This window comes from Anabas testudineus, chromosome 13 (genome assembly GCF_900324465.2).
Source record: "Anabas testudineus chromosome 13, fAnaTes1.2, whole genome shotgun sequence".
In the NCBI taxonomy this organism is placed as follows: domain Eukaryota; kingdom Metazoa; phylum Chordata; class Actinopteri; order Anabantiformes; family Anabantidae; genus Anabas; species Anabas testudineus.
In genome coordinates, this window is record NC_046622.1 from 8988363 (window position 1) to 9221654 (window position 233292).

Here is a 233292-nt window from a genome sequence, read left to right on the forward strand (position 1 = left end):
AACCTGGCAGCAATTCAGTAAAACCTCAAAGAGAATCTTGTTGGCAGGAAGCTGCAGAACTTCACCTTTAAGTAAAGGTTAGCAAGAACATGGCTGTGTCCTCGATTTTCAAGCTCTTTAAGCAGCTTTTAACTAAACCGAGTCAAGATAAAAATAGTCAAAAATAAATATGCTAATTACAATTATTCAAACGTGTTTTACTTTAAACTTATTTATAAATGCAGGGCTCCCTGGCTTTTTGATGGATTATGTCGGTGTCACAGGAGCTCCAGTGGAAAGTCATAGAGCTTCCCATAGGTTTCCTGCAGCAGATAAGAAACCTAAACACACTGGGTCAAAAAAAATCACACTCATCACCCTCCAGAGTAGAACTAAATACCATCATGTAATATGAAGGTAAGAGAGAGATGAATCAGATATGTGGGGGGGGGGGGGGGGGTACTCATACAATGACCTGAGTGTTTGAAGGAGAGGCGATGGACCCTACAAAGTGAGGAAGTGTCTGTCACAAAACACCCATAGAGCATCCCGCTTTAATAAGACTTTTTTTTATCATACAGCAACACATGCATATACACACCTCAAAAGTGTGCCCTTGTGTGTGTGTGTGTGCATGTGCATATGTGTTTATGTCTGTATGCACCACCACCCCCCCCCAGCCTCATCGCTCTCCAGACCTTAATCCACGAGGGTGGGGAGGGGAAAGGGATGTAGGGGAATCTGGTGGTCAGTGTTTATTTGCTCTCTCCCTTTCTGAGAGGAACAAGAGCCATGTTGGAGACGTTGCATGAGCGCAGAGGGTACATCCTTCTTGCTCCTCTTCACCTCAGCCGTCCATCTCTCATTTCCCATTTCCATACTGCACCTGATTAGGAATCCACTGAGAAAAGACAATGATGATGTTTAATCATAGATGCAAAATAAACCAGAAACCTATGTGGTGACACAAACTGGGACGACCAGAAAATAGTTCCACTGTATTTTTTACTTATTTGTTGCCAGTTTATCAGTTGGCTTGTGAACGCAGGACACAAAATATAATTGTAATGTTTACTTATACAATCTTAAGCCAATGTAGGTTTGAAAGAATCAGATTAGACAAAAAAATGCAAAGATTTGTAATTATTATGGCTCAAAAATAGTTTATTAGTTATTGTTTACATGTGTTGTCCTTTCCTACTGTAGTAGTAATAATAATAATAAACGCTTTTTATTAGAAGTCGGGACACTGGCCTCTCCGGTCCGGGTCGTTGTACTCCGGTTCCGACCTGACCCGAAGGATCCGTCCGCCGCATTCCACCCGCACGCGCTATCATAAACATCCTCGAGCCGCGAGGGCAGGAAGTGCGCGAGGACAGGAAGTGCACTCTTTCAGACGACACGAGGGCCCGTTCCCGTGACGGCTCCTCAGTTTATTAGAGAAGACGCAGCTCGATCTGCGACTTTTGCAGCTCGATGTTTGTGTTTTAGTCCGGGTTCTGTCGCCTCTATCAGACAGTAAGTTCACAAAAACTGTATAGTTCTAGTCTTTATTGTACATTATTACAATAATGTAATCATTTATGACATTATTAGTAATAAATGGGCCTACAGCAACACACATGTTGCTTTTTCTAGATGCGCTGCATCTTTAAATGTGGCACCAGTTAAGACAAGTCTTAGCCTTGACACAGACTATTTAAATATACTAATGAATTAATTCAGTCTGCACGGTACATTAAGGTAAAGCAGTATTTCAGCTTTCTGTTGTGTGTGTGTGTGTGTTATTTAATTCCGAGTTATTCGGTTCACTCACCTCAAGGAAAAGAAGACTAGAAAAATCTATTTTACATTTTATGATTAACAGAATAATGCAGTTGCAGTATATTTAAATTTATTTTGCACAAAAAGCCTTCACATTGTGTGTTTCGCTCACATATTTGTGCATAAGTGCCTTCTGTGCCTGTTAGTGCAGTTATTTAGATTCTGTTCATGTCCGAGCAGTGAATGCAGGTGCTGTAGCTTCAGAGCAAATGTCCACACTGAGCATGTGAACAGGTAAACTGCTCATCGACGACTAGTTTGGTTTGTATCAACCTGTTTAGTTTGGAATCATTATTGCATGTAATGCCTGTCAGATGAACATTCACCAGCACCTCATCATTTCTTTTGCAGCCTCCAGCCAGTTCAAGTTTCAGCTTCCTTGTTTTGTTTACGCATTGTCGACGTGTTAGTTTACGTCTTTGTTGTGACGTGACGCGACACGTAACAGGTAAAAGAAACTTATGTTGGTTTGCAACATACAGACAAAATTATCTATCAAATTATCTAAATGTTATAACCTCTATAGGCCTAATGATGTTGCTCAAATTAACTAGTTAAAATATTATTAACCGACTTTGGAATAACTTTGCGCACTACACATGTGGAAATTTAGCATTTTAGTAAATCAGTAGGTTAACAAGAAAAAATAATTATAGCATATAATTAACAGGAAACTATATGGACGACATTTTAAGAGTTTAATGGTTATTAAATAAATCATCAACTACTATACGCAACATTTTTTTTTATTAGTATAAACACACCTCATTTTAAACATACTAGGGTGTATTTCCCCATAAGTAAGTCGTGTGCTTGTATTTTTGTTTGAGTGCAGAACAAAGAAGAAAAAGAGAACCGCAGACTTTCTCTGAAACAATAAAATAAAGACTAAACAACTCCCCAAATCATGAGGTAAACCTAAATATATAGCGGGTCGGGACAAAAGGCTCTATTTTGTGTTTTCTACTTTATTTTGACAAACTTACAAACCGCCGCACAATTTTCTCTTGGTTGGTGGGTTTCATGTAAATGAACACTAAATGCCTTCATCTGCAAACACATTTAATAAAAACAACATATTCGTAAATTACAGATTTTCTTATCCTACATAATTATAGTAGATTTGTTGTCACTTTATTTCCTCACAAATTAACAACTCTATCAAAATGAGCTGGTTATTCGATAGCTTTGTTAATTAAGACACTGAAGGATATGATGTTTCCAGCGACAAATACAAAGCAAAAAGACATAATGGTGTTGTTGAGATTATCGGGGAAATGCTCTCCGTCCTAAACATGTGAAAAAGACATCGAAACAAGCGACAACATCGCGGTTGTGACGCCTGAAACTGCGAGTCTGTGGTAATTGCGCGTTGAGAGATGGTTGGCTCTCACAGCGGTTCAGCTGCTGCGACCAGGCTGCAGACTGGGTGCAGGGTGATGACACACATGCCAATGCTGTTCCACCTGCACAGACTCCCAGAGCACGGAAATACACTCCCAGAGAAAGCCGAGGGGACCCTCATGGGTGGCCAGAGAAATGTATACCTCTGCAGCCACTTCCCTCTCGATGTGACTGGGAGCTAATTAAGCCGCACTATCTATCCAGATTTTCTAAGAGCTGTGAACATGCAGCCGTTTGTAAATGGGCACATTTTCGTTTCACTCTATGCTGTGTTTATTTATTATTTGGGTTCAGTTTGAATGAAGTTGTTTTGTAGGAACTTAGTCGAAACAACAGCTTGTTCAAGGTCGAATATAGGTTTATATTATCAGTGAAATGATTAGGCTCGATTCCTAAATGTTTCGTTCTTGCGCTGTATTGTACCACAATACCACAATTTCCTGCTATACTTGTTTGTTTTCTAACCAAATAGCAGGAAAAAATACATGTTAAATAGTCCTTTATGCAATTCATTTCATGTCTATGAGTATATTAACTATAATGCATAAAGAAATAGATGTGTGCTTCGACACATCTGCAGTGTATTTGAATGGCACATTCATATCCATAGTTTTCCATAGTTAACTGTATGTTAGTAAAATAAAAATATATATATGTTTAAAGCCCTTGTATGTCATTTAGACCCGGGTATTTTATGTTAAGAAAAGGTGATTGCTTTTTCATTCACTGTAACCACCGGAGGCGGAACTCAAATACGCACAAATCAGGAAGCACTACGTCGCTCCATGAAGCGCGTTGGAGCAAAAGCAGCCTGTCAGTGGGCTTTAAAAAAGAGGAAAGGGATGGGCTTACAGACTCGCAAAAAACGACTTAGGTTGAGCCTGCACCGCAAACCAGTTTAGAAAAACTACCGTTGAAGAGAGCAGAGGTGTCGGTGTGTGTCATCTACTGAGCTGCAAAGTAAAGATTCCTCGGTGCTCAAGCTGGAAGACACCTTTCAGTTCCCGGCTCATCCTGTGGGACGGCTGCACAATATTTTTTTTTTCACTGAGGTTACAAGCGCAGTACAAAGTTTTGTTTGTTGGCATTTGGACTGAACTTGTTTTGTTTTGGTGTGCGCAATGATGGCCACTTACCAAAACCCGGAGGATGACGCAATGGCTTTAATGATCCACGACACCAACACTAGCAAGGAGAAAGAGCGACCCAAAGAGGAGCCGGTCCAGGACAAAGTCTCAGAGAAGCCGGATCCTTCCCAAAAACCACCGTACTCCTATGTCGCTCTCATTGCCATGGCCATTCGAGAGAGCTCCGAGAAGCGCCTCACTCTGTCCGGTATTTACCAGTATATCATCAGCAAATTTCCCTTCTATGAAAAGAATAAAAAAGGCTGGCAGAACAGCATCAGACACAACCTGAGTCTCAACGAATGCTTCATCAAGGTTCCCCGTGAGGGCGGCGGGGAGAGAAAAGGGAATTACTGGACACTCGACCCAGCCTGTGAAGACATGTTTGAGAAGGGGAACTACAGGAGACGCCGCAGGATGAAGCGGCCGTTCAGACCCCCACCAACGCACTTCCAGCCTGGAAAGTCCTTGTTTGGAGGAGACGGCTATGGCTACCTGTCCCCACCCAAGTACCTGCAGTCTAGCTTCATGAACAACTCTTGGTCGCTAGGCCAACCGCCCACTCCGATGTCCTACACGTCTTGTCAGATGGCCAGCGGCAACGTGAGTCCAGTGAACGTGAAGGGGCTTTCAGCCCCCTCGTCCTACAACCCCTACTCCCGGGTGCAGAGCATGGCGCTCCCGAGCATGGTGAACTCTTACAACGGCATGAGTCACCATCACCATCCCGCGCATCCTCACCATGCCCAGCAGCTGAGCCCGGCCACCGCCGCACCTCCTCCGGTCTCCTCCAGTAACGGAGCCGGCCTTCAGTTTGCTTGCTCCCGCCAGCCCACAGAGCTCTCCATGATGCACTGCTCTTACTGGGAACACGAGACCAAACACTCGGCGTTACACACGAGGATTGATATTTAAAGTTTACCAAATGGTCTCTGTAAAAATGAGGACTCAGCTTGAGAATTAATTCCTGTGATTTCAGAACAGAACCAAGAGTATTTTTTTGAAGAGACTATTCCGAAGAGTTTTTGGGTCCAGCTGACATCCATAAAAGGGGAGGTATGCGTTGTTGACAATGTTTTACAAAATGGAAACGGGAGGTGAAGAAGTCGTCAGGACACATCAGGTAGCACAAGCTCTGGGAACCATTTCGTGCGCCTGTATTTTACTTGGACTGATGGCCATAACTTGGTATTGTACTCAAGATTGTGCCTATGAAAAACGCATCATTTTCACGGGGATAGACACTGTCTTAGCTGTGTGTTATTGCCATGCGTAAGGATTTCTCTCAACTTTACGCACGGCCTATCCTGACTATTGCCAAATGAAACGTGAACAGAAGTTGCCCCCACTAAGTCCATGCTTTAATATGTAATTGAATCAGAGCTCATTTTGACCTTCCTGGTAATATGCACCGAGCAAGGCCTGCATGGTGAAACTTCCCCACCGTCACGGTTGTGAACCTTGTTCAGTTAAAAAGGCGAAAGTGTGGGTAGAAATACATCAGACTGCCGAAAATACAATTCAGGGTTTTTCATATTTCTTGATGCCATATGTATGTATAATTTACAACATGACGCCAGCCAGTGCCAGGTTTTGTTAATCTTTCTAATTATTATTATTTTTTATAAACGTGATTAGCTATATCGTCTCCTTCATGTTGGGGCCATGTTTCATTTTAATTAGCACTTTTCCCTCTTTTCTAGGTTTGTGAATTTCTTAATAAACTTGTATTTCATAAGTAATACAGTGGTCATGAAGTAATCTCTTTTATGCTTAAGACTGTGACAGTAACCACTGTTACTAGACACTAGACAATAAACAACGCAGGGACGATAACGCACCATAAAAACCATAATATTGTTAATAGCTTTATTAATTTATTTATGTATTTATTTATTCTAAACTACAATGATATGATAATCGTAGACAAACCACGGCGCTGAGTTAGGTGAGGTTATATATGTATTTGTACCATTCTTCTCTGTATAAATTGTCAAATTAATCCAACAATTAATGTCAATTCAATATAGTGTATGTTTAACCACTTAATGATAATAATAATCTGAATTCATCCCAGTAGAGTATGCCATGTACAGAATAATAATAATAATAATACTAATAATAATAATAACACATTAATAATTCCGGTAATTAGGGTTTTACTTTATAACTGCTACAGCAAACATCCAGTGCATTATGCATTATTCATAACTAGAAGTATTTATGTTCCTCTATGCTGTTTCTGTTAACAATAACTTATATTAATAATATAGACTATGTATAAAGATATTTATTATAATTTATTAATATTTCTGTGACACTACAGGATATTTCCGTTCTCAAGTTCATTATTTTTTATAACAGTTGACGGCTCAATTTTAAGCAGAAGTTAAATACACTGTTAAAATGCAAAGTGTTGCAGCTTTCGTTAGATATGTCCTTTGTGTAGGACATGACTGAGGACTTGTGAGTTTACCTTCACAACAACAGCTTTCGTTATCAAGGTGAAGTTGCCATGTTTTGCAGAAATAATTGTCCCAGTGTAGATATTACTGTAATTGCCGCAACGAGTCGTATTAAGTTACTTGTTTTCTAATAAAAACCAAATTATTAAAGAAACTGGGGGAAAAGGCCAATAAGACAGGAAGTGTAATAAAAACGGTAGGCCAGTGGAAAGTCTCTCTGCAAACACTGATCCAACGTTATCATCTCAGAAACTGAATATTGGCGTATGCTGACATGATCTCCGCTGTATCAAAGTATAAAATTCAGACAGACAGCCCCCCCTCCCCTTCTTGGTTGTGTTTTGGTGAGACTGTTGAATTACACAGACACATTTCCACGAGTCTCAGAGGAACCATCCCAGCGCCCTGAGCCAGCTAGCTTCTCGATAAAAAAAAAAAAAGGCAACTGATCTCAACCCTATTCGCCCTAGTATTATTATATTAGAAGGCACCGAGATGAATGCCATTTGGTGTTGACTTTTACATTTAAGGAGTGCATCACCACGATACGTTAACTGTTTTGACAACACATCACCATGGTGCACATGAACTCATTATTTTATCAGCGAACCCATTCCAGAGAGATACTTCCTAATGTAATAGTCCGTTGTAAATTAGATTTTGGAATCGCCCTTCCAGAATCACACGCATTTGGCGCCGCTGATGAACAGTGCACAGTACGAGTGGCTGAAGGTGTAGCCACACATTCACCTTCATCCAACCTCTCTGCTCAACAGCGACTGTCAAACACAGACTCATCATCCAAGTGCACCAAAGAAAAACATATACACCCTCGTCTTGTGCTACATGGGAAATCAATGACACGCGAGGGTTGCAGGGTTTTGCTTTCATAATGTCAATGCGTCTGAAGTAATGGCTCCTGCTGCTCTAATCGTTGTTAATACGTTATTGTGCAGTGATATTCAAATTAGTATAGCAGTGCTTGGACATTAAACAGTCAGTACGATGCATGGGCGTAAAACTGAACATTTCAATTCAAGTAATTTGAGTTCAAGCGAGCACAAAAAGACAAACAGCAAAATACATGACGCATTTAATCACACGGAAACATCTGTGAGAAAAGAAATCACATTGCAAATTGACACAGTCAATTAAGAAGAGGAAACAAATATTTGGAAACACGTGTTTTTAAGTTGCCTACAGTTGTTTGTGCGTTACAGTTAATTAATGTTAATGGACAAACGCAAAGTTCTGCAAAAAATACTGCAAACAATGCAGTTTATATCTTTGGGGTCAGACATGTCGCGCACATAAGAACAAGGCTCTTGATCCTTTGCTGACTGGTTTCTACAGAGATTATAAAACACGCTCGGCTCATCACACAGGTAAATGATGCACGAAGCTGCACGTCTCTCTACTTCTCTTACAGGATAAACAGTGAACATGCGCTAGTAACTAATCGTTTTTCTCTGTAAGTCTGCAGAAAGCAGCCGTCGGGATCAATGAGCACTTTAACGCTATTCGTCCAATAAGCCTGCACGAAGCTGCAGCAGTAGAAACAGCACCGGGGCCGATCAGCCAGTCAAAGAAACCCTGACACTTCTGCATCCTCCCGTGTGCAGAATGAGCCTGAAATGTAGCTGTGTACATTCTCTGCTTCCTCACATTAATGTTTTGTAAACAATACGGAGATAAGGGCGCATTTGAAAGGCAGCTGTATTCTAAACACTCTTCTAAAAATAATAAATACAAATGTTTTACAAGAAATAACCGAATGGTTCGACGAGTGTAACTAACATTTACACGAACTGTGCAGGCAGTGGCAGGTTTTACCACCTTACAAGTGGTTTTATATTTGTTTCTTCAAAGTTGGGATTTCCTACATATTACATTAATTAAGAGATTAAAAACCAACATTGATTGTGTGGAATATTACTGATTAATAGCAAAAGCTCATCTGCTTCCATAATGAAGCTCAATTCGTCATATTTTGCACTTTTTCTGTCAAACTCCGAGTCGTAAAACTCAAATCTCGATGGCCAAAAATGTCAAAAACTCCATGTATCTGCGTGGACTCGGACCCTGCAGGTGTGCGTTTGTGCAGATAGGTTGACGGTTCAGCCGGGCGTCCTGGAACAATGGCCCTGCATACAGGACGTTTCACGGGCTGAGAGAGATAAGGCCGACCGAGGTTCATGGCTGCAGCACAGGCCTGCCTTTGCACAGATGATTACTTGACCACACATGTTGTTTGATTTATTTTAAAAAAGTATATAGGGGCGTATTTGTCTGCTATATTTAATGTAGAAAATCTGATTATATTACTTGTGTCATTAAATTACTTAGGTATTTTAAAATGTTTGAGTTTTACTTTAGAAAAAGACAAGAGGACAACAGGAGTTGTCTGCATTAACATTTAGAGGATTAATAATGTCACTATTCAGATATCGTTTTAAAAATAAAATAAAAAATACAGGCAAATTAACGGTTCCATAAAGTAATCAAATAATTTTAAGCGTGTTAGTGGTCATGCAACAATAAGACACCTAGGATGAGCATTAATGTAGGTATGTGAGTCTGTTTCCTGAGGGTGGTGTTGAACAAGATGCGCGTCCATAAAGCTGTAGGTGATGAATAGTTGTTTCTATTAATCCTCGATTATTTCTGCGCGGGGTGAAAAGGTTTAGCGCAATGTGCGGATTTGTTTTTGTGCGTCTTTTCCGCTGAGCGCGTACTGAATAACCGTGATTGTATCCTTTGTTGTGCTCTCACAGATGACAGATTATAATCAACAAGACGAATGAGGTCAACTCATTGTAGAAGTAACACATTTGACCCTGGCTTCTTCTTCTTCTTCTTCTTCTTCTTCGTCACAAACAGAGCGAGAGAGAGAGAGAGAGAGAGAGAGGCGCGCACACACACACACACACACGCAGAGGAGCATACCTGGACTCGCTCTCGGTATGACAGCCTGCATGCTCGACCGGGCACCAGCGATGCGACCCGGCCGGTCAAGTCACACGCAGGTTGCAGGATTCCCAATGCCTGCACACAATTGAATTCCTGCCATTCTCGCTAATGTTTGAGATTGAAGAGCAACAGTTTCCACTGAGGAGCGGTGCACATCACCCCAAACCCATTGAAAAGGAGACTGGGGGGTCACCACTGTTTGGTGCTCCGCTCCAAACAGGAAAATATGCAAAGATTTGATTCGCATAAAATCCGGCAATTGTTCGGATCAGCATGAGTTTTTTTTTTTTTCTTTCTCTCTCGTCAGAGTAGAAGTAGCCAAGGTTTCACTCTGTCCGCTGCGTATCTGTGCTATTTCTACGACATTACACAATGTAGAGATGTTTATTTTCTGGACGCGTCCTCTGGTGAATCTCCAATGTAAGCAACTTGTCACGGTGATCTACGTGATGTTTTCAAAGACTGCTGATTTTTATCTTAATGACAATCCTGCGAAACAATAGAATACATGCAATAATTTTTTAATAAGTCAATATAAGTACAATAGAGCGTGTTGATAAACTACCACCGTTTATAAATAGGAACCATGCGTTTGGGCCATTGGTCAACAGAGGTTCATCAAGTGTCTAGAAATATCATGTCTATAAATACACCCAGTGTCATCTATTCAAGGAAAAGCTGGACTGTCATCTATTCACAGAGAAAAAAAAATCATCACGCACTGACCTCTTTTTACCCTCCAACCACCACCGGGGCACTCAAATGTCACATCGCTAAACAGTCTGTCCAACAAGAAGAGAGTCATGGCTCTGGATCTGACCTTCAGGAGAAAATGGTGGGACACTCAGAGAGAGGTTTAGTGCGTTCCTCTACGTTAGGCTGCGTGAATGCTGACTGCTGAATAGTTTCTCAAATGCAAACAGCAGGCAGATTATTTTTCTTGCATTAATGGGATATTACCTGCAAAGTAATAACTGGTTGTGCGCCAACGGGCTTGTTTGACCAGACTAACACACACAAGCCAGCGCGTCCACGCATTTGGCTGATGGTAATTTCTGCTGTGGATGTGGCGGAACTGCTCAGCTTATACTGTAAAGGGAAATGCGATAAAATGTTTCCGTTCTCTTGATTATGAGCTGCAAATTGCTTTGTCGGGATTGAAATGGCAGGTCTTTTCCCATCGTGCACTGATGGAGTCTATTTTTAAACCCCTTTCCTTTCTCGCCCCCCTAAAAAACTTCCGCAGGATTGCCAACAAGAAGCTATTAGGGCAACTCTTCTCCTGTTAACATTCCAATTAATCAGGGATGAAACCACATTCCCACAGGGATCATTAGGGCCAGCACCTGTTAAGCTAAATTATAAACTAATACAACTTCATGGTCAGACCCTGGGGACGGTGTGAGACTTACTGTATACAATCAGTGCAAACGCATTGGTGCACTATCAGTAATAGAAATAAAAAACCCAGTCACATCCAAAATAATGTCATGTCCTGTTATTAGGTTGTTATTGTGGCAACTCTTGATCAAAAGTGTAAAACAAAACTATATTCTAATGTTCAGTTTTCTTTAAATCATCAAGTCATGAACTAAGAGGCTTTCTGCTGGCTATAATACACACATCTAAAACAGGAAGTTGGCCTTGGGCCTGACCCTTGTCTGCCTTCATGTACATGCCAAACCCCTCCCCAGGTCAAATCTCAGACAATCCAATTTCAGTCGTATTCCTTTTAAGCAATTACATACTGCTTGGCAAGGCCTCACAATTAAACAAATGATTATATTTTGATATCCATAATTATACGCATTCGCATAAGGTACTCTTTCAAGTGAAATGTGCTTTTTATTACATGCCTATCGTCTGTGATGAGATTATGCATAGTGTCGGTTTGGACTGAGTTAGGGTACATTTAATCAAATTAGAGGAGCAGTAATGGAAGCATGCTGGACCCACGACTACACTGCATAGGCTTCTCCCTTTGAGCCCAGCTTATGTTTAGCAAATTTCAGACAATGAGAACATTATGAGGGAACTGAGGGAGAGCCTTTAACCCCTGCTCACTTGTAGGTAAAGCACATGGCACATGACACAAGTTCTGTGGAACATTGTTTAAGTGCGTCTCTCTGACAAGCTTTAATTACGACTAAGGTTGTGATCATGCTGTGATCTGGTCATCCTGTGGACCTTTCCAAACCAGCTGTTTACTGTTTGGAGCAGTGCAACCGAGCAATGTGCAGCAGCAGTGGCACTGAATACTATCATTCAGCTTCCACTGAAGTAAGTCACACTGCGAGCACGTTTTTTTTTTACAGAAGTCATTTAAATGTGGTGGCTCTGAAAGAGGAATATTTGGTTCTCCCTTTAAACTGACACTCTGTGGAGGAACATGTGTGTTGTGTGGGTCTCTGCTGCCCCCGTGTGGTCGGAGAACACCCAACATTTTTGTAATGGCTGAATCAGCAGCGATAGGTTGAGCAGACACACCATTAAAGTGTACAGTACAATTTAGGCTCAAAATAGATTATATTTTTCAGATATTTGTCTATTAAACTGCTCCCTACACAAGGTTATTTTGTTTACTCCCCAAGGTGAAATTTGTAGGAAATAAAACCATCACAAAAACTGCATGCATTAAATAAGATCAGAGAACATGACATGTACATCTGCCTGAGATCAAATAAACTCCAACTCATGCATATAAAATATTATACTGAACAAAATCATCACCATTAACATGATCCTATTCCTCTGACTTGGGGTTTCAACACTAGATAGAGAGCCTACATGACAAATGTCTAGGGGTAAATGATTTAAGAACAACTCTAATACCCATATCAATCACAATTTAAATAACTTGTATTATCAGATATGATAATTAACTGGTATCCTAGTCATGCTGAAGCCCGGTACCTTACAGTTTTCCAGGGAACAAACCTCTGAAGAAGCAAAATCCCAATGTGCATGTACATTTTCTTCACAGAAACCTCTCTGACATGTCACATTAGGAAAAATAAATATTGATTTCAAAAATGAATTAAAATCCATTTAACTGCTTAATTCAATTCAATTCAATTTATTTGTAGAGCGCTTTTTACAATTGACATTGTCACAAAGCAGCTTTACACAAGCAAAGAAACTATGGAAGTTTACATGAACAGGGGATGTGTATGAATCCATAATGAGATTGTCCCTGTCCCTTAGTTTTCATTGTTTTGGTATTGATGGCATTGATTGACTGGGACACATGTTTCTCTTGTTGGAATTGTTTTGCATGTCTTTGTAGTCATTTTGCATTTTAGTGGAGATCTGCAACTTTCACATAAGTCAATACTCAGTTCATGCATAAGCCCTGCTCCATCATCCCCCAGTCCTCCTGGGCCTGAGCTCAATAGCTAGATTGTCATGTTGTTGTTTTTTTCAGCACCGCATACACAATAACCTTTGAGGCATTTTTATAAAAAGCATGTTTTCCATATCACCTCTGGACTGTGCCTGGGTCATCCCCCTCTAGCTGCTGAGAGTCATTAGGTGCATATGCAGTAATAATGAGGAAAGGGGATTCAAGGATGCTGAACTTTTTCGTGGTTGTGACTTTAGTGGTGTGTGATCCTGTTACATATCTCGTGACAAAAAATGCTAAGTGTGAATTTTGTCTGGAAATCAATGTGTAGTGACACGTTTGATCACTAGAGGGCAACAAAGCACAATAAAAAGTTCAAACCATTCACTTTGATTGAGTTGTACACATTTCATGAAATTATTAAATATTCTGTTTGTATTAGTTAATTAACAAATTGGTAGGAGTCATGAATGAAGGAACTAAAGACAGTTTAATTGATAAGCCGACTGTCATTTGTATAAAATGTTTCCCCAACATATTAACCACAGTCTTTCTGAAAGAATAGGTTGGAAATATTTTACTTCCCTATGAATTAACTGCTCAGAAGTGTTGTGCTGATAGTATGTGTCTGCTGAATGCCTCCACTGTGTTGCATCAAATCAGTTTCGGATTTTCACAGAGTAAATCCAAAACCTGCCTTCACAATAAAAGCCTCTCGTGATCGTTTAAGGAAAAGGTTGTGGCTTCAGTGAATAAAAGGGAAACTGTTGCTGCTGGCTGTGTGTTTGACTGTAAGTATCTGCAACCGGACAGCTTATTTTCTGCGCATTAATTTCTTTCAACCAAACTAAACTAAATGTTATTGTCAATGCTGCAGACTGCACGTTGGAGAGATGAGGGCTTTTTATGTGGAACACGTTGACCGGATGTCGGGGTTTTCCGCTCACGCTTGACGGTGGTGGTGGTGGTGGTGGTGGGGGGGGGAGAGAGTGTGGAGGCGGAGAGGGTGAGTTGGAGGAGGAAAAAAGCGGCGGCGGCGGCGGCGGAGGATCATCTTCTGAAACAAACAGGAAGCAACGCCGCGCTCTTGTCCACCTGCGAGGTCCGTGCGCACAGCCGAGCTGCGGAGGTCTGTTGTCGGCTGCTCGGACGCGAACACACAACAGCAGATTGAACTTCCAGCTGGGCACCTTTCTTCAGCAAACACACGGCAGAGAGACTAAAGGTGAGTCCCCGTTTGTTTGTTTTATCTTTATGTGATTGATTTCACCTCGTACTTTACACCTGTCGGGTGAGGACGTCACGCCAAACTCCGTTTACCGATCTATCAATTAAATGCCGCGCTGCGTAAAAACACCATGTTCTCTCACCGAGGTCGTAACTTCAGCGAATCCACATTTCCACCCACATTTCAATTCGACATGTAGCTGGCAAACTAATCTGTCTGTCACGTTTTAGATCAAACAAGTCTGGGATTGTTGTGCTAAAGCGAACCAGTCGCACTGTAAATGAATGCGGTGGGTGGCGGTGGTGACGACATTGTTTAAGTTACAATTGTATAACCACGATTTTTCCCGGTTGTACATATATGCCGAATTCACCACTGGACCCTGGTGATTTGTTAAGGTCTCACAGTTTGCCCAGGGAGAATTTGGTTTTAACCAAGCGACTCAACAACAAACGCAGTAGATTTCCCAAACGGAGTGAGTTCAGTGCTTCTTCGATAGGAGAACACACTGTAGCATTCCTCAGCGATTATAGCTCAGCCGTGAGTCCGATAAGAGCTCACATTGTAACAGTGTTGTCGTTTGTGGCTGTAGGAGAGCCTGTGTCAAGTTTTCTATTTATAACAACAACGACAAGCATCTTAGATATTTTAACTGGCTTCGCCACAACCTTTATTATCCTGAATATCAGTCGGGGTGGTGTCATTTCAAATTATATAGGCCCTCTAAAAAGTTTTAATGTGACAGACTCCTAACTAAAATTAGACAGTCTGCATCTGTGATCAGCATTTTCTTTTCACTCTGCTTGAGATCGTCTTTACCCTTTTTTTTTTTTAAATCATCCCTTCGCCCTGGTTCTTTTACCACTGAGCTATTAAACCAAAAGTGGTCTGAAGACCCACTGGGACACAGTACTTACTCTAAGCAGTGCCCTTGTTGTGCCTGTTTTGTTATTGAGAAATGGTAAAACAACAGAGCTAAATAAAGAGGATGTGAAATTTTGGAGAGTAATTCATGTAGTCAGCTTCTTTACATATTCATATTACTTTTTTTTTTCAAATAGACGGACGTCAGCAGTGTCTACATATCTGTGTGCAGCTGCTAGGCTGGATCACATCATCCTCCTCATGCAGCTAACTCATGCTGATTCATAAAAGGAATGAATAGTTGTGGACTACTTTTACTTAATTTGGTCACGTTGCCTGTCCCACCCAGTCTTGACAGACTTAACACCTTTAGTTGTTGTTGAGAAGCCTGGAAAATGCCCTAGTATTTACCTGTGAGTCAAACAGTCTATATGTCCACGTGTTGGACAAGAAACAGATCATGTGTCAGCTGCTTCTGTTGTATTCTGTCTTTATTTGTATTCAGGTTTTGGCACGTCTTCTCATTTCTCCCCATCATTTCTCAGTAAACAGTTTGGATTCGTGCCAACTACATCACATGCTTCATACCAGGGAATTGTGTGTTTGTGTGTCTGTGTGTGTCATGTTTGTGTTTGTGCTGGGTTTTTGGGCAATATCAGTAGGTTTGTGGTTATGATCTGTCCACAGACAGCATGAAGAAAATGAATGTAGCTTTGTGAACAGGTGTCTGCATCGGCATCCTCTAACTGCATCTGATCCGCAGCCTGAAGGTTGAGCAGTATAAAGTTTGAGACTTTTGAGTACATATTGTGCTGCGACTGTTTTTGAGTTTAATGCTTCTGACTGTATTATCAGGCAAAGATGCAAATCAGCAACAGCAACGCTTCATACAAACGTAATTCTATATAATTTCACTATCTCACCTCACAACACAGTGACAAAGGGCTTCATGACATCACCTACCTGTAAACTAGACCCAGAGGGACGTGTTAGTAATGAGCACTGGGGCACCAGTTAAGTCTGCAGTCAGAGTATAGTCCCTCCTGCGAGTCCTACATTTCATTTTTGTCTTTTTATATACCTATAACACATGTGACCTTAATTTCACAGAGCTATCATCTTGGTCAACCAATGCAATGCAGTGTTACAAAAGAGGAAGAGAGTTCTCCAAGAGACTGAGCCAGTATTTGCTCCTGCTTTAGTTTTGTGTTGACATGGCACTACCTCTTCGAGTTTAATGTTATTTCGATCAGGCAGTGGCCCACCCTGTGCAGGGTGGGGTCTGCTGTCCGCTCTCTTCTGAGGTAAAGTTAGAGAACACTGATAAGACTAACTGACGTCACTCTACAGACATCAGCCAACAATGGTGCCATTTACTCCAAGCCAGATTTAGCCCCAAAGCAGGCCTCTCTTGAGAAACTGGGCACAAATGAAAGCAGAATTTTAAATAAGTGCTGGACAAAAACAAACACAAAGTTTTGTAACCGCAGTGATGTCCGTGTCCTGTATCGTTGGCCTTACAAAGCTGAACAGGACTGTTGCTTTGGATCATTTGCTGTGCAGCGTTTCTCAATTGTGTTGCAGTTTAGGTGGGAGATACCTGAATAAACCCGGATGTTTGGCGCTGAAGTGGAGAAAACTGTGTTACTGGTGTCAGTGACAAACAGAATGGTGAAATTCTGAGGTAAAGATAAGAGCACGGAGCCATGTAGCTGATACAGCCAGACTTCCTTTACATGCAGCAGTGTGGTTAGTGTCATTTAACACCAATGCATTTTATTGGTGTAACATTTTTCAGTGTGACTCTCCAAGTGTTTGAGTACAGCACATAAAAATATCAGTGTAATGGCATATTGAAGCAGTGGTTAAACCAAACAAACAGTGCTGTTAGCAAGTATGTCGACAGTGGTATGTTTTTCATTATTTTGGCTCAACTTCGACAGGTTGGATTTCAAATTAAACAATTTGAAAAAACAGATTTTCAACTTTAACTTTTGTTCTCATCCACACTTGGTGAATAATGTGGGAAAGTTCAACAATAACACTCGAGCCTCCTAGTGACTGTGTCGATTCAAGCACAATGTATATTAGCTTAATACTTTAAAACTAAAGAGCAAGATAAATTAATCAGGGTTTGGAAAACAAATTAGGAATTGCTTTATAGGCTAAATATGTAGACTAAATGATTGGTAGTGTGAGTTCTTTATAATCAAATTTTCTGTGTTTTTGGTTGTCAGAGTGAAATGTGTTGCAACGGTTGTCATTTATTATATTTGCACTATTTCCATTATCTTAATTTCTCACTCTCCCTTCTCACTCATTCATACTTCCTGTTGTTCTACCTTTAAAGTAATCAACTCCATTACAGTGAAAGGCTTGCATAACATCCTCCTCTCAGTGAGTAGTATGAAAGGGAGATGGTAAAAGTCTTTTTTTTTTTTCTCCCTCTCTCAATTGTGTGTGTGTGTGTGTGTGTGGGCAAATCGGCTTGCACAATCGTTTTTAAGCCCCACAGTCATATCTAATGAGTACACACCAAGGAAAGGAAAAGTTCAATATTTGTTTAAACCAAGTGAAAGTTGTACTTTAACTGCCTTTCATAAAACATATATAAAATTGCCATAGCAAGAAATGTGACTGACTGTGAAATAAGAGCGACCTGCTGGAATTCTCCACTTTGCCGCACAGCAGGCCAGGACCTGCCAAAGAATGTAGAGAAGACAGCAGGAGAGGGATACAGGGAGAAATAATGAACAGAGAGAAATGCCAGGGAAGGTACAGTGAAATACACGAGAAACAAATCTTAAAGAAGACGTGGAGAATGATATAGCAGTCTATGGAGTCAAATAATGAGCCAGTGGCTTCTTGAATTAATTCTCAGTGACTCAATTCGCCTATAAAAACAACTAAAATGCAGATTAGTCACATTCAGCCACATTTACTATAATGTTCAAATAATATAAACCACCTCAAAGTCGATGACAAAAGTGCTGTTTGAAGAAAACAGTCAGTTACCACTGAAAAACATTAGAGCATTTTTTAGTTATGTGGTGAGAATGGAAGAGTTTCCCAGCATAAAACTGATTGGGGTGATAGCTCCGACTTGAAAATCCTCTTAAACAGCAGCTTACCTTTTAACAAAATCAAACCCAAATAGAATATTTTTTGGATGCTGTCAGCCTTCAGTTGTGAACTGTGAGTTTGTGCTCTTATCTAACTTCTCTTACCGATTCAGGCAGTAAGCCATTCTACCGGAGAGACACTCAGTGATGATGCTGTTTAGATAATCAAATATTAGAGACCTTTTATAAAAGCTGAATGTCCAGTTATAACACACACTTCACCCAGGCAGTGGAAGCATTGTGTCATATAGTCCAGTTAATCATTCACAGACTTACTGTGACTAACACAATGAATACATACAAATATTAATACATAACACCTTTTAACCCTAACTTCCCTGTAAAAACAAGCTTGATGATGATATCTAAACTGTAAATGTGATTAGGTGTTTTTTTTGTTGAGGTCTGTATTTATTGCACGTCCAATGAGAGAATCATCAACGTTCAGTATTATCTTATTATGAAATATTTTTCTGTTATCATGTTTCATATTCCTATCTGCAGTAGCTGGGGCACTGATTTGTAATATTGATTTTTGTCACTTGAGGTTATGTAGTGTCTGTTATTTTGGTTACGATAATAAAGCTGAAATATTGTTCGTCTGGGTCCTAGTGTGCTTACATACTATGAAAGAGAAACATCAAAGTTATTGATGTCACTGTAATTCAGCTAAATCCCACATGTATACATGTATGTCAGGTGTCAAAGTTAAATTGCCGAATATTTGTTACAATCAACACATACAAATAAAAGATAAAGACAGGACATAAATAAACAGCAACGTGGTGGAGCACCTGTAGTAGTTGTTGTTCATCCTCTTCTCACAGGTAGCTTAATACAGTAACCACAGCAGCCCTGGATACATGGACTGTGTCTGCTTATGCTGCCACCCTAGGGGGTCCAGCCTCCGCTCTGTAACCTGAAAGGGCAAAAGCTCAGCTTTACGTGTCTATGGCAACGGTTTCTCTCAGCACACGTCCCTGTGTGCAGCTGCTGATGAGACATGCACATACACTGCCCGGGTCTCAAGATGTCTTAATATGCATAAAGCTATTTTTAAGGAACGTGTTTACATGCTGTTAACTAATTAACATTCCTTTACTGTATTCATGTAACTGAAGACTGGTTAAACTTAGATGTATATGTAGTGTGTGTGTGTGTGTGTGTGTGTGTGTGTGTGTGCACAATGTTGTATAATGAGCATTTGAAACCATTAAATTCTCATGCAAGATACAGAAACGTTTGAGAAAATGGAGAACTGAGGACAGATCAGTGTGTTAGATTACAAAGAGGGTCATCCAACTTCCTGCTGTTCTCATGATGTCATGGTGTCATTAAGTCTGGGCCGCTTTTCTCAGTCTTTCTAACTTTCTCTCACTTCTGTTTTCCCTGCCTCCTGTATGTCTGTGTTGTAATTAAGTGGCGTTTTGTCTTGAGTTATGCTGTGTTGTGTGGGTCCTCTGAGTGATCAGCTGTGCTGTTCCCCACGCTGAGATGGACCTTTGCTCAGTGGGGCAGCCAGAATGTAACTCATTTACAGCATCCGATGGGAACTCTGCCCACCTAAGGTCAGCCTGACAGTAGCTGCTATAAATAAAGATTGAAGCAGGTAGCTAAATAAGGGAAGACAGAGAAGAAGTGAGTAAAGCTGACAGTAGACAGACACCGCAGAGAAACCTATTGATTGAAAGACTTCACATAAAATACTTTTAACTTCCCTTCAATACCAGTAGAGTTCATCTGTGTGTTTTTCTCAGGTTACTCTGTGATGGAGGGTTATAAACACCCCACTGTGCTAATGAGTGGGTGTGTATTGTTTTTAGAAATGGATGGACAGTGCTCTTTTGTTTACGGTGAGGCAGTGATGACGCATGGTCAAATGTAATGGCCCTTCAGACCACACTTGGTTTGGGAAGTGCATGAGATGTGTGTGCTGGTGCATTTCTCCTGCGTTCCAGTTACGTTACAGCGTGCGTTGAACTCGTTAACTTAATCATAATTTCTGGACATGATTAGTAACATCTTACCTTTCAGAGCTTTACTTTCCATTCATGTCAATAGAATACAATCAATTAAAATTTACTGTTGATACATTGTCCATCAGAGTGAGGCTGTAGACTTATGTGATTCCCAGTACAGAAAGGAGACAGTGGTATTGTCAGGACAGGGAGTGCCTGATTAACCATCTGTTTATAATACAATCCCTCACTGCACTTTATGGCCTGAAACTCATAATGACACAAAGGATATTCATTGGAATTGTAAAAAGTGAAAGCATGCTCCCCCAGTGACTTTCCCAAAAAGACAATAAGAACTAAAGGGCATATTGGCAGAGAAGATGTGTGTTTGTGTGTGTTTCGGTGTGTGTTTGTGTCCCAAGGTGAGGGGGAGCAAGACACTTGGCTGCTGAAGAAGCCCTCGGTCATTTTAGGATTGTGCATTCCTCACATTCCTGTTCCAGAGGATGGGTGGAGGAGAGGAAGGGTGTGTGGGTGTGTGTGTGTGTGTGTGTGGTATAGGGAGAGAAAATGATATCAAAGTTAGACTGTAAAATGATAAGAGTAACAACAATTTGGAGGGAGGCTCTGAAGATGGAGTTTGTCTGAGATGAGTCTGCATGTGGTTGATGAGCAGTGTGTATGTGTAGGTTGTCTAATTTGTTTTGCATAAGTGACCACACTAGATACACAGAATACCAAGCTAACGTCAGTAAACGCTACTCTATGCATCGTGCTGGAGATTGTTTTCTCAGTGCTATTATTCCTCAGAAATAACTTGCGAGTGTTTTGCAAAAACAAACCGATGTATAGTTCATCTGTGGCTAACTGAACTAACCTCCACTTAACTCCGGAAATTTATCATCTACAGCAAGGTTGTCATTGAGCAAAACGTAACTGAACTCATTGAACTCAAAGGCGTTAAGCAATGCTGGGTTTGTGACTCAATGACCGAACCATTATGGCACATTAACGCAGCTAAACTGTTGCACTTATGCTGTGTTAAGTAATGCTATTTCACAGTAGATTTACAACTTGATAGTTTTCCCAAATGTAGTTTAAAACATGGAGGTTTTAACATTGGACTGAGTTGTAGCTACATTGTCTGTTATTTGTTAATATGTAAATTATATGTATATATAAATTTTTCAGCATTAAACCAAAATTAGGCCGTAAGAAATCCCCTTGACGTTACAGGGAGTTTTTTGTTTTTTTGTTTGCAGAGAACCTTGGCACAGCTAACTCATCACTAAGCCACTCTTTAGTGAACCCTCTGTCTTCTTCACCCGGTTTCTTCTAAAAATACCGTAACACTCTCTCACACACACACACACTCGCTGTGAATCATGTGATGCTTTGATGTGGATCCAGTTGGGAGTTAAACATTGACCATCTCTGGCCTTAGATTTTATCATTGTGTTAAACGGCACACTTCCTGGAACCGGTCATCCCGTGTTTTAGTTGTGTGCGTGCGCGTGTTTGTGACTCTCTGGAGTCTTTTTCTTTAAAGATATCTTTGACCTTACTGTAGATATACAAACATCACTTTTTCTATACATAAAGCGTCTGACTCACACACACTCGCCACAGACGTTTATTTATTTTTGTATTTTTTTTTTGTGTCACCCCCTGGTGAACAAACCAGGAAAAGCAGAAAGTTTATTGGCCTCAATTAGAGTGTAAGCATTGCATGTCACCCGCATGTATGGCCTCAGTGTGTGTATGCGTTTTGCCCACAGCTGGCTTTTTGACCATAACATCCAGTTCATAAGTTGGCCTGAGCTTGGTACTGATGTATTGACTGTGTCTTAAAACTACAAGAGATCCAAACCAAAAGACTTAACAATAGTAAAAACAACAGTTTGACCTTGTTTCATGGTAACATTAAGTGTATAAGAACATATACAGTAGCAGACCGTTATTTGTAATATATTTTGTTCAGTAATACACAGTCAATTAATTGAAAACAAAATCATGTAGATACTCAATATTTTTGCTCCTAGATTTCTTTATTTGGTTGGTTATATTAAAACTACTAACATTATAGATGTACACATATACAGTAAGTAGGAAATCCAGTCACACAAACAACAAATTCTCGTACTCCGCAGCCCAGTTCATGGCCTAGAGTCAGTGTCAGCAGTTGTTATATATAATCATTTTTGTGTTAGAGCTGGTAAACATCACTAAAACTGGAAAGGATGAATCACACGCTGTTGTTTTTTACTTGTTCGGATACATATGCTTGTGTGTTAAGTGTTTATTTTTTTTCCCAGAGGTCAGAAATGCCTCGGAGCCAATGTGCCTTCTCAGTTATTTCTAAAATTATCTACATCATGGCCTTGAGTTGAAGGAGGGTGATTTGGTTTCATCAAAACATTAGGCAGAGGGAATAGATGGTAAGGAAAGATGGACAGTGAGAAAAGGTCAGAAGGGGCACTTTGCTGTGAGAACTTTGTACTTTCTGTTGTTGTCTTCTATCAAATGACTGTGTGTGTGCGTGTGTGTGTGTGTGTGCGTGTGTGTGTGCGTGTGTGTGTGCGTGTGTGTGTGCGTGTGTGTGTGCGTGTGTGTGTGCGCGTGTGTGTGCGCGTGTGTGTGTGCGTGTGTGTGTGCGTGTGCGTGTGTGTGTGCGTGTGCGTGTGCGTTTGTATGGCTATCATTGCAAGGACCAGCATGAATTTTTAACCATTGGACTGAGGACAATTTTAGCTGGTCCTTACAATGAGAAGGGTGTCCAGAAAAGCAATTTTGGGGTTAAGTCTAGATGTTAGAGTTATAATTACATTGTGGTAAGGGTTAGGGTAAAGTTCAGGGTGAGGCAGTTGTGATGGTTAGGGTGTGTGTGTGTGTGTGTGTGTGAGAACATCAGCTGTTTTCAGTACATTCTCTCACTTATGAAGCAAATCTTATCTTGCTCTGTTTCCGTTCTTTGCATCAGTCACTTTTAGCACACTTTCATTTTATTTACTGTAAACTTTCTCACATTCACACACACGACACAGAAGCGACAACTCGCAAACTGTATTCAGTGTTTTTGTTGAATTCCTTCCCTTTATTCTAACAGTTTTCTCCTCTCATCCATCAGATGGAGTGTCCAAGAAGTTCTCCAGACAATCCCAGCTAGGAGCAGAGGCAGAGCAAATAGGAGACTAGGAAACGGCAGGTAAAACTGTGTGTGTATGTGTGTGTATGTGTGTGTTTGTGTGTGAGAGACTATGTCAGAGTGGGAGAGAAGGAATGAAGCGCTGATTTGGTTGGAATCTGGGAGAGTAGGCCTCGTCCTGACAGGCGGGGAATGTGTAGAAGAGATCAGGGTTACACCATCACTGCATTACTTGCAGAATGTTTTACTGTATGAACATATTCACTGTGTTATTGTGAACAGTACAACAAAGTACCCTGAGTTGTGGTTTTTCTCTCTACAGCTGTGTAGAGCTGGGGAAATTGCTAGTATAATATTTATTCTTACTTCCTCGGTTTTCTCTTGTAGATCTCTGGATTTAAACAACTTTGTCTAAGGTGGTTACTTGCCTTGTCACAAATGTGTGCTGTCTATAGCAAGACTTTGGACTGTTTATGTAACTGTGTGTGCTTAGTGCAGAAGATGATTTGCAGTGTAGTACTGTATCCATGTCAAGTTTTCTTTTTTAGGCCAAAATTGTCAATTTGCTTCATGAGGCTTTTCATTTTTTAAAACATATGAAACCATTTGTTGTCTATAGATTATAGACTATAGATTCCATTTCCTGAAAGAAGGAAGGAAAAAGATAAAAAGAGCAACCAAGTAGATATACACAACCCCTCAAAGGTTTGGGATCACTTGCAATTTTCTTTTCCAAAGAAAAACACATTTTCATGCAATTCCAGAACAATTAAAATGAATCAGATGATTTTTAAAGAATGATCTACATTCCTGCATAATATCATGGTGTGGCTGCTAATTCAAGGGACAAATTTGAAAATGTAGTACCAGTATATGGAAATGTGACTGAGCTGCTCATCACAATTCCTCAGAGTTAGGCTGTTGATGGCATCAGGACCAGGAGCTTTGCAGTGCTTGAAAGTCTGAAGCACTGCAGCCTGATACTATCCCAGGCAGACCTCAAGCTATTTGTGCTGGGTTTATGTTCTACCTTATGTTCGAATTGCAGTTTGGCCTTGTGGATTTCACATTTGATTTCCCTCTGCAGTGAGTGTAACTATGAAAAATGTCCCTGCTTGAAAACAAATCTTTTCTTATTAAGCAGCACTTTCAGTTCTTTGCTCAGCCATAGTTTACGATTAGGATAGATCTTAATCACCTTTTCAGAAATGATGGTTTCCTGACAGTAAAAGATCCAGGAGCTGACCACATCTGTTCATTTATCAATATCCCTGGATGATTCAGTAACTCCATCCCACACAGTGCTGTCCAGGCAGGTGAGTAGTTTCACAGTCAACTGATTAGCAAGCTCTTTTTTTGGAGATCAGATGAATGGCGACTTTGGCTCTCTCAGCACTACTGACCCAATTTGTTGATGCAACTGCACTCATTACTGAGAGCAATGTGTGAGTCTGTTCCTTGTAAAGCTTAGAACAGTTTCCTTATTACAGTTTGTTCTCTTTCTCTGTCCTTGTGTTAATCTGCAACATATTTTATATTCTTTTTTTCAGATTCTTTAATGTGATTATTTCCAGACTTTGCCTAATGTGATATTAAAGTAATGCTGTTGGGTTTTGTTGGTTGGATGGAAAAAAAAGGCTTTTGGATCTGTTAACTATAGCGTTGGGAAATTCCAATGACAGAAATACATGTATGTTCTGAGGCCAAGTTTGTAATATTGTTTAGTTAATTCATCTTTATAGTCCTGGAGCATGCATACAGAGGTATAAGCGAATCAGACTTTAATTTGCGGTTTTATTTTCTGCTGGTCTTCACCACGATGGCATGTGTGCCAGCTGCAAATTCTGGCAGAGCAAACACTGTCTTAACTTCCTCCTCCTCTCAGATGTAATACTTCATAAATGTGGCAGGGCAGGTGCAGCTTTGACATCTATCAGCATAATAACCACATTTCCTACAGTCAATCAGCACCGGTGGCCAGTAACCACCAATAATTGGTACAGATGCCTCCCACCTGTGCTCTCTGTTTGTCTCTCCCTTCCCTTCACTCCTACTCAAATGTGGAAAAATAGCTTGATCCAATTATTCATGCTATGTTCTGTCTTGGGTGATGTTCCCACCAACACTGCTGTTACCACTAGAGGCAGAGATTGTTTTAATGGCACTCCAACATTATCACACAGCTTCCCATAAAAAATGAGGAACGTCTGTGCTGAGTGCCTTTTTTATTGTGTGTGTGTGTTAATACTATATATATATATATATATATATATATATATATATATATATATATATATATATATATATATATATATATATATAGTATTAACACCAAGGAGTGCGTTGAAACCCTTTTACTCACACAATCCTAGGAAACCCTGCCCTTGGGCTCATTCATAGCTATGTACTTGGGTGGCATTATCTTTGTGGCACTGACCTTGCCACCCGAGGATCAGTTTGTGTAAAATTAGACTACCCTGTTTTCAGCTGGACAATGGAGTTAAGTAATTGTAGTGTAGATGAAGAGTTAAAAATACCGTTTTACTTGTATTTCCTGGTATGTTTCCTGTTTGCATTAGCAGCCGATAGCAAAGATAAAACGATATACTTTGCATTGACTAATGGGGAAAACACTGGCTTATGGATTTTACTTGTTAATAAAACAGAAAGGGATGCTGTGGCAATATAATTTGTGTTGACTTGAGCCATGCAGGCAGTTGGATGGATGTTAAAATTGGAGGGATGCACATCAGTGAGTGATTTACAGCAACTACAGTCACAAGACAAAGTAATGACACCTGATCTCCCTGCATACCGTGGTCCTGAAATATGATCTGATCTTTGCTAAAGTCACAAATATCAACAAGCACAATGTTTATAACACAAACAGTCATGATCTTACATGTCTTTATTAAACACACCCATCATGCATACAAGAGCGATGGTGGGAAAAGAAGGCGAAACTGTGGTTTAATAACTGGTTGAACCACCTTTGGCAGCAATAACCTAAAGCAAGCACTTCCTGTAACTGTGGATTAGACCTGTATAATGCACAGGAGGAAATTTGGACCATACTTTCAGAACTTTTTCAGCTCAGCTATATTCTTAGGACGTTTGGTGTAAATGGCTCTCTTGATGTCCACAGCATCTCTGTTGGGTCTGGCCTCTAACTACTGGGCTACTCCAAAAGGGGGATTTTGTGTCTCCAAAGTCACGTGCCCCAAACCTCACCAGACAACTCTGCTAATTTTGAATTGGGTTTTGGTTAGGTTTAGACCTAGATTTGTCCCAGTTGTGTATAGATAGATAGATAGATAGATAGATAGATATGAAATGTTGTTTGGTGGAGAAGTATTGGCCCCAACATGTTGACTCCCTAATGATAGTTGTTCATTGTTTCCCCTTTGTCAGAGTTTTCAGGGAAAGCTTCCTATGTCCTTTTCATAAAAGAAGCTGTTGTGTGAAACAGAACAAAGGATAATCCTTATGTCACCCTCTTAGTACACGATCCAACTCAACATCAAAACAGGATCCACCATTCCGTCCTACAGTTGGCAAAGAAGAGCTGCACGTTTATTAAATAGATTTAACATTAAAATAGATGTGATGACATCAAGTGTATTTATAGAAGAGAGTTTATTTATTATTGAGAAACTTCCCCGTCTGTTTGATTCATTGCCAAGAGCGAAGTAGGTAGAGAAGAAGGCATTAAGAGAGAGTGTGTGTGTGTGTGTGTGTGTGTGTGTGTGTGTGTGTGTGTGTGTGTGTGTGTGTGTGTGTGTGTGTGTTCATTCATTTCCTGTTTAACAGAATGAGATCGGTAGGGAAAACTTTGCATGTTTTTTCCCTACAAGTTTGTGTTAGAGCTTGCTTTGAATAATGATCTGCGGTTGTGATTATGCAGTTTCCTTACTCTTTTGCTTTTCAGTAAGGGTATAGTAAACATCAACTATGCTTGGGTGTTAAGAATCTCTCAGCTGTCAGGATAGCTTGTGCATATTTACTGAAGTATTGACTATAATCAGTGGTGCTTAGACTACAAGAGCAGCTTATTTACATGTGCTTTAGGCACTGACCTTCGGGCTGTATGTGTGGGTGTACGGAAGCTATTGAAAGTGTGACTAAGCCACCTCAAGCTACAGCTCCTACACTGCAAAATGCAGTAAACCAAGTGAATGTAGTTGTTTGTGTGGGCAGGGGGGCACAGTGTGACCAGTGCCATGTGACCTTGTTGCCCCCTCTAGCCTCTGTGTTTTCTACTGGAGCTGAGTGTGTGTGTCTAAGAGAGAGAGAGAGAGAGAGATGTTGAGGTGGGGTGGAGGGGGTTTGGTTGTAAGGGTTGATGGGGGCAAAGACAGCACAAGGGCAGTGTTTGTGCAGGGCACGGGACTGTCCTCACTGGCACGCACACACACATGTTAACATGCGCACACACACTTGCCAAAAAACAGAGGCTTATTGTGGACACCCAGCCCAGTTGGGTCCACCCACTACAGTCACACATTGTATCACACTTTGCCTTTCCATCTTCTTGTCTCACTCCTTCTTTATTTCTCACAAATTACTGTTTTTCTTCCTCTTTGTCACTTACATCTGCAAAATCTTGAACTTTTCTTTTTTCCCCTGAAGTTGCTAACATTATCACATTCATGCTTCACCCGTAGGATTAGCCTCATTTGCATGCATTCTTCTCTTCTTGACACTAATCAACATCTTTTCCTCCACCCTTTCTCCATGACAGACTCTTCTAGTCATCTCGAAGTGCCCTCCCATCCCCTCTTTTCTTTTCATCTCTGAGAGAGGTGTGAAAAGTCTGACAGTTGAATCACGGAGAGAGATGCATGCTAGTGCTGTTTATGTTTGTGCTGTGTTCTTTTCCTCACTTGTCTGGTGTCTGAAGTGAATCAGGCTCTGTGGAAGATCACACTTGCAAAGACACCACTCTCTCTCACCCTCTTACTCACATACAGAGACGGAAATAGAAGCTAATATTATAAACTCATAATCCATCTTTATATTGCCGATACCCTGCATAATAATTAATATCCACATCATAATACTCTTGAATTGTCAACAGTATAATTACACACACTATTCCTTAAGTTACTTTGTCCTCCTCAAGTAAAACATTATGCCACTGATACAGTCAACGTATGATTACTTGTGAAATTAAGGTATAATTAAATCATTTCTTAACTACAGATTTGTTAACTGCTCTCTGGCAATACTACGCAGTCCATTAACATCACATATGATGCTGCACAGCCAGCCTTAGAATTATTCAATTTTCTTCAGTATTGTCGTAATCCAGTGATAGGTGTGTGTACATAAAATATATAATGCACTTTGCCACAATGTAAACAAATATAAGCTAAGAATTATGGCTCATTAAAGAAGAGCTGTAGCTGTTTTATTCGTTCCAAAATAAGCAGGTTTTGATCCATGAGATTAGCAAAAACATATTTGAGTTAATTCATTTTCAAACAAAGCCATATTTTGACTGAGCTGATTGAAAAAAAATGTATGAGGACAAGGAGGGAGGGAAGGGAGGAAAAAATAGCCTCATAAGCACTTCGTACTGGATTAAAATCTCTGACTGAAGCAGGTAATATTAAGCAACCAGAAAAGTTCAATCCAAGCCTTAGTCACGGTCTTTGACACAATTTTTATTATTTCTCTTTTATTAAGCAGACTGATCTGGACTGATTAATGGGAGACTGAACACCACAAATTATCGTGAATATTATGAACTATATTACAATTTTGTCATTACCATGACAAATAAATAGACACTCAGTTCCCAAGTACACCTACATTGGCTAATGCAGCTTAATTCAACAGGTCTCCATTAATCTTCCTTCGTCACAGTACTAACATTAAGTTGAATAAACTTAATGATGACCCGCCTCTAGTGGAAGGGACAGTTTAACATAACGGTTGTTGTTGTTGTTGTTGTTGTTGTTGTTTACACATGCTTCCTACTCATGCAGACACAGTTTAACATGGACAGTGTGTTCTGGGCAGGTTCAAACTCACACTGCCTCTGAGTGGAACTTGTGAGATCATGTTTTCGACATGGGATGTTCAGTGCGTAATATGTTTGGTGTTCGAGTGGTGTAACTGGGGAGAACACTGTTGCTACGCAACCAATTCCAAAAAATGAATGTTGCCTCACACCGTTTTCAAAAGTGGTGAATGATGAGTGTGTGTGTTTTTTTTATTTCAATGTTCTGTTGAAGGTACTTCACCAGTACGTTCACACCAGAGCCAGTGATGGTTTTTTCCATCAGTTGTGAGAAGCACAACTCCGTCTTCTTATTGACTGTATTGTTAACTCTGAGACAGTGAAGCAATATCAAATATCCACATATGGGGGGAAAACTAGTTTTGAGTTTAGCATTTATTCATGCAAACTCCACACACTGTATTTGCACAGATGGTCCACTGTAAATGTATGTCCACAGCTGCAGTGCACACACAAACACACAGTGTGTCAATCTGCACTGTGCAAGAAAAAAGATCTGTTCCTTAGCTCTCCTCTCCTGATCTGCCTGTGCCTGTCTCACTCAATCTTCCCTCTACTCAGCTAATGGCTGGACCTGGTCCTCCAGAAGCAGATGCAGAAATAGAAGACAAGGAACACACATTAGTCTCCCTTGTGTCATTCAAACTTTATAGCATGTACAATGCAAACCTGCATTGTGACAGTCTATCTGGCAGAGCGACTCAATATGATGTTACAGATGGATAATTCAATATGTCAGAGCACAGTTGTCACAAGAGATTTTAGGACAAGGCTCTATAAGGTGTTTTTTTCCTTTGATGTAACTATAGGCAACTGATTGGATATGAGTGGCATCACAATGGCTTAATGACCATGTAACAAATGTCCCCTTGATTGCAAGTGAATTAAAACTTTGATTGTAATGCCATATGACATTTTGTCTTATTCAGCACAAAATGCTGCAGTGAAAATGCCACAATCCATAATACAAGATGTCCATCCATACTTAACCCGTGATTGTGATGTCAGAAACGTGCTTTCTCCACCACCAGCTACCTAATAACCATAAGATGGTTGGGGAAGCTGACTGTATTGAGTCATTCGTCTGCTGGGACTGGAGATTACAGAAGTATTAGTGAGATTTGCAAGGCAGCAGCTCAGTCAGCAGAACAAAACATTCCTAAAGGACAAGTAAAGGTAGTTTATCATGTAGATGCGAGAGGAGAGATTATGCCACACATAAATGATGTGAATTTGACAGTGGGAGTATTTTAGTTTTTGTTTATTCGCCCCAAAGAACCAGTGAATCATGAGAACAGACATTAGCTGTAGAAGAGTGTTGGTGTGTGACAGCTCTGGCTCTTTCTTTAACCTACTAAGTGCTGAAGCTTTCTATAACTCCACTTCTTTATAAATGTCCTCTACTCCTCTACCTCTATGGACTTAGGTCTTATGATAGATCTTTATGCTAGCGCCTATTCTTAAACATTTTTTTGCCCTATTATTATGTAAGAAAAATCCTTTACCAGTGTGTCTGTTGCAATATATGAGTAGTATGAATTGTTTGAAATGTAAAAAGTGCTTAAACTTTAGTTTTACATACAAGCCATGTAATATATATATATTATCTTTTGTATCTTCTATGTTAGTTTAGAGTTTAGAGTTAATACCCCTCAATAACAACTCAGCCTCTGATTCAGCGTTGATGAGCTTTTTATGAATGACCAGTCTGGACTACGGCTCTGGTTGTTGCATGTCATTCACTTCCTGTCTACTGTCATGTTTTCCTGTGTGAGAAGTGGGTGTGTGCCACTGTGCTACACCACTGTTAGCTGTTCGGATGTGGTTAGTTCACAAACGCACACACTTTTTGTGTGGGGAATCTACACCGACACACACTTCCACTCACACATGCTCCCACTCAGTCACTTCATTCACATTTCCTCCTAGACAGTATGTATAGAGATAATGTCTCCTGACTGTGACAGTATTTTTACGGGGGATTTGGTTGTGAGGCACTTCCTTATTTCTATTTCTGATCATGATGCTTTTTTTTTTTTTATCTTCTGTAGGAAACTGCACTAATCATGATAATTTTGATACACAACATCAGAAGCAACTGAACACTGGGGAGGAACTGGGACATTGAAGGAATAAACTATCATTGGATGGGACAATTAAACCTTAATTATAGAATGAAAAAATGAAGTAGCAGAGGAACTTGGAAGAAATAAATATCGACTGCAAAAGAGATTTCAAATTACTCACAGTCAACGTACTGTAGTCACTTTGTACAAACACTTATTCACGTTTGCACACAAACAAGTCTAGTCACTGCCCCAGCCACAGTTAAAATGACCGTTTCACCTGAATGTGTGTTTACTGTCTACAGCCACCACCTACGTCCACTCCTAAATACAGTAAGTGTTAGTACTGCTCAACTGGTGACTCACACTCCAGCCACAGTACACAGACACACACCCCAGCTGACCGTTTCTCCAGACACCAGCCTGACAAACACGTACTGTTGAAATTAGCAGCTATTTTATAGACCTACAGGCCAATATACACTCATAATCAGGCAAGTTTCTGCTCAAATTGTCACTTGAGCACTCAGTTACATGTGTGTGTCGTTTGTTTTCAGTGATAATTACATTCACAGAAAAGTCTATCCTTTCAGTGACCGTCTGATTTCAGTCTTTGTCATTGCTTCTTCTTCCTATTGTGTTATATTGCGGCATCAGCTGTGTGTTTCATTCTGTGCCTTTGTGGTTAGTGGCTGAAAGTGAAACAAGATAAGTGGTGGTGGCATTGTCATGCCAAAGGAAGTTCATCGATTATGCATTTTATTGTGTATTATACAATAATAAAATAAGGACTTTTTTTAAATCAGATTTTTTATTTAGATTTTTTTATGGAATTTTTTTTTTTTTACAGATGTTAATTTATAGTTATATGGTTTAGGCATATATATATATATATATATATATATATTGTACGTATATACATACATACATACATACATACATACATACACACACACACACACTTTGGCATTATTATATTAGTTACTTTTTTGAGATCGCTATGCTTTCACTTTCAAAATTTAACTTTCCATTCGCAATTGTTCCTTTTAAATTACAAATTGCAAAACCTATTTCCATACCATAAAAATGCTGACTCAAGCATTCTCAGTATTTTCCATGTATGTCCTCATTTACCGGAGTACAGTGGTTGTAGCTGAGTTCAAGAGGTCTTAGATCCTCTTTGTGAATTTTATTTTTAGCACAGTGTGGAAGAAAATATGTCACAGGACCCTTAATCACCAGATGTGACCTTTTACACACACACCATTTATGTTAGTCCTTCTATTTCAATCAGTCACACAGACGTGTGGACACACACTCCATTGTAGAGAGCCTCACAGGCATCTTACTGTCAGTCAAAGAGAGCTATAGAAAGTGTGTACTGAGAAACACCAGTGTTTAAATAGCCATAAATGCATCTGGGCATGAAAGCCTTCCATTAAAAGCAATGATTTGCTTCATCTGTATTTTCTGAAGTATGAGTTAGTGGCTGGTTTTCTTCTCAAGTCTATTGGAAGTTAGGATTTTTGTTGTCCTCATCTACGTTTCAGAAATGTTCATTAAAAAAAAAAAACACTTTGTCTCTCAGGTATGCTGCTCTCTGACCTACGAAATCTCTCTTTGATTTACCCGCACACAACCTTTTGCAGTGCATTTGATATTTGATCAGACAAAGCTCACAGATCAGAGCTACGACAGCTCTTTTCATCCCAGGCAGCTGTATTTGACTTTGTGAAATCAAATAGGTAAAGTCACATTTGGTATATGATGAAATAGTGAATCTCCTGCGTAAAGATATTTTAAAAACACAAATATGCAATGAATACATTGGCAGTTAATGTAACTGCTAAATAAATCTAAATATATCAGGCTATAGACTTGTAAGTGGGATCAATTTGCTACACCATCGAACACAGTCATCAAAGTGCTCCTGTGGAGCAGAGTCTACATAGTGATGCATTGTTTACATGTACTATTGTTGACTAACTGGATGGATCCCTTCAGGCTTTTCTGTTTGTTGTCACATGAAACTCTCTCTTTCTCCACGATCTTGCAAGCCCACTTGTCCTCCTCTGATCCTCCCGCTGAAACCTGACCTCACAGCAGACCTCTAGCTGTCTGCCACCACATCCCCTGCTCACGTGTGTGTGTGTGTGTGTGTGTGTGTGTGTGTGAGAGAGAGAGACAGAGACTGTGTGTCTGCACCACAGCAGAATGAGACGCTGTTCAAGCCGTCTAGTATGAAAACGTAATGCTCGAAGTCTATACTTACTGAGACAATTGTTTATAGGTATAGACGTGGATGTGCATCTACTGTACTTGTTCATCCAGTGCCAATCGCCCAGTGTTGTCAATGCATCAGACACGCCGGGTGTCATGTTACTTTTCATGTGTGTAACTGTGCACCTTTGTGACGTTGGGGAGTCACCATTGTCTGCCCTCTAAATGTTCATTTGAATGCTGTGTATTGTTGCCACCTGGAGTGGTCTGTGTCAATGAGTTAAACATTCCTTGTGTGTGTGTACAGTAGATATTACTGTATATGCTATATTTATTGTGTAGTATAATATGTGTTTAACTGATCATCTACAGTATGTTGTTCCCTATCACAGAGAGTAACTGCAGAGTGGCTTTAAGTGATGATCAGACAGCAATCTGCAGTTTGAACAACACACAGAAACACAAGATTGTTTTCCATTTGCATGGCTGATAATGTTAAGTGGGTGAGACTGTGGCTCCAAATGCATCGCAGATATTGCACCGTCCTTAGTCACGTGGCACAAGAGAAGCTCATCAGCTTGTAGCTCGAGCACTTAACTTAGAGGGGAAAGACCATTAAAGGCAATCAGGGTGCAGTGGGTGGATCAAGAGGAAATGGAGATTGACCTGTGCCCAATGAATGAGTTAATGTACTAGGCCACTTGAGGACTGTGTTATGAGAAAAGTCAGGTGAAGTGGAGTCATGGTATAGCTGTGGTTGAGACACAAACCCAAATGGAAACAAGGCTGTGGGGTGCGTAACACCAGCAGCCAGGAAACCACTTACTGCAGCTCATGCAACATGCATGTGTTTATTTGTCCTCGTGTGTGTGTGTGTGTGTGTGTTTTGTATTTGAGTTGCATGTTTGCAGTGTTACATTGCATGGGTTGAATTTAGAGATTCTGCATTTCTCATTGGCTGAAAGAATTGTCCTTTTATTTTTTTTCCCAGACAGTGTTTTTGAACTCACAGAGAGAACTTGTGGCATGCTCCCTCCCTCCTGCCTGACTTGATAATTACTTTAGAAGCAGCCTCTCTATGTTTTCGTGTGTTCATACATGTGTTTGTGTTCAAGTTTGGCACGTATTGTTAATCTATTCGTGAAAACCAGAAAATGAATGTGAAAATGTTCTCTCTCTTTCTCTGTGTGTGTTTGTGTGTCTGTCTGTTCTCTGCTGGACCAGACTGTAGTGATGAAGGGAGGGCAGGGTGACCTTTTGTTCTGTTTGCTTAGTGGACATTCTTCTGAGCACTGGCCCTCACCCAAGTTAAAGCCAGTGGTCTCCAGCTGATTTAGCACAGTGCTGCCCCCTCAGGCACACAGAGGCATTGCATAATATGACCCTACGAGAGCCTGTTTTCCTTTAGCTTTCTCAAATCAGTTTTGGAAGTTTAGTTGTTGATGTGGTTTATAGTAAGATGTGCATATGCACAAATTGACTCTTTGCACAATTTGGTGAAATTATTATATTTAAATTATTGTGTACTATATTTTCTCAACTCAAACATACAAAGAAAGTAGCATAAAACATATAAAAATCTATCCATAGGTGATATTGTTTTTAAGCTGCAAGCATCATGTGAACAAGCATTTCATTTCTTTTATGTAGACTGTTGTACATACTGAAGAGTGAATTAGAGCTAAGTCATGCTAATAAACTCTGTGTGTAAAATAAAATTCAGCCTAAATAGTTAAGATAATATAACCTTAACTTAACTTTAACAAAAAACATACACAGGACCACAAGCTCCAGTGTCTAAACAGAGACTGACTGGTTGTCTCTTTATCAGGTGCATAGATAAAGAGCAAACTGCACACAGAGAATGGCTTGTCACATTCACACTGTATGTTGATTTAATTAAAATGCAACATTGGGCAGTTATATAACCTCTCAGCCTGACATTGTGATTGCAGCACTACTTTAACTGTTGGACAAACCTCTACTAAAAATGCCTGTTTTTGATTTTAAACTACTTTAAGCTACTGCGAATTGATAAGATCTTGTACATGTGCAGCTATCCTAATTGTTTAAACCAGGTACAAGTTAACCTAAATATCTGACCCGAGTTACTGTATCTTTTTAATTACCATAAAACAATGCTTTGCAGGAAGTGTCACCATTTGCGATTACTTCTAAGAAGGCCTAAATACCTGAATATGAAATACCTACTGTAGCTTTGAACGGACCAGTTCCTTCTTAAATACCATACAGCAATGCTCTGCAGGAAGTGTCATGATTTGTGATGACTTATAAGAAGGGTGATGACTCATATAATTTGCGTTCTGAAGTTGTTATTTAGTCAGCCCTCCGATCATTTTCTCATCTGTATTTAAGTTTTTAAAGGCTGATTTGTACTTATCCCACTGCTACACTTCAAATATCAGAAATACTTATTGAGAACAAATACATTAACAAAACAAGCTCAGCCTCATATGTATTTTCCTCTCTCCTCTGTCCCTCCAGGTCCTTATGGTTGAGGTGGTGTGTGGTGCCCCTTGCCATGCCTCCTGCCATGACAGACCTCCTGGACATGTGGGCGGCCCACTCGCCCCTGGCTGGACAAACTCCGGACCAGATCACTGTGGACTTTCTGCTGCCCACTGGTATCTACATCCAGATGGACGTACCACGCGAGGCCACCATTCAGCACATCAAACTGGTGAGTAGCAGCATAAGTCTGACTTAATATTTAACTGGTTCACTTAAAGAGTTTGAAAAGAATTTTATTTCTTTTGAATTGTATTTATTGCTTGTTGAGTATCTTGAAATTATATTCTTTCTCTTACTTTGTTGTCATAAAGAAAAAGTTTACAACAACCCCCAGACCTCCCCCTATACTTGTAAGCACACAGTCACACCGCCGGTCACTTAGACATTATCTAATGTTTGTTTTCACGGACATGACTGTTGTGGCTGACTGGGTGTTTTTGAACTACTTGTTCACTAGTAGTTATTGCTGTCAGCATGCAAATAACTCATGACATCATGCATAATTGCAACTAATAATGTGGAGTGGAGGTCAGAGAACACAGACTTCATGTCTCTTTTTGAAGTCATTGAAAATCACACATTGTTTACAAAGTAACACAAACTGTGTTATTGTGAAGGCGTCTGAAATTATAATTTCCCTGCTATTGTGTGGGATGGAACGATATTGATTTCACCTACACAAATACGGAAACCCCTTTATATTGAAATATATGAAATAAAATAGCCTTGCAGTAACTAGTGCTAGAGGCTGTGCTTTGATATGAAGTACATTACACCGAGAGTCCTTTCTAATATCATATCTGTGTCATTTACATGTATAAAGAGGCAATATATTTGAAAAACCTACAGTAACACATTTGGGTTTTATTATCTCTAAGAAAACAGAAGATACACAACCTTGAATGAAACATGTTTCTTTAGATAGGCACAATAAAAAAAATAATAATAATAAATAAATAAAATAAAAAAAAACCCTGAGGATGTGGTTCACAGTAGCGCTTGTGCACGTGTTTGCACACATAAAATCTTGTCTATCATTTTCTGGAATCACTTCTGACTTCATCAGTCACGTGACCAAAGATACAGTCGGAGTTTACTTTGTCTGACACTGACAGACATCCTCTTAGTGACAATGTTTTGGTTTGTTTTTCACACCTGTGAAGTTTCTGCCTATCTTCAGGGTTTTACTTTGATTGGACTAAATTTATAAAAGTGTGTTTGCCTACAATAAAGAAGCCAATTGCTACACACACGAGATCCGTATTCCCTGAGGGGAAGTGTGTACAGAAGCAGGGAAGCGTCACTCGCCTTCCTGACAAGAGGCATTCCAGGCTCTTATCAGCGATCAAACGGCAGAGAAGAGCAGTCTTATGAATGACTGTTTCATCTAAACTAATTAGACCAGATCAGATTTCCCCGAAAGCAAACTGTGTAAAAATATTTTGAGGCACAGACTATTTGTGTTTGTTTTTGTAACAAGTTGAGCCTGAAAATGAAACTAACAGTGTGACAAGTTTTATTAGCATGTCACGTCCTAAAGCAGGTTTGTTGGGTTAATCAATTATTGACAATATATAATATATAAATCCTAAAAGCAATTTGCATGTGATTTGTGGAGAGATGTGATGGTCATAACTTCAAATCACATGGATCTAGAGAACAGAGGGCAAATGTGTCCTGTTCCAGTTTACTGCATCATAGCTGTATAACCTCAGACAAACACACCCACCCTGTGATCATGCTGTGGGGTCACAGTGACATGAATCATTCCCAGACTGGCTGGTGGACATATTATTCACATCCTGATCGAATCATCCACAACCCGTGTCATGTTGCCCTGAGTCATGTTTGTTGATAACCATGAAACCTACATGTACATTTTTGTCAATAGATGATGTCATATGTTATTCAAAGTTTTATGACATGACATGATTTACAATAAGGAAAAATGTTTCTTTATGGTTAAGAAGAAGCTATGAGCATTGAGTTATCAAACCCTGAAACTGACTATATGTATGGCCATCAAGAAAAAATAAGGATAAGTACAGTTTTTTAATTTGGTCTAATGGAAATGATCAAAACATTCCCTGTGGTTTTGTAATGCAAAATAATTTCACTGAAACCCCAGCTCTTTTTCTCCCTTACAGCTCTTATGGAAGCAGGCTCAGAATTTCCCACTGTTTCCTGCCCTGGGTGAGATGGAGAGCCACATGTTCGAATGCGTGAACCAGACAGCCGTGCATGAAGAGCTGGAGGATGAAACTCGCCGGCTGTGCGATGTTCGCCCTTTCCTGCCGGTCCTCAAGCTGGTGACACGCAACTGCGGCAGAGCTGAGCGCCTCCTGGACTCCAAAATTGGTGTGCTTATTGGCAAGGGTAAGGATCCATCTAAGACTTTAAAGTGACAGATTATCATGCAAGCTGTCACATACTGATTGATTTGTGTATGGTGCCTTTCCCAGTAAGGAAAAGCACTTAAGAATTGTTAAGTAGGACAGTAAATATTTCTTGCAGACAAGCCCTAAGCACTTCACCCAGTACACTAGTTGCTCCCCCTACAAGCACAATTCACCCCAGCCATCAAACCTGACACCCATCTGCAGCTGGTTCCTATCACGGACCGTGCCATGTGATAGAGAAGCACGGGGATTGATTGGACATGTTTCTGACGTGTCTTCCATCACCTGTCACTTTGTATTATCTCTGGTGAAGATTAGGCCTGTTTAAAAAGAAGGGGGGATCGATGAATGCTGCAGAAGGCTCAGACTTCTGAGGTGATCAACCATTTATTGAAGCTCAGTTTCACTGAGCTGAGTATTTATTAATGCATAACAGGAGAAAAACGCATTCCTCCTTGACCCTAAAACTCTTTAGTTAGACTCCAAGAATCATACCTTCCCATTAATATAGTAGCAGTCAGAGCTGCAAAGATTCATTGATCAATCCGTAATTGATCGTTGCAACTCTAATAGTTGTATGTACTCACACAGGGACATACAAAACCACAAAAGCTCTCAATTATAATTCTAAAGAGCCAGCAAGCGCAGATCAAGATATCAAGGGTTATGAAAGTCCTTAGGTCAAAGCCGACCTCTTCACAGGAAGAAGGGCAAAGAGTGAGAGAAGATGATCCAAGTCTAATTGAAGGAGACTCCCACAATATTGATATTCTTCCCTACTGGCTCCACTTTGGTCTGACATGATCTTATAAAGGCTTTTGTCAGGGTAAAGTGGTGTTTAAAAAAAAAAACTCCAAAGGCATGTAAGGATAATCACACGAGCACACACACACACACACACACACATACAACTACCTCTTGCAGTGAGCAGTTTCCTCTGCACGAGAAGTCACACAAACCAGTTTGCACACTCACACAATGCAGCTAATGTGGTCCAGAGCCCTTCATTGAATGCTGAGGGTCATATGAATGTTAAATGGCTTTGAATGTCAACATGTTGTTTTCATTGCCAATAGACTATTGTGCAACACTGCTTTGATCAAAATACAGAAACAAAGGTAAACGGCAAGGCGGGAGATGAACTACATGTTACACTTTTAGAGCAATAGTTACAAAATATCCCTGTATTCTAATCAATCCACTTAATCTCAACCGGGGTACTCTACTGTATCTACTTTATAGCATTGTCCTATTAACTTTCTTTAGGTCTCCATGAACTCGATGCTATAAATGACCAGGAGGTGAAAGACTTCCGCAGCAAGATGTTTCGTATCAGTGAGGAACAAATGCAACGTGTCCAGATGATGACATGGAAAGAGTGGCTGCAGGCCTGCTTCTCCCCACAGCTGGAGCCTGCAGCCGGGACAGCCATAACTGATGGGGTCAATGACCGACCGGCTGACCTGAAAGTCACTATCCACTTTGATCAGTCTCAGGTTAGTCTGTAAACCATTGCTGTAAATTAATTAAACCATTACAAGCAGATTGGTTGGACACCAATACTATGTGCACAATATTTATGGTTTACTGACAGTGGGATATAAGATATAGGTGTAAAGTTTTTATTGTTGAATGATTGAAATGTGGACTACTGAACCTACACTTTTTCACATCTCTCTACTCCCAGCATGAATAAAGAGTCGGGAAAAAAATTCATTGCTGTAAAGTCACCAATATAACAACCCACTGTCTTTGTCCCCAACATTTTTATTACATTTTTATCCTTAGCAACATATAATAAAGTAAAAATGACTACATCACCTGTGTCAACTGTAAACACACAAATCCATCTATGGTGAAGTAAATTGGTCACACATAACTTTTATTTGCAAAGGCCAGTTTCGTCTTGATTGTAATTAAAGCAAGGTTGAACAAAGGTGACTGATTAATCCCACAGTGTGCAAATCCCTCCCCCCCAAATTCTTATTATTATTGAAGGTGAGTCTGATAACAAGCTTCCACCAGCATCACCTCTCTAGTCGTAGTTTTACCCCAGAATGGCATTTATGTAGTGTACTGGGGAGGCCATCTAAAAATATGGGTCTGCTGCATATTACAGGCAACAAGGGCAATTGTTCAACCTAGAAACACGTCAAAGGAAAGTAGGGACACGCTATTCTTTCTTTTATATTCTTGATTTTATTTTTTAGGAAAAATAGCTTTGAAATCAACAATAGTAGAGACTGTAAATAAATAGCTGTGGTGGACGGCTACTCGGTAAGACAAAATAGTACTAACAGACAAAAACCGACTTGTTTTAGTAAAAAGTCATCATGTGAATCCACCAGTGTAGGCACATGCACTATAGCTCAGCCTGATTTTCTGCTCACAGTTGGTCGCTCCATAAAAGTCACATGATTTAGCCCAAGTAATAAGTCATGTGACAACACTAAGTGGGTCAAAACCATCTGCAAAATTATGCCATCCTCCCGGACACACACATGCATTAGCATTACAGCTCAAGGGACCGAAAGTCTGATTAAAATGAAAATGACTCTTTTCCTCTCCTACACTGAACTATCAGTCTCCATCCATCTGTCTTTGCTTCTGTTATTGAAATAATGTTATTTAATCATAAAACAGATGGTCGTGTCCTTCCAGACTCTTGTGTATCAGCTTTGATCAACATCACAGGCATACACATGCACATATACAAAGAGAGGCCATCTGTGCCACTGCGCTCAGGTGGACATTGGCAGGAAGTCTTATTTGGGAGTTGAGACACAATAAGGCACATTATGGACAGGAAGTGTGGTGATGTGGTGACGACATATCAGTGTGAACCTTTCTTTTATTACTGTCCTTTGGTATAGTTGGATGTTAACCTCTTGTTTTCCCCGTCCCTTGCAGTGCACCAGCATCCAAATCGTATCTACCGGTAACTTCACCTTTTAAATGTTTATACAGTTGTAAAATAGAAGTATTTACAGTAAAGCTACTGTGCTTTTGTTTTTGTAGTTCCACCATAATGTCGCCACGACCATTTTCTATTGTTAATTACTAATGGATAACCTCCAGGAAATTATAATTCCATTTCAGGTACCAGGTCAGTACTGAGCTATAAATAGGTTGAAGCAGACCCTCAGCGCGGCACTCGCAACATATTACTCTGACTGTAATGTTCATACAACTCGCATGCATTTTCTGCAGCAGTCTGTTGCAGCGTGAGTTTATTTATCTTCAGACATAAACTTTTCTATGTGATCATACAGAATGTGCACGTCTGTGACTGTGTATTGTTGTCACGTTTGATCGGAGATGTGTGAAACGTGAGCAGCCTGTCTATAAGGGTTTGCGTGTTGAGCCCTGTTTATCAATCTCATTCTATTTTTGCTTTTTTTTTATTTTTTTTTTTTATTTCTATTTTGACTTCTGCGTGTTTGTTTTTCTCCGCACGTACAAATTGGTAGAAAATATGTTTCACTCTCACTGTCTCAGATGATCCAGCAACAAGGCTTCCACCAGTTTACCAAATGTTATAGTCTGTGTTTTCTCTTCTTTGGCTTTTTGTCATCGTATAAAACAAAAAACTAGTCTTTACGAACGGTTTCCTCTTTAGCTATTATGAAATATTATTCACAAGGGTAACAGTCCATCTTGTTTTCTTTTCTTGTCTTGCAGGACTCTGCCAGTCTTAAGGTACCAGCGACCTGTACACCCTTGGAGGTGATTGAGCTATCAATGAGGAAGTGGCTGACCACCCATGGCCCTGAGGAGGAGGAGTGGAGGGGTCAGTATGTACTGAGGGTCAGCCATTGTCTGGAGTTCCTCTGTGAAGAAATCTCCCTGTTTCAGTACAAGGTCAGTGGTTACATGGTGGACTGCAGGTATCCATCATTGACTGACACGATGTGTCAATGTCATCACAATCTGATAGCAGAGGAAAAATGTATTTCTGTATTCCTTATATCTATAGCATTGTTAGATTTATTAAGATGATGTTACAATAATTGTATTGTATGTTACCTAGGTGTAACAATAACAATCCAAACCCTGTTTTATTATTCGAAGAAGAGACATTGTCCGGTTTCACTGGTAAAAGTTTAAATGTAAACCAAAATCAAGAAGATGGAACCACAGAGGTGAAGGCCAAACAGTAATATTTTTGGTTGTAGCACGAATGTGTGTTTACAGTATGCATGTTTATGCTTTAGAAATGATTGGTGTAATCAACAAATGACAGATTATCAAGTGTGCACATACAACATAGAGAAGTATTCAGCAATTGTGTACAGTAGTTCCTGTCTACAGATACAAATACTTAACTTATGATTTGTTTTTTTGGATCATCAAACAGTTTTTCACATGAATCCAAATTTTAAATATAAACATATTAATAAGAGTCATAAGATGTGATGGGATGACACAACAGTTACACAGTCACTATGATCAAAAAAGCAGCAACCTTGAAGTTAATGAATGGGGAAACAGGATGATATGTTAGTCAAGGCAGGTACTGCACATTTGCGTACTGGCAAACAACTGTCATAAGCAGAGAGAGATGCAAATGATGTTTTACAGAAGTTAACATTAGCCTACTGTAAAGGAAGACATTTGATGGTAACAGCTCAGTGATATTACCACATGTTGTGACAAATCTGACATTTTGAGCAGAGATTAATGATATGACAGCAGCATAATTTATTTGCAAGCACGTTCCTGTCCGGTCACGTCACAGTGCATAGAGTGTATGCTCTTCAGGACATTCTCTCATCCATGGGAAGTTTATTTACCTATTGAATTTAAGTCAAATCAAAATGTCTTAAGTCAAAGAGACCTTCATTATTGCACGGGCATCACAGAATTTTCACATCTTACTTCCCAATTTCTCACATCTAGCGTTGTGTATTTGTCTATGAATTCAGGTTTCAAGGAGTTTTATCTGTAAATATCTGCATTTAATACAGTTAATCTCTATTTCTACCGACTAAGACTAGTTGGTTACATGACATGCATTTTAAACATGATTCAAAAGCCGGATAATACCAAAGTATTTGAAGCTAGATCAGTTTTTATGTCTGTGCCATTGTGCATCTTAATTCATCCAGCATAAAGTCAGCTGGCACGCCAGGCATAAATTTCACTTGTTTGGGCTTGTTTATTGCTCAGTCCTAAAAGATTCTTTCTGAAAAAGTAATTCCACTTTTATTTCAATTTACAGAAATATATTTGCACACTTTTCTGTGATGTTTGCGGGTCGCGTTTTAGTCTCGAAGCTAAAGTAACCAAAAGTTAAATTGTATAAAAATCACAGAAGAAATTTGATTTTTTTTTTTTCTATTAGGAAAAATTTAAATATGCACATTTTTCAAAAACATTCCTGTCCTGTCCTGTCTTGTCCACAGTACATCCGCACATGCATGCAGGCCAAGGAGCCTCCACACCTGACTCTGGTCCACACCAGCTCCATCAAACAAATGTATGATAAGGAAATCTCTACCATCAGCGCTGTGGTTAGCCGCAAGTCCTCCAACCCACCTTTACCACTACCTCCCAAGAGAAGAGTTCCCACGGTGAGTCCAGTAATCCCTGTCTGTGTGAGTGACTGTACGGTACCTCCCGTTCTGCATTGCGATGGTTTTGTCTATTGACATAACATCGTTGTTTTCAGAAGAACATTGCTTTTCTGACAATCACATATGAAGCCAGCTGATTGTTTCCACTTCTTAAGTGGTTAACGTGGCCCACAAGTGTTGTTCTTCCATTTGATGAAACTCGGTTCACATAGTTTTAGTGTTACTCATGCGTTACACTGCTTGATTGATGATTTGTCATCACCAGGACTAAAACTGTGTGTTTTCATTTTCAAATGTGCATGTGAAGCACATATGAAAACGTTCTCATGTACTTTAGACACTTTATAGCCATCACAGTTTACTACGTGGCATTCCTGTTTCACTAAAATAGTAAAAGATTCACAGCTTGATTGATTCACCTGCGCTGAGCGAAGCAGGTGTGGAGGTTTACCAAGTAAACATGTACTTGGCTCAGCTGCCATCTGTCTTTTACGAGGCACGGTTGTGAGTTCGTCAGAGCAAGCCTGCACTGTCCTGCCAGCATTTGCTGTGTTGTAAGAAAACATTGCTCACTCTTGGCAGATGCTGCCAGGTGCACGGTGACATCAGTCCCCCATGTGTGCATCCACATTTAAAATGTCAGGTTAAATTGAATTGGCCTTTTGTTAGCAAGTCTCCTAGAGTTTTAATTGCCTGATGCTTTGCTGAGTGTTGATGCCACAGTATGGATAGGTGGTTAATATTAGAGGTGTTGGTGAGGATATGAAACATAAAAACAATGTGGTTCATTGGGTACATCTTTACTCTAATGTAATGCATCCAAAACAGAAGCTCTGCCAACAGTGTTACTTTCATAGATATATATTTCTTAGTTTTTGTTGATATTGTCAGATAATAATAATAATAATTCTACTGTAAGTGTATTATTAAGGTCACAGCGGTGTTTCCAATGGTTTGTCCACCCTATTAACATAAATGATGCATCTTCCAGCTATTGTTTGGTGCCTTTAACGGTTGCAATGTTGAGAGGGAGAGAGAGAGAGGGAGAGCAAAAAAAAAAAAAACACACCAAACTATAGAAGTGTTGCAATTACTTATTAACTAATTCATTAACTGGCTAATCTTTGTCAGTTTGGCCAGCTTTCTCTTTCTGTAACCCGTGGTGCTCAGTTTTTTTTTTTTTTTCTTTCATCAGCACAGAAATATCTCCGACTACACCTTTTTCTATCGAGATCACACTAAGAACAGTTTTTCATGCCTTCATCTCCTGACTCGACAAATGTAACACCTTGCTTCCTCCGGTGAACGTCTGCTATGTTTAAAGCTTGCTCAAAATTCATCAGCCAGGGTATTAACCAGAATTAAGTAACAAATTCATGTTTCACTCACAATTGTGGCACCCCAGAATTCTACTGTATGGTATTTCCAACTTTTGATTGCCCTGCATTTCTTAGATGACCTCATTGTTTTCCTCCAAGATCTATGTTTAGACACAAAAATGAGAGAGCCTCCACTGTTAGAATTGCAGGACCACTTGTTAAACAAAGTTAGAAGACCAAGGCCACAAATGTGGCTTCTTCTCTTCAATTCCCTCTTTTGATTATTTTGGCTCTCCCGATCTCATCTACTAATGTTGATGTTGTTGTTGTATGATCTGTTATTTTGCTAAGTGCTATGTTTTTAAATGAAATATGAATACATTTCGTCAGGGTAGAGAGAGACACAAAGTCAGACAACAATAAGCTTTCTGTAGATTTGTTTGTCTGTAACAGGAAGTAATATTTATTTTCAGAAAAGGAACATGTTATTGGATGCTCTGCTGTTTTGCTGAAGGAAATCTGACTGACTGTTCTGATGGTCTAAAAAAAGCAGGAGAACTGAACAGAAGGACCTGTTGGTGTTGTGATGATACCGTACATCTTGTTTCTGCCTGTAATCGTCGAGGCACTCACAAATATAGGCTCTTATCTGACAAGAGGCAAATTACATACACTCACACGAGCATTTAAACACATCCGCACACATATCCACAGACAAAGGGAGAGGCAGCACTCAGCAGGAAGTGTGCTTGTTAGTCATGTTCATGGTCTCTAGCCGTCATGTGATGCTGTTTGTCTTGCTGACTGCTGATCCTCGCAAATCCACTTGGCTTGACAACACAATGACCTGCCTGACCTCCCACATTGTTTGTGTGGATATGAAGAAGCAGCATGTGGGGTTACTTATTTTTACAGTACATTATGCAAATACTGCTCACTCACAGCAAGTCTCACTTTCTCCTCTCATTTTCCCTCTGCAGCAACTACAGACTTGTGTGTGGGATGTGCCCAGCCCGTTTAAGATAGTCTTAGTGAATGCCAGCAAGGTGAATGCAGAAGAGACTGCCAAGGTAAATGTTCACTTTCTCTACATCCATTAAACAGTAATTAATATTTCTTTTAATATGTCACACGTAAAACCTGGATCTCAGAGTTTAAAATTCACAGTAGTAACAAACGTCTAGTCTGACTGTGACTCTATTCATAATGCTGAGACCCTAAGTGAGTTGGGCATCTGAATCCCAAATTTATTTCCCAATAAAAATATTTCTGGCTGTAAAGGCTGAAGCAGAATAGCTTGTCAGTCAATATCAAATTGAACACTCCCCCTAATACACACCAACCCCTGCTGTCCACCCAGGTGCAGGTGAGGGCAGGGCTCTTCCACGGCGCTGAGCTGCTGTGCAAGCCGGCAGTGAGCAGCGAGAGCAGCGGACGATCGGATCACACCTGGAAAGAAAACACACTGGAGTTTGACATCTTTGTCAATGACCTGCCGCGCATGACCCGCCTCTGCATCGCCATCTATGCCGTTATGGATAAGGTCAAGAAGCAGAAGTCCACTCGAAATGCTCATATAAATAAGTACCAGACCATCCGCAAAGCAGGAAAAGTGGTAAGAAACGAGCTTCTACACAAACCTACATTATATACTGCTTAGTGGATCTTTGAAGTAATAATTCAAGGTCCACACATGTAAATTATCTTCATAGTGTTATTACCATTAATTAATATTATTATTTTTCTCCGATCCAGCACTACCCCATAGCTTGGGTCAACACCATGGTGTTTGACTACAAGGGCCAGCTCAAGACTGGCGATATCATCCTGCACTGCTGGTCTTCCTTTCCTGGTATACACACACACACACACACACACACACACACTTATATAATTACACTTTGTGAGCTGTTGCCACCATGCATTACATGTAAAACAACTAAATATGTATCTGTGGGTGTCTTACTCAGATGAACTTGAAGAGATGCTGAACCCCATAGGAACCATTCAGACCAACCCGTACACTGAGAATGCTACAGCACTGCACATCCACTTCCCAGAGTACTCATCACATCCCATTGTCTTCCCTCCCTTCGATAAGGTCAGACACTTTTCAGTCATTGCACGAAGTTGTGGTCACCATCATAGAAACAGTTGTTTGTTTGTTTTTTGCCGGCATATGGACATCCTGACACACTTCAGTATTTAATTAGATAATTGGATGGAACCTCCGTGACCCAGTTTCCTTTTGTTTTATTTTTCCATCCTGTTGGCTTTGTGCTCCTATTGATTGTGATTATGATGAACTGGTTGTTGTTCAGGAGGATCTGGAGTCTCAGAACATGCTTAGCTGACTCTCACAGGCAGTGATCTATCCGTGCGTGTGTGTGTTTACTCACATGGTACTTACTCATTTTTTGCAGATACTGGAAAAAGCTGCGGAGATCGCCAGGTCAAGTGACTGTACAAACATGGTGAGTTGATGTACAGAAGGAGTTAACTGTGTGACTATCTCTAAACACTCAGTCAAGAGCATACCAGGTGAAAATAATGTGACATATGTTTTTAAGTTGGTCTGTAACTAATAGGCATTGTACTCCTCCCCCAGCCCCCCCTCAACACACACACACATGTAGAACCTATCAAACAGACACACGCTTCTAGTTTCCTTAGAAACCCATTGTTATCATTTTGACAGGATGTAGCAGAAAAAATAATTTATCCCCTCCCATTATGACTGTGATCAGATTGCTAGTTTTCTTGTTTCACTGTCTCTCTACTAAAAAACTTAATCTTGGGCGTGTTATAGTACGTTACAGAATCCTGTGTTATAGCGGGGCAAGTCTGCACAAAACCCCATTGAAGTGCGGTATGTGTGTAAAACTACAGATTAGCACTGACTACAAGTCAAGTTTTTTTTTTTTTGGTTGTGACCTTATGCAATAATGTACAGATCCACACAGCTCTACTACTTCCTCAATAGAGTTCAGATCCCAGTTTGCGTTTGTATTATTGCATATTTAAAGGTCATGTTTCCCTTACGAATCAAAGGGCTTTCCTTTAAACAGACACTACTCAGTAACAGTCATTGGTTTAAGTATTGTGAAACATAGTAAAAACAAAGTACCAGACTTTGATGCACTCCTGCCATCTTGTGGTTATTTACAATCACTGCTGCTACTAATCTTCATAGCCTCATTTATCTTAGTCTCTTCTGCTGCATCCCGTCACTGTGTCTCCCCTCTTAAACTCCCCAACCCCCCTGACCAGTCTTTCTTTATCACCTCTTCTCTCAGGGTCGCGGTGGTAAAAAGTTCTACATAGAGCTGAAGGAGATCATGGAGCGTGACCCCCTCTCTCAGCTTTGTGAGAATGAAAAGGACTTGATCTGGACACTACGCCATGACTGTCGGGAGAATTTCCCTCAGTCGCTGCCCAAGCTACTTCTCTCCGTCAAGTGGAGCAAACATGAGGACATGGCCCAGGTTAGTCAGCGTATCTACAAGAGTTGTTTATAGTGAACAATTGGTTGACACTTTCATAGTTTTACTAATTGTAATGAGACAAATGTGAGAAAAATGTATCTTCTAACTACTGTAGGTGTTTATTTATGTTTAATTGTAAGGAAAATGGATAAATGAATAAAAAAATAAAACATTAATTGGATATAAGCTATAATTCCATATCTGATTTATTCACACTTATCGTACTGTTGTTAAGATTAATTGTAGATCCTCATCATGATTGATCCCAACAGCAATACCACAGTTAATATATAATATAAAATAATAATTATTTTATTCACTAAACTACACAAGGGTTGGATACGGACAGTAGGCAGCTGTGATTAAATGTCTGTGTATCGATTTCTGAGCGTCTCTGTGTGTGTTTGTGTCTCAGCTCCAGGCATTGCTTCAGATCTGGCCCAAGCTGTGTCCCAGAGATGCTCTGGAGCTTTTAGACTTCAACTACCCTGACCAGTATGTCAGAGAATATGCTGTCGGCTGTCTGCGTGATATGAGGTAAACATATATATCTGCCCACACATAGCTGTTATATAGCAGAGGTTTTTGCTGTTTCTTTTTTTTTTTTCTCTTTGTCTCATCTTCAAGCTTCTACATTTATCTTCACTGTAATTCAGTATTCTTTAAATGTTTTCTTATGTTTTTTATATCAGAAAACACGTGTTTGGTGATTGGAGAACTTAATCAATTGATTTTGTTGTTTTGTTTTGTTTTTCCAAAGGCCTATTTTTGTCATTTAAAAGTTTCAGAATTAAAAAAAAAATGAAAATGAGAACATGTAAAATCTGAAAACCTGTCAGAAAACCTTGTCTCATGCTGCCTCCTCTCTCCCCTCACTAGTGACGAGGAGCTGTTGCAGTATCTGTTACAGTTGGTGCAGGTATTGCGTTATGAGCCCTACTATGACTGCGCCCTTACCCACTTCCTGCTGGAACGTGCCCAGGGGAACCGCAAGATCGGACACTTCCTCTTCTGGCACCTTCGGTGTGTATTGAAATGAGTGCGTGTGTACGTGCATGCACATGTTAACGCATGTCTTCAGTACTTTTACATCACATAGAAAGTAAAAGAAATGGTATTCAACAACAGCAGTGGTTGAGTTTTGGGAGGTTTATCTTCTGACCTTAGTGCATCTCTACTGCCCTCTGTAGGTCAGAAATCCACATGCCAGCTGTTTCAGTCCAGTTTGCTCTCATCCTGGAAGCCTACTGCAGATGCAACATTCCTCACATTGAGGTTCTAAAGAAACAAGTAGGCCACGCACACACACACACACACACACACGCATGCACACACACAAATATATGATCCGATGCACATATATAATCATGACAGTTTCTTTTTTATTTTTGCCCGTAGAGATTATGTCCCTCATATCCACAGCTTGCTCCAGTCTTTAACTCTGCTACTCTTTACTATGGGACTAGAATAGCTGGAGTCTATTGTCAGCCTATTTTTAGTCTGTCACAGCAATAACAACACTAGTCTTGTGCCCTCTAACCTTTACCCTCTGCATGGTTAGTTTTGACAGTCACTTCTCTGGCCACTTCCTCCTACATCCTTATCACCACAGTCATTTATCTGACCACTTTCCTGTTTTGAAGAGTGCAGACACTGACTTGGACTGTAATCCTGACATTGTCCATGTGAACATTAGGAGAATAAACTCAGCCGACAGTAACATGATGAGTAATTCAAACAGTGAAAATTGTTCCAACATTAACATTGTCCATCTTTTGACTGTACCAGGTGGAAGCCCTGAGTAAGCTAAAGTCAGTCAATGAGTTAATTAAGCTGGGAACCATCAAGAATGCTCGGAGTAAGACCAAGGAAGCAATGTTGACCAAGGAGGCCATGATGACCTGTCTTAGGCAGAGTGGCTACTCAGAGACTTTGTCAGACCTTCAATCCCCTTTAAACCCCAATGTCCTGCTGTCTGGCATTAAGTAAGAAACACTAATTGTTCCAGTGAATATATGAAAATATCTATTGTTGTCAAAAGCCTAAGTTTCAGGTTTAACTCACATTCTGCTGTCTATAATTCTGCCTTCAGTGTGGACAAGTGTCGGTACATGGACTCTAAGATGAAACCGCTCTGGATTGTTTATAACAACAAACTGCTGGCAGGAGATAACCTGGGAATCATCTTCAAGAATGGAGATGGTAGGAAAAATAAAGGAGGGAGCTTTGTGAAATTAAGGAGAAAATAGACTGGGCGTAATCGCATTTCATCTTTTAAGTAGATTAAAAACATTCCTGATGAAATTGAGATAACTTTTCTCTTCACTCACTCTTTTCCTAGATCTAAGGCAAGACATGTTAACGCTCCAGATTTTGAAGTTGATGGATTTGCTATGGAAGGAGGCAAATCTAGACCTCAGGTAAGTTTTTTTTTTTTTTTTTTTTCCTCCCCCTCATCTCACACACAGACTTTGTCGAGCTTGTTTGTTCGTGCGCTCTGTAGGGAATACGAAGCTCTGGTGGAGTGCAGCAGAGGAGGGGAGACACTCCGTTACCCCATGCTAGTTCGACCGCCAGCTCTTTAAACACCCTAGACCCATTTACACATATGTACAATATCTGCATTACAACCTAATAACTTCCATTCTTTTGCACTTTTACAACCCCTTCTCTCCCTTTATCACTCATCGACACATCTGGAGCTGAGCAGAGGAGAGGATTGTTTTGACAGTTGAGCTTCAGATTACAGGGGCATGGGTTCAGAGTTTGAGCACAGTGAGGGGACATTGTGAAAGAAGACTGAGACAACGGAATAGAACCACTGCAATGTTTATTAAGAACAACTTTAAGCCACTCACGATCTGCTAGTAAAATTTAGAAATCGCATCTGCTTTGAGTATTGGGGCACAACTGTGTCAATAAAGTATTTATTGAAAAGAGCTCCTCATGCCTCCTCATCATCATGTCTAGTTTGCGTCCCATCATGTAATCACCAAACGTTCTTCAGATACTGCATCTCTTCCATCTGTCCCGTCTCTCTTCACTTTAAACAGTATGCTAGTGTATACTGTTTATACAGTGAATTGCTCCCAGAAGGATGCTTCAGACATGTTTGCCAGCTGTTTTTATGTATATTTATCATGGTACATAAATGCGTATTATAATGTGTTAGCGAATTTGAGAGTGTGTGTAATATTATCACGTTCTCTCAGGCCAATAGAAACAGTGGAAACTGTGGCAATAAATCCCAATGTGGAAAAGGTCTGATGAAATCATTATGTTCCCACTGTATCAGTAGGGTTTTTGGAAGTTATTGTGTTTTTATTTCTCTTCTCTTCTCTCTCTTCTTTTCTTTTCTTTTTACCAGATAGTCTGTGTTGGCCATGTTCACCGTGTTCTAATTTTATTTTTGTCTTCCTGTACATTTTATGCAGAATCGTACCGTATGCTTGTCTAGCAACAGGGGACCGGGCAGGACTGATTGAGGTTGTCTCTTCAGCGGACACAATTGCCAACATCCAGCTGACCAGCAGCAATGTGGCAGCAGCTGCAGCGTTCAACAAGGACGCTTTGCTCAACTGGCTCAAAGAAAGAAACTCCGGGTAAGTTGGTGCAAATCCATTAAATTAAAGTCGGTGCATTTTGATGTGTTACAGGTGGCAGTGAGGACCAAGGCTTTAATACAGGAGAATCCAAGAAAAATGCTAATAGGTGTGTTTTGTATTGACAGCGACGCTCTAGACCGAGCCATCGAGGAGTTCACGCTGTCATGTGCAGGCTACTGTGTAGCCACATACGTCCTGGGCATTGGAGACCGACACAGTGACAACATCATGGTCCGCAGCACTGGGCAGGTGAGACAGAGACAGCGTGTTTAAGTGATCTGGTGTTCATTTGTTTTGTTTTTGTTATTTCATCTGTGCTCACCGGTTCACCCTCTTGTCCATCAGCTCTTCCACATAGACTTCGGCCACATTCTGGGCAACTTCAAGTCCAAGTTTGGCATCAAGAGAGAGCGTGTACCATTTATACTCACACATGACTTCATCCATGTCATCCAGCAGGGCAAGACTGGATACACAGAAAAGTTTGGCAGGTTTGTTACACTTTGTCTTTCTATCTTGAGACCATCTCTCTCAATAATTCTTCATGCTGCTAATCTGACTGCAGCCTGATCATTTGGAATATGACAAAATTAATTAATTAGATTGTTTAATTGATTTGATCTGATTGTGTTGCTTATCACCTGGCTTGTCACTCAAAATTGTATGGAATGAAATTATCATATTTTTCTGACCTACAGTGACAAAAGAAAGTATTATTTTATTTATTTTAATTAATTAATTAATATACAGTAATTTGCAAATATAAACAGTTTTTAGATTTTAGATTATTTTAGGGTTTTTTTTGTTGTGCAAATTAATTAAAAATCAAAAGATGTAATACAGTTTCTAAAAGTGTTTATGCTCTTTAACTGGAACTGTCTGGCTGTCAGTGGATAGAAAGACAGAGGCACAAAATGATGTTTGAACAAAGAGGGCGTAGTCTTGCCACAGCTTTTCTGTTGGTGCATTACCTTCTTCTACCAGCAGAGATTAGTAGAAGCTCAAACATTAATGAACATTATCCCAGGTTTTACTAAGGATAAATATTTTTCAGTTAAGAAGCAATGAAACTATACAGTTAATAAAACTTAACTTTTGTTTACTTGCTATAGTAAAAAGATTTTAGAAAGATTGTTAGATTTTACCCCCTAGTGCTTCAGCCACATTTAGTGTGTTGAGAAATCTATTGTTTGATGGGAAATTTAAAGAACACTAATCGTTAAACACATTGCCACTAATCGTTTTTTATGGTGATGCAGGTGTCATTTGATTCATTCAAGTGCTGACCTTATAAATGCTCTTAGCCTAAATTGATTCTCTACTTTATAAAGTAAGGTCTGGCCTGTTACATGTTTGAATGTATCAGTTAAATCTTTGTCATTGTTTTGCACGTTGTTGCACTTGCAAATGTGCCGTGCATAGACTTTATGAAGAACTGCAGAAGCATACATTGTTTACCGAGTAGAGATCTGTAATAGAGCAAGTTGACAAATCATTTAGTATAACTGGAAATACCCATGTGGTACAGTAATCTGTTATGACCTACATTCATAACTCTATCATAGAAAAGCAAACATCAAGACATGCTGTATCAACAGCTTCTAAAGTCAAAGTTACAGTGCTTAAGAAATTATCTAAATATGTACATTATTCACTGATCCAGTGTGAAATATTAGCCAGTGTTTGCGCAAGTTTTGAGGAGGTTAAACACATTTCTGTAGACCTCATGTTAAAATTGTGGCAAAACTTACGGTAGACCAGATGAAGTGTATAAACCCACATCTGAAGCTTTGAGTGTTCTCAGGAACACAGCGTCTGCTTTTATTGTAAAAGTAAAAAAAGAAGTGTGGTTACTCTAACAGAGCTTCAGAAATCCTCTGCAGAGACGTGGAAAACCTGACAGAAAGATTACCCTCTGAGTAACACTTCATCAAATAGACCTTTATGGCAGTGGTGTTTAGTTTGAATAAAATGTGTATGATGGAGAATTTGGTAGAGGGGTTTTAAAACTGCATGGGGAGAGATTCTCTGGTATTGGCATAGCAAAGGCAGCATCATGCTATGGGGATGCTTCTTAGCAAGATTTTATTTTAAAAACACATATTTACTTTGTCATTATGGGTTATTTGGGCTAGACTGATAAATCTACAACACAACAAAATGTGCATAAATAAAGTGATTTTTATTTTATGAAGCCACTGTACATCATGCACTGCTCGATATACAAATAAATTAATCCTCACAAACTGTTTATTTGTTTAAAAAAAAAAAAAAAAAAAGAGTAATGTTTCACTCTGTCAGCAAATGTGGTATGTGTGGGTTCAAGTAATAGTACATCATGTATCGCACAAAGATCACGTACGTAAATGTTTTTGTGAAAGCGGAAATGCCCTCATGAAAACATACCCTCGAACGTAGCAGCCACTAGTATACTACAGCTAAAACATTAATGGGTTTAAGAAATTCTTTTAGACATGCACTATTTAACCAGCTTTTAATAAACCCAAAAGAACAATAAGCAGGGTTCACTGCTGTGGATATGTAGATTTGCAATCAAATCTTAAATGTCAGTGAAGCCTGAAACCACCTATGCAGACATTTCACTGACAGAAACTTGGTTGCAATGAGTCACTGGAAACATGAAGGACGCGTTTGTTACTTGTTATGATCAAAGTGTGGGCAACCTGATTTAGCTCAGTCATAGACCAGCACATCAGATTAGCAAATGTTTACCATGTTCATCACCAGAAACTTCAATCGTACCAACCATACTATACTGTGAAGAAAAGTGGTTGGGAGAATGGGACGCAGTACCGCTGATCATTTTCACCTCATTCATATTGTTAAATCAAGATATGTGTAGATTACATTGATATTATGCATGCAGCAGAATTGTTTCCCAAGCAGATACTTTGATGATATGATGTGATACCTAGAAAGGCAAAACGGCACAATTCCATACAATACAAACCACACACTGAAGATATAATGTAGATAGTGTGCATTTGCTCATATTTCTTAGAGCTGCCAATACTTTGACATGACAGAAAGTATCTTCCACAGACCCATTAATAAAAACATAAAGTAATTTTGGTTTCTGTTGGAGAATACATTCAAATGTTAAATTATTCGAAATAATTCAAAGAAATTGTATTGTATATGTAAAATAATAAAAAATAAATAACCGTTTATGTGCTTTTTGTCTGTGTTGCTCTTAGCTTTCGTCAGTATTGTGAGGAGGCCTATCTGATCTTGCGGAAAAACGGGAACCTCTTCATCACATTGTTTGCCCTCATGCTGACTGCTGGACTGCCTGAGCTCACATCAGTTAAAGACATCCAGTACTTAAAGGTATTACATGCATTAACACACGACTTGAGGAAAAGCAATTATTACACACACATTCAATCTGTACCTTATGGAACACGATGCTTCCTCAGGAACAACAGGTGAAATATACATTCAAAACTATCATATGATATTTGTAATTTGTACATCTCTTTAGGTTCTTCCCTTCTGAAAACTTAATTCTGCAAGGAGAAAAACATGTAGGGAAAGAAACCACAGTTAGTGAAAGCAATTAAGAGTCAAAAACACACACCTGGTAGACTTTTAAACAAAGCTACAAGCTTCAAAGTCAAAAGATGATGTAGTTTAGAGGTTATCCTGTAGAATTCTGTGCAAATTGACTAATTATTCATTCAGTAGAGACAGTGACGTCTTACAGGGATGCCACTTTGCTAAAATGTCAATAAATATGCTAAAAAGACGCTGATTTCAAAAAGACAACATACTTTCTTAACCTTTCCATTGCTCACCAGGGGATAGAAATACAGGCAGTCTATGGGTTTTTTCACACCATTTCAAACATTTTCCCCTTTATTCACTTTTAACACTGGGAAAAATCCAAGCATAACAAAATACATCACTTCAAACTACATTAGAACATGTTCTCCACTTATTGGTCAGTTCTCCGCTGCAGGAACAATAAAGTGAGAAGAGAACAAAGAAAGTAAACGCAAGAAAAAAGGTTGTGTTGTGGATTCCTGCTCCTGTTCCTGTGACATTAGAGAGATGATTTCATGTATGATTTCAGTATGCTTTCTCACCAGGAGGACCGCACCAGAGTCCTCTAGATGGTTCTGAGAGAGCCCACCTCTTTTTAGGTGTCTCAGTGCAGTTGTTACACACCTCACCCAAGTGTGATTACTGTGTTCACACCAGACAAAACGAGGGAAAATGACATTGAGTTCAATTGAAGACTGTAGCACTTTATAACAGTTTAAACAACTATCCCCATTATTGCTTTGGAGATGGACTCAAATTCAAAATGAAGGATATTTTTTTACTTATTGACAGTGAACAGCTGTTCATGCAAATCTGTTGAATCAATTTCATTACCTTTCTCATCATTTCTCGCCCTCTCGCTGCTAACACGTATAACCTTTTTGTTTTATCATCCTTCCCTCCTCAGGATTCGCTGGCTCTGGGTAAAACAGATGACGAGGCACTGAAGCAGTTCCGCCAGAAGTTTGACGAGGCCCTGAGAGAGAGCTGGACAACCAAAGTCAACTGGATGGCCCACAATGTCGCCAAAGACAACCGCTCCTAGAGCAACTGGGACCTCTCAATGGAGGGGCACAGTGAAGGAGTGTGTGGGCAAGGGTAATGGTGTGCCAAGGAGACTGGATCACATCCACTTATATTTAAAGAAGGGAATCTAGCAGAATATTTCAAACAGGAGTAGATTCAGCCCCATATACTGTATTTACAGAGTAAACCTACGTACTCTCCAAAACAGTTGAGTCACCCTGCACACTTACTTACTGTATCCCTTCTCAACTTGCACCGGTGTGATTTGGTGCCTCCTGGAAATCCAAAATCGCGGTCTTGTGACATTTCTATGGAATCATGGTGGATAACGTTGCAGGTTTTGCACAGGCACAACAGCAGATGGAGCACACTTCCAAAGGAAGGGGACTGAAGCATTCACTCTGCCCACACTAACGCTGGACTAGCACATGTTGTGACCCTGCTCCAAAACTGTTTTACAGTAGAGCAGATATAACCTCTGACTATGGAAAGGGTGGAGATAAAAAGACATCTGACCCCCATGTCTTAAAACAATGTGTACAATGGCCACAGGAAGTGCATCTTAACAGTCTCATTCCTGCTGCCTCAAAGCGTGCCTGAAAGCTGCGGGGGAAGATTGTGTGTGTATATATATATACATATATATATATATATATAATTTTATTTTTTAATGAGTTTTTGTTTATCTTTTGCCATTTTAGAATTTATCATGAGACTTCTGTGTGCCAGACTACTTCACTAGTCCACATTCGTGAGGGAATTACTGATGAATTTGAAGGATCGCTCAAAAAAGAAAACAAAAGGCTTTTGGTCCAATGTGTGAATCTCAGTTTAGTTGGATCGTTGAACACTGGATTTTTTTAAGATCTAAAACTGAATTAGATTTTTTTTTAGTTCCTTTTAGCTTGAATTCACAATGTGTATCAACTGGATCATTATCATACAAAATCTTATTATTATTATTATCTGTGAGTTTTCAATACCCCACTTGTCATAATCTAAAAGCATGTCAGCTTTTTGAAGCAGCAACACTCTCGTCATAAAGAACTGATGCTGTTAACATGTTAGGACCAAAACAAAAAGCAAATGTTTAGTAATTGTTTATACTGTGTTTTTAATGATCTCTTTCTGAATTGAACATGCCTATATTTGCCGCTCTCTTAAAGTGTTTTTGTTTTTATACGAGCAGATGTGGGACATTACATTGCGATGCAAAACTACTTCCTTGTTTCGATGTGGGGTGCTCCTCCGTCATCTGCATCTGTGTTTGATTTTTGTGCAATATTTGAGTATATGAAACCATATCTTATTATAAAAGAGAAACTTGGACCAAGGCCAAAGCCTATAATGTTTTTTCCTGTTTGTTTCTGTGTGTTGCAGCTGTATTTTGCACCGCTAGCCTTCAAATGTCTCAGACACTGGATATTGTCAAATGTACAGGCTTTTATTGTTTTGCTGGTTTTTGTTTTCATAGGAGTTTTATTAAAGTTATTTTCCATTGCGCTGTAGTTTCGACTGTGGTCCGTGCGTCACTGTGCACCCACTCAGGGCAGCACCATGGATTTTGGCTCCGTTCAAGATGTGTTGAATATTTATTGATTCTAGACCAGAAATATATTTAGGCCTATTTGGCTTTATGTGCTAGAGAGAAAATAAGGATAGTAGATTTATCGTCAGAATGGTGTGGCTCCTCTTTCCTACATCCACAGACAACTGTAAACTATCTTAGTGCTATATAGTTAGCTATATAATCTGAACAACCTCAAGTGTAGAAGACTTGGTAGTATTCTGAAACGTACATTTGATTTTCTTCTATTTCAGTCTGGTTTAATTTCATACACTGTGAGGTAGAGAATTCATAATACTACAGACCAAACTTAATCTGTAGATGACTGAGTCTTTTACTAAGGTGTGGAAAAGTTCCAGTCTGTACTACCGCACTCTCGACGATACCAGACTCACTGCAACAAATCATTTTAGGACAGTTCTTTTGGCTTTTCTCTGCAGAAAAAACCCACTAAGGAAACCAAGAATTACAATAAGCAAACAATAAGTATTCACATAGCACAAGTCAACAGTTGATAGTAGTAGCTTTAATTCATGAACTTAATCAAAAATACACAGTAATAAAGTTGGATACTTCAGTCAAGTAAAAGTAGTAATACACATTGGAGCAGCACTCAGGGGAAAAAAATTATCTCACATTATCCTCTAAGAAACCCTTATTTTTAACCTTACATTTTAGAGTTTTCCCTTGAATTTAGTTATACTGAAGTGAATTTTTAACATGGCTATGACAATGAGCCAACCGCACAACACCAGGACCCTGAAGGACTATGTGCAGTTGAGCTGTCATTAATTTTATTTTTAAACTTTATGCTTTTCTTATTGTGGCATGTTGAAATGGCTGCTATGGAAAGAGTCCTCTATGTTGCTCATTCGTGTTATATAAAAATATACCCTTGAACATGAAGTACAAAGATGCTTGCCCCTGGGGCTGCTTACAGTTCAAGGTGCACGTCATTCTAATCAGTTTACTGTGGTTAACAGGAACCAAAGTTTCTGTGTATCAGCATTGTCTCTAGTGGTTTCCTACAGTATCTCAGACTAGAGTTAAAGGATATTAAAGAGATTTTCAGCAATACCACCCTCAGAGTCACGAAGGTCTATTGTTTGCAGGCTGTTAATCATCTGAATCTGATTCAGATCCGTTTGAATGTTTCTTTCACTCTGTGGGGAATATTAACAAAGTGTCATCAGCGATCATCATTCATTGATTCTCTACTTCCTAAAGTCATAGCCATTGCTCAGTGTGAATCATCTGCTGTGTGTTGTTCACCACAGTTATGTAACACAGGGAATGCAGATACAGTGGCAGATACCGTGAATACAATAAATACATACAATACAACAACAATAATGTAAAGAAGGGATATAAATTGAAGCAGACTAAAGACTGGAATAAAAATCAATAAAAGGGCAGTGAAGGAAAACACAGGTAAATTGAGTATATACTCAACACCTGAATATTTCAATTAATGTCGGCATATGTTGTCACCTGCTACTCCCTCCACACTCATCCTTTTTCCACTGACTAACTGAAACAGGTGGCCTACGTTTCCCAATTTAAACATCCATGAATAAAAATGACTGTTGGCTGCATCAAATAAGCAGGTGCTGAAGCAGCTAACTTGCTGTGTGCTCTCCTTCCACCTGTCTGTGACAATATTATCCGCTCACTTAAACTTAGCTTTGGCTTTGACCTACATTTAGAGGCTTCATAAAGAACATGCAGACTTTTAATTACATGAATTGAACCCCGTCAAATCCCTGTTTGTTTTTTCCACTTGTTTTTCTTGGATGTAAGGAGTGTAGAGATGTCTTCAACTGGAAAATCAATGTCAACACATCTATTTAGTGAATTTCAGTTCAATAAGTTCAGTGAAGACACAAGATACAAGTGAACAGTGTCTTCATTATCCTTATATATTTCAAACTCCTTCCATGCAAAACATTCCTGTATGTATAACACATACAGTGAAATATCAATCATTTTAGGTGGTTTATTTACATTATAGAGAGCATTCTTAATCTATTATCACATTATTACAAATTAAATTATTTTCAATGCTTCCAGACCAAGGCAAGACTTTGCTCCTAAGGGCCTTCAAGGTCATTTTCTAGTTTTTCACGTTTAAAAAAAAGGCACCAGGCTGTGGTATTAGATTGTGGTAACTAGCTAATAATAATCAGGGTTCTGGATACATGAGGAGTAGCGCACCAGAACTGATCCTAATTGCAGCCTGCCAGTTGCTTCCGGCCCAGCTAAACTTCTGCTACTTCCCTATTTACTCCTCATACTAACATCCAACTTCACCTAAGGCAAAAAGACGACTTCCAACTCACAGTCAGCTCTAATTTCAGCAGTTTTGTGCTATTATACTTTACCATAGCATCTATAATGATTTATATGAGTTCATAAAAGAGGCTAAATACCTATGCAATTATTATTTGCGGTCCCAAATATTTATTATTTTATATTACTTTGTAGATACCTGTATTGACTTTGACGTGAAAGAGTTTTTTTTTTTTTATGTAGAAAAAAAAAAACCAAATTAAATCAACCATGGTTTAATAAGGGTGAATACTTTTTATAGGCACTACATACTGAGCTCCCTGTAAACAAGAGTCAAACATGAGAAAAAGAAATTCAGCATAATACTGACAATATGTAGCGATAGAGATGAGTTAAACATAGAGGATTTCTGGTTAGATAATCATGATAGTGATGACCACCAGACAAAAGCTCCTGGGCTTTACAAATAATACCACCCACATCATGACTCACACTTGCAGAAGGAATTCCACCCACCAGTAGGATCTTGTCGTCTGCTTTCATTGCTAGAGAGCAACTGGTTAAAAGAGAGTGTGGTGAATATAGAAATCTAGGAATCAATCTCGTTTTTCAGTCAGATCCACCTACAAATACTTAAAAATGAACAAGTTTACACCTCTTCGGTGGAGGCTGTTTGACAGAAAACATGCCAAGAGATCAAAAGCCAACAACAGAGATTCAGTGCTCAGTTCTCGCTGTGATATAATATAGGTCCTGGATGAAATCAGACACAGAGAGGGTGAGTGAGAATATGAGAGACTTGGTTCTGGCATGTTCTGGTAAATGGACATTGAGCATCATAAGGCAGACAACAGGGTATGATAGTGACTTGAGTGCCACTTCAGTAGGGGTGGGTGGCTGCCACTTGAATCTGGCACCTAGTGCTCTGTACGCGCTCCAGATTTCTGCGCTGGGCAATTCTATGGAGGCTCCTGGCTCAAGATGAGAAAACATGGTGTTGTGGCTGCCATGCCAGCGTGTGAACATAACACCATGTGTGCACCAAAGTCTCAGCCAGTCGTGATGAAGAGCGATGAGCAAGCTTTGGCACAGAGCAGAGTCCCATTCAGTAACTCAGCTGAACAGAGGTCTGAGTCTGCAGCAAAAAGGAACCCTCATCCCTCTCAGCTACACCCATATGATGTCAGCAAGACAGGGGTGACGAGAGCCTCGTGTGATTGTGGTGTCTTTCATTATATATGAGACTCTGTAACCCTCTTTACATAACTCCATGATGGTTATTTATACAGTTGGGATGTTTCGTTGTATACTTCCTTGTTTTCCCTAATAACACTCATTCATAATGAATCTGGAGGAAGTTCTGTGCAACTACAGATGTGACGCAGCAAACTGTGGAAAAAGCATGTAGAAAACATTACCTGGGACTGGAGACTTCACTCCTAGACACACTGTCCGCACTCAGACATAGAAAAGTCATGCTGGCGTGTTTATAATTTTATATTTCTGTTGTTTTTGTTGTATATTTCGTGAGGCTATCGGATTTATGTAATTTCAACACTCGATACGTCGTCGTAACCACCGCGCTGTCACACTACACGATACACACAACATGGGGTTCCACGTGCAGTGGATGACTTGTTTATATAAAACGACGGACAGCTCTCGGGACCAATGAGCGCCTCACAATGCAATTCCGTCACGTTCTCCATGGAAACCCGTAGCTTCCAGCCAATTGGCGCACTCTATGGGCGGAGTCTGAATTGAGGTCGCACACCGAGCTCTCCTATTGGCTGGTGGCGCGGAGCCGGAGACGGTCGGGGAGGTTCCTCTCACTAGTGTGTCAACCCTTTTGAATGCCGTCTCCCATTGAGGAGTAGTGGATGTTGTATTTACTGCTCGGAGTCCTTTTTACTTCACACGGAGAACGTCAGGATCGGAGGGCTTTGTGGTCAGCAACACAGGTAGGTGTTCTGTAAGTTTAAACCTTTATGTGTTGTAAGAAAGACTAAATAAGCGCAAAAAATAAGTTGCATAACGAAATCCGATGTGCGCATGCGCGGAAATCGTGGCTGCTCTACTTATTTGACTTTTATAACCATTAAATGCCTGTTGGGGGGTTTCTAAACAATCGTAGGGACAGAAAAATGTCCGCTTTTGTGATATGGCACTTCTGTGGTCAAGCGACTGCTGTTGTGCTGCGGTTTTTTTTAACGATACCTTTACTTTTACATAACTGTGTCAGTGTACCGTGCAGTGGATTGCAGGTCAACGTGTGTGTGGATTTTGAATAGCAGGTCAATGGGAGTTAGATGGGGGAAGGGATGTTTGTTCCCATTACAAACATATTCTTACTGTATTTTCTTGAGGTTTAACCTTTATCTGATCTATTTGTGAAGCATAATGTACATTGTAATGTAATTATTGACTTATGAAAATTGCCGGTTTGTTAGTATCGTTTACTAGGAGTCGGGCTCTCCCAGCATTGGCAGGAATGCATCACCTAATTTTCACATGCACTACCTGAGAAAATGGTTTTATTTCACTATATCGTGTCAAATATAATGTGTCTTATTTAGAAATACATGGATCCATTTATCAGTCAAATATGTTTATTTCTAGCATACTATTCAGTGTACTCTTAGATGCCTACTGTCCACACACACACTGACACAAACCTGCACTCTGACTGTCTGTTTGTCAGACTGTACCTGTGGATGTCTGGTCGACCACAGTCACATTACTGTACTCTGCTGATATGTTAATTATGATTCACATTTTGATACTAGACTTGGATAACCACACACAAATCTTGAGCTAATTTTGACCCCAAATTATGGCATATATGTTGCCCCAATATGACCACAGAGAGAGTAACTGGGAATGTTAAAATAGAAATGTAATGACATGTCTTACATGCATATATACATACATGTAATTGATGTATGTTTTCTATTATATTGGCAGGTCTCCCTGCAGTTTATCATTTTAATAATACAAGGAAGTAGCCCTTCATATGACTGAACAGAAACTATTAATAAATGAGCCCAGCACATGTACAGTACATTTGCTGTGATCCTATTCTCTTCATTAACAGATGTTTTGCTGTGTGTTTGAAATTATCAAATCCAACATTTTATATCCTATCTAACCATACCTGTGTATTTTATATAATAGAGTTTCACTACAGAATATATTTCAGAGTAACCGGATACAAGTGAAAGCATGTGGTTTTATGAAACAAGGCTAACACTGCTATGCCAAATAGCCAAATCCATGTGACTGGAGCAGCAGTTGTATAATGCCTGAGATCTGTGCTAGTGTGCTGGGTGTATCAGCACCCTAGCTGAAACAGGGCAGAGCTGCAAGCAGAGGGTGTACAGTTTCATTATGTCATTCAAATGCAGTGCACGTATCTCAGAGAGTATTCGAAAATTGGGGGGGAAATTCGTTGAAGTAATGGTTATAAAAGAAAAAGTCTCCAATAAGCTTGTATTCATAGTGCTGTGTCATGATTTAAGGTTTAAAACAAACACAAATACAGTCAGTGCTTAAAGTTTGGTTGAGCTGATTATAATGTTTGCTTTATGTTGCTATTAACAGGAAAGACAGTATCATATGTGTTTGCACAAGTTTTATAGAAATGTTCTTTCTTATAAGAATATGAAGACAAACTTTTTAATGTGAAAGACCTTGATGTATTTTGTATTTGCCAAATATGTTAACCTAATTTTAACGTATTATATACTAGTTATTATTGGCTGTTCAAGGTCTTAATACACTGCTGCATACAGTTAACACACTTTCCAGTACATTTAGTCATTTGGAAGATGCTTTTTCCAAAGCGACTTATGAGTGAGATACAAGGCACCAGTAAAAATAAATATAGATTATAAATCAAGTTTTAAGATTTTATGTAACAGTGCTGTGTCACAAGCTTAAATAACCTATTCTCTGAGTTATGAACCTTTTCTCTTTGCAAAAGGAAATAACTTTCAGTGTATGTTGACATAATTATGACTTGCTGTTAACGCTTTCCTGATTGGCTGACATCATTCTAACTCATTGCTCTCTCCCGATTGGTCACTTGCAGCAGCCAATAGAAAATCCCCAGTGAAAACTTGGCCTCTGTCTCAGCTAAACTCCATAGTGGGTCATTTCCTAAAGTGGCAGTGAATGTGTGGGTGGTTGGGAAGTCTGTTTTTTTTTTTTTTCTCATAATATTTAAAAATTAAAAATGTCCCTGAAACTTAGACTATGAGTTATGTAAAACTGCTTATGTAAAAGATTGAAGAATAGACATGTTGCTGAATGTGCACACTTACATAAAGAGGTGCAACCTGATCGTGGATAGGTAGCAGGAAAAGTGTGAATATTTTGGGTTTAGCTTCAGTAGCTGCTGCCAGTATTTCATATTTGGGCTTTAATAGACATAAATATCCTACTGCTACTGGGCTGTGGAGGTGTAAGAAGGGCTGGAGGAGAAGGAGGCTACAGACATGATAAAAACTGTTGTATATTTATCAGTTTTAGAAACTATTTTTACACCCCTGAATGCGTTTGAATAGTCTTATCTAATTGTGCATTGCCACAAGCGAGATTGAACCTGTGTTTACAGTGTGGGTGCTCATGTTACTTACAGAGTGGGCAGATGTTGTCTACAGTAATTGCTGAATATATTGTTGTGATGCCAGGTAAATCTTCCTTTTCACATCTTTTATATTGCTTGTTGATTGAAGGGCACTGCACTGTTACATAAGTTTATTTTGTTTGATTTAGTTGTAAGTGAACACTGACTATGCATCAACATATCTGTTTGTTTGAGAGCTACAACCTTGACATTAATCATGATTCTGTTTTATGGAAGCCAGAGTTTTTTTCTCCCCAGGGATTTGTTGTCAGTCTTTATTAGTTAATTTGTGAAAAGACAAGACTCATCAGACATGGGGAAAAGGAGACACCTTGAATAGAACTAATGATTTTGAAGAATCTTGTCTTTCCTGCATCAACATCAGGCTTAATAGTTTGTGCAAAGAGAAGTGTTTTTTTGGGCGTGTGTCATGTCTGTAGAGGTGTGTTTTCATCTCTGGGGACTCACCTTTCATCTGAGAGGGCTCTTGAAACACTGAACCAGATCACACCGGTCTGGGGCTTAAATCCATCTGGAAAGGCCAAACAACAGCCCATTTACTGTACAAACCTTTTGAAGGATGGATTGCAGCATCCCTGGTGTGAATATATATATATATATATATATATGTGTGTGTGTGTGTGTGTTTGACATGTCTAATTCAAAACATCATTGTAAGGACATTTCAGCATTTTGGAGACTTTTTTATGCATTTTATGAATTTTAAAGCACTGTTTGTGGGTTAGGATTAGGTTTTAGGTCAGGTTAGGTATTAGACATTTAGCTTAAGGTGAAGAGCCAGGAAAGGCAAGAGTGTCCTCACAAGTTCGCAAAGACAAATCACTTTGTCTGTGCCCTTTTGTTTGTCTGTGATTTCTAAAAATGCTGAGATCTAAGGCTGCACTGGCTGGTCACATCAAAGTGATGGCTGTTGTATTTTTGATGGGTTGGTTGATTCCATTGATTGAATTTTCTGGGCTAATTTTAGGACTGTTTCTTTACTATTGATCTTCTACAGTCAGTAAATGGTTTGTCTGTATAATTTCACCTGTGTTTTATTTTCTTTCTTTAGACTATATTCACCCTACTGAGGCATCACCTCCATTTACGTCCCAGTGCCAGGCGCTTCATGGCTTTGTCATGTGGAAGATAACTTGATCTTGCATCTTTTGCCCTTTGGCTCTTCACATGTCTGAGGACACTGATCCAAAGCACTACCTGTACTCAACCCTGAAAGTGCGTGAACGGAAACGGGAAAAGGTTGGCTTCCAGTCGGAGGAAGAGGAGGGTTCTACCTGCACCTCAGTTAGCCAACTTCACCGCATGGCCAGCAGTTACAGTGAGGGTTGTGGAGGGGGGGATGGGGTTGAGCTGGAGACAGAGTTGGGACTGGCCTCTGAGGGTAGCGACAGCAGCCATGAACATCCGGCCTCTCCACACGATGACCGGAAGCGGCCACGCCCAACGTTACATGAAGATGTAGAGATGGGTGGCAGTGGCTCGAGTGGGAGTGGGACAGAATCCCATGGTAACGAGTCGCATGGCAATGAGTCCCATGGCAATGAATCTGTGGGCAGCTCGAACGGCAACGGAAAGGATTCTGCTCTCATGGAGTCTTCAGGCAGCAACAAGAGGTGAGGGCACATCAAATGCACTAAATCGTGAATTAATTTTTCCTACCACCATGGGGAATGGGACCATCTAGCTTGTGGAAGTAAGGTTCATTAAATGTAATAGAATGGCCATTATCTACTGGGTGAGTCATTGATGGCAGGATTCATGACTGTCTCAGAAATGTTGTTCCTAGGTATCATGATGATGATATTGGCATTGTTTCATTTATTGATGACCCATTGATGCCTTTAAAACAAAAACGTTGGAAAATTTAAAATGATTCAGTGAGCAACAAGATGTTAACTGTATCCAAAAGGTCAGTTTTTCAGCATAGCTTGTGATTCTCAAACATTGCATTTACTCCATAGAGATAATAATTACATGATTGTAGGAAGCAGACTCTGGTGCACTTGCAATTTGCTGGGACCCCATCTTTCTTGATTGACTATATGCAACTCAAAAGATGCCAGGTTTAAATTACATGCGCCTCTACATCTGTCTATCATTTCCCCTGATCTCTTGTCTTGAAAAACAGCACACCTACTGAAGGTCAGCTGTTACATAACCAAGCGCAAATGTTTTCCCCTTCACGAGGTGCAGAAAATATTGGAAACTCTTGCAATGTAACTCAGTACAGTACAGATAATAACCAAAAACTCAAAAAAGTGTACAGAGTGAATAGTTCATTAACACTATCTATCATTTTAATGTAGAAGCATCTATTAGATTGTATGTGTGCTTAATACTGCACAAACACATAATAGTTAAAGATTCCCTTCATATCATCATAGACGGTGCTAGTCCGAGACAAAACCAGACCAGTTTAGTCTACATTTGCACTAGTGCAAACAAAGGTTGCAGCAAAGAGACCCAATATTTTCATCACTTAAAAAACAATTATGTTTTGAGCTAGATTTTTGTTGACATATAAAAGATAAACTTAAAGTAAATGGCTGGTGATATTTTGCTGCTTTCACACAGTTTTTCCAAAACGGTAAGATAATTCTTTATATGTCAGGACAGACTTACTATACGTATTATTTATATTTATATATATATATATATATATATATATATATATATATATAGGCAGGCATGATTGAATTGGCCTGGTGCTGCACACACACACTTGTAACCAGTCTATGACAGATACACATCACTTGTGTACAGTATTGAAAGGGCAAGTTGCATTCAGACACCACCTCTGCTGAATAAATATAATACATATAATAATAACAGAATTTAGCAGGAACCGTACAAAAGATTTTGTTTAATAGAAAAGTGCACTACAAATCTAGTGGTCCTGATTCATTTGTGCTTCATGTATGAAATGCTAAATAGAAATTCCACGAGGTTGATCACTTGTGCTCTGCTACTATAATAACAAAAATGAGAAGATTGCATCAATTTCTCAGTATATACTTTACCAGCTTATCTGTAGTTAACCTTATTTCTTGATATCCTGCAAGAACTTTGGTTTCAAAGTTTTTGTCTTGTACTAACATTTCAGCACACAATGCAGTTTGTCTTTCACTGAAGTTTAACAAATTAATGGGATATTAGCTGATGTGGAAATTAGGTTTTCAAAAGACTCAATATGTCTGAGAAGATTCTCATCTATCCAAGTTTAGTCAAGGAAAGTGGACTGCTCTGCTGTCCAGTAACAGACCTGAATCATTTTCTTCAGTAACGGAAATCTTTTTGATAAGCTTCTCCTTAATTACAACCAGGAAACCAAGTAAGCAGGACATTTTACAGTTGGAAAACTTTTCACTAGTCCAAGAACGACAGCGCTGCTTTAATACATATCTTAGGCATTTTTGTACTTATACAACAGTATGATGCATTTTTGCATTTGTTGGCTAACATATGCACAGATACTGATATAACCATAATAAGCTTACAAAGAACAGATGTTACATTACATTAAGAATAGGTGTTACATTAATAACATTTGTTTATCCTTAAGAAACAATATAACTATACAAGTCTGAACTTCTTGACTGCTGACTGATTTGTAACTTGTTAAATGCCAATGGATGGTGCAATTTTCGTTTTCACTTTTGTTACATCATAATCAAATAATATCTTTATTATACATTTTGAATATGAATTAATTTATATTGTAAGTTATTCGTATGTTTAATTGGAAAAAATCTGTTATCACATGCGACTGCAAATCTAGCATGTTTTGCAATGGAAATATGTTGGCTAGATCAAAGTGTGACTTAAAAGCAGAAGATTACTGAGGCTTTTGTGACTCGCCTTGATGTTGTTCTTGCTATCAACAATCTCCAGTAGCCTTGGAAACGTATTGCAGAAGTTGCAAGCAGTGTGACCAATCACCGTTCTTGTGGTTTCTCTGTTGTGCAGTTTCTCACTGGCCTGTGATACTTCAGCTTGTTGTTACGTTTTTGATAAGATACAGCATAAGAAATATTAGTAACTGCAGATGCTTATATATACTCCCCAAATACTTAGTAACACTTAGTTTAACACAGAATAAAAACATCAATTTGAGTCATTCTGCTTTTGTTGGCCTTAAATGTAGAGAAGGGAGTTGAACAAGAATGGGAGGGGTGAGATGCTCAAACGCACAGAGCAGAGCAAAACAGAGAGGAGGTTATCTTTCACTTGACTTGACCACACTACTCATATACGATTGCAAAAAAATCAGTCAAATCCTCAAACAACAAGCAGAACACAAACTGTGTTGTAGTCGTCATTCTCCCTGCTGTCAAATCATCTCCTTCTCACACTCCTGTGTGTGTATACAGGCAACAACAAAGAATTATACTTTGAATTTATTTAAGTACCAGATCTGATTCATTATTGTGAATCAGATCAATATCAGATCAGGATCTGGGCGTATCTGGCTGGCAGCTGATCCAATATTCATTTCTAAACTGGCATTTTATGATTTCATCTTTTAACTATTTCTCATATGTAAAGCTTATTTATGACCTCAACACCTCCAAATACTATTTTCCCTTTAAACAGATTTTTTAAGAGCAGTTAACTTCTGAAGGCATGTTGCAATAAGATACTTTGCTTTCAAGATGGTATGTTTGTGGAGTCCTTGACTCACTTATTGTGTTTAGTCTTTTCCTTAGTCGTTTTGATTCTCTAACTGTTCTTTCATAATGCTCAGTGCTGTAGTGATTTTGTACACCCTTTTCAATAACATGGCATGTTGTTTGTGGTTGCAGCTCGAATTCTCACAGCCCCTCACCACCAAGCAGTTCCAACGCCTTCAGCCTGGTGAGCTCTGAGCAGGACAACCCTTCAACCAGCGGCTGCAGGTTAGTACATGTCTGAAATAAACTCTAGAATGTTTTGGAAGTCCCACAGTGGTACAAGTGTCCTAGTATACTGCTAGCTAGTCACTCCTGTTCTGCTATCCATGGTTTAAAAGTGTGCTTCTCAAGTGTGAGACTTTGCCGTTCTGACGCACCTGTGTCCCTCTCATGTCTGACCTGCAGCAGCGAACAGTCAGCCAAAGCTAAGACACAGAAGGAGCTCTTTAAGACCCTCAAGGAGCTAAAAATGCACTTGCCGTCAGAAAAGAGGAGCAAGGGCAAGTCCAGCACCGTCAATACGCTCAAATACGCACTGCGGTGTGTGAAACAGGTGAAAGGTAAGACTCGTTACCATGTCATGTCATACAAGCATTAACATCATTCACTCGTACAAGGGAAATACAGACATTTTACTTGGGTAATTATATGTTTGGTGGAATTTAGGTTTGCATTATGTTTTTTAATGTTGGGTGTGAATATAGCTTGAAAAACTGTTTCTAAAAAGTCTCTTGTGCTTACATGTATAAGGAAAAAATATGATGCATGGAAACATAGTGTACTGCTGATTGCGAAATGATGCTTTCACTTATCTTCTGTGCGTTCACTTTGTATTGCAGCCAATGAAGAATACTACCAGATGCTGATGATCAATGACAGTCAGCCACCAGGGTTCGATGTGTCATCCTACACCATTGAGGAAATCAACAGCATCACCTCTGAATACACCCTCAAAAACACTGTAAAGACCTCTAATCTTTACATCACGATACAGTTAAAAATGCCCAAACAGCCTAAGGCTACAGCATACACTCACTGGCCACTTTATTAGGTACACCCATACAATGTAATGCAGTTCGATGCAGCAGCTGTGCTATGATTTCAATTTACTCAGCTATAATTTCTATTTACATAGATGGAGTGGCTAAAACATGAGAAACAGCCCTTAATAGAACACACTCCATTATGACCTCAATATTAAATTATCACCATTATTTGGAGTAAAGTGGCCAGTAAGTGTATATTTGAAATTGTATTGCAAGTGGAAAGTTGATGGAGTTGTTTGGAAAAAATGTGTTGGAAATCTTAACCAGAGTCATGAGGCAGTGACCTGAAATAGTTTGAATTTACATGTGTGGCTTGTCAAACGTTAACTGGTGGAATTTCTTCACCAGCACGTGTTGTCAAATTGCACCATTTTGACTGTAATGTAATGGACTAGCCTTTGTTACTGGTTACTGTTACTGGATTTGCAAAAACCTTTAAACAAAATTAAGTGAAAATTGTAACTAAACACGACGCTGCAGCTTCTTAATGCAAGATTTATCTTCAGAGTTTTCTTACAACTTTAAAAATTTTTTTCCTGTAGGATATATTTGCTGTCGCTGTCTCACTCATCACGGGGAAGATTGTTTACATCTCAGACCAGGCGGCATCCATCTTAAACTGCAAGCGTGAAGTGTTCAATAATGCCAAGTTTGTGGAGTTCCTAACACCTCAGGACGTCAGTGTGTTCTACAGCTTCACCACGCCCTACCGCCTGCCTTCATGGAGCATGTGCACCGGAGCAGGTACCAGCTATTTCTAACTAAAATCCTGATATATCTGTTTTTTGCAGTGCAACTTAACAAAACCCAGTGCTCCTATACACACACAAGCATTTATTTCATCACGTTTCTCCATCATACACACACATTTTATTAACATACATTCTAAGTTCAATTATGTCCTACATACATTTCAGAATTATTATTATTATTATTATTATTATTATTATTATTATTATATTTGGTTTTGACCTTCCACAGCTCTTTTTATATCATTGTTTATGCTTTGGTGAATATTGATGACTAATGTGTCATCTGGAAGGAGCTATTATAATTTCTTTTCCGTATCTCTTATTCAGAGTCATCTCCCACGGAGTGCATGCAGGAGAAATCCTTCTTTTGCCGCATCAGGTGAGTGTCAATCCATTGTTTCCAACTAAAACAAAGCACTGAGTCAGCACAGGGTTGGTGAGCAAGAGAGAGGACGGCTGAGAGGAACAAGGAAGTTAGCAGCTGTGAGCGTTTCAGCTGCATCACCATCTAGTGGTCATGCAAAGTGTTACATCTACAAACAGTTGTGCGCAAGATCAATTAATAGTTTTTGACTTTCTTAACCCCCGTTTTTTGTGTAATGTTAAATATGAACCAATTGTGTAATAAATGTTGTATATTTAATTTTCTAATTATATTAGTCTATTTAATTTGTTAATGCTAAATCCTTTCTTTTCTCTTGCTCTGTTCGGCTCAACTTTACAATATTTCTCTCAGATTTTGTGAAGGATGGTAGAATATTGAGAAAATTGTTTTGATAGTTTTAGTACTCTGAAACATTACTCTAACAGTGTGTGTATGTGTTTTGTAGTGGTGGTAAGGAGCGTGAGGGGGATCTGCAGTATTATCCTTTCCGTATGACTCCTTATTTGATGAAAGTCCAGGATGCTGAGCTGGGCGAGGAGCAGTTCTGCTGCCTCTTGCTGGCTGAGAGGGTGCACTCAGGATATGAAGGTGAGAATTGTGACCACATACTTTCACACTATTATGTGTTCTTAAAACTACATGAATTATGTAACACAGGTCCCCATATCAGAAAAACGTCATTATTTACAACCCAGAATATGATAGGATGTAATAAAACACTGTAGGTATTGTAAAAATGATCCATTGTACACACTCTAACAGCTGTTGATGTTAATAATTAACAGATCAAATCACTTTGCATATACAAAAATTACTGTCACTGATTTATTAGATAAAACATTTGTGCTACTCAAAAATAATTACATACAGTGATTACATAAATTCAGATCCTTCATTCAGCCCATGTTAAATTTTTTTCTTCTCTCTCCACAGCACCCAGAATCCCCCCCGACAAACGTATCTTCACTACCACTCACACTCCTAACTGCGTGTTCCAGGATGTGGATGAGAGGTGAGGGGATTTATACACAAGTATCTGTGTCGTGTTGTATGTTCACCGGAGCTGTTGTCAACTTAGTAAAAAAAATTATATTGTTTGTTTCTCCATCAGGGCTGTTCCTCTGTTGGGTTACCTCCCTCAGGACCTGATTGGTACCCCTGTGTTGCTTAATCTGCACCCAAGTGACAGGCCTTTAATGCTGGCAGTGCATCGCAAGAGTAAGCACCTTTATCATTTACCTGATCTACAAAACAAGTTGATGTTGCCTAGCTTGTTGTCTCACTGAGACTTTACTTTCTGCTCGCAACAGTCCTGCAGTATGCTGGTCAACCGTTTGACCACTCCTCGATCCGTTTCTGTGCAAGAAACGGTGAATATATCACCATCGACACCAGCTGGTCCAGCTTTGTTAACCCCTGGAGTCGCAAGGTCTCCTTTGTCATTGGCAGGCACAAAGTTCGTATGTGAGTAAACCCAGTGTGATGTGTCAGTTAAAGTTTTATTTGTCATCAGAAGTAGTATGTTAGAATAACTTATCACTAATAGCAGATGATCACTGATAACTAATCACTTTGAACACACTAGATGACGATGGTCTGTCTGTGTTTCAGGGGTCCTGTGAATGAAGATGTCTTTGCAGCACCTGCTTTCCACGGAGGAAAGATCATGGATTCAGACATCCAGGAAATAAGTGAACAGATCCACAGGCTGCTGCTTCAAGTATGTGCACACATATACATTGGATGCTTTATTACCTACAAACATTTATAGAGTGATTTGAGCAAACAGGGTTGTTAAGTTTTCTATATTATTCTGTATACAGTAATCTTTAAGTTATATAATAATAATAATATTAATGTAATATTTTAGGCCTTAAACCGTAAACACTGTAAAGTGCCTGGAGATGCCATCTGTTGTGATTTAGCGCTATACAAATAGCAAATGGAACTGAATTGAATTTGTTAGTTTTGTAAAAGCCTTTTCCTCTTCAGCCGGTCCACAACATGGGCTCCAGCGGTTATGGTAGCCATGGTAGCAATGGCTCCCATGAGCAACTGGTGAGCATCGGCTCATCCAGTGAGAGCAACGGGAACATGACGGCAGGGAATACAGCAGAGGAAACGGGCAAGGCCAAGCCTGCCAGGACGTTCCAGGAGATTTGTAAGGGTGTTCACATGCTGAAGAACCAGGACTCCCAGGTCTGCCTGCATTCTTCTTCCCCTTCGCCGTCACCATCATCATCGAAGCCTGAGCAGAAAAAGACCATTGATAGTGAGTTCAATTTAACATTGTCAGACGTGTTCCACTCAGTGGTCACTTTGACTCAAAGAACGTACAGTAGCAAGAAAAAATAAGTTAACTATTTTAGTAGCTTTAGATCACTTAAAAATAGAGGAAAGACTAACCCATTTCTGTGGCAGTCATATATGATAAAATGTAAAATAAAAATTGAACTTAAACAGGTGAAATGTGTTTTATATATATGTTCATCTTCTTATCTTCAAGTGTTTCTAACATTTCCTCATTCCTTTTTTGCAACAGCAGCATCAGCTCAGAGGACTTCAGCGGTCCGTCTGAAGGACTCGGCGCCTCCTCTGCATGTCAGAGATGGTACTGCAGCCACCATGGAGGATTTCACCTGCAAAGATCAAACAGTCTGCTCGTATCAGCAGATCAGCTGCCTTGACAGTGTCATCAGGTATGGGTTTGTTTGTATGGGTGTATTCAATAATAATTATGTTTAAAAGATCACTCTGATTCGACTGCTGCTGTGCTCCTCAGGTATCTGGAGAGTTGTAATATCCCAATCACAGTGAAGAGAAAGTATCAGTTCTCCTCAAACACAACTTCCTCCAACTCAGACGATGATAAGAAGGGCTCTGAGGATGGCATGCAAGTGCCCCAGGATACAGCCACAGGTATGTACACATCAGGCAACTGTATAACACACACATGATCTAGCCACACATTTTGCTAAGCAAGAAGCCAAAAAACATCCCTGTTGTGGAGTTCAGTTGGCTTCAGCTGATCTAACAGAGGATTTCTCTTTATCTATCCAGATCCTTTGATGCTAGATGCCCAGCCAGGCCTGTCAAACATGAAAGCACCTAAGAAACCTCCATCTGGCGCTGCTGCTGTGGTGGGAGGACCGCTGGCCCCCCTCACTCTGCCCAGCAAGGCCGAGAGCGTGGTGTCCATCACCTCTCAGTGCAGCTACAGCAGCACCATCGTCCATGTGGGAGACAAGAAGCCTCAGCCAGAGTCAGGTAAGTTTGTGTTTCCAATCTTTTTTGAAAAGGAAAACGCACACAAACAGAATTATACCTGGAGTAACATTTTTGTTCTCCATCTGTTATGGAAAGATCTGTTTGACGATGTTTATGACTCATTTTACAGAAATAATTGAGGATGTAGTAGAGAGCCCAGCGCCCCCAGCACTCCCTGTCAGTGTGGTGTCTCCACCCAGCCAAGAGAAGGAGGCCTATAAGAGACTGGGACTGACAAAACAGGTACTGGCTGCACACACCCAGAAAGAAGAGCAGGCCTTCCTCAACCGATGCAGAGAGCTCCGCAATGCCAGGACCTTCCAGAAAGACTGTTCGACATATCTGCACAAGCAGAGGAGTCCAGGCAACGCTGAAGGTCTGTAAGGTGTCGTGGCAACTACACAAGTCATTTGAGAATATGTTTAGATTAACTATAATGTTTAATTAACCAAAATAATAATGTTTGATTAACTATTACTGGTAGTAGTCATTTTATATATTTATTGTTAATTGACTTTACCCTGTATCAACTCAGAATCATCTGGACTACGAGGTGCTGCCAAACAGGGCACCACCAGGCCCGAGACAACTGCCAAAAAGGGCAATCGCAACAGGAAGTCCAAGAAGCCACGAATGAAGCATCCTGATTCATCAGACAGTGCTGTGTCCAACCGCAAACCCCGGCCCCCTCTCCAAGGTCTCAACCAGACGTCTTGGTCTCCATCAGAAGCCTCACAGTCAGCATTTAATGTCTCCTACCCTGCCATGGTGCCTGCATACCCTCTCTACCCCCCAGCACCTGCTGCGTCAGCTCAGCCTCCCCGCCCTGATCCCTCTTTATCCACAGGTTTTGGTGAGGGTCAAAGCACCCAAGCCCCACCTACTGCCACTCCATTCCCTGCTCCCATTGTTACACCTGTTGTGGCTCTTGTGCTGCCAAATTACCTCTTTCCCCAGATTGGGCAGCTGGGAGCTGCTCCTAGACCAACATTTTTCCCAGAGCAGACCCAGACACAACCTGCATATACTACCCAGCAGGCCTTTCAGCCCCCACAGCCAGCCTACACCTTGCAAACGCAAGCCCCTTTCACCAGCCAATCAGCATTTCCTGTGCAGACTGCCTTTACACCCCAACAGCCATTCCAAGGCGCTCAGACCCCATACACTACCCAGCAGCCTTTCCAGGCTGCTCAGACTGCCTACACTGCACAGCAGCCCTTTGCTACTCAGCCTTCTTTCCCAGTGCAGACTCAGTTTGTAGCACAAGGTCCTTATCCACCTCAGCCCTTTCCCTACACCCTCGCGCCTGAACCCCCAAAAGCCCCAGCCATGGAGAATCGAGAAGGGGCGGCGTCACGCTCCTCCACTCCTGCTTCTGGAGCACGGGAGCCAGCAACATCACCACCGCTGTTTGAGTCTCGGTGCAGCTCACCACTGCAGCTTAATCTGCTGAGCATGGAGGAGGGTCAGCGCTCAGTGGAACGTCAGGACAGCACAGCGCCCTCTGCTGGTGGACAGGGCAGCAGTACAGCAGCAGTGTCAGGAGGAGTCGGGGCAGCAGGGGAGAAGAATGGAGGCACAACCATGACTGAAAAACACCAACAGGTGAGAGACAGTATGAACCCACTGATAGAGATGGTATTTTTGATGTTTGAGCTTTGTAATGTGAAGGCTACAGACACTCAGACAGCACTTCCTTCTAAAGCCTGTTGTGGTGTATCAGTGTGTGGGTTTGCCTCTGATGGTTTTCCTCTTCATGTTTCAGGTGGAGTCTCCAGGAGATGGTGCTCACAGTGATGGTAATTCCTCATCTTGTGACCTCCTGGATATACTGCTGCAGGAGCAGGAGGACTCCCACTCCGGGACAGGATCAGCTACCTCTGGCTCCATGGGCTCAGGATCAGGTTCTGGATCAGGTTCAGGATCGGGTTCAGGCTGCAATGGCTGTGGTACCTCTGCAAGTGGAGCTTCTGGAAGCAGAACAGGTCAGTGAAGGAACATGAAGGCTTAACAAGAGCATTAACTTTTGTTAAAACTGTACTAGTTTATGTTATAACTTGTTTCTGATTTAATGATACAAACATTCAACATTTTCTATAAAAAGAATGTTTTGGGTCTGTTTTGGGTATTTTATGTGCCTCCAAAACTGTGTACAGGGAGCAGCAACACCAGCAAATACTTTGGCAGTGTGGACTCCTTGGAACACGACCCAAAGGGCAAAGCCAAGACAAGGGGAGAAGGAGGATCTGAAGGCAGCCAGTCACAGGCCAAAGTCTCAGCTCAAGGGGACGGAGATCATTTTATTAAATATGTTCTCCAAGAGCCTCTCTGGCTGCTGATGGCCAATGCTGATGACAAGGTCATGATGACATATCAAATGCCATCCAGGTTAGTTTGGTTGTAAGAGGAGAATATTTAAGCAAAGTAATACTAAATTGCAGATTTGAGTAAATAGTTATGTTTTGTATGTTTACTCACAACAGGGACATTCAGAAGGTTCTGCGAGAAGATAAGGAAAGACTGAGGCAGATGCAGAAGAGCCAGCCTCACTTTACTTCAGACCAGCGACGAGAGCTAGTGGAGGAGCACCCCTGGATGAGGAGGGGAGGTCTACCTGCTGCTATTAATGTGAAGGTAGGAAGCACTCATACAGTCTCAATGCACCCCATGGATCATTTATATGTTCTGAATTGAATGAATGAAGTTAAAAGCTATATGAAAATGGTCAAATTTAAGAAACAAAGTTAAGATTTTAATACTTGGGATTAGCTGTAATCCCAAGACATCAGTTGTCCTTTAAACTCTGCACTGGCCATTGTAGCAGGAATAGTTGTTACCACTGTGTGTGTCTGTGTGTTCAGGAGTGTGTGTACTGCGAGGATGCAGCGGCGACCCCCATCGAGGACGACCTACCAGACATGGACATGGGTGTGTTAGGTGAGGAGCTGGGCCAAGCGGGACAGAACGCTGCGAGCCAATCAAAAGAGTCACCTCAACCTCAACTGAACTCTGCCTCCTGAACACACACACACATCACCAGCGACTTGACAGCTATGGACCCTGATGATGCGCACATACATTCAAACACACATACACACCTTCTGGTTGTGAAACAGTCAGTCGTGTGCCTGACCATCCTCATGGACACCTGTGCACACACAACAAGCAGAACACTGTTGTCATTGTGACGGTTGTGAGGATGCGCTGCTCATGCGTTCATCTGTGTCTGTTGGGCGCAGGACTGCTTCTGAAGTGCATTTCTTTATGTGTCCACTCAGGGGCAGTAGTGTGGACATTACCCTCATGTAGCACTTACGTCAGTTCAGGCACAGACAATGAACTGGGCTTAGCCTGACGGTTGGTAACCTTCTGCCTCTAAGATAGATATTTTTTTCTTTTTCATCCTTTGTACTTTAAAAAGTGTTTGACAAAATATGTCGGTAAACAATTTAAAAGTGTCAACAACAAGCATCCCCAGCATTGATGTGCAAATACTTTGCTGCTCTGCTCATAGATATGTTTGTGTTTTCCCATTGAAGAGCTTTGTAGGCTAGTTGTGGTACACGTATTTGTATCATGGATCAGTCTTTCCCCCACCACTCTCCCCAGATGGGAGTATTCGCAGTATCCAGGTACAAAGCAGTGGCAGAACCTGGCACAGCAGGCATCAGAATGATGGTAGGGCGATTGTGCAACTGCTCAAAAATGACAATCTAACACATAGTACAAGCTATTCTTTTCACTATGTGTCTTATTTATTTTCTACACTAGTTTTAAGCCAAATCCATCCAACTTAAAAGAGTTGATAATTACTTCTACAAAGTCATTTTAGTTTGGAACTAAAAACCGGAGCTAGCATTTACATTTATTATAGCATCCAAGAGACCTTGAAACTGCAATGGTGCTATGACAAAGTGGGCATCATCACAGATTAAGAAGCTGCTGATTTTTATTATATAAAAACAATCGGTGTCTCAAATATGATGCACAGAACATAGAGGTCCAGATGATGCTTAATTCAACACAGAAGAAACTTTATTTTATTCAGTAGTAAGATTTACATTTGAATTGCATCTTCACCTCCATGTTGTATCTGTCATGTGACATTTGTTTTCTTCTTTTTTTATTTGTTTTTTCTTCTTTTTTTTTTAAAAAGTTATAACTTTGTAAATTGCAGGATATTGCTAAAACTCTTGAGAAATATTAATTTCTATGTCAGTGTGGTGCAGCTCTATTGCTAAATGTCATTTTTAGACATCAGTACTATTTTAGAGATTTATACATTACACAAAATTACATTGTCTCCACTTACCCATGTACCCTTGTATGACATATTTCAATGCTTGTTTTCTCACACAGCTAATTTTGTGCATTAAGAAATATAAGGTAGCACACCTTCAACTGCTTTTCCACACTGAAAAACTTTTTTACAATACTTGCAAATTTCAGTCGCCAACCAAGGGACTTTAAGTCCTAAGTCTTTGCACATGTGCATGTATGTGCAGCAGTGTGGATCTTTGAATACTGTGAAGGCTGTTGGTCAGAGTGATATGTAAAAATGAGGTCAAAATTGAGCAGCAGCTCTGAACTGTGGAGGGAAAACAGCATTATAATTGTAGCAGATAAGGGGACCATGTTGCATCAGTAACTGAGGAGTGCACAGGAACTAGTTTCATGCTGTGCATGCAGCAGCTCGTCATCTGACATGAAGTGTTAGAGAAACTGTGATCCACATTTGCTCTGTATACTTGATATAAACGGTTTGAGAATGGGGAACAACTCTGGTGCTAAGGCAGAGAAGCTATTGGGGACAGGGCTTATGTACCACAGACTGGACCAAGACCATCTCACTGGCTTAGTTTGTTTTCATGTTTTCTTTTTTTAATTTCATATTCACTTTTCAGCACTTTTTGAATTGTTCTCTTTTTTTTTCCTGTGTGTTCTTCTTTATTTATTTGTCAAAGATAAGAGCTTTTGAGTGTCAGTGTGGGATGGAAACTACCTTACATAATACCCAGGTTATGTTACTGTAAGTAGAACATAGCATGTGGCTAAAGTGTATTGGATAGAGTGGTCAGATATATAACTAAAGTGATTCCAGTGACTGGTGGGCTTGAATGTAGAGTCTCTGCCCTGGACTGGCAGAGGTGCATGTGCTCCTTCTGTCTTCATGGTTTAATGCACAGAGAGGACACCTTTAGCTACTGCAGCCTATATCTTTTTCTCTTTTCTGTGCAGAATATATTGGCAGTGGTCTCCAACACCCAGCTGTGTAAAAACAAGAATGAATGAACAAGAATGTCCTATAACCCGTGGTTCAAGACTTTACTTTTCCTCACAAAGAGTAAATCAATTTTTATTGAATTGCACACTGATGGGCTGTTGGAGGCATCCTGATCTGTAAATGCATTCACACAGCACTGGCACATGATGTTGTGTAATGTCATGTAAATTTGTTTCATTGCCACCGTATAAGTCTGTGGTATATTAAACTTGCACACTTCTGTGCATTTTTGTAGATAAGATGTGTTGTTTGAGATAGGAATGTCAAACAATGTTGTAATAAAACTACAGAAATATAACCAGTATGACTCCTCTGTACATCCACCCTAGTGTTAACATTCATTATAGACCTTTTATTTATTTAGTATTACACTTCTGTAAAGTTAAAATTCAAATCAAATGGTCAAAAGGAAGCAGCACATACTGAAACATCCTGAATTTTAGCCCCTAGTTACCTCAAACTCATAAAAAAAAAGTTTTTAACAATTAAAAATGTATTGAAAAAACTAAAATGGAGAAATATGGGATAGGAATTCATTGTAATGATTGACAACTTGTGACCAGATAAGCTATCAGCACTGTTTTTGAAATCTAGACCCCAAGTTTGAAACGCAGCCTCCAGATCCAAAGAGACACAAATCATCAAGATTTAGTTCTCATCGTTCACAACTCTTCTTGAGAGTTGGTGGAATTTGCTTTTAAATCATATATGTGTGTGTCCAAAGCTTGTTGAATGTAAAAAAAAAAAATCTAGTTAAGTTAAAAGAAACTAAAAAGTAATTTATCTTCTATGACGCACATACAAACATGCTGCTGCTGAGTCAAGCGATTGTTGTCTCACAGTCAAAGACAGTTGAGAAGCACCCAAGGATGCCAGGGTTCCCCAGGGATCTGTTTCAGTGCCATATGTTCGCCTGCACCGTTGAATCTCTCTCGCACCAATTGTTGCATTTCACTGACCTTTAACCTCACGATTTATATGCACGGTCACATACCCACAACTGATGCATCTGGATGAGAAAGTCCTCCCCGCCGTCTGATTTTCTTTTCTTTTTTTCCTGCTAAAACTAAATATGGTGATGTGATCATCTGTCGTCACTTGTCACCTGGCGTTTTATCGCTTAGCAGGCTGTGGTGACACGCGGGGCTTTGATGGAAAGCATTCCCACATTAACTTGTCAGATCATATCCACTTATTCCTCTGCTCACTTTTACTGTAAATAACAGTATATGAAGAAATATGACTAATCCCTATATAAAAGTCATTTAGGTGTTAAATGTGGAACTACTAGTAAAAAATAGAGACAGCTGATAGGGGAAAAGGCCCAGAACCATTCATCAGTCAGGGATACATCTCAGATCAGCAGGTTTGTGTGAGCTGCCAGAAGAGATGTGAGAGTCAAACTCTTCAATTCATTTCACAAAATGTTAAAACTATCTCATCATCCTCATCATTATTATTATTTTGACACGTTGACACATTTCATACATGTGGAGGTGTGTGCGTATGTGTGTGCGTGCCAGTTGATCTCTTTGAAGAACCTAAGCCTAAGCTCTCTCTCAAGCTTTGGCAGCTTTGATCACCGCGGCTGGTCCACACCCAGGCCGTCCGCCACCTCCTCCTCCTCCCCCCAGGTTTGTTAATTGTTGCTTCAGGATCATCTGAGAACATGATATGAACAACGTGGGATTTGCACCAAATATTAGATGTACTGCTGGTCCCACGTATGAAGCGTGTCTTTCTCCTGGGTGGAAACCGGTTAGGCCTAGTCATTGTTTCACCCAGCACCAGGAAGGAGCGTGCTCCTCAGGGAGCCTCGTTGCCGGTGTGTCTCTGTAGGTTGATGGCCGGTCCAGACAGGATCTAACAGCTCTTTGTTAAGAGGCTCATTGTGTCTGAGGTGTAAGTGAAAACACTTGGAAAGGTGCAACTCTTTCATGTGGGCACACACTCACCCTGCGTCCTCGTGGTGTGAAGGGACTGCAGAGAGGCGTTATAGGAAGAAAAGAGCTGTGGACGGAATTTATAATGTTAGAATTGTTTTTAATGTCCAGGAATCTAAAGGGAGACAAATTTATTTTTTAAAATAACCTAAATCCTATTTTGTTAGCATGGTTTCTTATTTAATGTCATAATGATTTAGCAGTGAATGTGACACACAATCAATCAATTCACAATGCTCTTAATAGCAGAGCTAGCCCGGCATCCTTTAATATAGCAACAATGAAAACGTACCATTCACCCTGACAACATTTTTATTTGACAATTACTACCAAATCAACCTTTTGCTCCTTCTTTACTTTATAAGTCTATGGGGGTTTTGAGTCACCTCAGACAAAACACTGTAGTTACATAGTTTTATTTAGCAAATTCAGACATTAAACTGGTAAAATGTTTCTAAACATTATTACAACACAAAATCATCCTGAAGGATGCTACTGGTCCAATAAACTACACGTCTGTATGAAATACAATAGAAATATTTATATTAATTAGAGGCATTGCCAAACTTCTAAAAGAGCTTTTCTCCTCACACAAATTCTATATACACAGAGTTATGGACAAAAGAAGTGTTTGTTTTCTGCCTATTTTTCAGTTATAAGTGTTTTGAGTTTCTTCAGGTATAAGGAAAAGTCACAACAGTGGACTCAAAGCCAGAATGAACTGTCCCAAAGTCCCCAAAGGTGTGCTCTTCAAAGGAAGCACCCCTCTGATAAAATAAAGGAAAAACTCCACCTTTCAACCTTCTGATATATGTTATTCTCTGATAGATAAAGCACTTAAGGAGAATCTTTCTGATGAAATGTTCCGTCCACATACTGTAGCCTACTGTCTTGATTTACTTCTCTTGGTGATTTCCTACATTTCCCAGAATGCCAAAGAAAGGTTGTAAACTTGCAGCTCTTGGTGGGGAAAAAAAGCCACATTCATGGTCCCCTATCAAGTGATCTTTAGTTGCATTTGGTCCATGTTGTAGCAGTAACTGTCGTCTTTGTCTCTTATATAACAGATTTGATTTTAGAATATCAGTGTAGAGAGTCCAGAAGATAATCCATGCGTGTAGTCGTGTAGGTAGATGAGTCCAGTGATGTAGAGTACACCATCAAGTGTGGTCATTATGAAAGTGTTTTGGTGGAATTTACCCTAATATATATTCAGTGGGGGGCCCAGTGTCAAATCTTGAAAGGACACCCAAAAACTCTGCTTCATTAGATCCCAAATGTATCCCATCCCATTGAGTCCTCTACCAGGGCCTCCACATGGATTGAGGATAGGTCACGGTGCTCAGGGCCTCCCTGTTCTCCATGCTCTCTATGGAGCTCTGGTTGTGCTCGCTGTCGGTCTCATCCAAGTCGGAGCACAGGTCCTCACTGGATATGGTGGAGGGGGCCGGGGAGAGGGCCGAGGACGAGTTGCTGGATAAACTTCTTCCACCTGGTGAAGCCAGAGTCGTGCAGAGCCCGTCGCCGCCTCCATGCCAAGTGCTGCCGTTGTTTCCAGAAGTGTCTGTGATTAGATCCATCAGCACGTCCTGGAGGTGGTCTTCATTCAGGGGCATACACTCCAGTAGGTGGTTGAGGAGCTCAGCTGCCACTGTTGCATCTATCCCAGGACAGCTGGATACAAACATGTGGACCTCATGCATGCACTGGATGTAGCCAGCTGCAAACCTCTCACTGGCTTCTCGGTCGAGTGTCTCTGATTCTGTGGGAGGAGAGAGAAAGTTAGAAAACTACAGTGGCAAGAAAAAGTATGTGAACCTTAGTATGTGCACCATGCCTCGCCAAAAGGAGCTTTCAGAGGATCTATGATCAAGAATTGTTGATTTACATAAAGCTGAAAAGCGTTACAAAGTCGTGTCAAAGACTTTAGACATTCACCAGCCTACGGTTAGACAGACAATCTACAAACAGAGACACTTTGGGACTGTGGCTACTCTACCATGTTTGGACGGCCAGTCGAAATGACCCCAAGAGCACAACAAACACTCACTGGAACTGGCTAACATCTGAGTTCATGAGTCTACACTAGGTAAAACATTGAACAAGCAGGGTGTCTATGGCAGGACACCACAAAGGAAGCGGCCACTCAGTAAAAAAAAACATTACTGAACACCTGAAATTTGCCAAAGAGCACAATACACAGACACACAAAGTGTTTTATGGACTGATGAAACTATATTGAACACGCTGCACATCATCATGAAAATAATCTTCCCAATCTTAAAGTATAGTAGAGGAAACATCATGATTTGGAAAGAAAATTCTTCAGTATAATGTGAGAATGTCTGCACATTAGCTGAAACTCTGCAGAAGTTGAGTGATGCTACAGGACAGAAAGCAAGTCCACAACAGAATGGCTTTAGAAAAACAAAATCTGCCTTCTGGAGCTGCCAAGTCAGAGCCCAGACCTCAACCAGAGAACTTCAAGAGATGCTATGGAACCACTTGAACAGAGCCACACATGAGACGTCCAAAGAATATGACAGAGCTGAAGCAGTTCTGCAGGAAGAATGGGCTCAAATTCCTCCTGAACGAGGTGCAGGTCTGATCCACAGCTACAGGTCTGGTTGAGGTTATTGCTCACCTTTAAAAATGTTGTTGAAAGACCAGAATTTGTTTGTGTTATTCTTTTAGGCATATTTGTTAATCCTCTACTGAGTTAGATGAAGATCAGATCACGTTTCATGAAAGATTTGCAGAAAACCACAACATCCCATAAGGTTCACATACTTTTTCTTGTCTGTATAATAGTAAAAGCCTATGAGCTCACATTTTAAGAGCCTCCAGTTCTGCAGAACTGATCATACCTTGTGTTCTGTTCTTCAGGATGTCCTCCACCTTTTTTACAGTCATCTCGAGCACCTCTGCGTTCTCCATCTTCGAATGAAACTGTGAAAAGAACCAGCAGAACCCCATTAGAAACGAATTTAATCTCCATATATCGCAGGGACAGGTGAACTCTGGAGCACCGTGCAATCGTCACTCACGTCTGTATCTGCCAGCAAAGTCCGCAGCTCCTGCAAACTCTCATTGATGCGAGCTCGTCTCTTCTTCTCCACCAGAGGTTTCCTAGACTGCAAGGACACAAAAAAATGCATTCTAGTAAGAGACAAAGACGCGAACATAGTGTATTAGTGTGTGCGTAAAGGAACACCACTGTTTTTTATTCCTTATTTCAACTATATGTGGGTTAATTATTAATCAGTGCTCTTCCTAGTGAACCAAAAACTCATCAACGTCAGAAAAACTCAGGCTGATGCTGTTGTAAAACCGGCGTGACAAGTGCGTCATTGCCAAGTGTGCCCAGAGAGCCCTGTTATTCCCTCTGCAGGTACCTTTCTGTCCGTTTTCTGAATCCCATAATAGGACTCATCCTCTTCCATCCCAAGTCCGGTGTTGCTGGGCCGAGCCGAGGGGGCCATGTTGGTTGGATCGCCGCTTGCGTGGCTTCTCCCACTGGTTTGTCTATTCCAGTCGTCAGCAAAGGGCAGCTGGCAAACGGAACCGGTTACAGCAAGAAAAAAAAAAGAATCGACAAACTCGAAGGCGAGGCGACCTGTGTGTATTGTGCAATCCTACTTAGGCGTGCTGCTGGCACTGAGTGGCTGTTGTTAGTATTTATAGGGGCTTATTAACATGTGAATGGGGGCTGAGCTGCTCTCGCTGGGGAACAACAGAGCGCACACGGCCGGAGCCAATGAGCGCCCACTCCCTTTGTCTCCGGTCGGCCCCGGTCTGCGCCCCGAGGAGCTGCTGGGGTTTAATCAGACAGTTTATTGTGTTAGGGGACCGACCGCTCTGTTTTTCCTCTGTGTTTGCTCTAATGAACTGCGTGTACTTCAGTGCAGTTATACAAAATTCACTGTCATCCAGAAGCAGAATGTGAGAGTGTTGAATAGAAATAAATAATAAAATACAGATAATTACTTTACATGAAGCCTAAGTGGTGTGCAAGAGTGAGTTTTAATATGGGCCTATACATTAGTACTAACATTCATTATCATTATTCAAAGTGGTGCTTCATATTTGTAGTTTCAAATGATACTTTTGTTACTGAGCATTTTTTTAAGGCTCCAGATCATCGCAGCATTATTCACAATCTGCCTTGTCTGTTTTCTGCCCTACCCATTCTCCTTTCTGCTTGCTTTTGTGTCCAAGCCTCACCAGATTTACCCGTCTGTTTGGAGGCTGTAACGCGATGCCTTCAGCGCGCAGCTGCTGCTGCTGGCGGGCCCTCGGCCCAAACTGAATCAGCCGGGGGAATTAAGGGCCCTTCTCCAAAGAAAGCGACAGGTGTTGGCCTGCACCTCGTTTGTTCTCCCCGTTGTTGGGTGACTTCTGATTTGTGTGCAAATGCATTCTCACGTTGCCTGCTCTGCTGATCGAGTGTTTGTAATATTTGTATAATATTTTAGGTAATATGTAATTTGTGGAACCTTTTTTTATAAGAGGGTTGAATATGGTCAATGAATATGCAAAATATGTGCCTTTCAAAATATAACATTTTTGTTTTGAGTAGTTTAATGACATCTACTTATGACTTTCATTATTTGGATGGATTGCTTTATTCTTTTGCGGACAATGTCTACTTGTGTATTTCTGATAAGACTCTGTCCCTAATGTCCCTTTGCCCTCGTTATTATAGTTTGTACACACTGTTATTATGCAAATGATGCTTACAATCGAGCAGTTCTGTACCATGCAGGCTTGTGTGCCACCTTCCAGGTAAATCTAATGGTGTGTTTTCCCATGTTTTTTACGCACTGTATTTCCACAATTGCGCAGCATTTCCGCAAAAACACACCACTAAACACTATTGCCCCCAATGAAGGAAGAGTTCCAGACCTTTGAAGTGGAGGGTTTTTGGCACCTCGCCTCCCCCAGATCCCTGTTCCAGATCTTTAATGGTGTGGACTGTGGAGAGAGCAGCTGTCTCGATTCGCTTTTGTTGATGAGCTTTGCTCAGGGACCAGGCGTCCTCCTCTCTCCCTCTCTTCAGACGCGCCGCCTGGCTCCATGCGGGGGCCAGTAATAATGGCAATAATAAGTCAAGAATGGGCCATATGCACGTTTTTAGTTTTCAAAACTCAATGATGAATTGCATCTTTAAATGTGCCAGAAACAGTTGTCAGCCTGCTCCCATAAAACCGTCTGACTCTGAAGCATGACATTGTTTCAAACCTTCCTTTTAGACTTTTATGCATCCCATTAGACATCTTAATTTATTATTTTGGAGAAGAAAAATAAAACTAACAAACCACAGTGTCATCTTTGTAAGCAGTGGTGTATAGGCGTAGGGTTACTTGATCTGTTAACATTAACATACGATTAAAATCTCAGCAGAAGCCATGGCATGGAAGTTGAGCTATTTTAATAATGTATCTACGTACAGCCATGACAATAATAAGGTGAACTCACCCAAATCATAAAAAGCATATTCTCTGTCTTGCCCTATGCTTTGTCTTTCTGCAGATGGATACAGTTTAGTGTTATGGGTTTATACCAAAATTTCTACCCACAATAAGGATACTTGTAATTTTATTTTTGTGCTAAAATCATCACAATATAAGAAATGATAATTTTTCTGCGGCAGAAAAACCAACAGACCTATGTAACTGTAATTTACCAAAGAAATAGTCCCTCTGGATGTTGTCAAAACGAGCGTGTGTTGTGTTGCAAGTTTGGTCACTAGGGGGCAGGAAAACTCTGATGTCACCACACAAAGTTGTAACATCAAAAGTAGAAAGCAACCAATCATTGGGTTTCTGGCTTCATGGCCTTTCAACTTAAAGCCTAATAACAACTTGTTAATGAAGAACTTTCTTTTTTTTTTTACTCATGTCTAGATGCACGAGTATTAGCATTATTGCTCCTGTTCCAATTTGGCCATGGGTTGCAAGAAAAAGGCAGACATGTTAGTGATGTTACTAATAGCACCTGCGCTCACCCTGCTTGACAAGTTTAAACTCTCAGTTTCTATTCATTGCTTCTAGCAATAGTAATGCGTTGATTAAAAACATCTGTCTGCTGCAGCTAAGAACATGATAAGACTGAACTTTATAATATGCTGCATGCACTTTGCAGCTAAAAGAGGCTAAAATTATGCACTGAACTGCTGAATTATTTTCAAATTTCCTGTATGAGCAAGTGATCAATTTCACTGTCAACACATAACATTAGGTTTTGACAGATCTTGGTTAACGCACCTTTAAAAATGTTGTCAAATGTCAACTGATACTACATATATGTTGTTTTTGTTTGTCACTTTATTTGTATTTTCAACTTGTGTGGTTAGGCTGTGACTATATTAATAAACAAATGATAAAGAGCAACACTTAGGCAAGAACATACATAAAGCTTAATAAATCTCAGGAGTGTAAAATACAGTTTATTATTGCTGTTTAGGTTAATTAGACTATACAGCAGTGGAGGAAGACATATAAATCTATGCAATGGCAAGCAATTGATCTAAGCAAAGTCATACCTTATAATATTAAATAAATAAAGCTGTTAATACAATAAATATATGAAAGATTAATAAGAGCCTTCTATAATGCAGGCTACAAGAAGTTGACTTCTGAAGGGAAGTACTGAGAAAAGGTCTGTATAGAATCATTATAGCACACCTACAGTAATATTCACTGGAACAAAACTGCCCCACATGTCTCATGAGCAGCATATCTATAAGATACATAAAAGAGGATGGTCTAACTAAATGGAGAGCTATCCACCAGTTTACCAGGGTCTCCACATTTCCAGCATCCCCAGGTGGGAGCTGTGGAGAACAGCTCTCTCCTGACTTCTAGCCACATGGGAGGTGGGCCCCTGACTCTGGAGCTGCCTCTCAGCCACGGGCTCTCCTCTGAGGGGAGTGCCAGGGATGACTTGGCTGGCTGTTGGAGGCGCATCATTTCTGGGCGTGCGCTGAGAGTTGGAGCGCTCATCCGAGGACCTGGGCAGGGACTTGAGGAGGTGGTTGAGCAGACGAGAGCCCAGAGTTTTGTCCATCCAGTCACAGGTGAGCAGCATGTTGTGGACCTCGTGCATGCACTGGATGTACCCTGTGCTGTATTTCTGCTGGGCATCCAGGCCTAATGTGGGGTCTGAAGGAGAAAAGTCCCAAATTACAGCACCGGCCTCTTGTGGTGGAAGCACAATATGCATTCTTTAAACAAACTTTGCTTACAACTGACCAACATGTCAAGTCATTAAAACAATTTGTCCAGGTGACAACACCCTTTTACCACCCCTTTACAAGTGAGTACATTCACACAGACATGTGCACAGAATGTAACGCAACAAACCCCCTGGAGGCTGTTTTTTAATCTCATGTTGCACCTTAAAGTGACTTACATGAGAGGCAGGATCACAGGTCTCAGCCATCTCTGTCACAGAGTCACGTTTCTTACCGTTGAGCTTGCTGTTCTGGATGTTCTGCAGATGCTTCACTGTCATCTCCAGAATATCAGCTTTCTCCAGTTTGGATTGCTGTGGAGAGATGAGCAGCGTTAAAGTTACGGTTCAACCTCCGCTGTTTAGTCGCAGAGTGGACCGGACACGGGAGGAGATACTCACATCAAGCCTGAACGCACCAATCACAGTTTCCTTCAGCTGATCCAAACAGTTATTTATCCGCTCCCGTCGTTTTCTCTCAATGAGCGGTTTTCTCAGCTGTAAGGTAAAGAAACGACGCTACGTCAGAGGCAGCCAAGACTATGAAGCACTGCGCTGGAGCGCACACTGCATCCAATAAGGATGATATATCCTAGTGTAAAATACCTTTCTCTCCTCCTTTGCACTTGGATGTTTCCCCGCGTTGTGCGCCATAGATGAAGCAGTCATGTTTTTTTTTTTTTTCGAGTGAGCTGCTGTTACTGGTTCTCTCAATCGTCTCTAGGGCCCACGGCGCGGCACGGCCCTCTTATTTATAGGGCCCCATTAGCATGTGAATGCCCCAACTCTTTGGCTGTGGGATTTTCCCACACACGAGATCCCATCAGTCAAGACTGACAGGTCACTGGCTCCATTCAACAACCGAGAGACCCGGCCTAGAAAAAGAAAATACTCACAAGCGACAGATGTCCAGCCTGAAACCATGCACCCCCCCCCCATCTCCACCCAACAGAAAACTGCAGTTTCCTCTTCTCCCACTGATGAACAAGAGTGTGCAGTTACCGTGCTATACCCCGGGGAAAGTCGCCCTTTCTTTTAAGGAGCAGCATTACACTGCCTGCAAAAAGACCAAATCTATTCCCTCAAAACCCAGAGGAAGATACAATATGCTGACAAATCACCTGAGAATATCTGCTCACATACAATACACATTTGACAGGTAGAGCCAGACTTTTATATATTTTAATATTAATATAATATATAGGTCCTATATATTTTTGATATATATTCATAGACTCCTAAGTAATTAATTTAAACCCGGACGCATAAAGGCTCATTTCTTTTTGAGAAATATCCAAGTGCAACAAGTTTCTATGCCAACAATCTTGCCATGTATTTATCCTGCTTTGATCACACGCCTTGTTTTCAAATGTCTGACATCTGCTGTTAACTGTTAGCGAGCAGATGTCAGCTTGACCACATCCACCCACCCCCTCTCCACCCAACCTTTGGGTCCCTTAAAGCTGGGGGCCCATGTTTTGGAGCCACGCGACTGCCAGGCGAATGCCGGGTCGTGGGAACCGGAGCCGAACAAAGACTATTCATCCAAAACCTAATCAGCATGAAGAGAGTAGTAACCTCCAGAATGGGCGGACAGTCCGGCCAAGCAGTAGGAGGAGGAGAGGGACGCTGACGTGCTGGCAGGTGACCACCACTGCCACACTCAGGTGTGAGCAAATAATCCAACAGCGCAAAAGTGTCCTGCTTAAGTTTCGCTGTCAACTTTTCTTTGTTGTCATCGTCATTGGTGCGAGATGTAGGCTCTGATTGTCAGCAGAAATGCTATGTAGCCATGTTTTATAGGCACACATTTTCCATTTTAGCCAGTTGAGGTGGGTGGTCGCTAGTCTAATCCGTTTTATTTTAATTTACCTTTTTTGTAGTTTTTCCACAACCAACACATGATTGGATTACTCAAGAATTAATTAGATTGTCCAAGGTCTGCAAAGCTACTTGCTGCTTTGACTAGTTAAAGTATGAAGGACACACTGATTTCAACTAAAAATCATTATTTATCAAATACTGTTTACAATGAAAAACTATTTGGTTTAAGGCTAAGATAAGTTAACATCCTACTGTCTACGTCTGCTAAGACACATAGCTGCAAATCTACTTAGTCTAATATGATACATTATGCATAATTAAAACAATGAACCTTCACTCATCCTGCATTCATGAGGAAAATACACATAAAATATTACTTACATTTTAATTCACACACATGACATGCTACAAGCATGCACTGCAAGTAAGGCAAGACAGTGTTCATTCCCACAGATCAGCTGAACCTGAAGAAGAATATTGGACAAACTAACAAGCCAAATAACACGTGCAGGAATCTTTTAGGGAAATAAAATAATTGAAAAACCACTCTACATGCAGTAACCCATTATGGGAAGTGGAGGGCAAGAACCTAGCTGTGAAGGTAAAGCATATCCAGGTGTGTGGTCATGTGTGTATGTATATCTAAGCAATCTGTTAGTATCTTTATATGTATCTACAGCAGTGGGACTCTGGTCCTTGATGGCCACTTTCCTGCTGGATTTTCAACCATCCCTGCACTTAGAGCTTCTGATTGGCTGAACACAAATGAACCCGGTAATCAGCAGTGCATAGGGCAAGCATAACATAATAAAGATATTTGGAAAACAAGCTCAACAGTGCCCCTTATAGAGAAGGGTTGGACCCTCCTGGTCTATGGAGTGAGCGCGCCCCCCTACGGTCACCCGCAGTGCAGGCACCACTGTTGTAATGACATCCGACGGCCGGAGGAGGCGCTACACGGCGCTGCAGTGACCACCGCTGGCTGAGAGTGTTAGCTAGTAGTCGGGCTAAGAGTGGAAGTAGGAAAAGGGGGCCGCACAATTAAATAACGTACAGTACAAACAAGGGGAGGCGTCGAACAAGGAAAACAAAGACTGTTTTGTTCTGAGGAGCACCTGAGTTGCCTCTTGCTGTCTTGACGAATCGAGGGGGACCAAGTGAAAAGGCCGTTTATAAGGTATTATTCTGCACATATCGTGTTATGGACACATTATTGCAAACACTGTGTGTGCAAGGCTTCTCTAGCTAAACGGTTCTCTTAAAGTTAGCTAGCTAATTAGCTAAATCTGCTAACCTCAGGTTGCTGGACAGCTCTCTGCCAGGTGATACGTTTTACTAACTGAACCTAGCTTAGTTGATGATCTACAAAAGTCAGGCTGGAGCTCGATGGTACAAGCGCGACAAGCTGCTGCCAGGCCAGGCTAACGTTATGCTAAGTTGGCTAACTAACCAATATCACGTTCAATGTGTGGCTGCCGCAAAAGCTTGACTAGTTTAAACGAAGCAGCTACGTTGAGTTTGTAAGCTTTAGGTCTGTCGAGGCCTTTTTTGTATCGACAACATCACACACACACACAAGCGTCACTACACAATCCAGCATTAGCACGGCTGTGAGGTGGACAGTAACCCCACTTGAAATGATACGCTACAGGCCACGTTAGCTTATAAACAGACAATGTTAGATAAATGTTAACTTTAGAGTGAACATAGCTGAATCATATACTACTGTCCCTTTGCGTTAGAGATGTCTCACATTTGCGAAACACAATATTACTGACTGAACAAGTGTCCATTTTGTTAGCACTACGCAGAGTTGGCAGGCTTCACACCATCACAAACCAGGCATGGATAACAGATGGGCGGTGCTCACTGTCAGGTTTGTGTTGGCCAATCTTCTGGGGAGTAGGTTTATACTGTGTGAGTTGAGATTGAATAGTTATGCGAGGTTTTACATATAATTAATGTAGCGGAAAACGGGTCAGAGGTAGGTGTATTTAGATAGATTAGCTAAATGACTGGACTAGCATTAGCTAGCTGCTCGCTGTGGTTGCTAGCTTGCTGTCAGATGATAGCGGAGCATCTGCTGTGGTACTAAGAGTGGGAGTGACGTTCAGGTCTGAGCTGTCTTTTGACACAGTTTTGTTTGTTTTCTGCTGGATATATGTACTTCAGCCTTTTGTAAAGTGCACATGTAAAGTCTAGTTAGCCTAATATGACGGGCATCATGAGTTGCTAGTGTTTGAACTTTCTTCTCGTATGCAAGGCCATGTTGGATCAGATTGTGGAAAAGCCAGATCTGCAGCACCTCTCACGTTTGTTGGCCTGATATTACTCCAGCACACGATACCTGATTAGTTACTGTGGGTTAGCGGTGAGCAGCTGATTTTGCAGCAGCCATATGTTTCCTTCCTATGTGCGTCACTGATACTGAAGCGGGTCAGGAGTAGAGAGGCGGTTCTGCTGCCTGCCTGCTACTTTAACGAGCATTAGTCTGTGCGAAAGACGGATTTGGCCACCTGGTGATGCTGAGGTGTGTCTAGTTTAATAAAGATGTAAGCAAGCACAGTTTAGGTGTTTATGTCACCAGTGAAACCGATAACACTCTCAGTCAAACATGACACATCATATATGAATTGTGGACTGCACCTCCCACTTTGGTGCTGCTTGATTTATATTCTTGGCCCTAGCGTTGCTTTCTAAATGTGGATTCACTGCCAAGACAGGGTTTGTGCTTCAGTGTTTGTGTTCACAGTTTAGAGGTTCCCAACAGGACAGCAGGTTGGTGTCATACTTTTACACTCGAGCCTCTTAGTGTTTGTCCATGTCTTAGTGATTTAGTGATTAAATGATTAGGTGTTTTGTTGCAAACCTTTTAATCATCATGAAAATGGATGTTTGAAAGTGGAGTATACTTAGCTAAGTTGTATTAATATGTTTTTCTGTCTTTTGCTCTAAAAATAGATTGTGTAGTCATCCCATGTAACCCACTCTGTTAGTAAAGAAGTGGGTTTAGGCTGTAGAATTGCTAATTTTGGTCTCTAACTTCTTGAAAATGCTTGGATTTTGCCCTATAGTGTAATTAACATGTTTAGGTAGGTCAGTTGTTAATTAACCCAGTTAGGTATCTCATCATTGATAACAGTTGTCACATCTGTCTCTTGCATTGCCCATACCTTTACTATGGTTTGAGTGTTTTTTATGCCTCAGAGTTTGTTGTATATCGAGGCCCAGAGCGTGTGTTTATAAACCTAAATTAATTAAGTGAGCAGGCCTATTATGTTTAGTTATGTGTTTCCTCATATTATAGATATGTTAGTCACTAGCTATGATATGTCACTATACAGGGAGTGGGTCATTCAAAGGTCTGAAGGTAAGGCATGGTGTAAATAGGTCTGTGTCATAGTCAACGTTGCATGGTTAATCATTACCTGACAGTTTCTGGAAGATTCACTAGATTGCACTGCTTCTGAATGAAGTATGAAAGGTCAGATCTAGATATGTCATTCACAAGTCATAAAAATACATGACTATACATGTTTCCGCTTGTATTGTTAACATTTTCCTGGAATTTTATTTGCATTACTGTAATTATCAGCTGTGGCTTTAAGTGCTAGCTATGGGTTTTTCATTAAGGCTTAACTCACTTTTGCTGTCAGGGTTAGACTAGACTTGGCCCACCAAAAGTAGAGTGTTTGTGGATAAGCTCAAACAACATTACCTGCATCTCTCTATTGTTCTTGCTGTGTAATTTTTCAGTAAGGCAAAATGACACAGTAATTCACAATACTGTTGATTTGTATTTTGGACAGCAATGAGTCAGACATGTTGTGTCCAGTTCAGAATCATTTTAACATGCACACAGCCTGAATACCATTCCGGTGCATAAAGTAGCCTGAAGTGCTAGTGTTTAAATGACTGTAGAACAGAACATTAAAACATCTATATCTGAAACACAAAATAAAATATCATACAAAATGATAAAAAGAGACGATACAATAATATGCTGCAATATTGATTAGACTCTCAATATATATAATATGATATTTTTTGGTTTTACTTTTTTCATGTATTACTTTATGTATCACCCTACATTTAAACTTGTGAAAGTGTTGTTTTGTATCTAGTGGTATCATTCTTAACATTTGTTTCAGTCTTTGTCCAGACTTGTATAGATAGCGATGCTATCATTGTTACAGCTACATGAGTATGACTTCCGAATTATTTGAGTCACAGTTTATATATTTGTAATCTGGTTCTTTACCTGCTACAGCATGCTACTTGTCACTTGCATAACTGTTTGTTAGCTGTGTTAGATATTATATGAGAGGATAGTTGTACATAGGTCTCAATGTTTATGTCGCTCTGATTCAGTTTTATATGGTTCCCCAGGTGGACAGTCCGCTGCCTGGTTGCTCGTGGTAACTCTCCACCATGCCTTTCCCCTTTGGCAAGTCCCACAAGTCGCCGGCGGACATTGTAAAGAATCTTAAGGACAACATGACAGTGCTTGAAAAGCATGACATCTCTGACAAAAAAGCCGAGAAGGTAGTGTCATTCTCGCATAATTTCACTTCTCTTTCACTTACATCTGATATAAAAGTTTTTTTTCTTAATATAGTTTAATGTCTGTTTTGTTCTATACGCATAATAGTGTATACTGACATGTGCATCTATTTAGGCCACAGAGGAAGTGTCAAAAAGCCTAGTGGCCATGAAGGAGATCCTGTATGGGACTAATGAGAAAGAGCCACAGACAGAAGCAGTGGCCCAACTAGCCCAGGAGCTCTACAACAGTGGCTTACTCAGCACCCTTATAGCAGACCTGCAGCTTATCGACTTTGAGGTGAGACTTGATGTGTATTTTTAACATGAGAAAAAAATGGAAATGTTTAGAAAAGGTTCACCCGGGTTGGATAGTTGTTTGTCTTCCCTGTGTTGACGTACGTGGGCAAACTCATCTCTCTGCAGTATGTCATGCTGGTGCTGTGTGGTAACTGCAGTTGCAGGCCTCCCTGACTCACCCTATCACAACATGACTCACTGTGTTGTGTGATCTCTCTCTTCCTCTTTTCTCATCCTCCCTCCATTTCAAATGGAAAAAAATTTGAATTATTGTAAATTACAATTGAGTGCAATAGAAAAATATGACAATGAATCAACAGATATTTAAAAAAATTGTGCACACATATCTGTCTTAAATGTACCATCTTTAAAGACCTCGTCGAGAGCTTGGCAGCAGCATTTTGCAACACTTGCAAGTGATTCAGAGATGCTTTGCTAAGAGAAGTAAAAAGACAGTTACAACAATTTAGATGGGGTAAAAAAATGTTTGAATCATTTCTCTCAGCCTGAGACACATGGGCCTGAGTTAAGCAATATCTGTAAAATTGGAAAAAAAAAAAAGGTACAAGTCAAACATAGACATAGCATATTATATGTCATTGTGCTGAAATATCTGAATCAAAGTTTTGCATATAAATGGAAAAAATCCACAAAACAAATCTTAGTCTTTTCAACCTGAACTACATTGCATATGTCAGTTCACAAGTGGGTTGTAACACTTTTCATTAGTTGTATTTTCTATTGCACAATACTACAACGTACAGTAACATAGATGTATTTTGCTTTATTCACTTTATGTACTATCAACTTGTTTCCAACAGGGTAAAAAAGATGTGGCTCAGATCTTCAATAACATCCTGAGGCGTCAAATTGGCACTCGGACACCCACAGTGGAATACCTCTGTACCCAGCAGAACATCCTCTTTATGTTGCTCAAAGGGTAAGAAAACATACAGACACACAACAGAATAACCATGTGCCTGCTGATCATTCAGATTTTTGATGTTATTGAGAAGACCTAGCAACCTCCTAAGTAACTTCCTAACATTAAGGGAAATGAGACCACATGTTTTCAAATGATCTGCCTGAAGCAGAAGAATAAAAATAGGCTCACATGTTTAAAACAGTGAAGAACATTTACTTTTGGTTGACGTTGGGTCTGTCTTGCTTCCTGTGTTTTATTTTATTTTCTTGTCAGTTGTTCCTTTCCTCCATCTGTCTTTTGTCCTCATTCTGAGTGAATTCAAACACAAAAACACTTGCTAAAGATGTTGGATGACAGCATTTGAACTTTGTGTATCATACCTACCTATAATATCAATTCTGCCATTTTACATCAAGACAGTGTATCCTAAGGGAGTATAAGGATTTCATTTTCTTTTTAATAGAACAAATTACTCTAAGTAGTTAAAAATGTCAACATTATTTGTAGTCGAGTCACGTGGCCTTAGAACCTAGTAGTTAGTTTAGTAGTTTACTATTGTCTCTTTAACCTGTAGTTCAGCTCATTGATCCAAGAATATAAGACGGTTTCTTTAGTTTTTAGTGTTTACAAAGACTAGAAACAAATTAAAATGCTTATGTACACTGCTGCTAATTTGACACAGCATCCCATCATTGTTGAATTTTAGCTTTTGTATTTATTCAGTAAAGCTTGAAAAATTTAATTTAACTGTTTGTAACAAAGCAGTGTTCTGGAGGGGATGTACTATGATGTGCAAATACTGATAATGATTTTAGTCTAATGGAGACTTTCATTAGCTCAGACTAGGCTTAGAATTTTAATTTGTCCATGAGGGGTGGAGCGGTTCAAGTAAAAAATCTGACCTGTTAAGTGTGTGGAGAATGTGCTGGAGTCTTTCACCAATAATCTAGTGAAACTTAGCTGGCAGAGTTGAATTGTTGAGTGCATAGAAGTGGTGGATGAAGCGGCATGATGAACCATACAGCACAAGGAGGAGAGAAATTGAACATTACAAACACAAACTCCTTCTCCTCAGCATTTCAAACAACCTCTCCATGAGTCAGACAGGGACAAATACGTAACTATGTATTGTAGATGTTATTAAAATACAGTATAGGCTGCCCTATGCAGTCTTGGTGGATGTGGAATTACAGCATACTATCACCATGTCCCCTCATGAATATTGAGACGTGTAGCTGTACAATGAATAACAAAAATGTTTTATTCTTTGTTCTGTGGGGGGTGGCATATGAAAATAGATTTCTATAGAATGACTGTGTTAACTAATTATTATTTCATTAATTATCTTAATTACCTAATTATCAGAAATGGTGTATATGTCATGTCATGTCATGTCATATCATGTATAATAGTGCATTTCATCATTATGGTAGAACATTTTGCATCTAACTATACTTGTTGTCGTCTTATGTTCCTGTTCTGTGCAGGTATGAGTCTCCAGAAATTGCCCTAAACTGCGGTATCATGTTGAGGGAGTGCATCAGACATGAACCACTGGCCAAAATCACACTGTGGTCTGAGCAGTTCTATGACTTCTTCAGATATGTGGAGATGTCCACATTCGACATTGCCTCTGATGCATTTGCCACTTTCAAAGTGAGTTGTATCAGTTAATCAGGGCTTGTGCTGAGTGAATGTACTGCTCTCAAACATCTTTACATTTGCACAATAATCATTTCAGGTGTAACTTATTAATATCAGAAGTAATGACACTATTTGCAATTCCCTGTTTTTCTACCCACATTGGACATGAAATGGGATCTGATATTGAGACATAGTTGTGATCTTTCATGTTTTTATTGAACATACCCATTAAACATACAAAGGGATGGTGGAAAAAAATTATGTCATCACTAAGTCTCTGATGTCCTTCATCATTAATTGGAATCAAGTGTTAGCAAACCTGGAGTCCAGTCAATGAAACAAGAATGGAGGTATGGTTTAGAGCTAACTTAAACACTCACATGGTGTCAGTCTGCTTTTCATAAGCAACATGAGTTCATGTGAGCCATACCTGGCAAAAAGAGATCTCAAAAGACCTATGATCAAAAGTTGTATTTTCAAAGAGATTTTCATCAGTCCACAGTAAAACATCTTGTCTACAAATGAAGATTTGGTACAGAGGTAGTACTTTCCATATAAGGGGGCACCCAACCAACTTCACTCACAGCTTAAGATCTCTGCTCATAACCATATGCAAAACACTAAGCAGTCATGGTATCCATGGAGAAAGCCATTGCTCTTAAACCGAAACATTGCAGTACACCTGAAGTTTGCCAGAGACCACCTTGATACTCCACAGCAATTCAGTTCAGTTTAATGTGAACAGCAGTGTCTGGGGAACATGTACTGTGGTCAGACATTAGGAGAATAGTGTAATTGCTTGGGAAGAACACACACACGTTCTTTGGCGTATACAAGTAACTTGTGTGCCAACTGTATACCAGCATGAACAAATAACCCAAACAGTGATGTATAGTGGAGGGAGAATCATAATTTGGGGCCTCATTCTGCACCTGGAACTAATTTATCAAGGTATCCTTCAGGATAATGTAAAAGTAGAAAAACTGCAAACTGAAGCTCAGAAGAAGCTGAGTGATGCATCAGGACAATACTAGAGAATCGCTTCACAAACACAAAATCTGCCTTTTTGAGTGGTTCAGTTAGAGCCCAGACCTCAACTCAATAAACTCATTGTGGAATCACTTCACAAGAGCTGCTCAAACCAGACATTAAAATGATGGCTGAGCTGAAGTAGTTCTTTAAAAGAGAATGGTCCAAGGGATGTGCAGGTCTAATCCACAGCTACAGGAAGTGCTTGCTAAAGGTTATTGCTACTGCCAATAGTGGTTTAACCAGTAATGAAAACACTGTCTTTATCCACCATCACTTTGTTCATATGTTTTCATTTAGTTCAGAAATGAATGTAACATAATTGCAACAGAGAAACCAGTTGTCTTATGTCTTTGACGAGCAGGAGGATTATGGCTACAAATATGAGTATGGCATACTAAGCAAAAACAAAAATCATTCAGTTAGGCTCAGTGATTTTCAGGAATTATTTCTTGACTGTTTGTCATTTTGTTATGTTGTGTACCTGTCTCCTCTCTTTGTAATGTCTGAATTAATTTTTTTTGTCTCTTTCCAGGATCTTCTCACAAGACACAAGCTACTGAGTGCAGAGTTTCTGGAGCAACATTATGACAGAGTAGGTCCAAGCTTAGCTAAAACCCAGTCTTTAATAAAGAATTGTTTTGCTTAAAGTGACAGAAAAGATAAAAACTGGCAAATTTGTTATGGTTTTATTATTTCACAAACAAAATTATTCTGGTGTAATATTCCGTTATTTTTACAACAAATGAGTAGAGCAAAGACAATCAGCAGTTTTTCATTGGTCTGGTTTTTTTCGTTATGCCAGAGCCTTTCTTTGCAATGTGTTAATACTCGAGATGAGCTCAATCATTTTCTTTTGACCACTTCCAAGTACATGAAAACTGTGGCAGTCTGAGTGCTTGGTAATGTCGTTCCTAACAACATCAAACCAGCCATTTGGGCCATCATTTGCAGGCTGTGAACACAAAGTAGCTGTCAGCCTGTGTGAGAAAATGTTTCATTTTCCTGTCATTGTGTTTTCATACAAGGCACAGATGCAATTGTGAAACCCACTGCTTGACACATTTAGATAACTCTTGCTCCCGACCACTTCTTTTTTTTCCCCTCTGTCTCTCACTACCTCTTTCTCTCTTTTCTAGTTCTTTAGTGAATATGAGAAGTTACTTCACTCGGAAAACTATGTTACTAAAAGGCAGTCCCTCAAGGTAAGGAAACTGGGTTTGTGTCAGCAAACATGTCTCATGTGATGGAGCTATTTAAAGGTGGGGTCTGTTTGGAGTTTTGGGTTTCTCTAAACATCTCCATCGCATTGTCATGAGTGCCATCTAGTGGCGAAACTAAAAAAGTGACACATTTTAAAGCTGCTTTAATATCAAATGTTTTCTTCAATTGCCTTATATTTTTACATTCAATGACGCCTTTCTCTATATGTGAATAGTAACATTTTTTTAATCTTTATTCCAATGCTTAAAAAAGATTAAAAACTGCACATTACATTTATGTTGAGTTACAGATATTTACTATTACACAGCTAAATAACTTAATGCTTTTATTATTATATTCATTATAAACATCATTAAGCTTATTCAGTTTGTCAGTTTTCAACTGTCTATCTTTATAATGAATTACATACCAACTGCTATCTATTTCTGTTTCTCACTCTGATATGATCTAGTTACTGGGAGAGTTGCTTCTTGACCGGCACAATTTCACCATAATGACAAAATACATCAGCAAGCCAGAGAATCTCAAACTAATGATGAATCTGCTACGGGACAAGAGCCGCAACATCCAGTTCGAGGCGTTCCATGTTTTTAAGGTAAAAATGAGAGTACAATGTGTAAGGTCTTAGACAAATTCATCAAAAAGTGAGGTGCTGAGAGACAAAGGGAAATTAGGACTACTAATTTCTGAAGTACTGGTTGGGGTGAGTGGAAAGAGTAGAGAGAAATAAACAGCAGGAAATAAACAACAACAAGCAACAAAAACATTAAACTGGTCGGTAGTACCAGTAACTGCACTCTGGAGATTTACTGCTCCCGGACCGAGGATACCTGCAGAGGAGAACAGAGGGAGGGAGACAGAGAGGAGGAAGCACAACTACGGGAGAGAGAATGGATAGATGAGAGGAGAGGAGCTCAGTGTATTCTACAGCAGAATAATCTATAGCAGCATAACTAAAAGATGGTCCAGAGACACCTGAGCCATATCTAACTATAACATTTATTAAAAAGGACATTTTTAAGACTAGTCTTAAATATACAGAGGGTGTTTGCCTCCCAAACCTGAACTTGGAGCTGGTCCTGCAGAAGAGGAGCTTGATAGCTAAAGGATGTGTTCTGCTGGGAAATTGTGGAACTAAAAGATCTTTGAGATATGATGGAGATTTGTTATTAAGTGCTTTATAGAGGAGAGGAGAGGAGAAATGTTTTCAGGAACTCTATTCTGGATTTTACAGGGAGCTAATGAAGAAAAGCTAATTTAGGAGAAATCTCTTGCTAATTCCAGTCAGAACTCTGTCTGCAACATTTTGGATTAACTGAAAGCCTTTTAAGGAATTATTGGGACATCCTAATAATAGTGAATTATAATAATCCAGTCTAAAAGTAACAAGTGCAAGATTATCCTAATTTTACCAATGTTCCTCATGTGGAAGAAGGCGAACTAGTTCTTTAAAAGCCCTCCAGTTAAGATCTTAGAAGTCAGTTATAGAGAAAAGTCCATTGTCGGACGACGAGACGATTGTTAGTGACCCTTACAGTGAATTGCAGCGTATTCTTGCACAGGTGGTCACCTAATTGCTTTGAAACTACTTTTTCAAGGATTTTAGAGATAAAGGGCAAATTGGATATTGGTCTATAATTGGCTAAAACCCCAGAGTCCAGAGCAGGTTTTTGAGTAGAGGTTCGACTACAGCATTATTGAAATTAACTCGGCACAATCTACAGGGAAGAAGCAGTCTAAGTATGAGTGAGATCTTACTAATGAATCTAGAGCTGTTGTACATGCAAAACCATCCATGCCAGTTGCAGAGAGGATCTGATCAATCTTTTCTCTAATAGTTATGATTTTATTAGTAAAGAAATTAATGAAATCATTACTACTGAGAGTTAAGGGGATACTTGGCTCGACACAGCTATGACTCTTTGTCAGCCTGACTACAGTCCTGAAAAGAAGCCTGGGGTTGTTCTAAATAATATGTGGTTCTAGCTTTACAGATGGCTTTTTATATATTATTGAACTGTGTTTCCAGGTGATGTCCGCGTTATGCTGCAGATTTGTAAACTGTACCATGGATTTAGCTTCATCTGATTCACTACATTCTTTTTCAGAAGGGCAATAGTTTTGAGTATTGTTAGTGAGGCTGCAACAAGATAGTTGACCTGTGCTGGAGTAACGTTAGATTAACTTAAAAAATGGTAGGATAAAAGAGTTTTTTGGGGAAAAACTATTAAAAACTACTACTAAAAACTATTAAATGATCAATTTCAACACCGTATGTGAAAAGAAGATTATTGTTGTGATTAGAATAGTGAGTGGGTTAATGTACATTTTGAGTAAAGCCAATGGAGTCTAATAGTGATGCAGTGTTGAGGCAGTTATCATCAACATCTACTTGGATGTTAAAGTCACCCACTATAATGACTTTATCTGCACTAAGAACTAAATTGGATAGAAAGTCTGAGGATTCAGTTAAAACTCAGAGTAAGTGACCTGAGTATGGTGCACAATAAGAAACAGAACTGTTTTTTTTACTTTTCAGTGTGGATCAGACAGGCTAAGAGTGAGGCTCTCAAATGAATTAAAACCATATTTAGGTCTGGGGTTGATTAATAAGCTTGAGTGAAAGATTGCTGCTTCTCCTCCACCCCGACCTGTGCTTCTACGAACATGATAATTAATATAATTTGGGGATGTTGAGTCATTCAGACGGACATATTCTTCCTGCTGCAGCCAGGTTTCAGTGTTCCTGCAGTTGTAAGCAGTAACATTATTCAACTTTAAGCTTCTATGTTTTTCATCCTGGTTATTCATGAAAAGTGACTGTTGCTTGTTTTCACAACTCTCCAATGTGGCATCAATAAAGACGGCTGCAGTCACTGTAAAATCAGAGAAAACATGAAAGATGCTGTCAACATTAGAACGGTTTATATTTTCATATCTGTATTTTAAGATCCTTATGCTCTTCCGCAACTACCAGGTGTTTGTGGCCAACCCTAACAAGACTCAGCCCATACTGGACATCCTGCTGAAGAACCAGACCAAACTCATCGAGTTTCTCAGCAAGTTCCAGAACGATAGAACAGAGGATGAACAGTTCAACGATGAAAAGACTTACCTGGTCAAACAGATCAGGGACCTCAAGAGGCCTGCCCCTCAGGAAGCCTGAGCAAGGTGCAGAGGTGGGAAGAGGAGCCACCAGGTTCGTGTCTGGACAACATCCAGGCAACATCTGCTTAATGGACCCATCAGCAGCTGTTGTTCTGGTTGCTGATCAAAAATTCAGAAAACTAATGAAAATCAAATGAGAAACAAACATACCCATATCAACTCATCAGGAAGTTCGGTGAATATTTGATCTTTTTCTTTTCAGTCTCTCTTCCTTCAAAAGAAGTAAGAGAAATAAATAAGAGAAATAATAGATGCTGCTGCTTTCTTGCACATTGAGACATGTAAGGTATATTATGAAACAACAGTTCATCAAACATAGTGACACAAAATGTCAATGAAGTAAGGCAGACTTCCTGATAGACACACACACCAAGGAACAAAAATAGACAAGTGACAAGTTACATGCATATATATTACTGCAAGAATATCAGCTAAAACCTTGTGAAATGGTACGAGCAAGTTGAACATTGGTGTGTTTGGTGCATGCCTTCAAATGTGACAGATCCATGGCTGTAATCGGCGTCAGCTCTGTGATGGCCTGCCCAGTCTGGCTCCCTTTTTCAGTGCCACAGACTTGGACATGCACGTGCATCACAGCAACTGCTACAGTTCGCATCTATGCCTTCATCCATAAAACAATAAAACCTTTAACTGTAAAGCAGCCATGGTTCATTTTACCAATTTGCGGGGACAAGCTCTCAGTTGCCATCACAGAGAACCATTTACCTCGTGTGTGCTTTGTTACGATACGGCACTTGAAGCACATGAGGAAAGAAGGGAGGGACGCAAGGTATGAATTTGGTAAAGCATGAGATTTTGATCTCTAAGGTTTTATGGGACAGGGTGAACGTGTACATATGCCTTTTTTTTCTTTTTTTTTGCTTTGTAGTTTTTTTTTTTTTTTTGTTCAACCTTGACCTTGACATTTGGTTAAATGTAATCAATTACCTTCTAAATCATGAAAACAAGTTAAGTGACATTGTTTTTGCATTACGTTTTACTGCTGAAATGGTTGCTGGTGGGTTTCTCTGTACATAACTTAAAGGGCCAGCTCACATTTAGCTAACCTATAGGATATTAACAATTTGTACAGCAGAGGAATGTCATGGTATTAACTCTGGATCTGTTAATCCTCTTTTTATTCTTCATCTACATTTTGAGTAGTTCTGTAAGTTTTCAGACTGCTGAAAACTTGCAGGAGTGTGAATAGTGCTAAAGGGGAGGGAGGGTACTGGGAGAGCATGAACTGAAACATTAAAGCCTGTTTGGGTTGTGCACTTAGTGAGGTGCTGAGAGATCAGCATCACCTAACTGGAGTTGAGGTCTGATGAGTTTCTTTAACTTGTTTGTTTCCTCATTCTCACTACTTGGCTGGTGGCCTGAGAGTGCAGTGTGGCTCCACAGTGAGTGTGCTTCGGGGTGAGCTCATCACGATATTGGCAACATGGCACATCATTCTTACTTTACCCCTTGTCCTCGTTTTTGAGCTATTCTCTTCAGATGGTTTATAATTCCAGTACAATTGCGTGTAAAGCATTGTGGGTAGCAGAATACTTTGGGCCGTGTTGGATTGTCCTTGCAGTGCCATGTGATGAGACATATCTGTACATTCAAACAGGCAAATAAGAAACTATCTCAGTGAGGGCAACAGTACTACTAGTTTCTCCATTGAACATGCATGATCCTCCACTGGCTGTGCATGATGCTGTACTAAAGATATTGTACTGGAATTGTTTCTTTTTTCCAAGTGTTTAACAACATTGAAATGTCAAATTGAACTATTGGCTAGTGGGTGCTTTCAGAAGTGTCAAAGGCCTGGGCCCTACAATCGAAATAAAGAAGAAAAACGTTGGAATAAAAAATCTTGTAATTTTCTTCCTGTGTACAGAAATCACACTGTATCTGTAAAATGTTAATAATAATGATGGTATATAAATTTACATCAATTTATTACTATACTACAGCGGGAACTGTAGCCCAGGTAATTGCAATAGCACAATGTAAAATTACAAGCTGTGAACTTTATCCCCTGTGCACAGTCCATTGTACTCCCCTGTGTTTGAAAAAAAAACTTCAGCCATTCACAACAAAAATGCAATTAGCTGTTTTTATGTTGCACAGTATATAAATGATTTCTTTCCTTATTAGAACCTGTAATTGAAGAAATCATTAAATTTGCAGTTGTTGAGAACTTGAGGGCAGCAAAAAAAAAAAAAAAAAAGAAGTGAGTTAAACTTGACTGATGGAAATCTGCTTCTTTAGGGATGTTAATGTTAGTGTGTGCACAGGTTGCAGTGTTTTAGTACAACTTTCCCTCTTTTTGTTACTGTTCTTTCATTGCAGATAGAGAAGGGAACTTTTTACTAAAACATTATTTGATTTAAATTGTGGATAACTGTTTTGTAAACTAGTTTTATTAGTCTCAAATACTTATTTAAATATGTTTTTGCACAGAACAAGGACTGGATGGGAAGCAATCTTCCAAAATATGAACAAAGGGAATGATTACAGCATGGAAAGCGGTTTAAAACATTTGACAGGTTGTCGTCAAACAATAGGAAATCTGTGTTTAAAATGAGGGTATGAAAAGATGAAGGTTATTTTAGAATAAACTGTTGATAATAAAAATAAAAAAAACGGTGCTGTACCCATTACACCGCAGCTGTAAGCAGAAAACAGCGGAGTGGTCCTTTAGCGGAAGACTATAAAAAAAAAAAGCACACTTCCGGTGGCTGAAGACAAAAACAGACCGAGAGGCAGCCCAGCTGAGAGACGCGGGCGGTCCGTGGACGAGGTGACGGATTCGTTTCACATTTGATTAGAGAAGCACCTGCAGCAGCCGGACGGTGACACGGAGCCATGGTGAAGATCAGCTTCCAGTCTGTGGCGGGACAGAAAGTGGAAAAGGAGAATGATGGCGACAAGACCGAGATTCTCATCCCTCATCCCATGGTAAGAAATGCGTCGCTCATTGTTGTTGTTTTTTTTTTTCTTCTTCTTCTTAATGAGACTTGTCACTGTTGTCTCTATAAGATACTTATGTGATGTGACGCCTGCGGTGGCCGGGCTCCCTGCCTGGTCTGCAGGGCACCGTGCACCTGCACAGCCATGAACAGCAGGAGGTGTTTTTTTATTTATTTATTTATTTATTTTTTTTTTTGACAGCATCTATCGCCATTTGGTTGGAAACAAAACATGTCATTGGTGTGATGGTTTCCGCTGCGCCAGTGCGCCTTTTGCAGACTTGATGCAAATTACTACAATTTCCAAATGCATGCTGTTTGTTTTGGATTACACTGAGGATTATAAGATAAAACCATTTCAAAAAAATATACTGTATATTTGGTTTGTCATTGATAAATCGCATGCCCCCTAACGTTTTTTTCCTTAAATGCAGATTAAAATGAGCAACTCTTTAGCTTTATTAAAAAAAAAAGAACATATAATGGAAGAAATGCATAGTCTTTGGCTGACAAAATGGCAGATGGGTTGCTGTGGTTTGCAGTGCATGCAAGATTATCTTTCACTGTTCCAAAGGAGGCAGAGCAGTGGAGACCTCAACTTTACTGTAGCAGCATCCCAGCATCTCCTGAATCCTGATCAAAGATACATGACCACGTCCTGAAGGCGATGAACTGTATTCTAACATAGATAAAGCATCAGGCATGCATAAGTGAATATTTCCGAAGTGCAGGGCAGGAGTGGTTGTGTGACTTTGAAATCTGTTCATCCCAATGTATTGAAGAGGAGACTGACAGGCCTCATGGTGTGTCACGCTCTCAGCTGGTGTGAAAGAGCCTCTATCTCTCTCGGTGGGATAGAAGAACACAAAGAACTGAGTCTCACAGAACTGTGTGTTCGCACATACACAGTTGTCGCCTTGTCCTCGTGCATCCTCTGTCTCCAAATGCTTCAACAAAGAACAGTACAAGAACAGAAACAAGAACATGTAATCCTGCATAGACTGCAGAGACACTGTCCTAACATTAGACACTGAAACACTTGGGGATATAATGCAAATATTGTGAAACTAAACACTGCTTTCAGGCTTTTTAAAATGACACAGGTTTGTTCATCATTGTACTTTAAAGCTCCTTCTAAAAGCCATTTCCCATGCACACAGTAATTTCTTCTATGGCGCCACCTAAGAATAGCAACCTTTTGTTGTTGTTTGTTTTTTTTAGTTTTTACAGAACCTGCTTTTCAAAAGATAATTTTACCTGCCACAGGCACTCTGCAGCACAGCTACAGTGAACAGCAGCCTCTCTTAGTCATTATTGTTGTAAATGGAAGCACACAGCGAGTGGCTACTATCAGTGTGTAGTGCCACCCTTCCAACACAGGTTGGGCGCGTGGCTATGGCAGATGGGATGCGAGACTGGAGGCGTCTGGGAAGATTACTCACCATCTCAGTCAAGTTTTCATTGCAGAGTGCTCCGTCATCTCTTCCTCTGGCCGAGCTCAGTGCTACTAATTCCTGTTTGATATGCGGCATTGCCATTTATGTGGGTTTCTATTTTAGTAGTTAATTTGGGTCATTTTCAGCTGTTCGTCACGGTGGAGATGAGTAAGCTGAAAGTGGCATTAAAGAAGCTTTCAAATGCTGTGCTGTGCCTTTCTTGAACTTTTAATGCAGAAGTTTTGTATGTGTTTTTTTTTTTTTGTCCCAGGATGAGGAGGAGCTTGTCCTGCCGCTGCGGCCCAAGAAGTCTCCCCTCAATGGCTTATGCTGCTTGACGTTTGGCCTGGTTGTATTCATGGCCGGTCTGGTCCTTGCCTCAATCTATGTCTACCGATACTACTTTATACCTCATGTAAGACACCCCATTATAGTTATAGACGGTGCCAAATAGACCTCAAAATGGTCTTTGTATCACAATCAGTAATTCATAAATAAAATCCTTGCTTATGTATTTAAATTACTGTTGGCTAAGAAGGATACTTGACACAGACGTGTTTCTGAATATTGCAGCTGGTATGTTAATCTAAGTGTGTGTGTGTGTGTTTGCGCGTGTCTACAGATCCCAGAGGAGAACCTTTTCCACTGCAGGGTGCTTTATGAAGACTCCATGTACGCCCCCCTGCGTGGGCGTCAGGAGCTGGAGGAAAACGTTGGCATCTACTTGGCTGATAACTATGAGAAGATCACTGTGCCCGTGCCTCACTTTGGAGGCAGCGACCCTGCTGATATAATCCACGACTTCCACAGAGTGAGGACAAAGCCACGTTTGACATAACCTATTTCAATAGAGACACACACACACACAACAACAAAAGGAAAGAAAAATATAAAAAAGACCATCTTCAACAAAGGCTTGTTAACCATATACAACCAGTTCACGTGCTAACATTGGCTAATTGGCAACCAAAATATTGGACAGATCATGGTGTAGGGGAACCAGGTCTTTAGAGTTCATTTTATAAGAGGCTGCTTTGTTTATTTTCCAGGGACTGACCGCCTACCACGATATTGCACTGGACAAGTGTTATGTTATTGAGCTCAACACCACCATTGTCATGCCTCCGCGCAACCTTTGGGAGCTTCTCATCAACGTCAAGGTAACACAACTGCAATGACAGATAACTGAGTATCTTCACGGGTACCATTTCTTATTGAAGTCGTCTGAAGGAGTGCTGTATGGACTATTCTTAGTGCTAGTTGGTGACTGAACTAAGCCTGGAAGGCTCTGTGCTTCATTATGTTTTCTTGTTATAGACCATGCACAAGGTTTCACTGATTTTTGAAGTGTTGTAAAATGGAGGGGAAAGCTGAGGTAGGTAGTTTTCTGCTTCCCAGCTTGGCTGCTAGTGGGACAATAAAGTCACACAGTTTTATATGTACCATGGACACCAGTCTCACAACTTTTGCCTCTGTTGTGGAGCAGTCTATACTCCCACAGAGGTTATTAAATAAAAGTGGATGATGCAACACAGCTAATAAGCTGCAGTACAACATTTTTTTCCATACTGGACTTTCCAGCCAACCATTCCTTCAAAGGTCAGCATTGTTAAGACAGTTTTCTGTTTGTTATTGGTGCAAGTTGTTGCCCCAAAGAGCAAATCGCTGACTATAATTCCATTTTGCTTCAGAATGATACTTTTAGTGCAATTAATCTTGAGCACTGACAAATGTGGGAGCATGTTGTAAATGCAGACTCCTTATATAATCTTCTATTAAAACCTGTCTGTCTTGCAGAAGGGAACATATTTGCCTCAGACCTACATCATCCATGAAGAGATGGTGGTGACTGGCAAAGTGCACAACATTCATCAGCTGGGACCTTTCATCTATCGCTTGTGCAATGGAAAGGACACATACCGCCTGACCCGCCGTGTCACACACAGACGTAAGTTAGAAGAAAAAAAAAAAAGCATTTAGGAAGACTATTAATCATATTAGACGGCAGTACAGCCTGTGTTTCTGATAAGAAGTGTAGTGATAAGATCTGAGGCTCTGCACACACTGAACAAATGTCACTTTGCTGATCTCTTTGCTGTGTCTCCCCGTTTCCCTTACAGGCATCAACAAGCGTGATGCAAAGGATTGCCACCACATCCGTCATTTTGAGAATACGTTTGTGGTGGAGACGATTATCTGTGATGAAGCCTAGACACGATGGTAATCCATGTCATCCCACCCACCCAAAGGCACATCTCCAGTAACTACTCCAGCCACTGTAGCACCCTCCTGTGGATCTGGTCACGTCTCAGTTGCACTTTACTTGTGATTTTGCTTTCATATCTTTTGTAAAAGGTGTTTTTTTTTTATTTTTATTTCACTCCCTGCTTATTTTTTTCTATTTACCATGTGTAATATTTTCCCTGAAGCATAAGGCAATACTAAGCCACTGGTTCTATCACAGGATTTTCCATGTAGCAAAGTCCCTAAGCCAATAATGAATTACAATTTCAAGACCTCTCTTCCTTCTCTTTAGGGATTTGTATGGTGGTTACCGTTGTTGGGTGAGATCACTGTCTCTATGTGTTGTCAAGGTGACTGTACTTTGGTTTTTTCCTCCGGCACTGGAGGTTACACTGTCTCACAGTCATCTGGTGCAAAGCACTAAGCCTTGGTTTCTTGAGCAAACACTACTGGTCGATTTCAATTACCTTAAATCTTTTTTTCTCATGTTCTCTGTAATGTAAACATGTAACTGTGACTAGTTGCTTGCTTGCATCTTAATCCTCATTCCTGCCTTTTGCTTCCCTGCTCCCCTTTCTGCTTTCATTTTTTTTTTAAGAAGCTTCATTGCAAAGTAGGAGTTAGAGAAAGTAGCATTGGGCATTAGACTGCATTCACAATTGTATTACTCCGTCAGGTGAAGATCAATATTTATTTTGATGCTCTCATATGTCGTCAGCTTTTTCTTCTCTTCTTTGCTGCATTTGTGCATCATTTGTTTTCCCTTGCATGTGTTTATCTATAAGAGAAAAACAGCACTGTTAGAATGTTTTTCTAAAACAATGTTTAAAGCCTTAGTCCAGAGTCAGAGACAGGACTAAAGTCAATACTACTGAAAGGGAGCATATTATATGTTAGTTTAAAAAAATACAACTTCAATCTGTATATTTTGTCTGCTGATGAAATCTGTCTGTGAATAAAGTAGTGAAAATAAATCTCTTAGTGCATTTTTTTAATCAAAGATGTAGAAATAATTAAAAACAGCAACAGCATATTTAGAATTTGTATAAAGCCTGACTATTCATGTATTTTGTAGTAATAAAGAGAAATTATCTCTAACAGACATCAACTTATTAGGACACTAGTGGAACAGTCAGGTCCAAACGTACTATTTTATTCATCAATTTAGTTATTTATTCCACCATGGCAAGAAACAATGTAGAATTGGTTAAAGTGTAAACGTTAAGCTTTAAGTTTATAGTGCACAAATATTTGCCCAACTCCCATCTAAATTTAATGGGCTCAAAAATATTTGCACAAATGGGTGCTAGTCTGTATCATGGCCAGATGTGTTATTCCTTCATTAGTTGTTATTTACAAGTAAGCCGATAAAAGGTGTGAAACATTTGCAATATGTTCATGGTAACAGTACATTGAGCTCAGCCAAAAACGTTAGATATTGCTAAATAAAAAATAATAGGAAGAAAATAGTATCAAATTGGTTAGAGTATCACATTAGAAGACCACAAAAAAATAATTATGATGGATTGTGTATGACTGCCAAAAGAGCTGGTGCCCTTGTATTTATTAATGATGTGGCAATGACTCACAATATGCTGTTGTTTAATCTGTAATGTTTTTAGTAGCCCTTTCAGACACCTAACACCTGCAGTTCAGGTCACTTTGTTCAATTACCTTTGAGCCCTTAAGATTGTAGTGTTATGTATAAAAATGGTTCATACAGTATTTGGCAAAACCTTTTTTTAATCTGAAATCCATATGTTAAGAGTGTGCAGTGCCACCAACTGATTCCTGTTATATCCCATGGGTGTAGCATTTCTTTTAAGTATGTGGACCATATTAGGAATATTTGCCTCATTTGACATATTATTCAGTGAGGGATAAGCTATCTTCCCAGTCCTCGATGCCTAATTGCATTAGCAGTGATTACTTTTGGATCATTTCAAATCTGCTGATGAGGTAATCTAGATCCTTAGAGTCTGTTGTAGGCTTATGCCAATAATCGTCCATCTGGTGGGGCTTAGGACTTGCGTTCTGTTGGCTCCTTGACTGAGACACTCTCAAAAAAAAGACAAAAGCTTCAGTCACATCAAAGATTTATAACATATGGAACACATACAAGTTGAAAATCATATATCTAAAAAGGCAAACACCAACCTTTTGGTCTTTAGAGTGCGAGAGAGAAGGTAGTCAGCTTCAAAAGGCAGAATATTTACATGACAGTGTTAAGGAAGTACTGGTATTTAAAGGTGTATAAAACCAAATAAACAATAAAATTTAAGTTTTAAGACAGTTTCTTGGCATGTTATTTTCTACTTACTATTTCCAGTCTTATATTTCAAGCAAGCATGAATGTGCTATTTGTCATTCATTGAGCGTTCATCAATAAAGTGAATAAGCATATATCAAAATATGTTGATTGATTCATAGTGGTTATAATTTAAAAACGCTGGGAACAGCTTTCTCTATCTCTTTCTCAACTTTCACATTTCACATCTCTTTCTCACAACCCACTGAAAATACCACTGCTGAACTATAAACAAACAATAACATTTTTGACTTAGCTAGAAAATATGAATATGATGAAAAATGTCAAATATGGTGCTGTCCTTTGTCTATTGTTCTCTTGTAAGATCCACATCCTCATCTTTTTTCTTCCAGAAGGCATCCAAAGAAAAGTAATACAACAGTGGATCCAGACAGCAGTTCATACTAGCAAGACATATCAAAGGTTGAATATTTTGCATGTATCTAATTGAAAGAAAAGCAATTGACAAAGGTAAGAAACATACGGTAAACATAACTAAGTTCATGGCAAAAATGAGCATGGCCTTAATCTTATTCTTGACCTGTGCAGAGTCAGACAGATGTCTGCGTAGAGTCCAAGACACCAGAGCGGTGCACAAAATGTTGACAGCCAGCAAAATGAGAATGAGCACAGCCTGTAGATAAGCAGGTACTGCACTTTCACCGTTCAATTTAAGACGAAAACAGCTTGTTTCATTGTTTTTGGTCAAATTTCTTGAAAATGCCAAAGCCTCTGGAAGGTTCACCACAAGCACTAAAAACCAAATGAGTGCAGCAGCTTTTGAGGCATTGGACAAGGTCCGAAGATGGCGTGACCTCAGAGGATAAACCAAAGCCAGCAGCCGGTCCACACTGATGCAGGTGACGAAGATGGAGCTGGAGCGGAGGTTGTTGCGAAAGAGCATTGTGACACTGATGCATGCAAAACTTCCCAACTGCCAGGTCCCTGTGGCATAATAATAGATCCTCATGGGCAAGGAGATGATGAGAAGCAGGTCAGAGATAGCCAGGTTAATCATGAAGATTGCACTTGGTGATTTTAGCCTGTGGTGACGAACCAGAATCCACAGTGACACAGCATTGAGAGGCAGACCCAGCAGCTATAATGCAGCCATAGAACAGAGCATAGGTCTGCCCTGAGTCCATCGGGTTGGTCATGTTTCCCTGAAGAGACATGTTTCTGTGCGGGTCCTCTAGCATTGCACTGCAGCACAAGATGAATTTGTTCCGTCTTCTGCTCCCTGTGTGAAGTAAGATTAGTCATCGCAAGTTATCAGATGTTAAAAATATAACAGGAAGCTTGCACTCAACTTGACTTGTGGTCAATGTGACGACAATGCATTTGTGATGTAAATGTTTTTTAAATATGGTTAACTGAAATATTATTCCATTTTACATATTTATATGTATATGCGTTTGATTTCTTAATTAATTTTCACAGTAAATTAATTATAACTCTATACAGAGGTTAATAAAACCACAGTTTACTGATGCTTTCCATGGGCTACTAAACTCTGGAGTTGCACTGGTCTAATTTAAAGTTATTTAAAAGTTGAAACAATAGGTGTTCCCACTATCCCATATCAAAAGAACCCCAGGAACTGTACTCTGTTTTGTATACTACTGTTACACTATTAAATTCACTTGTTTCCTGTGGTTTTGTCATATGTTTTTCAAAGTATTGGTTATAGGCATTACTTTTTATGGGTGCATCTTGCTTTCATCTTGTAAAAGATAAAAGCAAAACAAGTAGTTTTTACATTAATAAAGACTACTTGTCTTTATGCATGTAAAGGGTGGATGTAACATGATCCTAACACAAATGTCATTTGATTTAATAGGTAAAATCTGACATTTAACTGTCAAGCTCTAAATGGAAAGTGATATGTGGATCATTTTCCACTGAGATTGCTTTTTGGAAATTTTTGAAATATATAACAGGTATTCTGTATTGTGACGACATTGTGGGTCAGGATGTGGTTAGGGTGTTTATTTAGAGGAAACTGCATAACATAAGTTAAATGATAAATAAGATGCCTGTTATGTCTGAATGATCTTCATTTTTCTGTCCATTTTGCAGGAAGATATGCTAATAGAGAGTGAAGAGTGAAGGTGAACCTGCAACTTCCACGTTGTTTCCTAAGAATGCACAAAAATAATAGTCTAGACAAAAAACACATATTTTGTCTAGGACTTCTGAAAACTCTCTGACAGTTTCTACTGAGGACCAGCCCCTGAAAGCAGGAAACAATGGGTGGATTCACAGTTTCAACCAAAGACCTTTACACATGCTTTGCTCGTTGTTGCACAGTTAATGGAAACATACAGATGAATGTACATGAATCAAAGTATCAGTCCATGACTTGCTATAGCAAAGTAGTTAACTAGTTAAACTGGTGTGTAGGAACATGCTCTTTGTTTGTGTGCTTGGCAGAGTCGAATAACTGATAAAATAAACAAATCATAATCTCTAGCCGATTATTACTAATATTATAATCTCTAGTCTATTATTACTGTCCACTAATAAATGGGTTTTCCCAATCAGTCTGCTGCCTATTCTCTCACTGTTTAAACCTACCAGATTCACCTATTTCTGTTTCACAGAATGATTTATTTTGGTCTCTTACTCCTCTTTTCCTCTCACCTGTGGGCATTTTCAAAGCAGATATAATTTCATAAAGCCTCAAGCTCAGTTTTTTCCCTAAAACATTTTTAAGTTACACGCGTCTTCAGCTCAAACTGTCGTGCAAATTTGCTTCCACTCATGTCTGTTCTAAAATGAGAATAAAGCCAAAAGCTGCTCCTGCAACTCAACCACTCCAAAAAAGCCATTACAGAGCAGAGATATCTCATTACATCCCCAAGCTGACGCTCTAATGTGCTGAGCAAACGCAGGTCTGCATCCGAATGCATATCATGATAATGCACAGGTCATTTTCAGATAGCACCTCATTACTGAGCCCCTTCCAGGGACTATATAGGGAGCTCATGAGAATCCTTGGAGATCCTTCCCAGTCCTGCTGACTGGCTATGCATTGAAGTATCCTGATTTGGTCTTAAAGATGCTCGTGGCATCAAGCCACCTCCTCGTCCTCATACTTCTCTTGAACTGTGTTGATGCTGGTGAGTTGGTGAATTTTCTACTAAAGGTGTGGTTTAGCTTTAAGGTTTATTTTAGATAAGAGTGAGTGCAGTGTTCCCACAGCCAGGCCCACTATTACTCAAACATCTAATGCTTTTATGTTTTTACTTTTGAATGCCAGGACAGGTTCTGAGAAAGATCAAGGCACGTGCGCGGGATCTCCAGCTTCAGAAAGCCAAGCAGCATCTCTTGGCACAAGCAGTCAGTGGTCAGCAGCCTCTCCAACATGTAAAGGAGGGACAGATTCACCAACCACTGGACCACTTCAACCGACAGGATGTCAGCACTTTCCCTCAGGTAGAGAAAGATTAAAGGGTACTTGAAATCTTTACATTTCAGTATTAGTTATTGACCTATGCAGATTGATTGCAAAGATAATGTGACACATAAAAAAGCCATTGAACACATTGAAAACTTAAGGTGATAATAAGAGTTCTACGTTTGAACCAGTTTCAGTGATCTTGTAATGTGCTCGAAGGTTATATTTTAATTAAAACATCAAAAACTATAAAACCAATGTACATTATTTTTTAAGGAACTTCAAGCTGAACTGAAACTGTGCTGCTTTAACAGCTGAACTGGGTAACATCCAATTCTCCAACGCTCTTAATCTGAAATGAGTGAGCTCTCCATGCAGGAAAATCAAGACAGTTTAAACCTTTTCAGTTCGCCTACCCCACCAGGCATTGACAATATGAACTGAAATGTTAAGCTTCATTTAGCTCTTACTGCCATTTAAGGCTTCCAATGTGCAAATTACTCCATTGCAGCATAGAGTAAAGGATTACCCGCACTAAAGGCATGAATGTGGACTGCAGCTGGTTTGGGAGAACTTGAATAAACCCTTTCTCTCTTTTTTGTATTTTCCTCTTTTACCCTCTCTGTCATTCTTCCAGAGGTTCTTTGTGAACGATGCATACTGGCAGCGTCCTGATGGCCCAGTCTTCCTCTTCATCGGAGGAGAAGGGCCCATTTATGAGTTTGATGTTTTGGCAGGTAGAGTAGGAAACAGCACATATCCTCATCTGCCTGATACGCACTTTAACACAGCAGATAGGAATTGCCTGAATCAGTCAGTGAACTGACCATCTCAAAGATTTGGAAGCAAAAGTGAAAACACTGTAAGCGAAACATATTATGTATTAGTAAAGTTGACATTTGTTCTAAAGCATTTTTTTTTATCTTTGTTATCTTTACATACTGAGTTTTTTCTGTGCACATTAGTTTCTTTTCATGAATTGAATGTGAATATTAACAGTAGATTACAGCCTACAAATTATATTTAGTATACTATACTGGGACGAATGTGTGCTTGGCTTGGTAGTGTTGTTCATCATCATGTCATTACTAGTTATACCTTGTATACTAGCTCTTCCCTTTTTACATTGTACATTGAAAATGTAACTCTGCTACTCATTAAACGTTTCTGCTTTCACCGTGTTTTTCCAGGTCACCATGTTGACATGGCTGAAGAGCACAGAGCTCTGCTATTGGCTGTGGAGCACCGTTTCTATGGTGACAGCATCAACCCTGATGGCCTCAAAACTGAGAATCTGGCACACCTGAGCAGCCAGCAGGCGTTAGTATTGCCTCCTTGTGTGTGTGTGTGTGTGTGTGTGTGTGTGTGTCTGTCTCTGTGTTCACAGGTTTTCATCAATGATTTCCCAGTATATTGAACATTACTGAAACATTAAAGCAGGGATGAGCAGTTTGGGTCCTCCATTGTTGCCTCACACAGCTGATTATATGGATCAGGTGTGTTCAGTCAATCAGAAGCTGCAAGAGACCATCTCAGATAATGGTAGAGTGTGGGAAGACAAGCTGCTGATTGACTGAACAGACCCTGTTTGAGGTCATTGGTAGCAGGAAGGGCATATTACTCTCAGTGCTTTGTCCATATGATTCATAGACAGGTGTTTTTACATGTGTTTCCCATGAGTACCTCTGTCACTGTGCTCTAGTACATTAAAATGTGTCTATGTTTCTGTCAAGTGAAAGGTCCAACATACTAATTTTTTGTATTTCTTTGTTCCAGACTTGCAGACTTGGCTGGATTCAATCAGTACATCAGCCAAACCTTCAACCTGAGCCACAGAAACACCTGGATCAGCTTTGGAGGCTCTTATTCTGGAGCTCTGTCCGCCTGGTTCAGAGGAAAGGTGCTCAACTGGACCCACATATGAACTTACAAAGAACAGATAGATTGATGCATAATGCTTAACACCTAGTTGTTAAAATCATGAGACCATGCAATGATAATAATAATCAGCCGTTAGCTCTATGTCATAATGTTAGCTCTTTTATCACAGTGTACATACTAAACATTAGACAAGAAAGGACTGAACTATTATTATATTACTATAATATTATTCTACTGGTGCATGAAAACGCTTTCCCCCAAAAGATTCAATTCAAAAAGTGAAACTCTCTTGTTTTCTAGACTAAAAATATTTCAAGCCCTTGTTTGTTTTAATTTTGATGATTATGGCTTACAGCTCCGCTGTTTTCAAAATCAATCAAAGAAGGATTTACAATGTGCTCCAAAATCTCCTGGTAGACAGCTTTGTTGACTTAGGATTTGATAAAACACAGTGGACCAACACCAGCAGATGACATGACACCCCAAATCATCACCGACTGTAGAAACTTCACACTGGAGCCACATTTGCTGCCCACGTCCATCTATGTGTTGCTAACTCTTGGTACACTCACCACAGCCTAGTTTCACTCCTTGTAAAGTTCTCCCAAGAAGATTGCTTGACAGTTTTCTTATACTGAAAACGAAATATTCCAATATTTTGAGATAATGAATTCTTGATTTTCGTGAGCTGTAGATCATAACAATTAAAATTAAAACAAAAAAGGCTTGAAATAGAATTTGATGAATATGAAGGTGTCACTTTTTGAATGAAATAATGAATATTTTTTTGAATATATTGTATAATATATATCGTATAACAATATATAGGTTTTTTTAAGCTCAAACAGTACTGCCTATAGTAGAATTAAGCAAATGGGGAATATTTTTATTTGGCTGCCGAGTCGGCAGCTGAGTTCAGCAGTTCTCCAACTGCTAGTGTAACAGGTGGATTATATTTGGACAACAGATATGCTTCATAAAGTATAGACCAATTAGATATATCAGGCAATGGATGCACAGACAGATATTTATCAGAAGGAATAATTCATTGTTTGTCCACACCCCCAAAGTGTGTTATATAGTTAAATTGAATCCTGTCGTTTGTGAAAGGCACTTAATTCTCCAGTCTTGTCACTCTCTGTCCTTGTACTGCAGTATCCCCACCTGGTGTTCGGAGCTGTGGCCTCCTCTGCTCCTGTAAAGGCAAAGTTGGATTTCTCAGCTTACAACAATGTAAATTGTTGCGATCCATGTTCACAGTTTTGTTAATTGTTAGGGCTGTAGATTAATTCACAAATCAAAAAACAAGCAAATGATGTCTGCAGTTAGTCTTAAAAACTTAGTGACGCCTACAGCCCTGCTTGAAACACACACCATTTTAGTTCTAGTGATAAACTTTAATTAACCACTCGCAAATTTTAAATCTCCTCTGTTTCAGGTCGTTGGATTGAGTATCATGAATGAAGCCGTCGGTGGCTCAGAAAAGGTGGGCAATTGTCTGTGCATCGCTTCACATTCCTGTCTGTCACTTGTGGTAAATTCACCCTCATCCTCTTCCTGCAGTGTTTGAATGTTGTACGAGAAGCTTTTGCTGCTGTGGAAGCAGCCCTGACGAGCGGCAATACCAGTCAGTTGGCTGTGGACTTTGGCTGCTGTCAGACCCCCAGAGATCCTGTTGATCAGGTGATGACTGTGGTTTTTATAAAATGTTTAGGGAGAAACTTAGTAAGCCTTAACAAGGGGAAGGAAAGTATTACTCTATTTGACTTCTGATTTCATGTCAGTGTGAAGAAATGTTTTATTATTCTGATGAGATCTGGACTTAAACAGCAGTGTCAGACTAATGATTTATGTTGGTCATCATGTTATATTATTCTCTTTATTATAATTTTGCTTGGTTGTTTCGGACTAAATGCTTCCTGATAACAAGTCAAATCTCTTCTTCAGATTGAGCTCATGCAAAATTTGGCAGACATTGTGATGGGAACAGTGCAGTACAATGAAGAAGGGGTGCTCATGTCTATTAAAGAACTCTGTAGTGTTATGACCCATAACAGTTCGACATATGATGGAGAGATGGAGGCTTACAGCCGCCTTGTTGAACTGGCACAGGTATGAAAAACAATTTCATTGCAATTGCCTTCCTCTGATGTAGAGTCGCATCCACTAGATGTCACTGTTGAGCCATTTACACAAAACTAAGCAAACATTTGGAATTTCTCTGTTGTCTATGATGAGGTGTGCTTTTTATGTGTGTGTGCATGTATTTTTCTGCAGATGTACCGTTCCACCAGTAACGAACCCTGTCTAGACATCTCCCACGAGAAAACAATTAAAGATCTCATGGACACATCTCACAACTCAGTCAGGAGAGCAGAGAGACAGTGGACCTACCAGACCTGCACTGAGTTTGGCTTCTGTACAACACACACACACACACACACACACACACACACACACACACACACACACACACACAGAGTTAACCATCGTTATTTCTATATCTTGAATCTAATTTGTGTATGTGTGTGTATGTGTAGACCAAACATGTGAGGATGCCACTTGTCCGTTCTCTGGGATGCTGACCCTGCAGATTGACACTAAGCTCTGTCCCAAGCTGTTTGGCATTTCCCAGCATTCCCTGCCTGCACGCATTGCCTTCACAAACACTTACTATGGGGGCGATAACCCTCACATGCACAGGATCCTTTATGTCAATGGTGAGACTGGGCTCACTAGGAAATCACAATGAATGACTGAACCTAAGGAATAAACTAAAGTAAAGGAAAGAGGGGAAGAAATGGTAAAACAGTGGTACAGGATTTATTGAAATCCTGTCTCTATATTGTCTTTACCACAGGTGGAATTGACCCATGGAAAGAGCTGTCAGTGGTCGAGGACAGGACCAAGGGAGGACAAGAAGCTCAGACTATTTTCATCCAAGACACTGCTCACTGTGCTGATATGATGAGTAGGAGAGTCACAGATCGCTGGTCACTCAGGAAGGCCAGACAGGTATATATTCCTCAATGAGACATTATTATCCTGTTCCTGTCAGATTTTTTATGCAAAAATCCTTAACACAACTTATTCAGAACTTTGTGGAGCAAACAATATCCATGATTATAATTTACAAAACATATAATATGTTATAGAAGATAAGATAAACCTTTATTCGTCCCACAGTGTGAACATTCCCATAACAACTTAGCAAGATACTTCTGCTGTTCAAGATTATAAGATGTGACTAAAATGTTTTTTAGTCAACTATTCTAAAGGCCACTGGTAAAACATCAAGCTAATTTCCAATTATATTTGTTACAGCAGATGTAGAAAAGTGCTTAAATACAAGTCAGTGTTGTTGCTACTCCGTGGTGGATTCATCATTTTCACCGCTGTCTAAAAGAAGTCACTCTCCATGCCCATAGTGACTATGAATAGTCTTTATGTTATTTTAGTGGAAGATCTACAGATAGATCTGCAGTTGTGTGCAAAAAGCGCATTTAAAACTTCAACCAAATTCATATGAGGCTTTGACAGTCACTGTTGCTCAGGTCAAGTGGGTGTCTTCAAAAGTTATAGTTGTTTTAGTTCAAACGTGACTCTTTTTTATCTGGCTATAGTTTAACAAGGAAACACTGTCCAGGGAAATGGGAAGGGACACATTTGCACTTAAATTACAGTAACTTTGGAAGAAAGCCACTTGATGTGGCCGCGTTTACACTTCAGCTCCTCATTTATATGAATGGGATCACTTCAAATGCAGCAGGGGTGTCACCACACAGGGCTCCAGCAAAAAATGTCGAGTTTGACCTGAACCAATTTTTGCTGAAATGTACAATTACATAATCCAACAAGGTGCTGCTTTGACTAATCAACACCAACTTAACTTTAACTGAATTGTAGAATTCAGAACTGTGGATTCATTTTCTCATTTCTATTGAAGGGATCACAATAGGAAAAGATCGTGTCAGGGCTAAAATGAAAAACAGGAATGATTACAACAATTAAGCTGCTTTGATGGAGATGATTTTTCTTCTTAAAAATCTGTAAAGTCTATATATTATATTCTTTTGAGGATGTAAAATACAACCTTTTAACTACTTTTAACAGCAGTAAAACCTATTGTAGTATAGTGCAGTAAATACTGTAATTTTAGGAATCAGTTATTTGCAACCAAATACCAAAAACTTTTGTTGGAGAATAAGAATAAAAAGATGCAACTGACAAAAGTAGATAACAGGTGACCAAAAGCAGCCAAAAAAATACAAAAAAATATTTCAAGTCATTTTGTGTAACCTTTAGTCTGAAGGTCCTATATTAATTTGTCTCATAATCCGTCCATTCTTGCAACGTAGAACAAAATTTCTTCTCTCTGTGTTGATCTTTAACACGTTGTTTTCCCATCCTTCCATCTATCAGGAGATTAAGAATCATGTGGCCACCTGGCTGAAGATGGCTGCTCAGGAGAATGTGGATCAAGGAATGGTCTGATCAAATCACACAGTACTGCTGTGTTTTTATGATCTATTCAGTCAGTTCACTCCAGTTCGGCTGAATATCTCACTTTCTTTGTTTTGATAGACACAGGCTAGGTTTGATGTGTAATTTCACTAATTGACTTTTGTTTGCAGCAAATTAAAATAATCTCATCTTAATGTTATGAAAGGGACTTGTTAAGGGCTGCTGATATATCAAAATTATTTCTTATTCTTATTCTATGTAAAACACAGAATCAAACTATTTATGTTAATAAAAATTCTGATACATTTAATGCACATTTATTTCTGTCGTTATGGGAATATTTGTTGGTGAGTATGTAGGGAATTTAATGTGTTACGTCAGGGTACCGGATATCAATGAATGTGAATGTTACAGTGACAGAAATCTTGAGTGTTTGTGAGAGAAAGGTGAGGAAGCACCAGTTGTCCCAAGGACATCTGTTTCCCCAGGGGCTGCTGTGTGTGTGTGTGTGTGTTTGTTTGTGTGTGTGTGTGTGATCATGTGGCCCTCTCAGTGGGGGGGTCAAAAGTGGGAGGTCATGACCCCGCTGACCCCCATGGGAGTGGGAGATCATCAATCAACTAGAGGCTGGACAGAGCAGCAGGAGGGGACAGGCACAAACGCACACACGGACACACACACATACCTAAATACTGTAACACATAAACTCAGCTACACAAATGTACTCTGGGAAACAACTATACTTAGAATAAAATACATTAATGGTAATCAATACTTCATCCCACACTCACACACACTTGCACACTCAATCACGGTCATAAAGGTAACTCAGTCATTGTGTGTTTTGTTTGGTAACTTACAGATTTTCTTATTCATAGAAGGCACACAGATGGTATCAGGTGGATGGATACAACAGAGTAAAGCTGAAGCACTTTTTCACTGCTCTGCTTCTGTGTCATCCAGTTTCTAAAAACCCCTCATTTCTTTGCTATTGTAAACAAGCAAACTCACAAATAGACACACACACGCTTCCACACGCTCCAAGAGCCACTATCAGGGTTATCAGCAAGCACTTGCAGCGCGACGGGGCATGCTTTTTCTCTTTCCTCCATTCCTCCTCCTCCTCCTGCAGCCTGTCCTGTTGATCAATGAGGAAGTTCTTGGGCCTCCACTATTAATCAGAGCCTATCGGCTATCTGTCTGCTGAGCCAACCAATCACGGCCCACCGACAGCTGGGCCATGAAAAATGTGTCCTGGTGGATGGAGGGGAGGTTGTGGAGCTGGTAGGGGGAGGGTGCTGGTGCTGGAGTGGGGTTGTGGAGGAGAAGAGGGAGGTGGAGGAGCATTTTGTCTGATTCAAGTCAGGTCACAGCTGCACAACTGCACTTTATTCACAAACAGTTGATTCTTAAAGTGACGATAACCACACACACACACACACACACACTCACACACACACACACACACACACACACACACACACACACACACACACACACACACAGATGTGTGCTCTGGTATGTGTGTCATTAATTGATAGAATATTTCAATTCATGTGAAAGATTTTGCTTCACATTCACAGACATTTCATGTTTGTGTAACATCTGCTCTGTTTCGGCTGCTTTTACTTGGTGGCAAAAATCTGAAGAAACTACAATCAACATTGTTTTTACGGAGTCTTTGCTGCAGAAATCGTTGAGGACGATGTTGATCTGTTGTCCAAAAACGAGCTCTGTCCTCACGCCTCAAAGCTTCATCAGTGCACTACCATCCCTCTTCTGCATAATCACCATGCTCGCACTCATCTATTCACATCTTATTGCCATGATTAGATTACATCTAATGCTATTACACTGCTCCCATCTCTCTCTCTCTCCTCTTCACCCCACCTCTCTCTCTCATCATGGATTTCTTGCAGATCTTATTAGTGTGTGATGTGGACCAGGTCTCCCACTTTGGATTTATGAACTCTCAGACTTCTCTCCTTTAATCTCTCCCTCGCTCCTCCTCTGCTCCCTTCCTGCGTCTGTCCATCTATCATTCCCAGGGTTGGCTTGGGCGGAAGAGTATTAATCCCTCCATCCCATCTCTCACTCCTCTGGACAGATGAAGAGGTGGAGGAGGGAGATGGAGATGGGAGGAAGAGGAGGGGTAGAGGGCTGGAGACTTAAAATTACTTTTCATAATATTTCTGTAGCTGTGTGGAAAAATATAGAGGCATTACAGGTAATGTATGCAGATTTACTAAATAATACGTCACTGTTTTGATACCTTTAACAGGTATGAGGATGAGCTTGGCGGATATGGGGTGTGTGTTGGTGTAGGGCAGAGGTAACAACTACAGATGATATAGAGCTTGGTGTGTCAATGTGTGTACATGCTAATTCATTGTCCTATGTGAATGCAATGTTTTATATATGCCATAATGTCTATGTGTAAGATATTTCTGCAAAAGGGCAACAATGACTGAATCTTATTACCTGTTGATGCCTCTACAAAATACACACACACACACACACATACACACACACAGAATGCAGTATGTTCAACAGAAACCAATAAGCTCTAAGAAATCAATTGGCGTGATCAGGACATTTAATGACTTCAATCCTCATAGGCCTATTTCTGTAAAAAAAGTGAGGAAACAAATTTAGTCTAAAGAAAAGAAATAAACCTTTGACCAGCAGTCATGGTAAAGCCGCCACACTCCCCCCCCAAGCCTGTGCAGTGACAGGTAGATTAAGGGGCGTGATAGATGCCCCTCTCGGTATCTCCCTCTCTCCATCTCCCCCCTTTCCCTCTATCCATCATGGCGGCTGGTGTAATTGCGGCTGCGTGGGGCTGGCAGAGGGAGCCTCCATCCATCTCCTTAACAACAAACAGTCATGAGGACGGATGGTGCTGCACTCCCCAGTTAATCTCCATCTATAAGGGGAAAGAGGAGAGGGAGGGGAGGGATAGAGAAGCAGAGGAACAAAATAACAGAAGGAAAAAAGGAGTGTTGGCTTACTATAAACAAAAAGAGATGGAGAGGGGAAAGCAGGGAGGGAACGATGGTGGAGAGCTGAAGTGAGAGGTCATTCCCAAATGGTTAGAAACAGAGGGGATATAAAGGAAGAGGAATGACCCAAGTGGGGGATGAATGAGAGAAACTGGAGGGAAAGTTTGCAAACAGGCTGCAAGAGCAGGTCGATAAGAGTGGATTTGCTCCATCAGCGTGCCAGAGGAAAACATGGGAAGACGGAGGAAGGGAGGGGGAGAAAATTTATGTCTATACAGCCATACAACCCAGAAACTAGAGAGGCACAAGCTCATAAAAATGCACTCTGCACCCCCTGACTACCCCTCATGTTTACCCCTCTCTGTTTCTTTTCCTCAGCCTCTTTCTTTTTCATCTTCCTCTCTCTCTCTCGTGCAGGCAGCGGAGAGTCACAGCTCTCTGATGTTTTGGGTGGTTGTGTGCAGTTGCTAGAGGTCAAGGCAGCCATATTTTCTTAATGCCGGAGTCACCGAAGTCAACAAGGTTTGGTGGCCTACTAGCCTAACCTCCAACTCTCTCTGGTAAAATAAACTCGACTTCTGTGGTAAGGTCAGCAGCAGTTTTTGTTGGTGGTGGTTTCTCCCTTTTTAAGATGATGGATTACCATTTGACCAATGTCAGCAGCACCAATGTCAGCATATTTCTGCTGTATCATGTTGGGAAAAAACTGTGGAGAGCAAAGGTAATTTGTAAAAGAGTAAAGTCTGACATCTTCTGTTTGCAATTTAGTCAAAGCTTTAAACGACAGCGGCTAACTCTATTTCTATTGCCATACAGGAGGATGGAAAGAAACAAGACACATGCAGTCTTGCAGGTAAACAAACACAGTTTCCCTCTGCACTTGTTGTTTCTGGTTTTCTAGCCCTGGGCATTGCCTGCAGTGAAGCCCGACTTAGAAGAGGAGCACCTTGACACTGACCCTCTAGCACGCAAGGAAGGTAAAGCGGCACACAAACCCTCGGACACTCGTGTGCCCACTGTCATGAAGGCGCTTGCGCGTTAATCTGAGCACACACACTCAACAGGCCTTGGTGGGTGCAGAGGAGGAAGCACTTGAGCCTTGACAGGGGGGTTACAAATAACTGCAGCAGTCCTGACATGCAGAATGGTCCCACAGTGAACCTGGCTGACTGATATTCAACTATTTGCTGCAGGAGAGAGGATGGTTTTCTAACAGAAGGAAATCCTTTACACCTGAAGTTGGACATCAAATGAAAAGCCATCGACTCTTTAGGTTTAATGATAATTCCAAAAACGTTTCTGGTTTCTCATTATGCTTTATTTAAAATACAATATTAATTTTAATTTAACAAAGGGGAGGCAATATAAAACATAAAAATAAACATCAAATCCATTGTATGTAGGGAAACCAAAGACATGCAATGCATCTTTTTCTAAAGCCAACATTTAAAACATGTCTTCAACTCAAAAATCTTGTTTATTTGCAATGTTCATAAAAGGTAAGGATGTTTAAGTGTGTTGCTGAAGAGGGCTGGGATCTCCAGGACCAGAGTAGAGAACATTTGAGTTAAAATAAAATGACACACACACACACACACACACACAAGCAGATTTAAACAATGTTTTTCCAGTGGATTTCTACGGATTGCAGCTCTTCCCATAAAAGGAAAGCACCATATGACCAGTGATGCTTTACTCTTTATCTTATTGCTCACTCAAGTTTTATTTACCCCTTTTATATAAATAGGTCTGTAGTTTCATCAAATATTGTTCCATCTTTATAAAGACATGTTATTTTAGGACCTCCGTGTCTTATTTGAGAACAGTCCCATACTGCAGTTTTATTACCTTTCAGAATAAACTCTGCAGCGCGTTAAAATGTGTTGGCACTGATGCAGGTGTTGTCCCACAGACACACAGTAATGTGATAAAAATGACAGATCCTTTAAGTGTTTGTGATGTAAATGAGTGTAATCTACATGTTTAGATAATAGTTACAGATACTGAAGATTTATGGTTCAACAAGTTGAAGAGTCCTGAGGAAAAAAAAAAACAACAACGAGGGAGCTCAAGAAATCTCTGCACTGAGGAAAACTAACGTGAAGGTTTTGCAGAAGAAAAAAGGAAATCTAAATCCCTGTAGTAAACATGAATTCGTCAGATGCATTAATCCTTTTTCATTCAACCTGTTAACAAAGTGAAAACAAGCCTTAGATCGCCTTTTCCAGCCCATTGACACCGCTTCATGGCTGTATTACCGGCTCAGTGTAGGAGGGGGTCGAGCGCTGTGATCACCCCCTGTAGGACACCAGCACCCTGCGGAGTTGAAAGCTCCCCCGGCTGCGGTGACGGTGCACGGCCTTCACAGGCCGCCCCACGGTCAAACTCCATGCCGCCCACGGAGACGACTGCCCCGGCCTGCTGTTGCCCGCCAAGCCGCTGCTGATTGAAATGCAGCCGCCCGTTGGCCCCTCACAGCGGGACCGGGGGAAGAGGAGCGTTTTGAATAATTATTATGTTACTGAGGTGTCATTTACAACACAAGACTGGGATGTTAACTATTCCACCAACATGTGAAAGGTTCTCTCTCCAGCTGAATTGAAAGTTTCTCACGGTAATGGTTTTGTTTTCTCACTTATTGCAATCCACAAAAAGAAGGGCCAAAGGGCTGACATTTGGGCTCTGTCAAAAGGCTGCCCGAGAATAGATGTTGACAAAGACAATAAAACACTTTGAAAGCTATCAAGCAAGTCAATTTCTTGTCATCAAGCACGCTCCAAACTTATTTATGATCCGGCATTAAGCGCAAATAGATTAAACGCACTTTCACTGAAATGATTCTTTATATTAATAAATAACTGTGCTGCAGGCAAATCAGCATTTTTAAAGTCCCTCTTTCTTTGATAAGTTTGTCCAATCTGTAATCAGACCCAACATTTTAAGGCAAACCAGCGCATGACTGCATGTTTCCATGCTGCAGACACTTATTGGTTTGATCGATTGATCCAGAGTTAATTGATTCGTGTTAAATCTACTCACTACAGTGACAGAGTTATCACGATTCTTTCCCGAGTTTCCCCGACATGATAATAGCGCAGCTGCAGCGAGGATGAGGAGAAAAAAGGAGGGGAGGATGGACAGATGATGGAGGAGTAATATCAGCGCGGAGATAAAACAATCGAGGGGGTCTTCTGCTTCTTCTTCTTCTTCTTCTTCTTCTCTGGCGTTTGTGTGTGTGATAAGGAGGAGGAGGAGTAAAAGGAGGAAGAGGAGGAGGAGGGAGGGGGGGGGGGGGCCGAGAGACCCCGTCGCGTTCTGACCCTCCGAAACCTCCCCGCACACCGCCACCACCACCATCAGCACTCCTCCTCCTCCTCCTCCTCCTCCTCCTCCTGCTTCTTCGCTCATCTTGAGGCTGCAAAACACCATCGCTCATTCCCAGCCGTGACATTTTCCAGCCTGACGCCGTGTGCTGCGCGGACAGCGAGCTCAAGCAGCCAAAAAGGAAGGGACCCGCTTTCTTATCTGTCTTCCACGGCACCGAGCAACCCGACGCTCTGCGAGCCGGAGCGAGAGGCGCACCAGTCGGAGGCGAGGCGCTGCAGGAAACCGCTGCTCCTTTTTCTCCAGGGTTTCTGGACTATACCGGACACGGCCCGAACAGGACTCGTCACGGCGACTATTTACGTCTCGGTGGGACATTTTACACCATTTACTTGAGCTTGGTTATTACTCAACATCAGCATCCAATAGCTTTTTTACAAAAGCGTTTAATAGGCTGCGATCTTTATTAGAGCGTTTATTACCTCTTAGCGTTAGAAACCATTAGGCTCTCATAGGTGAGAGGCTATGAGCACATCAGACGTCCATAAAATCTCCAGTCCCATCATTATGTTGTAATACAAAACGCGATGGGCTCGGAGTAAACAGACAGAGAAGGAGCAGGTCCTGGCTGTTTCTCTGCACAGCCTCACGTTGTGTTGAATCTGTGTTGGCGTTTATTGCCTGATGTTAATCGCGTTTCCAACTTAATTGCCAATGCATATAAAGAACACATGCACTTTCTTTTATTTCCAGAGACAGAGGAAGGGAGCAGAGCTCGCTGAACTAGCCGAGCAGCGCATCATCATCTCCGGTGTGGGACTGGCTGTCGAGTCGCATGGAGAAGAGGGTAGGTCTGCTGTTTTCACCACACTGATTCAGACCGGCGCTCGTCTTGGATAGAATATTTTAAAAACCGCTGAGAAAAGATGTAAAGTTGATTAGAAAAACACCATGGCTGGGAATCGTCTCTGCATTTGCCCAGTCTGTGGTCGGGTTTAGCAGCCAGACAGAGCACAAGGCCCAGTGGAAACAGACTAGTGGACCTTGCTGGCATGGAGTTAGTGTTTAGGGGAAAACAACAGACACACGGAAAAGAATGCATCAAAGCCACCGAGAAAGTCACTCCTGTGCTTTAAAAACTATTCGTATACCACCAAATGTTAATGTAAGAGCACTTTACGGTGCTGCAAGGAAACAGTGAGGAACAACTTTGAAACCCACCAACTCTAAACAGTCTCAATTCCCAATGGGCTTCATGAGGTTAAATGCAGTTCAGCTCATGCTGTGGTAAACTTGCAGCCACTTCTTAACACTGTCGATTTGATCAAAGATTTCACCCCGTTCTTAGAATAAGATGGATTTATTGTTGGGTAAACGAGGCGTCATAATGGCACATATAGAGTTAGAGATCAGCGTGTGGGTCATTAAGAGGCAGAGGCAGAGGAAAGGAGATGCAGCTCTTCAACCCGGTAAGTAGGTCAGTTTTTTTGCTACAGTGATTCAGAGGCATGATGGTGGCGATGGTGGTGGTGGACGAGAGAAAGGCAGAGGCAGAGAGCAGGCGGACTGAGACCTCTAAGTGGAAGACAGCAATTAGAGATGAACATTATGAAGACAGAAAATCACTGCTGTGTGGAAACAAAGCTGGCGAGAAGAGCTGAGGGCAGAGGAAAGGTCTGTGCACACAGTAAACACAGATGCACCTTAAAAAAAGAATGTATTAAAAGATATTCAAAATCAAATAGCATAAATAAATGTGTAAAGTCACTATCTTGCAACATCTGGTAATTTGTTCAGTCATAGTTGCTGTGTTGTTGGGATGGTAAGCTTGGATATTATAAGTGACTGGACCTAGAACCTGTTTTACGCTGACACTGGTCCATTTTCTACAGTAATAATGCAGCATAATTAAGTCTACCAGGTCGTCAGTGCACATTTTCAAAAATCTAATAGAAAGTGTCTAATGTGCCTTTGTTGATGTGATTATTAAAAAACAGTTGGTGTTTTGTGGCACTGTGTAGTAGTTTCTGCAACAAGTAGTCTTACAAATACTAGTTTTCGTCTTTTGCGCATTCGACTTGAACAAAATGCGCTACTGCTTTCAAAACTTAGTTCATTCAAGTGCTTTTGTGTCCCTTTATGTGAAAGTTTACTGTACAACCGTTTTCTTGTAGTTTTCCTTTTTGTTTTTCGTACTCATTTATATAAGAATGATAAAAGGATAAGAGCAAATTCAGTGTTAACTATGGAGATAAAATAAGCCTCAAATTTCCAATATCACGGTTTGATCTTCTTGTGGACGCACAGAGACACAAGTGACTTCGAACTGGTTTTTTTTTCTGTGAAGGACAATTTTAGATATAAAAGGGAAAACTTTCACATAACTTCCGTAAACCTAAAGGTTTCATTCATTACAGTAAAAAGTGGCTTTCAGTTCAATTACACGTCTAAAAGTGCCTGCAGTCTAAATATTTTAAGGTATTTAGATATTTGTTTTAAACAAAATGTTTTTGTTTGAATAAAGTGTAATGTTTCATTTTAACATAAACCCAGTTCTGAAGAACTAGAAAACGTTTTTCCCACAACTTATGGTATGTTATAGCTCTTCCCACTACAAGTGACCATAACGCGCCTATTAGGCCTTTAAATAACTTTTCTGTGTTGGTTGAAACAACGCAATTAAAGCCTGTAATGAAAAATATTGTTGCTGCTATCTAAAGCCTGATTACCAGGTCCGTGACTTTAGAAAAAGAGGGAAATTCGCGGAATTTGTCATCTCGACTTGTGCGCTTTGATCCGCTTGACGCACAGAAACCCGATAGGGGCCGTGCGTAAAAAGAGACGCGCAATCCGATAGCGGTGATTGTGTTAATAGCCAGTCTCCATAAAAACTAGAAGGTGTCCCGGGCCAGGGCCGCAGAGCAGGTGCTTTCTGTGATCCCGGTGGCCATATGGGACTCTGAAAAATAACAATTTGATAAGCCATTTAGGACAGTGGTTCACAAAATGGGGTCTGGAGACCTCCAGGGGTCCTGCACAGGGCCAGAAGGGCAGTTCATGCACATTTTCTCTTTTATTTAATTCCCAGCGGTAAACATATAGAGAATATGTGGAATAATTACTTTTCAGTTGGGGGTTTACTGCATCAGTTGCAATTCATCTGGATTCCACAAATAACAAAAATCATTTTAAACACTTTAAGCACTTTTGGGTATCTGCAGGATGTTATGAAGAAAAATACAAAAAATAAATTTACTGTTTTAAAGAACTGCAAATCTAAAAGAACAATTTAAGGGAATCAACCAAGTTGTACAGCAGCTACCAGAAAAATTAAGCAGATCATCTTTTTAATGTCTCTGTCAAAATAACAGTGAAAGGTATCTGGGCCAGGCTACCTAGCAGGTGCTTTCTGTGATCCCATTGGCCCTGTGGGACTGCAACGGGAGTCCCTTTTAACCCAGCAGAAAGAGAAACAGAAGCAGATCTGCTGACCTGAGCAATGTCGCCTCTGAGACAGACAGAAGCTGCAGTGAAGCACAAATTAGCTCCGTAACACAGAGAAACCGAGGGAGAAAAAAAGGGAGTCAGACATGTATATTCATGATGTCATGTGTGTTAAGTGCTGCCGTGTGCATATTTATCTCTAGATGTAACTGTGCATGTTTGTATCAGTGTCTGGGAGTGTGTGTCAGACTCACTGTGTCACTGAGTGTGTGTGAGTGGACCCCACTGAGGCTGTCACAGCGGGGCATGAAGGACGTCTCAGCATGGCTCCTGTCTAGTCTGAGTTAGGGAGGGAGGAGATGGTATTAGCAGCTACAGGGTGGCTTTTTTTTCTATAAAGATCTCACCTCCCTTTGCATGCGTGCACGTTGCACGCAAGACTTTTCAAGAACTAAGAAAAATAGGATTTAGAAAATCTTGACTTCCAGGCATGTTTGAGGTTATTTTACCACTTCAGAAAAGGTTTCATCAGGGTTTCATAATCCAGAGAGTGGTAGAGTTTTCAGCATGTAACCGTTCAGCTGAAGTCGAAACAGAGAAATCACCAAGGTCTTCTTCAGGGGAAATGAGGATACACAGCTAGTTCCCAAAACTGCAGTGGTATTGGTCTAACCGTGGTATATTATTATGTATATAAGTAATTTATACTTCTCTGGCTATGTTGATATTATTATTACTCGGAGGAACATTTTCACCACCCTCAATTACAAATACATGTGTTTAATTTAGCCAAGAAGGGATTGACAGAAAATTAATCAGCAACAATTTGATAATCATTTAAATACATTTTAAAGCAAAAAATATTCATTTTCAGCAATTGTTTTATAGTAAATTAAATATCATTGTATTTGAGATAAGATGAAATATTGTGATTTAGAAATGTTGCAGACTAAAGTAAAATAAACAAATATTTGAAAATAATCTGCAAATTAGTCTGTAGTGTAATCTTTGCAGCCCTAACAGACAACATGCAACACTAAATTTTGTATTAAATGTCGTACACATTTCTGCAAGAGTTTAGACACACACACGGCAGACCTCGCCAGTGTTAGTCCAGTAAGCCGTTTCACTGAAACCCCCTGACAGCTCAGTCACATAATAAAATCACAATAAGATTTGATGTCAGACAGGCACAGATGTCGAACGTGTCTCATGTTTTCTGTGTTTCCATCTAATTGTGTTTTAGTATGAAGAGCTGGTGCACTACTCAGGGTCGGAGGGCATGTCGATGGGGGGGTACGGGGATGATGTCAGGCCGCTTCCTCCCCCACAGTATGGGCCCACCATCCCTGACACCCTCAAACACCACAAAGACCAGATCTATGGGTGAGTGTGTGTTTAAAATCCCATATGTGGTGCAAGCATTGATTTATGAATCCTGTCAGCAGATTAACATACAGTTTATATTTGTATGCTGTATGTGAAAATGCATATGAAGTGTTTACAGCTGTTTCATAAATACTGTGGTGTAACATTTCTAACACTCTCTGTAAATGTATCATGTGCACACTATGTCAACTGTTAACTCTGTTTATGTATAGTATGTTAACTGTGTATATGTGTGTCTCTTTCTGTGTGTGTTTGTGCAGTCACCCACTGTTTCCACTGCTGGCCTTAGTGTTTGAGAAGTGCGAGCTGGCCACCTGCTCCCCTCGAGACTCCACCTCCCTCTCAGCCACCTCCCACCTCCCTGGAATGACCAATCACAGTGACGTCTGCTCCTCCGAATCCTTCAATGACGACATTGCGGCCTTTGCTAAACAGGTGAGTGACAGAAAATCAGACAACAGACATGAGTTGATGCTCGTTTTCTGTATTTGTCTTAATTAGTTGAATTTGTTGCAGATTCGTTCAGAGAAACCCATATTTTCTTCCAATCCCGAGCTGGACAACTTGGTATAGTATACAATACATTACTCTAAAATATAGTGTCAAATTCACTTTCGAGTATACAATGTAGTATATGTATTGATAATTAATTTGCATTCTTCTCTCCACAGATGATTCAGGCCATACAGGTTCTTCGTTTTCATTTACTGGAGTTGGAAAAGGTATGTAGGCTGAACCATGCTACTTTTGCACTTTTGCTAACTTTTTAATCACATTTTTTAGTATTACTACATGTTAATGAGCATTTTGAGCAAACGTCTTACATCAAGTATTTAAATATAAGTACAATAATCAAATAAATAGCAGTTTTTCTGCATATAAAAAAACTTTTAATGACAAGAAAAATAATTACATCAAGTAAATGCCGCATGTGATTATTGTTTAAAGAGAGAAAACAAAAGATAGATTATTAACCCCAGCACTGGTAATGTGTCATCTATTGGTACTAAGAATTTGCAGTGATGAGTATAAATCTGTCTCCAAAGGTCCATGACCTGTGTGATAACTTTTGCCATCGGTACATCACCTGTCTGAAGGGCAAAATGCCCACAGACCTCGTCCTGGATGAACGGGAGGGGGGCTCCAAGTCTGACATGGAGGACTTCACCGGATCCTGTAGCAGTCTGTCAGAGCAGGTGAGAAAAGCTGCTGAGGCACCAAATCTCAAAGAGGATGATGCAACACTGTAATGGAGTCCGCACAATTTATCTATCCAGGTGCATCCCATGGATGTGAGAATACTCACCATGTGGCTCATGACTTGTCCTCTCCTTTCTCCACCTGCTGGGAATTCGTCAAACCTCTTTCTCTGTCTTTTTCTCCCTGCAGAATGCATCATGGCTACGGGAGCCAGATGAATGTGCCACTACTCCCCTGGGAACCCCAGGCACCTGTGGCCTGCCTTCACACAGCACGGCTGACAACTGCAGCGATACAGGTACGTACACACACACTCTCACTGGAAATACTGCACTGTACCTCTGAGGAAATACTGCACTGCACATGTAAAGCAGCAATTAACACATTTGCAATAAAAATATATATACACAGCCAATTATACCTGCACCAAATTCAGTAGACACTAAGGCTGGGCCTATACAGTTGTGCTTTTGGAAAGTGGAAACATCACAAAAGGCTGTCACATTTTAACCCTATGATGGTTGAATGCATTTTATGAATGTTGATACAAAATCTGCTCACCATGAGCTTACATCAGCCCTGTGACCTATAAAAAGACACAAACATAAAAAAAAGCCTCCAGATACAGTGTTTCCATGGTCTCCTTGCAGGTGATGGTCTGGATGGAGGAGTGGCCTCCCCGAGTACAGGAGAGGAAGATGAATCTGACAGAGACAGGAGGAACAACAAGAAGAGAGGGATCTTCCCCAAAGTGGCCACAAACATCATGAGAGCATGGCTCTTCCAGCACCTGTCGGTGAGAGAGAGTTTTAATTTTCTTATCACACTCAACACTAACGTATTTGGACAGTAATTATTTCCTGCAAAACTGTAACAAAAGAAGAATACGTGTGCGTAGCACACAGTAAGAGAATAATTACTGAGTGAGAATTTAGTGTGAGTCAGAACGTCACTGACAGAGAGGGGAAGCGAATGTCTAGTAGAGGTCAATTAAATTAAATGAAAAATCTGGGGATTAAGTGATTAGGTGAATATGCTTGCCATTGAATAATTGCACAAGTGACAGAAATGAAGTGAGTAATTGTTGGTGAGGTGGTTAGATTGATAATTAGCTTCTAAATGAGGCAGGTCAAATGTTGCTCCACTCCAGTTATTACAGTACGTGTGTGGGAGACCGAGAGAGAAATACAGAAATATAGAGAGATAGCGAGATGTGCTGAAGTTAAAAATATGAGTACAGAAGCGATATCAGATGTAACATCATCAGTATTCACATATTGTACATTATTTTCATCTAGATTAAACACATACCTACAATGATTCTGCTTGTCCACATGCATTAGCTTACACTTTTACAACAAAGCTATCTCCTGTGAGGTTAAGGTGTTTTAATTTTTTGACCCCAACTCTGTGTGTTCTTTCCCAGCACCCGTATCCCTCTGAGGAGCAGAAGAAGCAGCTGTCACAGGACACAGGATTGACCATTTTACAGGTCAACAACTGGTCAGTGCACTCCTAATCAATACACTGATTCTGGCCCTGTGGCTTATAAATAATCAGTTAAACTGTCCTGTATAAATGGACGGCCTCAACTTTCAGTTTGACAACATGGCTATTGCCACGTCAATAACCTATTGACTTCAACAGTGTATATGTTTTACAACTCACTTGAATTGCATTTTTGTCTTATTGATTTTACATTATGCATATTTTGTGTGAAAGTTAATTCAGTGAAACTTTGGACCTTTTCTAGACTTTTATAGAAGATTATCATTTGTTTTATTATGGAGAAGCTTATAATAGAGGAAAAAAATGTGTTGCTAAGCATTTTTTCATAAGCCTTCGTTCATAAAACAGAATGGTAAATCAATAATCCAATAATCAGATCATTTACTGCTCCCAAATCCCCTATTTGCTCCCCGGCCACATGTGTATCTGCACAGGGAAAACCGCATGCATATACAGAACATCCACAGTCGATTATTGTTTTTATAATTATCTTGCTTAGTCACATGATCCAAAACAGAACTCCAAAATACGAAGGATGTGTAACATGTGAAACAATATATTGTGTGATATGAAAACTGAAAACCTACATGTTTTTAAATGTACTCCTGAGGTACACACACACACACACACACACACACACACACACACACACACACACACAAAATCAATTGAGATCAATCAATTATCACAGGGTGATCAATACCTGTTTTGCCCTAATGTTGATTTACTTTGCCCTCTGAAAGGGTTAAGTGGTTGTAAAAGGGAAAAGGTTAATAGTCTGGCAGTCTGAGTTTTTCTCTGTTAACGGGTGGCCTTGTACATCTCTCTTTCTCTGAACATACATTTTCTTTATGCCTCTCTCCTGTACAGGTTCATCAATGCAAGGAGGAGAATAGTTCAACCAATGATCGATCAGTCAAATCGCTCAGGTCAGTGTTTATAATTAAGTCAGCCAGTTGGTCAATGTACATATATACTGTATATACACTGACAGTCCAAAAAAAAGTCACTACCTGGATTTAACTGAGCAAATACGTGAGAGCCTCCCATTGTATAATTATTAAGTGGATGATTATGGTTCAGCTGGTAACAAGTTATTTAACCCTAACAGATGCAGTGAGTAGCTTCTAATTTATTAAACCATTTCAGAAGACACATCCTGAGGTCGTGGAAAAGATGTTGATCTGTTTCAGAAGGGTCAAATTATTGGCAAAAGTAAAGCAAAGAAAACATCTAAGGAGATTGATGAAACTACTAAAACTGGGTTAAGAACTGTTTAATGTAAGAAGTTCATGTGGTCTGATGAGTCCAGATTTATGGTGTTTTATTGGAGCATCAGGTTAAGAAGAGGGGCAGGTGAAGTGATGCTCCCATCACGCCCACTGCCTACCGTATAAGCCTGTGGGGGCAGTACTATGAGCTGGGGTTGCTGCAGTTGGTCAGGTCTAGGTTCAGCAATGTTATGAGGTCAGCTGACTACCTGAATATACTCCCATCATCAATGCAAGATCTTGGCAAATAATTAATTCTCTTAACTCTAACGGGAATAAATGTTGAAGATGATGCCACAGTGAATGTGTGCTGTAATCAAACAAAATATGTGACTGGAGAGTGTGTGACTTCTTTTGGATGGGTAGTGTGTTTATATTAGTTTATTCTCTTCTAACGGGGCATGTTGTCCACAGGTCAGGGTGGTCCTTACAGCCCAGAGGGAGCAGCTCTTGGAGGCTACGGGCTTGACAGACAGGCCCATCTTGGGCTTCGAACAGCAGGTATGGCATCCTGTAGGGAGCACATTCTCAACCAAAGAATTATTCTAGTCTGTCAACAAATCCTATGAAATTACAACAACTAGCAACAGTTATTGGAGATCTGGGTAGTCAAAGCTTAATTTAGGTAATTCTTCTTTGCATCAGACTTAAATTGTTAGTAAAATAGTATTAAAACACACTGTGTGTCTGTAGTTTTGATGATGGCACATAAAGTAGTTTATATTGGCTCAATTTCAAACACCACCCTGCTCTCAGAAATACTCACTCACCAATAACCAAATGTGAATTAAGTAAAATTAGTCATCAACAAATGCCTCATGTTTGAACCCCATTTGCCAAACAATTTCTTAATGCTTTAATCAAGATTGAAAAAAGCTTTATAAATCCTAGAGGTAAATTGTTTATTAGTTTTATTTGTGTATTTATTTTTGGATTTCTTGTTATTTGAATTAAACTATTAATTTCTGTACTAAAATATAGACTATCACCTCATCCTCATTCTATATACCCACTGATAATAAAGAAAAATTCTAATAGATAACAAAAACATATTCATCTCTATGTAGACAGAAATACTTGATGCAAGAAAACAATTCTTTAGTTCTCAAAAGTTTTGAGAAAAAAAAAAACAAACTGTGGATAAGGATGGTTTCCTTTGCCAAAGGCAGATTACTAAAAATGTCGTAGACAGTAATTCAGCGCTGTCAAATACTAGAAATGATTTCACTTTATCATCACTAAAAAAACCTGCCTTCTCCCAACAGGTCTCCAGGGGATGTCTTCTTTGCAGGGCGACTATCCTGGCGCTCTCCTGTCTCAACCAGGCTACCCTCCTCACCCAGGACCCTCCCTCCACCCATACCCAGGCCCACACCCGCACGCTGCGATGCTGCTGCACCCCCCGCCACATGCACACCCTGCAGAGCCGCTCCTTGCGCAAGGACTGGACATACATGCACACTAGCTGTGGGGGAAGAGGGGAAATTACCGTATGAATGTGTGAGCGTGTGGCGTGAGATATGTGTGTGTATGGCTGCGTATGTGGAAAGACGCATACAAGACACTATTTAAAGAAAAAAAAGACACATTGCTCTGAAAGTTTACATTTCCCACTGAAAGACACTGACCTCAACGTAGCTGTTCCACACACTAATATACACAAGTAGACATAAACATTATACATACACTCACAGTCTGGACCCACAGGTTTAAGCCATACCTCTTTCAGAGTAGAAGTGCTTCCTCCTCTCTAAATGTCTCCACTGTGTCCTGTGGGTGAGACACATGCTTTAAACTATACTTCCCATCATGCCTGCTGAACCACAGGAAGACGCTTGACTGGATCGGAGAGATGAATATTTATCCGTTGACCTTTTACAACAGCACACAGACGTTACTGGATGGGACTTGATCCTGTGAACACGCCTTCTTCACTACTCCCTGTCTTCCTGCACGCTGACTGTCAAAGACACACACATGTACACACATACACACACACACACAACCCGACACACTTTATTTAAAGCTGATTTGAGTTTTTTCTTATTCTATTTTTGTATTTATGTGTGCCACTCCAGGCAGATTCAGCTTCATGTGAGCTTGTTAAAATGTTAGTGCTCTTCCTCAGCATGAAGCTAAACACTATGAATGACTTCCAGTCTGCCTCGCTTTCGTACCACTGACCTCCTTAAGATGCCAACAGGTGTCTGTTACCTTTCCTACACACATGCATATATACACAACATACACTACACTGTAAGGCATTTCCACACACACATACTCAGACATACACACACAAACTTCTGTAAGCATTTCTAGTACATGTTTGTCTGTCACGGTGGTGTGTGAGGGGAGCTGCGGCCAAAGGACTCTTTAAACATTCAGCTCCCTCTCCACTCCGCACCGATTGCTGAAACATTTCTGAATGATGATGGGAAATACAATGAAAATATTAAAAAAAAAAAAGTTTTTTGTAAGACCTTTCACTGGTTATTTGTTTGTGTGTCGTGTGATTTCACTTGTGGCCACTTTAGTTTGGTGCAGGAGATGATGGGTTGATGGATTTCAAGTTTCAAGAAGGACCTGGATTCAAATTCATAGGTCGGCCCCGTGCCTTTCTATGCGGAGTTTGCATGTTCTCCCTGTGTCTGTTCAGTTTCTCCAGTCCAAATACACACAGTCAGGTTCACTGGTTACTGGTGTTGTCTGTCTCTGTCCTGTGTTAGCAACCTTTCCAGGGTGTACCCTGCCTCTTACCCAATCTGGGACATCTGGGATTGGCTCCAGCAACCTGATGACCCTTCACAGGAAATGCAGTTAGGATAACGGATAGATGGAGGTTTCTGACAGTAGCAGCACGCTAGAGCAGACAAGTGAGCTGGGTAGTTGGTACGGACGTGTATGGACTACTGAACTGGCCTACAAGGCACAAGCCCAGGCAACCAAAAGGTCAAGGGAGGGGGCACGGTCTTTACCTGCAAAGTTTTCCAAATATGAAAAGAAAATAACACCACTTGGAAAAAGGCACATTTTTTTATTATGCAGCAGCTGACAGGTTTATTTCATCCAAATGGTTCATCATTTCGTTAGATTCAGAAATTATTTAGTCGACTTCCCCGATGAGGGCGCTGATGAAGTTTAGGTTCTAATAATTGTGCAAAAGTGTAGTCTAATTTTAATTATTTGAAGTCTTAATTAATTCATTAATCTTGATGTAATGAAATGTCATTTTAGGGCTATTATACATCAGTCATGCACTACGTTGAGTCTCTGTTACGTTTACCTGACACTACAGGTGTGCGCAAAGACTGATGACGCCCACGAACACGTGATAAATCTGCGACGACAGACAGACATGGCGGAACGACGAAGTCAATGAAACAACATTAAAACATCATTTTCGGGAGAGTTCCGCCTGTAGGGTGTAATCTAACGCGTTAAAGTAAAAACCGTCTGGCATCTGTGATCCCTCCAGAAGGACGATAAAACACGATGCAGCACAGATGTCAAACATTATGGCGTTTCATGCAACCTGTGCAACAACGACTTCACGTCCAGGTAGGACAACATTAAGTCCAGAGTCCACCTGGTGTCCACTGCAATTAAGGAAAAGTACAATTAACGTCATCTTCAGGAGCAAAAGCAGAAATGAGTGATAAGGGAGAGTTATTACAGTACAGATAGGTCTATATTTAAAAGCCTAAACCAAATATTACTGTAGTTTATGTTATATCAGCGTCATATTTGTTTGGTGATTTGAACTTAAATTACAATATAATGAACGACTGTGTAGTAGAAAAACCTAGATGTTTATCTGGTTATTAAAAAAGTAAAAAAAAAAAAAAGCTATAAAGTAATATATAAAGTAGTTTCTTTATACTAAGAAACTACAAATACCCTTTTAGTAATTATATCAATTATGTGCAGACAAGTCACTATGCAAAAGTTTCTTATATTTAGAGTGTGCAGCAGACAAAAGCTTAAGAACAACATTTTCTTTTTTCCCCGATTTTGTTGAGACAGAACCAGAGATATTTTGGGAATTAAAGCATAAACAAAAGTCATTAACAATAGGTATAGATTATATATTTATTCTGTCAGAAAACCAGGTAATTGGTAAAATAAAGTCTAAAATAACTTGTTACAAAAAGATATGTTCCAAGCTTAGAATAAACAGAAAATATGACATGAAAAGTTCCTCAAATGAAATGACATTAAATAAAACAGGGATGACACACATACATGATGGGGTCAGAAACAGTCACACACACATCTCTATGACAGAAGACGTTTATTTATAAAGGGCAAAATATGCAGTTTCAAGGGTTATTCAGCTGTGATGTGTAGTCAGCTACGTTACCAGAAGACATTTAAAAACTGAGAGGCTGTAGTTGTCTTATTGTTGCTGATGAGTCCAAATTGACTTGATAGGGTGGTTTATTGTGTAATTGTTTGTTTTATTTTGTGAAATAAGTAGACAAATACTTTAATAAATAATAAAAGGTTTGTCTGTTGACATTTAACCCAAAACAGGTTTGTTCCAAAGTCAAATCATCTGACATTAATGTTGTTTGCAGGTTCTTATACCATATTGCTGCTGATTTAGACTCTCTTATGAGATGTTATAAGGTTTATAATAAAAAAAAAAAAAAAAACTAACATCAAATTTTCACAAAGCTTTTTCTTGACAAATTGCAGAATCACCTCCCTTTTTTCTGCCGTAAGTCATGTCAGTCTGTCCAGAGCTACATGTTGTTCGTGGAGATCTTTTCCAGTCTTTTTTTTCTCTTACTACTACTCTTACACTGTTACCCCTTAACTTTCCCCTTGCAGTTCCTCCTGTACACGTCCTATCAATAACCTTCACCTCTTGTCTGCTCTGCAACTCTTTATCCACTAACTATCTTTTCATAATTCCACCTTTTGCCGTCCTACATCCCCCAAACCCACAACAAAACCCTCAAAACACCAAACCCCAGCCCCACCCATCACCCTGCCCCCATTTGGCCTGAAGCAGGCATGGGGGTCAGGGGCCAGAGTTCAAACAGGGGTCAACAGGAAATGACTGTTCTCCCTGGCACCCAGGTCCTGACCTCAGCACCCCTCCACTTTTCATTTGTCTTTGTCCCACCACATACTCACTGCTAGGTCATGTTGGTCAGGATGCACCCATCACTTTTACTCTTTCACCTCCAAACAGGCTCGTTTGTCTGGTAGTTTCTTTCACAGCACCATCATGTAAAACAGTGAAACGATTTTTGTTTCGGTCTAAAATGTTTTGACATCAGTGTGACCTCTTAAGATTTCAATTTGAGTTTTAGTTGTAGGTTTCAAGACATGATAAAATGAATAAACGTGAATTCTTCTAGAAACACATGCAGACAAGGCCTCTTGGGTTTGGGTTATGAATAAGACAAATATAAAACTGTTTCTTACCTACAGTGAAGCCCAACGTTATCACAGATACATTATCATTGGCCTATATATGGTAACTGAAATACTCTAATTCCATTTTTTGCAGACTCAGATGAGAAGATTGATGTCCAGTTTTGGCTGCTAAAAGGTAACAAAATCCACCTACCAGCATCTCTAAAGCACCCAAACTAACATGTTACTGTACTGCATATATTGTTCTATCCATAGAAAATCACAAACTGCAACTTTTGTCTGATTAATAATACAAAATACAGAATAATCATAACACTTTATTGAGCCCGCAAGCTACCCAAAACATAAATACAATAGCAGCTACAACATTAAAGTGATAAAAACTGAAATTCATCAAATTAATGTGAAATTAGTTTTTTTTTTGAATAACATGTCCTCCTTTTACCTTTGGTACTACAGGTATTTTGAGCTAAAAGTTTTGTAATTTTACTTAAGTAGCATTTTGAATGCAGTATTTCTACACTGTGTATTGCTACTTTTAGTAAAGTAAATGGTAGGCGTACTTCTCCCACCACTGTAAAACCACATGTTATTTTTACTTGTTGATACTTTGTTGTTAATTATAGGAACTTCAGATGTGCTCTTGGCCTTTAACCATAAGTTGGGACTATGGGTGTGGACTATTAGGGGCCTACTTCACCTTTTGCAGCCATTCTCACATCTAAACCTCCAGTTATTGGTGCTTACAGTTATATGTTTACAGAGCTACAGCAAAGTCCATTTCACATGATGTTATTACCAGCTGGTTTGGAAACTTAAGTGTACAGCTTAATGCTCAAATATGTGGCCTGGTCAGATTGTAGGAGCGTGCACATAAATAAATCCCCAAAACATTTCTGAGTCGTCCACTGTTTAACATAAAATAACCAAAGAAGGTAGTGCCTGTCCATGTTTTACATTTTTATTTAATATATGTTATTGCGGCATTTGGTTTTATGCAGCAGCTCCTCTAATCTGAGACAGTTTTTTTTTCTAGGGAAGACCCTGACCTTTATAGCAGTGCATTTGTGCTCTCTGGTTATTTGAAAACAATAATCTTTAAATTTATAACCCTGCAACATCACGACCAGGCTGGGATCTAAACAGAAAAATCAACAACACATATATCAGTCTACAGCCTTCACTCACACAATATAAGTCATAGTCAGCGTATGATTGGCTCAGATAGATTGCCAGCCTTTTCTCTCACCAACACAGACTGCGTTAAAATAAAATCTGCCTTTATGTTGACAAATGGAGATGATAAGGGAGGGTGAAAGCGCTTGAATGCATTTGTGTATTGTGTTTCAGTGTTTGTGTGCTTTTAGAAGTGAATATGAAGCTATAGCGTATAGAGGTGTTGTGTGTGTCTGCAGTAGATGATTTAGTTTTGCAACTTCACAAAGTTTTGGGTGAATTTTTAGAAAATGATTGATGTGTATAACATTCTCTGGGAAATGTATTTTGTACAATTCACATAAGTTGTTTTATAAAATGACAACAGTGTGATTGTCGTTTTAAATGAGCTGCACTGCCTCACTGGTACAGTGTTGGCCCTCATGTGCAGGATGTCTTCATATATATTGAGCAAACATTTCTTATAATGTTTCCATCATTGCAAGACTCCCACTGGTTTGAATTTGACCATTTGGTCAATTGAAGCAAAATGAACGCACGTGTGTGTAATGTGAAAATGTGTGTGTCATAGTGCATGAATATGTGTGTGCATAAATATGTACAATTCCATTTTAACATAAAGTATGTGTTTGTGAGTGTGTGTGTGTGTGTGTGTGTGTGTGTGTGTGGGGGGGGGGGGGGGGGGGTTACTTGTGGTCATTAATCATTCAATTACACACCTGTCAGAGTTCAGACAAGTGGGAGAGAGGGAGGGAGAGGGGAAGAGAAAGAGAGGAATGCACTAGGGGGGAAAGGAGGAAAAGCCAGGATGGAACTGAATGGCAGAGAGAGAGGGGACAGAAAAGCAGCAGGAGCGTTAGAAAGAGAGAAAGTTCTATTGTGGCTGCGAGAACGTGCCGTGACACAGGCAAGCTGTTGGATCGTGACAGCCTCTGAAAGAGGGCAGTAAAGACAAAGACATTAACATGTATTATAGGGGACAAGGCAGGGCAGGATGGTAAAGATGTAGCTTGACTTGGATGGTAATTATTAAAACCACACAGTAGAATATGACAAAAATAGATGGTTTCATATAATTGTTATTGTACTGATAATGATTTTATAATGGTAACCTTTATAGTGGCATTCAAGAAGCATTTTAATATTCTTTTTAATTTTGTGGAAGGTTTTATATAACTGTAATAAATGTGGCATTTTAAGGGCTGTTTTTGGAGCTGTATTTTCATTTAGTAAAAGAGCTCAGACCATTGTTTTGAAAAAAAAAAATGTTACTGTAGTGATACTTTCTGTCTTTATAGTGTAGCTTGGAGTTATTATACTAGAAATCTTTGTACTTTAACTGTTGTTTTAGCAGGAAATCAGCAGTGATGAAGAAAGTACTGAAGTATAGTGTCAATAGTAAAAGTACTTATAATTCAGAAGTTCAGTTTTTCTTTTTACATAATTTTCTGATATGTATATATTTTATATTTGTACTGCATGCAGGTCTTTTTCTATTTTACCTTCAATATGATGCTGTATGATTTACAGTCAGGTTCATAGATATTGGAACAACAGTATGTTTTTTTTGAAGTTCAGCCTCTGTACACCATCACACTGAATATACTGTAGATGAAACACCCAACATGTGAGTGAAGTTATGGCTTTCAGCTTTAATTCAAGTAGTCTGACAAATGTGTGACATTAACCATTCAGGAATTTCAGCCATTTCCATACACTCACACACACACACACACATACATTTTGGGAGGCACATACATAACATAAGGGCCTATTTTACTGAACTTTTATCCATGGCTTTCTGAAGTCTGACCAAATACTAAATTTCCTCCCTAAAGATACTTTCAGGCCTTTTCTGCAGCTGCATTCAGCCGCTGCTTGTTTGTGGGTCCTTCTGCCTTCAGTCTCATATTCAGTATGTTTTTTTGTCTTAGGAAACTCTTTTTGCTGTTTATATTGGGTCATTCTCCAGTATTCATTCTGTCACTCTGCAATATGGTTTCCTAACAGTTTTTCAGCATTTGGGTGAATTTGACCAGAGAATATAGAAAAATAAAATCCTGATATTTAATCAGCAGTCATTGATAACCACCAGTGACCTAGTTGGTTTCATCAGTTTAGACAATATTATTTCAGATGTGGTCGGGCTTTTGTATGTGCTTTTTTGCTGTTGAGCATTACCAGTGTTTTGTATCTTGTTGTGAAGCATCTTTATTTACATTCATAAACCTCTCTTGACTGTAGACTTTGACAATGACATGCCTGCCTCTTCAAAAGTGGTCCTCACTTGACTAGATGTTGATCTTCCTCACCATTGACAGTCCTCACTCACTTTTGTCTTCTGTGATGTTTAAGACCTTTTGCTGTTGTTGAGCTTATCAGTTAATTCCTTCTTTAAGAATGCTCCACCCTGTTGTACTGGCCACTCCCAATGTTTTGGGTCTTTTTTGTCTTTTCGGCCTAATGATGGCTTCCTTTTGGACGTCATGTTGAGAGTTACAGTGAACAGCTACCAAATACAAATGTAACAACCACAACCACCTCAGGGCCTTTTATCTGCTTGATTAGTCATGGAGTAACGAGGAAACAAGCCACACCTGACCATGCAACTGCTTGCCAGCAATTTTTTCCCATTATTTATGAGCCCACGAAAATAGAAGCGCATGCATGAAAATGTCAAAGCCGTTGAATTAAATCTGGAAGTCTTGACTTTGCTCTCATCTTGAGATCCCAGAAAAACTTATCATTGTTCCAAAATGTATGAACCTGACTGTGTGTGTGTGTGTGTGTGTGTGTGTGTGTGTTGTAGTCGCCATGTTTAACTGCAGTACCTCCGATGCCTCAGGCTACAGCCATCTGTGCCTCCCCTCTCCTCGTTTCATATACACACCCTCCTCTTCTGTTCTGTACACTGCCGCCTCCACTGCCATATATCTAATTTATGGCTGTGGTGAGTGCATTACACACAGTCATGTATGCATAATATATCACATGTGTAAAAGAACTGTGTGTGGGAGAAAGAGTGTGTGTTGCACTGAATTTCTTTCAGTCTTATACCAGATCAAGCAGTGCTGATAAAGTGTGAGAAGATAAAATGTGTGTGTGTGTGTGTGAGAGAGAGAGAGAGAGAAGGCCCAGCTGTTTCTGGGCTTGACATCCACATGCAGGCAGAATGCCAGATGTCTCATTAGGCAAATTTGATTGGCTCAGTCATTTAAATGCAGAGATGAGGTGGTTCCATATGTGTCCGTACATGAGGTTGTGTGTGTGTGTGTGTGTGTGTGTACATTTACATAAGAGGCCCACTCCTCTATAACTATTTACATGTGTACATGCCTTATGTATGTGCATTCATTAATTATTTGGTAGCAGTAGAATTTACAGACTTTTAATTACGTAATAAGAACAAGAAATAACTCCATACAACTGATATAATAGGAGATTGAAGTTGGATTTATAAGAAAACATAACTAAGAATCAAATGTGAAATAAAGTCAAATGTTGCTACTTCACTTGCTTTAAGTGCACAAACATTTACTTTACCTCTATCATCTTCTACTGCCAGTTCAACCCCTCTAAGTTTAACATTTCAATGGCACTCTAGTGTTTCCATTACATTTGAAACTTTTCGGTGGTTGAACATTGTGTCTGTACAGCTACAAATGTTCTTCCATGGAGCCCAAACTGTTTGCTAACTTCACACACTTTAACGCTTCAAATCTAATGATAAAATCTTACATTTAAAAGCAGGACAGAGCTCTTTTAAGTATTTTAACTTTCACTATTCCTTCATCTGCTTTTACTTAAACACATTTTAAGTGCTTAATTTCTCCTCACTTGAACTCCTTTATTTCTGTACACACCAGCTGTGCAGTCCGTGGCCGTTCAACTCCATCAGTTCTTCGTCTTCAACTGCTGCTGAAATCTTGTAAGTTTTCAACTTTATTTTTTGCACTTCATTAGCCATCAATCTCTCTAAAAGTCAATTAACCAGTGATGAAAAACTTTTAAACTTGCACCTTAGTAAAAAACATGAACGACTTAAATGTATTTTATAAACACAAGTAAATTTAGAGTTTGATACACACTCTAAAAAAAACAGTATCGGTATCATCACAGATATGCAGGTCACCCATGCTGGCAGTAATGCACCCCCATCCCTTCACAGAAGCTGGCCTTTACTTCTTCTGCTGATAATAGTGTAAGTGACCTTTTTTTGTCTTTGCCACAGATAGTACAACATTCATTTTTGCTTTGTTTGTTCACCAAAGTGGTCGGCCGTGACCAATCTTGAACAGACTGAGCCTTTCGTGGATGCTCCTTTTATAATGATTATATTATTTTAGAATGTTCCTACTTCTATACTTTACTCAGATAAAAGGTCAAACAAATGAACAAATCACAGATTTTAGTTTTTATTCTATTTTAGAAAAAGTCCCAACTTTTCTGGAAATGCAGTATGTACTAATTTAGCTTCTTTGAGTGATTAAACCGGCCACCTCGAGATAGTAGTTTAAAATAAGTAATGTTTGTTAATGTTACTTTGTGTATATGAATCATCTTTGTGCAATAATAATAACTGACACTTTATTATTCCCCTTGGATAAATTCTTGAGGCAAGGCAGCTGCATTTATAGGTGCCAAGTGTTCAGGGTTCAGTGCCTTGTCCAGGGACGCTTCACCATGTGACCAGGAATCAGAGGAACTGGGAGTCGAACCATCAACCCTGGGGTTTTGTAGACTGACCACTATATCAACAAGGACTGTGTGGAAGGGGATTGTACAGAAACAGTTCTACAGTGACAGACCAGCTGGAAAAGAGCTGCTGAACGTAAGTACACAGATTTTATTCTTTAAGTGTCATATCTTCTAATACTGATACTGTTGCTACTCGTCTGTTACAATTGGTAAATGCTGCCCTCCAGTGGTTAAAAGGTAAAACATACATTTGATTTTGCAGAATGCAATGCAGAAGTGGTTAAGCGACTTTGCACAGTTCTTGAGAAATGATTTACTTTGCGTTTCAGCAGAAGTTATTTTATTCTTGACTTGGTGAAGCTCTGTCTGAAGAACAGAAACGACACAAAGCGATCACCTTTTATAAGAACCTCCCACCTGTTCGCTTAGATTGAGTTTAATTAATAGCTTGGCCACTAGGGAGCAAACTGGGTGTAGTTTCTACCCAGTAAAAAAAAAAGGCTTTATTTAAATTATACATTTATTTATGGCATCATGAAGCTGTTACAGATCCATCCTCAGCTGACACATAGCACCTATGACATTTACCAGAATTAATGCTTTTGCTAAAATATCTTTAGTGATTTACCCTGAAAATGTTTAGCTTTTGCTATAATATAATATAATAAATTTTCTAATAATGTCAGTGACACAAACTGGGGCTAACTTAATCAGAGCTTTTATTGCTGAAAACAGCTGTGTGATGCTGGGAAAGAAGTTCAAGAGACAGTAAACAAGTCACACAAAACATTTTTCATTGATTCATCACTTTTTGCAAACTTCCCTATTAATACATTTACAAGCTTAAATTAATCAACATATACACATTTAAAATCACAAATGTGGACTTCAGCAGTGCCCCTCTTCATCAGGGAAATTGATCATTAAAATAAGTGTATAATACTTACACTTGACTACTGGACTTGATGGCTAATATCATGCAATCTATTATTGACTGATTGTTGTGCTCAATTATTAGATGTAAGCATTAGTGAGGGGACACTAATCCTGTGATACACAGGATCATTTACCTTTTAAGCTACTTTCCTGAAATGTATGATCACGTTTTTAATTTTTGGTCTGTTCATCTTCTCCTGCGCATAGAGTCTGTCTGTCTTTCTGTTTACTCAGTATGCCTTGCTCATTACAGTCTGATGCTGAAGAGGGTGTCTTTGATACATCCTTGACCTCTTGTCCTCTTGGTTTCTCTTCACTGAGCGGTGGCAGACCCTCTGTGCTGCTTCCTGCCTGCTGCGGTGACTTGTCAACATCTACAGAACCACTTTCCTCTTTGCTCTCAGTATCTGTCTGTGAGTTCTGCGAGCCCCTGTCCCGACACATCTGCCTGCGAATGGTCCGTCGGTTCTTGCTGCGACGAGACTGGTCGCAGTGCAGGGTGCGCCTGCGATGCCACTGGTTAAGGGAGTGTTGGGCTTCCACACTGAGCTGCCGAGCAGGCATTCGTGGTCGGAAACTGCTGATGTAGTAGAGAGAGGCATATAGCGTTGTAAGGTAGTAGCCACCTGTTAATAGGGGGGATGCAGAAAAGGAAATTTCAGTGAAGTCTGTCTGCAAAGTATTCACTGAGTAGCACCTGATACTTTAAGCTGTGAAAACCTTCCTAAGGTCTATTGCTGCCTCTGAACTGGGACAGATAATTGATGAAGCTATGCTTTTTGAGTTGTACACGCAAAATCTACAGGACAATGTAAAAAGCTTTGAATGTATAGGATGTGCAGTACTGCACAGGAAGGATTGGCTGAGACACAGTTATTGGAGACATCTAGTTGAAGTTAGTGTTGCATAAGGGGTTGACATCATTTACTGAAAGCAAGGGCTCACATACCTTAAATACAAACATACCGTTTTTAATGTGATTTTAAAAACCTCTGTGTTAACAAACATCATTTAATCTAGAGTTATGTTAGCACATTTTACTTAATGTAGGTTTTCTCTATTTACTAGTTCACTAATGTAACTTTTACGCCTAACCTAGCTGAACACAAGAACTAGTTTGTGTGGTGTAACCCGTTTTTAATTAAGTGAAGTGCAAACATCCAATTTGTAACACTTAACAACAGATGTTCAAAAATTCAGAACTTTCCTAAGTAATTAATTACTACAAGCTCAACTAATGGTTTCATCTAAACCTACTTACTATGTAGTGACCTACATCTACTATTTTTAAGTGTCTCAGTTCTGACTGTGTAAATATATCCACCATGTGAAAACAATTAAATCAAAAAGTAGTGTCCCTGACACGTACACTACTTCCTGTTAACAATCTCACAAAGTAATGCACCACATTTTATAGATGTGAAAATTACAGCCGTCAGCAATGACAGAAAATGACAATGATGTGGGAGCGTCTGCAATTTTTTGCTCATTCTACATTTACCAGAAGAGTGTCTATTATATAAGTTGTAGAAAACAATGGAGTGACATAATGTTTAGGTAAGCTAGTTAGTAAAAAGTAATGTGTAAATCCATTACATTAAACTTTCACAGGTGTATATTTACCCTGCCTACATAATAGCAAACAGAATTTTATCAGGTGCAGAGACAGATGAGTGAGTAATAAAATGTTATGCTATGTTAGAAGTTAAGTGTCTAAACCTAGGACTTAGCCAACCCATGTGTCCATGAGTGTTTTGGTGGAAATTTATGTGCATGAGATTTGTTCGCTTTACCCTCTCCCTGCAGCTGTGTGGGATCCAGCAGCTCCATCATGTAGTCTGTGTCTATCTGTAAGGTGGTCAAATCGCTACGGAGCAGCACCCATGTGAGGCAGGGCAGGAAATCATCTGCTCCAAACACTGTACCTGCTGATGAGAAGAAGAGAATGTGAGTTTAAAAGGCATATTAACAAACAAAGTGCCAGTCCAGACACAGAGAAGTTGCCACTTGAGAATGCCATGCTACCTGAGCTGGCATTAGCACTCATGCCGTGATAGATGCTCTTGCAGACTTTGAGAAGAATGTCGACCTTCTTGTTTGGGGAGTAGGCTTCATGCATGCTAGTCCACTTCTGCTGGATCCGCTCAAGGCTGGAACTGTCCGGAACACCAACTCCTGCCGACGCCCCTAATTCCTCCACCTTGTTCTTTTCCAGCACACGTAGGTTGCTCTGGAGACGCTCCAAGGTACCGTCTTTGATCCGGGAGGCGTGTATGCAGGAGTAGAGGTGTGCAGAGACAGGCTTCACAGCCACTTTGTGGAGGGAGAGCTCCACCAGTGACTCTACAGGAGGACCAAAAGGTATGTGAGGAGAAATTAACCAGTGATCTGCAGTAATATGTTCTTTCAGTTATATTAAGAGACACTGCAAGTGTCCATTTTATTAATCTATTATTAAACTTCCCTGTCAGCTCACTTACCTATCTCTGCATCACTTAGGTCGGTAATACTGTCCAACAATGCCTGGATTTCTGGATAGTCCAACAATGTTTCCCTCAGTGATGTAAGAGATGACCTCACTTCCTGTAAGAACTCTGACCCCGTGACCCCATCAAGGTCAACCCCCTTCTTCAGCGTCATCTCCACAAATCCTTTCACATTCTCTGCAAATGATCCGCCTTTTCTCTCACTTAGCTCCTGCACACGATTGATCAGTCTTTTCTTCTGACTTACCAGCCCACCAAGAGCCTGACCCACCGCCGAGAGGCGATGTATTACCTTGTCAGCTAAGCGGTGTGCTGACGCGTGGTGTGAAGCGGCGCTTGGCATTTGGGATTCCTGCTCTTCCTCTATGCTGCTGATTGACAGCGAGTCAAGCTCGAAGGATGGGGGCTGGAGCAGGGAGGAAGGCCTGGGCGGAGATAGCCAGACTCCATCTTCGATCCAGGACACCCTGTGAGGAGACATGGGCACGGGGCTGCCATGTTGCTGCAGCTCGGACACTGGGCTATTTGAACCTCTAGAGGTTTGAGTAAATACAGTCAGGCTCCCTGTGCTCGCTCTGTGTGGGGGGCTGCATGCAGAATCTTTGCTGGGCCTCCTGAGAACTACACCTGTAGGAACAGCTGGTGTTGAGAAATCTAGAGGAAAATGGGAATCAGCGGACCTGGCTCTGGACAGACCTGGAAAGGAGACGCAAGGAAAGGAAACACTTAATAAATTATAGAGAATAAAAACACAGGTTTACTACAATCAAAGTTGCCAGTATAGTTTGAAGTGAAATTGTGCAAGATTCTTCTTCTTCTTCTCCTCATTTTGTAAGCGATGTGGTATCCAAAAAACCTCAGTAAGTGTAACCAAAATCATATGCATGATTAAACATGTCTATTGAATGAAGTTTTGTTTTGGGTCAATAGACTCCAACACCCACAGTCAAACAATATTAAAGTGTAAAAAAATCACGTTCATTTAAAAAAAGAAAGAGGTTCTGACCTGAGCTTTCTATACTGGCAGCAGTGGGTTCTTGGTCCAATGAAATAGCTCGTTTACTTTGTACTCCTGCCCCTGCCCATGTTCGGGTGGTGCTGAGGCGGCGTTCTCGCCTGATATTTGATGGCAGGGTGGCGCTCTGTGCCGCAGTTGTCCCATGGGTCAGCCAATCATCTCCATGTTCACGAAGGTAGAGGGGATTGATAATACACAGGGCCCCGTTTGTGGAAGTCAGCTGAAGAAGAATCGCATCGAACACCACAGTTTGATTAATGGTATAAACCCAAATTTAGCATTTTACTACTTAATAAACGATAAAACACGTTAGCAAACAGTTGCTTAACTGCTCATCCAACAGAGGTGGAGCAGCACTGGCAATGTGACTTTGTTTTACTGGTAACTGCTCCACTATGATGGTAAAAGCTGTATACTGGCAAAAAAGGGAGCTAATAGATGTTAAATATCTAATAGAATTGAGTTGTGTGATATTTATCTGTAGATTTGTTGCTATAGTTTCACAGTACACGTTTATATATTTGATGCATTGTTAATATAGACATTTGTGCAGCTTTAAGGTATTCATTCAAATGACCTCATTTGCAAACAGATAAGGTAATTTCCCCTTTGGTGCCAGAGAATCTTTAGACCTTATCTTCCCACTAACGTTTTTTCTCACTCGCCCATACGCAAAAGCACACAGATTATATACCTGTATGGAGCACATTACAGTGCTTGGCTCCTTGTGGGTCATTTCATCAGTCTGTTGTTCGGGTGGTGTGCGGAGCCAGGTTTCTGCTTTAGAAAGGTATCATTAAAACTACATTTCATATTATCATATATTTTCGCACTTCCTGTGCAAGAGAATATGAGACAAATATACTCAGAAATCAATGTACTCACTGGGTTCAAGCTGAGAGAGATGATTTCTGTTCTTGTCAGTTACACAGTAGATCCACTGAGGAATAGACAGACAAATAGCCAACACATCCCTAAAGGATACACAGGAATATATGAAAGAGATAAACATAAAACAGTTCAACGGACATTGATTTGTGAAGACTTAGAATTGACCATAGTTAGTCAGTGTCCAAGCATGTGTAGTTTAAGTTTTTAATCTGAATTGAAATTTGAATTAGGATGTTTGACCTCAACATGATTAGCCTTAGCAAAACAAAAATTATGATAAAAAACGACAGGTTAGAACCATGGTGGTTCCAGTTTAAGTGGAAATTCAGTCACATAAATAAAAAGACTAATTCAGGTTCTTACCTGGTCAGAGAGTAGAAGAGCACCAACTGAGCCAAGTCAGAGAAAGAGAGGCGAGATTCAGACAGTTGGAAGACTAAGAGAGAAAGAGTGGGTAGAATTAATCATATTCAGTTAAAAAAAAAATACATTCCTGGAAACACACAAAGCTTGAGCCGTGAAGAGGGGACTTTGCGAGATAAGCTAGTGTGACAGTTTCATTTTTATCACACTAGCTTCAGTAGCTATTAAGTTTCTGATGTCACGCAGTTATTAATGCTGGGCAGGGTTACTGCAAGTCAGAGCAGTCAGCTTTCTTTTCATGCTGCAGTTTTTAAGATAACCACATGCATCTGCAGAGTAGTTAAATTATCAAAGATGGGTGTAGATCTGATTAATAGTATATGAGTTGAGCGGTTTAAGGAACCAGTATTTGCAGTTTGAACATGCCCTGGGGGCATGTGAGGGCATTACCTGTTCTAGCCTGTAATAACATTTCACTGGTAAATTCAGAGGCAGGTAGTTTAACTTAGTGACATCTGATGTTATTGGGTTTGAGCAGTCAGTTATACAGTTTTTGTGGTCAGTTTTGCAAGACGTGAGGAGTCAAAAAATGTACACACGGGGACTAGATCATGCACAAACACACACACAGAAATGACAATGATTGTATGTGGTTGGTTCATACCTTTGCCTGTGCTCTTGATATTATAGTCCAGAACAGTGTCATTGTCTCCTCCCGTGGACACGCACAGCAGGCTGGGCTGACATGTTGCAGAGTCACGAACGATCAGGAAACACTGGTGGGAGACACAGAGACTCACTATGACTCATTTCTGTAGCTGAAGTGGTTCGAAAGTATGTTGAGCAGGATGACGTTTTCTCTTATATGTGGTGGCAACTATGTCGCATAGAGAGTAAATAATGACAACAAGATGGACATGAAATGAACACGGATAACTGAATGTGGGTGTGTTAAAAAATAAACACTGTCAGTTTTTATTAGTCAAGGCTGGATTAACTAGAAAATTACACATTGTTGATGTGATAAAATTAAACATGTAAGAATAAAGTGTGAACCTCAAGCGGCTCAAGTGGAATTATTGATGTTCATTTTTATATATTTAGATTTCTATGTATAATATATTACTACTGACCTCCCTGGGAAGTATTCAACTTTTAGTTTTTGTTTTTACACGCAAATTTAGAGTTTGATGCTTGCAACACACTCAAAAAAGAAAAAAGTTGTGAGACAGGCAATATGGACTAGAAAGGTTATCAAATATAAGTAAATTAGCGTCATGATTGGGTATAAAAGGAGCACGTACCAAAGACTTAGTCTCGTTAGGCTAAGATGGGTTATGGCTGAATACTTTGTGCCAAACTTCATGAGAGAATCATACTTCAGTTCAAAAAATTCCAAATATTTAGGTCTTTTACCATCGCCAAGTTTGAGCATTCATATTAACATTGAAACGTTCAGTTTTAACAGTTATCTGTTTATCGGTGTAAAAAGTCTAAGTAAGAGAAACAGAGTCCTCTAACTACTACAAAGCCTTACAGGTAAAATGAAGACCTTCCAAGTGCAGTAAATGTATTTCAAGTATGTATGTTTTTATCTGTAAAGTTATCTGTATTCTGAATACTGATAGTCAGTATTCTAGTCAAAAACTAGACCACGGAGATAGTCGTAATGTTATTAAAAAGTATAAGCCAGGGTATTCGTACAAGATAATTCCCAGGTTCACTGAATATCCCTTGGAGTAAAGCTAAATCCATCATTAAGAAATATAGAACAAATATAAATCGGTCTAGACCAGGCTGTGCCCCAAGAAGGGGACTGCATACAACTACTTTAGCTCAGTTTATAAAAAAAAGTGCAAAAGAGGACAAAAAAAGCTCAATATTTCTTGTCTAGAATTTGTCAGAAGGCATCTGGGACACTACAAAGTCAACTGTAAGAAGGCTCTTTGGTCTGATGAGACCAAAATTAGTTTTTTTGGCCCTCAGACTAGACCCTATGCTTAGAGTAAATTAACCGCTGCACAAGATCACATGCAAATTATCATGTACACACCATACCCAACATGAAGCATAGTGGGGGAAGCACCACCTAGGGGGATGCTTCCTGGGAGCAGGTAAAACAAATGAAAGTAAACTTTGCCACTTTGGAAGATTTATTTTTTGGCAAGACAATGACCCTAAGCACGCAGAGAAAGATGGTTTAAAAAAAAATAAACTTAAAGAATCCAGAGTGGCTGAATCTGAGCACAGACCTCAATCCAAGAGAATTTGTGGCTGGACTTGAAAAGGACCTCTCACTTACAGTCCCCATGCAACCTGACAGAGCAGCTTTGTAAAGAAGATCCTAGAAAAATAGCAGTGGCCAGCTGTGCAAAGCCAACTGAGACTTCTCCACATCAGTTCAATGCTACTGTCAACACTGTATATTAAATCAATTTAATGAACATACTGGCATACTGGAAAGCTTTAAACAGTGGCAGAAGTAGTTAGGGTCGGGTCTTCATCTAGCCCCAGTCTTTGGTCGTGTGACGTAGAGAAGATTTCCTTTATGGTTCACCTCAACCCTGCTGAACATTTCCTGACAACATTACTTAAAGGTATCCCCATAACATTACGTGACTGCCACAGCTGGGATTGTTTTAGTAGGCAGATAAGCAGCACCTTCTAGCTGCACTAAGAGTCTGAATTTGTTCAAAACTTTATGACCAAATACATCCATCATCCTGTTGTGCTTTCGATGGAGTGCTAATCACAAATGTTAACATGCCAAACTAAGATGGTGAACACGTGCAAAGCATGCTCACACACTGACATTAGCATACACGGCCAAAAACAAAAAATAAGGCACCACCTGGATTTTATGGCAGCTTCTTCTTGGCCATGATAGTGTAGCTCAAAGCACCATTGTAAAACCTATCAGAACTGCTAGTGTTGTAATTGGGCATCCCTTTTGCTTTGAGGCCAAATTTCTGTCTAATTGCTCTCAGAACCTAGATATTTCAAAACTCCAGACACTGATGAATTCATTATTTTAAATGAAATGCCCCAAAACCTTTTTTGATCTCCCAATCATCTAATTTCGCACGTGATGCTACTTTTTTATTTCATCTCGTCGTTTCACTGGCTTGACCTGGGCAGGGCTAAGTCAGAAAGCTAAGTCACGTATTAACATGCACCAATCAGAGTAGGCAACATTTGAATTGCTTCCTATACTTCTTCACTGCTGTGAATAGCAGAGTGGTTGTTTCTGTTGCGCAAGAATTTAAAAAGTGAAGTAGTTTGAATAACTTCAGCTATGCCTTTCTACTGAACAAAAGACACATGCATTAAACATCCAAAATTGTAATGCAGTTTTCTATTTCTTACCATATCTTGACTTTGATATGTTTTGCGTACATGGTATAATTTCTTTTTGAACATTTAGTTAAACAATAAAGCTGCTGCTGATACATTATTAACTTCTGAGGCACAGTATACCAACGGCTCGGTCGTGTAGTTACCTCACCACAGCTCATTTCAGAGCTGCTCTCAAACACAGGCTTACATTTATACACGCAGAGAGGAAGTGGTTTTCGTGTTCTGTGTCTACAGAAATAGAGACAAGTTTACTTTATGTCACCAAACTTTGAACACACAGACACACAAGTTGCCGGGAATGATATATGATTAAATGTTTCTTCGTTAATCCATAATAGTAATATTTAGTCCTTCATGGAAACAGATAAGCATGAACTTTTTTGTTTAACATTAGAAATAAAACTAGTTATACTATGACGTCTATTACATACAGTGTCTTGCATTTGGACACGCTAGGGTAATAATACGTGAAGTTATGAGCTTTCCTTTTCTGTACTAAAAACATATGGTCCACTGATTTAATTACTCACGCATCAGTGACTGGTGCCAGAGTTTTGCAAGTCAGTCATTCAAATAGGAATAATTACTACCCGATAGCTTTAATTGTGTGCATTCGTTGTACTCACATTGTCTCTTTGCAGTAGATGTATCCATTTTGTAATGTAATTTCCCCACTATGCCCAGCCTTTTATTCTACACTACTTCTGCATTCAGCCCCAAAAAGACAGTTTGCTGTGTTATCAGGTGTGAGAGAGAAAAAGGAACTACTTTTGTGTCACAGAAATATGCAATATGTCAGGTTTCAGTCTGGCTATGAACCCTTCTGGTGTTACATCAAGTCAAACATGTATAGACATGTATCATATAATATGAGCAGCAAAATAACTGAGCAGAGTTTGCAGGAGGATGTAAATTGGATTACACGCTAACGAGGGGAACAGTCAGAGGAAAGAGAGGACGTGCAGAGAGACGGAAAGAGTTAAAAAAAAAAAAACATAAAAAAAATAACATCTGACCATCCATGCATCCATCTAATCAGTCACAATGATAACACTATCTGATAGTGTTCATGTTGTGGTGGACCGGTCTGTGGTGAAGCTCTAATGCAATGTTTGCATGATTGGTGCCTGTCGATCGTGACAATCCTGGTACACTACCACATCTAATGCTGTGGCCAAGACCACTGGCCCATTCAATTATGGAGGTTGCGGATTTTCAAACACTGACAGACACTCTGTCCCCACAGTCTCCAGCACATGCTGTGCTACTCTCTCAGGGCATATCCCTATACTATATATGTATGTCTATTAATTTATATTTTTCTTCTTTTTATTTACATAAAGAAGGTATTCAACAAAATATTACAAACACCATAATTCAATCGCATGACCACCGTCAAATGAGGAGACCAATCTTTACAATGATTGCAAAAGTGATTAAGTAGAATTCATGGCAGAGCTGCTGTAATGGGTTGCATTAGGTTGTCAAGGTGTACCTAATAAAGCAAACAGTGTTTGTGTCAATACAAATGTGCAAGATTTATATTCCACTAAATAGAAAAGATTTGTATTATATATATATAGTAAAAGACTAGAATAGTATTGAAGAGGAGAACAGCTTACCCCTGCAGGCGTTCCACAGATAGCGCTGTGTGCCCTCTCTCTGTCCCAGGGTGCTCCAGGGCACCAGGCCTCCTGACAGCCCCTTAGTTGCTCCAGTAGCGTCAGTCTCTTCCTGCTGCTCCTCCATGGGATCGCGGTTGTCCCATTGATTGCACTGTGAACCGCCCTGGACACAAACACAATGGTCATTAGTTACAAAATAGAATAAAACTTGTGACGCTTTACTGCTCTAAGAGTAAAGTTCATATTTTTTTATGCAACCAATGTATTTCCTGTTTTGACTTCCATGCTATATATTATAAATAATTTACAATAGGTAAATTAAAAAAAACCATTTGTTATTATGAAAGAAAATGTTTTCTACTTACATGTGTTGGCTGGTTTAGTTCAGAAAATGTCTCCACATGTTGCAATCTTCTTTTGCACTCTTCCTTTCTGCGGTGCCACGTGTTACTTAAGACCAACACAGCTAAAATAGGAAGCTTGCATCCTCAGACTTAGATCAAGTATAAATATATCTAGTATAATTTGCAGAATATTCTGTATTTCACAATCTAGCTAACTGTGCGACTGCCACGTTTGTCTTCTTCTGCATCCTGCACATGCTGGCATTTAATGCACTTTCAGTTTTCATGTGAAACTGTTCAGCTGATCTTTCATCACTGCACCTTCTTCATCCTCTCCTCCCCTCTCATCTGCATGTGGTTAACCCAGGTCTGTGCTCGGTGTGAACACTGAAAATAAACTGCATGTTCTCTAGAGACATACATGTATCTATTTTTTTTCTCTCTGCAGCACCGTCTGTCTTCTCCTCATAAATGATGACAACTTCAAAAATGAGAACAGTGGTCCTGAATTTTTTCCCCCCACAAGTTTGAGACGATCAGTGCCACAGATTTCATCTTGCACTTGTTAAAGAAATGCATGCACAGTTGCATACACTCAGTTTTGAATTCACAGCACAGGGGAGTTTTCTTTTATCTCATGTACATGCAGGTTAGCTGTCCAACAGTTTTGCTTTACATGGAAACCACAACTAGAGGTGTTGTTCATTGGTCAACATTTCTGTAGCAAGAGCACTTTCCTTTTTATATAACGCTGTCATGCCTTCTGTGAAATACCATTAAGACCAACACGTCTGGTAAAACAAATGCAAAGTAGAGACCAAAACCAAAAAATAATACCTGGAGCCTCTAGTGTGACCAATTTAACTTTGTGGACATGAGCAAAACACTGGAGACCACACTTGTCACTGTAATTTTTAGCCATGTTAGTTCACAACTACGGTAGCTATATACAATTTAGTACAGCCATACATGGTCCGAAGACACCAGCCTACTGATGACCAAGTACTGCTGTGCCAAAGAACAGCCTCACAGAGCTGCGAGCATTATAGTATAGACTCCTACTCTTGTTTCTTGATCAAACTTGAATTCTAAGTTAATTTTGGAAAATCTAGGTTTAGACAAAATAAACACCGTTTATTTACAAAACAACAACAAAAATAAACAAAACATATTATTCTCTTTTTGTGACCATCTTGTTTTTTGTGGCCTGGGAAAATGGTGGCATAGCTAATTATTATTATTTTTTAACAAAGTTTCAACAAACATGAACATAATCAGCTTTACAAAGGTAAAATTTATTGCAGGATTGTTTTGTATTGGTTTCCATTATATTTTTCAAATGTTAGTATGTTTAATGCTCCATTTTTATTTCATAAAGCAACGATTCATGCTTTTACAGCTATCCCAAACTGTTTACCAAGAGCTACATCTTCTTAGATTACTTTGGCAATTTATGTCTTTTTATGCTTTCTGTTTCCCTGCAGCACTTTTTTCTATCCCAAAAGATTTGAAAGGCAAACATCAACTAAGAAGCAAGTTCCTGATCATAGAAAGGAAGGTTAGTGTTAGCATCATGTTAAGAGCTAAGAAAGCATAATTTGTTTCATAATCAGAAAACACTGCCTTAAAAAAATTAACAGGAATGAAAATGTAACAAGAAAACGATAAAAATCAAGAAAATGAACAGTTCCACATAAACACTTATGCTGTTATTATAATGAGATTCAGATTCTATAATCTGGTTATCTTTTGAGGGCGCTTAGACTGAAACCTTCATTAGAGTTAAACTTTAGAGTAATTATTTTAGCTTTTATACAATGTAAAAAAGGTTGTAATGACACTGCTAATGTTTTTGGACATATTAACCATCTTAAATGTCAATATGGTTAATATGTCCAATAGCACCCATGTTGCTGAACAGTGGATGTAGTTGAACAATGCTACTGTCTACTGCAGTAAAATTCACAAATTCAACTGAGAATAAAGAAAACAGCTGAGAGAAAGGTGATCTAATGCAAAAAAGAAAAATAGGAAAGTATATTAATATAAGTAAAGTGCAAGTAACTGAAAAACAAGAGCGTAAAACCCAGAGATGTTACATGTCCTGTGAGTTTGTTGAAACGATTGCGACGTCAGGCAGATGAAAAATTAAAGAGTGACAGACAACTTGTCACCTTATTACTTTTACCATTTCCCTTTAAAAAGGCGGACTCTAAACTACGACTACAATCAATATCAAAATTGAAGTTTGTTTTACAGTTAGTTTAGTTAGTTACTCTGCCTTTTTGGGCTCTGGTGCCACTGAAGCAGCGCTTGTTTTGGCTGCAGCTCCTTTGCTGTCAGAGGCCTTTTCTTTTGTGCCCTGACTGTCAATCCTTGCATGTTCCTTCTTCACCAGTTCTTCCAGCTCCACCTGGAGAGAGACAGGGACTTAATACAACTACTGTGTGCAGACATGTGCAACAGAGTGCTGACAAAGAGAAAATGACTTCATGCTTTGCGTTTATTGAAAGGTCCTTTTACGATGGTGACCATCAACCACAACTTCACACAGGAAAATCTTAAATAGGTTACCTGACACTTAACGAGCTCTCACAGTTTTCGCTTCTTCTGCAGTTGTAGAGCATGGGTTATTGTGGGTGCACTTTGCATGAAATAGTTTAGGTGTGCCATTGTATGATACTTCTAGAAGAGTTCTATTACCAGCTACTTTCAAGAGCATTAAAGTCACAATATTTTACACTGCGTCCCTAATTGCAAATGTTAATCTACACTAACTATATGTTTAATAGTATATAGTTTATTATATTGACATTGTTAATATTGTACATTGTAAATACTGTAAATTACTTCTGTAGCTGAAAACAGCAACATTTACATAATATTTATTGCATGTACAAACACAGATGAAACTCACCAGTTGTACTTCATTTGACAATTTATACACAAATGTAAAAACCACATTAAGGAAAATTTAACTATTACATTACACTATAATGCTGTTTTTTCTGACCCATATTAGGGTAACTCTGAAACACTGTTTCACAGACCCCTGACTGTTCTGTTGTGTAACCTCAGCATAACCTCACACGAACATCAGCCTTACTGGACAGAGTGATGACTGTGTTACTTACTTTCCATCCCAACAGGTCAGCTAGAGCCAAACAGCCATCATCACATGTACTGATGTGAGCTACATCTCTGAGGAGAAGATAAAAAAACAGTATAAGAACGTTGTTTTATTTGTTCTTGTAGGTGGATTAAAATCCTATTTACAAAAAAAAGTTAGAGGTAAAGAGGTGTGAAGACCAACTGTGGCTAATTACTGAGTAACATATAAAATAAGGGCTAGATAAAATATATTAAAATGTCTCACTAAATTATCAACATGGGTAATGCCACCCCCTGGTGGTGCAAAGATAAAGTGCGCAATGTCTGTTTTAAACTGTTACACAATAAATGCATGCTTTTATATATGAAAAATAAACCATTATTAAACATTTAGTGCAGTTTATTAATTTTAAAACATCTCATGATCTAAACCTTTTTTGCATATCTCATCCAGTTGTCATAGAAGAAATATACAGATGACCAGCATTTCAACAAAACCAGGTCTTTCTCTTTGCCATGTTCACAACCCATATTTTGATGTGCATTACTCAACTCATCTTTTTGACTCTAATAACGTATTCTGTAAGTTGGACTAGCACTGATCTGTTGATTTAATTCAGATCAGTCATTTTCTTTCAACGCAGTCGGGTAGTTTAGCCCTCCCTACACGTCCTCTACCTTAGCCTTGTACCTTGCGCCTCACTTATAAGTCATGTGCCAAATGAATAAATTTATGTAAATTCCAGTGATTGCACAGTTTTCAATCATCTGGTCTTTAACAAATATACACACAATATTTCTAAGCAGCTAAAACTCACAGTCATGCCACCACCTTTGTCTTGTTACTGTACACTATATGTTGAAATAGGAGCTGAAGCTAATTAAATAATAAAGTTACTGAAATGTACAAGCATCTGTGTATTACCTGTATGCCTTGTCTGAGTCAAAGTCCATCCCTCCTCCAATACCAAGCAACCCAAACAGAGGATCAGCCTAAACAGAGAAACACAGTCAAAGCTGCACAGAGAATAAAAAAAAAACACAGGAAAAAGCAGTAAAGCTCAATGCAGAAGGGAGTGATGATCACCTGTCCTGCCTTTTCCATGTTTATGAGCAACCTGGGGCAACTTTTTGAAACCCTGAATGATATAACACAGAAACACAGGAGAGAACTGTGAAGACAAACAGACTAACACACTAATTACTTATATGCTATTCTCAGGCAAAATATAATCAATTAAGTTAATTCCTAACAAGAGCAATCTAGGTTCAAGATTGTTGCTGTAATCAAGCTTGAATTTTTCACACTGCAGGACATGCACAACAGTGATAGACTGCACTATACTGCTGCCTTGTCCCAGAGTATTTAGCAGTATGCTCCAGGACTAGGAAACATGATATGCAGTACCTGCTGACTAGACTTGCAAATGGTTGGACTTGCAAAGACGTCCCCATGATGATGAGTAAATCACAGTTGGGAAAGTCCTGACATAGAAAATAAAGACAGGGGAATTAGTTTATTTCTGCACAGGTGTTACATCATCCCTTTGATTCCCATGTACTCACGGATTTCATGGAAGTGAAGAATCTAACTGGTAGATTCTCTCCAAAGAAGACAATGTCTGGGTGAAGAGAAGCAAGGGACACAGAGTCACAAAGACATACTGAGATATATGGTGACAATTATCTATAAAGTTTGAGATCAAATAGCAGAAAACATTGGTAGGTTATTAGGGAGAGAATGTAATAAAAAGGAATTAACAGGACAAATAAAACAAAACTAGACCAAAATGACACATACTAAAATAAAAACAAGACAAATAAAAACTTACCTGGTTTTACCAAACTGCTGCACTTGTCACATTTGGGAATATCATCAGAAAAGATTTTCTCTACAAGGCAAAAGGAGGACGTTAAAGCCCTGAAGGGCTAAAGTTACAACTCAGTAGTCTCAGACCTTTGTCTCATACAGTAAATTTAAGACTAAGAACATAAAGAGACACCTTTCATCCAATCCAGGTTGTACTCCTTACGGCAACAGAAGCTGACACAGTGAGATGTGTAAAATGTTCCGTGAGCTTCAATAAGATCCTCTCCTTCAAGTCCAGCCACTCGCTCTAAGGTGTCAATATTCTAAATGAACAGACACATTTACGTCAACACAGGAAGAACAACTTCATTTATATGAAGCTGAGTATTTGCTTTTCTACCTGCGTGTAGCAGCGTCTCAGAAGCCCCTTGTCCTTCAACATCTTTATGAAGTAGTGACAGATTGTTGGCTAAACGTACATGAATGTGAAGCATGAGAGGACAAGAAGACACACGTGTAAAGCAGTTCATAACTCGCAAGGCAATTAATAGGCAGCAGAAAATTACATACCTTAAACTGTCCTGGGTAAAGCTCCTTGGCCAAAGTAAAGAATGGTTCTGGATGTTTCTGAAATACAAGATGGAGACAAATCATATGACTTAATCAGGATATAATTAATTCAAATGGAAATTTAAGCCTCTCTGATATAAACTCTAGTGTCTCATCCATCCAACTTGACCAAAGCATTTTTTTCACAAACCTTAAAGTAATCTATCTGGAAAATAGCCTCTGGGTAGGGTAGGTTATATTTCTGCAGATTTGCATACAGGCCCGTTCCTGGCGAGCGAAAATCAGGGATCCCAGCCGCTGTGAGTGAGGTGGTATTACAGATTAAAAACGAAGTTTTTGAATTCTGACTGTGATATTACAGCTGAGATACTCACATGTGGATATTCCTGCTCCGACCATACAGATGATGTTTTTACCTTTGTGGATGTAAACAAACTTAAATCAATAACAGCACTGTGTTAACAGACTTGCATTACCTACTACTCAGTCATGATGAATTTGCAATTTGCAAATGTAGACTTACATTTGCCACTGTTTATGTACTGTGCCACTCCACCCATAGTCAGCTCATCCAGAACTTTGTCTGCTGAGCCAAGGCCCAGGGTGCTGGAGAACAGATTACGCAGGAAGTCCACTGAAAAGTGAACAGAGGACAATCAGGTGGGGATAAATTGTGTAAGATCAATAAATTCACTAATGTGAACAGAAAAATCATACCTAATGGATATGAATATGTGGTATGTTTGCATTGCAAACATCAAAAATGACTGAACTGCTAACAGATACTTTTGAGGTTACTCATAACTTAAAGGTGCCATAAAGGTTGGAAATCACTGCAATTGCACAGGTTGGACAAAGTTAAATGTCCCAGGAGATTCAATATGACAATACATCATACATCAGATGTGCCAGATGTGGTGGTAACTCAACAACAACACAGCTACAACAGCCTTATTTTATATATGTATCTGTAAACCAGCGCTTCCTGTTTGTCTTTACATACTGTCTGTGTCTCCTGCAGCCTCTTCTTCGCTGCTGTCGTCAGATTGTTCCTACACATAAAACAATAGTGACATTTAGTGACATGATTAATTCAGCAGCAGTGTACAGTGACCTCACTGTGACTACGGGTGTTAACAAGACACAGGCTGTGTTTTTCTCGTGATGTCTTATAGCTACCAACCAGCTGGGTAACATTAACCACACCTTCTTGCTAACACTCAGTAGCGCCGAGCTACTAAAGATAAGTAGTTTACTTACTTCTGGTTCAGGTGTGACCTCCTCCACTTCTTCTTTTTTAGTAGATTCTACAAATACAAAATTAAATACCAGATAAAACTCTACCCCAACAAATACTCAAATAGTAAATTGTAATGTTAGCAACATAGCTAGCTACACCAGCACGGCGTAACATCGTCTGGTCGTCAAAACTGTAGCTTAAAGATAATTTCTACATCAGACAGACACCCTACCTGATGAATCAGACATTTATCCGTCTACTGAGACCGTTTAACCTAAAGAGCTAGAATGACAATTAATTTAAATCCCCCTTTTTTTTTACAGTTATGTCCGATAACTAGCTAACACTCAGATGCTTCGTCGTGTTGCTGTCCGTCAAAAACACGTCCCGTGTTCGCTGTTACACAATCCTCAGGGCACTTCAGTTCCTCCTACAGATCTAGTCGACTTCCTCTTTAATGTCATCTAAAACCCCACAAATTCAGTAAAACCAATATTAATAATCATAGTTACGATGTGAAATAGATATATCAATAAAGAAATATAAAACCACTCAATAAATGGTGAGGAGAAGCTGATAAATTAACCACCTATTCATTACAAACCTCTTTGCCATCGATGCAGCTCATATAGAGACTAACCTTGATTTCTTCATCCAACATTCATCTTCACTACAGTACACGGATCACACTGGATTATGAGCTTTAGTTTCCCCATATATAAGCTTCCACACACACTGTGAAGATTAGCAATACATACAGCCAAACAGTGATATGTAGCTGAATAGTTTTAATTAACTATTAAACACAGACATCGTTTACAAAATTAAACAATAATATCTTTATTTAGTATAATTATTCACGTTACATTTATTAATATTTACATTTCAACAATAAATACAAATGCTGAGTTGTCAATAATCTAACAAACAGGTACATAATTCCACACTTGCCGCATTTTCCTTTTTTAGATATTTATATCTAATTGTATGCTATCATTGTCCAGACCTGGTTGATCCTGCTAAAGCAAGACATTTTTTTCTGGCAAGTCAAACTAAACTGTGATGGTTGTATTACTGCCAAAATCTCTTTTCTTATTCTGTCAGATGTTTCCACTTTAATTCTCTTTGCTCTGTCAGCACCCTTTATGTGAAACCAGTTCAAAGTGCCAGCAGAGCTCTCTCAGGCAACTTTTTCACTTTCGGTCCTATATCATGCGATACCTCTGATTCCAGTCCTTCACAATGCATTACTGCTGTCCCTGCATGAAATCAACCTTCTCTTCTTCACTGTCCTGCCTCAGGCTGTGGTCATACCCAGTGGCGGTTATCTGGCACTGGGGCAACATTTCCTCCAGCAGGATGATGACCAACCCAGGACTCGAAATCCTAGGGAGGGATGACACGTCCAGACGCCGCAGTCCCCTGCAAAAAACACACACCACATTCAAAAAGGACGGATTGAAGACAACAGTAGTGTTTGTACATAATAACTATGCCATGATTTGAGTGTTTGGATAATTACTTGAGATTCCTCAGGGCAGCCAGGCCACCTGTAGTGATGCGAGGACAGTGAGAGATATCCAGTTCCTCCAGAGAATCCTGAAACATGTGGAGCCTAGCTAAAAACCAATCATCTACTTGAGAACATCCTCGTAATGACAGAGTCCTCAAAGATTTCTGCCCAGCTGAAAAAAAGAGATCAGACCAAAAACACTGGATTTAAATGATGAATATCACTAAAATAAAATATGACAAAGGTCAATTGAATCTATTACAGTAATAAGCAACCGAGTAAGAGTTAAAAAATTTACCTGAAATAAGTAGTCAGCTAAGTGAGCTTATGGAATAAGAAATTTAATTCTTTTGGGTTTATATTCAAAAGTATATAGTAGGTAAATATTTATAGCTCAAACTGAGTCCTGCTGAAATTTCTGTTGCCCAATGATAACAACAGTACAGTAGGCAATACTGTGAAATCAAATTATTATATTGCATATTTTGGCAAAGTAAATTTGTTAAAATTATGTTTGTAATTTTAATGTAATTGCCTTAAAATGTTATATACAGTAAATGTGTGTTACATACACAAAATGTTTGTAGTTTGAAATTTCAAACTAGTTTTTCACTAAATGCAGTTTTTTCATTTAATTTGTTACTATGTAATTATTTAGTAATTAGAGAGCTGTAATTTACTAGGGTACCATGTCTTCTTTACATTTACATTTAGTCATTTAGCAGGCGTTTTTATCCAAAGCGACTTACAAGCGAGGAACAAGGCAAGCAAACAAAATCTAAGTCAAGGAGAAACAACATCAAAGCAAAGTGCTATCAAAAAAGTGTTTCTGTTTCAAGAGATGTTCTTCTTTGAAACTGAAAACGAAACACAAAGAGATGAGTTGGAACTCAGTACCCAGGTTGTCCAGTCCTGTGTAGTTAATGACCGTGTAGCTCATGTCTACCTCCTCTAGGACTGCGTCTCTGTGATTCAAGAAATCCCAGCTGAACTTGCCCCTCTGATTTGCACGGAACCAGTCGGTCTGTCCAGCAAATCTTAGGACACAGCACAGATGACAAGACAAAAACTGGATCAAAGCAAGAAGTTTAGTACACAACCATAACACTAAGGCCTGAAAAAGGACGCACTAAAACCTGAAAAACTGGGTGGGCACAAGACCCCATATTTCTAAATACATCTTGATGAACAGACATGAACAGTTATAAAAGAAAAATACAGACGAATCATATAAACAATGCCGAAACAAGGAAATAAGACACTTACCTAAATCCTCCTTTCATGTTCAAGATATAATACGCAGATGCTATGTATGGCCCATAATGCTTCCGAGTGTATCCATAGTAGCTGTGAAAGGCAGAGGGAAAACATCACTGATATATCTACAGTAACTTGACAAACTGAAACTGTGATGGACCAGTTGCAGTTTGCATACATGCTAATATATTTAGTGTTTTTACTTATTGCAGCTCTTAATACTAAAAATGTTGGTTTTAGTGCATTGATTTTTTATTGAACTATACTGCAGAGAAAAGCAGCACTGGCACTGGTGCATCTTTAAGTATAAGTCAGCAGTAATATTTCTTACGCATTCTTCTTCTCAATCGCCCTACTCTTCATGTGGGCCCTCCAGCTCAGGAGCATCTCTACATCGTAGAACCGCTGGTTGAGGAAGAGGAGGAACCGTCTGTGCAGAGGAAGAGGAGACACTGAGCTGGAGCTCCCCAGTCCCCTGGCGACAAGGAGAAGAGCCGACCGCTGGCAACATGTGTGCAGAGACTGTGAAGGAATAGACAGGGAAAACTGAGCAGAGAACATGAGGAACAAGAGACAACACATCTCTAAACATAAACATAACTAAACTTCCACATGATGACTATTGTTATTTTTTTATCCTGGTGGTTTGAGTCCGAAACTATCGTCAGAACAACCTTCCGGTGTATATCAACAAAGCCAGTGAATTAGTTAACGTTACCCAAACCAGTATTTAGCATTGCCACACTGTGATGCTAGCTCCTGGACGTTAACTTAATACCACAACCATTAACCACTCAACTAACCGTACGCACGCCTTTGTAATAAGCTACTCTCTATGTCATGAGAAAGCAAAATGCCCTTTCGGTGTTTTAGCCTGACAAATGTAGTAACTAATAGAAACGTGAAGGGTAACTTACCTTCAAGAGAGCCGACATGACAGCGCCGTGCTACAGAGAGTCGTAAGGGACAAATATTACGTCTGCGCTTTTTAGTTCTGTTGTTGTTGCTCCACTCGACCACAAGGGGTCGGTATGTTCACGTTTCTCACCGTATGAACAACAAAAGGAATCATAACATAAGATGATGGAAGTGACTTTTACAGAAATGATGTAGAAGACATCTGAAAGCATTAAATAAATTAATTAATTAAATTAAATAATATTTATATAAAGGCATGATCGAGATACATACAAACTGGACATGATGCAGGGTCTTCTCTGATGTTAATGAAGATTTATTTGCATTAGTTCTTTTTAAATGATTAGTTCATTAAAGTGGCAAAACACCAACAAAATGAAAACACAGTCCGCAAGAAATGTAAATAACAAGCATTTAACACTTGGTCTGTAAAACAGTCTTGATGTTAGTGTTGCAAATCACATTTTCACATTGTAAACTGCTGCAAATGGCTGCTTGGAATGACTTTCACGAGCTCAGTTTTATCAGGTGTCCTCGAGGAAAAAGAGATTAGGATGATGATGGTGCTGCAGCTAAACATATCTTTTGTAACCTTTCTGTTTCTTTCTCTCTCCGGTTTGTTCCTACATGATTGCTTCAATAAAAAACACAATAGAACCTTTGAAAAACATTTTAAGAAACATTTAAGATACAAGAACAGAAATACTTTATTTAACTTTGCAGCTGAAAATAAAATTCTGGTTTTTTGGGGAACTCATTGATTTATTGGTGCAACAAATATCACACACTCATTTTGCTGCTCATGCTTATTACAATATAGCTTTATTCAGTTTTCCTCAGAGCATTCTGTGGGTTTTCTCTTTGATACTGCAGGGGGTTTTAACACCACCTATCTAACAGACGTGTCACAGAATACAAGCATTTACCAAACCCACTGTGCTTCTATCACTATTACACATACATGGACTTCCCCCAGCCAAGCTCCCGTTCTCACAGTGAGTGTGATCTGACAGACGGCTCACACCTGCTGGTACAAAGGCTTGCACTGCTTCTGTGTGTTTGCACAGGATTGGCAGAGGAAAGAAGTAACAGTGCATGATGAGGTGAACGGAGTTGTTTCTAATCGTTTGTGTACAGTGGTTTAAACAGTGCACGTGTTTCTGGTGAGAAGCCTATATAATGCAACATGTTACCAACACAAACAAAACACCCAGTCAGGAACATATGAATATTTGATGGTAATATCTAGGTTTGAAGATTTGTATTATGTTTAAAAGGTCGTTATCTACATGGTAAACTCATAAGAAAATTGTTTACAATTCATTAGCTCCTTAGAGAGATTAACAAAGGGATGGAAAGATATAGGAGAAGACCGTGTGTGTGGAGACTAAGCAAATTACATTACTGAAGGCTTGACTGAATGAACATATGGACCAGTGAAGAAAGAGTGACTGGCGCAGGGAATGAATGAATTGATTAGGGGATGGATGGTGGAACAGATGGATTGCTTACTAGAACAGATTTTCAGTGCTGCAACAGCAGGGACAGAGAGACAGTATGTGTGTGTTTGTAAAACCCCTACTGTGTGTGAGTGTGTCTAGGTACAATGGAGGGTAGAGGGTGTGTCTGCAAAACTGATGACCATCAATTCTGATCAGTTTGAGGTAAAAAAAAAAAAAAAAGCTCCAGTCGATCTTTGTTAGACTGAGAAAACTATTTATTTTTTAACCCAACCCCTAGGCATATTCATGTGTTCACATCGCTTCTCTCTGAAATTCAATTTACTGTTATTGATGGGGTAGTCAAGGCAGGGATTCATTCATATGGTTTACAAGTGGTACGATGCAGTGCATTCATACCCCACCTGGTTGTTTATATGGAGGACCTTTTGGCCTTAATGTGCTTCACAAAAGTAAAATGTGCAATAGCTGAAGGTTTAAGATCAACAAAACATGGAGCTTATGAAGAGTGTATTCTGTGCCACCAATCAAAATAACTGTAGCTATAACCTTGAAGCCTTTATGCAGCTTCATAGAAAAGGAGGTGGGGGGTAGCTCTGGTTTTTGAATAAGACAAGTAGTAGAGCCTTGAATGGGAGGTCTCCTAAATAGTATTCTGTTTAGATCTTCATTGTCTTATAATTAAAGGCTTTTTGAAGCAAGGCAGTGTAAAAACAATAAAATACTAGCACAGAAACTAGCACTGTCAGGTGATTAATAGATTAACCTAATAAACTTTTTGCTCTGTGATTAATTAATCTAAATTAATTGCATATATTAGTTTTTGCTGTATTTGAATTCAAATGGATTTTGACAAATCAGGGACTCAAATAATAATTGACATACATTTTTAAGTTAAACATCTATTAAGGTTTTCTCTGGGTTCAATGCTAAATGATTTGTGTTTAGGTGATGGACCCATGGTTATGCCCATACAGGCTGCCATTAACTATCCTATTTTATCTGTGACAAAAAACTAGATCATATACTTGACCCACATCACATTGCACATTAAACTGTGCTCTGTTTTACTTGGCCAAATCATTGATAAAATAAATATTGATTCCTTCCACTCCTAAGTGATACACTAGTTTCTTACAGTGCAACTATGCTGCCCTTAGTTAACTGAAATCTTGAAATGTGTTGCTACACTAATATATTCTTATTTTTTTCTCCACATGCTTGAGTCACTGAGTTCACAGCAATGGCAAACTGACAGCATTAGTCCATGCTGACGTGAAGGCAGATAATTTTAGTCTGTTCTTGTCAGATGTGTACCTCTACTACCATTTCTCTGAAACAGTTTTGATAGCAGATGAAGTCTGAGGTTTTCTAATAGCTGCTCTCCTGTGGCTCCCCACTTTTTATTGAGAGTTGTTGTAAGTGATGGCCCAATGGGAAAGCCATTAGCCACTGGTTCTCTCTCCTGTTCTGACCCCACCACAACTTCACTGTGCAATTTCTGCAGAGATGTAGTTAAGGCACGCACACACATCTCGCTCACATACACATATGCACAAACCGCCGCAGTATTCTCAAGACCATTAGCGGCTGTCAGGGTTGTTTTGTTTTGACCAGCTCCCATAGGGCCAGTGGAGTCTGTAAATCTCCACTGTCTTGCAGGAGAGCCATTAGTGGTCAGTCGTACTGAGCCAGTTACTTAATGTTCATGTTGGGGGACAGTCACTGGGAGGGCGACCAAAGGGCACAAAATGCATAACAAGCTGAATTAATACTTGAAATTCAGATATAATATAGATGTTAAAGATTACATTAACCACATAGGCTATTTGTGGAAATATGCTGTATACTGGCTTGAGACCTAACTTATTGGAAAATATTAAATGGCTTACACACACACACACACACACACACACACACACACACACACACACACACACACACACACACACACACACACACACACAAACATGCATAACAGCATAGGTCTATAAATGTGATGTATGTCCTCTTATCTTAGCACATTTGCTCATTATACAAACACACTTTTGCCGTGCATGCACGTCTGCCTGCACAAGAGCACATAATCACCATTTTGTTATCTCTCTTTCCCACATATCTGTAATAATTTACATTGACAGAGTTAATTACCATGGGGATGAACAGCATGCCAGCCCAACCCGCTGCACTATTACAAAGCATCATTATCTTATAGGGAGGTGTCACTCAGAATAGCACATCATCTAAAAATAGTATAAGCTGAGCAGAGCGTCATAGGACAGAGGCTGTATTGACTGGAAAATGATGATACACCCAAAGTCACTGCCATTCACTCAGTAAAGTACAGACACAAAAACTGTCTCAACACAGATTCAAACTTGATTGAAAGCTCTGCTTTGCAGATTAGTGCACCCCCCCCCGAATACAGCATGACCCTGTGTGATTAGCTCTAATGAATGCAGACCACTAAAAAGCACAGCAAGGTTGGATTTTCCTCTGAGACACCTCATCAGAAATCAAAGTTACTGCTGGGTCCTCCAAATCTTTTCACAATGCTGACACACACCCACATCTTTCTCTGTGTCTGCTGTTGCTCCCTGTAATGTAGTACCTGTACATGCTGTATAAGTATTCCCATTAGATTGGAGAGAGTTTTCAAAGTGTCAGCTACACAGCAGCGTATAAATAATACAAAACAAATAAAGGCTTTTCTTCTGCACAGCAGCTACATGAGCTGTGACAGATGTAAGCTGTAAACTAAGGTTAACTTCAAAACCACTGCTTCATTTGTCATCTCAAAGATTGTATATAGGCTATCCATCGTGTGCGTCGTTGGTTGTTTTGATGAGTCATTTCACTTTTTTAGAAATAAATATGAAACTAAGAGTGATTGTTGACATCAAAGGACTTGGAGAGAAACTTTAAACATATAAATAAATAGTGCATGTCACATATGGCACATTCATTTGCTATTGTCAGAAGTGAATTATCATGTCTTTTACATTCAGGATATAAATAGCTATAGACAAATTAGGTTTAATGTATTATACATTGTCGTCATTTTATATCCTGTCATGAGTTCATATTCCAGTTTTTTCTATTCCAATTTCCTCTCTTCTGTAGCATGTTCTCTTCTTTTGTTCTTCTAGCACATTGCACCCAATGCAATCACCTTCTCCGTCATCTTTCTTCTACATAGAATCTTCCACAACATGCAAGTCAGTGTTTTCATGTATAAATTCAGCTCCTGCATTATCATTTCCACGCACGTTCTCCCCTAATCTCTCCTTCTCTCTGTCTTTGTCAGCAGAATACTGAGTTGAATCTGTGGTGTGTAATAAGCATACATACATACAGCTCAAAAGCACACGTGCATATAAATACTTGTCAGAAAAGAAAAAGCGAGCAAAAGAGATGAAGGAGACAGATCGAGCTGCAAATCTTGAATAACTAATAACATTCATATTCTGGCTGTTCGTTCTTGGTGTTATCGATCACAGCCCTGTCATTTTACTCCGTTCTGGCTTCATTAGGATGATAATAACCTATCCCTTGGCTGCAAGTCAACCAGCCAATATCTGCTTCTATTCACATTATGATTGAATAACCTCTGAGGAGCCAAACTCATTCCAAAGTGTGTTTGACCATAGCTGATAAATGCCTTTCATTGCTACTGCTGAATTTATGGTACAACACTGTGGTTTTCTTTAGCAAGACTTAAGATATATTCCAGACATGAAAAACGAACACTTTACAAATATTTAATTATAAATAAATAAAGTGGTATATGCAAATATATTTATTGTATGTAACACAGACATAAGATTGTCTTAAAACCTGGTTGTTTCCTATATTGTTACTAAAATACTGTCAATATGTTTGGTGTCAGTGTCATAAATGTAAAATATTGACTTTGTCTTTGGAAAATCTCCTATGGGGGGGAATATGACGTATTGCATAATCTACCAATCTTTCTGTCTTTTACCACAACATCACACTCCTCACATAATTCGGGAGCCTTTGCACTTTCAGGTGATAAGCTGATTAGTGAGATGGCAACCTCCTGTCACTGACGGACACACAGCGTGAGGTTTGTTGAAGCTGAACACAACACTTGACTGAAATACTGATTGGTTGTGCTGCCCACCACACACTGGTCTGCAAATTTGGTTGAAGATTATCTTGCTGTTTCCAGAAAAATAATTTAATGCTGAGATCAAATTCATTCTAGCAGAATGAGTCAAGTCTTCTGCACATGCATGTGTTTTATAGGGTGAACTGACAAAAACCCCAAATCTCTGCAGGGATTTTCACTAAACACGTGTTTCATATAATAGCATACAATATTCATTAAGACACCTTTGAGCCTCCTATTCTCCAAAATTGTTTATTACATATCACATGTACATAATGCAACATATGACATGACTGACATTAAACTCATCAGATTTGATGGGCTTGATTTTTTTACCCTCACATAATCAGCCCTGCCAACCTAAATAATTATTTGTTAAGTAGTCTGCCAGTTGCCATCTGACAACCATATAACTGGATTTTTCTTTAACCTTTCAACACTCATAACGATGTCATCAGTTCCCACACTCTCCTCTCTCTAACTGGAAGTGACATCAATAAAAGCCCTCTGAGATAAACCTGTGATTCTGAGCTTTATAAATAACACTGGCTTGATTTGTTAGTACACTTGTGCTTCTCCATACAAACAGACTCCTTTAGCAGTGTCACAGCAGAGTGAATCCAGCTGCAGCTCCTAAAATTAATGATGGGTAAGTGTGACTTACAGTAGATGTGCCAACTAGAAGCACTGACAGTGAATTCTATTTTTGTTGCTCATTAACTGACATAAATCAAACTGTTTGTGCCATTAATCGTATCTGCTGCAGCTGTGTTTTCAACGCTATGACAACTCTGTGAAGAGTCCTCGAGAAAAAAATGTCATTATTTGTACTGCAACAAATGTTAGTTTGACAGTTAAGTCTTTATTTTTCATAACTGAATTCTGTAGCCGGCCTACATTCAGGGTGAACTCATTATCGTGGACCATTAACTTTGGCTGGTCCATGTTAGTCTGTGAGTTGTAATTCAGAGTCAGATATTAAGTATTACTGAAAGCTCCTACCGGGTGAAATCTAGCTACTACTAATGGGGGGCAAGTGGCTATTGAAATCTAGCCGTGAAACAACTAAAGTGAATCAAACTCTGTTTTAAAAAAATCCAAAAAGCTTAAAAACTTCATATCAGAACATCTGAAAGACATTCCAGTGCATTTAAGCACAAGGAGGCGGCTTTGTGTCTTCATTTTGCATTTCTTAACACAGCAAGGTCAAAAGGAGGAAGGCAAAATATAAGTTAGGAAGAGAGCAATTTATTTTTATGCTCCAAGCGGTGTTATTTGTCATTTTAATGAATCACAGATTCTTCATCTGTTACTGAACTCCAAACACAATATAATACATCAAATGAATGCTTTAGATCATGTAGCGTATATGGAAAACAACATTTCTCATTATGATGGTTATAGGATATGATTGGTTCCATGATAACAGATTGCAGTGTAAACAAAGTCAATCTTTATCCACGGCATGTGCTGCCTTCTACCATTTCCCAATATGCCATTTAACCATTTTCCCTTCACACAACTCCCTGAAAGTTTATCATTGTCCTCCCCTTCCTGTGCTTATCTGTTCCCTCTCAGATACCCATACGTCTTTTCAATTCCCTCTTTCACCCTTCATCCAACCATGCAACCATCCATCTATCCATGCAGCTCAATCTTACTCATCTCCTTTCTCTCCTTTCTTCATCACTCTCCCCGCCTTAGGCCTTCATATCACGTCAGGTTCAGTATGAATTTACACAGTTTATTCAAAGTAATAACACAAAAAATAGCTTGTACTTGAGAATAAAAAAACAACTCTTATCAGCTTGTCTTCCTCTTTTTCTCCCTCTTTGCAGTTCTCCCTCTTTCTGGTTAACTCACTCCTTGCATGCTCCATCCTTGTGTACCATCAGAGCCTACTTTATCATGTTGAAGCACAGAGTCTGAGAGCTAATTAACAAGGCTAATAGTGCTCAGCCCTGTGTCATGTGGCTGCCAGCGGAGTTGAACAGACAGGAGGAAGCACATATTGCAGCTTTTTGCTCATCCTTTCCATTTTCCTCCACTGTACCTTGTGATGTTCTGTCCTTAATGTCATGTCCATCTCTCCGAGTGTGTATAATTCTGTTCTTTGTGCAGCTTCTTTGTACATACACTCAGCCATAGATGATTCACTGTATACATATGTTCATACTTAATATCTCTCATATATTTTTCTTTCTTTTAAGGTCCAGCCTTGCACTAAAACCAGTTAAGGATAAACTGAATTGAATGCCCCTCAACATAGATATTCTGTGCATTTCATTACTGTTCTCTTGTCTTATTTTCACTTACCCATCTCTTCAATCACTTTTCTACACTCAGACTGACAGGTATAATGTGAATAGTACAGTGCAGTAAATGAACTTACCATTAGAGCCTTATGCAGTCAAATAGGCAAAGCACTAATCTCTAGTACTGTATCTTTTTGCTGTATGTGTAAATGTATTGATTTCGGAGGTAAAATACACTCTAATCCTTTTCACACAATGGCAGCGCTATGGCATTAATCGGTAATGACCTTTGTATGGTAGCATTTAGGAGGAATTAGCTATGGTCTCTCACAACAAGTCTATTTTCTGTGGCCATCTTGACACCCCCCTCATCACAGCTGCAGAAAATGGTATATTAACCTTAGTATTTCAAACATCACTAAAGATAAATAGCAACAACACCATATTTACAGTATCTGTTTTTAACATAGTAGACTCTTGCTGATTTAATGTCAGCTGAATTTCTCTCCTTTGCTTATGCATTCCTTATGCTCAAATGTCATACAGTGTATTTAGAAGAACATAAATCAAGAGAGTTTGGGTTGCCCAGTAGCCTCAGGATGATGATTTAAGCTCCCTGTGTCCATGTGTTTGTATATGTTCTGGTCCAATAGAAGCACAGTCAGCATACAGGGATTTTAAATGAACTGGGCTGAATCCCAAGAAATCTGTAATAATTTATGATGATGTTGAAATTTAATGTAAATATATAAAATACACATCCATGATAAACATAACAATGGTATAATCATGTGGCTGTGCAGACAGACAGATGATAGCACATGCTTGTTCATGCAAGCATGCCCCCCCCCCCCCCCCCCCTCCCCATATACATGCACACACACACACACACACACACACACACACACACACACCATCTGCTAAAGGTGTACACCAGTGACTGACAGCAAAGTCAGACTGTGGTGCTGCACTGTCCTTGCTGATGGCTTCTAGTGTGTCCCAGTGATTCAGAAAAGGCTGGAAGGCCAGCATATGCTGCAGCTCTGCAATGTGAAAGGCCATCATTTATTTCTGCTACATATTATGTTTGGAGATATATGTAGCAGATTAGTTTAATGTTATATATATTAAACTAATTTATATACTGTATATTTTTACACTTATATAAAGCAACACAGTGCTTTAAGTGTGAGTACTGTCATTTTTCTTCAAGTTGATTTGCTCTGTTTAATAAACATTTGGAAATGAATATAATTAATATCTGACACGCTGAATGCAGCCTGAATAATCTATGTGGACTCACCTTCAACTTAGAGTTCAGGTCAACCCCACACAGATCTAATTTATAGTTTTCACAGTGCTTCCCAACACTCAGCCTTTTCCTGTTGAAGAGGCATCTTCTTCATCTGTCTGTCTACCTATCCAGTGGTCCAACGCCCTAAAGGAGAAAAATTATTAATGCTGAACTAACTAACTGTGAAATTACAGAAAGAGATAGCTGTGGGCTGATCTCAGCCACGGCCATGTTCTAGCTAAAGCAAACAAATTGCATTTAGTTACCTGTTAGGCTAAAATCAGGCAATCTCTGAGTGCGTCTGGAAACATTTGTCCCTTATGAACAATTTCCATCTAGAAAGACAAATCCAAAGATCCTTGTTTTGGGTTATCATTGGTCTACACCTCGTCTTGTTTCTTTAGGTCTTTGCTTCTTTGACAACTAGGATTCATGCTCCTTCATTTATCTTCATTTATCTTGTGGTAAATTCTAATGATCCTGCAATTTCCAAATTGTGCTTCTCAAACCTTCCACCGGACTGATTCTTCTTTTCTTCTGTTCTATGTCTTCCAAGGCCCATTCAAAGCTGAGGAAAACTGACTCCAGCTCTTGCACAGTTATGTTTAGTTTAGTTTATTTGACAATGTGAGAGATGACCCCGTGTCCCACATAGCTGCAAGATGTCAAGGTTGACAGTGAAGTCAGGTCTGTGAAGTGTTTCTGTTGTGGCCCTTGTAAGGAAAAAAAACATAATTGATGCAGGAGCCTTGGACAGTGGCAGACTCATACTACCATCAGATTTGAATGTTAAACATAAAATAAATTGTTAGTCAGAAATAGCATGTACAAATAAATTGATGATGGTCAATTCTGCATTTAACATCTTGGTGTTGGACACAAGCATGAACTGGCTACACTAGGTCTGATCTGGTGAATGTGAGATGTGACAAAGTTGTTATTTGATCTCATCTTATGAACCACTGAGTTGTAGTTGTATGACTCTACACTTCATAGGTAAGCACTAGGGTTACTAAACATGCTTTCCAGGGGGTTGCCTGTCAACTATTGTAATCAACCTAATGATAGTACACAATACCACAGAAAAACCTAGCATGGTTTTAAGGGTCCAGCAATGAGGGATTAGACTTCAGGTTTGCCTGTATGTTCTTTCTCAAAGCTGTTATTTATGAAATTGCACTGTGTGAGTTACTACATCACAGTAACTTTCCTGGCACAGCCCTTAGCACCAGCATCCAAGATATTTTGCCAGTGCCACATCCTTCAGCTTACCCTAAACAAAGTGGCAGGGGCTCGAGATGCTGTTGAAGTGATGGATTTGGGCTTTAAAGCCTCTGTAATGATCTCTAGTGGTGAGGGTTATATAAGGAATGTGTGCCGTGTGGATGGATGGTAGATCTCTCTGCTTCATGCATATGTGGTGGATGTGGGTAAGTTCAAAGAGGACAGGGGTGGCTGCCTGCACATGTACTTGTGTACAGATATATACATCTCAGTCTACACTTGTATATCTCTGCTAGTCTGTGTAAGTCACCCTGCCACTGTCTCTCTGAAAGCACTTAGCAGACACAGTCCAGTGGCCTCGTAAAGAGCTCCTGTGCAATGTCCAGTGTCCCTGTGTTCCTGCACATTATGTAAGGAAACACTGGGACCTTATTTATAAAACATGCACTTTGACTTGATCCTGGATTTCACAGAGCAATAATTTCAACGGCTGTGATGACAAAAGATACAATGTAAAGCTATCAGTGTTGTAATTTATTTTTAGCTTTTATAATGTGACTACATTTGGAAAAAAAGTAGATGAATCTGAAAAATACAAAGGCTCCTCTCTGTGTGTAGGAAGAAAACAGATCAAAGGTACTGCAGAACTCTATTTAAAGCCTTTTCTTAATTTGGCAGTCGTAACACTAATTTAAATTAGCCCTGTACTTTATTTTGCCACCAAATCATTTCTTTAATAAAATCATAACCTTGGGGCTTCTTCAGATGGGAAACATGAATTGGAAAATTTTTTCAATGAAGTCCATTGTGTAAAGGCCACTGTGGGTAAGAGATGGCACGATGTAAAGCCTGAGTTGCATTTACTTCTTTAGAGCTCAGAGATGGTCAATCAATAATTGATGAATATATTTTAAGGGTAGAGTAGTATAAGGGCATAAGACAACATAAACCACCAATAAACCTTACATGACATCAACAAGCTTGTCTTGTCTTTACTGTCAAAAAGCTATAGTTTAAAATGAATAGTGAGGATAAAAATGATCTTTATGGCATATGGAATTTCTTATTATTCACGACAAATAATATTTTTTCTCTGCAAATGCCCCCTTTCAGTTAATGCTTTGATCTTACACACACTTTTCCTGGGCATTATATAATCTCAACTTTATTGTGCATACTTATGTATTCATTTTTTTATTTCACTGACTCAAAGAAGGAGTCAGAAAAAGTATTAGTTAGTTAGTGACAGAATGTTTTTAGACTATTATCACAAGTTGTTTATCATTTTAAACCTAGAGTGTGTGATTAGTGTGTACAGACTCAGGTTTGCTCCTGCATATCAATGCCAACATATTCTTTGAGCTTGAATTCAGACGGTGACCATCCACATGCCCACGGGAGAAACTGTTCACGTCAGAATCAGCAACAAAATTACCCCTGAAAAAACATCATCGTCATAATTCACCTGGAAAAAAATAATTTCTGTCTGAGTGAGGCAAACATCTAGGAGCTCTGTGCCACAACAAAACAGACCCATCCACATTGATTTAATGAGACATTAAACTCTATGGTAAACATGATCTTATTAGTTACTGTTAGTAAAGGGTGGACAGCCTCTCTTTTTCTTTTAATTTGGTTGAAACGGCAATGATTTCAGATGGGAACTCTTGTACTGTTCTATCATAGCTGCTCACAAAATATAGTGAATCATCATAAATGTATTATATTGTTTGATAGATCATGTTCAAATATTATGTTGACACTAAAAGATAATTATAGAAGGTTAAAATGAAAATGGAAAACTCAGTCCACACTCTAGGACAGTTGAAACAAAATAATAATTTAAAGGTATAAAACAAAACAAAACAAAACAAATTAAATACAATGCTTTGAAAAAAATATTCGACTCCCTCATGATTTCTTCTCTTGTGCAGATCTCACAATAAACTGTGACAGATCTTCACTGTCTTGCTACATATCCCAGGAGCACTTGAGCTTTTACTCACAGACTGATGACCTGATATTTTCCTTCAGGATTCTCTAGCACTGTCGAGAGCAGATCTCATGTATCCCCCAGTTAGACAAGTCAAAATAACATTGTCACCTCCATGCTTGACTGCAGCTCTGTAGATGTTCTTTTTGTAAAAGTCTTTGTTTGGTTTACACCGAATGTAACAGGATCCAAACAGTTCAACCTCCCAAAAGGTTTGAGGGTCATCCTGGTGCGTCAGCACTGATGTTGTGGATGAGGAGCCATCAAGACATCGCCTGGACACTGTGTCATACCACTGACGGCCTGTCAGCTGACCTGTCTGTGTCCCAATGTGTGCATGTATGAAATGTTTTTTCTAAGGGTTCATGGAGTTCCTGCTAGTCCTCTATTTATATGTGTGTGTGTTAAATGTCTGTTCAAGTGTGTAGACGCATAGTGGTTCAAGGATCCCCCTAAGTCCCTCTTAATGAGTGTATGTGTGTGCACGTGCTGGTAATGTATGTGTGTTTGTGCTGGCGGTCAAGGAGGGTGCCTGGCAGGACTGGTGTTTGATTGGCGCGTGCCGCCGAGATCTGCTCCTTCCTCTTAGTGTACGCATCACTTCCTCTCACCCTGCCCAGAGCTACTGCCTCGCCCTCTCACCATCACTCTGACACGACTCCCTCTCTTCTCCTTATTTTTTCTTCATCTTCTCCTTTTTCTCAGCTTCTCTTCTCACGTGAGATGATATTGTTCACTTTCCTGCATCTCTGCTTCCTTTTCACTCTTCATTAGCTTTTATTCTCTCTTTTACTTTTTCCACTTCTCGTTATTTTTCTGTCTTTCTTTCTACTTTAGTTATACCATCGTAGTGCTCCTTTTCCCTCCAGTCTTTGTCCATTTGTCTCTCTGCTCTACCTCTCAACTCTCAGAGGGCCACTTTGGCTTTAACCACTTGACAGCCAGTTCATCATCATTTGTTTGCTTCTTGCTACTCCTATTTCTCCCTCTCCCTTCCCAACCTCATTCCATATCTGCACTGTATTCAGTCCTAAGGAAACCCCCGATATCCTCCTCCCCCTCTTCCTCACCCCTATTCTCTACTCCTCCTCAGCTGCTCTCCCTGAAGACAGAGCAGAGGCAGCCAGGCAGAACAGCGAGCATGTTCCCATGTTCTTACTCCAGCTCTGCGGCTGCAGCAGCCCTCTTAAAGCTCTTCATTTCTCTCTCCGTTGCCCCCTTTTTCTCCTCCATACTTAATTCTCTTCCGCACACGCTATGTTTTTCTTTTTCTTACTTTTTAATTTCTTTTGTCTTTTAAACTTTCTCACTTTCCATTCATCTTCTCTCATCTCCTACTTCCTTCCTTCCTTCCACCCTTGCCCCGTGCTTCTCAACTGCCTCCTTTGCTTTCACTTGCCTCCAGGCTTTATCCTTGGTCTTTGCATCTCTCTTCTGTCTTTTCCCACTCCGCTAAATATTGCTTGAGGCCATTCTTGTCTCTTGTCCTCAAGCCTTCTTCTCTACTCTTTTTTCCCCCTTTAACAGTATGGTTTCTCTGCCTCGTTCTTCGTCCTCTCCTGCCCTCTCCTCTCTCTCTACCACAGCATAACACAGTCTTTTATTTACTCCTTGATTCTCATCACATCCTCCCTCCTTTCTTGTGCAGTTTATATCAGTGTCACATATGGGTTTATGTTTATGGTAATACAATTTCTTGTCTGCTTACTTGGCTGCAGTCCTCACGCAATGTACAGCTGCATTTTGATGGGCAGTTGCCCAGTTTAAAGATACCAGAAAGAGTACACACTCTCACAATTAAATAAAAGACACACAGATGAACACCTACTAAGTATTAGAGTAAGTAATTGGAAAGGAACTGGTTTCTTGATATTTCTGACTTAATATTTAATATGTTTGCTTCCCTTTCATTGCATTTATTGGCTTGACAAAGGTGCAAGCCACCACCACCTACTGTATCAAACTGTGTAACATAATGGTTTTATAACGAATACTGTCTACTAGATCTGTTCTAGAGCTAGTTGAATTTGTAGCCCAGTAGTCCGTCTCCAGTCTCCAACTGCTGTTCATACTTGCTGCTTCATTCTTGGTTCGTATAAGCTTAATCCATTTTGAACTCTTGAATTCTCTCCCTCCTTTGACAAAATGCACATTTACTTCACCTCTGCAAGTGAATCCACTGATGGCTGCAATTTAATTAAAACGAATGAATGTGGGAGGAATGCAGTGATTAGATCTGGGGCACGTGCACACTTCATATGCTGTCTCATTGTCTTTTTTGCGAGGCATTGGTTTTTGTTAGGTGCTGTTTCAGTTCAAATATTGTTGTCTTAAATGCTTTTCTGAGAGGACTTGGTAGATACAAAATGCTGAGCACATAATCAAACACTAATGCAGCTGCCGGCAGTGTGATCTACACTCATTAACTGATTAACAAGACCTAATTAAGAAACAGAATGATGTTAGTTTCAGACAAACAAGCTAAATAATTAAAACTGTTGATTAAATCACCTACTTGATGTCCTCCTCTGCTCAGAAAGGTGTTTTGTGTGTATTATTTCATGGAGTTGTTTGGAGCTTTGCTGTAAAAACGATGTATGTGCATAGAAGATAAAAAGATGATTTCACATTAGTCTGTGTTAAGTTTCTGTGTTAACCTTAAATTACCAATTACAATAATAGCTAATTGTATAACTAAATACCTATTTTAATTTTCTGTTAACAGGTTAAAGTCTCACATTCACATTGCCATTCTCTAAGCTCAGAGACATTTAAAAATCTTCTGCTGAACCAAGAAGTAAGGTCCTGCTTTTATTATCATGAGACCATGTAGGCAAATGAGGGAACTGTGTGCAGAGGCACGTGTGATTTAACAGCTGCTTGGTGTATTGATCCCTGTGGAATGAAGGCGGTTGCAGGTAATGACCATAGTGTTTCAGAGGATAGTGAGGGTGATAAATATGATGATGAGGCAAAGAAGAGTGGCAACGGCAGAGGTTGACGATGGCCATTATGAGGATGACGAGCACTGATGGTGATGATGAAGGCTGCTGCTGTAATGATGTGGCTTAGATGATGGCGTCAGTCTTCGTCTAGGCATGAGGAAGAGGAAGGCAAACGTGTGTATGGGATTACATGCCAGCGGAAGCGAAGGTGGTGGTAATATTCAAGGCTATAAGGACAATGATGAAGATGATGGTGAATATGAATCCTGTGTGTGTGTGTGTGTGTGTGTGTGTGTGTGTGTGTGTGTGTGTGTGTTGGAGGAAGTGATGCTGAGCAGCCAGCCATCTGTCGGCAGATTAATCCTGGCTGTGCTTAGAGATATTACCGGCTGGCTTATCACCGTGGCAACAATCCTTCAATCCCAGTCCAGCACAGCCACCATGTGACCTTGCTGAGGAAGGTGGGTGAGGAGGGGGGTTGGATGCACACATGCATACAGGTGCACATGCATCCACAACATGGACAAACCATAGCACAAAAAGGTTTTGTATTGTGATGCATACACGCATATACTGCAGAGCTGCATGCACATAATGCATTCAATGTGAGGAGGGATTTAGAGAAATTATGACACACACACACACACATACATGAATGTTTCCTCTCCTTTCATCAGTGCCATGGTCTAAAGGTTTTAATCCTACTGAAAGGTTCCAGTGTCACCTATTGAGTTCAGAAATGTCATTACGCCAACCAGATGGGCTACACGCAGCTATTTGCAGTTTTTTTCAGTTAACCATACATCAACCTATATCGATATATCGAGCTTGTTCGGTTTCCTTCTCACCGGAGAATGCTTTTTTATTTCCTAAATCCCATCACTCCCACATGCTCAGATATCCACCCACTCACGTTTTCTACAAACACACACACACACACACACACACACACATGAACAGTCATAAATCAGCAGATACAAAGCCAGTTCAGGCTTGATGAAACATTCAAGGTTTTATTCAGTCTTTACATACAGTACACCAGTCAGAAATATACAGTGAACCTTCGACAAAGGTCCATCAGGTTTGCCTTAAAATCTGTAGTCAGAAACAGATTTTCAGATGAAGGTTACAAAGCGTGAGCATATGTAAGTGTGCATCATTCCCGTTTTCAGTCCATCTGTACAGATGTCACAGTAGAAGCTATGCTGACATATGACAAGTTCCTAGGGCTAGGATGTTTTTTACTGTTTTCCCTCTCTGATGTTATTGATCACCACGATGCCAAATATTGGCTAAACCAAACATTGCTCCCCCACTCCTAGTTTAATCTCTCTCTCTCCAGCAACTAGCTTCTCTCACAGTTCACAGACACACGTCATGAAATAAAAAGTGATCTAGTTCAAGCTCATAAGGTGCTGGTCCCACTGGAGAAGGTGACGGTGCTAGTGAGAGAGAGAGCGATGCACGAGGGACTATTTGGTCAAATCCGGATGGTGGTTTAAATTCCACTCTGCCACTCAGCGTAATTAGATGGGAGTAACTACGACTGATATCATGACAGATTAGTGAAAGGTTGAGAGGTCTTTTCCTGAACCCAGAAGTGGTTATAGTAATCTAGCCCGCAGGACAGCAGCACCAGTATCAAACAGGGCTGTGGGGGGAGGAGGGAGCTTTGTTTTTTTTTTTTCAGAATAAAAATTAAAATTGAATTTAAACATCTGGAGAAAAAGGAGCTTCATAACTTTTATAAATATTTTCTTCTTCTTTTATATTTTCGATATTTTCTTTTTCTTTTAAACACATTTAAATGATTTTCATTTTGATCTAGTTTTTAGTTTAAATGCAAAAACGATCACCTAATTGACTATATATGATTAATCTTGGCCTGTGAGTGCACAAGTAAAGCGCCAAGGCAAGTCTGAACATCTTTTTTTAAAACTATGGCTTTTTCATTTGTAATAAGTAAAAAGCCCTCCAATGTTTAGGAGGGGCATTTCCAAAACTTGCTCAAGGGCCACGTACCAGCCCTTAGCATTGGCTACATAATGTGATTACTAAGGTAATCTAAGGTCCTTCTGGCAGCAGCATAAAGATTAATGTAGTAGTTCGGTGAGCTCTAGGTTAATGAATGAAACAGCTGAATTACATGCTGCATTCCTGAGGAATATAATGTTTCCTACGGTTTTAAAGTACAAAGTTTGTAGAGAATTTCATGAAAATGAAATCATTGCCTGCTCTAAGCTTTTGTAGACATGCCTATTTTTTTTGTAACCTTTAAGATTAACAGCTGGATTTTTAAGGGGCCCTGCTTTGCTACATGACTTGCGGTATATGGGGCAGTAGTGTGCTGGAGACAAGGGGATGTATCTAAATTGATGTTTTCGCTAAAGAGTCCAACCTCAGTAGCACCAATAGGTAAATGGGGGGGTTTCACAGTACAAGTATGCTGTAAGATCATTTCTATAAAAGCATTCTTGTGTTTTACCTTAGAAACAGCATTTTCACTAGAAAAGATTGACAAAAGATCAGCATTGTTTTCTTTCCTGAGTCTGCTGTCAGTATATTGTACCCCAATAAGTTGTCTATAGCAGGGTTCACTGAGGCTTAATCATATTTAACAAATAAAAACGTGTAAGACATTGTGCTGGGGACTAAATCCTGGAATGTTCTGGTGTCTGACATCTTCTGTTGTCAGTCTTTAACCTGTACGCTTATGTTCCTGTGTACCCTGTGTTCAATCTATTGACAAATTGGCTCATAGATCAAAACTAGATCTTCTACAACAGATTATAAAGGGATATAGATTCATGTGCAAATTTCTTGAAGTAGAAGATTTACTGTATGTAGTGGTTTTTAAATTTTTATATATATATATATAACAGACTGGAAGTCTGTGGTAGGTAGTTTAAACACAGAGTCGGTTTTCTGCCCTGTTCTGTATCATCAGATAAACTTTGTAATTAACATACACACTTGGCATCAAGACGTAATAACTTCGCTCCATAGTTTGGACTAAAAAAGTCTTTCTTTAAAGATTCTGCTGACGAAAACATAGAGACATGCTTATTCTAGCAATTACACATGCAGTTAAAAACTCTTCAAAAATTAATGAAATTTTGCATATCACTTTGGCAAGGGAGGAAATATAACTTTTTTTTTTCTTCTAGTCGTATATTTCAACACTCTACCCTTGATTTTACACATTGTTCTTTTACATATAAAAAACATCTTTCTTTTTTGATATGTCACTGCACAAAAAGAGCAACAGACAACAAAATGAATCCACAAGTCAAAAAGATAAGCAAATGAAAAAAAAAAGTTGCATAATTTTTTTCACATTGAAAAATAGAAGAGTAGACTGTGGAGAGTAGTAGACTGGCGGAAGATCTGGGATCAGCTTTTATTTTAGAAAGAGGTGTAATTGCCCAACATAGAACTGCTGGAGTCACAAGTCACTGATGAATGTTGGATAATTGTGAACCAAAGAAAAGAAGGACACATTTATGACCCTCTTCGTCTTCACACTGCATGCTTATTTGTGTTTCTGACCTGAATGAAACCAGACATAACAACAGTCCAAGTAGAGTCAAGTGAACTTAAGCTACTGTTTAAATGTGCTTGTTTTTCTTAGAATAAATGCATGTTCAACATGTGTGTAAGTACTATTCACTAAAAACAGGGCCCACACAAGCATTGACCTGTACTCTGAGGAGATTAGATCAGTACTGTAATGTACAGTGACTCTCCAGCAGGAACTGCATATAGTACAGGACATTGGCTTGGCCTTTTAGCTCAAGGTCAGCATTTAAGCCTTCGTTAGAAGCACCATCTCGCAGTAACCGAGGGGAGCCAAGACTCAGCCTCTATTATTAGGCAGTCAGCCATACCCTGTTTGCATTTGTCCCTCCTAACACATACAGTAGACTGCCCCAATCCCATTGAGCCCCATAGAGATCCTGAGAAGAGTCTAAATCTGGGGATAATCACCTGTAAGTATCACATAGATTATGGCAGTGGGAGTGAATGGAGAAACAGAGAGTTGGGGGATTTCTTCTCCTGCATCAGCTGTTGCTTAAAGACCTGTTGTTGCTCTGGGTAATTTTTATTTATAATGCTTATATAGTTCAGTACTATGTAATATTTTGTCATGCAGTATTTATTACATCTGCAGTGCTACTTGAATGTAAGTGAATTGGTAAAAACAGTTTAAGTGTTCACAAATAGATTTGCAAACATCTGTTTAATTTTGCTTCATATGTTATTCAAAGAATGTAATAGTCTAGTCCCTCTCTACCTGGCACTGATGCAATGTGTTTACATTTTACATTGCAATTAGCACCATGACTGACACAGGTTGTGTAATACAAAGGAAGTCACTAGCATACAGTATAAGGCAAAGTCGATGTTTTATAAAAAGGTGTCTTCATTAACTAATGCTGTAGTCTAGTAAAAGAAGTTAAATACAAAACAATAATATATTGTGGCTGCACCTCTGTTCACTTCTGTGTTTATTTTTAACATCATAAGTTCACTAAGATTAGCATTGGTGCATGGTGGCCACTGTAAGAATGACACCTCGAAATGTGGCAGTGCTAAACTTCAGCAATTAACTATGTAAGGCCATTCAGTTTGTAGTTGTAGATTCTTTTTAGTGCTAGAACACACATCACTGATCAGTATATATGGGGCAGGGTGATAACCACCTATTCACACTAATGACATTAATTATTCATTGACCTGATAAATTCTGAGTTTTGCATGGCCCTGTCCCTTTGCAGAGAGGAATGGAATATGCATCATCACCAGCAATATGCTGGTTTTATGTGTTTCTGTGTATGTTTCTATGCCTGTTAAACATGTACATTTCACTAAACTGTCCCTATGTCTGGTTTCACTGCCTCACAGTGTGGTAGCTCTCATTTTTAAATTATGCACTTGTGAATTTCTATGTGTTTCTAGCAACACAGCCGTCCTCCATTAATGGGTTCCTTCAGTCTGCCACTCACCCACTCGTCTGCATTAATCAAGGTGCAACACTGTCTGTTTTCTATTTCTTTCGTATCATTCCTTTTCTTTTCTCTTACAAGGCATGCATGCTGAAATCCAGTCAGGAAAGTAATGCAAAATGAAAACCACTAAGATTCAAAAACACAACTCTCCCTAGAGAGTCACTACTCATTGGCTACACAGCTTGATCATTCAAGAAACATTGTGTCGTGTAAACATGACTTTTTCAAATGGCTCTCAGGCCGTAATAGACTGAAGCTGTGCAAGTGATTTTAATGAAAACCAAGGCTCTCTGCAAGCAACACATATACATATTGTATTTACTGGCTGCATTGTTCTGCATTTTAAATGCAATAAAGTAACAATTGCCATTAAGTCTTCTTAAACTGCTGCAAATACAAAATCAGCTGCACAGCTTCAATACATTTTTAAAACAATGCTCATGAATCAAGTTCCTGCCCACCCGTTACATATCATTAATCAGTTCTGCCAGTGAGAAATGCTTTAAACTAAACAAAAATGTTAAAAAAAGGATAGACAGTTTATACATTTGAAAAACAAACAGCAACATCATACCGCAACCAACCCACCCGCAAAGATAAATAAATCTATTTGGATATACTCTAAATGGATAAATAATATTACAATGATATACTTTATGTAAATTTTCAACAATAATTAAATATCTCAAGGATGGCACCATCGCATTCTCAAAAAGAAAATTCATAACTTATGGTGATATATTTTATAAAATTTGTGTAAAGTTGTAATAAAGTGATCTGTTCCTCTCCTTCAAGCTCCCGTTCTCTTTCTCCCCTCTTTCTGTGTCTCCTTGCTTCAGCACACAGGAATGCTGGAGGGACTGAAGTTAGGTTCGTGCTCTAGGACAAACTGACTTTTACGCGCTGCTCGTTCATTTGTTTATTAGTTCCTCTCTGAGGTTTACGTAGCAGGAAAGCAGCAAGGGTCATTACTGTCATCCAAAGCCATCTGGGTCTATATAGCTGCCAATCGTGGAACAGAGAAAGCAAGAGATAGAGGAGAGGAAAGAAAAGAAAAGTGTTTATGATACTCGCTGTGTTTGTGTTAAAATCATCTTTTGCCAAGAGACAAAACATAAGCATCATCAGTCTTTTCTCCTGGTTTTGGCTTGTGACGATGTTTCAGCTGAGGCGAGGCTGACACTGATCAGAGGCAGCTCTTTCTTTCCTGGCTTCAGTTTACCTCGAGTCTCCGGGCGAGGAGAGGAAGCAAAAGAAAAATGTTCCCTCACTTCTCTCTGTCCTCAATTGTATCATATGTTTTCCCAGAGTGTGATGTCTCTCCATACACTCCTTTATGCACAAACTAGACTTCGCTCTCTAGAGTCTGTCATGGCTTTGACAGTTCTTCCGTTCCTCTTTTAGTTAATGATGTTGCAGCCCCATCTCATTCGCTATCCTGTCTTCCCTTTTACATTTAGGCTGACACAATCCAGAAGAAAAGCACCATGGGATGCGTCAAACACCGTCATCGTCTTCTAACATCCCCAAAGAACACGAAGCAGCCTCACATTTATTGTCCTCTTTTTTTTCTAGTCATTCCCTCTTCAACCCCTTGATAATTTAGTTCCCCCCATTAAAAGAAACAGGTAGGGTAGTTAATCAGTAAAAAACTCAAAGTATAAAATGGCAGTTGGAATATCTCCCCACGAGACCAAAATGTGTTCATCATGTTTGCTTTTAAAAGACTTTTTACTTTTTGTCCTGTTTTATGTTTTGTCATTTTCTTCTTCCTTGACTTTTAACGTCACAGAGACAGAGGACTAGTCTTTTTACATTCTGTTTCAATACATCATTACACAGAAGAGGTCATCTTGTTTGACCTCCTGTCTTCATTAAATTAAAATCATAATTAATTCATGCTCGCTCTTGCACATTCATCCCACTCCTCCTGTTGGTCTTCTCTTCATCATCAGACGTAGGCTGATTCACTGGACTGTGTGCGTCCCAGGTTGGGTGGCTGGGACAAATGCGCCATATCCTTCTTCCTGATCTCACAGATAGACTTCCTGCGGGCCTGGACACCCCTGATGGCAGCCTTGATCTTGCGCCAACCCAGATGGTTGAGTTCAGCCAAGTTAAGCACCACGCAAATGCCGCTCACTGCAAACATGAACACCAGGAAAACCGTTTTTTCTGTAGGCCGGGATACGTAGCACTCCACCTCCTTCAGGCATGGGTAGCGGTCACACTCGAAAATCCCAGGCACGCTGAAGCCATAAAGGAAGTACTGGCCTGCCAAGAAGCCAATCTCCAGTGCGTTTCTGAACACCACCTGAATGATGTAAAAGCGTGAGATTCCTTCTTGCCGACGAACCTTGGAGCTCTTCCCATGGGTGAGGCCCCTTGGGGCATTAGGGATCTCCTTCACCTCCAGGCAGTCAGGTTCTTCCTTTCCCCCTCCTCCATCGCCACCATGCTGAACTAGAATTCCATTAATGTTGCGGAGCTTTCGTGCCCCGTCTCTTCCACCGTAGTCCCTCTCCATTATCGGATAGAGAAAGGAGTAGCGGCGGTCTCTCTGCTTGGCTGACTGATGGACCGAGTAGGTGATGAAGCAGAGGCTGGGCGTGCACACCAGTATGATCTGGAAGACCCAGTAACGAATGTGGGAAATGGGGAAGGCTTTATCGTAGCAGGCCTGGTTGCAACCCGGCTGCAGAGTGTTACAGATGAACATGGTCTGCTCATCTTCATAGACTGTCTCTCCAACGATGGCCACGATCAGGATACGGAAGATCACCACCACTGTCAGCAGGATTCTAAAGAAGAAAGATAACTGGGATTAAAAAACTCGTACAGTGATTTGATTTATGAGAATATCTTTTGTCCTCAAATGTAGGTTTTACATAAGCACGTTATCACCACGGGAGAACAGGTGACATGCCAGCCTCGAAAAGATGTAGACTTTTCTGAAATGAAACTTTTCCAACTAAATATTCCTCATGTCCAACTATCAAATGCCTTCAATGTCCAAATTAAACAAAGGTTGTCCCTTCAGTGTTCAGCATTAAACTGACTCCATAATGAATATTTACTTAACTTCTCCTACTATGAGAATGAGTTAAATATACAGGTGGGAGGTAGATAAAGCACTGCCAAAGCACAGTGCTTTATAGGACCAATAGGAGGTTGTATTGACACTGAACAACTCTGTGGAACTTAAAAAAATAAAAGCTATGATTGCATATTAGAAGTATAAACTGCTCCACAAAACAAGAGTGTTTTCACACTCTTATGAGACAGTTATCTGCAGGCTTGGAGTTGTTCTTCGCCTCTTTGCTTAATCTAAACAACACAGTAAAGGGAAAAGAGAGCACAAAATAGAAAGCTGTTGTGCTGGTGTTCATCAATTTTATGTAGAGTGTCAACAACATTACAAATAGATTCATTTTCCTGTTTATGAAAAGACATCAAATTTACCAAGTGACAGACTAATTATGAGAAAGGACAAACTGTAGCGAGAGAGGCACTGTAGGCATGTCACAGTAAATTGGACATCATAACATAAAAGGACAAGAAAGATAGAAAGGAAAGGCAAGAGAAGTCTTATTAGGGATAAAATGTCTGGAGGAAAAAACAAATCAGAAGAAAGGAAGAAAGGAGGGTCTTGAAATTGAGACCACACAGCAGTGAGCTTCGGGGAGGACTCCTTTTAATAATGAAGAGAAGTAAGAAACAAATCAGAGCGGCACAGAGAGGAGGGCAAAACTTTACTAATGATGGAGAGGGCCGGGGGGGGGGGGGGGGTCACATTTGATGCACTTATAGTGCTCTAAATCACAGCATTTAGCCTTGTTGTGTCGTCACTGCTCATAAGTCACAGCCTGTTTGTGATTTAAGATTTGGTTTATGTGTGTCTCTCTCAGTGTGTGTGAGTTAACAGTCAATAATAAAAGGTGAGAACATCTTGTTTAATTTTAGTGTCATCTGCATCATTAGGCCCAGTTAGCATGGCAACCTTACTTCAGAAACACTTACGTTGGAGTTCTGATTAATTTCTTCACACATCTAAACACACACACACATGCAATCATACAGGGTAATTGCTGAGTTGTTAGCTTTGTTATAAACAACTAACTCTCGCGGCTTTCACTGCCCTAGCAACAGGTGAGACTTACAGTAGGTGAGACTGGTTTGCAGATTAGGTGCTATTTTTGCACAAGGTGTGGTAAGACAAAGACATTGTTGTTTAGACTGGGTTCACTTCCATTCACTCTGGGTGCATGTGTACATGTTACTATGTACTGTGTGACTATCCATGCATACCGTACAGTGATGTGCTGGCTTGAAATATCTGTACACTAAGTGCGTCTGTATGCTCACACACACTAGATGGGCGGCAAGTTTTTGTGCCTCCCTTTTGTTCTTTTATTTTTTCTTATTCCAGTCATCATGTTGTTCATTCCTACTTTATTCATTCCTCATTTATTTTTCAGATCAGAGAGCAGGCAAGCATTTTAGATAGCAGGCTGTCTATAACACTGCAATCTGCAACTGAACTAAGTCTGGGACAAGTCAGACAGGCAGGATGCCCTAGACATTGCTGTTAATCTGTTGATTTAGTGCTGTCTTGTAGTTCAATCCCCCAAATATGACTGAGTTCAAACTGAGTTCTGCATAGGATCAACTCTCGCTAATCACCACCATCTCTATACATGACAAACCCATAAATAACAGGATAAGAAATGACTATGTGAATCCAGAGTATGTGCTATTACAGTAGCCTATTAAAATCTGACCTCATTGCATTTATCATGCAGTTATGGGTTGGTGTGCATAGAAATCAATAGATGGTGACATATAAAAAATGGCTGTGGCACCAGTGCTGGTGGGCAGTGCCGTATTGCAGGAAGAGCAATTCATTCCAGAGAAAAGGTCAATGTGCATAACACAGATGGTTTGAAATTCAGAGAGACAAGGTTTCCCAATAGATCCAGCACATAGTGAGAAGTGCCTCTCAGACTGGAATAGTAAGCCATAAATCAGTGACTCTTAAATGATGTCATGTTTCACAGCTAATTTAAAGTTTAATCACAAACATTTTAAAAGCCACCACATTGCCAGAAAAACATACACAAGACTAAATCATACTGATTGTGTTGCATATATTTCATATCTCAAAACCCATAACAGAAAGTATTACCCTTTGATCATGAAAACAGTTTCGAAGACGTAAAACTGACTGGATAGTGGGATGTCTGCAAGATGCACAACACCACATTTGCTACATAACTAATGTTAGTGGCACATTGCAGTTAATTATTATCTTGTTCAAAACCACCTGCATTTCCTAATCCCATCTGCCAGATGTCAGATATGACAGGAGTATTGCAGTTGTAGTTAAAATTGTCCAATCATGCGTAAACAATAAGATGTTTTTGGCAGACACAGCATGGTTCTAGACAGAAGACCATTAGTTTAACAGATAAATCAAAAGGATTCCACTTTGAAAGAGTGTAGCTGTCAGCAGCATTACCACTTAAGGGCAGATTATTGAATCTTAAGGGCACACACACGCATCCCTTCGCATTTGTATTATTTCAGCACATAACTCATCAGATGAATATTGTTGTGATATTGTAAAGTTTGAGACAAATTAGATTTTAGATTTTATGATCTAAAAACCTTCTTTAGTCTGAATCACTGAGTGCTTCTTGTGCTACAACGGACATTTCTCATACTCTTTCTCCTCTGGCAGCTGCCTCAGTCAACAGCTTTCTACGTAAAATCCCACCTTAACCTCTTTCCTCCATTTCACCTGCAGCTCATGCTCATGGTAAGTCTGGATATATTACATAACATCAACAAGAGATAGCAGCTGTCACCTGAATGTCAGGCCACTCCACTGTATTTCACAGAAAGAGTCATATGGTGTTTGTGTGTTAAGATCAGTATAGGTTTACCAAATCAAACCCAATTAAAATGATCTGTTTATCTGGACACCATTGTGACAGGAAAGTGGATCCCGGGGGAAGGCCCACGCTACTGCACCTTAGCCGTTGCCAGATAATCATTAGATGGCATTTGGCTTTGTGAACGGTAATCTACCAATCGCACAGTGGCTTTGCCAGTCTTGTGTGGCGCAGATGTGGAGTTGAAGGGCACAGTTAATCCTTTGCACAGTCTGACGGCGCGCGCAGTTCACATGTACTTTTCATCAAAACGGCAGGTCACTAGTGACGACCTCCAGAATGGGAGATAAAAACTTATTGCCAAACAGCCCACCTGTAATCAGCTGGCATGTGGAGGAGAAAAGAAGGAGGGGAGCAGAAAATAAATGCAAAGAGAAAAAAATGAAAATGCATTTGCCCTTGTAGTGACTCCATTAAGGAGCTTAGTGAGAAGAGAATTCACAATACCAGAGTGAGAGGGCATTGCAGTAAATGTGCACACAAACACATACTTTCTATAGGACCACACACATCCATGCTCATGCACATATATGTGCAACAAAACAACATCCAGACAGTGATTGGAGAGTGTTGGAAACTGATGGCATACAGTACCGAAAGAAGCCATCAAATTGCTCTTTAAGATGAATTAGTTCCAGACAGGGATAAAAAAGATTATAAAGTCACCAAAAAACCTAGTGTGGCTCGAACAACTTCTCCTTAAATTAAAAGAAAAACCTGCCAGTGCTGGGACAGAGTGTGAGAGATAGAGGGGGTAGTAAGGAAAACCAGCAATGGAGGAAAATCTCATCGTAGAGAATGAATTATATAATAGCTTCTACACGCAAACCCACTGCTGTAATCTGTGGCTGGGCCAAGGGAGGATTCTTGCATTAGGTTTTTTTTTCTTTCCTTTTTTTTTTTTTTTTTTGGTTAATGCCATCGAATAGCTTTAGATTATCGTACCCCACATAGCATCTCCCACCTGTTTTTTCTCTCATCTCCAGAGCATCTTTCATTTTTTTTTTCCTTCCTTCATTTGTACTCCCAGGGCTCTCTGGCCTTTCCTATCTCTGTGTCCCAGTAGGACTAATCTCCAGATTGAGCTTGTCGTTTTCTATGAAGAGCATCATTTCTCTGCGAACAGTCACAGGAGGCATTTCTATACCCTGTAGAACAGAAAACACCAAACGCCATCCCTAAGCACTCTCTTATTGTCTGCGAATAATCATACTTACACCACATTTGTGTAATTGCTGCTGAATTAAGTGTTAAATTATCAGTTCACAGAGAAAAAACATTCAACAAATCATTAAAATGTTGAGTTTTGAAGCATAAATGCCAAAAGACTCTCAAAGTTAAATATATGTCTTTTTCTATTTCTAGACTTTTCATTGATTTATTTCTCAAGCTGAGATTTAAAAAAAAAAAAACAGTAATAAAAATATAATTTGTATCCCTATGTTCTATACTGATTTCTCACAAAGGGATAGTAGCACATATCTCAACACGCTCGCACCCTGTGTTGCCAGAAGACAGTGTTTGTTGTTCCTTTTGACTAATATGTTGCCACACAGGCGGTGGTGATTATGCACAAACATTACGCCAACACAACTCCAAAACGCCTCTTCTCCTCTAGCAATTGTGTGTCCTCGACCCGACATATTTCTCTCTTGTTTTTTTTCATTATCTGATTGTGGATGTCTTGCACTATGGGGGTGTTTATCATACTGAAAGCTCTCATTATGGGCGTACAGTTAATTGCCAAAAATGTACCCTGTGTAGTAATGTGAAGAAATAGTCAGTTTCTGCATCTGACATGAGGATTCAAGTTCAATCACATGCATAAGCAGACCCATGTTGTATATGCATAATTGTGTCGATACAGGAGACACACACACTGGTTTGCATCATTCAACTGCAAAAGAAACTGAATTGCCATCCACAGGAACATCTCTCTTTATGTTTTAATGGCACCTTTCTAGCTGTTTACATCGAAGCAGATGAGAGAATCATATGAAAAATGTAAATGCTTGGGTGGTTGTAAGGCACTTTGGAGTATTGTGTCCACTAAGACATGCACAGCTTGTTGTTCTTTATTGACATGTGGATAGAGACAGGGACACAAGTTAATGTGGAACAGAAAAGGAGAACAATGGATTTATGGCATGAGGAGGTAACAGAAGAATTAATTATAGCCTAAGATGGCTGAAATAATTGGCCAGGGGTCGATAAGGGCTGAGAGGTTTTTTGAGACGTGAGATGTGGCAGTGGAGATAAAAAAGAAAAGGGAGGAAAATTAGCAGTGGCTCCTTTACCCAGAAACGTGATCCCACCTCCCTATACTTTCCTCTCATCCCTCCCTTCGATCTCCCCTCCATTTAACTTCCCTCTGCTAGTTACCACGGCAACAGGCGGGGGGCAGAAAACGAAACGAGAGGGAGAGAAGTGTGTCGACTAGAAGCTAAGTCAACTAAAGAACAACATGTTTTTGCTGAGGAGGGGAGCAGATTTGTTGCACCAGTTAGAGCGTGACTATGGTACCTTAAAGAGCTTGTTGCTGGTTTACTTTGTGCAAAAAGCCTCAAGAAGAGTACACTGAAACAGCAAGGCAAACTAAATTATGCTGTTGTGTATAGAAGCTAATTCAGGGAGGACATGTGGAACATATTACCCCGCTTTTACTGAAAAGAAACTCAAACCATAAAAACTTGAATGTTGTCCTGTAAGATCAGATATTTAGGCAGAAAATAGCAGTTAGTGTAATTTAATTGATTTATCAACATATTTGCAACTTTGAATTTATGTAAAATATCTGCATTGTGTTTCTAGAAATTGTAATCTGGTTGCCATTACCTTCCACACAAAAATGTTTTTTGTGTGATTGTTATTTAGATGCATAAAAAAGTCATTTCTAGGAGGCTGGTTTTTATTTGTCAGTAAGTGATAAAGCAGCCTGTAGCTAAGCCTCAACAGGCTGCTTTTGTCTGTGAAATGAACAAGTGCACTGTTATGGGCAACCTGCTGATTTCCACCTTAACCTCCATCAATACCTGTTCCCTCACTGCTTAGCTCTGCCTTTTCTATGCACCACTGACTGCCTGCTCCATTCCACGCTCCCATTCCTGCTGCCATGCAGTTTCTTCTCTTAATGACATCTCTAACCAGTTTCCCTCATTAATTTACCCCCCTACTTTCTATCTCTGAAATATTTACCACTCAGCCTCCCATCCCGTGTCTTCTGTTTCACAGCCTCAGATGTGTCTGCAGTTCACCACAGCCATAATTAGTCTAATTTGCCATTCACTTCAAATAAAGGGAACCAGGCTACCATCGCGCTGCGGTTACACACCAAATGCAATTATATGAAATGCGTTCACCTCTTTTCTTAGGTCAGCAGACCTTACCATGCAAGCACAGCACAAATGGATTGCTAGTGTGAATAAGACAAACTACTATATATAGTATAAAGTTGAAGCTAATGCTAATTCTAGTGAAAGCTATATAAATAAACTCAATGAACTCAGGCAAAAATCTTTAAAATTGATTTTCATGTTATACCTTTGACACAATTTTCTCAGGAATATGTGGCACAAAGACAAAGTATAGAAGGGAAAGAGGAAAATGACAATTTTCTGGTGGGCAATATTACACGAGCAGTTTAGTTTTATCTGCTCCTTTCAGTTCTACTATAGTCCAAATACTCTAACACCTGGGTAGTCAGTATGCTAGGGGAAAAAAAATAAACTGATTTGAAAGGTTTCAACTAATAAAACTGAAAACAATTTAAGCTCCCAAATGTTCTAATGTGTGCAAGAATGATAAATCAGCAGCAGAGTTTTGTCATCTGTGTTCGGAGTGGTTTGGACAAGTCCGCCCTCAGTCCATCCATCTCTGTGTTTACTCCAACCATCATCTCGCCTCTCTGGTCCTTATTTCGTTTTTCACTCTCTTCATGTTTTGACTTTCTGTGTCTCCAGTGGTGCCAGTTGGTAAGCCAAATATAACATACCAGCAGCTGTGACAAATCTGGTCCTGTCACATTTAATATGAACGGACACTGGTCACACTCTCCCACTCATTTTTTCAGTCTTTGTGTTCCAATTATCAGCAGCTCATAGTTCACAACGGGTCACCTAGCACCAGACTGTGCCCAGCCTCACATAGGAGCCCACAGAGTCACACATTCACACAGAGAAACACACACATACACCTAGAATCGATAGGATGGTGCTTCAGGCAAGTGACAGAAGGAGTGAGGGGGCTGCACAATCCCCTGCTGACAGACCTTTATCCTGCATGACCACCCACATCCCAAAACACACACATATACACACTCGGACACACATTCACTATCACATTCGAATACTGACACCAGTAGAAGAAGTATATGCTGTGTACATTTACATTCAGTATACAGAAACAGAGAATGAAACCCATGCAGAATAAAACCACCTCTCCATGCACATGTGCGCACACATTTTAATCAGAGACATACGCACACTCTTCCAGCTGTTACAAAGCCGATTGTGTCTGACATTGCCGGGTGTTAGTTCCATCCTCTCAGTAGAAGATGAAGATGAATTTGCATCACACCAACCATTAATAATGCTTTTATCATTGTCTAGTATTGGAGCCTTAGACCGCAAACCAGGTGATTTCATTTTGGTTCAGTTTAGGTAAATCAGTGACCTCTTCTTTGTCACTGGTAAGGTCTACTGACCTAAGAAAAGAGGTGAACGCATTTCATTTAATTGCATTTGGTGTGTAACCGCAGCGAGATGGTAGCCTGGTTCCCTTTATCACAGGTCCACCACAAAGATGTTTCTTTAAATAATTTTCTCAGATAGTTTTATTTAAATGACTGTTTGAAAAAAAGTAAAGATAGGAGAAAACAAACATTTTGTTCCATCTTTTTTTCCTTTACCTATTAACCGTCTCACCCCTCACATATATCTTGTGACACTTTGGTTTACACACAGGATAAGAAACATTGTTCTCCATGTCTGCTGTAGATTAAACATTTTAACTAGTTCAGCGTCAACCAGCAACAAATAAATGCAGCTTATGCACTGATGCAGCTATATTAAAAATGTACTAATATCACATGTATGTAATATTACATACATGCACAGACATACACTGTACATTGTGTGTGGCTAGTATATACCTTTTAGCACCATTGTGTAATTATTTGCATTAAAAAGATTTTTCCTTACACAAAGTGTTTCTGTATATTCATGTTCTCCATGACTAGATGAAACTGAACTATTTATTATAATATGCTGTAATGTCTGTGTGTAATCCTGAGTCTGTAAGATACTAAAATAGAAATCTAATAATAGTATACTGTTCACTCATCCATCTATCTCTCTGTCTCTCTCACACACAAATACACAAACTCACAGACAAAGGTAGTTGAGTGGTGAGGTGAAGAATGTGAATTGACTGGAGATAAATTCATAAACAGACAGATATGTACATATGTGTATTTATATGTAGTTATACTAATCAGTACAATGGATTGATACATTTGTAATCCCTGTCAGTAAGACTAATTACTATAAAGCTATTTTTATTTCTGTTTTACAGATTGATTTCAACTCAGGTTTCTCCAGTCGGTACACAAGTGCACTGTATGCATGGGTCTCCATGATGATAATAACCATGGCAGTTTCCTTGACAACAGATTATGCGATCAAGTAAGAGTTAAATAGGAGCCTAGATGTTAAAAATAGACTTTCTAACATCTATTCTGAGAGATCATTCACAACACATCAATGGTAGGAATTAAATAAAGTGACATGAGTGGTCACCATGGGAACAGACCAACCAGTGGGAGTGCTTTTTTGCTAAGGCTGAAGGGTCGTGATGAAGGGTTGAGACTTGAGCAGGAGAAAGAGCAGCAGGAGAGAGGAAGACAGCAAATACGTGGGTGGGAAAGGAGAAAGGGAGGGGGTCAATAGAGGGAAATATGGACAGAGAGAGAGGGAGGGAAATGATGGGTGTAATCCGGATTAAATCGGTGGGTTTTGGACAATCCCAAGTTAGGGCCGTCGCGTCCGTGCCAACTCCCCACCCACCACAGCTCTTTCGTGCCAAGCCTCAACCCAAATCGGCCGCTCTGGCACATGCAGAGAGCCACTATGACACACAAGCAGACAGCACATGGTCGTGCAGGGAACATCCCCAAAGACTGAATCAACTAAAAATAATACTTTTACCTGTTTTTTTAGGCTGTTAGAGCAGAGTGATTCTGATCCACCACACTGATTGAAAAACACACAGTGTGCATTTACATCTCATATCAAGGGTTGCTATTAGTGTAATTTAGTTTGATTAAATTTACACATGAAAATCTTAATTTTCTGGATTCCTATTTACAACATCACATCTCATGTAAATTCATTTCTTTGTTTTTGTTGTATAGCCATTTAAATATTAAAAACACATTAACTGCTTTATGACTTGTGGAAGATTTAAGGGCTGTTTCAGTGCTAGTGTTAATGATTTTAGTGATGCAGTAAGATGCCTACATGCTGAAATGAGACTTAGGAGCACAGCACAGGCTTTTCATACAACAGAGGTGCCAATTCATGAATTTAAGAGTATTCCAGCCATGCAAACCATGGACTGCTGTAGCTGTTTCAAAGTCAGTGAACATCCAATGAATTTTTCAGCTCATATGGGACCAACTGTATAGGAAATCTGACAATTTAAATGGCAGTGTTCACATTTTCAAGATAATTTACGTGGCAGAACATTTCTGTGAAAACACCTCTCACTGAGGAAGTGGTTTAGTTTTCTTTATCTTGGGAATAGCTGTTAGTAAAACAGCTACACAAGCTCCAGACGTTGCTGTTCGAGCATTTGGGTGTTTAGTTGTCATAGAATTGTACTTTTTCTGAGTATTAAGGTCTGATGAAATGTATAGCTGATCATGTCACAAGTCTGTGAAGTAAGTGATACCAAATTGTGGAGTTTCTCATGGTTTCTGTGGTCAGGAATTTTTTGGGGCAACGCACTGGAGCCACTGAGCCCGTAGCTACTGAAAACCTCATTTAAAACCCCAGTGAGATTTTTACATTGCAAATAACTAACAATGTGTTTAGCCTTGGAATGCAGCTTATTTTAACAGTGTGTTGATTAACATAGTGTGTCAAGAGAGCTCAGATATGTTTAGATTAACAGCGGGACAGATATTTTATACAACAGAGATTACAGCCAGAACACCCAAATATTGACTTGAAAAGAGAGTTGGTCAATTTTAGTTTGGATGAAATGATTTTATAATGTTAAGTGCCCACCGTGCTGCTCTCAGTGTTTCAGAGCAGGGAGTACTTACTGCTTATTTTATAATGATGTTTAAAACCTAATTTTATACACTATCTTTCAAACTTGGCAGGATGGTTACACACACATTTCCATGAGGGGTAACAAACTGAGAACACATACTGATTACTGCTTTAATCCATCATACTTATAGTTCCTAATAGCAGCTACTTTGGTGCAGCAAAACCCTTAACTGAACTAAGGGGCAGTTTCAGTGCCTATAAAGTCAACATCCAGTATGAGCTACATACTCTTTCTTTAAGGACTTATTATCTCATCCATGTTGGACAAAAAGCTGAGAGCAAATGTTTATTGTTTTATTCTTTAATTTCCTGACAACTAGTCAAATTTCAATGTGTCATGAACCTAGTTGAGTTTCTGTTTGCAGCTACCGAACACTACAGGATGTAGAGTTAAATTGTAAATCTTTAATTGTTAGTATCTTTATCTAACCTATCGTATCTAACCTTTAAGTGTAATTACCCTTTGGAATTCAGAGACTGTATAAAAACCTCTTAATTGCCATAAAGTGAATAGTAACTTTATGTGACGCTTTATCGCTAATCTGCACCATCTGATATGACGTGACTGCAGACTCATGCTCCTAAAATGTCACACCAATGCCTGTTGGGAGATGCAGCTTTTCAATAGCAGCCAACAAAATGGTTCCTATCATTTGATGAGATGTGAAAGCCAAATTTATCCATTTCATTTAACAGCTCCCTCAGATTTTATTATTGGCCATGAGAACAGCATGAAGGTAGCATATTGCAGAGAGTCCACTGCACTCCCTGCACCTTGAGTTCACTGCTGAAAAATCTGCGAATGGGACTGTGTGCGTGCTGTGAGGTGTAAAAACATTGTCACACTCTATGTGGTTGCTCATATGATCAGCTGCAATAACGGGGACTGTGACAGTTTTGGCAGTATGTGTGAAAGCACGTCTATGGGTATGTTTCTGCCTCTGAGTAATGAATAAATATAGCAACCACGCTGCAAGTTCACTTACGCACATGTTTGTATATTTGGATGACCATCTGGTAATGAGTGTGAGCGTGCACACGTGTGAGGGGGCAGTGAATCAGTATGTTGGTCCTGGCAGAGATGGTGTGTGTTTTAGCAAGGTGTGAGATGTCTGAGTGGTGTATACACATGATTTATTTTACCCATTGAGTCAATCACACTGTGCAGAAGCTGATACAGCCTTTAGGAAATAGTCATTGCAAACACACACTCAGACAGACATACTCAAAGAGATTAATGGACTGCAGTCTAAGTGACTCTTACACTCTCACATTCTTCATACAGATCCCAGTAAAGTATGGAGATGCAGCCAATGATGGGAGCCGGGGCAAAGGAGGATAAGGAAAATAAATCAATGGCAGGAGGACATCCGTTTCATCATCAAAGAGTAAGATGGAGAGAGATAACGTGTGGAGACAGAGTGATAAAGAACAAGTGAAGGATGCGTGGAGATGTCTAGAGGAACAACGTTATCAGAACATCAGCAGACCAAAATGATCAAAACAAAAATGTCAGGTTTATGAGCCCTGTGTGAAAATGCATTTAGTCATGTGTCATAAAAGCAGAATATATAAATAAGACAATAATCTCACAACTACACAAATAGACCTACCTGAGAAAACTTCAAAAGCTGCAGCATTGCTTTGTACCAAATAAAGATCAAAGTTGGCTTTTTGTTTTAATTGTGTCCCTCATACTGCATTTGATGTAGTTTTGCTACATCACTGCACAAGAATCTGTACCCATGAACACAGCACAGTCAGTTCAACGCAAGTCTCAATGACAAAAGACTTTTTTGTTGTATGCATTTATTTAATCATACTTTTCAAGATTCTCTGTCTTAGAACCATGGGAATCTTTTATCGTATCTAATGTTAAGATGATCAAAACAAGTATCTAAACATCACTGAAATTTTGTTAAAGGTTTTAATAAAAGCAGGTTCCTTTTTGATTCCCTTTACAACCCACCTTTGTCAATAATAGCTAGAGTAGGGTCAGTAGTAATCTCTCTCAATAGTAGCTCTTTAGGTTGTGGAAGAGTCATTTCTCCACTTTATTACCAGTTACAGCGACTTGCTGTTGTTTTACAGAGACACTTGTGAATTTAATGGATTTACAAAGTGTAACACTGTACTTAAGAGGCTGATATAACCTACAACAACAATAAAGTTGGGTTTGTTTTACTGCTCCTGTCATGTTAGTGTTTTTAAATGTAGATGTAGTCAAAGAAAATCTGTACTTTATGTATTACCCATAATCCAGACTGGAGTATGCTCGTCCATTAAGAATTCAAAGTTACGCTATCAATATTAAATCACCTGTCATCTGCCTTCTTAGGCCTTATTTAAATGGACTTGTAATTTTCTATTTAAACCGGTGTCCATATTTTAACAAATACTAACCTAAATATCCATATATGTAAGTGCTGCATAGAGTATACTGTTTAATCCATCCTCCACTTTCCAATTGATGATGTTCACATGTTTATTAATGCAAAATCATGTTAAAATCAGACACGCTTGCCTACCTAGCATACAGCTCCTGCCAATTATATATAAAAAATCAACTCGCAGTAACGTCCATGACATAAATAATTCATCACATCGCCGTTGGTGGCGATGCACATGACAGTGTTGGAGCTGTTGGAGTGTTGCTATGTTGTCAGTATTCATCGTCTGACAACATACTGTTGAGCTTGACAGGTGCCTTTCAGTCCTTGAATGTCAGATATTTGAATGCACCAACAGGGAAAGGTGCGAACAGAGACATGCAGTTTTCAGTTCTATTTACAATTTACAAAGAAAGTTACTTTTACTAAAATTACAGCCAACAGAATAATCACTGTAATGGACTCACAATCATAAGCAAGATTTAGTTTCCTGCAAGTTCATTGTCATTACACCACACTCAAATGAACTGAAGCTAATGGCTGCCTGGAAGGTAGGGAGAACTAAATTATCAGTGTAAAAAGCAATCAACTAGCGAGAACTAATAGTACCGCTAGAATAGAATCAATTGAACTCGTCATTATAACCATAATTTCATTTTTTGCAGCAATCATTTCAGGGCACCTCAGTTAATGTACCAATGCTACTGTAGATTGATGAAAAAGAAGACATTCTTTATAAATGAAGATATATTCTAAATGACGGGTCTGTGTGTGTGTGTGTGTGCGTGTGTGTGGGTGGGTGGTTTTGCAGGGTTGCTCTCCTGTGTTTGTGTGTGTAAGGTAATGTCTGGGTTAAACTAACCCTGCGGTATCATTCTAACACTGACCTGCTCTGTCCTCCAGCAAGGTGCTAATGCTAAACCTATAAGCCTTGCTGAGTCACCCTGCCAGAGACAGCTTCTCCCTGAGGACCTGCAAGGTGAAATCTGTCTGAACTCTGACCCCTTCGCCTGCTCTAATCGCTCTTTATCCATTCATCCCCTTCTCTCTTTTCTTTATGACCAACCCTGTTGTTGCATTCTGGTCTCACCTGTGTTTTTTACAGCAACTGTTTCCCCTAATGTGTACAATGATGATCCTTACTCTGCAAGATGTAGATGTTAAAACTGATGCTTGTTTAAGGATGATGATTGAGGTTTATCTCATAATACAGTGTCTGTTGAGTGCACACACTTGCAATTGGAGCTTTAATTAGCCCATCACTATGTAAACACAGCATTAACCCTGACCTTATCATATGTGGACTGTTAGGTTGAAGAGAGGAAGAGGAGGCAGCGGAGACAGAGAGAGGATGGGGGAAGTGCACGTGAAGTGTACATAAAAAGAAATTAGAATACAAGCTGCATAATTACGTGCCTTTGCCCTCTCTTTCTCCCCTTAGCAACTGCTCTGCATCTCCAGCAGTCCCTGTGGAGGCTGGTTGTACTACTCTACTCATGAAAGACTAAGAGCAGCTATAGACCAGCTTTTTTCCATTTCCAGGATTTTTGTATCAGCAAAGCCAGAGGTGTTACTGTCAGTGCAGACATGAACGCTAATGAGCACACTCGTGAGGCATCTTCAACATAAACTTATCTTTGACAATATGATTATTTTGCCAGATGGTGCTCATAAACATAGGTTTTGCCAGCAGGTGAATGTCTGTGATGAAACTGGACTTACGTACATGCATCTGCCTCCCACCCGTGATTTGTTATCTTGTGATGTAAGGTTATTTTAATAACATGTTTCTTATGGCAGCTCTGAGAAGGCACGGCCATTACAGCTGACAGCATCCTGGGGGTCATTACATAGAGATGGAGGAAGACTGAACGCAGAGACAGGGAGGGAGGGAAGTGAATAGCAGTCAGAGGTCTTGCTTGGCTTTCTGTAAAAGTCTCTTCTTAACAATCTCTCTAGGGAAATATATTGCAAGCAAGGGGCTATCACTGCCGCTGTCTCATTTTATTCTGTTTTTAACCATAAAATATTTCACACATTTGCTGGATAAACCTCTCTCTATAGTCTGCACAAAATCACCCAACACCTTCACAGGTTTTGTAATCACTCCACATGGATTTGCTAAATAAAAGCATGATGATCTAAAGAGCTGTAACCTATTAACAAACAAAGGCAGACTGAGTCACGCGTAGATACTTATCACTAAGAAATATGGGCGTATGCATTGTACACACAAGGATTCAAAGAATTAATGTAACACACACACATATACTTTCCTAGATGGATGAGCTGACGGCTGCTGAGTGAAACATTCATTTGACCCTGGGGAGCCATGCTTAGAAGTCATACTGAGTGAGCTGGCCTATGTAAAGAATGAAATAGGAGCACATCTACACATGCTCTTCTGTAAGGCATACAGAGGCATATTGAGTTTAAGGACATCTCCTCTTCTTCAGGGAATCTACTTATGGCTCCAACTGATCTACTGCTGCAAGGATTCCTGAACCCCCTTTTTGCAATAAATCATTCATTTGATTGCAAAAAGGGGGACAATCTGATTATTATGATTCATACACATTCACTGTTCATGTACTGTTCTTTGGTTGTGTAAAGCTGCTTTGTGACAATGTCAATTGTAAAAAGCGCTCTACAAATAAAATTGAATTGAATTGAATTTTTTTGTTTTGTTTACGCAGTCATTGGACAGGTGTGAAGAGGTAAGAAAATATATATCGTGTTTGCAACCAAGTGAAACACCATAGCTGTTTTTGAGGTGAGAACATTGAAGTTTATAAAATTCAACAGGCTGAGACAAATAAAAACATACAAAAGTCTCAGAGTTTTATGAAACAAATTGTTTTCTTTTCACACTGTGTTCAAGAGAGAGCAATTGAAACAGGTACATCCCTTAAGGTGTGTTAAGACAAAACATAGTATTGGAATACCCTCAATATGAGACCATATTTATTTCTGAAAACATATTTCCATTATCTTCAGTTCTGTATCTTCACAAAGTTGTGGGATCATTATGTATACAAGCACATACAGGAGGCATAGAGAATGGGAATTTATGAGGGAGTAAGCTCATTAAGCTTTTTAAGCAATACTGATTGTTACAAGCTTCTTTAACTAGTCTAGTCATCTTGCTTAAGGTATTTAACCAGCGGTTCTTGGAATAGTTTTGAAAGAATAAATCTTGCCTTTGTTAATTACGATCATGGTTTGTTTTACCAGTCAGAAAAGTCAATGAGGTACTTAAAGTTTTAATCACTCACTTAACATTCCAGTCACTGCAACCCCTGAGTACATCTGTATTGCAAATGGACAGCCTAAAGACAGTTTCATTAAGTGCCTTGTCTTCTATCAAGCTCCAATTCCTATTCCATTATTGGAGATCTATATCAGAGTGATGGCGGGAAGGATGGCATGTTTAGCAGTCCCGTTCTGACCAGCGACAGCTCACTGATGAAATTGCAGCCTATGGGAGCAGGTTCACAGATAGGTAGAGAGTGCTTCATCACAGTTTAACCTCAGAGGTTGTGTGTACCAACAGGCGCGGCGGTCCGACAGTCTATCAGATTGTCCTGGGAAAGTCGATTTACACCGGGGTCTGTGCCCATTATTGCAGAAATAAATCACTGGCAGCAGGTGAACACAGATACACATACACACATACACTTACAGTAGAAACACGGCCAAAACCTAACTAAGTACATGTGATATGCCCACAAAGTACAAGATCATGCTCACACACACTCACATTTATTCTCTCACACACAAACCTTGACCATAGAAGGGAATCTCTAGTGCCATCTATAATCTTACACAAACAAGTGGGAGTGTTATACTCCTCCTAATGTGTGTGACTCAGGCCTGCAGGATGTTGTCATGGTGGGCTCATGAGAGCACATGCTAGAATCACCTCAGGGACAACAACCTGTCCAATGCTTCCTCCCACAGGACAGCACCTGCCTGACCAATGAGATGACTGAAATCACAACAGGGACCAATAGGTTTTAGGATTGAGGGAGTATAAGAGTGCATTTATAAAAAAAATCATGTCAGCAGTGATGGCCCAGATTAGATGATTTTGAGCTGTCAAAAAGCCAGATGCAGGGAAGGGACTTGTCATAGACAGAAACTAAAGATATAAATGGCTGACTGGCTGTTTTCACAGTATCACTAATAGCACTAAGTTATTAAGGACACTTCCGATTAACACAGTTGAACAAAATAAAAATCCTACCAATATCCTGTTGTTTATTCATTTTTTACTTATTGTTGTGAATGAAATAAGACGAATTAGCCCTTTAGATTTCCTACAAACAGACCAGTGGCTAGCCGGGAGTGTGTTGTGAAGCTAACAAACATTTGGGCAATAACTCATTTATCATGGCATCCACAGAATTAATCCTCTTAGTAGAGTTAGTAAGACTCTTACAAGGAAAGGACAGCCTGTGCTCAGTCGATTGGTTAACTGGACAGTCCATCACTAAATCAGTCAATTAGGTTTATGGCTGTGGAATTAATTGGAGATTAAAGGTCAAAGGCTTCCACCTGCAGTTTAACTACTACCTACAAACACTTTTGCAATGGTGGACTGGAGCTGCTCACAGAAAACATTAGGTGACATCGTGCATGCTGCTGTGTAGCAATGTTTTCCATGTTCACTGTAGTTACCAGTTAACATGTTAACATCTACATGGTAGACAAATTTCATTAGAAATCATCAATTCATTTATCTGGTGACTGTAAATGTCTGTGCAGCATGATCCTGTGTACATTTTGATATTTGGAAAAGGTTTTGGCCAGTACCTCCTGTCATCTGAATATTTCAACTGTCTGGACAACAGATATAATCTGTGTGAAGATGATCTGAGGCTTTTTGCCGCTGGGTGTCCTGGTTGCCCTGCTTAGGTGATGACATGCAGCACCATCTCGTGACGAGACAGTCCTCTTGGCTTCCTACCAACGCCCTGCAGACTGAGGCCATGTGTCTGCTCACTTGTCTGTGAATAACTGCTCCTCGCTGCCTTCACCTTCACTCGGTCTTTTTACTCTTTCCTCTTCATCTACTTTCTGTCTCATATCTTTCACTCTATTCACTTCGGATCTTCTCATCTCCACTTTGCAAACAAATTGTTCCACTCTTTCCTATATTTCCCTCCATCGCATTGTGAATTTCATTTTTCTATGTCTTGTCTTTCCTCCTTTCCCAGAGACCCTGAAGCCAGTATGACGCGCCCAGTTGATGAGTGACTGTGCTTCCAGTGTCTCATGAATGAGGGAAGGCAAATGCTGACCATTTACAGTCACCATCATTCATCATACCACCACAGGAAACAACTCTAGCTAACCATTTAACCAACAGATTTCTCTCAGAACAAGGGTCAAAATCATTTCAGTTTCATAACTCGACAAGACAAAATTCACACTCAGAGCTTTATCAGCAGAAGAAGACTCATCTTCTGCCAAAAAAACCCCAGAATAATTCTACATCTTTCACTTCATAAACTGGCTGACATTTATTCACTCAATAATTCAAGAGTACTACTATCCAGACTGAGTCAGTGGCTCGAGGGAATTGGTTTAAACTGCTAATTCATATAGTCTCTAATGAACCCATCCTGAACCTGTGGTTTTCAAAGATGTCCTAAGAAAACCCCCAAACTCATGAATATGTCCTTCATTGCAGAGCTTATGTGCCTCTATGTCAAAAATGCTCATAAATAATTGCTCATTCTGCAGCCGCCAAGAACAAGTTATCCAAACCCATATACAAGACATGTTGGCGTGTGGTAAAATGCATACATAATAACTGCAACCTTGTGCTATTTTTTTAGGATATATTATTTCTAAATACCTGAAGAAAGAAGAAGATAGAGAAACAAGAGAAGGTGGGGAAACCGTGGGAATGCTCAAATGAAGCACGCTTGTGTAACGTTAGGGTTTCTGAAGCGGACTTGATTTTTAGAAGAATGAAGGTATCAGCATGGAAAGGTGCAGTACAAAATGTGAATGGAGATACTGTGGATGTTTATGGTGAGATGTATTCATATTGCTCTGGTGTCCTCTGATGTCCAAAGCCTCTGTGTGGGCTTACAGTGTCCCTCCTACTTGCCTAACTCTCCCATCATGTCACTCAGAGGGATTAAAGAAGCTAAAGCCCCCCTCAGCCTGCCATCAGGCACTTTGGACCAGGAATCATTGACTGGTAGCAAGGAAGGATTCATTTTCTGCATGCATGCTACACATGCACTGCTTTATATAAAAAAACATATGACTGTGCCATCATTGAGAACATACATTGATGAAGACACATGAACACATGATTAAAACAACCAAGAACAATTTGTTCTTACTTGATTTCAGTTCTAACTCCCACAGTCGTGCATCATCCTGAACACATACCAGATTCTTACACTCACCTTCCGATCATGGTCGAGTGCTGCTGCACTGCGGCCTCCAGGAGGCGCTCTAGAATGGTCCATTCTCCCATGGTTGGAGTTCGGAGGCATCCACTGGGCACAGGAAGTCAGGGCCGACCCCACTTTTGGTGGGCAGTCAGCAGGAGCACCAGAGTTATTAACGTCTCCTTTTCTCCTGAGTCTTCAAGTCTACTTGTTAGGTTAGGTGAGGTAGGGAGTAGCTTCAGGTGGGACGTTCAGTGTAAAAGAGGAGTCGAAAAGAACCCTGAAGAAGTTCAGTTACGAGTCATTGTGATCTACTTCTTCTTTTTCAGTGGCAGTCCTGAAGCACTCGCTGGTGCCCTTACTTGCACCTGAGATGGTTGGACTCAAGCTTCTTGTGTTAGCTGCTCACACTCGTATGTGTGTGTAATTCTCTGTCCACTCACCCGCTCACGTGAGCACGTCTTCTCAGTTTGCCTCTTGTTTTCCTCCTCTAGGTGCACCTGACCCTGTTTACCTTAAAAACAGCTGGTCGCTTATATGTTCCTCACACTGACACACACGCACACACACCTAGTCTAACACAAACAGTGAGTGAGACCATCTACTTCTACTGAGTTTCGAGGAGCGGCTGTAGTTTGTGGAAACAGATCTCCATCACTCGCACACTAACACTCCGCCCTCACACTCTGGTTCTTTGACAGCATCTTGTAGTAATTGGCCGGGCTGAGGTCCATACACTCATGTGAGCCTGAGTAACCATCGACCTCTGCACGCTCTCCACTCCTCCATTCTCTTATTTCTCTCTCCCTCTGTTTTTCTTTTCCAGCTATTATTGAGGGATTCCTTGTCCTCCACTGTGTGGTTCCTCTCCCAGTTTGGTTCAGGCAGCTCTGGAGAGAAGCATTACACTGATCCTTCACCGTTTCCTTCCCCCTGCTCAAAACTGTGCAACAGTCACTGGTTTCCTCCTTGTCCTCACTGCCTCTCTCTCTCTCTCTCTGTTTCTTTCAGCGTGGCTCACGAGAGGCAGCTCTCCTTTCTTCTCTTCCCTTCATCTTGTATTTTTTCCCTCTCACTCGGTTTCTCCGTCTCTCTCTGCTCGCGCCTTCCACCTGCCTCCGTTTCTCTCTCCGAGCCAGTAGGCAGCCAGACCAAGCGTGTGTCTAGAGGATTAGAGAGAGGAATCATCTCTCCGCTCCTCCCCCCTCTCTCCCTCTCTCTCCATGAGTTTATCCCCTCACCCCTCCTCTTCCTCCTCCTGCTCTTCATCTCTTGCTGCTCTAACACAAACCATTCCCCAATACTCTCATGATTTTTGTCTTCCATTTATGTTTTTTAATCATCTTCTGTCATCTACACAATGTCCACAGAAACCTACCGTAACTGCAAATATGATTACGGCTTTTTACACTACACACATGCAGAAGGAGACAGTGGAGGCAGTGCCATGCTGAGGCTATACAAGGATACTGAGTTGACACAGGGGAAGACTGAGTGAGAACGTGATGGACTGTGTGAGTGTGTGTTGGTAAAGGAATTAACGACACTCATCAAGACTTAAAATAATTTACTCAGGGGATGCTTTTTCTCTCCCTCACAAACACAATCTGTAATCACTTTTGATTATTCAATAAATAAAAGTGCATAAAATGCCAGACAATAGACTTTCAGACTATTCTCAGTGCCTCTAAATATTATTAGACTACACACCTGATGGCGGGGTCTTTAGTTTTGCTTTGCAAATGATATCAAACAGATAACAGGATATGTTTTTTCGTCTTGACAATGAGGGTTTTGCAGTTTTGAACATGTTACATGTTACGTACAAATAAGGATATGATGAGCTACAGCCGCTCCCCAGAAAAAGGCTGAAGACAGAAGCCATTCACACAGCACAAGAATGCAAATGTGAACTCATTTCTCCTTCATGAACTCACCTTGAGTGTGCACAGTATGTTAGACCTTCCGCAGCTTGCACAGATATTGTGTAATTGTCATTATGTTATTCATTTGTGTGTTTGGACTGTCTGACAGTAGCAGGCAGCCATTTTCTGAAAATAATAATTAAATAAATATAAAGCACTAAAAACTAACTCCAAGGAGCCTAAACATAGTGAAGCATTTAGCAGCTAAGGAAGTAATACAGTACAGTACAGTATTTGTGAATCTGATGCATTAAAGAGGTGAGACAGGCCAGAGGACACTGGGCCACACTATTGAATACAGGCTTGGAATCACATGACAATATTCATTCACACATACAAATACACAATGAAACATTTCTATGCAGCACAGCTGAGAGTTTTAGTGGCTTGCTCTGAACCTCTACAGCTCCCTAGACCAGAGTAGTAGTAATCTATTCTGGAGAAGGTAATGAGTGACTGCACACACACACGTAATCCTTTCCACACGGTGCCAAGACAATCTGGCAGCACCATGTCCCACACGTGAAGAGAGTAAGGAAAAGGGGAGAAAGAGGAAAACACAAACAACCAGGCAGCAGCATCCATCTGGAACATGCAAACAGCAAAATACTAACATATGTATCTAACCTCCCGAGATGCCTGGTAGTTGTTTCATTAGACTCTACGAACAGTTTTCTGTTCTTCTTGAGCAGCTTCAAAATATGTTTTTGTACCTAAATAAGTTATTGTACCTAATATTTCTTAACATAATAACAAAACTTTAGGTCTTATCTACTTAATCTTATTGTAATTCTCATTAGTTTTCATCCTGTATGTTGTTCTGTAAATTATGTCATTCTATTGGACACAAATCTTAAAGTTTATTATAAGGTGCGCTTATGTGCTGTTACATTACCTTGTTCCTAATGATGCTAAAAATAGTTAAACTTCATTATTATTACATTCTCTAAAGAAATATATGATTGCCAGGATTCACATTAGCCTCACCTACTGCATAGACAGCTGTGCTGTACATTCTCCACTAAATCCTTTAAGTACAAAAGTGATGTGTGAGGCTCCTTGGGGAGAAACTCTGACTTTATAAGTCTGTGGGTTAATTCATCAGCAGGTAGTTAGTTTAAAGACCCTGATAAGCTGCTGAAATGGGAGGTGATCCAGCAACCAGTGTGCACTTTATCTTGTGAAGGGGGTAGAGGGATCAACTGGTTTTAGGTATCTACGTGGACAAGGGGCTTCTGCAGACTCTCAAGGTAAAAGATTACATTTACTGATTAACAGATAAGAAGCTTTGGGACATCATGGGACAGGGTATGTGTGTATGTGCAAGCACAAATGCTTCCTCGTTCACACAAGCAGAACACTAAAGGCAATTATGATTTTATGCCATGGGGGCTGGAATCAGTTATCACACGCCAATTTCCTCAAACCCATCTGTCTGTTTTTTCACCACTTTCACCACTGGAAAAAAAGATCTTCAATTAAACTTCACTTGATGAAGTAGTCCAATTATGCAGATTTTAAATGTTCTATTTTTCCATATATGTTCCATCTCTTTAGCCACTCAACCTTTCAATTACTGTCCAGTACCTTCTGTTATATTCATATGGGAACTTGTGACTTCTAAAATAAATGCATTTAAACCAAAAATGTCAGTAGATATGACAAAACACAAACAAATAAATGTTTCAGCTTTGGTCACTTTTACCGTAAGCAACTTTCAAGTTAGTTTAGGCTGACATATTTGACATTGTTAAGCACAACTGAAAATAATTTTAAACATTACAAAATTTTGTTGTATTTTGATACAACTCAAAGGTTGACATAAACCTAACCACATTCCTGGAGTAGTATATTAACACTTCATGCAGCTGACCCTGGTTTGAACCTAAGCTGCACGTCTTTATTCATGTTTCAGCAAAGTAGTGACACACTGACACTTGGCCTCAGCAGACTCAACTGTATACTATAAACCCTTAGGTAACCTTTTCCTGATGGGGGTCATATTACATAATACAGAAAAGCCACATTGGAATCAAACTGCAGAAAGTGATATAATAACTAACACCTTTAGAGACACCACTACAGGAAGCACACTTATCCAGCGTGTTTTAAAATAGTTTTTATATCAGAGTTTATGACACAGAGTTGACATATCCATTTCTTAGCAGTTGTAATCTTCTGAAAGGGTCAAGGAGGCCTTCAAAAGTCAGTAAGTTTTATATACACAGTTCCATTATATTACACTTGTGGCTGTAAATGTTGCCCAGCTCTTTGTGCTCCTGTGGTCTGTGGGTAAGCATTTAAGTGATCTCTCTAAAAGCCCTCTTCTCCACATACTTCACTTTGAGTCTCCTCTTGAACCTAAGAGAAGAGGGAGCGTGGAAACATACAGTTTAATCAATGTACACCTTGTGAATCTGTTAATCACTGCAAGCCTCTGGTGAGACGTTATGTAAGAAGTCCTTACTTGGCTCTTTCTCTGGGTTCGATCAGGTTCCTCTTCTGCAGACTCTTGAAGCGATCCTTGAGGACGCTGCCCTCTGGCTGTAGAGCCACATCATTACAAGAAGTGAGACAGACAATTCCTGATAAATATATGTAAGGCAGGTCACTTTGCTCCAACTATATATGCAATTCCTACCCAACTTATAAAATCCCACTGACACCACAAAGGCAAAGGCAGAGATATATTAGCAGGAGATAAGAGCAAAGAGCCAAAATCTCTTCAATGGCAATTAGATAAAATGAAACTTAATGATCTCTGTGGGGAAAAGTGGGTCATCACAGTATTAGAGAATAGGATTAAGCTAAGAATTAGACAATACAGAGAGCAGAAGATAATACACCAACTAAATTAACCAAAACTAATTACAGATAAAAACATTTTGTCCTGGAAAAGGTCAAAATGGATAAATGTGCACCCATTAAAGCATTGACGTACCTTGAGCTGTCGTAGGGAGCCAGCCAGCTCATCGCTCAGCTGGACCTCCATGTCCTGAGGCTGGAACCTGCAATGAAGGATAAAAAGAAGACATTTAACAAGTGGACTTAAGGTCAGTTCAGATAGAGCACTGCACTGAAGTAACCACAGGTAAACTTGTGTTAATGCAGTTAATGTGACTATTACAATTAAGCATACAATAAAGATACATGTCTTTCACATTTTAGAAGTACATTCATGGGAACAAAGACGTAATCAACAGAAGTCTGCTAAATAAAGAAATGCTAAAAAATATAATAATAATAATAATAATAATAATAATAATAATGATACTACAGGTCGTGCAATACTAAATCACTTGAGTACCGCTTTAAATTGAAAGTGTGAGGTGTTTACTTGAGTTTGCCGAGGCGCCTGGGCTGGGCTTTCTGGGCCTCCTGCTTGGCCTTGCGTAGTTTCTGTTTGGTCTCGGTCTTCTCTTCGTCCTGTTTGATTGACGCCTTAATGGAGCGAAGCTGGAAAAGCTGCTGCTGTCGTCCAGTCTGCCGTCTGTCAGCAAGACGTTGCTGCTCCTGTGGCGAAAGACAAAAATGGATGTTTAGATGGCTACTCGCTGAAATTACAAAATAGCTGTTGTAGTTCCCTAGTTTTGGGGCCTACCTGAAAATTTAAAGTACTGTATCTTGTAAGCGAGTAGGATATTTCCTATTAGGTTTAGACAATGACAGCACCATCTATCTCACATACTTCGTTGTGTGGATTTCTGATTCTCTGGGGTTTGACCGTCTTTTATTAATGTCATTAATTATTCTATTTTTGATTCAGGTTTAAGAGACATTGTGAAATACACCTGTCAAATTCTCTGAGTATATATTCGGTTTTGTTCCCCGATGGGTTAAATGCAGAGGACCAATTTCATCTGTAACATGTAAATGTGACAAATGACAAATAAAGACGTTTTTTCTTCTTCTTCTTTTGTCCAACCAATGGCCCAAAACAAATGGTCATAACCTACCCATGAACGTGTAGGATAAATTAAATTGTTTATATCAAACTAAAACATTTCCAGATTAAAACATTTATAATGTTTAAGTGTGTTTTCTACCTTAATTTTGTATGCTTTCTCTCTCTTCCTCTGTTTCTCAGTCTTCTTCTCTGCTTGTGTGATGGCTCCCACTGTCACATCCTCCTCTTCCTCATTAGGAACCGTTTCTGCATCTTCCTCCTCCTCATCCTCCTCCACCAGACCTTCCACCTGCTCTCTAAAAGTCGTCTCCTGCAGAACACACAAATGTAAATCAGATACAATAAAAGATCAAAGGTTCCACTTCAACAAGAAAAGAGCATAAGATGATGGTAGAGCCAGAAGGATCATCAGTACCTCTGTAGCCGTGTCTTCTTTGTTAACAGCCAGCTGTTTCTCTATTTTTTCTTCCTCCTTTTGTTTTTTTACCTCCACCTCATGGGCCTTCTCCAGCAAGGCCTGGGATCACAGCGTGTGGAAGCAACAGAAGAGGGAGGGATCAAGTCAGTGTTTGTAATATGAATTGAAGCTGTTTAAGCAGCATATACTATGCCTAAACAGCAACAAAACAAACGGTTGTTGAAAGTTTTGGTTGTTTCCACAGTATAGAGAAACTCTAGGTAGAGGTTAAACTAAACAGAACAACTCTGTGTGAAAGACTTTAAAAAATCCAAGTATCAGTTCTGTTGATGTAGCAGCAAGTTTGTTTTGCACAAGATATTTAAGATCTGTACAGATGATGTATGACCTTTTATATAATTTATTAACAGCTTAAAATCCTTTGTTTCAAATTACTGTGCATTTAAAATGTTGGCTCTACGATTCTCAGACACTGTCAGGTCTGTATGTTGTGCGCTACCTGATGGGAGAAGAAGTCTGGGTTGTAGGATCCTCCAGGGGCAATCACCTCTACAGCAGGAAGCACAGACGGCTTCTCATTCAACTTCTCTGGACGCTAAATGAACAATGATGAAGCCACTTTAGCCACACACGCTCTCACAGTAACAAATTTTAATCATTTCATCGTTCAAACTGTCATTTACCTTGACACGCTTCTTTCCAGTCTGCTGAAGGAACCACGGGTCACCTGGACTTTTGGCTGTGTGAAAAAGATAGTTTCAAATACAGTTGTTTTACACATTAATGCAATGTAACGATAAAATTGTTATCAATACATACGTTACATTTTTGTTTGTCATTACATTGATTCAATTAAATGCCACAGCTTTCCACTAAAAACTTAAAACTGACTTCATCTCACATGAACCCCGTGACCTATCAATTTGATACTTGTGGATGACTCATTAATTCCTCATTTGTCTTCAAAATGTAGACAAGAATTTAAACTTTAGAAAACTTCAAATTCTGTATTTTAGTTTATCCTCAGATCCCAGATGACTGTTCACACAACAGTCGTCTGAGCTCCATTTTGGTCTTCACATTCCCAGAAAGGAAATACTGGGAGCGCAAGGATGGGATCATCACTGGACAGAGGGAAGAACAAGCACATAACACACAACACTCACTCTCTTGTCCCCATATGTCATAATACTCTCTGTCTGGATTGTTGTTGGCCTCCGTCACTGCTTTCTTGGCTGTCCTGACAACCGCTTGTCTCCTCAGCAGCTGTTTCTGTCTCCGTGGCACCACACCTTTTGCTGCCAGCTGTTCTGCCTTCTGGGCAATACGTCTAAGTTTCTTGGCATTAGGTTGCTGGTGTGCCAGCACACTAAAGGAAAGTAAAAGATATGTTTACTTAACTGTGAAGGTCAATAAGCAAAGGTTGAGGAATCTGTAGTATGAATGGGAGGAGTGGATGCAAAAAGCTGGCATGTTGGATATTTAGGCCTCACTGATTTGATGGGTCTACACCACAGTGTTTGCATATCCTCAGATCCCAAGACACTATTCACGTAACAGTGTCCTGAATTTCTGTCTGTTGTCTTCACATTCCCAGAAGGAAATACTGGGAGCGCAAGGATGGGATCATCACAGGACACACACAGTCATCATACATTTAAATAAACAAATGTCCTTTCACAGATCATTTATGAATTTGTTCCAGAAATAACAAATTAATTCTGCACACACTAATTTGTTGATAAAATTGAAATATAATGAATATTGCTGTGGATACTGACTCTTTAGGTGGTGGGACAAGGGAGTCGTGCTGCAGGATCAGGTCTATCCTAAGAGGACGAGACACTTTCTTTCTCCTCTTCTTTTCCTCAACAGGTTCTGGAGCTTCCCAAAGAAAAACAGAATATTCACAAACAAGCACTAATGCACACACAAAAACATCTTCATCCAATAATGTAAAGTGATAGTTTAAATGGCTACTGCCACAAGTATATGAGAAGTATAAAATATACATTTTACTATTATATTTGACAGTAACAGCTAGTTCTAATGAATCACTTTTGAACCAAAGTATCATAGATTTAGTAACACTTTTATTATATACAAGACAAAACTGACCAAATTAACAAAGTGCTATAGTGGTTCAGAAACACTGGAGCTTTAAATATTTAATATCACTTCAGCTTCCTCTACACATCACTATATCAATGGTTGATTCTTGTATGAGTACTTGCATGTATTTACCCTTCTGTTCAGCTTTCTTCGGTTGTCCGAGATCCAAGAAAAACAAGTTGTCATCTGGCTTCTCAGACAGCAGACCCCTGACACAGATGAATAATATTGATGACATACTTTATTGATCCCTTGGGCAAATTGAGAAGATCCCATCTTATCACATTTTAGACTAGCAACTGAAGAAACGACCATTTAACTGAAGAAACGACCATTTGAGACATTTCATTTACAACTAACAGTCACTTTTAATATCAAATAACCACTTCATTATTTGACGTGTTTTAATAGTCTCAAGCTACTAGTGTCCATGGCTTGTTCTGCACAATACTTACCTCAAGTAAAACATTTGGACTCTAGATAAATATGTAGGTGAATTAAAGCTAAATAAACAACAAAGGGTAACTTCACATGGCCCTCGGCTCCCAAAAACATGACAACAGATGGTAGTAAAGTAGTAAAGCAGATATTAAAACAGTTGTTTAAAATGGGATTACGATAATTGTTTTGTAGAAACACATTAAAGGGTTAATTAAGTACTATTCACATCACATAATGAAAAATATACTCAAGCTGAAGCTGAAACTGTACAAACAAAAGCAAAAAAAACCCAAAACAAAACATAATATATATATTACACTCTGAATTGTTTTGGAGTAGAAGTGTAGAAGTGTCATAAAATGTTAATAAGTACAAGCATCGTTACTTGACTTGACTAAGAAGAATTTATATTTAAAAAGAATTAAAAACTGAAGAGTGCGTTTCATCACACTAATTTCCCACCACTGTGTAACTCACCCTGTGGTCCTCTCCTGGAGCCTGACGTCCTCTAAAAACTCCTCTACATCGTTTATGTCGCTGTGTTTATGCCAGTTCTTTTTCTTATTCTTGTTCACTCTTTTTCTGCGACTGCTGATCGAGTCTGCGGCGTCTGAAGTGGACTTTAAATTGATAAAACCTGGTTGTGAAGCCACCACGCGTTTCAACCTCCTGGCGGCCGCCATGTTGGAGGACTAGGGGGAAAAAAAAAAACACACCACGTTTCTTCTTCTTTAATGCTGAAGCACAAAGGTGGTGGCGCCACCTGTAGGATCGACAGAGTAGACGCTGTTAAAGCGTTTAATATATAAATAAAACTTAAAACTTTTATTCCAATGTGTCATATTTTTAAGACATGAAGTGTTATTTTAAATGCTTTAGTATTTTAAACTGTTGTATATACTTGTATTTAAATATGCTAACAACAACCTAGGGCTTTGTGTTGTTGATTTATAACGTTTTTATATTCATTTATTCATTTTTATAATAAACAAAAGTCAAATTGTGAATACAGCATAAACAGCCAAGTTTGAATGTCACTTACTTTAAATTCTCTCTACACTATTGTCACTGCTTCGCTTGGCTTTGCTGCTAGGTAAAATGCATTTGATTAAAAAAAAAAAAAGTAACAATAATAACCTAAACTAACTAAATTATCATTAATCAAGATTGAGAGAAACTTGTTGCTCGACACTGCACGTCGGTGTGGTCACACAATTGTTTGTCATGTAGCTGCATGCATGTATGTTTGTCCCAAATGCATCATGGGAAACGTGTCTCCTATTGCTTTCCTATGTTCTTTTTCCTTTTTTTTCCTCCCTTCATTTTATTGCGAGAACAACGCTTTAGAGACTCAAGAATAAATACCCATTTCAGAGCTACAATCTTTCACTAAGTTTTCAAAGGTAAGTATTTCCATTTTAATAAAAGTACAATCTTTCTTTTAATGGTATAATAGTTCTTGGATGGACGTGTTTTTCGTTTATTTTCGGTAAAAAAAGAAAACGCAGAGCAGTCGAGCTATTATGTGCCTGCTCGGGGAGTGAGGGATCTGAAAAGCACTTGTGATCTGGTCGAATTTGACTCGGAAATGCGCCTAAAGTGAGGGGTCATCTGACAAAACATTGTTAATCAAATGCTCCCCTGACATGTCTAGTATCGTCTTCAAAAAATATATTCCACTTTCGTGCTGCGGTTTTTATGTTATTCCGTCGTTTTTATCATCACCGTCTTCGTTTGCTACTAGGATTTCTCCTTCCCGTTTACATTCTTCAAGCCAGCAGCCAGCCATCATCTTTATGTGGGCTTGTTTGCGGACACTGGGCAGCCAGTGTGGGCGGGGTCGCCTGGTTTTCCTTAAAAATAGCTAATTCTGAATTAAAAAGCAAGGGCTGCGTGCAGCCGGGGAGCACCGTACAAAGAAACGAACGCACCTAACGTTTAGTGCGCAAGGGGCGTGGTTTTCTGGCCAATCATGGTGATAGTGATTGGTTGAAATGTTCACAACATCCCGCCCTACATGCCCGTATACAGACTTTGATTGGTTTACACGATAAAGAGCTGTGCAATGATTGGACGCCTTCGTTGTCCTTTTTGCTAGGGAGATTACATAAGCTATTTTGGAAATTATTTGAAAAAATGAGGCTCCTGATATTCATTTTTCATCTGTAGTGTTCTGTAACAGAGTCAAGTTGATGGGAACTTAAAATGAAAATAGATAAAACTGGTAAATTGCATTCGTATCCCTCTCTCCCCCCGGTTGCTTGTGTATATAATCCTGAGTTTTCACAAAAGCAAACTTCTTTTTTTGTACCCTCAGTGATCTCAAGTAGTCATGGCCCGTACCAAGCAGACTGCCCGTAAGTCCACTGGAGGCAAGGCTCCACGTAAGCAGCTGGCAACAAAGGCTGCTCGTAAAAGTGCCCCATCCACTGGTGGTGTGAAGAAGCCCCATCGCTACAGGTAAAAACACACTGGGTTCTTCTATATTTGATGGAAAGAGGAACAGCACAAGAGAAGGCTGCAGTTAGTAGGGCAGTTGTTGATAAACCCCACGGTTGGTGGTTCGAATCCCAGTTCCCCTGATTCCTGGCCATGTTGAAGTGTCCTTGAAAAAGACACTGAACGTGTCCACAAAGAATTTCTCCAAGGAGATTAATAATAATAATTGTTCTTATTATTATTATGTCAGTTTAAATAAAAAATCAGGATGACTTACAGATGAGTCCAGTAGTGATCCTTCTTTCTTTGTGCATATAACTTTTATAGTTTATTAATGCAATTATCTCAACATAGAGATCTATGTATATTGTGCACTTTCATTATTATATGGAGAACATTTTGGAAACCATCCTGTCCTGACATTCTATCCTGTAGATTCAGACTTCTGTTAGTAGACAATAATAGACTAGAATAGTCTACTAGAAGATAGTAGATTACATTAAAATACAGCTGCTTCCACCTTATATTTATTTGTGCCTCTCCAGGCCTGGTACTGTGGCTCTGCGTGAGATCCGTCGTTACCAGAAGTCAACTGAGCTTCTGATTCGCAAGCTGCCCTTCCAGCGCCTGGTGAGAGAAATCGCCCAGGACTTCAAGACTGATCTGCGTTTCCAGAGTGCAGCCATTGGAGCTCTGCAGGTTTGTGGCATTCTCTATAGAAATCTATTATTCGAATATCCTGTTTGGTGTTTAAGAGTAAAACCAAATGTTTTCACCCTGCACTCTATAGGAGGCCAGTGAAGCCTACTTGGTGGGTCTGTTTGAGGACACCAACCTGTGCGCTATCCACGCCAAGCGTGTCACTATAATGCCCAAAGACATCCAGCTGGCACGTCGTATCCGTGGGGAGCGTGCTTAAAATGTTCTCTGATTTATATTCTGTCCTCTTTCCATGTCTTTCCTTCCTCTATACTTAGTTAGTAGTTTGGTTTGAGGTTCTATCTATATATGTCATATGATTGTGATAACCGTAAAATGTGTGATCATGTCTTCTTTGGTGCTACTTGTAGCAGAGTTTCCTTAGAGATATCTTCATGTATGTTTGAATCTTTAAATCACAGTTACACTCCTCACTTCTAACTAGCTAGCTCACAGGAATGCCTTGTTATCTCCATTAATAAGGTGTTTTTGCAGGCTAAGAATAGGGTATGATCTAAAATGAGCATAGGAAATAGCATTAAGATTAAGACATTTTCATCCTCAGATGGACACATACATTGATATAATGGGTCTTCTGTTTCTTTTCCTTTTTTTGATAGTTTTGTTGTAAAAGAAGTGATTTTTTTTTTTTTACAATAATGGTGTATTTCTACTGTTACTGTATCAAAATACAAACGTTTGATTCTGATTGTTGTGCTATGATGACGTTGCATGGTTTGACAGACTATAAGGGGCATATATGTAGCAGGCCTATGTTGATCATTTTTTAATTTTCAGCCATGTTATTATGTCCAGATAATACTTTTTGTTCCTCTCTCAGGTTGATACAATAACCTAATTCTTTTCTACCGTGTTTTTGATTTATGTTTTTGGTCATTTTTAAAAGCAAATATTTGTACTCCGGTATTCACATACAAACATAATAAACAGATTCTTGTGGGTAAGTGAGCTGTATGAGTGAGTGTGTAAAGTGGCTTCAGATAATTCTGTGAATTTAGACACTGTTAATAACAAAGCTCCCAGGCTCCTTCTGACCCCATAATAGTGCTATCATTCATGTGCAGCTGTCCAACAACAACTTCCCTAAGGGAATAAATATAAATTAGTAGATTAGTGTATGGAAAAAAAATAATTTACTTTAAGTCTTCTTGTCTGTCACTAGATTGTGATGCACACTTTCACATTGACGCTAATAAAATGATTACTTGTAAAGTTAAATAAAAGGGACCACACATTATGGACTTTGGTTTTATTTGAAGTGAACACGTTTGTAACAGAGGGTGCATTTCACAAAACTTAAAACTGTCCCAACAGCTTGGCATTAAGATCAATTTAGGGCAGTTTCTTCATTTATTATAAAGAAAAACACTTAAAACAACGCGCTGTTAAAACCACCTGACAACTAAAAACGTTTCGATTACACTTTCGGTTTGACACGTGTGGTATCGTTCATATTAAGTATAGATAACATTACAAACTCAAATAAAAGGTGCTAAAGAAACCACCCAATTGTTGGATAATAATAAAACAAGTGGGATAAATTAACATGTTGAGCAGCATGTGTCGAACTGGTCAGAGCAGCCACAGAAACGCTGTGACCGCTGTTGCATTGTGGGACACATGATTGACGCGGCGGCCATTTTCCCGCTGGACGCTGCTTCCCATTGTGGATACGAAGAAGAAAATAGACACAGGCGAAATATTTCTCACGACTTCTGCTCACTTTCCCCTTAGGTAAGCCTCTCGAAATGTGTCACCGTCTTCGCGAAGAAACTTTGTGTTTCTCAAGTTGTAAATTGTTTTATTTACAGCGACATTTAACTAGAGGATTGCTGCTAATTTTGTCGTGTGAAAGAATAACAAAACACGAAGCGACGGTGAAATGCAGTCTTTTCTGCAGCCGTTGAGATGAGTGGAAATTCCGTTTCAAATAATGCGCCGGTTCAGCTCGGTTCTACGCAGCCGTTAAGGACCGTTCAGCTTTCCTGTGCCTATCTATGAGTTCCCCGGAGTGCCCTCTGTGTTGTTCTCCTATTTTCCGATGAACTGGAAGAGTGGTTCCTTGTAAAATTGAAGTTGTTTACGCGCTAGTCTTTTGCTCTTCTGCCCTGGGTCTTTATCCCGTTTGCGCATCAAACCGCCGCCATGATCAGAGCGAGGTGGGCGGGCCTTGGAACAGTGGAAGGCAGTCGTAGAGACCGCCCATTTTAAACACCCTACATGGTGATTGGCTCATGCGTTAAATGTTTATCTACGTATTGGTCTACTAGCCAATAGCATCGTAGTTCACCTTTGATTGACGTTTATCGGGCTGATTGTGCTGGGAAATATTTTCTGTTTACTTTCTCAAAAAGTTAACTTAATTCAAGTTCCCATTTAAGATAATGATATAATATTTACCATAGATTTAAAGCATTGTTTATAATCATTATTTAGGCAATAACTTCTGCAACAGTGGTGTCGTTTTAGGTAAAGAACTACCAGAATAACAAAATACAAAATTGACAGCAACATTGATTTTGGAACAACAGCATGTTTACTGTTGATGGATAGGTAAACATTCAGTTTTTTCAGGGTGAAAAAAGCACTAGAAATCAGGAGAAAACCCCAAATTGTTCCTGGTGTCATATATTATAACTTGTAAATTTTTTGCTTTGAATGATTGAATGTTTAAGATTCACAAATTGTAGTTTTTCTAGAAACTGCAGATTTTTCCTCATAAAAAATAATTTAATAGGCTAATATTTTTATATTCCAAAGTAAACTCGAAACAAGATAAATTTGACCATGATACGCAGAAGGTTATATACCTGCACAGCACACTTCTTTATATTGCTTTGTAGACTGGGATTAGCTTTTAGAATATTCACCCTATATCACGCTTGTAAATGCACATCTTAAAGTATTCAGGGGAGCTCAAGAGAAACCTTCCTTGCAGTGTCAAACTCTGCACATACATGACTCGGACCAGACAACACAGAGAACAACACAGTAAATTAAAATAATAAGATAGGATAAATTTTCTTCATCTTCAAAGAGAAATTTAGGCAATGTAAGCAAAACATAGTGTTAAATGCAGGGGGAGAATTTGGCACCATAAATCAAGTTGCGTATAACAATTGTTGTCGTTTGTTTTCCTTCCCTGTCAGGTGATCTCTAGTAGTCATGGCCCGTACCAAGCAGACTGCCCGTAAGTCCACTGGAGGCAAAGCTCCACGTAAGCAGCTGGCAACAAAGGCTGCTCGTAAGAGTGCCCCATCCACTGGTGGTGTGAAGAAGCCCCATCGCTACAGGTGAGGCAAAAACACCACCAAGACAAGTTTTTTTTTTTTAGGGTCCTAAACCTGTTAGACCAAATGATGAGTCACTAATGCTTTTACAATTAGAAACTGCTACCAAACAAAAGCATATGTCCTTAAGGTATTATGACTTTAACATGGATGTTAACATTTTCTGCAACAAAATTCAGCTTTCCATTACAACACACAAAATTTTGTTATCTATTGTCAAGGCCCGGTACTGTGGCTCTGCGTGAGATCCGTCGTTACCAGAAGTCCACTGAGCTACTGATCCGCAAGCTGCCCTTCCAGCGTCTGGTGAGAGAAATCGCCCAGGACTTCAAGACTGATCTGCGTTTCCAGAGTGCAGCCATTGGAGCTCTGCAGGTTAGCATTACAGTCATTTGATAACCAAGTTAAAAATATATAACAATACATCCTTTACATCACATTCAGCAGCTAGGACTAAAATGAGAACTGTCTCAGATGTATCCCTGAAGTAGCTCTCTGCCAAGATACTGAGAAAATACTGAGTCTATTTTAACAAAAGCAGCTTCTGATGCACTTCTGAAAATAATCAGTCCATGTAGTGCTTTCATTAATATAACTGCCTCTGTAGACTTTCAAGTGGGAGAAACAGTAGGGCTTTTTTCCTGCTACAATGAACTGTTTATGAAATATAGCTAGATACAGAATAATTATAAGGCTGCGCTAAATTTTTAGTAAGTAACACACAGTGACAAATCTTTATTCTGTGTCGTTTATAATGACTTATGTGTAGACTTTGTCTGTAGACTAAACCACTACCAAGTAGGAATTACCTATTAACAATAACAATAACAGAGCAAAAAAGAAACATTTAATTACATAGAAAAATCCACAAAGACCACAGCAAGCCACTCCACTTCTGAAACTCTCCTGGTGGGTTATGAAGTCGCAGAGAAAACTGTCAAAAATAACGACACGTGCCCACAAGATGCCAAAACCAAAAAAGTAAATCTGCGAATAAAAAGATTCTTTGAGCTCCTTTGACAACTGTTCATTTCCTATTCTCTGCAGGAGGCCAGCGAAGCCTACCTGGTGGGTCTGTTTGAGGACACAAACCTGTGCGCCATCCACGCCAAACGTGTCACCATCATGCCCAAAGACATCCAGTTGGCACGTCGTATCCGTGGGGAGCGTGCTTAAACTCTCCTTCTTTTGATCTTTGTCCTTTTCACCCTCCCACCTTCACCAGTCTGTCTCTCCGTCCCTCTGCCCATAAATCCATCCCTCCCTCTCTCTACTTGTGTTAGTAGTGTGTAGATGAAAACTGATTATATTATGAATAAAGTGTATAGTTGTGTTTTTCTTAGTGCACTCGGCAGCAGACTTTTAGGGTACTCTCTGTTTTCTTGCATGTACCGACTCTTTGGTGATGAGATCCCCTCAAGCACACATCTCCAGGTTTGCACTTTTTCTACTCTCATTCATCCAGATAATGGACAGCAAGTGGATAGAATAAGTAAAAAAAAAAACATTGACTACAACAATGCAAATGTGCAAGGGACAGACAGGAGGAGAGGATGGGGATTTGTCTGCTGGGGGACTCTTGTCTCTTTTCCTGCAGCAGGGTGCTAGAAGAACTTACCTGGTCCTCTTCTCCTGCTTCCACTCCTCTGCCAGCCTCCACTCAGAAATGAGCACAGAAAACAAAGTTAGTCTGTTTTTAGACTGACAAGGCTGGAATTGCTGTCCTGTCCTGTATGTGTCTGCCTGAGTGTTTGCTCTGATCACCACAGCAAATTGTATACAATCCATAAGCATCTTTGCAGAAATTAATTTTTGATTATCATATTGATCAGTGCTGTCATTCATCATCTTAGGTTTCTTTTTCCTTCCAAATATGTCTCATGCACGGGGAGCTTTGTGAATGACATAGAGATGGGGGGATGAAACAGATTACAACACTTAAAGAGAACAAAAAAAGCAGATGTTTAAATATTTTTTCTACAGAAATGTGATGCTACTGACTCATTTTGGCACCAAAGTTTGATCCTCTTGTAGACACTCTTTTTCCTAACTGATGAGACTTGAATGTCATTTGTTTTTGTCGTGTTTAAATTGGTTCAATTATTCAAAGTCTAAGCTAACTGGCTGAGATAGGGTCACAAATGCTTTTTTTTTTTGTCAGTGGCTAATTTTTTAAAAAGGACCTTTTTATGACAAAGGTTCATCAAGGTTTGTAATGTTCTCTAAAACCAAAAGTTCTCAAAGTGTGAAGATGAGTTTTGTAAAAACAAACAAGCAAAAAAAAAAAAACAAAAAACAATAATAATAAAGCAAAATAACTGATTAAATGTGAAAATGTATTGTAAATCAGTGTTAATGACCAACAATGGCGAGTAATGGTCATGTTTTCTGTATAAGTCCCCCCTGTGCTTCTGTTTTGTTTTTTTCCTCCGGATCATTTGATCATCTGTATACCGTTTCTCCCTTGTAACTTAATTTTTTTTTTTTTTTGCTCAAATTTGATTTTTCTTTTTTTAATGTTGAGGATGACGATTCAATTAAATAATGTTTGTAATTTCCAGATTTGTCATATAAGGTGGTAATAAATGGATGTTACACACACTTTTGACGTCTTGGTGCATAAATAATTGCAATGAGTTCTGTTTTTTTTTTTTTTTTTTATCTCATCAGATAAAAACAGGAATGTATTTGATGTAGTATAGTGAATAAAGGCTTTCCATGATAAACAAAGTAAAATACAAATTGGCAGCATGCACAATTCTAGTATGTGTGCAAAGATACAGCTTAACCTCTTCACTGTTGAAAGATAATGTGTTTTTATATCCAGACTGCACCTTTAACCAAGAATAGTGTTTTGTGGTTTGGAAAGAATGTTCTGAGCCTAAACAGGTTCAGGTATCATGAATAACCACTGCCAGGTCATCAAAAAGTAAAACTGTGAGAGAGTGTATCACACTTGTAGTTTTCTTCTGCTAGAACTTAAGACTCATTTTTGGGCCTCTTTCTGTTTCAGTCTTCGTCCTAGTTTTCCAAATGTTCCTGTACTTACAGCTTCTGACTGACTGAGCACACCTGATTCAGGGAATTAACAACTGGTAGTGCAGGAATAGTTAGAAAACAAGCAGGGTTTTCCAGAGTTACAAGACAGTGAGACCTTAATATCACACTGACACAGTCACACCACAAGATGGCAGAAAGACACTGTCGGTAAATAAAACTCTTCATACTGAGAAATGAAACTGCAGCGGATGAGACAAGCTAACAGTATTATCTGTATACCGTATGTTGCATAAATAATACATTTTAAAATAGTTATATGTATAAGAATATGTATTTACATTATTTTTAATTAATATGACCTGAAGAAATTGAAAGAAGTTGCATCAAAACCTCAAATAAAGAAGAAAATCTGTGCTTTTGTGAGTTTGCGTGCAGGTATCTTATCATTAATATGTATATAAATCTATGTCTAATATGTGCACTTAAAGCGTGTGGTCATTTATTTTCAGTTACATTTACTTACAGTTGCTGAAACACAAGTTTCAGCAACTGCAAACACAAGTTTCAGCAACTTTAAATATACCTCTGCTCCTCTGTTTACCCCACTACACTTAAATAATTACTTTTGAAAAAACATGAAGAGCACTTCACTAGTATATTATTCTATAGTGTTTAGAAAATCTAAAAAACGGTTACACACTAAGGAAATAGAACATTAAGAAATAATATCCAATCCAATTAAAGTATTTTTATACCAGAGTATTTTTACTAATATGTACTACTTGATACATAGGAGATTTGAATACCACAGTTCCATTTTGCATCTTTCTTTTAAACTAAATTTAAGTCAATGTGTAATGTAATTTGTAATGCCCCTGCCACTCACTATGTTTTTACACACCCACAGAGACACCCAGAAACGGTGACACTCCAGCATTACAATTAATATCTCTTTCTGGGTTGACAACATTCCCCTCATCAGTGTTTCATTTCATCCTTCTACTTCCTTGATTAAAAGGGATAAAGCCATGCCCTCAGCCATATTCATTACAATGAAACACACACAGACACACATCTACCCATGCCAGTGTGGTCTCAGCTGTACTCAT

The 233292-nt window shown here is 39.7% G+C and overlaps 17 protein-coding genes and 1 long non-coding RNA gene across 25 annotated transcripts; 10 read left to right on the forward strand and 8 right to left on the reverse strand.

Annotated features, from left to right (window-relative positions):
- The first annotated feature begins 4074 nt into the window (after positions 1-4074).
- Positions 4075-6076, forward strand: foxl2a (forkhead box L2a). Its single transcript, XM_026363576.1, has one exon. The coding sequence runs from the start codon at positions 4329-4331 to the stop codon at positions 5247-5249; it is 921 nt and encodes a 306-aa protein (XP_026219361.1). The 5' UTR covers positions 4075-4328; the 3' UTR covers positions 5250-6076.
- Positions 6077-14135: 8059 nt separating this feature from the next.
- pik3cb (phosphatidylinositol-4,5-bisphosphate 3-kinase, catalytic subunit beta) lies at positions 14136-58757 on the forward strand. The gene is made up of 24 exons (XM_026375157.1): positions 14136-14337; positions 23412-23489; positions 36246-36441; positions 38420-38648; positions 39938-40167; positions 42353-42532; positions 44077-44244; positions 46547-46636; positions 46927-47181; positions 47322-47418; positions 47537-47667; positions 47990-48040; positions 48863-49051; positions 49467-49588; positions 49931-50074; positions 50242-50341; positions 50840-51036; positions 51144-51253; positions 51393-51471; positions 52486-52653; positions 52782-52905; positions 53002-53147; positions 55875-56007; positions 57131-58757. The coding sequence occupies exons 3-24, from the start codon at positions 36283-36285 to the stop codon at positions 57266-57268; spliced, it is 3240 nt and encodes a 1079-aa protein (XP_026230942.1). The 5' UTR covers positions 14136-14337; positions 23412-23489; positions 36246-36282; the 3' UTR covers positions 57269-58757.
- A 4180-nt stretch (positions 58758-62937) lies between these two features.
- On the forward strand, positions 62938-80020 carry LOC113172248 (period circadian protein homolog 2). Of its 2 annotated transcripts, none has more exons than XM_026375137.1 (22): positions 62938-63066; positions 66805-67366; positions 70556-70648; positions 70829-70983; positions 71263-71384; positions 72012-72213; positions 72549-72600; positions 73052-73194; positions 73540-73618; positions 73718-73824; positions 73917-74070; positions 74218-74326; positions 74599-74878; positions 75149-75305; positions 75389-75525; positions 75667-75873; positions 76004-76249; positions 76409-77478; positions 77639-77858; positions 78030-78261; positions 78357-78507; positions 78735-80020. In XM_026375137.1, the coding sequence occupies exons 2-22, from the start codon at positions 66921-66923 to the stop codon at positions 78891-78893; spliced, it is 4521 nt and encodes a 1506-aa protein (XP_026230922.1). In that variant the 5' UTR covers positions 62938-63066; positions 66805-66920; the 3' UTR covers positions 78894-80020. The 2 variants fall into 2 exon arrangements, with proteins under 2 accessions (XP_026230922.1, XP_026230931.1); XM_026375146.1 differs by having other exon boundaries at positions 75152-75305.
- A 3319-nt stretch (positions 80021-83339) lies between these two features.
- On the reverse strand, positions 83340-86878 carry her13 (hairy-related 13). The gene is made up of 4 exons (XM_026365340.1): positions 86496-86878; positions 86148-86234; positions 85968-86049; positions 83340-84862 (listed from the first exon to the last, which is right to left on the reverse strand). Exons 1-4 carry the CDS (start codon positions 86580-86582, stop codon positions 84402-84404), a joined length of 717 nt encoding a protein of 238 aa, XP_026221125.1. The 5' UTR covers positions 86583-86878; the 3' UTR covers positions 83340-84401.
- A 2914-nt stretch (positions 86879-89792) lies between these two features.
- her8.2 (hairy-related 8.2) lies at positions 89793-91039 on the reverse strand. The gene is made up of 4 exons (XM_026378774.1): positions 90940-91039; positions 90736-90831; positions 90570-90648; positions 89793-90263 (listed from the first exon to the last, which is right to left on the reverse strand). Exons 1-4 carry the CDS (start codon positions 91000-91002, stop codon positions 89896-89898), a joined length of 606 nt encoding a protein of 201 aa, XP_026234559.1. The 5' UTR covers positions 91003-91039; the 3' UTR covers positions 89793-89895.
- A 2083-nt stretch (positions 91040-93122) lies between these two features.
- cab39 (calcium binding protein 39) lies at positions 93123-106843 on the forward strand. The gene is made up of 9 exons (XM_026377893.1): positions 93123-93334; positions 96547-96702; positions 96836-97000; positions 97821-97939; positions 99412-99580; positions 101133-101192; positions 101737-101802; positions 102273-102416; positions 104799-106843. The coding sequence occupies exons 2-9, from the start codon at positions 96589-96591 to the stop codon at positions 104985-104987; spliced, it is 1026 nt and encodes a 341-aa protein (XP_026233678.1). The 5' UTR covers positions 93123-93334; positions 96547-96588; the 3' UTR covers positions 104988-106843.
- An 891-nt stretch (positions 106844-107734) lies between these two features.
- Positions 107735-112597, forward strand: itm2ca (integral membrane protein 2Ca). The gene is made up of 6 exons (XM_026364356.1): positions 107735-107941; positions 109660-109803; positions 110011-110199; positions 110438-110548; positions 111186-111336; positions 111509-112597. Exons 1-6 carry the CDS (start codon positions 107849-107851, stop codon positions 111598-111600), a joined length of 780 nt encoding a protein of 259 aa, XP_026220141.1. The 5' UTR covers positions 107735-107848; the 3' UTR covers positions 111601-112597.
- A 1219-nt stretch (positions 112598-113816) lies between these two features.
- Positions 113817-115127, reverse strand: lpar5b (lysophosphatidic acid receptor 5b). Its single transcript, XM_033326314.1, is given in 2 exon segments — positions 113817-115036; positions 115038-115127. Coding segments are annotated over 2 exon segments (867 nt in total). The 5' UTR covers positions 115116-115127; the 3' UTR covers positions 113817-114247.
- A 1874-nt stretch (positions 115128-117001) lies between these two features.
- Positions 117002-127729, forward strand: LOC113171338 (thymus-specific serine protease). The gene is made up of 14 exons (XM_026373634.1): positions 117002-117062; positions 117203-117378; positions 117978-118077; positions 118531-118660; positions 119117-119240; positions 120377-120454; positions 120660-120707; positions 120785-120904; positions 121169-121333; positions 121499-121640; positions 121762-121941; positions 122082-122236; positions 123644-123709; positions 127589-127729. The coding sequence occupies exons 1-14, from the start codon at positions 117002-117004 to the stop codon at positions 127727-127729; spliced, it is 1686 nt and encodes a 561-aa protein (XP_026229419.1).
- A 2381-nt stretch (positions 127730-130110) lies between these two features.
- meis3 (myeloid ecotropic viral integration site 3) lies at positions 130111-141251 on the forward strand. The gene is made up of 13 exons (XM_026375291.1): positions 130111-130380; positions 130765-130858; positions 134702-134841; positions 135105-135279; positions 135361-135411; positions 135516-135566; positions 135891-136040; positions 136234-136342; positions 136695-136840; positions 137471-137547; positions 138424-138482; positions 139239-139325; positions 140090-141251. The coding sequence occupies exons 2-13, from the start codon at positions 130847-130849 to the stop codon at positions 140287-140289; spliced, it is 1257 nt and encodes a 418-aa protein (XP_026231076.1). The 5' UTR covers positions 130111-130380; positions 130765-130846; the 3' UTR covers positions 140290-141251.
- Positions 141252-142170: 919 nt separating this feature from the next.
- Positions 142171-153850, forward strand: LOC113167511. Of its 4 annotated transcripts, none has more exons than XR_003299293.1 (8): positions 142171-142382; positions 144346-144387; positions 149255-149316; positions 149508-149589; positions 150005-150219; positions 153238-153383; positions 153522-153638; positions 153759-153850. It is a non-coding gene; the product is annotated as an uncharacterized LOC113167511 (long non-coding RNA). The 4 variants fall into 4 exon arrangements; XR_003299294.1 differs by having other exon boundaries at positions 150010-150219; XR_003299292.1 differs by having other exon boundaries at positions 149508-150219.
- On the reverse strand, positions 150789-162184 carry rinl (Ras and Rab interactor-like). 4 transcript variants are annotated; one of them, XM_026368162.1, is made up of 11 exons: positions 161128-162184; positions 160760-160925; positions 156445-156556; positions 155781-155853; positions 155412-155500; positions 155221-155306; positions 154515-154746; positions 153503-154204; positions 153048-153365; positions 152816-152947; positions 150789-151648 (listed from the first exon to the last, which is right to left on the reverse strand). In XM_026368162.1, coding segments are annotated over exons 1-11 (2367 nt in total). In that variant the 5' UTR covers positions 161130-162184; the 3' UTR covers positions 150789-151193. The 4 variants fall into 4 exon arrangements, with proteins under 4 accessions (XP_026223947.1, XP_026223956.1, XP_026223927.1 ...); XM_026368171.1 differs by having other exon boundaries at positions 155221-155303; positions 161128-162183; XM_026368142.1 differs by having other exon boundaries at positions 152816-152950; positions 161128-162178.
- Positions 162185-162380: 196 nt separating this feature from the next.
- Positions 162381-168223, reverse strand: sirt2 (sirtuin 2 (silent mating type information regulation 2, homolog) 2 (S. cerevisiae)). The gene is made up of 16 exons (XM_026368185.1): positions 168070-168223; positions 167858-167904; positions 167601-167649; positions 167121-167231; positions 166972-167013; positions 166788-166894; positions 166598-166654; positions 166428-166496; positions 166221-166350; positions 166050-166109; positions 165784-165839; positions 165626-165702; positions 165305-165356; positions 165143-165210; positions 164241-164307; positions 162381-163519 (listed from the first exon to the last, which is right to left on the reverse strand). Exons 1-16 carry the CDS (start codon positions 168083-168085, stop codon positions 163379-163381), a joined length of 1149 nt encoding a protein of 382 aa, XP_026223970.1. The 5' UTR covers positions 168086-168223; the 3' UTR covers positions 162381-163378.
- Positions 168224-168690: 467 nt separating this feature from the next.
- On the reverse strand, positions 168691-171562 carry si:ch1073-228b5.2 (distal membrane-arm assembly complex protein 2). Its single transcript, XM_026365618.1, has 6 exons — positions 171525-171562; positions 170939-171129; positions 170617-170697; positions 170248-170387; positions 169360-169522; positions 168691-169259 (listed from the first exon to the last, which is right to left on the reverse strand). Exons 1-6 carry the CDS (start codon positions 171540-171542, stop codon positions 169085-169087), a joined length of 768 nt encoding a protein of 255 aa, XP_026221403.1. The 5' UTR covers positions 171543-171562; the 3' UTR covers positions 168691-169084.
- Positions 171563-192749: 21187 nt separating this feature from the next.
- Positions 192750-214017, reverse strand: LOC113174111 (gap junction delta-2 protein). Its single transcript, XM_026377825.1, has 2 exons — positions 213947-214017; positions 192750-194641 (listed from the first exon to the last, which is right to left on the reverse strand). Exons 1-2 carry the CDS (start codon positions 214015-214017, stop codon positions 193792-193794), a joined length of 921 nt encoding a protein of 306 aa, XP_026233610.1. The 3' UTR covers positions 192750-193791.
- A 3943-nt stretch (positions 214018-217960) lies between these two features.
- On the reverse strand, positions 217961-223446 carry nop53 (NOP53 ribosome biogenesis factor). The gene is made up of 12 exons (XM_026378976.2): positions 223212-223446; positions 222426-222502; positions 221963-222065; positions 221348-221550; positions 220865-220920; positions 220681-220776; positions 220179-220280; positions 219903-220073; positions 219194-219369; positions 218798-218864; positions 218324-218400; positions 217961-218217 (listed from the first exon to the last, which is right to left on the reverse strand). Exons 1-12 carry the CDS (start codon positions 223415-223417, stop codon positions 218157-218159), a joined length of 1395 nt encoding a protein of 464 aa, XP_026234761.1. The 5' UTR covers positions 223418-223446; the 3' UTR covers positions 217961-218156.
- A 547-nt stretch (positions 223447-223993) lies between these two features.
- LOC113174830 (histone H3.3A) lies at positions 223994-226847 on the forward strand. Its single transcript, XM_026378987.1, has 4 exons — positions 223994-224137; positions 225052-225194; positions 225719-225872; positions 225964-226847. The coding sequence occupies exons 2-4, from the start codon at positions 225067-225069 to the stop codon at positions 226090-226092; spliced, it is 411 nt and encodes a 136-aa protein (XP_026234772.1). The 5' UTR covers positions 223994-224137; positions 225052-225066; the 3' UTR covers positions 226093-226847.
- A 657-nt stretch (positions 226848-227504) lies between these two features.
- On the forward strand, positions 227505-231784 carry LOC113174840 (histone H3.3A). The gene is made up of 4 exons (XM_026378999.1): positions 227505-227627; positions 229043-229186; positions 229405-229558; positions 230231-231784. Exons 2-4 carry the CDS (start codon positions 229059-229061, stop codon positions 230357-230359), a joined length of 411 nt encoding a protein of 136 aa, XP_026234784.1. The 5' UTR covers positions 227505-227627; positions 229043-229058; the 3' UTR covers positions 230360-231784.
- The last annotated feature ends 1508 nt before the right edge of the window (positions 231785-233292 follow it).

Bases quoted from the DNA above. Each gene is read 5' to 3' on its own strand.
- LOC113174111 (XM_026377825.1), bottom strand. From the start codon at position 214,017: ATGGGAGAATGGACCATTCTAGAGCGCCTCCTGGAGGCCGCAGTGCAG. The intron at 194,642-213,946 runs GTGAGTGTAAGA...TTTCTTCTTTAG, and splicing joins CACTCGACCATGATCGGAAG to AATCCTGCTGACAGTGGTGG.
- itm2ca (XM_026364356.1), top strand. From the start codon at position 107,849: ATGGTGAAGATCAGCTTCCAGTCTGTGGCGGGACAGAAAGTGGAAAAG. The intron at 107,942-109,659 runs GTAAGAAATGCG...TTTTTGTCCCAG, and splicing joins TTCTCATCCCTCATCCCATG to GATGAGGAGGAGCTTGTCCT. The intron at 111,337-111,508 runs GTAAGTTAGAAG...TTTCCCTTACAG, and splicing joins CCGCCGTGTCACACACAGAC to GCATCAACAAGCGTGATGCA.
- her8.2 (XM_026378774.1), bottom strand. From the start codon at position 91,002: ATGACTGCTTCATCTATGGCGCACAACGCGGGGAAACATCCAAGTGCA. The intron at 90,832-90,939 runs GTATTTTACACT...TTTACCTTACAG, and splicing joins GTGCAAAGGAGGAGAGAAAG to CTGAGAAAACCGCTCATTGA. The intron at 90,264-90,569 runs GTAAGAAACGTG...TTTCTCCTTCAG, and splicing joins CCAGAACAGCAAGCTCAACG to ACCCCACATTAGGCCTGGAT.
- sirt2 (XM_026368185.1), bottom strand. The intron at 166,655-166,787 runs GTTTGTGAAAAA...CTTGTATTTCAG, and splicing joins TCCAGATAGATTACTTTAAG to AAACATCCAGAACCATTCTT. The intron at 164,308-165,142 runs GTAATACACAGA...TCTTCTCCTCAG, and splicing joins GACTCAGACAAGGCATACAG to AGATGTAGCTCACATCAGTA.
- her13 (XM_026365340.1), bottom strand. From the start codon at position 86,582: ATGGCCCCCTCGGCTCGGCCCAGCAACACCGGACTTGGGATGGAAGAG. The intron at 86,235-86,495 runs GTACCTGCAGAG...GTGTCCTTGCAG, and splicing joins TTCAGAAAACGGACAGAAAG to TCTAGGAAACCTCTGGTGGA. The intron at 86,050-86,147 runs GTGAGTGACGAT...TTCTTTTCACAG, and splicing joins CTTTGCTGGCAGATACAGAC to TTTCATTCGAAGATGGAGAA.
- LOC113172248 (XM_026375137.1), top strand. From the start codon at position 66,921: ATGTCTGAGGACACTGATCCAAAGCACTACCTGTACTCAACCCTGAAA. The intron at 73,619-73,717 runs GTGAGGGGATTT...TTTCTCCATCAG, and splicing joins TTCCAGGATGTGGATGAGAG to GGCTGTTCCTCTGTTGGGTT. The intron at 75,874-76,003 runs GTAAGTTTGTGT...CTCATTTTACAG, and splicing joins GAAGCCTCAGCCAGAGTCAG to AAATAATTGAGGATGTAGTA.
- si:ch1073-228b5.2 (XM_026365618.1), bottom strand. The intron at 170,698-170,938 runs GTAAGAAATATT...TGCCTTTCACAG, and splicing joins GCGATTGAGAAGAAGAATGC to CTACTATGGATACACTCGGA. The intron at 169,523-170,247 runs GTACTGAGTTCC...TCTTTTTTTCAG, and splicing joins CACAGGACTGGACAACCTGG to CTGGGCAGAAATCTTTGAGG.
- cab39 (XM_026377893.1), top strand. From the start codon at position 96,589: ATGCCTTTCCCCTTTGGCAAGTCCCACAAGTCGCCGGCGGACATTGTA. The intron at 96,703-96,835 runs GTAGTGTCATTC...GCATCTATTTAG, and splicing joins CTGACAAAAAAGCCGAGAAG to GCCACAGAGGAAGTGTCAAA. The intron at 99,581-101,132 runs GTGAGTTGTATC...GTCTCTTTCCAG, and splicing joins ATGCATTTGCCACTTTCAAA to GATCTTCTCACAAGACACAA.
- pik3cb (XM_026375157.1), top strand. From the start codon at position 36,283: ATGCCTCCTGCCATGACAGACCTCCTGGACATGTGGGCGGCCCACTCG. The intron at 47,182-47,321 runs GTAAGAAACGAG...TCTCCGATCCAG, and splicing joins TCCGCAAAGCAGGAAAAGTG to CACTACCCCATAGCTTGGGT. The intron at 49,052-49,466 runs GTTAGTCAGCGT...TTTGTGTCTCAG, and splicing joins AACATGAGGACATGGCCCAG to CTCCAGGCATTGCTTCAGAT.
- foxl2a (XM_026363576.1), top strand. From the start codon at position 4,329: ATGATGGCCACTTACCAAAACCCGGAGGATGACGCAATGGCTTTAATG.
- LOC113174830 (XM_026378987.1), top strand. From the start codon at position 225,067: ATGGCCCGTACCAAGCAGACTGCCCGTAAGTCCACTGGAGGCAAGGCT. The intron at 225,195-225,718 runs GTAAAAACACAC...GTGCCTCTCCAG, and splicing joins AAGAAGCCCCATCGCTACAG to GCCTGGTACTGTGGCTCTGC. The intron at 225,873-225,963 runs GTTTGTGGCATT...TGCACTCTATAG, and splicing joins CAGCCATTGGAGCTCTGCAG to GAGGCCAGTGAAGCCTACTT.
- nop53 (XM_026378976.2), bottom strand. From the start codon at position 223,417: ATGGCGGCCGCCAGGAGGTTGAAACGCGTGGTGGCTTCACAACCAGGT. The intron at 222,066-222,425 runs GTAAATACATGC...TTCTTTGGGAAG, and splicing joins GAAGAAAGCTGAACAGAAGG to CTCCAGAACCTGTTGAGGAA. The intron at 221,551-221,962 runs GTCAGTATCCAC...ACTTTCCTTTAG, and splicing joins CTTGTCCCACCACCTAAAGA to TGTGCTGGCACACCAGCAAC.
- meis3 (XM_026375291.1), top strand. The intron at 135,412-135,515 runs GTATAGTATACA...TTCTCTCCACAG, and splicing joins ATCCCGAGCTGGACAACTTG to ATGATTCAGGCCATACAGGT. The intron at 138,483-139,238 runs GTCAGTGTTTAT...TGTTGTCCACAG, and splicing joins CGATCAGTCAAATCGCTCAG to GTCAGGGTGGTCCTTACAGC.
- LOC113171338 (XM_026373634.1), top strand. From the start codon at position 117,002: ATGCTCGTGGCATCAAGCCACCTCCTCGTCCTCATACTTCTCTTGAAC. The intron at 117,379-117,977 runs GTAGAGAAAGAT...TCATTCTTCCAG, and splicing joins ATGTCAGCACTTTCCCTCAG to AGGTTCTTTGTGAACGATGC. The intron at 123,710-127,588 runs GTCTGATCAAAT...CTGGTTTTCTAG, and splicing joins AGAATGTGGATCAAGGAATG to CCCTGGGCATTGCCTGCAGT.
- rinl (XM_026368142.1), bottom strand. The intron at 154,747-155,220 runs GTATATAATCTG...ATTCTTCTTCAG, and splicing joins CTGTAATGTGCTCCATACAG to CTGACTTCCACAAACGGGGC. The intron at 152,951-153,047 runs GTAGCATGGCAT...TCTTCTCATCAG, and splicing joins GAGTGCTAATGCCAGCTCAG to CAGGTACAGTGTTTGGAGCA.
- LOC113174840 (XM_026378999.1), top strand. From the start codon at position 229,059: ATGGCCCGTACCAAGCAGACTGCCCGTAAGTCCACTGGAGGCAAAGCT. The intron at 229,187-229,404 runs GTGAGGCAAAAA...TCTATTGTCAAG, and splicing joins AAGAAGCCCCATCGCTACAG to GCCCGGTACTGTGGCTCTGC. The intron at 229,559-230,230 runs GTTAGCATTACA...TATTCTCTGCAG, and splicing joins CAGCCATTGGAGCTCTGCAG to GAGGCCAGCGAAGCCTACCT.